Source organism: Ovis aries, chromosome 13 (genome assembly GCF_016772045.2).
Source record: "Ovis aries strain OAR_USU_Benz2616 breed Rambouillet chromosome 13, ARS-UI_Ramb_v3.0, whole genome shotgun sequence".
Taxonomy (NCBI): domain Eukaryota; kingdom Metazoa; phylum Chordata; class Mammalia; order Artiodactyla; family Bovidae; genus Ovis; species Ovis aries.
This window is the reverse complement of record NC_056066.1, coordinates 28,726,188-28,976,105: the sequence shown is the minus strand read 5'-3', so window position 1 is coordinate 28,976,105 and position 249,918 is coordinate 28,726,188. Positions and strand designations below refer to the sequence as shown.

Genomic DNA, 249,918 nt, shown 5'->3' with positions numbered 1-249,918 from the left:
GGCTTCTGTGGTTGCAGCATCCAGGCTCTGGGGCACAGGTTCAGTACTTGCAGTGCGTAGGCGTAAGTTGCTCCACAGTAAATGGGATCTTCCTAGATCAGGGATTGTACCTGTGTCTCCTGCACTGGCAGGCAGATTCTTTATCACTGAGCCACCAGGCAAGTCCTCAACACCACTAATTACGGCTGCTGCTAAGTCGCTTCAGTCGTGTCCGATTCTGTGCGACCCCATGGACAGCAGCCCACCAGGCTCCTCTGTCTAGAGACATGCAAATCGAAACAACAGTGCAATATCACCTCACCCCTGTTAGTATGGCTGTCATCAAAAAGTCGACAAATAATAAATGTCAGTAAGGATGTGGAGAAAAGGGATCCCTTGTACACTGTTGGTGGAAATGTAAATTGGTGCAACCACTGTGAAAAACAGTACAGAGTTTTGTCTATAGAGCTACCACATGATCCAGTATATCTATCTAGAAAAACTGAAAACAGTAATTTGGAAAGCTGCCTCCAACCCAGTGTTTATAGCAATGCTATTTACAGTATCCAAGACACGGGGGCAACCTAAGTGCCCATCGACAGATGAATGGATAAAGAATATATAATATAGAGATAGATGGACATCCCTGGTGACTCAGACAGTAAAGAATCTGCCTGCAGTGCAGGAGACCTGGGTTCGATTCCTGGGTTGGAAAGATCCCCTGAAAAAGGGAAAACTTACTCCAGTATTCTTGCCTGGAGAATTCTATGGACAGAGGATCCTGGCAGGCTACAGTCCATGGGGTCGCAAAGAGTTGGATGTGACTGAGCAACTAACGCTTTGACTTTATATATATAGATATCACAATGGGATATTACTTAGTCATAAAGATGAATGAAATTCATGTTGCAATTTGCAGCAACACAAATAGACCTAAAGATTATGAAATAAGTCAGACAGAAAAAGACAAATACTGTATGATATCACTTATATATACATAGAATCTAAAAAGTAATACAAATGAGTGTATATTCAAAACAGGAATAGACCCATACATATAGAAAAAACTTGGGGTTACCAAAGGGGAGAGGAAAAGGGGAGGAGCAAATTAAGGATCTAGTGTTAAGAGATACAGACAACTAAGTATAAAGTAGAAAGGAACAAGGATGTATTGTATAGCAGAGGGGATTATAGCCATGGTCTTATGCTAAAAATGGAGTATAATCTGCAAAAATACTGAATCACTCAACTGTACACCTGGAAATAATATAATATTGTAAATCAACTATACTTCAATAAGCAAAAGAAGCAGGGCAAAATAAAAACATTTTCAAGTGTCTTTTCTAAGTTTGCCACCCAGAAGACATTCTCTAAACGAAATTTTAAAGGAAATATAATACTTTGGGCAGAAAGTAAGTGACTGCAGATGGGATATTTGAGATGCAAAAAGAAATTTTAGAAGACAATGGTAAATAAGTGAGCAAATGTAAATAAACATTAATTGCATAAAGCAGTAACTGTAATTTCTAATTGGCCTTAAATATATATGGAATTAAAATATTGAGCAAAAATAATATATATGTCAGGAGCAAATAAAGGAATTTCTCTTTATCTTTGAGGTTTTATTAAATTTAAATTGCATGTTTTAATTTCTAAGGCAAGTTCCTTAAAAGAATAGAAACATCCCATATGCCACCCGAACTGGAAGAGAGAACTGTTTAGTTAATCAAAAAGAGAAAAGTAAGGAAAAACATAGAACAGGTAAAACAAACAGAAAACACAATACAAGATAGCAGATTTAAACCCCGAATATCACGGACTGTGTTTTTAAAAATACTTTTACTTGTTTGTTTGACTGTGCCAGGTTTTAGTTGTAGCACACAGGATCTTTAGTTGTAGCATGCTAACTCTTAGTCGAGGCATGCGAGATCTAGTTCCATGATCAAACCCAGGCACCCTGCACTGGGGGTGAGAAGTCTTAGCCATTAAACCACCAGGGAAGTCCCAGTTTTATATTACATATTAATGAGCTAAGTTCTCTAAGTATGATGCAAAATTGTCAGGTTGGATTAAAAAGTACTCCAGCTATAATGCTGGGTATATAAGATGTATCTAAAAAGATATCATTCTTAAGATTTTAAAATAATTTCAAATGTAAAATAGTCAATGCCAGGCTCTGGCACAGAGGAAACAAGTTCTGAAACATATTAGCTACCAGCTAGGCAATGGAAAAGAAGGCATGGGGAAAGGAGTGACAGAGAACAAGGCAGAAAGAACAATGGGTGCCTTAGCCCCAGAGGTGAGGTGGTGCACGGTAATTCAGAAATCAAAAGGATTTGTGCATGGATGGAAGGCAGAGCATGGATGGAAGGCAGAGACAGATTGTGGCCAACCTTGTGAGCAAGCAGTCTGAAGAATTTGGGACTTGGTCTTAAGAACAAAGAGAATGCATGAGAAGATACCATGATCACTGCGTATCCTTTCAGGATAATGCGTCACCTTTCAGGATGATGGCTCTGATAACAAGAGAATGTTATCACAGCAAAGAGAAGGTTAGGAGGTGCTGGTAATAATCCAGGAGAGAAAGGATGATGATGACTTGGGCTAACATTCTGACATTAAGAAACACTTACAGAACAGTTATTAAGGGCCAGGCATCACTCATACTTTTAATGTAGTGTCTTTTATTGTATTTGTTAACTTATTTATTTGGCTGTGCCAGGTCTTAGTTGTAGCACACGAGATTTTTTTTTTTTAGTAATTTTATTTATTTAGCTTAGGCTGTGCTGGGTCTTCGTTGCTGCGAGGGCTGTTCTCTAGTTCTGGCGAGCAGGGGCCACCCTCTAGTTGCGGCGCACCGGCTTCTCATTGTGGTGGCTCCTCTAGCTGCACAGCACAGGCACGGGCTCTGGGTGCATGGGCTCAGTAGTCACAGCTTCCTGGCTCTAGAGCGCAAGCTCAGGAGTTGTGCCACGTGGGATTAGTTGCTCCGTGGCAAGTGGGATCTTCCTGGATCAGGTATCGAAACTGTGTCTCCTACATTGGCAGGCAGATTCTTTACCACTGAGCCACCAGGTAAGCCCAGCACACAGGATCTTAATTGCAGTTTGCAGGATCTAGATCCTTGACTGGGGATTGAACCTGGGCCCCCTGCATTAGAAGCTCAAAGTCTTAGCTACCAGACCATCGGGGACATCCTATATTAAGTGTTTTAATTTTTACAATTATGTGAACATTCTTCCCCCCACATGATGAAGGTATTATTATAAAATATTATTTTTATTGTTATAAAATATAATATTATAAATTTATAATTCAAATTTCTTTATAAACTTATATAAATTTATTATATATTTATTATTTATTATATAATCATATAAGTTTATTTTTATATAATATAAATATAATATATAAATATTTATGTGAAGTGAAGTGAAGTGGCTCAGTCGTGTCCGACTCTTTGCGACCCCATGGACTGTGGCCCACCAGGCTCCTCCGTCCATGGGGTTCTCCAGGCAAGAATACTGGAGTGGGTTGCCATTTCCTTCTCCAGGGGATCTTCCCAACCCAGGAATCGAACCCACGTCTCCCACATTGCAGGCAGACGCTTTAACCTCTGAGCCACCAGGGAAGCCCCTACATATAAAAATAATATAAAATTTATTTATTATTATATATTTATATTTTATTTATTATATAATTTAATATATAAATTTATAATATGTTATAAAATATATTTGTTTATATGTTTGCATATATGTCTCTACACACACACACACACACACACACACACACACACATATACATACAGTCCCCAACCAGGGATTGAACCCACACCCCCGCAGTAGAAGCACAGATTCCTAACCCACTGGACCATCAGGGAATTCTGAAGGTATTATTATTACCTACATTTTGAAAATAAAGAAACTAAGACACAGAGAGGTTCAGTGACTAGAAGACATATGTTGGCAAGGAGTAGACCCAGCTAGTCTGGCTTGAGAAGCTCTTAAACCCCAGTGCCTGCTACTGCTGTGCGTTGTGTGCCACAGCAGCCTCCTTCCCTGGCATCTGTGGGAGCTGGTGCTTTATTGGACATGGTGAGTGTGGAAGAGCCACAGATAGCGTGACTCCCAGCTTTCTCACTTAGGCAATGGGTGGGGCATGTGGCGGTCTTGAGATGGGAAACAGGAGAGAGGACTGTGGGGAAAGGCGAGGGGTTTAGTTTCAGACTGTAGGTTAAGTGTTAGTCGCTCAGTCATGTCTGACTCTGTGACCCCATGGGCTGTAGCTTACCAGGCTCCTCTGTCCATGGGATTCTCCAGGCAAGAATGCTGGAGTGGGTTGCCCTACCCTCCTCCAGAGGATCTTCCCGACCCAGAGATCTAATCCAGGTCCTGCATTGCCATTCCCAAGGTGGACTCCAGTAGGGCCAGAGGAGCCTGGCAGACTACAATCCATGAGGTCTCAAAGACTCTGAACAGACTCAACAGCAACATCTGTGAGGCACCCATGGAGGGATTTCTAAAGAGTATTCAACCACAGGGATCTGGATGTCAGGAGCGTGTCTGGGAGTAGATTTGGGGATTGTCTGCATCCAGGGGAGGACGAGAGAAGGCCTGGGAGAGGACGGAAAACAGTGGTCTCCACCGGGAGTGGAGATGGGGGAGAGGTCAGAGGCTGCCCTTCAAATCAGACATGTACTGCAGACCCTCTTTCTAGAAGATATACCCCTGCCTATTTTTTCTCATGCCTATTCATTGTATTGGTGCCTGGTGCCCTTGTGGGAGTGGGGGATGGGGTGTGGACCCCTTCCTCAAGCCCTCAGAGATTCTCGGAGAGTCAGTGGCTTTCAGGTTAAGAGTGACAAGAACATGGGAGAAGACAGAGCCCTGGCTGTACTTGTGTTGAAGTGGCCGGCAGACAGAGAAGCCTGGATGGGGAAACCGGGAAAGTGGGAGAGAAAGTAAGCAAGAAGTCACTCAGGCAGAGGTACAGGAGCCTGGACCCAGCCTCTGATCAGTGTGTGGACACAATCTCAGAAGGAAGATGTAGGCCAAAGGTCTCAAAAAAACACACCTACAAGCTCAGCTTTATAGGGAGACATCTAAAATTCCAGCTTTTTTTCTTTTTTTTATGAGCTGCCCATTTTGCCAGAGTGTGGAGTTGAGCGGGGGAGGGGAGTCATGCTGCAGACATTTGGCAAATTCTCTAAAAATCTGACCTTCAGAGCCATCACCACATTCCCTCTTAGTTACTGTTAATACTTCCTGTGTTTTCTCCTGAAATCTCTCCAATTTGAGTCAGGTTGCCAGAGCCTCACCCTTCTGTTTGCACCAAAGGGCTAGGGTGCCCCTCTCCTGATCCATCTTGACAGTGGATTTGGACTTTGGCTCTCTGCCTTTGCTGTACAGAGGACATCTCCGAGAAGTCTTGTTCCTAGGCAAAGTTGCTGTCAGGGTAAAGACCAGCACATACACTGAAGAGGCCGCTGAAGTTCAGTGCCTCCTAAATGTAGAGACTCGGACCAGGAGCTTCGGGCTTACAGGACTCTCGTACCATTTCTTTGCCCCACTCAGCTTTTCCACTGTCCATGGAGAGCTTGGGAGAAATGAGTTTTGTCTTGTTGAAGAGGCCACCAGGGTACAACGTCTTCCTGTGTAGAACTCCCTGCCCAAACAGTCACAATGACAGCTAGTAATGTATCGCTCTTTCTCTTTTAAACAATATTTGTTTTTATTTATCTATTTATTTGGCTGCAGTGGGTCTTAGTTACAACACATATAGGATCTGTTAGTTGTGGCTCTAGTTCCCTGACCAGGGATTGAACCCCGGGCTCCCTGCTTTGGGAGCACACAGTCTTAGCCACTGGACTGTGAAGGAAGTCCCATATATCACTCTTTCTAATCATAATTCTTAGGGGATCTGACATCTCAGGAAATAGCTGAGACCATAATTAAGTAGACAGGAATGTGACTTAAATGTACAGTTAATGAGCCTGTGGACCAGCCTCTGAAAAGGTCCAGCTGCAGTGTTTCCTCCTCCTCCCGGCCGACACCACTGTGGTGAGCAGGAGTTTCAGCTTCCTGTAGCATCTAGGCCACCCTGAGGCTATGGGCAAACCACATACTTCTGTGGGCCTGAATTCCTCCCACTGCCTTACTTGGATGGGTGTGAGATCTGAGGATGGTGTGAACAGGAAAGGAAGGGGTGCTGGGCCATGCGTTCTCCGAGGCTTGTGTTAGTTCTAACATTCTTTGATTTGATGACTTTCTAAGTTGGAAAATGGTATGCATGTGTGCATGCTAAGTTGCTTCAGTTGTGTCCGACTCTTTGTGACCCTATGGACTGGAGCCCTCCAGGCTCCTCTGTCCATGGGATTCTCCAGACAAGAATACTGCAGTGAGTTGCCATGCCCTCTTCCCGGGGATCTTCCCAACCCAGGGATTGATCCTGCGGCTCTTAAGTCTCCTGCATCGGCAGATGGGTTCTTTACCACTAGTGCCACCTGGGATGCAATGTGCTTGGGTTCCTTCCGTCCCACAGGGGCAGTTCCTCTGTACTTCCTCCTGGGGTCCCAGCACAGCCCCACAGAAAGAAAGGATGAGACACTTTTGAAGGGGAAGAAAAAGTGGGCACCAAAGACGATGTAGCTGATGCTGTTTTCAGGATTTGGAATGTCACCGACCTAAGAGACCATGCTTTCTCTGGTCTGTGGCTTTTTTCTCTCTCATTTCAGAATCCACTCGCATGGATAAATAAAAATAATTTTATTTTTCTTTTTTTCATTTGAAACTGATTCATGTTTATTAAACATTTAGGGACTTCCCCGATGGTCCAGTGGTTAAGAATCTGTCTGCCAATGTAGAGGACATGAGGTTCAATCCCCAGTCTGGGAAGATACCACATGCTGTGGGGCAACTAAGGCTGTGTGCCACAATTATTGACTCCATGCGCTCTAAAGCCTGTGAGCTGCAACAAGAGAAGGTAACCACAATGAGAAGCCATGCACCACAATAAGACAGTAGTCCCTGCTCTCTGCAACTAGAGAACACCCGCACACAGCAACAAAGGCGCAGCACAGCCATAAATAAAGAAATAACATAAAAAATAAACAACATTTAGGAAATTATTTTGAGTAGGAAAAGTTAAGTCACCTATGTTTTTGAGCTCAAATACAAGATATGTTACAAGGTTCATAATATATGATATTTCTTTCTAATCAAAAGGACAACAGATAAAATTCGAGACTCACAAATTCTCATCATAACCCTGTATGGCACAGAGAGATTCAGTAACTGGCTCCAGGTCACAGAGCTGGTTCAAGGGTAGAGGAAGAACATGAACCAGGAACCTTGACTTCAAAGCCCTCACCATACTTTTCTATTCTTCTAAATGATAGCTACCTAGACCTTTACAATTGAAGAAAAGGTATTTTAAGTTTGGTTATCTTGTTATATCTTTCACAGGATGATTTTTAGTGGTCTACAAAGTTCCTTTTGTTACTGCACATAATCTATAAAACAAGGCTGAAAACAGTTGAATGGAAACGGCCATGAGGGCCATATGGATACTGCTCAGCATCTTTCCTGTGTTGCCTTATTGCCCAGACACTAACAGGCAGTTTGCGCAAATCTTAGCGTGATGCTCAACAAGAACACAAATATACTCTGCAAGTGAAACGATCCTAACAGAGAAATTTATGACTTGCTCTTCAAAATGCCAGATGCATTAGGCTTCTCACCATTGCCATTTCTGGCAGAAGAAGGGATTTTTGAAGTAGTTCTCAAAAGGTATATAGGTCAGTATATTCTTAAATTCAGAGAAGCAGGAACTAAATCCCACTCTACCTCGCTATCTTGTGTGAAAAACAGATTTCTTCATTCTGATCTATCAAGGAAGGAATGTACTGATTTCGTTGAGCAATTTTCATGACTGGATTTTGGATTTAGCAAGAATAGCTGCTAGGACTCGGTGGTTCCTTAATTATTAAGGTCCATAAATTCAGATTTCTAGACATGCTTAATCAAGATAATGGGTGATGGAAAGGGCCAAATCCTTTCATGAGTGAAAGTCTAGGTATATAGAGGCATGACAGTCTCCTTTCTTTATCAATAACACATGCATAGAAAGAGGTAGAGAATGAGGAAGAAAAGAAGAGAAGCGGGGGAGGGGGAGGTGTGGAGATAGTAAAGGAAAAAGACAGACAGACAGGGACTGGTAAGGTGGATGCTTGAAGAAAGCTACTGGATGTGGGAGCCTGCTGGCTCTTTGACAAAACCCATGAACAGCCCTCCCTGTTAGTTAAGTTTTCTAACTCAAAGAAGGTTGTCTCTCCCAATAATCCTTATGTGGAACTGCTAGTGGAGAAAGAGGTGAAGACATTTTTACAGGAGCCAAAGGAGCATTTAAGAAGAGAGGGAAGACTCTACCCTTTTTGAAGTTCAACATTATTAGAACTTCTCTGATGGGCAAGGAACTCCAAAAGAAGATGCAGTGAGGGGAGAAAGTCAAGGCCATTCTGGGGTCTAAGGGTGATGAAGGAAAACTAGCCGCTGGCAAAGTGCGCTGAGGTGGGAAGCAGTCTGTGGACCTGCCGTCTTGGTCTTGCAGATACTGTCCTCCACAGACTGATGAGTTGTCATCTTGGGAGTCCACTTTGGGTACCACTGTGGCCGTTGCTGAAATTGCAGGGTATCCGAGACTGTAGAATCAGTTTCCCAGTGGGAAGCCCTGAGAGATAAAAGGCTAAGGTCCTTCACCGAACTTCCCAAAAGTAGTAGTTGAGTAGGATCCAGAAATCCCATGGACGGAGGAGCCTGGTAGGGTGCAGTCCATGGGGTTGTGAAGAGTCGGACACGACTGAAGCGATTCAGCAGCATCAGGAGCCAGGAGGAAAAGTAGCAGGGGAAGGCACCAGGCTGGGAACATGGAAAAGCAATTCTCATTTCAGAATCCACTTGCATTCCATTTTCCAATGGATCCAGTTTATTCTGGTAATAAATTATCCCTACCTTTGTATCATAGGGCTCTATTTAACTTGTAACAACTTTTGTTAGTTATTAGTCATTAGTAGCAGTCTTAGTAGTTTGTTTAGTATTCACATTATTCATTCACTTGTCCACTAGTGGCTCAGTTGGTAAAGAATCTGCCTGAAGTGCAAGTGATCTGGGCTTGATCCCTGAGTCAGAAGATCCCCTGGAGAAGGAAATGGCAACCCACTCTAGTACTCTTGCCTGGAGAATTCTATGGACAGAGGTGCCTGGTTGGGCTACAGCCCATGGGATTGCAAAAAGTTGGACATGACTATGCAATTAACTTTCACTTTCACCCATCCTTACTAGAACTTCAATGCGAAGGCACGCAAAGATGGATAAACACTGGGAGTTCTGCCTCCTTGAGCTCAAGTCTTGTAGAGCAAGAGGAGTGAAAAAACAGACCTTTTGCAACAGTATGTGACAAGTGCTGAAATAAAAGATGTCTGTTACTTAGGTGTCAGGGAAAGGACACCTACCCCAGACTGAGGAGAGTGGGAACTATGAGAAGAGGCTTCCTCTGAAATGTGACCCAGTTGAGCACAGAGAGAGGAGTGGAAGCCAGTTAGGAAAAAAGCATCAGTCTAGCCTGTGAGGAGAGCAGCAGGCAGCCAATAAGATGCCTTAACAGTCTGAAAAAAAGGTCAATTAGATGTGGAAATTGGAAGCTTTCAGAGAAGATGCCCAAGGAATAAGCAGCAACAAGGTTATGAAGGTCCATGGAGGACTTTGAGTAGCATTTGTACTTCGTCTTAAGAACGATAGGGAATTTCCAAGTGTCTGTGGTTTAAAAAGTTCACTCTGGCTAAGGATGGTAAGGATGATGGGCTGGAAGGGGCAAGAGTGGAGGCTGGGAAATCAGTATGGAAGTTGTTGTGATGATGCAGAAAGAGTAGGTGCCTAGGGTGGCAACATGGACACAGAACTTCTAGGGAGCTCAGAGAAATGTCCTGTTTGGGAGGAATCAAATAGGACCTGGGAGCCAAGGAAGATCATGGAATCTAAATTGACTTTCAGAACTCTCCTACATTGTTGGTGCAGCCACTATGGAGAACAGAACGGAGGCTCCTCAAAACACTAAAACACTAAAAATCGAGCTACCATATGATCCAGCAATCCCACTCCTAGGCATATATCCGGACAAAACTGTAATTCAAAAAGATACCTGCACCCCAATAGCCAAGACATGGAAACAACCTATACATCCATTGACAGATAAAGGGTCCATATATATATGTGGTCCATATATGCAGTGGAATACTACTCAATCATTAAAAGAATGAGATAAGGCCATTTGCAGCAACACGGATACACCTAGAGATTCTCATGCTAAGTGAGGTAGTCAGAAGGAAAAAGACAAATATCGTGTGGTATCACTTACATATGAAATCTAAAATATGGTGCAAATGAACCTATCTATAAAACAGAAATAGACTCACAGACATAGAGAACAGATGTGTGGTTGCCAAGGCGGGGGAGAAAAGGGGGAGGGATGGAGTGCCAGTTTGAGGCTGGTAGATGCAATTTAGATACTATTACACTTAGATAAATGACAAGATCAGGGAACAGGGAACTATATCTAGTTTCCTGGGGTAAACCTTAGTGGGAAAGAATTTTTTAAATGTATGTACGTGTATAAATGAGTTACTTTGCTGTACAGTGAAGATTGACGTATTATTGTAAATCAATTATATTTCAATTTAAAAATACACTTTTGAGCTTAAAATATAAATTAAAATAAACTGATCCTCAACTGTGGGGCCTGGACAAATGAATGTTTCTGAGAGGAGAGCAGGAACACATTTTTGAGGAAACATTCAAATGATGTATTAATAAGTCCCTGAAGAGCCACTCATACCAAAGCAAAAGAAGGTAGGCTTGTTTTTGATTCCCTTTCCATTAAGATAATCACAAGGAAACAAATCCATAAATAAACCATAGGAAGACTCTGGGTCACTCAATGATCCTTCCTGCCTGTCTTTAGGATTTTTCTTGCGCCCCCGATAAAACTGTGGGGTGATTCACACTGCCGATGAGTCTCAGAGCTCCTCTGAGAGCTTGTGAGCCCAACTCCTAGAGCTACGAAGAAGGAAGGAACCATGCCTCAACACTGGGTTCAGCAAAGCCTGCGGGCAGGGCTGACGTTGTGAGGATGTGCACAGACCCTGGGATGGAAGAAGGACACTTGGTCCAGGTGGCAGGGTTGCCAACATAGTCTAAAAGGCACGTTTACAAGTGCTCTAGGAAGATGAGGCTGGCCCTCTTCAGAGAGAGAATGACCCTCCTCCATACTCAGCTACTCAAGTCTTATCATCCATAGCTGAGTGCTTGCTGGAGTCACCTTTAGCCCAGAAAGTTGTCTGCCAGTTGTAGACCCATCACTGCTGTACAATCTGATTGCATGTTCTCCTGTAGAGAAACGAACCCTGTTGGATTTACTCACATCATCTTTTCCACCTAAATCTCTTATCAGTGGCATTTCTCACTGTGGTAGTTCTGTTGGCACCATCCTTTATTCATTTAACAAATGCTGACTTAGTACTTACCACACATCAGTGCCTTGGGTGCAAACACAAATAAGCTGTTATTGCTGCTCCCCAAGGAGCCACCTAACCCAATTTGAAATTAATTTGGCAAGACCTATGTGCAGGTACAGGAAGTACCTATTACAGGTTTGGGCATTCTCTACCTATGACTAGACCTATTCTGATCAGATTTTAGTCCTTCAAGATTCAGCTCATATCCCAAGCTCTCTAAAAAAGCTTCTCCTAATTTCTGCAGCCCACAGTATTCTTGCTTTTTTTTTTTTTTTCCTACCCATGCTTTGGCATCAGATGATGTGCTGCTGGGCCCTGTTACTCGGTTCATCATGAGTTTATCTCCTTGACTGGATGGTGGGTCCTCTGGTGGGAAGGTTGTATTAGTCAGGGTTCTTTGAAGAAATAGGACCAACAGGAAATATAAAGAATATCCTATAAGGGGTTGACTCAGGTGTCTATGGACCCTGACAAGTCCCAAGCTCTACAGTCCGCAAGCTGGAAACCGAGGAAAGTGAATGGTATAACTTTCAGTCTGAAAACCAGTGGATTCAGGATCTAAGAAGAGCTGAAATTTCAGGACAGAAAAAGACCATTGTCCCAACTCATGCGGTTAGGCAGGAGTTTCCCTGTCATTCCAGGGAGAGTCAGCCTTTTGGTTCTATTGTATTCTATCCCATTCTATAAGAGTAGGGCATGGAGGTCTCAGTTAAGAGTTCCAAGCATCTGCTCTAATTGGCCTGATGGGGGCATGTCTGAGAATCTGGGTCCCAGATGGTGATCTCTCTGGAGGACCCTGATTAAAATTGGAGTGTGGCTGACTGGGCCCAAGCAGTGATTTTCAGCATTTTTGACTTGACACATAGGTCAGGAAGAAGCACATTTCATACTGTAACTCATCCATGTGTGCTCTCTGTCTCATTTTGAAAACTTTATTTTTATTGGAGGATAATTGCTTTATAATGTTGTGTTGGTTTCTGCTGTACAACAAAGTGAATCAGCTATATGTATGTATATATATATATATCCCCTCCCTCTTGCACCCTCCCCCTCCCCATGCCCCCATCCCATCCCTCTAGGTTGGCACACAGCACCGGGCTGAGCTCCCTGCGCTATCATCAGCTTACTCGCTATCCATTTATGCGTGGCAGTGTCTATATGTCAAGTCTGCCAATTCATCCCACCCTCCCCTTCCCCTGCCATGGCCACGTGTTCATTCTCTATGTCTGTGTCTCTATTCCTGCCCTGGAAATAGGGTCATCTGTACCATTTTTCTAGATTCCACCTATATGTGTTAATATATGGTATTTGTTTTTCTCTTTACTTACTTTCTGATTGGAGGATAGTTGCTCTACAATATGCTGGTCTCTGCCAAACAACAATGCAAATGAGTCGTAATTCTATATGTATACACCGCCTCTCTTTTGAGCCTCCCTCCCCTCCCCAATACCACCGCTCCAGGTCATCACAAGACACCAGGCTGGGCTCTCTTTTTTGCATAGCAGATTCCCACTGCTGTTGTTTAGCCACTAAGTCGTGTCCGACTCTTTGCCACCCTTGGACTGTAGCCCACCAGACACCTCTGTCCATGGATTTTCCAGGCAAGCATACTGAAGTGGGTTGCCGTTTTCTTCTCCAGAGGATCTTCCTGACCCAGGGGCCAAGTTCCAGTCTCCTTGCATTATCTACATTGCAGGTGGACTCTTTACCACTGAGCCACATGTGATATTGGTCCTGAGAAACGAGTCAATTGACCTAGTGTTCAACCAACATAATGCCACAAAAAGCCTGAAAACCTTAAATTCATACTATACTACTAAGTATTTTATTTATTTATTTTTACTTTATTTTACTTTACAATACTGTATTGGTTTTGCCATACATCAACATGAATCCACCACGGGTGTACACGTGTTCCCAATCCTGAACCCCCCTCCCACCTCCCTCCCCATACCATCTCTCTGGGTCATCCCAGTGCACCAGCCCCAAGCATCCTGTATCCTGCATCAAACCTAGACTGGTGATTCGTTTCTTACATGATATTATACATGTTTCAATGCCATTCTCCCAAATCATCCCACCCTCTCCCTCTCCCACAGAGTCCAAAAGTCTGTTCTATATATCTGTGTCTCTTTTTCTGTCTCATATACAAGGTTATCATTACCATCTTTCTAAAAGCTGTGGTATATATACACAATGGAGTGTATATATATACCACTGTCCATCATGGAACAGGACTGGGCTTTTCTTGGCAGGGAGGCAGTTTCCACCACGGACCAAGGCCTGTGGGCTGAGTCCCACTACAGAACAGGTACCCTGCTACGAGCGATTGCGAACGCTGCTCTCTAGCACCATGGTGGTCAGCTGGCACCAGCACTTATGAAGAACGGCCAAGAAGAAGGTGGCTTTTGCATTTGTTAAGGAAAATTGGCACCATCTGAGCTTACCATAAGGCATATGCGGAAAGTGCCAGTCATGTGGACTCTGTGAACCAAAACTGCATGTCATAGCCCCTAGGGCCATGTTTGTGAATTGAGTCTTGCTGCACAGGTCCTGTGGCAGTTAGAACCTTCACGCTAATTACTAAAACACTGCCTGAGCAACTTCTTTGGATTGATTTTTTTTTTTTAAGTCTGGCCTCACTCCAAACTTTTTGAAGTCATGTGGGATCTTAGTTCTCCAACCAGGGATGGAACCCACGACCCCTGCATTGAAAGGTAGAGCCTTAACCCCTGGACCACCAGAGAAGTCCCTCTTGGATTGAACCTTAACCTGAAACAAAATATCAGAAATGGCAGGCCATGGATGGTTCAAGACTATGGATGTTAATGGCTTTATCTGTGCTGTGTCAATGTCTGTTTCCTGATGCTGCTGTAATAAATCACCATAAACTGGTGTGTAGAACAATATGAGTTTATTCTCTTACAGGACTAAAAACCAGAAGTCTAAAAGGGGTCTTATTTGGCAAAACCAAATGGTCTGCAGAGCTGTGTTTCTTTTGGAAACTCTAGGAGGGGAGAATCAATTTTTGGCCTTTTCAAGCTTCTAGGGGCTTTATGTGGTTTTGGGGGGCTTTTGGCTTCTGCCTTACCTCTCTCAGACCTCTGCTTCCTTCATCACATCTCCTCTGACTCTGACTTGCCTGCTGCCCTCTTTAAGGACCTGGATGATTTCATGGGGTCTGCTGTTTTCCAGGTTAATGTCCCTATATCAAATTCTCTATTTAATCACATTCACTTTCATGCATTGGAGAAGGAAATGGCAACCCACTCCAGTGTTCTTGCCTGGAGAATCCCAGGGACGGGGGAGCCTGGTGGGCTGCTATCTTGGGGGTCGCACAGAGTCGGACATGACTGAAGTGACTTAGCAGCAGCAGCAGCAGTGTTTCTTTAGCCAGGTAATGTGCCATACCCATAAGTTCCAGGGTTAAGGATGTGGCTGTCTTTGGGGTCAATTATTCTACCATGGAAAATTTTTTTAAAAGCGTGATCAGGTTCAGAAGACCTCCTATGCTCAGCAACTTAGTGGTCTGTCAAATCTGGAAAATCAGGTTTCTGTACCAGAGAGGTACAGAAACATGACTTGAAACAAGTGGTCAATAAGATGACACCAGGCAGCATGTGAAAGGCATACAAGAGGCTTGCTGGTCTATTTGTCCTTTCCATAATGTGTTTGTTCTGAAAAGGCACAACTTCGTGGAAAACTAATAGAGTTTCATGAGACCACAGAGTTCTGCAGAAGCAGGCCTGGAGTTGAATGAATTGATAAATATGAGCTTGAGTCAGTTCCTGGGTAGGTTGATAAGAAGTCTGGGGTCCCCAAGGAGGAGACAGGAGTCTGGAGTTCTCAAGGAGGAGAAAAGGACACACTTTTTTTCTACACTGCTTTGTCATAGTTAATATAACATTGTATCTTGGCTGAGAACATGTTTCTCCTTCTTGAGAACCTTCTGACTAATTCTGTCATATAAAAATGTATATTCTGGGAGTGGGTCTGATAAGACCTTTACAACCTTGAGACATTCTTTTCATTTATTGTAATAATCAGTTGAAAAAGTGTATAGCTCCATTGCTAAGACTAGCAAGGGGGGCACTCTCCATCCCTCTTCTGATGTCTATGTCAGAAGCTTTCTCTGTCCCTTTTTATACTTTAAGGAAACTCTGCTACATATAAGCTCTTGAGTGATCAACTCTGGTCCCTGGTCCCAAGCTAAATCTTCTTCAGAGATCCAATGTATCCAACATCGTTCACCCGTAAACTATCAAGCTCATGACGTGAATCTATTTAATGGTCAGAACTTATCAATGGGAAATAAAAAGTCTTGTTCATGCATGCATGCTAAGTTGCTTTATTTGTGTCTGACTCTTTTGCAACCCCATGGACTATAGCCCACCAGGCTCCTCTGTCCAGGGGACACCAGGCAAGAATACTGGAGTGGGTTGCCATACACTTCAGGGTATCTTACCAACCCTGGAATTGAACCCACTTGTCCTGCATTTCAGGTGGATTCTTTACCATCTGAGCCACTAGGGAAGCCCAGTGACAAAAATTTACAATAAAAGGCTATCTTTCATCTATTTAAATTCAAAGTCCTCAGGACTCACTGATCTGGGGGCACTTCTTAAGTCTCCAGGATAATAGCCTTCCTTGTTCTTGGGCTATTACTGCAGTGATTAAAGGAAGCACTGGAACATATTTTCTGTGGCGGTGATTCAAGGGCGATCCAGAAGCTGACCCAGGACAAGGTTTCAAGTCCAAGGAAGTGACTCAGAGGAAGAGGACCAGCAGGGCAGTGGGGGAAGGGGTGAGGAAGGGAGATAACCAATTGCTACGTCATCCAATGAGATACTGTGGCATGTGACTGGAGATTAACCTCAGGAGATTAACGTTCCTCTAGAGGAAGCAGGTGGCTGGCACCTGTCTGCCCCAGCCACCGTCATTTCTTGGCAATTCAGTGAAAAGCAAAGGAATCTAGAGGCAAGGGAAAGCTCCTGGGCCACAAAATGCAGATCTGGCAGTTCAAAGTGATGGTCTAGTGAAGTGGTAAAGGCTGGGGGGCTGGGGGTGGGTCTAACCTCTACACAACCACTTGAATGGTTTCCTGGGTGGGGGGGCTTTCTCTTCCCCTGCACAGCTGTTAACATTACCACAGTTAAAACAGGAAGAACCAGACTGAGGCGGGCATCAGTGGCATGCTACTGCAGTTATATTTTAGAACAAAAGGAGATGATTACCAGAGACCAACTTTTGGTGTCTCAAAATATTCCATCGGAGTCTGCACTTGTGGGTATTTTGTAAAATGACACTTACATGATGTCAAATGAAACAACAGATTTTTAAAAAAGATCACGGCAAGCAATACTGAGAAGAAAGGCTAGTAAGCATAAATTTTCACTTTGTGGACTTCCTTGTCGTCGCACTCCCTCTGTTTGTTGTAGTAATAGAAAGTATTGTCCCTTCTCTGAAGCTTCTTCACATATCCTGTCTCTGGCCAACGATCTACCTGTGCATCCAAAACCAAAACACAAACATTGTAATGGTCCTTCCATATAACGGTTCACTATCAAACCTTTAAAAGTGCAAGTCACACCAAACAGAGCTCTTAGTGATGTCTTACACTTGTAGACACATAGACACACACACATAAAAGACACACATACAACACACTTGTCTTATGTTGTAACCTTATACTGAAGGACACCTGGTTCAATGCTTCTCCCTAGATCCCGATTTCTAGATTTAAATTTCTGCTCTGCAGCCAAGATAAAACATTCAGAATAATCTAAACTTTATTCTTCTTATATGTACAGATGATTTTAGGCATTATTACTTACTAACTTCTGAAAATAATACCTAAGGAGGGAATTAGGGCTAGGCTCAGGCAACAGTAAGAAGCTAGACTGGATGTCTCTAAAGATGAATGTGTATTTCATGTCCATATTTCACACGCACACCTTGAAGCTCATTTTCATAGAAATCTGAGGTCATGAACAGAGTCTTCAGCAACCTCTTCTTAGCTTCTCCACCTTAGTCTTTCTCATTTGCCACATTGGTTTGCTTACTTGATTGTTTGGCTTGATCCACTTTGGACCGTTTTTTTCCCTTCCTCTGTGAATTCACATTATACCTTCTTGCTCAGGCCAGTGCATTTCTGCTCTTGTTGGATATGTTGCTTCTGGATGGTGTGAAGTCTACTCCATCACTGTCAAAACCCAATTATTTGGATTTTGTGTTCATGGCATTCAAAACCAAGTCCTGTTCTTCAACATCATCTCTACTGGCAGCTACTCATTCTCCAGACTTATAAACCACAACTTCCAAACTGGAGTACAGAAGCTCCACGAATATAAATGGATATACATCTTTTATTTTCTAACAATGTATTTTTGCTTTCTCCTGTCATTTCATTTATTTAGGAGTTAGCAAGAATGGGTAGCAGTCTATCTGATGAACCCTGGCAGGCTCTCTGACAGGTACATCACAGAGAAAAGCGATGTTTTCCATCACTTAGGTCAAGCCTGCTTGACTTCGTGGTTTCCACTACCCTCAGTGGAGAAAGAAAGAAGTTCTCAAGACATTATTACCACTCTCTTTCTCTTGAGGCCAACAGTAGGCTCTCTCATTTACTGGGGTCCCCCAACCACCTCACTCAGTGAAGAAGCAGTAGCCTGCAGCTGGTTTAGAATTACCCACAGCACTTCATGTGGAGTGAGGAAGGAGACAGGCCGGCCCAGGCTGAGCAGCTGCGGCCACTTCTGCCGACACTTTGAGGTAAGACCAGCAGGATGAGAGCCCTGACTGGGGCAGAAGACAAAGCGACCCCATTTTTCTCATTCTTGTGGTCAAGGGGATTTCCCAGCTGGACACACACACAGAGGAGATCATCAGTCTCAGAAGGGGACAAAAGAGGGAGGAGCCACCAGCTCACAGTATATCCTGCCAACCTCCCAGACACCTTTGCACTGGAATCCATCTTGGGTGAGAGATGCACACACGTCCACCATGAAGGACCTTGAGTCAGACCAAATGTGAGCACAAACAAGACAGCTAGTCAGAGATAACCCAGGTGACTGCCCCCCATATCAGCGATCTAAGCCACCTCTATGGGGTACAGCTCACTCTGAGCCGGCCCAGGTGTTCCTCTACAGGTTCTTTGCTTCCAATAAACACTTTATGTGCTTCACAGTCTCTCTGCTGAATATTTCTTCAAGGAAGACAAGGACCAAGGTCCTGCTTCCAGCTGCTTTGTCCCTGGAAATCAGGAGGGACCTCAGAGTAGCTATATTGGTTTTGTCTCATCAACCTCTAGCCTTTTTTCCTTCTATAACCCTTCTCTGTTTCATAATTTTTCCTTCTTGGCTTTCTACCCATCACTCCCATTCAACCTAGGAAAACTTCATTCCTTAGAGAGTGGTGGTGGGGATGGGGTTGGGGGGTTGATATAATCCTCAAGTCAGCTCTCCTTGGGCAGGAAATCAGTCAGTAACGACAGTGTCTATAAGGACATGTACTTCAGATAAGAACAAAGACCATCGCTCAAGCCCTTCAGACAACTGCCAATCAAAGCAAGCCTTTGGGTATCATCCTGTCCATCCTCTACAGCCCACTGCAAATGCCTCTTGGGGCACAAAGCCCTTTTGGAAGATTGTCCTTAAAGGAAGAAATTTTTTTTTTTTTAACAATTCAACCCCCTTTATTAGCCATCCCAGAAGTTCCGACCATACTTTTGTTTATTTATCATCCACCAGAAGTTAGTCATAGAGCCACAGTCTGAGGCAAGGAAGTTCTAGGAACGCCACCTAAGTAGATTTCCACGTGTTGTGTTAATTAATTCCCTTCATGTCTGTGTTCACAATAAGATGAGAGGAAATGAGTTGAACATAAACAAGGATGAATGTCCATTTCTGTTTTTGAAGACAATGGTCTGCTTTTCTGGTTGCCTGATGTCCTCTGCCAGCCTACAGAAGTTGTTTTGTGGAGTTTGCTCGGCGTTGAAATGTTCTTTTGAGGAATTTGTGAGGGAGAAAGTGATCTTCCTGTCCTATTCCTCCGCCATCTTTTCTGGTTCAAAGGAAGAAATTTTTATGTTCCTCTAATCTGGGGGGTGGTGGCATATATTTTCACTCACGTAAGTTTCCATTGTTTGTCACTCTTAATCTTCCACTCCAAGATACAAGAATAATAAGAGCTATCATTCACCAAACACCATTCACTCAAAGAATTACTACCGAGCACCACAAAATCAGGTATTTCCAACGCTTGATTTCATTTAATTTGAGACTTTTTTCCAAAGCAGGCACTGGCATTGCCCTTTTACACTTGAGCTCTGCAAGGTAAGCATTAACCTTGTTCAGGGTTACACAGCCAAGGAGGAGAGCCAGGATGCAAAGCCTGGGCAGACTGATTTCACAGTCTGTACTCTTTCCACTGGCCCACTAAATTTCCTGAGGTCAGGCACTTGATTTTATATTTATCTTTTTAAAGCTTCTGGCACAGAAACTGGTACAGGGCAGGTACCCAAAAAATATACACAGAAGTAAAATATAAAACATCTCTGTAATTGTCAAGTCATTCAATGGATAGTGGTGTTCTTCCCTTCATTATACACACATACACACACAAATCCCTCAGGTGCTTTCTGGGGACTTTCTCTTTAAAGGTGTTCTTCGTGTTCCCTTAAATCTGATCTCATCTCTGAGCTCAGTCCCAACAGTTTCTGTAATGGTGGTGTAGGTGCGGGAGTGCCTGTATGTCCCTGGGTCTTTGGGTCTTATACACCTTTCAGGGGCGTCCCAGTGTGAAGGCAAGGTATATGGAGCTTATTTCTGACCTGCGGTAAAATGTTAATGCTTGTGTTTTGCCTATTTAAAAGCCACAGATAATAAAGTAATGAAAACTCCCTTTTGGTAATGTGGGCCAAAATGTAAAATGCTACTAGAATTGAAAAAATGGATGTGGGAAGGTCACAGTCATCAGTCAAACCCTCATTAGAGAGTATTTTAAATTTCATACCTCACCACTGCTAATACTATTAAGTTAATGTCCATTAAACAAAAGAGTCTATTACACTTTAGCTCTGGGTCGCCTTCATCATATTTTTCTGTCTAGTTTTTTAGGAAATGTGGAGTAGAGATCAACAAATAGAATGAAGAAAGAAAGAAAATAAGGGGATCTGAAAAACCTGCTCATGAATGAGTCTCTAAAAAAATAATAAAACAATTTGAAAATAAACAATAATAAACACTTCGTGGTAATATCAACTCCAAAACCTAATATACATTTATGAATACTATATCATATTCTATAATATTCCTCAAAACTCAGTCTCCCCATATTCAGTAGCATAAATGAATTTTTAAAAACACATTATAAACTAGGGCCATATCTAGATTTTGTCTAGTCTTTGAAAAGCAAAACCATGTCTCCACTCTCTCACGAAAGTCTGGAGTATACAGCCAAAGTCAGGAGATTTTGTTGCCTAAGGCAGAATTTGGTAGGTCAACTGATAAAGAATCCACCTGCAATGCAAGAGAACCAGTTTGATCCCTGGGTTGGGAAGATCCCCTAGAGGAGGGCATGGCAACCTACTCCAGTATTCTTGCCTGGAGAATTGCCATGGATAGAGAAGCCTGGCAGGCTACAGTCCATGGGGTTGCAAAGAGTCAGACATGACTGAGCAACTAAGCATATAATTTGCAGCTGAAATTTAAAAACACAGAAAGGAAATAAACTGAATATCTGATAAGAGAACTTATCTTATCAGAACCCTCACCCTAATGAGAGTTATGGCCTACCATAAAGGATTTGTCTGGCACAGCACAGTTGCTCAGTAAAAGCTAGAAAATTCTTAATGTTTCTGTGCTGAGACCTCTTGCTGCAGTCTACCTGAAAATCATTCTTCTGAATCTTAGTCTCTTTATCATAAAATCAGGGGGTTGGGGTAGAATTCCCTTTCAGTATTCTCTAGTACTTTATTGGTGGTGGGTTTTCTGTTTGTTTTTTATTTTTTAGTGCGTTTCACCCTCTAACAAATTCATTTTGAGTTCAGATTTGTAGAGGCATAAATCTTACCATAGAAACTTGCTTCACTTGTTTATATTCAATTTCATCTCGATATCCTGCTTGTTGAAATCTGTACAGATTTTCTATCTCTTCTGACCATTTTTTGGCACGACTTATTGATTTTGGTTTCACGTCAGAACTAGCCATGGCTACACAGGTCTTCTTACTAAGTATTTCTGAAGGATGTTTAAAAAAAAGTTCATTAGATAACAGAGTAGTGACAGTTTGGGAAACCCCTTTAAGAATGAACCAAAGTAGATTTTTTAAAAAGTAGAGTTAAGAATCCCATTAAATATGTTAGCTTTTTAAACATTCAATTCCAAAAGTAAGAAGGATCCATGTTCTATTTTGGAAATAAAGTCAATCCTGGAGTGATGTCTTAAGTGGTGCAGACTGATTCTGGCATTTCAAATAATAGTTTACACATTTCCGAAATCCTTTTCTTACTTTTGTTTTTAATTTTATTTATTTATGTTTTTGGCTGTGCTAGGTCTTTTTTGATGCGCGGGCTTTTCTCTAGTTGCAGTGCAGGCTTCTCATTGCCGTGGCGTCTTTTACTGTAGAGCATGGTCTCTAGGGTGCACAGGCTTCAGTAGTTGCGGCACGTAAGTTTAGTAATTGTGACTCCCGGGTGACTCAATAGCTGTGGTGCACCGGCTTAGCTGCTCTGAGGCACATGGAATCTTCCCAGATTAGGGATTGAACCTGTGTCTCCTGCACTGACAAGTGGATTCTTACCACTGAGCCACCAGGGAAGCCACTCCTCACTCTCTTATTTTTAACTGCTCAGGAGATTGTCAAAGTATCCTATCATTATTTTATTTAATCATTTTCAAAATTTTATCTCCCTCTTTTTCCCTAAAAAGGGAATGCAAGATCAGTCTTCCTTTTCTTCTTATGGGGAAGCAATGGTCTCCTCCTTTTTCTTTTCTTAACTGTTTGGAAACATGCCACTCACTGCAGGCCAGTAACTCAGGTGACTGTGCTCTGATGTGAGAAGATGGACCATCTACGCAGTAGGTAAAAGCTGTCTCTGTGTCCTAGTACTGAGATCACTGATTTTAAAACAACTCAGGAGCAAGACAGCTAAGATGGCAGAGGAATAGGGAGAGGGAGACCACTTTCTCCCCCACAAATTCATTGAAAGAACATTTGAACGCTGAGCAAATTCCTCAAAACAACTTCTGAATGCTGGCAGAGGACATCAGGCACCCAGAAAGGCAGCCCATTGTCTTTGAAAGGGGGTAGGAAAAAATATAAAAGATAAAAAGAGAGACGAAAGAGGTAGCGGTGGAGATCCATCTGGGAAGGGAGTCTTAAAAAAGAGAGACATTTCCAAACACCAGGAAACACTCTCACCGGGGAGTCTGTGGCGAGCCTTGGAACCTCAGCGGGCAACATAACCAGGAGGAAAAATAAATAAATAATTAAAACCCACAGATTATGTGTCTAACAGCAACTCCCAGCAGAGAAGCAGCGCAGACACCGGCATCCGCCACTAGCAAGTGGGGACTGGTCAGGGAGGCGGGGGCTGCATTGCCTAGGGTAAGGACCAGCCCTGAGTGCCCCAAGGGCAATCTGAGAGAACTAACTAGAGATAGCAACCCAAACTGTGGGATAGCTATCCCGTGAAAAGCCCTAACCTAAGACACCGCCAGGCCTGCTCACAGAACAAAGGACTGAGCAGAGCTAGCCAGCTGCGGACCAGCCCATCCCCCACTGGAGACAGGCAGGGGAGGGCAACCAGAGCCAGAATGGGGCAATCGCGGCCCCAGAGAGGCATCATCTACCAACCTGCAAGCAGGCTTCGTTGCTAACCAAGACTTCTTGGGATTCTGGATGGTCGATATCCACCCGGAGGGTCGCAGCCAGAGATCAGCTCCCCAGAAGAGACACACGGCACACCTGAGAAGGCACGCCTACTGTACACCCAGAAAACTGAGCAGCAGGGATGGGGCAGGCAATAAGTCAAAGCCCCCAACTGGGGGCGACTGCACTCGCCAAGCACCTGGTCATCTGAGCTGCTTGGACCTGGGAAGGGCACAAAACGAAGGCCCAACCAAGTCTGTGCCTTTGTGGAGTACCCGAGAATCTGAATCTGAGCAGCTTAGACCTGGAAAGTCCATGCAACCCAGAGCCCACCTCAGACAGTTCCCAGCAGAGCAACCTAGAGCCTGAACAGTATAGACTGGGAAAGCACACACGCTATGAGCGGGGGCAAACCCAGTGTGGCCGAGACACTGTGAGCACTCCCCACACACGCCAGTGATATTTGTTTGCAGTGTTCCTCCCTCCCTGTAGCACGACTGAACAAGCGAGCCTAAAAAAGTGACCACCATCGCCCCCTTGTGTCAGGGTGGAAATTAGACACTGAGTCAGTCGGTCAGTTCAGTTGCTCAGCCGTGTCCGACTCTCTGCGAACCCACGAATCGCAGCACGCCAGGCCTCCCTGTCCATCACCATCTCCCGGAGTTCACTCAGACTCACGTCCATCAAGTCAGTGATGCCATCCATCCAGCCATCTCATCCTCGGTCGTCCCCTTCTCCTCCTGCCCCCAATCCCTCCCAGCATCAGAGTCTTTTCCAATGAGTCAACTCTTCGCATGAGGTGGCCAAAGTATTGGAGCTTCAGTTTCAGCATCATTCCTTCCAAAGAAATCCCTGGCCAGCAAACAGAGACGCTAAAATGAATAGAGGGAATCGCTTTGGAAGTGACATGTGCAATAGATTAAAACCCTGCAGTTAGCAACGACTACATAGGAAGGGGCCTATAGATCTTGAGAAGTATAAACTGGATAAAGGAACTATCTGAAAATGAACTGACCCCACACTGTCCACAACACCACCAGAGAAAGTCCTAGATATATTTTTACTATTATCATTTTTTAATTAAAAATATTTTTTTAAATTTTTAAGTCCTCTATTACTCCTTTAATTTTCATTTTTATAACCTACTATTACTTTGCAAAAAAAAAGGACCTATTTTAAAAGCAAACTTCATATATACACAATTTTGTGACTTTGGGTTTTTTTCTTTAATATTGTATTTTTGAGAATCTAACCTCTACTCTAGATTTTTAATCTTTGCTTTTTGGTATTTGTTATCAATTTTGTACCTTTAAGAACCCAATCTTCAGTACCTATTTTTACTTGAGAGTGAGATTACTGGCTGGATTGTCTCTCCCTCTTTGGTCTCTTCTTTTTCTCCACCAGGTCGCCTCTATCTCCTCCCTCCCCCTTCTCTTCTGTACTCAGCTCTGTGAATCTCGTTGTGTGTTCCGGGCTGTGGAGAACACTTAGGGAACTGATTACTGGCTAGATCTGTCTCTCTCCTTTTGATTCCCCCTTTTATCTTTCTGGCCACCTCTCTCTCTCTCCTTCCTCCCTTTTCTCTTCTCTGTATTATTCCGTGAACATCTCTGAGGGGTCCAGATTGTGGAGAGCACATAGGGAAGTGATTACTGGCTAGCTTGCTCTCTCCCCTTTTCATTCCCCCTCTTCTCCTCCTGGTCACCTCTATCTCCCTCCTCCCTCTTCTTTTCCCCATGTAACTCTGTGTACCTTTCCGGGTGTCCCTCACTGTGGAGAAACTTTTCATCATTAACCTAGATGTTTTATCATCAGTGCTGTATAGATGGAGAAGTCTTGAGGCTACTGTAAGAATAAGACTGAAAACCAGAGGCAGGAGGCTTAAGTCCAAATTCTGAGAACATCAGAGAACTCCTGACTCCAGGGAACATTAATCAATAGGAGCTCATCAAACACCTCCATACCTACACTGAAACCAAGCACCACCCAAGGGCCAACAAGTTCCAGAGAAAGACATACCACACAAATTCTCCAGCAACACAGGAACATATAGCCCTGAGCTTCAATATGTATATTGGCTTCCCAAAGGCACATCAAACCCATTGACATCTCATAACTCATTACTGGACACTTCATTGCACTCCAGAGAGAAGAAATCCAGCTCCACCCACCAGAACACCGACACAAGCTTCCCTAACCATGAAACCTTGACAAGCCACCCGTACAACCCCACCCACAGTGAGGAATCTCCACAATAAAGAGGAACCACAAACTGCCAGGATACAGAAAGGCCACCCCAAACACAGCAATATAAATAAGAAGAAAAGGCAGAGAAATACCCAGCAGGTAAAGGAACAGGATAAATGCCCACCAAACCAAACAAAAGAGGAAGAGATAGGGAATCTGCCTGATAATGAATTCCAAATAATGAGAGTGAAAATGATCCAAAATCTTGAAAACAAAATGGAGTTACAGATAAATAGCCCGGAGACAAGGATCCAGAAGATGCAAGAAAGGTTTAACAGGGACCTAGAAGAAATAAAAAAGAGTCAATATATAATGAATAATGCAATAAATGAGATAAAAAACACTCTGGAGGGAACCAACAGGAGAATAATGGAGGCAGAAAATAGGATAAGTGAGGTAGAAGATAGAATGGTGGAAATAAAGGAAACAGAGATTAAAAAAAAGAAAACAAATAAGAACAACCTCAGAGGCCTCTGGGACAATGTTAAATGCTCCAACATTCAAGTCATAGGAGTCCCAGAAGAAGACAAAAAGAAAGACCATGAGAAAATACTTGAGGAGATAATAGTTGAAAACTTCCCTAAAATGGGGAAGGAAATAATCACCCAAGTCCAAGAAACCCAGAGAGTCCCAAACAGAAACACCCCAAGACACATATTAATCAAATTAAAAAGATCAAACACAAAGAACAAATATTAAAAGCAGCAAGGGAAAAACAACAAATAACACACAAGGGGATTCCCATAAGGATAACAGCTGATCTTTCAATAGAAACTCTTCAAGCCAGGAGGGAATGGCAAGACATAATTAAAGTGATGAAAGAAAATAACCTACAGCCCAGATTACTGTACCCAGCAAGGATCTTATTCAAATATGAAGGAGAAATCAAAAGCTTTACAGACAAGCAAAAGCTGAGAGAATTCAACACCACTAAACCAGCTATCCAACAAATGCTAAAGGATCTTTTCTAGATAGGAAACACAGAAAGAGTGCATAAACTCGAACCCAAAACAATAAAGTAAATGGCAAGGGGATCATACTTATCAATAATTACCTTAAATGTAAATGGGTTGAATGCCCCAATCAAAAGACAAAGACTGGCTGAATGGGTACAAAAACAAGACCCCTATATATGTTGTCTACAAGAGATCCACCTAAAAACAAAGGACACATACAGACTGAAAGTGAAGGGCTGGAAAAAGATATTCCATGCAAATAGAGACCAAAAGAAAGCAGGAGTAGCAATACTCATGTCAGATAAAATAGACTTTAAAACAAAGGCTGTGAAAAGAGACAAAGAAGGACACTACATAACAATCAAAGGATCAATCCAAGAAGAAGACATAACAATTATAAATATATATGCACCCAATACAGGAGCACCGCAATATGTAAGACAAATGCTAACAAGTATGAAAGGGGAAATTAACAATAACACAATAATAGTGGGAGACTTTAATAGCCCACTCACACCTATGGATAGATCAACTAAACAGAAAATTAACAAGGAAACACAAACTTTAAAATATACAATAGACCAGTTAGACCTAATTGATATCTACAGGACATCTCACCCCAAAACAATGAATTTCACCTTTTTCTCAAGCACATACAGAACCTGTATGTATAGATCACATCCTGGCCCATAAATCTAGCCTTGGTAAATTCAAAAAAAACTGAAATCATTCCAAGCATCTTTTCTGACCACAATTCAGTAAGATTAGATGTCAATTACAGGAGAAAAAGTGTTAAAAATTCCAACATATGGAGGCTGAACAACACGCTGCTGAATAACCAACAAATCACAGAAGAAATAAAAAGAAATCAAAATATGCATAGAAATGAATGAAAATGAAAACACAACAACCCAAAACCTATGGGACACTACAAAAGCAGTGCTAAGGGGAAGGTTCATAGCAATACAGGCTTACCTCAAGAAACAAGAAAAAAGTCAAATAAATAACCTAACTCTACACCTAAAGCAACTAGAAAAGGAAGAAATGAAGAACCCCAGGGTTAGTAGAAGGAAAGAAATCTTAAAAATTAGGGCAGAAATAAATGCAAAAGAAACAATAGAGACCATAGCAAAAATCAACAAACCCAAAAGCTGGTTCTTTGAGAAGATAAATAAAATTGACAAACCATTAGCAACACTCATCAAGAAACAAAGGGAGAAAAAATAAAATCAACAAAATTAGAAGTGAAAATGGAGAGATCACAACAGACAACATAGAAATACAAGGCATCATAAGAGACTACTATCAGCAACTATATGCCAATAAAATGGACAACTTGGAAGAAATGGACAAATTCTTAGAAAAGTACAACTTTCTAAAACTGAACCAGGAAGAAATAGAGAATCTTAACAGACCCATCACAAGCACAGAAATTGAAACTGTAATCAGAAATCTTCCAGCAAACAAAAGCCCAGGACCAGACGGCTTCACAGCTGAATTCTACCAAAAATTTAGAGAAGAGCTAACACCTATCCTACTCAAACTCTTCCAGAAAATTGCAGAGGAAGGTAAATTTCCAAACTCATTCTATGAGGCTACCATCACCCTAATACCAAAACCTGACAAAGATGCCACAAAAAAAAGAAAACTACAAGCCAATATCACTGATGAACATAGATGCAAAACTCCTTAACAAAATTCTAGCAAACAGAATCCAACAACATATTAAAAAGATCATTCATCATGACCAAGTGGGCTTTATCCCAGGGATGCAAGGATTCTTCAATATCCACAAATCAATCAATTTAATACTTCACATTAACAAATTAAAAAATGATTATCTCAATAGATGCACAGAAAGCCTTTGACAAAATTCAACATCCATTTATGATTAAAAAAAAAAAACCTCCAGAAAGCAGGAATAGAAGGAACATACCTCAACATAATAAAAGCTATATATGACAAACCCTCAGCAAACATTATCCTCAATGGTGAAAAATTGAAAGCATCCCCTAAAGTCAGGAACAAGACAAGGGTGCCCCCTCTCATCACTACTATTCAACATAGTTTTGGAAGTTTTGGCCGCAGCAATCAGAGCAGAAAAGGAAATAAAAGGAATCCAGATTGGAAAAGAAGTAAAACTCTCACTGTTTGCAGATGACATGGTCCTCTACCATAAAAAACCCTAAAGACTCCACCAGAAAATTACTAGAGCTAATCAATGAATATAGTAAAGTTGCAGGGTATAAAATCAACACACAGAAATCCCTTGCATTCCTATACACTAACAATGAGAAAACAAAGAGAAATTAAGGAAACAATTCCATTCACCATTGCAACGAAAAGAATAAAATACTTAGGAATGTATCTACCTAAAGAAACAAAAGACCTATATATAGAAAACTATAAAACATTGGTGAAAGAAATCAAAGAAGACACAAATAGATGGAGAAATATGCCATGTTCACGGATTGGAAGAATCAATATAGTGAAAATGAGTAAACTACCCAAAGCAATCTACAGATTCAATGCAATCCCTATCAAGCTACCAATGGTATTTTTCACAGAGCTAGAACAAATAATTTCACAATCTGTATGGAAATACAAAAAGCCTCGAATAGCCAAAGCAACCTTGAGAAAGAAGAATGGAATTGGAGGAATCAATCTGCTTGACTTCAGGCTCTACTACAAAGCCACAGTCATCAAGACAGTATGGTCCTGGCACAAAGACAGAAATATAGATCAATGGAACAAAATAGAAAGCCCAGAGATAAATCCACACACCTATGGACACCTTATCTTCGACAAAGGAGGCAAGAATATACAATGGAGTAAAGACAATCTCTTTAACAAGTGGTGCTGGGAAAACTGGTCAACCACTTGTAAAAGAATGAAACTAGAACACTTTCTAACACCATACACAAAAATAAACCCAAAATGGATTAATGATCTAAATGTAAGATCAGAAACTACAAAACTCCTAGAGGAGAACATAGACAAAACACTCTTCCACATAAATCACAACAGGATCCTCTATGACCCACCTCCCAGAATATTGGAAGTAAAAGCAACAATAAACAAATGGGACCTAATTAAACTTAAAAGCAACAAAGGAAACTATAAGCAAGGTGAAAAGACAGCCTTCAGAATGGGAGAAAATAATAGCAAATGAAGTAACTGACAAAGAATTAATCTCAAAAATATACAAGCAACTCCTGCAGCTCAATTCCAGAAAAATAAAACACCTAATCAAAAAATGAGCCAAAGAACTAAACAGACATTTCTCCAAAGAAGACATACAGATGGCTAACAAACACATGAAATGATGCTCAGCATCACTCATTATCAGAGAAATGCAAATCAAAACCACAATGAGGTACCATTTCACGCCAGTCAGAATGGCTGCGATCCAAAAGTCTACAAACAATAAATGCTGGAGAGGGTGTGGAGAAAAGGGAACCCTCCTACACTGTTGGTGGGAATGCAAACTAGTACAGCCACTATGGAAAACAGCGTGGAGATTCCTTAAAAAACTGGAAATAGAACTGCCATATGACCCAGCAATCCCACTGCTGGGCATACACACCAAGGAAACCAGAATTGAAAGAGACACGTGTACCCCAATGTTCATCACAGCACTGTTTATAATAGCCAGGACATGGAAGCAACCTAGATGTCCAATAGCTGACGAATGGATAAGAAAGCTGTGGTACATATACACAATGGAGTATTACTCAGCCATTAAAAAGAATACATTTGAGTCAGTTCTAATAAAGTGGATGAAACTGGAGCCTACTATACAGAGTGAAGTAAGCCAGAAAGAAAAACACCAATACAGTACACTAACACATATATATGGAATTTAGAAAGATGGTAACGATAACCCTGCATGTGAGACAGCCAAAGAGACACAGATGTACAGAACAGTCTTTTGGACTCTGTGAGAGAGGGCGAGGGTGGGATGGTTTGGGAGAATGGCATTGAAACATGTATATTATCACACGTGAAATGGATTGCCAGTTCAGGTTCGATGCATGATACAGGGTGCTCGGGGCAGGTGCACTGGGATGACCCTGAGAGATGGGATGGGAAGGGAGGTGAGAGGGGGGTTCAAGATGGGGAACACATGTACACCCATGGTGGACTCATGTCAAAGTATGGCAAAACCAATACAATATTGTAAAGTAATTATCCTCCAATTAAAATAAATAAATTTATATTAAAATTTTTAAAAATAAAACAACTTAGTTCCTGAAATTAAATTTTCGACTCTAGTTTAAGTAACTGTATAGTCATCAAATTTGTACAGCCAATTTTTCAAAGACATAATCTTGCACTTGTTTTCTCAGCTACTTATTACCCAAAAATATCATTCATTTAATATTTATTATATATAAGATGAGAGTGAAAAGGCTGGGTTAAAATTCAACATTCAAAAAACCAAGATCATGGTATCCAGTCCCATCACTTCATGGCAAATAGATAGTGAAAAGTGGAAACAGTGGCAGATTTTATTTTAGTGGGCTCCAGAATCACTGCAGCCTGAAGTTAAAAGTTGCTTGCTTCTTGGAAGAAAAGCTATGACACACCTAAACAGCATATTAAAAAGCAGAGGCATCACAAAGGTCCATATAGTCAAAGTTATGTATGGTTCTTCCAGTAGTCATGTGTGCATGTGAGAGTTGGACCATAAAGAAAGTTGAATGCCCAAGAATTAATGCTTTCAAACTGTGGTGCTGGAGACGACTCTTGAGAGTCCCTTGGACAGCAGGGAGATCAAACCAGTCAATCAGTCCTAAAGGAAATCAACCCTGAATACTCATTGGAAGGACTGAAGCTGAATCTCCAATACTTTGGCTGTCTGATGTGAAGAGGTGACTCATTGGAAAAGACCCTGATGCTGGGAAAGATTGAGAGCAGGTGGAGAAGGGGGCAACAGAGAATGAAATGGTTGGATGTCATCACTGATTCAATGGACATGAGTTTGAGCAAACTCCTGGAGATAGAGAAGGCAGAGAAGCCTAGTGTGCTGCAAACCACAGGGCGTAAAGAGTCAGACATGACTTAGTGACTGAACAGTGAACAATAATATTTTATAGTACATATTATATATGTATATTGCATTTTAATATTATAATTATTATATATCAGTATATATTATAGTCATTTATGAAAGTAGTGCCCAGAATTTTCATCGTGATTCCCTGAATTCATTTTTCTATTTCAGTATGGTTCTATTAGCTGAAATACATTAAATTAGACCTAATAAAGTAGATTCTGTAAGTGAATTTGAATTTCAGTTATAACAGTGAATGCTGATGACGTTAAAGCCAAGTGAAGTCTTTACCACTGTGCCACCTGTGAAACCTTCTTACAGCTTTCTATTTACTAAAAACAGAATGAAACTAAAAATAGGAAAAAATCAACTTAAAATTCCTTAAAGATTTCAGTGATTCTCAGAAATTCAGTGACTGCACTAATTCGGCTGGTAACCTTTAGCACTTTGTAAGTTTTAATGACAGCTGTAGCAAAAAATAACTGATATGAAATACTTTTTACCTCTGTAATACTAAGGTGTATCTGGAGACACAGGAAATGGCAATGCCTCCCTACTATGCAAAGATCAGACTTTATTAAACAGTATTAGGATTTACATGGGTATTGAAAAATCCAACTGATATTAATTCCCTGACAATCTGAAGCTCAGATCTAACAGAAGAAGCATTTGATGTACTGTCAAACTCCTTTCTGCGCAAACATGTCACCTTCTTCTCGCTTTTAAAAGTGCTTTTAGTTTTCAAACTCCAAGAGTCATCAGTAAGGCTAATCTCCCATTTTTTTGCCCATTTTATTTTCTTCTGTTCCTAGGCAAGGCAGGATTTGTCAGAAGGGCCCTTTAACTAGCAAGTCACTTGATAACCTCTAAATTTCTCACTGTTCCCAAAGTTGTTGGTGTTCAGCTGAACAACAAAACTGGTTCCCAGAGTCCAAGCCTTGGTGGTCCATCGTCCAGGTGTGCTGTGTACCTCTGCAGCATAAAGCCTCTCCTTTTGGGGACCCTCCAAGGTGACTAATGTGACTTCTCTGGTCCCTCAAACTTTTTTTTTTTTTTTTTCTGCCAGAAATCAGCAATCACGTCTGCGAGGCAAAATCTGCCTAGAGAAGGCTGGGATGGAGAACGTGTCCTCAACACTGGGGATCAAATGGTCGCCCCGTAGGAGAACTCAGAAAGGAGCCCCAGAATTGCGACCCCTAAAGACAAAGGGGGCACAGGGCCGCCTGGAAACCACCGAGAGTTGAAATTAAAGACCCTTCCATAAAAAGAGGAAACGAGAAAATAGAGGAGGGAGACAGACAAATCTCAGGTACCCTGAAGAAGAAGGGGTGGGCCCTGGATGGCTTCGGAGAGGGCGCACCCATCCCTCCGCAATGGGGCCTCTCACCCTTGGGTCCTGCTCGCAGGGGTAACCCTCGCTCAGCCATCCTTGAGAGGCCGGGGCGCCCCGCCCAGGAGCTTGCAAGCGAGCACAGTGGTGCTCGTGCTCTCCACTCGGGATCCGTGGCCTGGGCTGGGCCAGCCAGAGGCCAACTGTCACGGCCTTGGCAACGCTTCCTTTACCTGGCAACGCCTTTCGCAGCTTACTTAGGCCCCTTTGTACTCACTCAGGCCCCACCCTCTGCGAATGGGCCTTTGTGCGCAAGCGCATGGGGCGGGGCCCAGTTTGGAGCTTGAAAGCGGATCTCTGGATGGAGCCTTGCAGTTGTCTCAACCCCTCTTAGAGGTGGAGAGAGGACTGTGTCACTTGCCACTGCATCAGTCACAGACAGCATTCCCTAAAAAAGCTGATCAAGGAATAGAGACCACTGGGCTTCTGGTCCCTGATACTAAATATCTCCTATCTGTCCCACCTCTTAAATTAACCAATCCATAGGGCTGAGCATAGTGCATAACAGTCTAGTAAACCTATGATAAATGACTTCTATAGCTTTAATTATTTTTTCCAACATTACCTTCATTATTCTATTTAAAATACTGCCTCTTTACTTACAACTCTCAAATTTATTTCCTTAACCCAGATCTCTAAACTCCAAGGTGTAACAGCATCCATGTGTGTGAAAGTCGCTCAGTTGTATCCGACTCTTTGCTACCCCATGGCCTATACAGTTCATGGAATTCTCTAGGCTAGAATACTGGAGTGGGTAGCCTTTCCCTTCTCCAGGGGATCTTCCTAACCCAGGGATCAAACCCAGGTTTCCCACATGGCAGGCGGATTCTTTACCAGTTGAGCCACAAGAAAAGCACTATTTGGACAACATATGGTTGTCCAAAACAACTACCCTCGAAACACCCAGGCTTAATTCTTCCCCTTCCATCGTCTCCCACTCTCAGTAAGTGGTCACTAGAGTTCATTTTCTCTTGCTATTCATCAGCAACATATCCATCCATCTGCAAAATCTGTTGGCGCTACAGCTTCTATCCACCATCGCTTTTCCCCTTCTGGTTATTGCAGTAGTTCCCAACAGGCTTCTCTTGTTCCCTGCAGTCTATTCTCAGCAAAACAATAGACTTGATCTTATTATAAAATTATGTAATTTCTCTTCTCCTAATCCTGCAATGATTTCCCATTTTACAGAGTAAAAACCACCAAAGCCCAACAAGATTTGCACTCAATCACTCCTCCCTTGTTCTGTAGCCCTGGATCACACTGCTCAGCAACAGTGACCTGGCTGTTCATCTCCTAGCTCCCACAGTAAGGATTTAGTTGTAGCTGCCTCCTTCCATTTATCCCCTTGACTCACTTCCTTGTCTTCAATTCTTTGTTAATATCTCAACTCACCCATCTTCATCCACCTAGCTCGCTCTTCCCATCGTGTTCTCTAGTCCTCTTACTATGTTCTAGTGTTTCTTTTTTTTCCACAAGTCTGATCACCTCCTAATATACTATTGCTTCTTATTTCCTTTTCTTAGTGTAATGTTTTTTTATATTGGTTGTTTCTTTTTCAAAAACATTTATTGAAGTATAGTTGCTTTACAATATTGTGTTAGTTTTTACTGTACAGCAAAGTGAATCAGCTATGAAAGTGAAAGTGTTAGTCTCTAAGTCATGTCTGACCCTTTCTGACCCCATGGAATGTAACCCACCAGGCTCCTCTGTGCGTGGAATTCTCCAGGCAAGACTACTGAAATGGGTTGACATTCCCTTCTCGAGGGGATCTTCCCAACCCAGAGTTGAACCCAGGTCTCCTTCCTTGCAGGCAGATTCTTGACTGTCTGATCCACCAGAGAACATATACATATATCCCCTCATTTTTGGATTTCCTTCCCATTTTGGTCACCATGGAGCATTGAACAGAATTCCCTGTGCTATACAGTAGGTTCTTGTTAGTTATCTATTTTTCATGTTGTATCTATAGTGTATATATGTCAATCCCAATCTCCCAATTCATTCCACCCCCATTGCCTGTTTACATTTTAGTATTTATCTTTCACTAGAATGTAGTTTCCATCGAGAGAGATATCATTAACTAAATTCCAAGAACAGTGCTTAGCACTAAGTAGGTACTAAAACAGCATATTCGGAATAAATATATTTCACCACCACTGCTACTGTGATGCTGTGGAAGCAGTATAGCATGATGCCTAGAAGATACATTCATCTGTTGATTCCATGCCTTGGCAATTGTAAATAATGCTGCTGGATGCTTATTCCTTTGAAGAAAAGCTATAACCAACCTAGACAGCATATTAAAAAGGAGAGACATTACTTTGCCAACAAAGATCCATCTAGTCAAAGCTATGGTTTTTCTAGTAGTCACATATGGATGTGAGAGTTGGGCCATAAAGAAGACTGAGCACTGAAGAACTGATGCTTTTGAACTATGGTGTTGGAGAAGACTCTTGAGAGTACCTTGGACTGCAAGGAGATCCAACCAGTCAATCCCAAAGAAAATCAGTCCTGAATATTCGTTGAAAGGACTGATGCTGAAGCTCCAATACTTTGGCCTATGTGAAGAGCTGACTCATTGGAAAAGACCCTGATTCTGGGAAAGATTGAAGGCAGGAGAAGGGGACAAGAGAGGATGAGATGGTTGGAAGGATCACCAACTCGATGGACATGAGTCTGAGTAAGCTCTGGGAGATGGTGAAGGACACTATGCTGCAGTCCACGGGGTCACAGAGAGCTGGACACAACTGAGCAGCTGAACGACAACAATGAACATTAGTTAATTCTTTTTGAATTAATGGGTTTCTTTTTTATATACCCATGAGTGGAACTGATGGGTCATATGGTATTTTGGATATTGAGAAACTTCCATACTGTTTTCCACAGTGGCTGCACCAACTTGTATCTCCATCAATAGTGTACAAGGGGTCTCTTTTCTCTACATCTTCACCAGTATTTGTTATTTGTATTCTTTTTGATGATAGTCATCCTGACAGGTGTAAGGTGCTATCTCATTGTAGTATTAATTTTCATTTCTCTGTTGATTAGTGATGCTGAGTATCTTTTCAAGTCCCTGTTGGTCATTTGTATGTCTTCTTTGGAAGAATGTCTATTCAGGTCTTCTACCCATTTTTAAATTGGGTTGTTTGGGGGAGGTTGCTGTTAATTGTATGAGCTGTTTATGTATTTTGGATATTAGCCCCTTATGTTGTTTAGTCTCTAAGTCATGTTTGGCTCTTTTGAGATACCATGGGCTATATAAGTCATATTACTTGCAAATATTTTCTCCCATTTAGTAGGTTGTCTTTTGGTCTTGTCACTGGCTATCTTTGCTGTGCAATAGTTTTTTAAGTTTAATTAGGTGCCATATGTTTATTTTGCTTTTATTTCCTTTGCTTTAGGAGCACACCTCCAAAAAAATATTGTTATAATTTATGTCAGAGTATTACACCTGTGTTTTCTTCTAAGAGTTTTATGGTTTCTGTTCTTACATTTAGGTCCTTAATCCATATTGAGTTATCTTTGCATATGATGTTGTAAAAGAATGAAATTAGAACCTTTTCTATGTAACTGTCTGGTTTTCCCAACACCACTGTTGAAGAGACTGTCTTTTCTCCAGTAGATATACTTGCTTCCCTTGAGGTAGATTAATTGACCATAAGTGCATGGGTTTATTTATGGGATTTCTATCCTGTTGCACTGATCTGAGTCTGTTCTTGTGCCAGAACCATACTGTTTTGATGATTGTAGCTTTGTAGTCCAGTCTGAAGTCAGGAAGTGTTATTCCTCCAACTCTGTTCTTTTTTTATCAATATTGTTGGCTATCAGAGTCTTTTGTGTTTCCACATATATTTTAAAATTATTTGTTGTAGTTCTGTGAAAAATGCTCTTGGTATTTTGAAAGGATTGTGTTGAATCTTACATTGGGAATGTGAAATCTTAACCACTGGACCACCAGGGAAACCTCATAGCTAGGTAGTGTCTTCAGTCGTCTCCAATAGAGAAGGAATATCCCTACCAATCTTGTTTACTTTGTTTATATTCTCCTATGTGAGTGAGTGAAAGTCACTCAGTTGTGTCTGACTCTTTGCTACCCCATGGACTATACAGTCCATGGAATTCTCTAGGCCACAATACTGGAGTGAGTAGCTGTTCCCAACACAGGGATTGAACCCAGGTCTCCCACATTGCAGGTGGATTCTTTACCAGCTGAGCCACCAGGGAAGCCCTGCTGCTGCTAAGTCGCTTCAGTCCTTTCCGACTCTGTGCGACCCCATAGACGGCAGCCCACCAGGCTCCCCGGTCCCTGGGATTCTCCAGGCAAGAACACTGGAGTGGGTTGCCATTTCCTTCTCTAATGCATGAAAGTGAAAAGTAAAAGTGAAGTCGCTCAGTCATGCCCAACTCTTAGTGACCCCATGGACTGCAGCCTACCAGGCTCCTCCGTCCATGAGATTTCCTAGGCAAGAGTACTGGAGTGGGTTGCCATTGCCTTCTCCCAGGGATGCCCTATATACGCTCCAATTTTTTTCAAATCTATTGAGCTATAATTGAAATGCAATAAATAGCACATATTTAGCAGCATGTATGGCATATGTATATACCTGTGAAATCATGACCACATCAAGTTAATGAACTTGTTTCCTTGTGTACAAAGTTGCCTGTTGATTGCTTTCTGTCACTTTAGATCAGTTTACATTTTTCTATAACTTTATATAAATGGCATAATGTAGTATGTACTCTTCTTTTGTCTGGCTTCTTTTGCTCAGCAAGGTTATTTTGAGACTCATCCCTTTTGTTTTGTTGTATTAACAGCTCATTCCTTTTCTCTCCCAATTGTATTGTTATATAATTTATATATAACATTGCATAAGTTTAAGGTGAACAACATAATGTCTTGAAACATGTATATGCTGCACCAACATGATCACTACAATAAATCTAGCTAAGCATCTATCACCTCATATAGTTAGTTTTTTTTCTAGTGATGAAAACTTTTAATATCCACTTCTTCAGTAACTCTCAAGTATACACTGGGCTTCCCTGGTGCCTCAGATGGTAAAGAATCTGCTTGCAATGCGATAGACCTGGGTTTGATCCCTGGGTTGTGAAGATCCCTTGGAAGTGTGCATGGCAACCCACTCCAGTATTCTTGCTTGAAGAATCCCCATGGACAGAGGAGCCTGGTGGGCAGGCTACAGTCCATGGGGTCGCAAAGAGCTGGACACAACTGAGCAACTAAGCACAAGTATAGACTACAGTATTGCCGACTGTAGTTGCTATGCTGTACCTTCCATGCCATGACTGTTTCATCTTATAACTGGAAGTTTGTACCTTTTGACCACTTTTACTCATCTCCCCCACACCCCTCATCCTTCTCTGGCAACCACCAATCTGTTCTTTGTTTCCAAGAGTTGGATTTCTTTAGATTCCACATATCAGTGAGATCATATAGTAGTAGGTGCCCGCTAAATAATAATGGCTGATATTTATTGGAAGCTTCCCTGGTGGCTCAGATGGTAAAGAATCTGCCTGCAATGCAGGAGACCCAGGTTGGATCTCTGAGTCAGGAAGATCCCTTGGAGAAGGGAATGGCAGCCCACTCCAGTATTCTTGCCTGGAGAATCCCATGAACAGAAGAGCTTGGTGGGCTACAGTCCATGGGGTTGCACAGAGTTGGACACGACTGATTGTCTATTATTTATTGAGCTCTTAGCATTTTCCAGGGCCTTGTGTGGGCTTTATTGTTATCTCCATTTTAAGATAAGAAAACTGAGTTTCAGAGAGGTTACCTTAACCAGGATTTACATAAATAGTAGTGGCTCAGATGAAATGCTAATCAGGGCCTGTATTTTCTTTTCTAAAAGAATAGCATAAAACATAGTATGTGTATAATGCAAGTCATTTAGATTGTCCCCTGAAAAAAAAGCACAACCTAAATATATGGCTCACTCATCCTAAGAGTACACATTACATGCCTCTGGGCAATGCTTATCCATCTTCACTATTTTCTATCCTATCTTTTCTATCCTATCCTCTTTTTATTCTAACTCTCTATTTGTCTTTATTCTCCTGTACTGTATCCATTGTGGAAAGAGAATAGGATAAACAAAGGGACAAATAAAAAAATAAGAATATGAGCCATATCAAGGCTTGTGGCCAGGAGCTTCATTATCAGAAGTAGACACACAGGATTCTGCAGATATCAGGCTCAGTGCAAGATCTGGTTTTAGGTATAGACAGCCTAGCCACAGTGTCACTCTCTTTTATCCTATGACAAGCCATCTCATACCAAATCAAATGTGTTGGCAATATATACTAGCAGAGTATTTTACTCAGAGTAGTGACAATGGTGTGTACTCCTCCCCCCTCCTTTCCTCTTTCTCTTCTTACTGTTCTTCTCCTCCTCCTCCTCCTCAGCACATCATCAGAATCTGTATTTGAATAGAACTGACTGCCAGGGCTGCAGGAATATGCTAATATTCCCCGAGGGTGACATTCTGATTCTTGATTTCCCTGGTTAGAACGAATTGTTGCTGGAATTATTCCTACATTACCTTGTGCCTCTGTGGAAGCATTTATTTACCATGTTCTGCAAAGGTCTATCTCCAAATTGATTGAAAATGACTTGTAGACACATCTTAGTCATCTCTGTCATCATGGCAGGGCTTGTACAGTGCTAGCACAAAGTAGTACTTTGCACAATGCTAAGCACAACTCACAGGTGTTGGAGTTGTGATTAAAATAATACTGTGCTGTCTAAGGAGACTTGCTACAAAGGGGGTGCAGATAATGCTATTGTGACTATTTGGTGAATGTTAATATTTTCACAAGACTTCTCCAATGGCTCAGGGATAAAGAATCTACCTGCAGTGCAGGAGACAAAAGTCATGGGTTCCATCCCTGGTTCAGGAAGATCACCTGGAGGAGGAAATGGCAACCCACTCCAGTATTCTTGCCTGGAGAATCCCCCTGGACAGAGGAGCCTGGTGGGCTACAGTCCATAGAGTTACGAAGAGTCGGACACGACTGAGCATGTAGGCCCACACAATACTTTAGCAAACCTTTCCATAAAGTTTCTTTGATGTTTAAAAACTTCAGACCTTTCATCTATCACCCTACCATTTTTTTCTTTTACACATGTTTCTAACTTCCAGAAAACAATAACAACAATGAAACATCTCAGGAGAGTTGGATGTTGGGGAGGCTAGCAGCTAAACTCTCCCTGGGATCTTTACTTATCTACCCTAAGATCATGCATCTGAGCTTGATTGTCAGAGATTGTGTATTTTACTCAGTTTGTAGATTATAAATAGAAACTGAGACTAATAGTTTTCGAATATACCACAAGACTGATACAATTTTCTCACATAATCTTCACGATTATCCCATAAAGAAGACACTGGGAAGGGACAGAAAGAAGAGAAGCCAAAGCAAGCTTTCAGGAACACAGTGGACAAGAAGGAAGCAGAATGCAGTCCGATTTCAAAGCCAAGCTCCGCATCTCGCTTCGCATCCTTGGATGTAGTCGCCTGCTCTGGACGTTGTCTCCCTTCGCATTCTTGTTCCTGCACAGACCCAGGCAACTCTTCAAAAGCGACGATGTGTTGTGCCAAGGTATCCGGGAGGAGGCCCACTGCTCGCGTTACAGCCTTGATTCCACCCAGCCTCTCAGCTGTGAACGCAGAGCAGGTGGTTGGTTTCAACCCGCAGGTGACTGGAGGCCGGAAATGACAGGAAGCTCGTTGGCACCGCCCACCCCGGAAGCGGAGCTGCTCTGATTGGACATTGCTGCGCCCGACCGGCCAATGGTGAGGCGGTAGCAAGTTCCCGGAAGTAGCGGCGCGGCCGGCTGGGGCTTCCGCGGCTCACTCGCTAGGCGATTAGTCCGCTAAGGTTGACCGACGCTATGAGCTCCTTCGAGGGTCAGATGGCAGAGTATCCAACCATCTCCATAGACCGCTTCGACAGGGAGAACCTGAGGGCCCGTGCCTACTTCCTGTCCCACTGCCACAAAGGTGAGTGAGCGCAGCGCGTCGCCTCCTCCCGGGGACCCGGGCTGCGTGGGATCGGGCCTCTAGAGGAGGTCACCCATGTCTGGAGAGAGGGAAGGCGAGGGTCTTGCAGGAGGAAGTGCAGGCTTTGGGAGGCCATGCGAGAAACTAGCTTGGACCTTGTCCCAGCCGGGCTCTTCAGTCTATCCGAGACTTTATCTTCTCATCCCTCATACTGCGGGATAGAACAGCAACCACTGACCCCCGCCACTTTGATCTGCCACAACTGTTCGGTTCTTTTGAAAGCTCTCCCAGTGCCCTATAGTCAGAGGTTGACGGGTATTACTTAGCCTTCCCCCACATCCTCGGGATTATGTTATAAAGACAAGTTTAGATGAAATTCAGCCATACAGTTCAGTTTAGTCCCTCAGTCGTGACTGACTCTTTGCGACTCCATGGACCGCAGCACGCCAAGCTTCCCTGTCCATCTCCAACTCCCGGAGTTTGTTCAAACTCATGTCCATCGAGTCGGTGATGCCATCCAACCATCTCATCCGCTGTCGTCCGCTTCTCCTCTTGCCTTCAATCTTTCCCATCATCAGGGTCTTTTCCAACGAGTCAGTTCTAAGCATCAGATGGCCAAAGTGTTGGTGCCTCAACTTCAGCAACAGTCCTTCCAATGAATACTCAGGACTGATTTCCTTTAGGATGGACTGGTTGGATATCCTTGCAGTCCAAGGGACTCTCAAGAGTCTTCTCCAGCACCACATTTTAGAAGCATCAATTCTTCTGCGCTCAGCTTTCTTTATAGTCCAGCTCTCACATCCATACATGACTACTGGAAAAACCATAGCTTTGAGTGGACAGACCTTTCTCAGCAAAGTAATGTCTCTGCTTTTTAACATGCTGTCTAGGTTTGTCATAGCTTTTCTTCTGAGAGAAGCGTCTTGTGCCATACTCCTACACACAGATTAGCAAGCATGCAGGCACTGAAAAGTCCTGTCTGTAAGCTCAAGGAAGTGCAAGCTCCCCTCAATTATAGATGTTCTGTCTAGAGGTGGGATGCAGGTTTCTTTTATAGAGGGCCAGGTTAGGCAACTAGAATACTAATGTTTCACAGCTGGAAGCTGTTAGGAATTAAGCCTGGCATCACCCTCTAACGATAGTGTCCCAAGGCTAACTGCTCCAGGCAAGGCTGGAGCATCTCTAAAACGTTTTAGCCTGTCTCCAGGGCTGGGGTACCTGCTGATTTCACAACCACTTTCCATTTTAACATCTGACATGCTGACTGATAGGTCGCTAACTTTACCTATGAAAACAGGCTCCATATTCATTGTGCTAATTAGCACAGCCTTAGGCATTGACCAGAGATGAAGCTTAACTGGAGCCGTCTGGAAGCTGCCTCTTGAGTGTGGACTTCCAGAGTAGCTTAAGTAGAATCCCCAACCCCTATTTTGAGGAGTGACTCAGATACTTATTCATGTACAAATCACACCGTGTGATATTAAAGTAAACTGCAAATACCAAAACTTGGCCCTCGTGGTGCGGTTGGTGTGAAGACCAGCTGTTGTTTTGTGTGTGGAATCAGTCACTTTAAGGTGTAAATTGATGAAATTTCTGCTTTGGGGAAATGCCTCTGCTTTCCAGCTCTCAGCTCTTTTTTCCCCTCTCTTTAATGAGAAAAGTCTGGACCTCCTTTCCTGATTCACTGAAGAGCATAGGAGCCTCTGTACAGTCTTTCTGCGACTTGATATCATTTTTGTTTTTGCCTTGTTTTTCATTGGGAATTCACTGCTGGGTGAGAATATTTTTACCTTTTCTGTTGAGTCTCCACGGGAGGTGTCTGAACTCATGTGGTGGCCACAGTGAAAGAATGGATTCAGGGCTTGGCCTTCATATTTTGCAGTAGTGAATTTGGAGAAAGAGTTCATATTCATCTAAAGGAATTTGTATGTTTGCTTGTTTTTGTATTTATATGTGTATTTATATTTTTACTTATTTTTTTAAATTGAGGAATAGTTGTGAAATCATCATCATTAGTTTGTACATTAACAAAGACTCTCCTGTCCAGCACTTTATAACAACTTTTCCTATTCTCTGATCCCACATGGGTCTGTTTTCACAATAAGGATGTAGACTCATCAAGGGCAAGAACTCTCCTTCTGCTTTCTGAGGTTTGCCACATTGCCCACTGGTGGTTTATAACCATTTTGGGAAACAGATTTCTTTGGATGTGTTATGGAGTGACTTGTACACCGCCCCCGCCCCCCCCCGGCCAAAATCCAAATTCAGATACTGAGTCCCTAACTCCCAGTGTGGCTGCATTTGGAGAAGGGACTTTTAGGAAGTGATTAAGGTTAACTCCAATGTTCTGGAAAATTCCATGGACAGAGGAGCTTGGTGAGCTACACTGAATGGGGTCGCAAAGAGTCGGACACAAATGAGTAACTAACACCTGAAGGTTAAATGAGATTGTAAGGGTGAGGTTCTAATTTGATAGGATTGGTGGCCTTAGAAGAAAAGGAGGAGAGCTCGCTCCCTCCATATGCACAATGAGGAAAGGTGTGAGCACATAGCAAGAACATGGCTGTTTGTAAGGCAGGAGGAGAGGCATCCCCAGAAACCAGTCTCGTCACCTTAATCTTGAACTTCAGCTTCCAGAAGTGTTAGAAATGCATTTCTGCTTAATGCAGACTCTGATATTTTGTTATTGCAGCCTGAGCTGAGTGACACAGGATGTCTGACAAGATCTATGGCCTCTTGTTAACACATGCACATACACTGTTAGCATCACATCTTGATGAAAGTTAAGGTGGGCCATGGACCTGCTTGACGCTTGTTTATGGCCCATCTGGAATCCAATGCTGTGCTCAGGGCAGACTTGACTAAGCACCAGTGAGGCCTGGAGGACAAGAGGGGACCCATAGCCTTATGAGAGTGGCCCAGAGGTGGGGAGGACCCCTTCTGGAGACAACTTAAGATGATTTATTCTGGTCAAGGAAAACAAAAAAGGCCCTGGAAAAGAGACTCTGGGTGCAGTCCTTGCTGTTGAGTCGCTCAGTTGTGTCCAGCTGTTGTGACCCCATGGACTGTAGCCTCCCAGGCTCCTCTGTCCATAGGCTTTCCTAGGCAAGAACACTGGAGTGGGTTGCCATTTCCTCCTCCAGGGAATCTTCCTGACTCAGGGGTCAAACCTGGGTCTCCTGCACTGCATGCAGATTTTTTACCACTGAGCCACTAGCATCACAAAGTAAGCTCATCCAGGTTCCCTTGACTGCCCGTGAGGAAGGAGCCTGGGGTGGTGGGCTGGACTGTCTTGATGGAACAGGGTGCTGCCCACTGAATTGGTTTGGGAACATGGAGCAGAGTCCTGAGTCAGCCTTCTATTTGTCATGACTCAAACAGTTTAGAAACTACATAACAGGGAGTCCTGCTCTGGGATGTGCTCATTGTCCTGAAAAGCCTGGACCAGCAGTGACGTGAGGAGATGACCCTCTGAGGGGGCAGGTGGACTGTCCTGTAGAGGCATGTGTTTTGTCAGCGTCGGCCACATGAGGTATGGGGATGGCCTTATTTTCATTAGTTTAAGGATCGTTACATACAAATTTGAGGGTGTGTGTGTTGGTAGTTCGGTTGCCCTGTTGTGTCTGACTCCTTGCAATCCCATGGACTGCATCATGCCAGGCTTCCCTGTCTATCATCAACTCCCAGAGCTTACTCAAACTCATGTGCATCGAGTTGGTGATGCCATCCAACTATCTTATCCTCTGCCGTCCCCTTCTCCTGCTGCCTTCAATCTTTCCCAGCATCAGGGTCTTATCCAATGAGTCAGTTCTTTGCATCAGGTGACTAAAGTAGTGGAGCTTCAGCTTCAGCATCAGTCCTTCCAATGAATATTCAGGACTGATTTCCTTTAGGATGGACTGGTTGGATCTCCTTGCTGTCCAAGGGACTCTCAAGAGTCTTCTCCAACACCAAAGCATCAGTTCTTTGGCGCTCAGCTTTCTTCATAGTCTAGCTCTCACATCCATACATGACTACTGGAAAAACCATAGCTTTGACTGGACAGACCTTTGTCAACAAAGTAATGTCTCTGCTTTTTAATATGCTGTCTAGGTTGGTCATAACCTTCTTCTAAGGAGCAAGTGTCTTTTAATTTCATGGCTGCAGTCACCACCTGCAGTGATTTTGGAGCCCCCCAAAATAAAGTCTGTTATTGTTTCCAGTTTCCCCATCTATTTGCCATGGAATGATGGGACTGGGTGCCGTGATCTTAGTTTTTTGAATGTTGAGCTTTAAGCCAACTTTTTCACTCTTCTTTCACTTTTATCAAGAGACTCTTTAGTTCTTTGCTTTCTGCCATAAGGATGGTATCATCTGCATATCTGAGGTTATTGATATTTCTCCCAGAAATCTTGATTCCAGCTTGTGCTTCATCCAGCCTGGCATTTTGCATGATGTACTCTGCATATAAGTTAAATAAGCAGGGTGACAATATATAGCATTGATGTACTCCTTTACCAATTTGGAACCAGTCTGTTGTTCCATGTCCAGTTCTAACTGTTGCTTCTTGACCTACATACAGATTTCTCAGGAGGCAGGTAAGATGGTCTCGTATTCCCATCTCTTTAAGAATTTTCCAGTTCATTGTGATCCACACAGTCAAAGGCTTTGGCATAGTCAATAAAGCAGAAGTAGATGTTTTTCTGCAACTTTCTTGCTTTTTTGATCATCCAACAGATGTTGGCAATTTGATCTCTGGTTCCTCTGCCTTTTCTAAAACCAGCTTGAACATCTGGAAGTTCACGGTTCATGTACTGTTGAAGCCTGGCTTGGAGAATTTTGAGCAATACTTTGCTAGCATGTGAGATGAGTGCAATTGTGGGGTAGTTTGAACATCCTTTGGCATTGTCTTTCTTTGGAATTGGAATGAAAACTGACCTTTTCTAGTGTTGGTAGTGAATAGGGTAATTAGATTTTTTTTTTTTTGTGGGTTATTGCCACGCTATTTAACATTGTCTCCCCAACAACCAAGCTTGACTGTCTTTGCTCTCATCAGGGGTGGTAATGGGCAGTGTTTACTTAAATGCAAATGAAAGTCAATTTTGGTAAATGATTTGAGGAGGGAATGACTTTTAAAATAACCAACTTAGTTATAGTTTTAAGTAAAATTAATTTCCAGCAGCATTTATGTGTTAACCTTAAAAGAGCTGAAAAAAAGTTATATAGAGAGAATACTTTTGTTTTAATTAGCTTTAAACTTACTAAACTTATTATCAGCTTTTAGAAAACTTATAATGAAAATTGTTAATTTGTGGTTAGACAGCAATTTCATGGCTGAAAATATCCTTCGTGCATATAAACCACAGTTTTCTTTATCCATTCATCCATTGATGGACACTTAGGTTGTTTCCATGTCTTGGGTGTTGTAAATAACAGTGCAATGAACCTGGGGTGCAGATATCTTTCTTCAGATAAATACACAGATTTGGAACTGCCAGATCATATGATAGTTCTGTATTTTAATTTTTTGAGGAAATTCCATATTGTTTTCTATAAAATAGGCTGCACTAATTTACATTCCCACCAACAGTGCACAAGGGTTCCTGTTTCTCTACATCCTTTTCAACATTTGTTATTTTTCTTTTTGATAATAACCGTTCTAATGGGTATGAGGTAACATCTTATACTGGGTTTGATTTACATTTCACTGGTGGTTAGTGATGTGGAGCATCATTTGATGTGCCTGTTGGCCATCTGTATGTCTTGGGGAAAATGTATATTTAGATCTGCCCGTTAAAAAAAGTCACTTTGTATTGATCATTTGTTTATTTTTGCTTTTGGTGTCAGATTAAAAAAATCATCCGCAAGACCCATATCAAGTAGCTTACTGCCTGTGTTTTCATCTAGAAATTTTATGGTTTCAGATCTTACATTCAAGTCTTTAATCTGTTTTGAGTTAATTCTTATGTATAGTATAAGACAGTGGTTAGTTTTCATTCTGAGCTTAGCAACAAAGACTCAGCACAGCCAAAAATAAAAAAGTAAAGATTATATATATATATATAAACAACTATGGATTGGGGAGTAATTAGTCTTAAATTTTGAGGTGGGCATGGTAACCCACTCCAGTATTCTTGCCTGGAGAATTACATGGACAGGGAAGCATGGCTGGCTACAGTCCATGGGGTCACAGAGAATCGGACACAACTGAGTGCCTAACATTTTCACTTTTTATCATAAATTGACACTATATATGTGGGTTTATTTCTGGGCTTATTATTCTGTTTTGTTGATCTATCTATGTGTTTTTATGCCAGTACCATACTGTTTTAACTACTATAGCTTTGAAATACATTTTGTAATCAGAAAACATGTCTCCAGTTTTGTTCTTTCTCAAGACTACTTTGGCTATTTGGAGTCTTTTGTGGTTCTATACAAACTTTATGATTATTTGAACTTTTTCTATGGATAATGTCAATGGAATTTAGATATTGGTTACATTGAGCCTGTTGATTGTTTTGTCTGGTATGGACAATTTAACAATTTAACAATATTGATTCTTTCAGTCTATGAACATGAAATAGCTTTCTATTTATTTGTGTCATCTTCAGTTTATTTTATTAATGTCTTATAATTTTAAATATACAAGCCTTCATTTCCTTGGTTAAGTTTATTCCTAGGCATTTGATTCTTTTTGATGTAGTTGTGAATGTTTGCTGAGAGCTTGTTACATATGGCTTTGTTATATTAAGGTATGTTCTATCTGTACCTGATTTATTGAGATTTTTTTTTATCATAAATGTATATTGAGTTTTGTCCAGTGCTTTTGTGCATCTGTTGAGATGATTATATGATTTTTATCCTCCATTTTGTTAATGAGATTATCACATTGATTGATTTGTGGATGTTGAACCAAGTTTGCATCCCTGGAATAAATCCACTTAACCATGGTGTATGATCCTTTTAATATATTGTTGAATTCTGTTTGCTAATATTTTGTTGAGGATTTTTTATTCTATGTACATCAGGGATATTGGGCTGTATTTTCTTTTTTGTGTGTGGTATCCTTTTCTGGTTTTGGTATCAGGGTAATACTAGCTTCATAAAATGAGTTCTTAGAATGTTTGTAGAATTCAGCAGCAAAGTCATCAGGTCTGGGACTTCTGTTTGTTGGATTTTTTTAAAATTACTGATATTAGAAAGGATATTTAATATCCTTACTAGTAATCAGTCTGCTCAGATTTTCTGTTTCATCGTGATTCAGTCCTTCTAGGTTGTATGTTTCTAAGAATTTATCAGTTTCTTCTAGGCCGTCCACTTTGTTGGTGTATAACTGTTCATAGTAGTCTCTTACTCTTTCTTTTCTGTGGCAACAGTTGTAATAACTCTTCTTTTATTTCTGATTTTATTCATTTGAGTCCTATGTGTATTTTTCTTTTTTGTTGGTGAGTCTAGCAAAGACTTGCCAATTTTGTTTATCTTTTTAAAGAACCAGCTGTTAGTTTCATTGATTTTTCTCTGTTGCCTTTTTAGCCTCTATTTCTTTGTTTTTCTAATTTTTGTTACTTCCTTCCTTCTAATAGTTTTGGGCTTTGTTATTTTTCTAGTTCCTTGAAGTGTAAAATGAGGTTGATTTTTCTTATTTCTTGAGGTAGAAATTTTTCACTTGCACTTCCCCCTTAGAACTGTTTTTGTGCATCCCACATATTTTGGTATGTTTTATTTCCATTTTCATTCGTTTCAAGGTATTTTTGAAGTTCTCTTTTGATTTCTTCTTTGGCCCATTGGTTGTTCAGTTGTGTGTTGTTTAATCTCCATATATTTGTGAATTTTCCAGTTTTCTTGTAATTAATTTTTTTCTAGTTTTATACCATTGTAGTTGGAAAAGATGCTTGATGTGATTTTAATCTTCTTAAATATATTGAGACTCATTTTGTGGCCTAATATGTGTATGTCTTGGACAGTGTTCTCTGTGCATTTGAGAAGAATGTGTGTTCTATTGCTTTTGCATGGAACGTTCTGTATATATTTGTGAAGTTCATCTACTCTAATGTTCGTTTAAGTCCAGTGTCTCTTTATTGATTTTCAACCCAGCAGTCACAGTTGGCTGAAAAGTTAGTGAAACTCTTCTTATTCTGGCCTACCCTGAATGGTTTCCTCAGGGATTCCATGGAAGCAAACTTGAATTTCCAGATGGACTAACTTAGTGACTGGAATTGAAGGGGTTAGAGTGAGCATGGTCCGAAGATGGTTGTATTGAAATGAAAGAGAGTAGAGGAAAATGATGGAAGCAGTTCCAAATGAGACCCTGGTCATGCATTCTTCTGTGGCTACTGCAAGTGATTTAGACTCTGCCCTAAGATACAGAGGCTCATTCTCCTTTTAAATGACTTCTGTTGGCTCAGAGATGGTCAACTTTGGTGGTTCTTGTCCTATTTTCAGTGGATTCTTCACTTGCAGAAGCAAGAGCTCATACAAATCAATGCTCTTATAAAAGTGAAACTCTCGTTTATTTTCTCTTAAAAGGAAATCTATAAACAACAGACAACTCAGTTTTCCTGGGTCAAGGAATCCTCTGAAAAAATAATGTTTTTATGATATCTGATTCTTTTATGTTTTCAGATCATATGAAAGGATTAAGAGCCCCTAGCTTGAAAAGAAGGTTGGAATGCAGGTAATTTTTTCTTACTATTTATTTGTGTGTGCTTTTTTAAGTAAAAATTTTAATTGAGCTGTAACATCTACATAGGAAAGTACTTACATCATAAGGAAACAGTCTGATGAACTTTCACAAGTAAGCACATGTGTAGCTTCTGCCCAGGCTGAGAAGCAGAACAGCAATCACCTGGTACAGAACTCTGCACCTCCCCACTCAGTCTTCCCCACTCACAGATAACCTCTCTTCTGGCTTCTGTCGTCATTGTTTAGCTTTTGGTTGTGAAATCAATTCTATTTTATAGATGAGGAAACTGAGGAACCAGAGGGATTAGATTAGTTGCCCAAGATCACACAGCTAGTAATGTGGCAGGACCAGGATTCCCACCAGGTCTGTTTGATTTTAGAGCCGGTATATTAGTTATCTATTGCTGTGTAACAAACTACCCACAAGCTCAGTGGCTTAAAATAACCCTAATCATGTATTCTGTCTATATTCTGTTTCTGGAATATAGAAACAGGAGCTCTGACAGGGCATAGTGGGGATGGCTGGTTTCTGCCTGACTAGGTATTATATGGGGCTGACGTTACGTAGTGGAGGCTTATTCATTCAATGTCTGACACCTGGGTTAGGCAGTCGGAGCCCTTTACCCAAAGGGCCTCTAAAAATATCTCCACCTCTAAAAATACCTCTTCAGCATAGTGGTTTCAGGATAGCTGGAGTTTTTAAAGGAAAAAAAAGTGTACGTCCCAGATGAGAGCTGTGTTAGTTGCTCAGTTGTGTCCGACTCAATTTTGCGACCCCATGGACATAGCCCACCACGTTCCTCTGCCCTTGGGATTCTCTAGTCAAGAATACTTCAGTGGGTTGCCAATTCCATCTCCACGGTATCAATCCACCCAGGGATTGAACCTAGGTCTCCTGCATTGCAGGCGAATTCTTGACCATCTGGCCACCAGAGACCTATAAAAGAGAGCTAGTGGAAGCCATATTGTCCAGAGATCTAGACTCGGAAGCCCTACAGTATTACTTCCATCACATTCTGTTGGTTCAGGTTCAAGGGGAGGTCAACACAGACCCCTTCTGTCAATGGAAATTCCATGACCATTTTGTTAAGAGGACCGTGTGTGGTTGGGGGGAATATATGGTTAACATGGCCATCTTTGGAAAGTATGATCTGCCATAGACTGCATTCCTAACCTCTAAATTGGAGTGTCTGGACTCTTTGCAACCCCATGGACTAATACAGTCCATGGAATTCTCCAGAGCCAGAATACTGGAGAGGGTAGCCTTTCCCTTCTCCAGCAGATCTTCCCAACCCGGGAATTGAATCGGGGTCTCCTGCATTGAAGGCTGATTGCTTATGGCAGAAAGCGAAGAAGAATTAAAGAGCCTCTTGATGAAAGTGCAAGAAGAGGAGTGAAAAAGTTGGCTTACAACTCAACATTCAGAAAACTAAGATCATGGCATCTGGTCCATGGCAAATAGATGAGGAAACAATGGAAACAGTGACAGACTTTATTTTTTTGGACTCCAAAATCACTGCAGATAGTGACTGCAGGCATGAAATTAAAAGACGCTTGCTCCTTGGAAGAGAAGTTATGACCAACCTAGCATATTAAACCTCAGCATATTAAAAAGCAGAGATAGTACTTTGCCAACAAAGGTCCGTCTAGTCAAAGCTATGGTTTCTCCAGTAGTCATGTATGGATGTGAGAGTTGGACTGTGAAGAAGGCTGAGCGCCGAAGAATTGATGCTTTTGAACTGTGGTGTTGGAGAAGACTCTTGAGAGTCCCTTGGACTGCAAGGAGATCCAACCAGTCCATCCTAGGGTAAGTCAGTCCTGAATATTCATTGGAAGGGCTGATGTTGAAGCTGAAACTCCAATACTTTGGCCACCTGACGTGAAGAAAGACCCTGATGCTGAGAAAGATTGAAGGCGGGAGGAGAAGGGGACGACAGAGAATGAGATGGTTGGATGGCATCACCGACTTGATGGACATGAGTTTGAGTAAACTCCAGGAGTTGGTGATGGACAGGGAAGCCTGGCATGCTGCAGTCCATGGGGTCGCAAAGAGTCGGACACGACTGAGCAACTGAACTGAGCTGAAACTAGCGTGTTGAAGTTTTAAAGTTTGTCATGAAATTGATTTCTGCCAACTAAAAATATAAATGGAATAGATTTATATGAAGTACAAGGCATATGTCTTCTGTCCCCTTGCACCTTCTGCAGAGGTAGTTTACCCACGTTCTCTCTCCAGACACAGCTGATCCTGTAAAATGCATGTCTTTAAGATGAGAATGGTGAGGACCAGCCTTTGAGGAGGTCAGAGGGCCCCATCCAATCTGTCCTCTGCTTCTTCTCTGTCGCTTTACACCATCATGGGACTAAAGTGGTTGGACTCTTGGGTGCTGGGAACAATTCTAATACATTTGTGTCAGCACAGTTTCTGATGTATTTGAGACAACTGACACACATTGAAACATATTTCCTAGTCACCCAGATGGCGGCTCATCTTGAATTGCACTCAAATGACTTTTTTTCTTTTGCCTTTTTTCCCCAGCTTGAAGGTTTGCTTATACTGTTCACCTGTTACTAAAGAGTTGTTGTTAACAAGCCCGAAGTACAGGTTTTGGGAGAAACGAATTGTAAGTTTTATTTTTTGAATGACACTAATTCTTTTTTTTAAGTGGGAAATATTTTTCGAGGTGTACTGAACAAAATATTGTCGTTATTCAAAGCCCACTTCCTCACACAATGTATTTATCCACAGTAACCACCATGTCAATATTTATCCTTTGCAATTCATTAGTTTAGAAGAAGTTGACATTTTATTGTTGTTGATTTTTCTTTCTTGTCCCCCAATATGTTGACCTAGATGCTTAGTTTTGTCTAATCTCACAAGCTGTCTTGCTGAGTTGCATTTTAATGCTTTAAAATGTAAATTGTTTATTGACAGAATTAATAAACCTTTTATTTAGATCATGGAATAGATTAGGAAAAATAACATAACTTATGGTTTATAATAAGAAAAATAAACATAACATGATTTATAATAAAGAACTGAAATACAAATAGAATGGATAATTTTGAATCTGGCCGTATAAAATGGATCTCTCCAACAGAAAGTTATAGTAGAGGGGAGAAAAACAAAGCATGGTATGAAAATGTGAAGATGGCAGGCAAGGTTATGTTATAAGAGTAATTGCTCTAAATATAAATGGATTTATGTCAACTTTTGATCAGAAGACAAATTCTTGATTTAGGTTTAAAAAAAACAGATCCCCAAGTTTTGGTCTACAAGACATATAGATAACATTAAAGGAAAAGTTCGGGTTGAAGTGGGGTGGGGGGGAAGGGAAAAGATATACTGAACAATTAGAAACTAAAAATGCCAGAGTAGCAACTATTATATCACGCAGAGAGTTGAAGGCAAAAAATATCATTAATTTCAAAGAGTGTGTTTTTACTGTTCAAAGGGACAAGCTCTTAAAAGTATCAAGAAGATACCACTTTGTGGTTGGGGAACTAAGATCCTACAAACTGCAAAGTGCAGCCAAAAAAGAGAAAAGATATCAACATATATGCAACTAACAAAATAGCTTCAGACCGGATATAATAGTCCCTGATCATTCAGTGACTGATCAGAGAAACAACCGACAATGAGTAGGTAGAATTAGGGGTCATTATATGGATTAAACCATCAATAATTGGGGGAGCTAGCAGAGAGTTCTGAACAAGATTCTGTTTGACGTCTGACTGCTGGCAACTTTCAGTTCCCGTGTCTGCCTTTCCCTTCTGCCCTACCTGTGGGCAAACTGATTTTTTAAAAAGTCTACACCTTCCTTGGCACCTACATGGCATTCGAAGATGCAAGCCCAGGCCCACCCTGTAACCACAGTAAAAACCAGGACCACTCACTCCCATTTTCTCAGGCCACACAAGCCACTTTGTCCCTGCCTGGGTTCCACCCTACCTACCATAGAAAATAAACTACCACAGAAAATAAAAAGGAAGATGAATAAAAGTAAAAGCTGGTCTGTAGAGAAATAAACTTCTGCCAAGACTGAAAAAACAAAGATCATATAAAAATAACAAATGATATAAAGGAAAATAATTTAATGAACAGCAGTGCCTTGTTTTGAAAATTAATATAGTATATTTGATGATTTAGATAGAGTGGATAAATACCTGGAAAAGTAGAAAAATCCCAAATTGAGTCAGGAAAAGGAGGAAAATCCCAAATTGGGGCAAGAAAAGTAGACAACTTGAATAAAGAAGTAGCCATCAAAGACATTAAAGCAGTTTTCAAAGATCTCTTCCTCAAAAAAAGCCCCCGGCCCAGATGGTTTTATCTTGCCTTTTGCCAAATATTCAAAGAACAAATGATCCCTACTGTAGGAGAGAATAAAAAGATAAGCTGCTCAACCTCACTGTCAAATGGACAATGATAATACATGGGACAAAAAGGCCATTTCTATATGAGCACATGTGAACATCCCAATACTGAATCTAATAGTATCAAAAAAAATAGTACATCATGAATACTGTGTGTTTAATCCAAAAATATAAGGTTATTTTCATACCTGAACCTCACTGTAGGTATTATGACATCAGCGGACTAAAAAGAAAAATTATCTTCATTTGTCAACTACTTACTGAATGCTTCTCTGTGCTGGTTGCCATTCTATAAAGTGTGCGGATAGCTTCTTGAATCTGTGAATTAGGCCAACACATCACAGACTGATAGCAGACTGTGTTCCGCAGCAGAAAATCTAAATACAAAGAACATGTGACTACATGTTGTAAAGACTCAAGTTCAGTGGGAATGGGAGGGTTGGGGAGGTGAAGGGGGGAAATTGAATTCATAGTAGAAATGCTGTGTCTGAGGATGTACAGGTTTGTAAGGCATTCAATATATACGTATTGCCACATCAACCTCAAGAAAGGTGTAATTTTAACTTTATCATGTTTTCAAGCTGTAAAACTGTTTTTATAGTGAAATCAGAAATTGTTCCACCGAGAGTCTGTCATATCTCTTAGTTCCCTTTCTGTGTTTAGATGGCAAAGGCATATAAAGTCATGAAAGACTGTGTACAATATGATATATACCTGATGTCTTATTTTAATAGGTATCAATTGAAATTGAAACTCCTACCCAGATATCTTTAGTCGATGAAGCATCAGGCGAGGTAACTAAATATTAAATACTGTATTTCTAAAAATTGTTATTTAGCATTAAATGATTATCTTTCTCCTTGATTTTGAATGTTCATTTAGCCAGAAATAAAATTTATAGTAAGTGAATGAGTTTGTAAGGGAAAAAAAAAAGTTTGTGATATATTTGTTTTCTACATCTAAGGGACTGAACATTGCTTCTATCCAATTTTAAGGACAGAATTGCTTCTGTTAGTGCCACATGCTAGTTATAGGAGAGCCATGGTAATGGTATGATTACTATGTAGTATGACTGTCACATGTATTAAGTTTATTATAATGTTAGGTATATAGAACAGTGTTTAATGTTTTTTGCAGCAAATTTATGTATATTGTGATTTTTTTCTGAATCATTTTCTTATTCAAGAAAAAAGACATTGTTCAAGTGGATCTCGTTTATTTTTTGGTCCTTAAATTCAGATGCAGGTACTTTTGTGTTGTGCATTCAATTTCTTTTTTTTAATAGTAACTAGGATTGCGGACCCACCATTTATGTATGTATTTATTTTTATCTCAAATTATACATTGGGCTGGGAGGTGTTTTCCTGTCTTACAGCAAATACAGTTAACATTTGTTGTGTAGCCCAATTAGAACCTGCTTTAAATCTGGAGTGTCTTTGGTGGTGTGGCTGCCATGGGACAGGAACGGATTTTTCACATGTCCTCCCTGGAGGAGATCAAACACTAAACTACTTTTACGGTAACTGTTCTGAGGGAGAGGGAAGGGATGGCCTGAAACCTCCCTGAATGCCATCCTGAGCTCCACTAGCTGGCACTTTGGGGAGATGCTCTCAGTCCCTGGCGGCCTGGGTTAGCGAGTGGCTTTCTCAGAACTGGGTAGCAGGCAGCAGGTGGCCCCCACTGGTCAGAGTCCTGCCGCCCCACTCTGGTCCTTCTGTTTCTTCTCACACACTGAGGCTTGTGTGTTTGTCTGCAGCTCCAACCAGTGGGAGAGCCTGTTTTAAAGGGGCCCGGGGAATGAACAATGTCAAACATAACTGGAGGAGTTACCGTAATGGAGCATAGCCGATTAACAATGTTGTGATGGTTTCAGGTGAACAGGGAAGGGACTCAACCATACATACACATGTATCTGTTCTCCCCCAAACCCCCCTCCCACCCAGGCTGCCACATAACATTGAGCAGAGTTCCCTGTGCTATACAGTAGGACCTTGTTGGTTATCCATTTTAAATACAGCATTGTGTCAATGTCCATCCAAACCCCCTAACTATCCCTTCCCTTCCCCCCATTCTTCCCCACTGGTAACCATAAGTTCATTCTTTAAGTCTCTGAGTCTGCTTCTGTTTTGTAAATAAGTTCATTTTTATCATTTCTTTTTAGATCCTGCATGTAAGGGATGTTATATGATATTTTTCTCTGCCTGACTTCCCTCACTCAGTATGACAGTCTCTAGGCCCATCCCTTCATTTCTTTCTTCCCAAGAGTGGAAGTGCTGTGTTGCATTGGAACTCTACTTTTAACCATTTGTTTTGTGAATGAGGATTCCACTTGTTTCCAGGATTTGGAGAGTGGGGAAAGGATCAAGATATAGCACGTTCTTGAGAAGTACTTTACCTTCTACTCAGGAGGGCTTTGTTTAGCTGGGTCCTAATGATAACTTCTATTATTATTTATTTTTCTTTCTTTTTAGAAGGAAGAGATTGTTGTGACTCTTTTACCTGCTGGTCATTGCCCAGGATCAGTTATGTAAGGGGGTTCATCTATTTTGCCCATTTATTTTGTGTTGTTATGTAATACATTTGTAGAAATAAACTTGTAGGGTCTAGGAAATAACATGTACCAGGAGATTTGCTTCTTGTGATGGCAATTCCTTTAACCTTCATTTCCAGGGTTAAACTAGGGGGGACTGGGGCACAAGTCAAGTTTGAAATGGGGCTTTCTTACAATGGAAGACTTCAGTAGCAGTCTTTCCATGGACGTTGCATTTTCTCATCATATGGATCTTTTTCTCCATGAGCAGGGGTGATCTCTGTATGTGGTCAAAGGTGCTGATCCATTTTAGGGGACATCTCTTGCAAACTCAGTGATATATCCACCATGTTATTTTTTTCCCTCTTTGGGAAGACGTAACAGCTGAGGGTTCAGTGTGGTTTAACATTTTGGGAATTACATCAGCACCGTACCACAGTGGCTGTGTTTGGCAGACAACATGGGCTATGGATTTAGTATATATTTGTATTTAGTATATATTTAGTGGGCTTCCCTGGAAGCTGAGCTGGTAAAGAATTCACCTGCAGGGCTTCCCTGGTGGCTCAGTGGTAAAGAATCTGCCTGCCAATGCAGGGGGACACAGGTTCGATCCCCGGTCTGGGAAGATCCATGCCGCGGGACAGCTAAGCCCATGAGCCACGACTACTGAGCCTGTGCTCTGCAACAAGAAAAGTCACCTCAGTGAGAAGCCCGCAAACTGCAACTAGCGAAAGCCCATGCAGCAAGGAAGACCTAGCACAGACAAAAGCAAATAAATTTTAAAAAATTATATATATAAAAAAAAGAATTCACCTGCAACGCAGGAGACCCTGGTTTGATTCCTGGGTCGGGAAGATCCCCTGAATAAGGGATAGGCTACCCATTCCAGTATTCTTGGGCTTCCCTGGTGGCTCAGATGGTAAAGAATCTGCCTGCAATGTGAGAGACCTGGGTTTGATCCCTGAGTTGGGAAGATCCCCTGGAGGAGGGCACGCAACCCACTCTAGTATTCTTGCCTGGAGAATCCCCATGGACAGAGGAGCCTGGAGAGAGCTACAGTCTATGGGGTCGCAAAGAGTCGGACACGACTGAGTGACTAATCACAGCACATATATTTAGTATATGGACTTAGAATAAATGTATTTGAATTTTGTATGAGATTTAGAAGCCACTGAGATCTATTTTTTTTCCAGGTTTTTATTTCAGGGCAACAATGGAACTGTCTTGTACACAGGAGACTTCAGATTGGCTAAAGGAGAAGCTGCCAGAATGGAGCTTCTGCACTCTGGGGGCAGGTACTGGGCTTTGTGGAGTTCTGGAACCTAATGACTGCATTGTTTTAAAGGTTTTATTGTTCGTTTCTCCCCACTAAATACTAGCCTTTGTTTCTCTTAGAAATCTAACTGGATTATAATAATATTTGTAACAGAAAGGCACGTTTTTCCTCTTGAAATGAGGGGATGGTAACATGCCATGTGTTGATCAAGGTGGTAATTACATGAATTGGTCTAAATTCACTGAACCATATATGCAAGAGCTGTATTATTTCATCATATGGAAATCATTTCCCAACAAAGTTGATACAAGAAAAAATCCAAATGACAGAACAAACTGTAAAATAACTGAAAGTGTAGGCTTTGTATTTTATTTCCCATGAAATGAGTCACACCCCTTGTTTCAATTTTGTTTTCAGAGTGAAAGACATCCAGAGTGTGTACTTAGACACAACTTTCTGCGACCCAAAATACTATCAAATTCCTAGTCGGGTACGTCTCCCTGGAGCACAGCTGTATTTCTTAAGAGGGTGGTTTGGGGAGTAACAGATGGGATGTTAATTGTTCCTGTTGCCGTGGGTATCTGGGAAGCCCAGGCGTGGAGCAGTGTTAACTGCCTTTGAACCTTCCTGCCCAGGAGGAGTGTCTGCGTGGAATCATGGAGCTGGTCCGAAACTGGATCTCACGGAGCCCCTACCATGTGGTGTGGCTGAACTGCAAGGCTGCCTATGGTTACGAGTATCTCTTCACCAACCTCAGTGAGGAGTTTGGACTCCAGGTACCTGACGACTTTCTTTTCTGTTGCTCTGAGCTTCCATCCTCCCATCTCCTCCTCTCCTCCCCTTCCTCATGGCCACTTCCCAGCATCCCCCAGACTGAAAACCATAACAGATGGACACAGTCTTTAATTCGTTAATTTATTTTTGGTTGTGCTGGGTCTTCGTTGCTGTGTGGCAAGCTGGGGCTACTCTTCATTGCGATGCATGGGCTTCTCATTACAGAGGTTGCTCTTGTCGTGGAGCGCAGGCTCTAGGGCATGCAGCCTTCAGTAGTTGTGGCACACGGGCTTAACTGCTCCGTGGCATGTGGGATCTTCTTGGATCAGGGATCAAACACGTGTCTCCTGCATTGGCAGGTGGATTCCTCAGCACTGAGCCACCAGGGAAGCCCTGAACACAGCCTTTGTCATCTTTGTTTGCTTCCTCTTGGGAGAATTGACAGTGGGAAGAGCCCTTTGGTGAGAAGTCCCCTAAAGGATGTATTTTTTTTCAAAATCGCGGGTCATGAAATTTAGTGTTTGTGGCCAGCAATGAGAATACATTTGAACTAGGAAATATCTGAGGGGGTTGCTTACAGTTAAGAGTAACCACTGTCATGTGAAAATTTACGTCAGGAATCAGACACATGCCTATCTGGACCTTCCTTGAGTTAACCACAGGGCTTTGTCCTGCTAAGTCCATTGCTTATCATTAAGTCAAAAATTCCTTTAATAGCCAAGACCCATTGAACATCATAGCTTAGCCTCATCTACCTGAAATGTGCTCCAAACACAGATTAGCCTACAGTTGGACAAAACCGTCTAACACAAAGCCTATCTACAATGAAGTGTTGGGAGTCTCGTGTAACTTATTGAATGCCGACACACACAACCATTCTGGTTTTCACTTACGGCATTCAGTCAGTGTGTGAGTTGTTCACCCTCGTGATTGCGTGCCTGGCCAGGGGCTGCAGCTCTGCCTCTGCCCAGTATCCCGAGAAAGCAGTATGCCACAAATCGCCAGCTTGGGAAGAGATCACAATTCAAACGTATTTCTTACTGGAGATCATGGTCGAAAGTGTATGGAGAATACTGTCCTGGGGCACTAAGCCCCTTCCCCTTGAAGGAAACGCATCAGGTCAGGCTGGGAGTCAGTCTTCACCTGTCCCTTCCATGGGAGCTGAGTGCTGGGCTTTTGGGAACTCCGGCAGCAAGGTGAGCAGAGTGACTGCTTCTGGCAGTGCCCACGACCCCTGAGAGAAGATGGATTTTTGGGGGTGGCTCTGAACAAAAGAAATGCTGGAACGAGTTGGACGTTTAAATTCTGCTTCATTTGGCATCTTTTATTGATCCTCTGGTTAACAGACTTCTGCCATAAACTTAATACTTATATACAACACAATTTAGTAAAACTAAAAAGGTTTAGTGCTTTACATTTGAAATTTAAACAATTTCTGCCGCTCTCCATAAGCCTTAGGAAGCCTTACTTCCTAAGTCCTTCTTTCCTTAATTTCTTCCTTCCTTAAGTTTTCCTGTCCAAATATTTTTGGCATAAAGCTCCCAATTCTCCATTTTGGGAAAGATTTGCTTTCATTCTGAGATTGTGGTTCCTATGTGTTTTTGGTGTTAAAATGGCCTTTTAAATAAAAATCACAGTGATTATATGTTGTGTGTGTGCAAACTTGCGTATTTTAGTCTGCCTTTCCCCCCCTTCATGTCCTTTCTTGGCAAAATATAAAGCTAGCCACCACCTGTCAATCCTGAATTTATTTTGTGAATTTCAGTGGTGTGTGAAATCTATAAGACTGGAAGCTCCAGCTCAGAGGCCTGGCAGGGAGAAACCCTGGGCCTAGGAGGTACCCAGGGATGGTGGAGAGGAGGCAGGTCCTAGGAAAGTGACCCTGGAGTGAGCCCTCTTGCAAAGTCTCTTAATCCCTCTGTAGGGAACAGAAACAACTTTAGAGACAAGGGAGTATAGGGACTTGCCTGGCGGTCCAGTGGTTAAGACTCTGCACTCCCGGTGCAGGGGGCACAGGTTCGATCTCTGGTTGAGGAACTAATATCCTACATGCCTGATGGGAAAAGAGCACACAGAAAAGGGGGAGAAGAGTGAGGTTTTTTGACAGAAGGATCTGAAAGATGAGATCTGAGGGTTGATTTATAGCAACCTCTTCAAGCACCTTCATTTTTGTGAGGATGAAAATTCCCTGTGTCTCTCTGTACATCTCAGAATTCACCTCTTTTTATCTGCTTAGGCCAGAAAAATCCATCTGTTGTTTCTTCTTGTTAGTCATTAGGAAAACAGGCAGCGAGAGGAATAAGGCTAAGTCACAATCAGGCTTGGATTCTTTCCACACCTGTCTGGGTATTTAATTTCCACATTGATTTAACATTAGTCTAATCTGTTTTGTTATTCAGACTTCAAAATTAGAATGCTTTGGGGAGGGTGCCATTTCATTATCCTTGTATCAATTTAGGTACTTGTTGTTTACTCTAAAATACCCAGAAGATTTAAGTAAAACCAACATGTTGGTTTTAACAATTTAAAATGTATTAGCCTTAAAATTCTGAAGGTGGCTGAGCTTTGTTCTGTTTTGCTTTGTTGCATCTGCCAGAGTCCTCCTTTCACCCAATAAAGAAGAGTGTGGAAAGGGAGGATCTGGGTCTCTGCTTCCTCTTCCTGCTGGCCTCCCCTCCTGCCAGCTGCCAGTATACAGGACGTTGTGTGTGTTTTCGTGAGCAAGTGAGTCCTTTTCTAAACATTTTATTTATTTATTCATTTATTGGTCATGCCTCACTGCTTGCAGACTCTTGATTCCCTGACCAGGAATTAAACCTGGGCCCTGGCAGTGAAAGCACCAAGTTCTACCCGCTAAACCTGCTAGGGAATTCCATAAGCAAGTGACTCATTTAAAAAAATTATTAAATTATTTATTTAATTTTTGGTTTAACTGGTTCTTCATTGCTGCTCTCAGGATTTCTCTTTTGCAGTTAAGTAGGGTTACCCTTCGTTGCAGTGTGCGGGCTTCTTATTGCAGTGCCTTCTCTTGCTACAGAGCACAGGCTTTAGGCAGGCTTCAGTAGTTGAAGCCCTTGGGCTCAGTTGTTCTGGCACACGGACTTAGCTGGTCCGCTGGATGTGAGATCTTCCTGGATCAGGGATCAAACCCCCTTCCCCTGCATTGGAAGACAGATTCTTATCCACTATACCACTAGGGAAATCCAGCAAGTGATTCTTGGTTGTTTTTGTCTGCTGTGTACACTGCAATAAACCCGATATTTGGAATAAAGCATGATGTAGAACAGATGTACAAGAAATACAAATTGAATGACTTGATGGACGGATCCAGTGAAATCCACCAGCCAAGTCCCCACACATTTCACTGCCACCCACAATGGGCAGTAACGCTGATTGCAGGGCTTGGGATCTCGATGTCCTGGCAGACACTAGCAGGCATTGAGAGAGCTGGAAACTAGGCTTTGAGGAAGAAGGGTTCTTTTCTAACCTCTGCCCAATTTACCCTTGAATACTTTATTTACAGGAATTACAGTTCCAATAACGTGCTTATTTGTGTTGTTTTCCTCAGGTTCACGTGAATAAACTAGACATGTTTCGAAACATGCCTGACATTCTCCACCATCTGACAACAGACCGTGACACTCAGATCCACGCGTGTCGACATCCAAAGGTACGCGGTGAACTCTTACTGTTTGTATGGTTCACGGAAACCAGAATTTTAGATTCAGAAGGAACCTCAGAAATCCCATTTTCTAGGCTCTTCAATTTCCAGATGTGAAAAGTGAGGCTGAGATCCTGGTATTAGATCAGGATCATGCAGCGGTACCTCACTATATTCCGTTATCATAAACCTAATTAGTAAATAGACACAGATACTTGTAATTTCTAATGAAATATATGTATACAATTGATATATGTTTATTTGTAATGAATTATGTAACGAACAATTTATTTGTAAGGAAAGTAGTAACATTCAGTTCAGTTTAGTCGCTCAGTCGTGTCCGACTCTTTGTGACCCCATGAATCACAGCACGCCAGGCCTTCCTGTCCATCACCAACTCCCAGAGTTCACTGAGACTTGTGTCCATAAAGTCGGTGATGCCATTCAGCCATCTCATCCTGGGTCGTCCCCTTCTCCTCCTGACCCCAATCCCTCCCAGCATCATAGTCTTTTCCAATGAGTCAGCTCTTCGCATGAGGTGGCCAAAGTACTGGAGTTTCAGCTTTAGCATCATTCCTTCCAAAGAAATCCCAGAAGAAATCCCAGGGCTGATCTCCTTCAGAATGGACTGGTTGAATCTCCTTGCAGTCCAAGGGACTCTCAAGAGTCTTTTCCAACACCACAGTTCAAAAGCATCAATTCTTCAGCGCTCAGCCTGCTTCACAGTCCAACTCTCACATCCATACATGACCACTGGAAAAACCATAGCCTTGACTAGACGGACCTTAGTGAGCAAAGTAATGTCTCTGCTTCTGAATATGCTATCCAGGCTGGTCATAACTTTTCTTCCAAGGAGTAAGCGTCTTTTAATTTCATGGCTGCAATCACCATCTGCAGTGATTTTGGAGCCCCAGAAAATAAAGTCTGACACTATTTCCACTGTTTCCCCATCTATTTCCCATGAAGTGATGGGACCCATGATCTTCGTTTTCTGAATGTTGAGCTTTAAGACAACTTTTTCGCTCTCCTCTTTTACTTTCATGAAGAGGCTTTTAGTTCCTCTTCACTTTCTGCCATAAGGGTGGTGTCATCTGCATATCTGAGGTTATTGATATTTCTCCCAGCAATCTTAATTCCAGCTTGTGTTTCTTCCAGTCCAGCGTTTCTCATGATGTACTCTGCATATAAGTTAAATAAGCAGGGTGACAATATACAGCCTTGACGTACTCCTTTTCCTATTTGGAACCAGTCTGTTGTTCCATGTCCAGTTCTAACTGTTGCTTCCTGGCCTGCATACAGATTTCTCAAGACGCAGGTCAGGTGGTCTGGTATGCCCATCTCTTTCAGAATTTTCCACAGTTTATTGTGATCCACACAGTCAAAGGCTTTGGCATAGTCAATAAAGCAGAAATAGATGTTTTTCTGGAACTCTCTTGCTTTTTCCGTGATTCAGCAGATGTTGGCAATTTGATCTCTGGTTCCTCTGCCTTTTCTAAAACCAGCTTGAACATCAGGAAGTTCACGGTTCACGTATTGCTGAAGCCTGGTTTGGAGAATTTTAGGCATTACTTTACTAGCGTGTGAGATGAGTGCAATTCTGCAGTAGTTTGAGTATTCTTTGGCATTGCCTTTCTTTGGGATTGGAATGAAAACGGACCTTTTCCAGTCCTGTGGCCACTGCTGAGTTTTCCAAATTTGCTGGCATGTTGAGTGCAGCACTTTCACAGCATCATCTTTCAGGATTTGAAATAGCTCTACTGGAATTCGATCACCTCCACTAGCTTTGTTCGTAGTGATGCTTTCTAAGGCCCACTTGACTTCACATTCCAAGATGTCTGGCTCTTGGTGAGTGATCACACCATCGTGATTATCCGGGTCATGAAGATCTTTTTTGTACAGTTCTTCTGTGTATTCTTGCCACCTCTTCTTAATATCTTCTGCTTCTGTTAGGTCCCTACCATTTCTGTCCCTTATCGAGCCCATCTTTGCATGAAATGTTCCCTTGGTTTCTCTAATTTTCTTGAAGAGATCTCTAGTCTTTCCCATTCTGTTCTTTTCCTCTATTTCTTTGCATTGATCGCTGAAGAAGGCTTTCTTATCTCTTCTTGCTATTCTTTGGAACTCTGCATTCAGATGCGTGTATCTTTCCTTTTCTCCTTGGCTTTTCACTTCTCTTCTCTTCACAGCTATTTGTAAGGCCTCCCCAGATAGCCATTTTGCTTTTTTGCATTTCTTTTCCATGGGGATGGTCTTGATCCCTGTCTCCTGTACAATGTCATGAACCTCATTCCATAGTTCATCAGGCACTCTATCAGATCTAGACCCTTAAATCTATTTCTCACTTCCACTGTATAATCATAAGGGATTTGATTGAGGTCATACCTGAATGGTCTAGTAGTTTTCCCTGCTTTCTTCAATTTAAGTCTGAATTTGGTAATAAGGAGTTCATGATCTGAGCCACAGTCAGCTCCTGGTCTTATTTTTATTGACTGTATAGAGTTTCTCCATCTTTTGCTGCAGAGAATATCATCAATCTGATTTCGGTGTTGACCATCTGGTGATGTCCATGTGTAGAGTCTTCTCTTGTGTTGTTGGAAGAGGGTGTTTGCTATGACCAGTGCATTTTCTTGGCAAAACTCTATTAGTCTTTGCCCTGCTTCATTCCGCATTCCAAGGCCAAATTTGCCTGTTACTCCAGGAGTTTCTTGACTTCCTACTTTGCATTCCCGTCCCCTATAATGACATCTTTTTTGGGTGTTAGTCCTAAAAGGTATTGTAGGTCTTCATAGAGCCATTCAGCTTCAGCTTCTTCAGCATTACTGGTTGGGGCATAGACTTGGATTACTGTGATATTGAATGGTTTGCCTTGGAAACGAACAGAGATCATTCTGTCATTTTTGAGACTGCATCCAAGTACTGCATTTTGGACTCTTTTGTTGACCATGATGGCTACTCCATTTCTTCTGAGGGATTCCTGCCTGCAGTAGTAGATATAATGGTCATCTGAGTTAAATTCACCCATTCCAGTCCATTTTAATTCGCTGATTCCTAGAATGTCGACGTTCACTCTTGCCATCTCCTGTTTGACCACTTCCAATTTGCCTTGATTCATGGACCTGACATTCCAAGTTCCTATGCAATATTGCTCTTTATAGCATCGGACCTTGCTTCTATCACCAGTCACATCCACAGCTGGGTATTGTTTTTGCTTTGGCTTCATCCCTTCATTCTGGAGTTATTTCTGCACTGACCTGCAGTAGCATATTGGGCACCTACTGACCTGGGGAGTACCTCTTTCAGTATCCTACCATTTTGCCTTTTCATACTGTTCATGGAGTTCTCAAGGCAAGAATACTGAAGTGGTTTGCCATTCCCTTCTCCAGTGGACCACATTCTGTCAGCTCTCTCCACCATGACCCTCCCGTCTTGGGTTGCCCTGCAAGCATGGTTTAGTTTCATTGAGTTAGACAAGGCTGTGGTCCTAGTGTGATTAGATTGACTAGTTTTCTGTGAGTATGGTTTCAGTGTGTCTGCCCTCTGATGCCCTCTTGCATCACCTACCATCTTACTTGGGTTTCTCTTACCTTGGGCGTGGGGTATCTCTTCACGGCTGCTCCAGCAAAGCACAGCCGCTGCTCCTGACCTTGGATGAGGGGTATTTCTTCCCACCACCCTTCCTGACCTTCAGCATGGGATGGCTCCTCTAGGCCCTCCTGTGCCCGCACAGCTTCCACTCCTTGGGCGTGGGGTTGCCCCTCCCGGCCGCCGCCCTGGCCTCGGATGCGGGGTGGCTCCTCTGGGCCGTTGCCCTTGACCTCGCACGTGGGGTAGCTCCTCTCGGCCATCGCCCTTGGCTCGGACGCAGGGTAGCTCCTCCCGGCTGCTGTTCCATTAGAGCTTATAATTTAAAATTTAACAAAATGTGATCACCATTGTGGCTTACTTTGAAACTCGTGACACATGCACATTTATAAACTTTATATTTTTCCTATTTGAAGTGAATATCTAAATATAACTTTGCTTTTTTTTTTTTTTTAATTTTTTGGCCACACCACATGGTATACAGGATCTTAGTTCCCCGACCTGGGATTAAACCCATGCCCTCTGCATTGGAAATGTGGTGTCTTAATCACTGGAGCATCAGGGAAGTCCCTTAAATTTGGAAGTAGTTACGTGTATTGGTGATCCAGTTCCAAATGAATATTTTTAGTATCTTTGAAACTCACTGGTAATTGATTTTCTGATGCCATCATACTTTCTTCTCGTATTAACTGCCAAGGATTCAATTTTGAATTTGGCTTTAACAGTTCCATTTTAGTTTAGATTGTCATTCACTGTAACTCAACTACTAATTAGTGACCATCAAATGCAGGGGGTTTGTGTGATCATAATTTTTCTCTAAATTTTTAATCTTGGCATTCAAATGCTGAGTAATTTTTATTTTAGTAAATAGCACATTTATACATTTGGATAATCACTGTAGTAGTAATACTATGTGACTCCATCAGCCACTTTGCCCTAAAGTAAAGCAAAATTTAAAAAAAGATTGTTATTCATACCATGGAGTATTCTATTTCAAACCAGCACAGGAGAGATATGAGCTAAGAAATTCTTTTGATGATTGTTCAGCTGCATGTTATAATTTACATCGTAATTTACTTCATCATTTTGTTTGTGTATGTATATATAAACACAAACACAGACACACACCATGCAGTTATTTAATGGATGGATAAAAATAATGTTAATACAAAGTAGAAACTGTTTTGTCCTTTTTCTATGGGACTTCTTGTCTTTTCCCCAACAACCCCCAATAAATGTCTTAATTGGCAGATTTCTTTTTGCTTGGTATAGAAAATGGCAAACCACTCCAGTGTTCTTGTCTGGAAAATTTCATGGTTGGAGGAGCCTGGCGAGCTAGACCAATGGGGCTGTAAAGAGTCAGACATGACTGAGCAACTGAGTGCTATACTTTGTATAGTTGATGTACAATATTATATGTTACAGGTATACAATATAGTGATTCAGTTTTTAAAGGTTGCACTCCATTTATAGTTATTATAAAATATTGGCTGTATTCCCCCAGGCTGTACAATATGTCCTTGTAGCTCATTTTATACCTAATCGTTTATACGTCTTAATCCTTTACTCCTATCTGTCCCTCCCCCTTCCCTCTCCCCACTGTTAACACTAGTTTGTTCTCTGTGAGTCTGCTTGTTTTTTGTTATATTCATTAGTTTGTTGTATTTTTTAGATTCTACAAATAAGTGATATCATATAGTATTTGTCTTTCTGTCTCACTTATTTCACTTAATACCCTACAAGTCCATGCACGTTGTTGCAAATGGCAAAATTTCATTCTTTTCTTAAGGCACATGATCAGCATTAGTTGAGGTGATAATGCTCCCGTTTTGTATTATTTTTTTCTTTTCTAACTTTTTATTTTGTATTGGGGTATAACCAATTAACAGCTTTGTGATAGTTTCAGGTGAACTGTGAAGGGACTCAGCCATACATATACATGTATCCATCCTCCCCTAAACTTCCCTCTCATAGCTCATGGTGTATATATGGACCACATCTCGTTGCTTCCACATGTTGGCAATTATAAGTAATGCTGCTGTGATCATTGGGGTGCATATATCTTTTCAAATTAGCGTTCTTGGTTTTTTTTTTTCCCAGATGTATACTCTGGAGTAGAATCACTGGGTCATATGAACACCTTGTCCCTTCATCTGGATTCCACTGTGTGTTAACACCACCATGCCTTCTTCCTGGCAGCCTCATCTCTCTCTCCTGTGTGTGTGTCACCAGCATGCCACACCCCTCCACCCCCCGCCAACCCATCTGAGTCATGACACTTCACCCTAAACAAGGACATTCTCCTATATGACCACAGTACAGTTCTCACACTCAGGAAATTCAGCATCGATACAACACTGTTGGATGTGATATTGTCCATGTTCAAATATCCAGTTGTCCCATTCGTGTCCTTTATGGCTTGTGGAGGGAGGAGCAAGGCTGTCCAGGATTTAAAGAAATATATATTTATTTATTCAGATGCGCCGGATGTTAGCATGGCATATGACCTCTCAGTTATGGCATGTAGGAGCCAGTTCCTTGACCAGGTATGGAACCTGGGCCCCCTGCATTGGGAGTGTAGAGTATTGGCCACTAGACCACCACAGAAGTCCCCAGGATATTATTTAGAATCATGTGTTGCATCACTCAGATCTCCTTAGTTTCTTTTGATGTAGATCAAGTAAGTCTCCAGTCTTTTGCTTTTCTTTCATCACAGTGACATTTTTGAAGAGTCCAGGCCAGTTATTTTGTGGAATGTTCCTCACTTTGGACTTACCTGTTTCCTCATGTCTGTCTGTCTATTATATATGTCTGAAAATTCATCTATGTTTATTTTTGAGACCCTGCCTACAAACAGATTTGTTGAAAATGTTAAAACTGATTTTCTGTATTTTTAAAATGTTTTTAGGCAGAGGAATATTTTCAGTGGAATAAGTTACCATGTGGCATTACTTCCAAAAATAAAATTCCACTCCACACAATCAGCATTAAGCCATCTACCATGTGGTTTGGAGAAAGAACCAGAAAAACCAACATCATTGTGAGGTAAGCAAGCAGTGTCTCTGGAGAGAAACCTTGTTGTTCAGTCACTAAGTCATTTCTGACTCTTTGTGACCCCATGGACTGCAGAACACCAGACTTCCCTGTCCTTCACCATCTCCCAGAGCTTGCTCAAACTCATGTCCATTGAGTTGATGATGCCATCCAACCATTTTATCCTCTGTTGCTCCCTTCTCCTGCCTTCAATCTTTCCTAGCCTCAATGTCTCAGTGAGTTGCCTCTTCATATCAGGTGGCCAAAGGATTGGAGCTTTAGCTTCAGCATGAGTCCTTCCAATGAATATTCAGGACTGATCTCCTGTAGGATTGACTGGTTTGAACTCCTTGCAGTCCAAGTGACTCTCAAGAGTCTTTTCCAGCACCACAATTTGAAGGCATCAATTAAATCAATGCTGTAAGTGCAGTCTAGTCTAAACCCACTCCAGTATTCTTGCCTGGAGAATCCCAGGGACAGAGGAGCCTAGTGGGCTGCCATCTACGGGGACACACAGAGTTGGACACGACTGAAGCGACTTAGCAGCAGCAGCAGCAGCAGCCTAAGCCCAAGAAGAGGATCCATTACAATTGTGGAAAATAACCTCTGAAATTTGAACTCTGTTTGAACTAAAGAAATGCTGCTTCCAAACCTATCTATTGGCCAGTATCTCCCAGAGTCTATCTGCATTAGACAGACAAGAGGGTTAGAGCTGAGGTGTCTTGCTTGGCGGGGAGTCATGAATGGATGTTGTAGCAAGTAGAGCCCTTGGTGGAGTAGAGGAGCCCCGCACTGATCATTATGTTTTAGCAGATTTCCTTGATGTTCGCTATTCAGAATGTCTACAAACATTTTATTTCTGGAAAGGGCTCCCCCTGTGCCAGGAAGAAATTACTGATGGTAGGATGATTTCGCACTGCAGTAGCCTGCATGAAAAGACTTGACGTTTAGAACTTAGTTTTGATCAAGTGACCTTTAATTTTGTGTTTGCATCTCCCACCAGGACTGGAGAGAGTTCCTACAGAGCTTGCTTTTCTTTTCATTCCTCCTACAGTGAGGTAAGAGGATCCCATAGGCTCAGAACCTTGGCAGCCTTCGTGGCTTCTGGGGGCATCTCTTTTTTCTACTGCTCGATGTGGCCTGTGGCTTTTCCTAAAGAAATGTGGGGAAGACATCTCAGTGAATGAGGTATGTCACTAAGTCTGAAGGAAATTGCTGATCATCACCATTTTCAACCGAAACATTAAAGAAAACATATGATTAAGGTTTTCTCTCTGCCTTGCTTTCTAAATTTGAAATACCCCACTCCAATTCTGTTTACTTGTCATAAAAGCATTGTAAATCTTACACAGCACATGGAACTATATTCACTGTCTTGTGATGACCTATAATGGAAAAGAATCTGAAGCTGTACACCTGAAATGAATACAATACTATAAATCAGCTATAGTTTAATAAATAAAAGTTAAAGGCTAACAGACAAAAAAAGTGTCCCTAATGAAGTCATAGTTAAGGTAAAATACTCCATTATACAACACAAGGAATATAGTCAGTACAAGTGGAGTATAACCTTTTAAAATTATGAATCACTACATTGTATACCTATGACACATAATACTGTACATAAACTATACTTCAATAAAAAATTGAAAATCTTAAATCTTCTTTGAAAAAGTACTTCAATGAAAAGACTGAAAAAATATCTTAAATCTTATTTGAAGGAGCACTGCAGATAAAACCTCATGATATGCTGCCTTGTACTGGCCAGATTCTTGGCCCCTTCTGGATTTTGATCGTACTGAAAGCCATTTACAAAATAGTCCTCAATATTCAGAAGTGTGGAAGAACAAAGCTGATTGGGGTATACACTCTGTCCTTAGTAGGGATCAGTATAGTAGAATTACTCAGTTGAAGAGGACTTAATATGGTTATGTGAGGATACTTTTTATATAAGATATTGACCTACTAGGATGGGAGCCTGACATACGTAATTTATTTGCAAAATTTTCAAGCATTTCCAAAGTAAATGCTAGCATCTTACAAGTGCAGGGGTTTAGTAATTTCATATATTGGAGAAAAAGCGAGATCAAACCTGGCTTTTTATGATACTTTGTCATATATGATTTTAGTTTTGCCATTTCTGCACTTAATGCATTTCCCTGATAATGGTTATTTTTTGTATTGGAGCTACACAGATACAGCTCTGCAGGACTGAGCTGTGGGCATGGTAATGATTTGAACAGTTCCAGTTAATGATATTCTTTAAAAAAAAATTTTTATTGAAGTATAGTTAGTTTACAATGTTGTGTTAGTTTGTAATGTATAGCAAATTCACTAATGTAGTGATTCAGTTATTTGTATGTATGTATGTGTGTGTGTATACATTCTTTTTCAGATTCTTCTCCCTTATAGGTTATTACAAAATACCGGATACAGTTCCCTGTGCTATACAGCAAGTCCTTGTTTATCTATTTTATACATAATTGTGTGTATCTGTTAACCCCAAATTCATAATTTATACCTCTGCCGCCCCCTTTCCTCTTTGATAACCATAGGTTTGTTTTCTATGTCCTTTCTTCCCCCGCCCCAAGTATTATTCTCATTATTTGTGGATTCCTTATTACAAACCCACCTGCTCACTGACACTTGTATGAACCCTTACATCAGTGTGCCTGGTGCTCTGTGGTCCTTTGCACACATGTACACTCGGGAAGCAAAGGATTGGACTCGCCTGACACGCACATTCCTGACTCAGGTCGCACATGGTGGCCTCCTGCCTTCGTGTTTCAGCTCACAGACTGTAAACAAGTGTCCTTTTCACTATTTGCTGCTGCATTTTCCACATTTTTGTGCTTTTGGGGTGATTTTCTTGTTTGAAAGAGCCCCCAGGTGTAATGCTGAAGTGCTGGCAAGTGTGCCTAAGTGCAAGGAGGCTGCAGTGTGCCTTATAGAGGAGGTACCTGTTTGATTTTTGTTCAGTTGTGAGTTACAGAGCCACTGGCCGTGAGTTCACTGTTCATGGACCAACAGTATATATTATGTAAGATATCTTTAGAGAAACTCACATAAAGCAAGATTGTGTATTTGATTGGTTGACAAAGTGCTGTGACTAGAGGCTCACGAGAACCCTGTAGTTATTCCACCAGGAACAGCAGTCCACTGTTTGCAGTGACTTTATGGACAAGCAGGAGAGTGTACTGGGTGTCGGTCTCCCTAAACTGTTTCTGGTGTGTAGGTCTGACCTTCCTTTTTTCATTCTTATTCCCTTCAAAAGCCTCGGATTTCTACCAGCCTCAAATTTGGATTGATTATACAAATCATATAGGTTGTGGGCAGGTAACAATGGTTTTTCATTGCATGCCTGCTCCAAAAGTGCAAATGAAATTGTTTATGAAAAGTAGCCAAAGGAGGCAATGGCTCCCCACTCCAGTACTCTTGCCTGGAAAATCCCATGGACGGAGGGGCCTGGTGGGCTACAGTCCATGGGGTCGCTAGGAGTCGGACACGACTGAGCGACTTCACTTTCACTTTTCACTTTCATGTATTGGAGAAGGAAATGGCAACCCACTCCAGTGTTCTTGCCTGGAGAATCCCAGGGACGGGGGAGCCTGGTGGGCTGCCATCTATGGGGTCGCACAAAGTCAGACACAACTGAAGTGACTTAGCAGCAGCAGCAGCCAAAGAATGGATCTTTGTCTTTTCCCTAGGCTTAATTAAGGTTCCTGTTTTGTTTTAATCCAGTTATTAATAATTGCTGAGTTCCCTACCTCTTGTGGTGCTTTACTTGAAAAAGTTGGGTGCTAATACTCAGTCTCCCCATGTGCAGAAATAAATAAAAATCTTTGCATTGCCATGACCAACTCCTAATAGTTTTACTGAATATTTAACCATGTGGTAGGTACCAGGCTAAGCACTTCACACGTATTATGTCATTTATACGCTTAGATGAAGAATCGAAGAGACATGAGGTAACTTGACTGAGATCACAAGCTCACCAAGATCTAGTAAGTGACAAAGCACAAGCCTGTCTGGGTTGTTAAGATGTTTTGAGGAATGGTGAAAGTTCTTGTTTAGCATTCCGAGCTTTGCAGAGGGTATTCATGACATGACATGTTTGCATGTCATTGTCCTTGTTTAGAATAAATCCTGAGAACAAATTAGGCAATCTCAAAGGTGTAGTTCCTCTTGGTGTATTGCTAACAATTACACATCAGAGGAAAGGAATGCAGTTTGAAGACCTTGTTTCCTTGTGCATATTACTCAACTAAATCCCAACTTCCTGGAAGGAGAGGTATTTACTATGGGTGAGTGACCTAATGAATCACTATGGGTAAGGAAATTAATGTCGTATGGAGGACAGAATCTCTGAATCCCAGTCATTAGTTAAACTCACACCTTACTGGCAACCAGAATCACTGCTTCCCAGGCCCCACTGCAGCTCGGTGTTAGGGGATCTTTGGGGATAGGGCCTGCACCTTGTGCATCTCTTCTTGAAAGGTCCTGGACACACCTCAAGTGCAGCCGATGTTGGGAGGTCTCTTGAGAGACCTCAGCTTCTCCTCGCTTTGCTCTTCTTTAACACCCAGGGTTTTCATGGGAGAGATAATTGATGCATTTTGTTTTCCTTCTTCCAGATTAAAGATTTCTTGAGCTACATCTGTCCTGTGAATGTCTATCCAAACGTCATCCCGTTGGGCACAACTATGGATAAAGTTAAAGAAATGTGAGTGGGCTACCTGTGGCATTTATGTTGTTGAATGGGATGGACCTAGAGAATAGTCTTGGGCTGAAAGTGGGAGCAAGGATGTGAAACAGGCTGGTTAGGGGCACACTGGCTTTCTTCAACCAAGTGTATTCTGCATAATCCTAAAGGCTTCTGGCAATCTGGCAGAAGGAAGCTGCTGCGATACTGAAATTCCCTGAATGCCAGAAGGTGTTCCTCTATTAGTTACTAGTTAGTAGGCTAAGGACCTGCTTTTCTGCAGTGCAAGAACAGTTTTGCTCTCCCCAGTCCTACAATTAGATGAGGTCTACTAGGTTGTTCAAATGCTTGTATTTACCACTTTGTTATAGGAAAGTGATTTTTGATTATTAAACATTGCTTTTCTGCTTTTAACAGTAGTGGCTTCCCCCGCCATAGTCAGGTTTTCATAACCTCTATAACACTTACATTCCAGCAGCTTTTCCAACAGGAAAAATAAAATGCTCATATTATTTCAGCTTAAAGCCTTTATGCCGATCTTCCCAAAGTACTGAGCCCAAGTACAAACCTCTTGGAAAACTGAAGAGAACTAGAACAATCCACCTAGACTCAGGTAGGAAGAATGACTCTGACGTCATGGATATGGGTTTCCCTGCAAGGCTGCTTTTCAGGGTGCTATGGTCTGGGGAAAGCTGTCTTTGTGGTGTCTTCTGAAGTATAAAAACTTAACTGTTGATGAAGTCCAATTTATCTAATTCCTTTTATAGCTTTTGCTTTTGGTGTCATATCTAAGAAAAACTATTGCTTAATCCAAGATCATGAGGATTTACTATCATATTTTATCATTTCTGGGTCAATTTTGACTTTTCCTTATTATAGGTTTTATTTTCTCACCTTTCTACACACCTATTGGATGCCGTAACTACATAATGGTATATTTGATCTTTGTCATTGTACATTTATTTTGAACTTTTCCATTTTATAAATATTGTGATGAACATTATATGTTAAGTCTATTTCACAGCTCTATTATTATTGGGTTAAATTGAATTGTAGATATTACAGTATTTATATTGTCGTAGCATAGAATAATATGAAAATAAACTTCTAATAGCATAGAAATTTTACTTTTTTTCAGACACATACAGGTGAGTTAATGTGAAAATGTTCTGACAGATTATTTTTAGAGTTGAAACATACCATGATACTGTTATAGTCACTGATTCAGAAGAACATGAAGCTGTCCAGCTTTAGAGGTGATACAAACACATTCCACAGAAAGGTAACTTTGGCACATTGTGAAGGAGCTATAACAAATGTATTAATCCCTGGCTTAAAACGAAGCCATAACTTGGACATTGGGATGACTACAGATACAGCAGCTAGACATCTTTAAGTCACCGTAAGTCCTTTAGAAGATGAGAAGATAAACAGTTGGTTGTTTGAACAATTGTCAGTTGTAACAGAACCCTGGACTTTAAGAGCTGGGTTTCCTCCCTTAATCAGCCTTTCTGGTTTCTTGACCTTTGCGTTGTCACACATCTTCTCCAGGCCTGTCTCCTCAGTGGTAAGATGGGAAGCTTGATGATGGTTCCTATACCTCCCTTCCCCGTTAAAGCAGCTTTAAAAAATGTAGTTTTAAGCTATACCCTTTGTCACTGGGGAAATAGTTAACTTCTAATTACCTGCTTCTTAATACCAGCTTCACCACTAGAATAGTAAGTTACCCTATCCAGTAAGCAGTCTCATGAGCATTCCATTTCATTCTTCAAGCTCAGGTACCATCAGAGGGCAGGAAAATATTTGTTTCCCCTTCCCTAATTCCACGCCATGTCATTTTAACTTATGTAGAGTTCATTCTTTATGTAAGATTTCCTCATTTGCAGGATGTACGTGGACAGGGCTCACTTCAGGCCAGTGCAGCATGCTTGAGACAGTAACGTGACACCAGACGTGGCTTACTCGGTATTTTGGTTAAAGTCTCCTGTTCCCTCCGCCCCCTCCACGTCTCTCATGGCCTTGTGCACTTGGCACAGGCTGCATGGCAACGAGCAGACACTGGGTGCTACTCACGGTCCTGGGGGCTGCTGCGATGGCAGGATCAAGGTGCTGGCAGGTCTGGGTCTTGGTGGGGGCCCACTTCCTGGGCTGTACCACTTTCTCACTGTGCACACACATGGCCTTTCCTTTGTGCATGGGCCTGGAGAAAGTGAGAAATCTGCTTCCTCTCTTCACAAAGACACTAATCCCATTGTATGTGTTGCCTCCCCTTCCCGACCATAAGCTAATTATCTTCTAAAGGTCCCACCTCCAAACACCATTGTGGAGTCAGAAATAAAGAATTCTGAAAGGACCACAGACATTTAGCCTGTAACATGCATGAATTATTAACGGATATAAAAAAATGTTCACAGAAGGAAAACTTTAAAAAACTGTCTTTTTATTAAATCAGCCAATGCACTGAACATCTACTGGCTGCAGAGCACAAAGAGTCTGCAAATCTCTCTCCTAGTGTAGATGGTTTCAAAGCTGAAATGATGTAAAGAATCAGCTGTAGAACTTAGAAAATAAATTATTCGGTCCTACTTTCAGGGACTGAGTAGGTCTGAAATGAAACGTAGAAAGCTATTTTATTTAAAAAGCTCTCCAGATAAGAACCACTGATTAAGACTCTGTGGTCTTATTTGGGGAGTGCAGGTCTCTAGTCTCAACTCACTGCCTGGCTTTATGACAAGCTGAAGGCTGGTAGTCAGGTCAAATCGTTCAGGATAATAAGCGGCCTTTTAACTTCTCCAGGAAGAAGAGTGAATTCCCATTATTTGCAATTCTGTGAACTTAAAAATGCAGCCAAGTGCTGTAAATTGGATTTTTGATTAAAAGCATGAATTGGTTCCTTCTGCATTCTGTCACCTACACACCTGTTCTGTCTGTCTCACAGAGGAGGAAGAGGACGATGGTCTCTTCGATGATCTTCTGCCGGCACCTTTAAGGCACAAGGTTCCAAACCACAAGACTCTTCACCCTGAGGTATTTCCCACGCCTACTATATCACAAAACCAGCCTGAGAAATGGAGAGAAAGCACAGGATGCTTCAAAGCAGAGAGTATGCCAACAGTCCTCTGGGCAAACTTTATAGATTGCGAGGAATCCAACAGTGAAAATGAAGAATCAGAAATCCTAGGATCAGCTCAAGGAGACACGGGTCCTGTCTTCCAGCCCCAGCAGAAGGCCGATGGGGAAGTACCGCAGTGGGAGGTGTTCTTTAAAAGAGATGACGAAGGCACAGACGACTGTTTGGAAAACCTCCCGTCTTCCACAGAGGCAGGGGGCTCCCAGTCCCCTAAGCTTTTCAGCGATTCTGATGGGGAGTCAACGCACATTTCTTCCCAGGCCTCCTCTCAGTCAACACACATATCAGAACAAGGAAGTCAAGGCTGGGACAGCCAATCGGACACTGTTTTGTTATCTTCCCAGGACAGAAACAGTGGGGATGTTACCTCTTTGAACAAAGGGGTCTATAGGCCAGGAATCAAAGAGAATATTCCTGCCCCTCAGCCAGAACAAAATGTACTTTGCCTAAAGGACACTTATTCGGATTTCAAAAGCAGAGATCAGGATGTAAATATACTTCCTAGTGCTGGAGAAACCACCACTCTAAGCAGTGGGAAACAGATGCTTCAGGAGAAAAGGCCATTGACTCTTAGCAGCAGTGCGGATTCACAAAGCTCCTCTGATTTTGAAATTCCCTGCACTCCAGAAGCTGAGCTTCCTAAACAAGAACATTTACAGTATTTATATGAGAAGTTGGCAACAGGGGAGAGTATAGTAGTTGAAAAAAGAAAAGGCTTACTTCATTCTAGAGCAACCACTAAAAAATCTATACTAACAGATACCAGTCAAAATCATAATAGATAAAAATGGAATACTTAGAAATGATCCTATTACCTAAAAGGCAGCAGTAAAGAGGAAATGGATGACCAAAAAATAGAACAGAAAACATGACACAGGAGAACTAAATCCAAACATATCGACTGTTTTCCAGTCGCTGACTTGTGTGTGACTCTCTGCGACCCTGTGGACTGCAGCACCCCATGCTTCCCTGTCCTTCACTACCTCCCAGAGTCTGCTCACACTCATGTCCAAAACACATCAATAATTACATGGGAACAGGGGAAAAGAAGTAAACCAACAACGTTTAAATACACAAAGCGAAAACAACTGAAAGAAAAACTAATACATGATTACAACTATAACAGAATAAGTTTAGAAAAATAAGGATATGGAAGAACAGAATGGCACCCTCAACCAACTGGATTTAACTGATAAAAGTACACTTCAGAGCAGAATACAAGCTTTTCGAGTTCACACAGGATGATGTTCACCAATGGATTATATCCTAGGTTATAAACACACTTCAAACTTAAATAAGCTTGAATCTATTACTATAAACTGATGGCTACAGAAGAAAGTCAGCCTCTTACCTACCTCAGGTGTTCCATCATCTTTAAGAATGTTGTGGGAAGACAGTGGTAAAATTAAAATCTAAAGAAAATACTTAAAAGGCATTCAACGTCTTTAAAATCCACCAGTAGGTTATGTATGTGATTTAATATACTTATTCACAGATATTCATAAACACTTTGGTTTGCTGATATTTCATATTAAGAAAGCAAAAGCAGAGCTTTCACTTAAGTGGAGTCTTTAAAAATCAATTTGCAGATCAATGAAACTGAAATGCATTATCACCAGGCTGCATTGTAGATAAGCCAAAAATAAGTACTGAATCCATAAGACTAATTAAGGTTATAGGGCAGAATCAGTGGGAGAGGAGAATAAACCGGGTGTTCAGGGGAGCCAATACCAAGTGGACCTAGGAAGCCAGCCCTCTTACTTGTCCAGAAGGGAATTTTCCATTACCAAGTGTTGGGCGAAGGATAAATTAGCCCGTGTCCATTTACATGGGAGGAAAACTGGACAGTGACTTTTAAGTTTCAGCTAAGAAATTGGCACCAGAGAGGGGTAACCCAACGTGATAAGGCTGAGGGCTGGGGGCCTGGTGCTACTCCTTTCTGTTCTTTGAGGAATATGTTGAATCATAATTTACAGCAAGTGTCTCTGTCCTAAATTACTCAACAATTGGTTTATTAATACATACACCAACAGAGACTGGGCTGAGCACCATAATATAGCTGCTGGTGAAGGAGCTGAAGAATGCAGAGTTTTAAGGGGACACGGAACCTTTTTTCTAGCTCAGATGCTACCCTGAGTTTTTGATGAAATACACTCTACAGACTCAGTGTGACTGGGGAAGAATTATATATTCTATTTTGCACAGCTCCCCTATGAGTACCATTATCTAAATTCAACGTGAATATAAAGTCACTAGAGATGACCAGTGGCAACTACAAAATGTTTAACTCTCATAACTACAACTGGCCTATTACAGGAACCCAGAGACTTCATTTTTTATTTTTAGCTCTAAAAATTAATTATACTTCATTATCATAAGTCATATAATCAAATGTAACTACTGTATACATCTGTACATACTCACTGACCCTTAAGACTTCATCTTAACAGTAGAGCTTATGATCCAAGGTGGGTGTTCAAAACATGCCTGTAAACGTTCTTCTGAATATATTTGAAGTATTTTATAATCACCATCAATTTAATATTCCATATGGCCATATTTTTATTGTTTTAGGTGTGATTCTAACATAATAAATGCTAGCTGAATGTATTTAATAGCTAAGAGTACTAGAACAGACTTTGATCAAAAACCCTGCAGTGATCACCGAATATTTTACAGTATAGAATAATTACAGCTAATACTGATAAATGGTACTTCCTCTGTAACAAGGCGTAATTCTTTCACATACTCTTTACTCCTCACAACCACCCTATGAGGTAGGCACACTTACCATCTGCATTTACAAAGGAGGAGGCTAAGGCAGAGGGGTTAGTTCATTAGTAAGACGTGAAGCCAGAACTCAAACAAGACACTCAGGCACCCCAGGCCATGCTCTTAACCACTGTGCACTAAAGCCTCTCAAAAGAGCATAAAAGTGGATAGGATTAATTACCTGGCTATTTGAGTTTTACTTCAAGAATTGTGATGTATAAGTGAAAAAAGTTTCAAAGTGCCAAGCTATATTATCACAAAAAAACCCCAAGGCTAACCATATTTCCTTAGAGAGGAATCCAGGACTTTTCAGTTTTTTTAAACTAACAGTAGAAACTGATTTTTTTTAAAAAATCTGCCTGAAGTTGGTCAAATACGTTAAAAGCAGTCAAGTGTAGTTTCTGACTGTGGGGATGCTAATATTAACTGCGGCAGTCTAAGCCCATTTCTTCAGTGTGTTTAGGGAAGACAGCACCAACCTCCTCGACTCATGAGAAGCACAGGAGGACATACACAGGGCCTAAGACTTGCTCAAAGGTTATCAGCTCTAATTCTAAAATTCCTCTGCACTTCCAGGCAGAACTTAGCAAAACTGTTTAAGTACTTGTGACTAATGCTCAAAAAATTTAAGCATCCATCTACCTTATGCTAAGTAGAAAATGGTACTTTAATATTCAAATACATGAGCCATGACAATAATAAAACTTTCTTAAAAGTAATATTTAAAAGAATGGTATAAACCTTTGGTTAATCTCAGTAACAGGTAGTCAGGAATGCATCAATAATTTTCTGCCCCTTTAGCTTTACTGAAAATGACAGTGAAATATTCAGAAATGCAGCTAAGGCATAATAAAAGAAAACCAAATGCTAAACTAAGTTTATTTTGCTAAGAGAAACTGCTTAACTATAAGTAAGTGCAGTCTAGATTTTGCGCATATGTGGGGAAAAAACCCTGAGCTTACCGTGTGTCAGAATCCTTTTCTGTAGATACGGAAAACAGTGCTTGCTATCAATACAACTTGAACAGTGGATTAATTTACAGCTTTAACTTGATCTAAATATTGTAAACTTGATCTAAATATTTCCCTTGCATATTTGCTTGATATTGAGAGAACAAATTCTGACAACTTAGGAAACAAGAAGCTAGATGTTGACTTAAAATAGTTAAAGCTCCCAACAGCTTCATTTAGTTTCCATTATTTTACTGCTTAAGTTCAGCTTTTTTAACGACTCACGGTTAGTGCGGGTATTTAAAATGTCAGAAGCTCATTACATTTCTATTATAATAAGGACCAAGTGCGAGTTTACCGAAAATAGTTATTTTTCCCTTTGTTCTCCAGCTTTACATTTCTCTAACACAGAGTAGACAAGATCAAATAACTAGGCAGTAAAACACTGACCATGTTACATCTTGAACCTGTGAGAATTGTAATTCAAAGTAAGTCTGGCCCCTGGGAGCAGCTGTAAATTTGTGACTTAAAAAAAAAAAAAAAATCACTGACACCTTGTGACTTTTTTTTTCTAATCAAGAACAAGAAATGGCACTAAAAAAATATTTTTTTTCTTTGGCGCCTCCAAATTTTGGTAAGCAGAGCTACTCTGAGGCTCCAAACATGTAAACAATTCACCCTGTACTATGAAAAAGCAAAGTCCTGTGACAGCAATATTAACAAAGTGCAGCTTCTCCCAAGAAGAGAGGTTAAGGATTAAGATGTGAAATGCTGCATTCCTGAAGTGAGTTCAGTTTTACCCAAGGGTTCTGTGGGTCAGGAATAGCAAAAGCCAGACTTAGCTGCTGCTGCCACTGTCCTGTTGGACACCACGTCCCGGGATCTGAAGGAGATGAAAATAGTTTTTTCCCCAACTTAGGTTTCACTATGTAGGAAAAAAACAAAACAACCCCCTTGCCCCAAACAATATAGTCACTTCAGTCTTCAGAGTTCAAGTAATAAATGGTCTCATAATTCAGACACATACTTTGGCCAAGCCAATTTTAGCTTTATCACATTAAAAAAATTCACGTATAAAATAAGTATCTGTTCAAAATATAGATCACTTCTTAAGAAAGGCATGCAGGCCCTTTATTAATTATAAAAATAATTAAATTTAGTGGCAAGGAAATGTTAAAACTACTTGAAATTCAGAAGATGCAATGTTAATTATTGTGTGGAACACTATCATTACATACAGCTGTTCTAAAAGGATAATCTTTTTACTGTGGAGACCAGAGGTATTCAGCAGAGATCGCCTGATTCATATTATCAAGAGGGTCCCATACAGTGCTCCACCTCCCCTGCTTGGCACTCCAAAAGACCCTCATGGCCCCATGCCCCGTCCTTTCTAAGAAGTGCATCAGCCAGCCATTCTAGAATTTTAGGGAAACTTCAGATACCTTTCTTCTATAAGATTAAAAAATCTTTTACTGGTTCAGATATCCACTCCTCCTACTGGTCTAGACTGCTTCAAAATATTAAATCAAGCTGTAATTAAATTTTTTTACATTTAATTTTAGACCTTAAATTTCTATATCATTAAGATACCAATGTTTTAATGAAAGTAGAAAATAGAGTATAATTCAGTATCACCTATTTGTCTCAAATACAAATACAAAGAATTGTAAGTAGGTAAACAGGAATGACAGTAACAAAAATAGAACTTGTGTATTTGTCCAATATGAACTAACTCTATTTCTCTAAATTCAAGGTGTATGGCAAATTGAATGTTCAATCTTAGCAACTGTTACATCATCAGTTTAACACTTAAACACTGAAGGAGGCGTTTCTCTATATTCACATAGACTTCCTCTTAAGTATATAGCTGTTGATTTACAAATAGTTTTCCTTTCATGTTTGGTATCTAACCACTAAATATGTATATTTAGAATTAGTCTATGTGACCCTATGTTCCTCTCTTCAAAAGTATCAGTAATGCATTTGGTCAATAGGCTGAAAGGTGAATTGTAAATCATCGTAGTGTATAATCTTGATAATATGAAGAGTCCAAAATACTTTTAAAATGTTAACATTAGAAAAAACACTATAATCGTCATAAGTTCTATTTCCTGAAAATTCAGTTGAGGTAACCTCTGCAAGTCACAGCTCCACATTTGCACACAGTTCTGGCCCTCTTTTTGGCTGGGCTGTGGTCAATAGAATCTGAAGATACATCTCCAGAACCTGGATACATAGAAAAAGAAATACAAGAGAAAGACTTAAGAATTCATAATGAGTTTCAAATTTTGTATCAGTTACAAGTATAAGTGTGAATATTCAGAGACAAATTAATATGAAATGTCATGAAAGGATGGTATAGGCTAGTCAGAGGTAAAGTGTTTGTTATTACCCGATATTTACGAGGATGGATTTGTGAAATGATGAAACTTACTAGTAAAATTCAATATACAAGCATTCATTTCATAAATTTCTTAAGAGCCATAAAGCAAGGTCAAATAGTCACAACATGTAAAGGGCATCATACTTAGAAAAACAGTATGTGTTTTCTTTCCTAAGCAAAGAAAATATAGTAAAGCACATAAAATTAAGTGTTCACAGTAAAGCAAAGAGAATTCAATGTTCTTTTTAAAAGCCAGATTCAAGTAGGAATGGAATAAGCTCATATATGATTTACATCATATTTTCAATCTTTTGAATATACATCTTAGTAAACATTCAGAAATGTAACGCTAAAATTTTTTAAATACAAGTAATACTGAAAAAAGATCTTATAATAAATAAGCTTCTATGTGGAAGTTCTGAAAAAAGCAGGCAGCAACGTGATGTAAAGAAACAGCATTACTCAGCCCCCAAGGTCAGGCAGACCTGAATTCTAGCACTAGCTCTATCAGATTAGCTTTGTGCCCTTGATTGAAAAGACAAACTCTTATAGCCTTTTTTGCCCCTTTCTATTTAGTTAGTATTTAGTTTGGTTCAGATGTTCTAAGGTCTTCTATTCTAATTAGATTTTTCACACTGAAGTTCCATCAAAGAAACTATTTGAAAATCATACCTTTCATTTGATAATCAAAAGTGAGCTCTTCTCCAGCATTGATAGTTCTCGTGGAAAATAATGCTATTCGGGGAAGACGGGTATCGAGGTTATCAATGAAAACATTGAACACCTGAAGGTTTGGGTCACACTAAAAAGGAACATGAGATCCCACTTAAGTAAAAATGACATGAATAAGCTCTTCTATATGCTATGTAAAATCATTAATTTCCCAGAGTATTAGTGTTAAAGTCTATGAGAAATTAAGTGGCTTACTGTTTAGAGAGTTTTGAGGCATGCACACTGAAAAAGTGTTCCCGTACAGAAAATTTCAGACATAAACCTAGAGAAAGTAAGTTCACATACATCCACTATGCAGCTTCAAGGATTATTAACATTTCTGTCATTCTTGTTTCATCTAATCCCAACTTCTTAATTGTTTCTGGAGAATTTTAATACAAGTGTTAGATAATATCATTTCACCTGTAAATATTTTAGTAAGGCATATATATATTTTCTGCTTGTTTCTAAAATTTTTAATTTAATATTTTTGGAGAATGTTTGACAGCAGTAACTAAAATCATGGGAAGTGAAACTGCAGATAAGCAGGGACTACTACATCAAAAGTTTATTGAAAAGCCTAGAAACAGTCAAAAAAGGCCCACGCAGAACATCCAGAAATAGAAATAGATTATTAAAAGTAAAAGATGGTCTAGTAAGGCTTAAAGAACTGCAGTAACTGTTCTTAAAAAATCATATCATGCAATTTCATATTGCATGAAGTATCATTTCTTAAAACTTTTGATTGGAATTATTCATCATTTTGAGAACTCTACACTAAATTCTAGAATATGCAAGGAAGATCCAGTCAATCATACTAAGAAATAAAAATGACTGTTAAATTGTCCTTGAATAGAGTTATCTATTTTGAAAGCATTTTGATTTTATCATTAAGGAAAAATTAAATGTTTAAGTAAACCAGTAAACTAAGATGTCAGAAGGTCTCTGATATTTCATTACTCATCATACACTAGTTTCTTGGTATAAAACCCATCAAAAGATTATCATGGGCTACCTTCCTTCTGTGGCCAACTATAAGACTTACTCTGTGAGATACATTTTCCTTATATCTATAAAATGGAGACAATGTCAATCTCACAAGCCTAAAACTTTGTTATCCATTGAGCACTAAATAGGTGTCTAGTAACTCCTAACCTCCCTTATAGTTTTTATAGAGTGTAAGTTTCTGGAGTTAAGGTTCTAACTGTATTAAATTTGTTCTAAATTTAAACTGTTCTAAATTTGTTTCAAATAGGAATTAAGAATACTAATTCATAATTTGGAAAAGTAGCCCTAAATACTTCAGTACTCTAGAAATCCTAACATTTTAGAGAACACAGCAATCTTTCTTTAGTCATACATCCTAAATTTAGCTGTGTTAACTTCTGTAACCCATATAGCTGTGTTAATTTTTCAACATTTTACCTCTTAACTCCTCTGGTGATTAATTTCCTTCTCTATATGAGGATAATACCTATCTTATAAAGTTGTTGGAAAGTTTAAATGAAGTAATACATGTGAAGATTCTTAAAATGGATAGTATTTGGTAGACACCTTGATGAATTTTCCTAAAAGAGCAGTAATACCAGGAATTAACAGAAAAGGCCCTTGTATTAAAATACTTTGGAAATAATGAAAAAGTATATAATTATCCCTCAAGTACAGAAAATCCTTTAAAACAGTACTAATTAGTCCTGTCTATCGTAAGTGGCCCTAGTCCTGTCTATAATAAGTATCTCTTACACTGTGATTCACAAAATGAGACACATTTCCATATCGAGCTGCATCCACTGTGAATTCGTCAGATTCATAGTCCAGATCAAAGAGATACGTGATTCCTTTGTTGTCATATAACTGCCCACGTCTCTCAGCTTCCTCACTGGTGATTACCTAAAAAGAAAAAACTATATTATATGGCTGTTGCTGAAGGAACATTCATCCATAAATCTATTAATATATTAATTGCCTTCAAGTGCATAAAAATAAATAAAAGTGCCATCAAAATAAACATTTACATAAACTATTCTAGAAAAACTAGATGAAAAGAGGTGGGGAAACGAGAGGAGAAAATGAGGGTGCTAAGTATGACTATTTAAATGAGAATTAGGATAACCCAACAATTATCAAGCTGAAATAGTATAATACTTTGGTTCTGATTTATTGATATGTTCAATATATTAATACAGGAGCTAAACGATAGCTCTCTGTAGAACACACCAGAATGTAAAGAACTAAGTTTACAAGTATCTGTGCTCTATAGCTAATTTTCCTATAATTAATCTGTGTGTAGTTACAAATGGAAATAAGTTGCAAATACAGGAGAGAACGTATGTTAAATCCACAGTTAACTGTATGGCAAGTTTAGTTTTGTAGAACAGGTGGTTTTCATGCAATTCTGCAACTCACGACCATCATCTATAGAGCTCCGCTCTGAAGAACACAGCTTCACCACATGCTCAGATTAAGAAACCAAAAATGTCTCAAGTGATTCATGGTGGCAACCAAATTCAGCTACATTTATTAAACTCAAAAAGAGAATGATTTGATTATATGAGATCCAGTCTCCTGAACAGTGATTTATAATAATCTGCCATTGTCTAAAAATTTAAGGATCAAAATAGGGATGCAATTTAACCTGAGAATTCTGGGTGAATGCAGATACTTAAAGGTGATCCAGTTCCAAACAACTTCTAAAATATCTGAGTTGACAACCCCAGATATGCAGTCACACTTGTATTTTTCTAGCCACAGCCTCTCCCACCATTCAGTCTGGGGAAGAATGGTGCAGGGGTCAAGATTCTAGAGCCTTGGTTTTGAATGTTGGTTCTTTGTTACTATTAAGTGTCCCTGGGTGAGTTGCTTTATTTTTCTCTGTGCCTCAGTTTCCTCCTGTATAATAACGGAGAGAATGCTACCATGTCATAGAGTTGCTGACAGAATTCATAAGTTAAAACACAAGGTGCTTAGAATAGTATGCAGTAAATACTATCTTCTGTAGATCTACACTGCATGTATAAAGACAATTTACTTAGTATTTGGTAATTTAGAGAACAGTCTTTGTAACCGAGTTACAAAGGATTTGGACATTCCTTGCTGGCGGATGCAATACCTGTTTTTATGTGTATTTTATAGTACTTGGTCATAAATCGTCCACTTACTCTACAGTCTCTCCTACTGGTACAAAACCGAGTTTTGCCGACTACGCATAATCATATTTGGTCAAATGGAGGAAGTGAATTACAATTTAAGTTTCCGGAGCCCAGCCTGGTACTCTGTGATGACCTAGAGGGGTGGGATGGGGGGAGGGAGCCCTAAGAGGGAGGGGTAGGGATACATATATATATGACTGATTTTCGTTGTTGTACAGCAGAAACCAACACAACATGGTACAGCAATTTTCCTCCAGTTAAAAAGTAACCACCCCCCCGCAAAGTTTCCAAGTCAGGATGTATTTATATCTGATTTTCAAAATTGTCTTAGGACTCTTGTGTAAAAATAGTTGTCATATTTTCAAATTTACAAATGCCAGTTTCAGTGACTATGACTGGGTGTTTGTTGAAAGATGACTACTACATTTGTCATTAATTTTTTGATTCATATTCAAGTTTATATTTTTAATGATACCAGTGAACCCTTCTTTCAAACCTGAAATTTGTACATATTTGCAACAATTATCAAAACATACCAAATGTTTGTCACGGAGGTTAAAAAGGCAACTTTTCAAAAGCATAAACCTTCCTTGTACATTATCTGCTATGAGAGAAGGTGAACGTACCTCTCCAACATATTCCATGACAAAACTCATTCTTTTAATCTTCACAAGGGTTTTTACACCCCAGCCACAGCCATTGCTAGTTCGAAAGATGCACAGTGAATACTGTGTGCCTTTCTGTACGATCCTGTTGGGACAGTCGGGTCCACATTGACACCTTGAGTTGCACTCGTAAATGGGGGTACCAGGTGGGATTTTAATTTGTTGATTTTTATTATAAGCCAAAAGAACTCCAGCTTCAGCAGGACAACATTTTTCAAAGAAGCAATCTGTGCATGAACAACCAAAGGTAGCTTCATTTACTAAGCTGATTCCAGGAGCTGGTTTGTATTCATTAATGTAGTAGAAGTCTGAAGGTGGCCCCTCTAAGTCCACAGTATTTTCAACAAAAATCATTCCTTTGTGAGTCTTCCTTCTGTTGAGTTCATCCTGCCATCTCTGCAGGGCTATCCTTTGTTTAGCCTTCTTCACAATGTATTCAGCAACAGCAGGTTTCAAGGCTCTGTGATTTTCTTTTAGAGTTACTGCTTTGCCCTTCTTTACCTGAGATAGATAATTATGCTTGTCATTAGAGAACTGCTGAAGTAGTAATGGGCACTTCAGATTTTGCAAAGGTTCCCAAGTATTTGTAGAATCTGGCCATCCTTTCCATTTTACAAGATAATATTCCATATCCTTAAAATATAAAAGAAAATGCAAATCAGATTATGACATATCCATTTACCAAAAATAATTTAATATCTTGAAGGGTATTCATTATTATTTTTCTTAATAAAATTCATAATAGTTACAGGTTACTAGCAGATGAAATACAAATCATAAAATAAAGCTGTTTTTCTTTATATTACATAAAATATGTACAGAAAACTTAGATATAGCATAATGTTTGACCACAGGCAAGAGTCACACCTGGAGAAAGATAAAAGTAATGAAATTCATGAATATGTTACCAGTGATCAAGTTAAACAAAACAGTATTTATCTTTATATGGAAATAAGTTGTACCAAAACGAATTTATGACATAGGTCAGTGGCTTGCTTGGCCAGCACAGCCGGAGGCACCACCCTCTAAGGTCTGTAATAACCAATTCAATGGACATGAACTTGGGCGAATTCCAGGAGACAGTGAGGGACAGGGAGGCCTGCAGTGCTGCAGTCCATGGGATCACAAAGAGTTGGACACGACTTGGTGACTGAACAAGGTCTATAATTTAATATTTTACATTGGATATGAGGGTAGTTCCTTTTCATTAATGTCCAGGACACACACAGCTCCCTAGATTTCCCAGAGTGAACTGTCTCCGTCATTCCTGGCTGCATGTCGCTACTGAATGTGGCTGGTCCAAACTGAGATGTGCTCTATGTGTAACACACACTGCCCTTCGAAGACGCAGCACAAAAATAATGTACACTGTTTACTTTAAAAGCACTGATTACACGTGGAAATAATATTTGGGGTTAAATTAAACGTGTTATTAAAAGAAGTCTCACCTTGTTCTTTCCATTTTGTTTAACACAGTTATGAGAAAAATTTTTTTAAGATTATAGTTGTCCTTTGGTATTCACCAGAGGATTGGTTTCAGGACCCCTCTCAGATACTAAAATCCACTATGCTCAAGTCCCAAATGTAAAATGGCACAGTATTTGCATACAACCTACTTGTATACTTTAAATCATCTCTAGATCTAATATAATGTGAATGCTATATAAATAGTTGTCAGCGCATGGCAAATTCAAGTTTTGCTTTGCAACTTTGTTTTTCAGATATTTTCTCTCTCTGAGGTTGGTTGCATCCTATGGTGCAGAACCTGGGCATACAGAGGGCCGACTGTATACACCTGTAGTTTGTATCATATTTCTATTGAACAGCACAACTCCAGAGACACTTGCCTGTGGCTGGATTAGGTGACAGGCCCTCAAAGCACCAAAGATCAAATATTTTGATTTATCTTTCAGACTGCTGTTGGTCACCATGGTACCCAAAATCCTGCTCTCCCACGCCAGGAGTCAGGCTGTGTCTTCTCCCAGTGCTGTATTAAGTTTCTCTTTAAAAAGCTAGTCTAGCGCGCGTGCATGTGTGCTAAGTCGCTTCCACTGTGTCCGACTCTGCGACCGCATGGGCTGCACCCTGCCAGGCTCCTCTGTCCATGGGAGTCGCCAGGCAAGAATACTGGAGTCGGTTGCCATTTCCTCCTCCAGGGGATCTTCCCAACCCAGGGATCGAACCTGGGTCTCTTCCATCTGCACTGGCAGGCAGAAGTCTAGTGTACACACTGTACGTAATAAATTGTTCAAGTCTCAATTTTCTTTGTTCTCTGGAATATCGAACATATACCCATGAGTGCCAGGGTCAAATGTCTTCTGAAATATAAAGTAATTAAACTGCATTCTATGGTTTTTAGTTAGCATTTTAATTCATAGATATTGATAAAAAATTAACTGGGATACATTTGATTTCCCCTGAAATTTTAAATAGAGGTTCTATTATAAAATAAGGGTGTCATACTAGTTCTAGTTTATTATGACCTGGCAGGTCCAGAAAATGTACTGAGGCACGATGGGGTAAGGAGCATTAAGGCAACCTGGCTACTCAAGGAGCTTATCTCCATGTTTTATTATATTCTACTCAATACACAATAATGCTTGTTAATGAAAAGAGCTCTGCTTCTCTGTGAAATTGGTAAAAATGTTTAGTCAAAAAAAAAGTGAATTAAATTATGGCATGAACATATGCACAAAAACTGTACTTCTATGAAAATATATACCATGATTCCAGGGAAGAAAAAGCCTAGACATATATTGAAGTGTTAGTCAAACTGGCTCACTGAAACATAACATGGGTTTCTCCCTCCTGTCAGGTGACTACAATTTGCAACTGTTGTTAGCACATAAACGCTCAATTACAATGAGGATGGTTTGGCATTGTGTAACATTACCTATTCCCCTTAATTATAAATAAAAGTTACATTTTTCTGATTCCAAAATAAAACAGTGCAACCCTGGTCCTCTTTTTTTTTTCCTGCTACAATTTTTCCTACCATAGCCCTGAGTTATACACCAGAAGTTGCCAGCAAACAATGAAACACTAAAAACACTAAGCCACTGAAGTCAGCTTTCAAAATAATACATTGTTCAATGATGAGTCATTTGCATTTTTAGTGATTATTTTGTATGTTAATTACATTGTACCTACTTAACTTATGGATGGTAAAGGTGCTTCTAAAGTATGAGTGCAATGTAAATATTAGTAACATTTTATTTCTACTTTGTAGATTTCTTCCATTTTATAAGAATGAAAATTTTACTTTTCATATATATGCCTCATTTTACTTTTTATATAAAAAATTTCCCTTTTTAAAAAATAAGATAATTTTATACAGAAATCAGTTTGACTTAAATGCAATGACTTCAATACCCTAAACTCTCAAATAAAAGACAAAACTTAAGTCTCACAGGATGTCAATATCTTATTCAGACACGCAGTCAACTCTTGATTACCTATAAAAATGGAGTGGAGTCATAAGAATGATCCATTAATCACTCCTGTATAATCTGGAATGCATCATATGAAATTTTTTCTTCAAGACATTTTCCCCCACTATGTTTGGCTTAGGTTAAATTCATTCAAATATTTTAGTGTCTATAATGAGCATATGGAAGTTCAGTCACTAGGGGGCGGGATGAGATGTAAGATAATATTAGCCTTTAAGTGTAAAATCTCACTGGGAAAGGAAGGCAGTAGTATGTAAAATAAAGAGCAATGCAAGGTGGTACAACTTTAAAGGCCAAAAAAAGGAAGACAATAAATACCACTAAAACATAAGGAAATCAATATAGGTCAATGAGAAAAAGGCACAGAGGAAGCAGAACAAACTACGCTGTGAAAGACTGACAGCGTTTGTTGCGCAGGGCACAGGGCAGGCAGGATGAGAAACACAAGCGAAGCTTGGAGCTAAGATTTGCATGAAGTATCCAGAAAGCAGTGAAGAAACAGATTTAGCTAGCTTTGAGGTTGAGAACACTGAAGCAAGAGATTAAACTGCAACAGCAAGAGAAGAGCAAATTTGGGACAGCCTTGAAACCTGACTGCGGCATCTGAGCTTTGTTGTAGGCCAATGGTTTTAACAACTCTTAGAAACCATGGTGTTTCTGTAGGAAGTGTCATTCAAAATAAATACATTTAGTTTTATCTTGTATATTAAAACATTTTACCAATCTTCCAACTGCCAAGCCAACTCAGTCCTCATCTGGCCATTCCTTAGGCTCTGGTATCATAGTTCTCTCTCCATTTTTGTTCCTTCTCTGCCTTCTTTGCTGAGATCTCTGCTCATCACTTAAAACAATGTAGTCACTCAGGATTCTGTCCTTGGTCCCTTTTCACACTAAACAAGTGTTTGTCTCTTTTGAGAATCTCCAGAGAGCTACAGACTTTCCCCTATCAAAAGTTACATGTATGATACAATGGGTACTTTCAGGATATTTGGATTCTAGCCTAAGAATTCTTCCTCTAAACATTCTCTCTGCGCAACCTCATTACTCCAATGGTCTTAACTGTACGCTGACACTCCCAGAATTTTAGCGGCAACCCTATGGAGTCAGTGACCTACTGGATGTCCAGTAGGTTCTTAATCTGCCCACAGGGAACTCACCACTGTTCCTAAGCAGTTTTCCTCTGTATTCTCATCAAAGCAGCCTTACCCCCATCTGCCTGGTCACACAAGCCGCAAATCAGGAGGTCAATCCCCCATCAGCGAACTTCCTTAGATCCTTTCATCCATCTCTATTAACATAATGCTATTTACTTCAAGCCTTCAGTCTTGCCCAGATTATGGCACTCATCTCCTACTGGTTTCCCTGCCTCTGGACTAACAACAATCCATCTATCCTTCTCTACTGAAGTATAGATTTTTAATAAAAACAAAAAGCAACCCCCCCAGCACACTACCAGTCATTCTGTTATTTTCTTGCTTAAAAATTTTAATGGTTCTCCCACTGCCTAAAGAATTAACTCCAACTTCCAATTATAACAAAGATTATTCTTGATTTGGTCTCTGACTCAGTGTTCCAATACGGCCCCATTCACACACCACCCTCCAGCCACACTGAACTGCTGTCTTCCTACCTTTATGTTGCTCTGCTCACACAGTTATTTCTAGTTAGAATATCTGCTTCCATTTGTCTACTGAACACCTATTTCAGTCTCATCTTTTCTGTGCAGAAAAACACCCATTTTTAAAACTCAGCTCAAATGTCATCTCTCCTGTGGAGTCTTCCTTGCCACTCTTGACAGAGGAGGACTGATTATTGCCAACTTGTGTTCCCATTTCTAATAGAAACTATTGGGTTAGCCAAAAAGTTCGTTTGGGTTTTCTGTATGATCTGATGGAAGAACCCAAACAAATATTTTGGCCAACTCATTTGCAGGAGGGAAGCAATCTTATTCCTGGTAGCCCTAGCACCAAGCACAATTCCCCACTATATCCTAGGCACTTACTAAACGTTTCTGAATGTGTAACAAAAAATCTGACTACTAATATGTACGCAATATTAAAAAATCACAATAGTAACCATATGAATCCTTAAAAGAAATACAAGCTGTTCAACTTAACCTGAAGATAACAATTCATGGGTTTTTTAAAATACCTGTTAGTATGTGTTACCTCTTGCCTGTAGCCACTAAAGAGGTAGCAAGCACAAACTCTTTAAAATGCATGTATGTGGGAGCACAAAAAAGAAAAACAATTAAAATCTACCTCTCATTAGCTAATTTTCCCCTGCAAGTTTTGAGATCATAATATTCCATATTAATGGTAGAAGAGCATGAATCTGAATATGAAAATCACACTGTTACGTGGGAACACAGTTTGAGAATTATTCTGGTCAATGGAAAGTCACTGGATTTTCACACCACTGATTGAGAGAGTGTACGTATTGTGAGGATTGGGTTAGAGGCCCAAAACTGACACAAATGAACAACACGACCCTGGAAAAGTCATGGAGCTCTGTTTTCCTGACCTCTAAAATTTAGGTTTTAGTCTAATGATTTCTATTATTCCATTTCTTAACAAACCACCCTAACTGCAGCTGTCTTTAAGGAATGACTATGGTGAAATGTGGATATTTTGTTAGTATGTGTCATTCAGTCTAGTGCTAGTCCTAGAGACAGAGAATGACCTGGAAACTTTAAGAAGTCAAACCTTTAGGTAATATTTATTTAATATTTGATTCCCAAGGACTTCTTCAGTGATGAGCTGAGTTTGTCAATAAAGAGCACTCACAGTTTTGTCACAAACTTTTCTGCATGAAGGGGCAACAATGCCAAACATGTGGCATTAAGGAAAAAAAAAAATCACACAGCACCGAGACTCCAATTCACATCCTTTGAATTCCACTGGACCCCAACAGAAACCCATCATGGTAACCGTCCCATTGTTCCCCCAGTTGGTATTCCTTCCCCATCCTGAGTTGGCTATTCCGGACCTTCTCCATTTCCTTCCAGGTCCCTATCCTCCACCTCCCCTATTATTTTTGGGAGGTTATTATTTCTCTACACATAGCCCTGACTTTTGACTTTCCACCCTTCCATGGACGTGGAACTAGAGATGAAGGGGACTGTGGATACAGCAGGAGAGATGCCCTTCCTCCACCAATTCCCTCCCTCTCCTGTCTCTTCAGTTTCTTGCTCTCTCCTGATTTTCACTAGCATCTGACTCTCCCTTAATTTTTTAAAAGCAAAATTAAACTAAACCTCCTTTGAGATATAAATGCTTGAATAAAGAAGGGATCTCTAAAAGATATGATAAATTACTAAAAGTTTAGAGATCAGAGACTAAGGTCACGGGGTGGAAGAATTTTTTTTTTTTTTTTTTAGTATAAAATGCTTTATAACATTCAATTTTAAAAATCACATTATCTAGTCAGATATTTTTTTAAATTAAATTAGCAACACTCTTAGACCCTACACATCCCTTCTTGAAAGCAAGAGTTCTTGAAGAGTTGCCCATGCTACTTGACTTTACTTTCTCACTTCCAACTTACTCTTTAATTCATTCTATTTTGGCTTCTTCTATCCAAGCCACAGAACTGCTCTAAGGGCATCAGTGACCTGTCCCCTCCTCAATCCAGAGGGGAGCACTCCACTTCTGCTTTGACCCCTCTCGTCATGACTCTGTCTTACTGACGAGAACCGCTCCTTGGGCTTCCATGGTTTACTCTTCTGATTCTCCTACCTTTCTTGCCAGTTTGTGTCTGTCCTTGGACAGCTCTTCCCTGTGAGCACCCCTTCCTGCTCCTTGATCTTGGCTCGTCTCCCCTTTTTTTGTGTGGATTATTGCAGTGGCCTCTTATCCTTCCAACCCACTCATGGTGCAAGAGCCCCCTTCCTGACCCCTCTCCCCCATGTCACTCCCCTGATCAGAACTTGAAAGTCAAGAGCTCCTCTCTCTGCCTACCAGAAGTGGCACTTTCTGGGCCCCGCCCCATCCTTCCAGCCTCATTCCAATTCTTCTGGCTTATTATATTCCATCCATACTTCGAAGTCTTTGCAGAAGTTAGGCTCTCTTCCGACTCAGGACCTTTCCCCATTATCTCTACACCCTTTAGTACTAAGTCTGAAATCAGTTCCTCATGGACAACTGCCTCTCTCTCCAGGATAGCTACAGCCTTCTGTTACACTAGCCTCATCTCAACTATTATTAAATTCTTGGTACAGTGATAGTTAAGGTTTTTCTACACTCACCAAAAGGCAAATTCCATGACAGCAGGGACCATACTTCTGTGTCATTCACCGCTGAGATCGCTAGTGCCCAGGGTGTGACATGATAGGCGGTAGAAGACTGGAGAAATATCTGTGGGTTAATGAAGGGGTAAGTGTACCCAGTCCCGACGCTTCAGTCCCCATTCTTCCACCAATCACTTCAAGGGCAATGTCACCAGTCAGTTCGCTCTTGATTTAAAGCCACATTTCCAACCACCTGTCTTCCTCAAGTTGGCTTAGAGGGTCAAGAGTCTGCCTGCAATGTGGGATACCTGGGTTTGATCCCTAGGTTGGGAAGATCCCCTGGAGAAGGAAATGGCAACCCACTCCAGTACTCTTGCCTGGAAAATCCTGTGGTCGGAGGAGCCTGGTAGGCTACAGTCCATGGGGTCGCAGAGCTGGACACGACTGAGTGACTTCACTTCACTTCACTTCCAACCACCTACTGGTTCAGCTCACTTTTAAATGTTCTCAACCTTCTTCTCCAACCTCAATCTGGCCCCCTATCCTACTCCTCCTTATATTAAGCCTCATCTTCCTGTCTGGGTCTTGGTGAATAGGACTACCACCAACACCACTGCAAGCTTTCCAGTGCTGGATCCCCAACCAACTCCCTGACTGCTAACTACAGACTGAAATTTTACATCCTTGATAATTAAGCAAATCATCTACTTCTTTTCATCTTGACTGTCACTACTTTAGCTCAGACACAATCACTTCTCGCCTACATTACAACAGCCTTTCAGAACATGTAGGCTGTACATGCGTCATTTTCCTTCCTGCTAATCCGCTCTCTCCCTCACTGAGAAGAGAAAACCCTCGGGATGTAGTGTCACACTTTGTAGAACCAGATGATGCTCTCTGCAGTAGGACGGCTGGAGTTCCTTCACTTGTCTCTCATCATCTCCAAATCCCAGATCCTTCCCCTCCATTCTCTGTGCTAAAGCCTTAAGGTGAGACTCCATTCGTCTTATGAGGTCCCAGCTGGATGTAATCTTTTCCAGGAAGCCTTCTCAGAGTCAGCCTAGGCCTTCCTCCCACCAATCATGTCAGATGTCTGTCCTAGCGCTTACTAGTCAATACCGCATTGGTTGGTTTACTTATCAATCTTGTTCACTGGTCTGTGAGCTCCTTAAGGTTAGGGACCATTTCTCATTAATCTTTATGTTCCCGTTGCCTAATGTAGCACTTGATACAAAGAAGAATCTCAAATGTTTACTGAGACTACAGAAAGATGAATCAGCAGACATCAGTCAGTAAATTGGTGCTGTCATTTAAGCATGATGCTATGACGACCTGGTCCAACGGTCATTGTGAGGACTGGAGAAACCACTGACATAAAAAACCAATTCATCAACCATGAACTAAATACCCACTGTACACTTCAGTTTATAGTAAGACATAGTCTTGGCCCTCAAATGGTGGATAGTTAAGCAGGGAAGGTATCAAACAAAGCCACAAAATGTGACACGTTTTAGAATAATGACAAGAACAGTGCTTATCCTGAATATAAAGGAAGTAATTTTGCTGAGGTGAGCAAGGAAGGAGCCTCTGTGGTTGGTGTAACCTTTCAGCCGAACTTTGCAGGCATGCAGGATTTTGCAAAGGAGAGAAGAAAAACAATGTTTCAGAGAGAGAAATGGATGAGAAAAGTCAAAAGGCACGAAGGTGCATGATGTGTTCAGGAATTAGAATATAGGCTCTGTCTGTTGTTAAGCTAAATTCTCAATGCTCAGAAGAGTGCTCAGCTCATACTACACATTCAGTAAGCCTTAGCTACATGGAAGAACTTTCTAGCATATCAGTGTGGTTGGGAAGTAGGATATGTTATAGGAGATGAAGCTGGGAAGGGGTTTTGAGGCCCAATGATAGAGAGCATCAGTCCAAAGGGACTCAGTTTAGATTGGCAGACACCAGGGAGCCACTGAAAGGGCTAAAGGAAGGTCCTAGTGCAATCAGAGCTGTGTTTCAGGAACTGTAATGACTCTGAAGAAGATGGTGCTGAGACAATCTCTTTTATGAGCTAAATGGAGGGGAATATGTAAGAAAAGGACAGGGTCATAAGATCTCTCACCTGCTCTGACTGTAAGACAGAGACAGACAGAAACGGTAGACATACACTGAAGTAATACTGGCTTACAGATTCAATAATCTGTGTTAGACAGGAGAAGAAGTGAGGGATATAAGTGGGCTGCCGAGGACATACGTGCGGGAAGCGTGCTTATTCCAAAGTAAGAAACCAAAAGTAGAAGGCTGAAGGACAGCAAAAGTTACCCAAACTGAACTGTAAGACTAAGAATTCTGGATAAGAAAAAAGATTGGCAGCTCCTTCAATGTAAGCAGATTCCTTGGTAATTAACTCTCTATCAAAGTGGAACAGGAATTAACAGCAAAAGACAGAGGCATATGGTCTCTAAGAGGTAAGACCATATAATGAGATGACCTGTTAGATTTAGAGGGTAGGGAGGAAAGAAGAATTTATAAGGATAGGTCACTGTGAAGATTATAATTTGATGAAGCTAGATAGGGGACACTCAATCAGGATGCAGGTTTGATGGGGAAAATGGGTACAGTTTTTAATATGTTCAATGTGGTTACCCACAGGGTGCCCAGTTTGAAATGAAGCTCAAAAAGAAAACAATGCCTCACAGAGATCTGAGGGTCACTAGCCAAATCAACAGAGAAGGCAATGGCACCCCACTCCAGTACTCCTGCCTGGAGAATCCCATGGACGGAGGAGTCTGGTGGGCTGCAGTCCATGGGGTTGCACAGTCGGACACAACTGAAGCGACTTAGCAGCAGCAGCAGCAGCCAAATCAATGCAAGTAGAGACCACGGAGAAGAGGCCATCCACAGAGCAGCTTCCAGGTGAGAAGAGGGCCGAGAGCGCCTTGGCGAGTACGTATCGACATTTCAGAGGAAGGACAGGCAAGAGACAGCAAAGGAGCTTCCGAAAGAGCATTAAGAGAAACTGGTGGTGGAAAGAGTGGAGACTGAGGTGAGAAACAATGACAGCACATGCTGCTACCACATGACCACCACAGGCCAGTCTGCTAACAGAAACCCCATGAGGTGGTACTGTCCACTCATCTCAGGGAAGAAACTGAAGGAAAGAGAACCAGGTAATGTACTGAAGGTCTTGCAACTAGTACACAGTAGAGCCAGAATCTGAACCCAGGCAGTCTCTCCAGGACAAAAGGTTCAAGGAAGAAAGAGTAGCCAACAGGGTAGGATGTTGCAGAGAAGGAGAACAGATCTGAGGTCCTCAAATGTGGCAGTTTAGGAAGTCACTTATAGGAGCATAAATCAAAATGGAGTGGGTTAAAAAGTAAGACGGGAAACTACAAGCAAGCTACAGCACAAACTTTTCTGCAATCTGTGTATCTGATAAGGGACTATCTAGAATATACAAAGAACTAGTACAACTCAGTAAGAAAAAGACAACCCAATTCAAAAAAATAGGTAGGGGCTTCCCTGGTGGTACGGTGGTTAAGAATCAGCCTGCCAATGGAGGGAACACAGATTCCATCCCTGGTCCGAGAAGACCCTACATGCACGGGGCAACTAAGCCCGTGCACCGTTAACCCTGAACCTGTGCCCTAGAGCCTGGCTCCGCAACAAGAGAAGCCACCACAGTGAGAAGCCTGCGCGCCACAACTAGAGAAAGCCTACATAGCAATGAAGACTCAGTGCAGCCAAAAAGAAATAATAAATTTTTAAAAACTTTAAAAAATAGGTAAAGGATCTGCATAGATAGTTCTCTAAAGAAGATATACAAATGGCTATAAGCACTGGAGAAGATGTTCAGCATCATTAGCCATCAGGGAAATGCAAATCAAAAGAATGAGATGTTCCACACCCACTAGGACAGCTATAATCAAAAAGTCAGATAACAGTATTGGTGAAGATGTGGAGAAATCAAAACCTTCATACACTGGTGGTGGGAATGTAAAATGGTGACGTCACTTTGGAAAACAGTTTGGCAGTTCCTCAGATGGTTAAACCACAGAGGTACCATGACCCAACAGCTCATCTCCTCGGTATATATCCAAGAGAAATGAAAACATGTCCATACCAAGACTTGCATGTGAATGTTCATAACATTATCTATAACAGCCCCCAGACAGAAACAACCCAAATGTCCATCAAGTAATGAACAGATGAATCAAATGTGCTATGTCCATATGATGACATTTTTGGCAATAAAAAAGGTACTGATATATGCTACAGTATGAATGAACCTTGAAAATATTATGCTAAGTGCAAGAAGCCAACCATAAAGGACCACATACATACTATATGATTCCATGTAGATGAAATGTCCAAATAGGGACATCTATTGAGACAGAAAGTAGATTAGTGGTTGCTGAAGATTAACGGGAAAAAGATCTGGAGAGGTTTGGGGGGCGATGGCTAAGCAGTATGGGGTTTCTTTTTAGGTTAATGAAAATGTGCAACCACTGCTACAACCAATTTTAGAATAATTCTGTGAGTGTGCAAAAAGCTTTGAATTGTACAGCTTCAATTGGTGAATTGTAGGGCATGTGAATCATGTGTCAATAAAGCTGTATTTAAAAGTTGATGGGAAATGAGGAAGAAGGAAAAGATAGGAAATGCTTGAGTGGGGACGCAAGATCAAAGAAAGATTAGGGAAAATCTGATTTACCAATTAAGATAAACCAGTGGAAAAATAGCACTTGATTAAAAAACAAAGACATCAAAGATTAAGCAAAGTTCTAAAGGCGATGGGCAGGGGAAAAAAAAGAAAAATAGGTGCAACCTCTGAACAAAGATACAGATAACTGGTGTGAAGTAAGTTGAGAGTTCATACTTGAAGAATCCAAAGAGGCAGAAGTCTGCAGCTGAGTATGAGAGGGTGAGGGACAGAGTAAGAAGTCCAGAAAAGTTATAATTGGGAAAACTGGTGACAAGAATGGAAGAAGCAAGCAAAAGATAAAAAGCCTGTCCTGTGGAACTGAGCAGTGTGAGAACAGAAACAATATGTAATGGAGCCAAGAAGTGTGATTCTATGACCCCTGCAGCTATACTAGCCAGGCAAGAGTTCATAAACTGAAACGGCAGATGACCGGGCTCTTTGGGGGCTGAAGACTGCAACCTTGAGTACAGAGAGTGCTGACAGTGTAGGTGAAATTTTGCTGGTGTTTAGTTGCTAGGCAGGTAAATGTTTCATCACAACATTCCACTGAGTGAGGAAGCCAGTGAGACCAAAAGAAGATGGATGTTTCAAAGGAAGAATCGGATTTAATGGCAGAATCCATGTGGAAGATGAAAGAGAAGGAAAACAAGGAAAACAGGATTTCTGATTGATTCACCCAGAAGAACTGACAGATGAACAACCAGAGTTCTTACAGAATAGGTAGGCAATGGAGAGATGAATTACTCAAAAGCATCTGGTAAAGTTTAGATTGTAAGAGCTTCTTGAAGAACAACCCTGCCATTTTCAAGAGAAACAGAAATACAGGGAGGCCCAGGGAAGTTAAATGACTTTTCTGGAGTCACAAGGTACTAGACAAAGGCTAGAAATGACTGAACTCCAGGCTGTTCTACTGCACAACAAAACCTCATTGCTATCTGGAGTTTGACAGGACGGCAGGAAATACAAATGGTGATGCTTCTTGAGATTTGGTAACATTAAAATTGGCTTGAATTTCTAGGTTCATCTCAGGTGACTGATAGTGGGGAAATATGATTCAGGAACAAAACGAATGACGGGAGAAGCCAATCTGAGCTAAAACATTTGCTCTGGTAATCCACATGGAGATAATCAAGAGTTGGATGTAGAATGACATAGGCACCTTGAAATATTTGAATGTAAGAACATTTTATGCTTCAAAATCCTTTCAATGTTAGTTGGCAAACAGATGACAGGACATATAAATTTATCATGGCTAAGAATTGTAACCATTAAGAAGAGCTTTGCTTACTTTTAGGGTTATTTTTATGTTACAGAAACATGAAATACTAAAGGGAGGTCTGATTAGGTCTTTTTTAAGGGTCTAGATATTTGCCTTACCTTTACTACCTTGTAGTCACACAAGTATTCCACCTCATAATTGTTTAGATTCCTTTTGGTGATTCCAATCGATTTACATGTGAGCTTTTCTTTTCTACATAATTCCTGAAGAGTATCAAGTGAAACTAGGCAAGGCACACACCAAGCTACAATAAGAAAATAGAATTCTTTACTAATGAAATAGCTACTCCATTAAAATAAAATAAAACAAAAAATCTTGACTTCTATATCCCCACCCTTCAACTGGCAATTTTATAAGACTAAAAATTCAAGAAACCATTTACATGTCTAAGAAAATTTAACCACTGAAGAACTATTTTGGTAAATATTTCTTCCTGGATTTTCTCACGCGTCTCTGCCCTACTATATCAATTTCCACTAGGCCACCTGAACAAAATGTTTCATGTCTATAAGCTTTCATAAGATTACACACAGATAGGCTGAGATAGTATTTTTAACTTTTTCATTGTATTCTATATAGAATTGCTGTTTTAGTCAAATGTAGACATCAAGCACAAAATTATTAAAGATACATCTTAAATATATTTTAAAATAATCTTACATTGTTAAAAAGTAATTTTCCCTTTCTTTTTGTCCAGCAATAAGAACTGTAATCTAATTCTATAGTTATATACTGGTGACATCATATGATCCACTTGTCCTATTTGGGAAGGTTGTATGAAATTTTAACTTCAATTCTGCTCATGCAGCAATGTAGTTTAGCAAGGTAAATTAACCCAAGAGCTACAATAAAATAATGAAGAGTATACTGAGTTTTGTAATACTCACTTCCTGTATTGTTTTCAAAGCCAAGGATGACAATACAGAGTATTCAATTTACACCAAGCCTGAAGAAAATTAGATACACTCATCATCAACCTTCTAGAAGCCAGTAACAGTGCTGTGGAAGAGTCTACCCTCAAATTCCTGTTAAGAGTATGCCACCACACTGCATTAAAAATAGGTTAACACAGGGTGGTGATAACAGCAGCTAAGACACCAAGCTCCCAATACAGGGGCTCAGATTCAGTCCTGGTCAGGGAACTAGATCCCATATGCAGCATCTAAGATAAAAGATATGGTGTACCTCCAACTAAGACCTGGCACAGCCAAATTAAGTAAATAAATATTTTTTTAAAATAGGTTAACACAAACTGACATTTAGAAACATAGAATAAACTTGGCTTTCCGGCTAGTGCCACGAGAAGCACCAGAGAGGATCAAGGGTCCTCTGTTCCAGGCCCCGCGAGGCCCCCTAGCTACATGACTGTAGGGAGGTTTCCATCTTTCTGGGTTTCAGCTTCACTGAAAAAAATGTGAGGGCTGGAGTAAACTGGGAGTAAACCAAACAAAACCCGTCAGTAAACGCACGCTTTACTTGGCAGCTCTCCAAGGTAGTTGTGATAACCTTTTGGGTTTGGAGGTAATTTTCCAGAAAGAGAGAAGAGCTGTTCCTAGTATACTCGTTCCTCGCCCTCCCAAACTCACCCAGGGGTCTCATGGTCAGAAAACCTGAAATATGATTTCCAGCCGCTCCACCCCCCAAAAAAGAACTCAGTTCTAGATCAAGAAAGTGAAATGTATTTTCCCCTAAAAATTTTGAGGGGTGTTTTGGGGGTAGGGGAGTAGTGGAAATACAAACCACCCCTTATATCCATCCCTTCCATTTAAAAAGCCTCAGGATGTTTTGTGTAGAGTTAACCTCGTTATGCTCATCACCTGGACTTTCTACCGAAGGTGTATCTGTCTGCTGTTCCTACCAATTTCACTTAGTGCAAGTAACAGAAGAATTCAAGACGCAACCCTCCACGGAAATGCTAGTTTTGAGAGTAAAACTTGGAACACACGACACCGCAACCCCCCTGGTAACCAATCTGACTATCTCTAATAAAGTAGAAAGAGAATTCATTGGTAAGAATAAACATTTCATGACCACCACAAAAACTTGACACTAGTTCACACTAACCCCTAGCGGAGGAAAAGTTGGGCGATAATGAGTCCATAATCCATGCGGAGAGGCGCAGTGCTGGAAAACACCTTTCCGTTTCAGAAGGCATTGAAAGTTCCAGTCTTGGAGCGCACGCACAAACACACGTTCAGCACCGAATTCTTTGGCGACCACAGAAACAGAACGCAAGTTCCCTCCCGGCGGGGATGACGATTCCCGTGAGCCAGGGGCTAACGCCTCCAGTACCCACTTAGTGGGACTTCCTCCAAAGGCGAACCGGTCCTCCCCGTGCGTCCCAATCGGGGTACATCCTCACTCATCTATTTTCTTAGCCTTCACACCTCTCTTAGCCCCGACCTCTCTCTGCTCCTCCGACACTGAGGTCACACCCACACCACCGGGATCCTCCCGCTCCCAGTTCCAAAGCTAGCCCGACTGCAAACGTCCCGCTCAAACCATCACAAAGGAGTCGCGCCCCCCTCGTGTCCACGGACCTCGAGGCGCGCAAGGATCCGCCGTCGCCACCCGGGTGCCCCCAAACAGCGGTCGGGAGGGGTGGGGTTTCTGGGCCGGCCGGCGGCGGGGACTGGGCCGCCGGGTCCGTGGGACGGCAGCGGAGGGCGCGGGCCGAGCCTCGCAAGGGCCGGGCGCGGGAAGCGACTGCGGGCAGCGGGCGGGCCGAGCCGCGAGGAGGGTCAGGGGCCGGGGGCAGGGAGGAGCCCGCGGCGCGCGTCTCGGGGCCGCAGTGTCAGTCGCGCGGAAGGCGATGTCTCGCCGCGTCGCTCTGCGGCCGGCCCGCGCGTTCCGGCCCGGCTTCCCGGGCTTCGGGAGTTTGCCCGGCGGACAGGGGACAGTGCGGGGCGCCGCTCTCCAGCCCTCACCTCCTGGCGCCTCGGCCCCGGCCGCCGCCATCTTGAGGAGCTTTCATTCAAACTGGCGCGGTCTGACGGGATAGCTCCGCTGGCCCAACGCCCCGCCTCCGCACAGCCCGCGCGGAACGCGGGAGCCCGGGCGGGGGCCTAGAACCCGCGAGGCGTCCTGACGTCAGCGGCGGCCGTCCCAGCCGCGGCGGCGAATGCGCCTGCGCCTGCGCCCCAAGTCTTTCGCGGGGACCGCGCGGACGGGGGCGGGGCAAGCGGTCGGAATCTGGGAGCGCTCGCTTAGGTGAGCGGCCACCAGCACTGGCTTGGCTGGCTGAGCGCTTAGTTCAGGGAGCGGGCATCAGTCAGGCTTTCCTACAGTAATTATGTTTTCTGCCTGGGTGCTGGGTGTGCAATGTGCAGAATTCCAAGCGCAGTGTATGTTCCCACCCCCCCTCCGTCATAATTGTTCCTCAGCCACCTGAGCCCGACAAACCCTTGTTTCCTTCTAGACTCTGCCTCTAGATCACACGTTCCCAAAATTGGCTGTACATTGGGACCCCTTGGAGGTTTTGTTTTTGTTTCACTCTCGGAGATTCAATAGGAATGGGGTGTAACGGAAACGTTGGAATTTTTAAAGCTCCCCAGGTGATTCTCAGTGTGCAATTTGAAACCACTGGTCTAGATCAGTGCTTCTCACACCTGAAAGGGCATAGGAGTCATCTGGACATCTTGTTAACATGCAGATTGGAATGGGGGTGGCGGTGCGGCGAGCTGGGCTGAGATCTGGAGTTCTGTGTTTCTGACTAGCTCCCGGACTACGCCCCCACGCCTGGGGGTGGAGCCGCATCCTTGTAGCCAGGCTGCAGGACGCCCAGGTCCTCATACCTGGACCACACAGGTCTCCACTCCCACCCCGTCCCCATCCATCCATCACACCGCATCCATGGTGACTGTTATAAACGATCTGAAGCAGAAATCTTCCAAGAGTAAATCGCAGAAGTTCGGTAGAAAGCCGTTTGACGTCTACCAAGGATTTTTAAAAGAAATTTATGTAAAATACAAAAAGATTTTAAAGTTTGCGATGTTGGGAATAAACAGAACATTAAAGGAATTAATTTGTTTGATTACATTATGAAATACTGTCAAGCCATTAAAGACGTTTATGAAGCCTTTGGTGTCATGGAGAAGTGTTTAACAAAACTTCTTAAAATATAAAACAACCAAAAGCTGTAAAATATAGTTTCAACTATGTTAGGAAATGTATAGGAAGATAGATATAAAGTCTCAGGGAAGTGGTTTCCTTTTTGACTTCTTGTTTTTACGAATTTTCTATAATGAGCATCTTGTAATGGTTTAGTCGCTAAGTTGTGTCCAGCTCTTGTGACCCCATGGACTCTAGCCAGCCAAGCTCCTTTGTCCATAGGATTTCCCAGGCAAAAATACTGGAGTGGCTTGCTATTTACTTCTCCAGGGGATATTCCCAACCCAGGAATTGAACCGGGGTGTCCTGCATTGCAGGTGGACTCTGCAGGCAGACTCCTCCTGCACTGAAGGTGTATACTTGACTGAGCTACAAGGTTATGAGCATCTTATTACCTTGATAATAAGGAATAGAAGGTCCTATCCAACCCTGCTACATGGAGGGCCCTTTGTGATATGGTGGTTCCTGCCCACTTCTCAAGCCTCACTGCTCATTTCCTTCTGTTCTAATTGTAACTTCCTGGAATATTCAATCTCCTGCTCCTTGTCTGCAGGATTTCTGTCAAACCTGTTCCCTCTGCCTAGAAAATGCCAACTCTCCCCCTGCCTATGCTAGGATGATTCCTACAGACCCTTTAAGACCTAGATAGCACCTCACCTACTTCCAAGGGCTACCCCCCTGGGAACCCCCCACCCCCGTATACTCTCTGCTTCTATGTTTTCAGATTACCCTCACTCAATAGCATCCAGCCTCACTCAACTGCCCTCTACTTCCCTCTTGGTTTCCCCCCACCTCACTGGCCACTGTTTAACTCCTATGTTGGCTCCCTTTCCTCTATCCAACCTAAATGCTGGGGTTCAAGATTTGGCCTTGGGGCATTTCTCTTATGCTCTTTTCCTAAGTGACTGCCTCAATTCCTATGGATTTAAATATCTTTTCCAGTTAAGATTCCCAACTTTCTGTCTCTAGTCCTGACCTCTATTCTCAATTCCAGACTTGAATATCCACAGTGCCTAGCTGACATATCCACTTAGGTGTTTAAACCAACATATCAGATTGTATATATCCCCTTATTCGCCTGGAGTATGTTCCAAAACTCCCAGTGGATGCCTGAGACCACAGATAGTACTGAACCCTATAAATACTATGGTTTTCCCTAAACATACTTCTATGATGAAGGTTTAATTTACAAATTAGGCACAGCACCATCACTTCATGGCAAATAGATGGAGAAGCAGTGGAAGCAGTGTCAGACTTTATTTTGGGGGGCTCCAAAATCACTGCAAATGGTGACTGCAGCCATGAAATTAAAAGAAGCTCACTCCTTGGAGGAAAAGTTATGACCAACCTAGACAGCATATTCAAAAGCAGAGACATTACTTTGCCAACAAAGGTCTGTCCAGTCAAAGCTATGATTTTTCCAGTAGTCATGTAAGGATGTGAGAGCTGGACTATAAAGAAAGCTGAGCGCCAAAGAATTGATGCTTTTGAACTGTGGTGTTGGAGAAGACTCTTGAGAGTCCCTTGGACTGCAAGGAGATCCAACCAGTCCATCCTAAATAAAATCAGTCCTGAATATTCATTGGAAACACTGATTTTGAAGCTGAAACTCCAATACTTTGTCCCCCTGATGTGAAGAACTGACTCATTTGAAAAGACCTTAATGCTGGGACAGATTGAAGGCAGGAGAAGGGGACAGCAGAGGATGAGATGGTTGGATGGCATCACCTACTCAATGGACATAAGTTTGAGTTAACTCCAGGAGTTGGTGATGGACAGGGAGGCCTGGCGTGCTGCAATCCATGGGGTCGCAAAGAGTCAGATGCGACTGAGTGACTGAACTGAACTGAAGGGATTAACAAAAATAAATAATGATGGTTGGACAGTTATATAGTAATGAAAGTTATGTGACTGTGGTCTCTTTCAAAATACCGTGTAGAAATTGGATCTTTTCCATCTTAATGAAGCACTTAATACTTGCTGTGGTGGTAACTTTTTCAGTTTGAGGTGTCACAGCAAAACTTGCACGGATTTTTTTCCTTCTTCACAATTTTATAGAACATTCGTTTTTACCGAAGATCATGGGAATCTCAGCAAATGACTTTTCCCCTTTCCTTACTAAGTCAAGAACTTTCACTCTTTCACTTAAATGAAGTACTTTATGTCTTATCTTTGGCATATCTGAATTGCCACATCACTCCTTGTGTGCTGTGGGGTCATTATTAAGGCTGTTGTTGTTGTTCAGTCACTAAGTCATGTCTGACTGTTTGTGACCCCATGAACCATAGCACACCAGGCTTCCCTGTCCTTCACCATCTCCCTGAGTTTGCTCAAACTCATGTCCATTGAGTCAGTGATGCCATTCAACCATCTCATCTGCTGTCACCGCCTTCTCCTCTTACCCTCAGTCTTTCCCAGAATCAGGGTCTTTTCCAATGAATTGGCTCTTACCATCAGGTGGCCCAAGTATTTGAGCTTCAGCTTTACCATCAGTCTTTCCAATGAACATTCAGGGTTCATTTCCTTTAGGATTGACCAGTTCGATCTCTTTGCTGTCCAAGAGACTCTTAAAAGAGTCTTCTCCAACACCACAGTTTGAAAGCATCATTTCTTTGGTGCTCAGCCTTCTTTATGGCCCAACTCTCACATCTGTACATGAATACTGGAAAAACCATAGCTTTGACTATATGGACCTTTGTCAGCAAAGTAATATCTCTGCTTTTTAATATGCTGTCTAGATTTGTCATAGCTTTTCTTCCAAGGAGCAAGTGTCTTTTATTTTGGTGGCTGCAGTCACCATCTGCAGTGATTTTGGAGCCCCAGAAAATAAAATGTCACGGTTTCCACTTTTTCCTATTTGTCGTGAAGTGACAGAACTAGATACCATGATCTTCATTTTTTGAATGCTGAGTTTTAAGCCAGTTTTTACACTCTCCTCTTTCACCTTCATCAAGAGGTTCTTTAGTTCCTCTTCACTTTCTGCCATTAAAGTGGTATTATCTGCATATGTGTGGTTGTTGGTATTTCTCCTGACAATCTTGATTCTAGCTTGTGCTTCGTCCAGCCTGGCATTTTGCATGATGTACTCCGCATATAAGTTAAATAAGCAGGGTGATAATATACAGCCTTTCCCAATTTTGAACCAGGCCCTTGTTCTATGTTGGGTTCTGTTACTTCTTGTCCTGCATAAAAGTTCCTCAGGAGGCAGGTAAGGTGGTCTGATATTCCCATCTCTTTAACAGTTTTCCAATTTGTTGTGATCCTGGACAGTCAAAGGCTTTCGCAATAGCTGGGTCATAGAAGCAGCAAGGGAATTAAAAAAAAAAAAAATCTCCTTTTGCTTCATTGGCTACGCTAAAGGCTTTGACTGTGTGGATCACAAGATAAGGGTGACCTGAACACAAGCACTGTGACACCACGACAGTCAATCTGATGATGACTACCACTAAGTGACTGAGGGGCGAGATAGATACAATGGACAAGGATGAGTCAAGTCCCAGGGCAGCCAAGATGCCACCACACTATGCTGAACAGTGTGCAATTTAAAGCTTATTGCTTATTTCTGGGATTTTCCATTTATGGAATTCAGTGTAGGTGACTGAAACTTTGGAAGGTGAAAGCTTGTGTAAGAGAGGACTGACTGTACTCAGAAAAGTACCCTTGATTTTTGCCTCCCAGCCTGGTCTTCTCCACTGCAGCCCCATGAACTGTCTCATCTCCATATGCTGGACCACCTGCTCAGGTATTTAAGAAGAAATTCCAGCATCATCTTGATTCACCCTATCCTTATTCTCCAAATTAACTCCATCCGCAAGTCATGTTAGTTATAGGTCTAAAATACACCTTGCTTCTGCCTCTCCTCTCCATCACTGTTGCTATTAGTCCAGGCCATCATTTCACAACCAGAGTCTTGCAAAAAGCCTACCTGATGTCACTCTACTATTGCTCCCCTCCAGTCCATCTTCCATACAGCTGAAAATGTGGACTCAAACCTAAGTGGAACGTGGCCTCCTTCTGCTTTAAACATCTCCCAATGTGCCTGGAATACAATCCCAACCTTCTAATAGCCCACACATCTTAGTGGGACTGGAAACCTCTCTTTTGAATCTTTGTGTCTCTCTCCTTCTGCTCACTATTCTTTAGGACTTGTTTTACTCATTCAGAAACCTGTCATTATGGAACTCCATTGGTGGTCCAGTGGTTAGGACTCTTATGCTTCCAATGTAAGGGGAACAGGTTTGATTCCCGGTCAGGGAACTAAGAGAGTTTTCCAGGTGGCTCAGTGGTAAAGAATCTGCTTGACAAGCAGGAGACGTGGGTTCCATCACTGGATCACGAAGATCCCCTGGAGAAGGAAATGGCAATCCACTCCAGTACTCTTGCCTGGGAAATCCCATGAACAGAGCAGGCTGGTGTGCTACAGGCCATGGGGTTTATAGACAGTCAGATAAGACTTAGCAACTAAATAACAACAGGGAACTGGGATCCCACATGCTGTGTGGTGCCGCCAAAAAAAAAACCTGTCAATGTGCATATCCTACTTGGCAGGTTCTATATGAGGTGCTGGGAATGTAACAATGGACAAGAAAGAGAAAGACCCTGTCCTCCTTGTGGGAGGAGCAGATAATAAACAAGGAAATAATGTAAGGTAGCCCAAATTACTTCCTAGTGCAGAGGACATGGCCCTCCCACTCTTCACATTGCTGGGTCTCAGCTTAAATGTCACTTCTTCAGAGACCTCTCCTGGTCACCCTGTCTAAAATAGATTCTCTCTCCCTTGCACTCTTTAGTGTACTTACCAAACTGTTATCTTGTCTGTTTTGGGGGTCTTGATCAGTTTCAGTGGCATTTTAGAGAATGTATTGGACTCTTTCATAAATCGTTTCTTTTGTTCCTTTAGTCTTGCTGCTGCTGCTGCTAAGTCGCTTCAGTCGTGTCTGACTGTGTGTGACCCCATAGACGGCAGCCCACCAGGCTCCCCCGTCCCTGGGATTCTCCAGGCAAGAACATTGGAGTGGGTTGCCATTTCCTTCTCCAATGCATGAAAGTGAAAAGTGAAAGTGAAGTCGCTCAGTCATGTCTGAGTCTTAGCGACCCCATGGACCGCAGCCCACCAGGCTCCTCCGTCCATGGGAGTTTCCAGGCAAGAGTACTGGAGTGGGGTGCCATTGCCTTCTCTTTAGTCTTGGATCCCATTAACTCCAGGGGACAGATTAGGCCTTTTGTCTTCAACACACATTACTGTGTCTACTGTCTAGAGCAGCAATTCTCAAAGTAAAGTAAAAGGACCTCAAGATCCTTCCAGGGGGTCATAATTTCAAACTACTTCATGATAATACCAAGATGTTATCTGCCTTCTTCACTTTCCTCTGATGAGTATATGACGAAGTTTTCCAGAGGTTACACAACTTGGACCCTGGAACAGACTGAATGAAGGAACAGATAATAAAATAGAGCTATCTTTTTCAGCCAGAAATGAAAAAGATTTCAAAAATATAAACAATACCACTCTTGCCACTAAATTTATTTTCAAAAATGTTACTTGTGCTAATGTTAACTTAATTTACAAATGAATGATTATTTTTAAAATATCTTGGCTTTAATTTCTATATAGTAAATAACACTGTGGAGGAAGTTTGTGTGGCTCAGTGTTAAAGAATTTGCCTGCTAATGCAATCCCTGAGTCGGGAAGATCTCCTAGAGAAGGAAATTGCAACCCACTTCAGTATTCTTGCCAGGATAATCCCATGGACAAAGGAGTCTGATGGGTTACAGTCCAGGGGATCGCAAAGAGTCAGACATGACTTAGCGACTGGACAATAACAACAAATAACTAGATATATGTATAACAAGTACAAACAAAAGTTCCTTCGGTTTTCAATAATTTCAAAGAGTATAAAGCAATCATGAGACTAAACAGTTTGAGATGTTGGTAAATCCTGGCTGTAGATGAAGAGGGAAATAAAGTCACTAAACTTAGTGACTAAACAACAAACATACACCAGTGTCCTCAAGAAAAATAAATACAGAATTATGCCTCCACCTCCCAATTTTCCTTTATAAAAACCACAGAAAACATACTTTTGAAATCCATGGAACGTCTCCTTTTCCATTTACATAAATTTTCTTCTTTGAGACTTATAGAATATAGCAGAATGGACATCAGAAAATGTGAATTTAAATGAAAAAAAATGCATATAATGTGCTTAGCATACATAGTAGGCAATCAAGAAAAATTAAGTATACCAAAAAAGCATTTGAATATTAGTTCAAAACCCATTTATTTGCTCTGGGACCTTTGGAAATTATTTAACTTCTCTGAATCTATTTCCACATCTAGAACACAAAAATAATACATGCCATATTACTCTCTATATATTGCAGAGTACTCACATGGTGAGATCACAATTCAAAAAGGAAATAATGAATTAAAGCAAATAAAGAGCAATATTATTATAAATGTTACATGATCACCGTTATTTTAGAAATTCTGGCATTTCCCTCTAGTTTTGTGCTCTGAGACTGTTTTCTCAATTTTTAAAAACTGTGATGAAATAGTTTGTGACTGCCTAAGACCTTCACAGTATTATATATACTGTGAAGAAATATACAATAGTATATATACTGTGAGTGTATTATTAGGTATCATACTGTATACAGGCATTTCTTTTTGTATTTGGCACTGTCCTTTAGACAATGTAAATGTCAGCAGGCAAAATTATAATTTGACATAATCTTCTGCTGATAAAAGTACTCAAGTGTTTTAACATATATGAGACACTGCAAAAATGGTTGGTAAGTGAATGAAAAGATTATCAAGATGTTCGCCAAAAATAACTTAACATTTGTTACTCAAGGTGCTAGAACAGAGGATGTTTTGCTTCTTTAATTTTAATTTATGAGTATGTGTCATTTTATAATCAGAAAAATGTTAAAGGTATTTTCACCTTGAAAAAGTAAAAGAAAAAAAACCCAAAAAACTATGAAGTTTGATTGGCAAATCTTCCAGTTGTGGATGTAAGAAAATTTGGGAGTACAGCAGACTCTTGAGAACATAGTTCAGGGGCTATTCTGGGGGTTGGGATACAATGGTGTCTTAGACTAAGAGTCTCTTGCCCTCACAATGCTTAATAATCCAGTGGGGAAAACAGTCAAATAAGTGAAGTGTTACCTGGATATGGAAGGAAAGAAAACTCTTGGATAAATGCTTATGATATTTTACTCTGTAAATTTCACTAATCTATTTCAGGGGTTGACAAACATTTTCTGTAAAGGGCTAGACAGTAAATATTTAAAGCTTTGTGGGTCATATAGTCCCTGCTATAACTACTCAACGCTCCCATTATAGTGAGAAACGGCCGCAGACAACACGTACACGATTGAGTGGGGCTATGTTCTAATAAAACTGTTATCGACAAAAACAGGTGTAGGGTAGGACAGACTCATTGCCAATAGTTTGCCAACCCCTGGTCTAAACAGCTAATTATAGCTACAAAATAAAATCCTACAGCACTTTTCCAAAGCATAACTGAAAGCAGATGTAGCAGCTGAACTAGTGTAGCTGTTATTTTCCTAAATTCTAGAAACACTTAATAGCTTATATATAATCATTTTATTTCAAAATCTTTTAAAAAGTTTTATTTATTTATTTATGGCTGCACTGAGTCCTCGCTGTTGCTCATGGACTCTAGACTGTGGGCTCACTAGTTGTGATGTATGGGATTAGTTGCTCTGTGGCATGTGGGATCTTCCCAGACCAAGGGTAGAACCCGTGTCCCCTGCATTGACAGGAGGATTCTTAATCCCTGGAAGATCAGGGAAGTCCTTATTTCAAAGTTTTTAAAACCGGGGACAAGATAATAAAAGATAACTAAGTACTTAGCCTTTAATCAAAGGACAGACCTTTGAGGCTGCCTCTTTGTGGACTTATTAGACTCATATCTGAATTTTCCTTGGTGCTTCTGTCTATAATTTGATGCAGAATAATAGATTTAAGTTTAGTTTCTCCATTTAAGAAACAGAAGATTACTGTCATCTGTCTCCATAAAAATCAATGGTAATAATAAATCACATTTCAAAGTCTTGAACAGGTGAAAAAATAGCAGAGTTTTAAAATTTTACTGGGTGAAGATATTTCCCCTTCTCAAGTCCACTGGGAACAAAGGAAAGAAACGAGTGGAAAATCCTCCCTTGGTAATGAATCTAGAGTGTGATGCACATGGCTCACCTTCAAGCTCTCTCTTCAACACAGGCAGATTAGTTGTCTTGTTTTACTAAGAGAAAAAGCTTCTTCCTTAGTATCCGCCTAAGTATTCTCAATGCACTAGTCAGCATTTTCTGGTGAATAGAAAGTGGCTAGGCTTTTCTTCAAAATAAAAAAAAAAAAACTTTCAACTTCAAATGGAAAACATGCTTGTCAGAGGGAAAAAAACCAACCTTAAGATAATTATGCAAGTGCACCCCATGTATCTCCCTCCACTGTTAAGAGTCTGGCATTCAGTTGTCCATTCTTCTCTCTACATGTGTCACATGTGGATTTATAAACAATTGTGTGTGTTTTTTTTAAGCAAAAATGGTATCTTACTTTGCACATGGCTCTATGGTTTCTTTCATTTAAAGACTTTTAAACTGTTCTTAGCTGATTAATAAGAATTTCTTAAAATTAGAAATTATAAAGACAAAAAACATTTTTAACTGCAACATTAAATTTCTGGTAAAGTTTCCTTCAAGCCACTTGATTTTATTCTAAGTAGGTTCATGATAGAGAAAGTTCCTTGTATTTCCCACTAATAATGGAAATCTTAAGTGGAAAACAACAAAAATAAGTTTGCAACAATTACCAATATACTATAGTTTAATAGAAACATAGATCATACAGGTAATTTGAAAAGTATTTTAATATAAACATTCTTAAACAAAATGAAATAATGTTGACATTTTAGATTTAAAAAATTCATGGTTCCTCTAAAATACTAAGATGCCACCTCTATAGTAATTGCCTCACATTTTCCAGTTTCTTGATCTGTGCACGTCACGTGTAAAGATCCATCCCTATACAAACAAAAAATAGTAACACTTCATAAGCTCAATTTATAAAAGCAGAAAGTTCGTAAGAAACTACTTGAGGACTCTGAGTAAATAAGAGATCATTTTACCTTTTGAAAGAAGAGTATTAAGAGATAAATAACTAAAACACAACTTCATGCCTTACATTTAGAATCATATGCCATACTTGGGTAGTTGTTCTTTAAAAATCTCCTTCTGTGTCACTATGATGAAGGTTGTATTCCTTGAGAACTCATGATGATAAAGACCTTGAGTTAAAAACTTTATGCAAGTTCAAGATACAACGAGTTGTTTTCAGTCCCGGGCCATGATAGATCTACCCTAATGAATTCTACATTCTGGCTAAATATGATTTATGGAATAAACTAACCTTAATGTTGATTTGGAAATGATTTACTTGTAAGACACAGTATTACGGATGGACTATTGTTAAAGAAATGATAACAGCTGAATTTAATTTGTAGTATATGTCCTATAGATTTCCTGTTGAAATACTGAAATAAACTTACCCTTTCATAGGACAAAAATCAATTATGTAAACCTTAGGAAATCATATTTAAAGTCGATAAAAATTATGTCTCAAACTTGCATGGACCAATTTTTTAGGTTGACTACACCCATAATAATAAAAGAAGTCACAAAAAATTCAGAATGATAATGACTTGAGATATACTTTTCTTGGTAAATACAGTTAATTTTACAGGGAAAATCTAAGTTACTGATAAGATCTTTATAAGCTTTTAATAAATGATTTTCTCAAGGGTTACAACAGATGAATCAACTGAAAAAACGGCAGAATCTCAAAGCAAATTTTCTTAACATCGGAAGTACATTAATTTTTTACCTTTTCATAGTAAGAACAGCTAATATATCACGTAATCCACTTTCTTTTTTATCTAAATCTTGGAGCACAACCTGTTTAGGCAAAAATAATACAAAGATGATTCAGTATTTTGACATTAATAAATTGATGCATCGATTATTCCAATGGACTAAATCTTATTCATTACTGAAAAAACCTTTTAAAACAGGGCTATTTTCAGTTCTTTTACCATTTATCATAATTCAGAGCATAGAATTAAGCTCTCTTAACTGACACATCTCCTCTAAAAGGAGGGCATGGAAGATAACTAGTATTATTTGTCCCTCCTAAATGTCATGTCCTAGATTAAAATGATACTGTTTGTCTCAGAAAATAAAGACTGTTTTTCTTTTTGGTGATTACACTATTACAGTAATGCGTACATTACATTTTGGCAAGCCTTTTATATATACTTTAAAAAATTCAAATATTTTAAATGCACTTGAAAAAACCATTTAAAAGAAATACATGTCAAATTCTTTCGTACTACTACTACTATTTTGTACTACTACTATGATTACATTTGTAAGTAAGAATTATTAACGGATTTACTATAAAATTACTCGGTTTCCTAAAGAAAGGCATACCAACAGATCAAGTTTGAAAGTGACTTTTCAGATTTTGCCAACATGAAATTTTACGACCTTAGGTAAACACCAAGTTTACTCATTTGTAAACTGAGGTAGTTAGAAGAGATGGAATCTGTAGAAGATTCTCTTCCAAATTCAGTATTATGTGACTAGTTTTTTCCTTTCCAGCATCTGGTAGCTGCAGAGTCTCCGAGTAGTGTGTCCAGAGAAAATGTGAGAAATGCACTGATTCAAGAGATGAATACTAGACTTCCATCTGAGTTTAGAGCCTGGCGCACAGCAAAGTACTTTTACAGTGATACACTGCAGAAGCATATGGAGGAGCTTTGAAACCTTTACTAGCTTGAAGGAGCCCAGGCAAGAATACTGGAGTAGGTTGCCATTTCCTACTCCAGGGGATCTTTCCAGGGATTGAACCCAGGTGTCTTGTGTCTCTGGCACTGGCAGGCAGATTCTTTACCACTGTGCCACTTGGGAAGTCCATTATTTCTTGGGCATGTTTCTAAGCAAATTACATGGCTCCATATGATACATTTTAAAGGTTGTAGAGGACCATATCATATGATCTAAGCATGTGGTATTTGAAAAAGCAAACTTATCCTATGTCAGAGGCAGCATGGTGCAATGGCAAGAGCATGGGCTCAGGAGTAAAACCAACCTGAGGATAAATCTCAGCTCAGTGAAGCACAAGGTATTTACTATTATGAGCCTGTTTCTTAATCACCTATAAAATGCACACAACAATGTCTATCTCATAGCACTTGGGACTATGTTTGTAAATTGCCTGGTAGAGCACACTTGGCATTTAGCAAACAAATAAATGTCATTGCCCCTGCCACTGACCTGATTGTCAAGGAGGGTAGAGAGCACAAAGAGAAGCAGTAGAAACACAACTGTACTTCGTTTTCGTTTTCCTCTTTCAAATTGAAATAGCTTGTTTCTTCTCTTTCCAAAATGAATAAGTACAATTAATCCATTCATAACAATGTGTTAATCCCAGTGAAGAAACATTCATGTCTCATTCCCTGTCCTAGTCCCAAAGCCTGTAAAGGTGAACCCACTGGGGTTGGCTGGGGGAGAAGAGGAAAGCTCATTCCAGAAGCAACTGTCTGAGGGATCCTAAGAATTTCTAAACAAGGCAAAGAGGGGAATAAATGACTGGATGAAAAATAGACTGTATTTTTTTGGGGTCTAAAGAAAGAACAAAGCACACATGATGGAATCCAACATGAAGGAAATAAAAAATGAAAATTTTTTGTACAGATTACCTGTTCAAATTAGCATATAATCATTTCAGCCTGTCTAAATAAGTTTTGTTTTTTTAAAAAAAGTGTTAAATGTCCTATATGCACAGTTTATGAATTAATGTTAAACAGAGCCTAAACCAGAAGGAAAAGCTAAACGGTTTCATGTGATTAATTCATAGTATAATCTGATATATTCACCTGTGCAAACTTGTTTTCTACTTTTGCAGAGTTTTTCCCCTCAGACTCATAGAGTTCAAGACACACTGAGGATATACTTCCAGGAGCCTGTAATGTGTGTTGTCTTCGAGCTGGCAAAGGAGTCCCTGATGGAAACAGTACTTTGAAGCTGTTGGCTCCTGATTCATCAACTCCCTAATAAGCAGGAAAATAATATGCACATCCTTTGAAATCATTGCAATGAGAAAAAAATCACTCCTATTAGAAATGACGATATAGTCCTTGTTGATAATCTCAACACTATAAAGCAGCAAAGAGAAAAAAATGGAACTGATCCTTAATCCCAACCCACTTTAAAAATAAATTGAAACATACACTTCTCAACCTGTATTAGAAGCTTATGATTAAAACGATAATTAAGAAATTAACAGGTTAATATCAACTGAAAGAATATCAGAAACTCATTACAAGTAAAATTATAAACCTAAATTTAAAATTTTTACCAGTACAAGGTTTTATTTTAAAAACCATATGTATGTAAACCTGTGGCAATAACTTTATACTATGTATGGAAAAGTAAAGACAAGCTAAACATACCTTAACTAAAATATCCTTGGCTGAACACTCTATCTGAAGAGCATCTTCCACGGAAAGGCTTTCTTTCCCAATAAGGATTCCTGCTTCTATAGCTGCACCAATAGGGATGACCTCATCAGGAGGAATGGAATTGAGAAGCTCAACAGCAGGGAAAAGATCTCTAATCATTTGCTGTAGCCTTGGGATTCGAGAAGACCCTCCACAAAGGACAACCTAGAAAATAAAAACAATTTTCAGTTTTTTACTTTTAGAACAATAATTGTTTCTCAAAATTAGATGTAACAGGCCATCTTCATCACATGGTAAAATATAAGAAGCCCTATTTTAGCATATTATTTTAAACTTATCATATAAAATATACACATATAAACATGCATTTAGTACACTGTTAATATTTAACATATTCTTTACTTATAATGACAAAGTTTAAAATGACGGAAGAGTAAAGAAAGAGCCCTGGTTATGGAGGCTGAGTATCTGAGTTCCAATCCTGGCTCTATCACTTACATGCCAGCATTACTTGAGGGAAAGTCCTTACCCTCTCTGGAAACCTTTTATTGGGTTGGCCACAATGTTCGTTCGGGTTTTTCCATAACAGCTTATGAAAAGGAACTTCTTGGCCAACCCTACAGTTTCCTCATCTGTAAATGGAGAGCCAATTTCCTGATTTTGCCAGGATTAAATGTTTCAGTGAATATTGCCAGGATTAAATGTTTCAGTGAATATAAAGCCCATCATTTTCTCTCTCTAGCCCTGTAAGAGGATTATACATCCCAATCCACAGCCACTGCCCAGACACTGCAACCTCTCCCTTTTATTTCTCTGCTCCATACTCAGGACTGGCCATGGGTCTAGCTTTGGCCAGGTGAATGTGAATACACTGGAGTACAACATATCTAAGCAGAAGTTTTAAAAGCCCTGCATGTTCTGCCATCTCCTTTCCTCTTTCCCTTCCTCCACGAGAGCTGCTCCTTTAGCCTGGGTTGTGGAATGAGAAGCACACAGAAAAATGCCAAAGCAGTTGACACACGGCCACCTTCAGCTGCTCATGTGGAACACAAGCAAGAAAAAACTGTTCACTACAGAAAACCAGTGAGACTTGGCGGTTGTTCATTACTGTCATAAGGTCAACAAACTACAGAGACAAGACTATATTTTTAAATTCTCAAAAGCTTGTATTTCAGAAGTGTCTAGCGGGAAGCTGCTGCATAGCACAGGGAGCTCAGCTCAGTGCTCAGTCACGTCCTAAAGGGGTGGGGAGGCGATAAATACAGCTAATCCACTTTACTGTACAGCAGAACTAACACAACTTTGTAAAGCAATTATACACCAAAAAAAAAAAAAAAAAAAATCCTTAATTCTAAGAATCTACTTGATCTTTAGTCAAGCAATTGAGGATTGTACCATTTGTGATATCTAATGTCAGGGTTGTACGACCAGTTAATGAAGGAAGAGAACTCACATGAACTGATCATCTATGGTACGTCACACCCTGTGCCATACATGGTTTTCATTTAATCTTCACAACAACCCTATAAAATAAGTTATAATACTTACCTGAAAGTTAAATATTATCACCCTCCTAGTAAGAAGAGACAAGACAGTAAGGTTCAGGAAATTAAGTGATTGGTCTATTCTGGAACTATTAGTACTATGAGCTTTCCAATTCAGCTGGATCTGTCTCCAAACTCATTCCCTTCCCACCACTGCCTTGTATCATTTATACCATGTGCTTTCATCTTTATAAGCCACACTTCTACTCACGTACCATTATGCATAGCATATGTATGCAAAAAAAAAAAAACCCAACTGAACTAAAACCTCTACAGACAAAAGAATGCAACTTTCATGTTACAACATACACAAAAATAGTGAAAATATAAAACTTTCAAACTACAGCAAATTAAAAGAAAACAGTAATAAATATTTGTCAAACACTTGAACAAAGATGGAATTGGTAAATTCAGAAGCAGGTGAAGAATTGAGAGTAACAGAACAACAGATTTAAATAGATCAAGAAATGAAACCTCAGTGTGTCAAACACCCATCCTCCCTAATAGAACCAAAATTCAATAGTAAACTGCATGCTTCAAAAGAAGGTTGCAGTAAATAGCAGTTAATTTTCTGATTATACAGAACATTTACACAAATAAATTTTAAAAATCTATAAGATTTGACTAAACAGACAAAGAATATGAAATATTTACACATAAGGAAATACAAAATTAAACATTTACTAACATTGATAATTCCAATCCCAAAGAAAGGCAATGCAAAAGAATGCTCAAACTACCACACAATTGCACTCATCTCACATGCTAGTAAAGTAATGCTCAAAATTCTCCAAGCCAGGCTTCAGCAATACGTGAACGTGAACTTCCTGATGTTCAAGCTGGTTTTAGAAAAGGCAGAGGAACCAGAGATCAAATGGCCAACATCCGCTGGATCATGGAAAAAGCAAGAGAGTTCCAGAAAAACATCTATTTCTGCTTTATTGACTATGTCAAAGCCTTTGACTGTGTGGATCACAATAAACTGAAAAATTCTGAAAGAGATGGGAATACCAGACCTCCTGACCTGCGTCTTGAGAAATCTGTATGCAGGTCAGGAAGCAATAGTTAGAACTGGACATGGAACAACAGACTGGTTCCAAATAGGAAAAGGAGTACATCAAGGCTGTATATTGTCACCCTGCTTATTTAACTTATATGCAGAGTACATCATGAGAAACGCTGGACTGGAAGAAACACAAGCTGGAATCAAGATTGCTGGGAGAAATATCAATAACCTCAGATATGCAGATGACACCACCCTTATGGCAGAAAGTGAAGAGGAACTAAAAGCCTCTTGCTGAAAGTGAAAGAAGAGAGTGAAAAAGTTGGCTTAAAGCTCAACATTCAGAAAACGAAGATCATAGCATCTGGTCCCATCACTTCATGGGAAATAGATGGGAAACAGTGTCAGACTATTTTTTTGGGCTCCAAAATCACTGCAGATGGTGACTGCAGCCATGAAATTAAAAGAGGCTTACTCCTTGGAAGAAAAGTTATGACCAACCTAGATAGCATATTCAAAAGCAGAGACATTACTTTGCCGACTAAGGTCTGTCTAGTCAAGGCTATGGTTTCTCCTGTGGTCATGTATGGATGTGAGAGTTGGACTGTGAAGAAGGCTGAGCGCTGAAGAATTGATGCTTTTGAACTGTGGTGTTGGAGAAGACTCTTGAGAGTCCCTTGGACTGCAAGGAGATCCAACCAGTCCATTCTGAAGGAGATCAGCCCTGGGATTTCTTCTGGGATTTCTTTGGAAGGAATGATGCTAAAGCTGAAACTCCAGTACTTTGGCCACTTCATGCAAAGAGTTGACTCATTGGAAAAGACTCTGATGCTGGAAGGGATTGGGGGCAGGAGGAGAAGGGGACGACAGAGGATGAGATGGCTGGATGGCATCACTGACTCGATGGACATAAGTCTGGGTGAGTTCCAGGAGTTGGTGATGGACAGGGAGGCCTGGCGTGCTGAGATTCATGGGGTTGCAAAGAGTCGGACATGACTGAGCGACTGAACTGAACTGAACATTGATAATACGTTTTCAAAGAATCCTATAATAGTCAATAAAATACAGAATAAAAACATCTCTCTCTTCAACTACTTAATGGAAAATTTATCTTTAAATGATAAAACTCAGTGTCAGCAATGTTATACTAAAATGTCTGTTCTCATACACTGCTGATGAAAGTATGAGTTAATTCAGCTCTTTTGAAAAGTAACTGAAGGTAAAAATAGGCTTCTGCTATTTATATTCTTTGGCTCAATATTTTTATTATAGAAACCTATCCCAAAGAATAATCTTACATATAGGAAGAGATGGGCATCACTTTTCTGGCGAGGGGAAGACCCGATCTAGGAGTTCAAAAGAACAATGAAATAACCTATGGTGCTCTTCCTTTTCTAGGATATTAAGAGCCTATTTAAAATTATTTCTTAAATTTTTATTTACTTATTTAGGCTGTGCTGCGTCTTTGCTGCTGCATGCACTTTCCTCTAGTTGCGGACAGCGGGGCTACTCTCTTGCTGTGGAGCACAGGCTCCAGGGTGCACTGGCTACACAGCTGTGATTCCAGGGCTCTAGAGCACAGGCTCAGTAGTTGCGGTGCGCAGGTGTACTTGCTCAGTGGCAGATGGGATCTTCCAACCCAAGGACTGAACACCTGTCTCCTGATTTGGCAGGCAAATTCTTTACCACTGAGCCACTGGGGAAGGCCAAGAGTCTATTTAAAATTGTGTTGATGAAGACTATATAGTAATATGGACAGAGAAATTGGTTATAATATTGTATAAGGAACATAAAATTCAAAATTGTGCAACAAATTTGACAAGTTTATTATAAAGTAAGACACTGGTCCTATTTTCTGAGTTTTCTTATATGAAAATTCCTTTATCAACAACAATGAAAAAATCTATATATATTGTAAAATAGTAGAAATAATCTTGGGAAAAAAACTACAAACCAGCTGGAATATTTCTGAAAGTCTCTAAATCTTTTCTTTTGCAAGCAAATATGCAATATTTCTCAGCAAACAGAGAGGAGTCTGTTGTACTGGTTAAAAGCAGAATTGGGAACCACACTGAGTTAAATCCTGGTTCTACCACTAGCCACATGGTAACCATGAAGCTACTTATATCTCTGTACCTCTGTGCCTCCAATTATAAAATGGAGGTAAATAATATCACCTACTTCATAGAGGTCCTAGTTAAGATACAGCAAGTTAATTCATGTAAAACACTTAGAAACAGTGCCTGACACCTAAGAAACACTCTAATATTTGTCACTTTTTGCTTATATACAAAAAATACACTGAAAAGGAATTTTAATCTTTTTTGCTAATAAACACACAGAACTGTGAGTTCATTAGAGCCATTAATCAAAATTTTATCAATTTCCTTATTTCCTAATGTAAGGTAAGAAAATATTTACATGTATAAAAATACTCTTTCAATACCAAGGGGCCATTTCTTAAATTCCCAGTCAAAAACTATTCCTACCATAAATAAATAAAATACAAAAGTTATTACCTTGTTGATATCATCTGCTGTAAATCCACTTTGTTCTAAGACTTCTCTGATTGCTTCTATACATTTATTAAAAAGTGGAGAACACAGAAGTTCAAATCTTGCTCTGTAAAAACAAATAAACACAGAGGAGACAGCAGAAGTAAGTTAAGCAAGACATCTTTTTCTTGTAAAGGGTAATGTCAAAACCTACTGTGATAGGTCTCTTAAGAGTAGGTTTATGATCAGAACAGGATATTAAACACTCAGCAGAGCAATATCATGGGAGGAAAAAGTCTAGGTTATTCATCTACAAATGTATATAATATTAAATTCACATAGAAAAATTATACCCATAGCCTGCCTATTATAAGCTGTCAAGAAACCTAAAAATAAATTCTCAGTGTATGGGATTTCTACCAATAAATCTATTTTTATGTTTTAAAGTTTTAAAAAAACTGTTTCTCACTACTTTTCTTTATGGTCTGAGCCTCTGCTGCATTTAAGTTTGGTTATTTTGCACCCCCTGAGAAGTCTGAATGCTAGCAAATAAAATGACAAATTCTATTTCCTTCTTAATAACTGATATGAATAAGCAAACATTTACTGAGTACTTGGACAAACTTAGCACTAAGTTAAATATTCTGGAAACAGAAAAAATATAAAGACTCTCTTGCCCACAAGAGATTAAAATTCAATGGAACAACTTTCTTTTAGGTTGTAGCTTGAAATCTCTTAAAATATCTAGAGAACTTTCTGGAGCCACTGGCCACTTGAGACTACTGAGCACTTAACTCCGGCTAATGCTACTGAGGAACTGAAGTTTTAATGTTATTTACCTATTTAATTTACTAAAAATTTTAAATAGCCACTGGTGGCAGTGCTGACCTGAAATCGAGAAAAACCCAGGGAGAAAGAGGGAGCAAGCTACAAGGGCCAGACAAAGAGAGAATTTAACCAAACAGAGTGAGTAGAAAGCCTAAAAATAATGTAATACTGTATTCTGGATATTCACTATGCTTCTAAGTCACCTGTTAGCTTGTTGGGAGGTTTAAATAGTGCTAACTCATGGTAGCTATTAGTATGGTGAGTAATACACAACACACAATGAGAGTACAGCGGCCTCCCCTACCCATTCCTGGGTGGACGTGCAATCATTTGTAACCAATGTTTTGGATTATGGAAAAGATATGAGCATTAAAAATAATTTTATGCACATTAAACCTGTGTTTACTAAATGTCACAAAAGCTACTAAAATTTAAAATGTTGCCAATGGATGACAAAGCAAATAAAACCAAGACAGAGATCAATCCTCAGAGTAAGGTGATAGGTAATTAGCACGAACTCGGGAGTCAAACTAGCTGGGTTTGCATCCCAGGTCTGTCACTTACTAGCTGGATAACCTTGGACAAGAAATGAAACCTCCTGTGTAAAGTAAGGAAAACAACAGCACTTACCTCATTAGGTTGTTATGAGAATTTGAGAGTTAATACATAAGAAAGAACTTAGAATACAGCCTGCCACACAGGCGTAACAATGCAATAGTAAACAACCACTGATGCACGTGGAAGCCCCACAAAGAACTAGGGACTATACAAGTGGGACTGCTAGTCCAGAAAGGAAACTTACAAATCTCAAACTTTTAAGTCTCCCCTCATCATTCTTTCAAAGGCCTGGGATGCTCCTGTCACACACTGCTCCTGGTAGGTTTAACATAACAGGGCAGTCATCACTGACATGATTGCTTTGGGAACAGTCATTTAGTCTGACAAGAGCTGCAAACCCTGGAAGTAGAGACAGAAAAGCTCTCCTTTTATAGTGGGCTAAAAACCTCAAGTGAGAAAATGAAAAATCTGAAGTGAGAAAATTACACCTAAATGTGAATACATTTGGAACTTTTTGAAGTTTTTTCGAAATGCAGTTTTACCTGGACACGTTGCAGTCAAAATCCTGACCTTCATACAATGAGTCAAGGAAGCAATTGGTGCTTCCCAAGGTTGACAAAGAATGTTTTGCAGTGTCAGCACCGTTCATTAGCTTCATCATGGCGCGGGCATTTCCTCTCACATCATGTCTGAAGGATCTAAACAAGAAATACAGTCTCTGAAGTTTAAAAATTACTAGGTCATTTAGAATTTATTGTAACTAAAATCTGGATAATCCCCATTAGGATAATTGTAAGCTCATGAATCAGGGACTTCCCTGGCGTCCAGTGGTTAAGACTCTGTGCTTCCACTGCAGGGGGTGCAGGTTCCATCCCTGGTCGGGAAGATCCTAGATGCTATGCCATATGGCCAGTAAAAAAATAAATAAATAAGCTCAAGAATCAATATTAACACCAGATTTTATTTTTTCAGAATATATAAGGAAAGAGAATTTGAAGAGGGGTCTCAGGAAAAATGAATAACCAATATCCTTAAGACTCTGAATTGCTGGATTGTTTAACCACAGTTATGGACTGCTTTGAAGAAGTACAGGAGCCATCATCTTTTTGCAGATGAGACAAAAGGACATTGAAGGAGATTCATGCAACTGGGTCCAGTCTCATACTTCACCCTTTACAACCGTAGCATGATTCTTGTTGAATGGCATAGAATTATCTGTCCAGCATTAAAAAAAAAACAACCAAAAACTAAAAGTGCTCCTTCAAAGAAATTTGAAACATATAAAATATGTAAAATTACAGTTCTTCTACCTCCAGGGTGAGTTAACTATTAAAACTGCTCGCTATGTGGTGACTGATGGCTCTGCTTTTAAACATGTTTAAAACCCATAATAAAATTAACAGTGCCCTTCCTTGAGTGGGAGGGGTTTCCCTTGAGGCTGAGCTGGTAAAGAGTCTGCCTGCAATGCAGGAGACCTGGGTTCGATCCCTGGGTTGGGAAGATCCCCTGGAGAAGTGAAAGGCTACCCACTCCAGTATTCAGGCCTGGAGAATTCCATGGACTGTATAATCCATGGAGTCGCAAAGACTCAAACATGACTGAATGACTTTTACTTTCTTTCACTTTCCTTGATAAAAAGGAAAGTGTTTCCTTTATAAGAAAAAGCAGCATAGGTCGTTATTGAACAAATGAGAAATTACCACTTTTTCAGGACTTTTTTTTAACCCAATGTAGTCAAACTGATGAAAACACTACTTTTTAGAGCAGTGATATCCCAAATATAACCTTTATATAGTTATATATATGATGTGTCAAACAGGATTAGAATTTTGAATGGAATAACTGCATCCAGCAACAAAACCAAAATATTCCTTGTGGTAATAGATACCCCATAAGACTGGTCCACTGAAATCTAACTACAACATAATCTTTTACACCTGTAAAAACTGTTCAGAAGGTAGTGAAGCCTTACTGCCTTTACCCTCCTTCACCCAAACATAAAAGCAACCACTGACAAATTAGGAAGTTGAACTTGAGATCCAAGTTCATGCAGTTCAGTGTCTGGTGGTCCCTTACACTGAGTGAAAACTCTAAGTATACTGCTCTAGGCAGCTGGGTCTCTGCTTTCGCCTGTTTGCCAGGACAGGTTTTATAATTTCAGACATGAACATATCCAGTTCCGTGGAAAAACCATGCCCTCCTTTGAAAGGACAATTTCAAATAAATTGGGTAAAAAAAATTAAACCTGAAGCTAAATTTCAGGTTTATCATCAAACATATCAAGTCCATTAATACTTACCTCTGAAACTCAGAGGCTAGGTACTGTGCTAAGGTTTCTGTGAAGTGGGTACCTCCAATGTTATTATCAGTGTTTGTTGAAAGAACACGATATAGTCCACTGTTAACTTCCATGACACTGATAGATAAGGATGTTCCTCCAAGTTTGAACACCAAAATGTTGCTAAAAAAAAACCACGAGTAAGTTATGAGAGAATCATAGTATTGTAAAGCCAATTTTGATTTCTTAAACTAAGAAGTCATTTAGTTTAACCCCTGTAAATCACAAATGAGGAAACTGAAGCTCTTATGGGAAAAATTGAGTTGTCCATGGTTACTGCTTAGGCATGAATCCAGTCTAGAAACCGGATCTTCTGATTTTAAGTCAAAGCCCATTTTTATTTAATCCTGCTGGTAAAATTATATTCTTTCTCACTAACTGGAGTTCAAACTAAATAACTTTTCACAAACTAAATAAAAAAGAGATTTTCAATTAAAGTCAGTCTAAGAGCATTAAATATAGAAACTTTGTTAATACTCTTAGTTACTACTGCAATGCCCATGTTCTACAAAAGTTAAAACATATGCAAAACTAGGCATTAATTTCCTATGAATCAAAATCCAAAATTTCTGATATTCTGTATTTTAGATTACTTAAATTCCTAGTGATTTATATTAGTTTCTTTGTGAGATATGAACGAAAAGATACAATTAGGGAAAATTAACACATCTGAATTGACATCCCTAAAGTTGCATAATGTGTCAGATCTATTAGGACCAGTTTCACAATTAAATTAGGAGTACATTTTACTATTTCATTATCAAATGAAATCTTAAATTCCCATGCTGGCTTTTCTGTTATCTCCTGCCATGAAAGTCCTCACTTTTTCTAAGCATGTTTAATATTCGAATTGGTAGTAAACTTAACAGTGCCCTAGAGCTTCAGTTGTAACTTGGCTGGCTTATAAACTGCAAATCTTCCTTCACTAAAGGGACAAAGTGTTAGATGATAAGAGAAGGGCAGAAGGGTGCAACCTTCCCTCCTGTTGTATCTGTTCTCTGCTTTCTAGGACATCTTTCTCATCTATTTGAAAAACTTTGGGTGAGAATTTTGATGTCTTTCCATCTATAAGAGCTTAGAATGACTGCATTATATAACAATCTCTATTCAAATAATTGCTATCATCTAAAATGTTTTCTGCACTGAAAAACTTAAAGCTGAAAATATGGTTTTTACCTTTTTCCAGTGGGGGAGTCTTGTCCAATTCCATAAGCCAAAAGAGCTGCAGATGGTTCATGGATTAACCGCAAAACATTAAACCCAGCAGCTCGGGCTGCTTCCCTGTGGACAATGTGCTTTTAATAAATTTGGTATCACATGTTCAAGTCTACATTTTTAGAAATGCTCTGCTAAAGATTTTATGCAATAGCAAATAAGATTTCACAAGCAGAACATGAAGGGTAATGATCTTTTAGAAGCAAGATAACAAAACACAATAAATAGACCTAAGTCTTGAAGTGTAGAGATCAATTTCTCTTTAAAATAATAATGTTCAGCGTCTGTTTTCTTGACAAAGAAGATAACATGTGCCCATATTAAGGAAAAGAAAGCTCTCCAAATGCTTGAGCTTAGAAATCTCAGAAAGAGACTAGGACATATTTTATAATTCATTTCAGAGTTAATACAATACATATTTATAATGTAATACATTTCCAATTTCTTTACTTTAGGTTCACAGCTTTAACATTCCACAAGTACAAGTAAACAAAGCAATTCTGTGGCCCAGAAGCAACTCAGATGTTCAGCAAAGCCCTGCAGGGAACTCTATCCACAGAGCAAAAGACTGGGTGCTTGCCAATTACATCTGCATAACAACTTATGAAAACTAGATACAATTTTTTGTTTAGATGTTTATCTAGGTTAAAAAAAACACTCAAATATTTTCTAAAATTGCTTATTTTTATACAATTCCTACATAAGCCTTAATTACAATACACTAAGGCAAAGTGATTCACAAATGTCAACTTAATCTGGTCATCAAATGTTTCCAATCAAAATAGCAAGGAAGATATTAATACATGCAGTTTCAGGTTCTTTTGATACTTCATAAAATATAGAAAATATTAATGATTATTACCATGCTTTTACCACAGGATTTACATATATAAATATATACATGATTTACAAACACAACATTTTGTGTAAGGTATTTTCACATATAATTTTACCTTTTACTATACAGCAATGTTGTGAAATTTATATTCCCTTTAAGCAAGTTAAGAGAAACTTCTTCATATTATACTTACCCAAGAGCACTTTTTTGCTTTTCTCCAAAATCAAATGGAACAGTAATGACTACATCATTGGCATCTGAACCCAAGACAGAATGGGCCGTTTCTGTATATGAAAAAACATTTTTAAGTTCATGACACTTCATGTGGTAATCATGTCATGACATGCGTAAGTCAAATCATTACACTATACCCTAGTCACATAGTGCTGTACGTTAATTATAGCTCAATAAAACTAGAAGAAAAACATAAATTCTGACAATACACAAAAATGTCAAGTGATACTGAGGTTTATTCATTTGTGCCAAAGATCTTTTTATTATAAAGATTTTTCCAATTTGTGAGGCTGTCCCAGCCCACTGATCTCCTTCTCTTGTTCTCTTAAACTGTGCACTACTTTCTATGGTTTTGGTATAGTTTGTGGACATGAGACTAGGTACTTTCTAAAGCGTGTAGTTCTCAGGCTTCCAAATTTCAACCACCTCCCAAATGAGATGGGCTCCACTGAGAATGGGCTTCTGATGCACAAAGGTGCAAACCAACTACCAGAAAAAGCTGCCCTCCATCCCAATTACTTTCATCACAGATTCCAGAGCTGAAGTAAGCCTCATCAACAATCTACTCCAGAAGTCCTCAAGTTGTTGCACAGGAGGCTGCTCAGCTCCAAGCTTTTGCCTGAAGTGATAAAGCCAGACCTACCTAATCTGCTTAAACACTGTGGAGATTGTAGTATCTTGAGGGAGACATAATAATTCACTTTTCACCAGCTTACTGGCCACTTTGTCTTCAGAAGTTTTGAAAAATCTGATTTGGCCCCATCCATTTACATTTCTTCTGGGGAAACCACAGTCAAGGAAAAAAGTCATCTAATCAAGGCCACAGGGCCAGTTAGGAGGCCAGTCAGGTCTAGCATAATTTAGGCCTTCTCACTGCACATCTGCTCAATCACCCTGCTTCGCTCCAGATCAAAAAACACCTCCAGCTTTTTTAAAAGGTCAACTTTTAAAAAGATCTTTTCCTTTGCTCAATACCTTTCATTTTACTAAATATCAGTCTGGCAACATCTTCTGGGCTGACAAATTTCTTTTCTTCTCCAGTATCTATTTCATATCGTAACTTCCCATTTTTTTCAATGACCTATGAAAGAAGTGTGTTAAAATAAGAAATGATTTTAACAAAATACAAAGTTTCAAATCAATATATCTGGGTCACGACCTTGGCAATTACTCTGTGTAACAGGGAAGTAATAATAGAAGCATACTCACTAAACATTTACTTTCCGTGATGTATTTCTGAGACTGAGGATCGTCAGAGCTGTCCATAGAGACAAATATAAATATTTATATCATCATCATTGATATGTAAGTTTTAAAGATTATATTCAAACCAAAAAATATAAAAATATAATTACAGTTAATTCCATGAAAGCATCTTCACATTTGAAAGTAAATAACTCTTACTTGTTCTGAACTTACTATCAATAGATGTTATACATTTGAGAATATTTTCATAGTATCAATTACTTTAAGTCCTATAGTATCATATCTTTGATCATATCTCAGAGCCAAACCACTGAGATTAAAAAGGACAAAAGGAGGTAAAACCTCAAACCAAAATACCTAACACCATCTTTGTTGCTTGGTTTCTGAACATCAATCAATGTCTGAAACCTGAAAGCACTGAGCAAAAGTAAGAATATTATTATATGTAAAAGGACAGAGTACTATAAGTAGATAGATACTGTCCTATACAAAGTAGGTACTCAAGAAATATGTATGGCAAGGAAAAAAACTAAGACAATGGGTGTTACGTTGCTCAAAATGGTAATATGAATGCAGACTATAAAACGTTTCCACTGGATCTTCCCAGCACTTAAGCAGGGTTAGTTTGGCAGGCAGTATTCAGAAGAAACAGATTTATAGACAGTCAACAACTTACAAGCTGATAAGGGGAAGAGTCAGTACTTGATCCCAGGTCTTCTCTACCAGGCTAGGTAGACTGCCTTGCAGTGAAGACAGTGAACAACTAAGGGACTTTTGCGTTGAGCAGGGATAAAAGTCTGATTCTTGGCTTAATTTCATCTAGAAATGAAGATAAGGCCAATCCTTCCACTTAACCCTTCTTGCAAGGGACTGCAGCTATTCTGTCCAGAGACCAGTCTTAAAACTGTTTAGTAGGAGGCGATGAAAATTAACAGTGGCTCTTCACTGAAGGGTTACCGAACATGAGGGCCCTAATCTGTGTAAACAAGGGGGAAATGAAAGGGGCTTAAAATGGGGTTAATTTGGCTTAGAACTTTGTTGGCAATACTTGTACATTCCTCCTATCACCTCCACTATCACAGGTAAGCAGTTTGTCTGACGTCACCTGGCTAATAAATAGCACAACTGGCTGGAATCCAGATCTTTCATATAAAGTTTAGTATTCTCTCCACTAACTCCTCCCCTCTTGTCTAAACCCAGTATTTATACCGTATCCTAGACAAATATTTTAAGGATAAGAAAAAAAAGACTAAGTGTGCCTATGGTAACTTTTTTCCCCATCAATGCTGTAATGTTGGCCTGACATGTAGTGGTTCAGTTGCTTTTAGAACAGAATTTAAGTCAACCAGGATGATTTCTCTCAGTATGTTATCCATCACTCAGATAATTTGCCAGAAAAGGGTATTTTAATGGCTTTAAATGGAATTTAATGAACTCTTAGAAATGGCAGTTTTGGACCCGATAGGATTAACAGGATTTAAAGAACTTTTAGAAATGGAAAATTCTTTCTCAACTGAGGGTCTCGTTCATTTGAAGACAGAAAGCACATGTAGTTCTGAAGGTCTCAGAGAGGTAAGGTCCTGGAGATTAGCCAGTGGATAAGCAGAAAGCAGAGGATGGAGATGATGGACAAATGTTCACAGCAGCACCAGAAAGTAGTGGACTGACCCACATCTGTGTACAGATAGCAACTTTATTTGTCCACACCAGGATCAAATCACTTCACAGAGAGACAGAGGATGGTGGAAGGCTGGTATACACAGCACCATTTACTTTGCAGGCTTCAGGAGGCAGAGCATCACTCCTACCAGGGTACCCTGGCCTTCTTCCTCCTCTTTCTTGAAGGGCCCCTTGTAATAGGCAGATCCTCGCCCCACACTAACATGCTACTGGGCTTGTTCCCCCCACCATCCCAGCAAAGAGCCTGTTACAGCCATCTGTCCACTGGGTCCTCATGCAGCTCCTATGAGGTAGCTGGGATGGCCTCCCACTGCAGCAGGGAGGGGCCTGAGGTACTGAACGGTGAAGTGACCTGCTTGTGGACGGATGGGGAGTCCCGGCTGGGCCTAGAGTTCAGGCACAATATCTGGGCCTGTTTTCCTCCAGTCTCCCCTTATTACAACTTCCTCCTCTTAACAGGCTTTGGCCTGTTATTCTGTTGACTTCTTTAAGATCGTTCCCTTCAGTTTTATTTCCACCTTCAAGTTACTTCACCATCAGGTCTGCACACTGCTGCCTCTAAAGTTCAACTTGACCTTCATGCTTTAGCACTTCTCTTATCTCCAATAAATCCCTGCTGGAGTACTTTGCTACCATTAAGTGATTAATAGAGTATGGGCCTAACTCTTTCAAGTACTTCCTTAATTTTTCAGAAAATCTAACTATCTATAGTAGTGTTATCCAGTTGCAACTGAAATGGATCCCTCTATATAAAGGCATAAAACAACACGGAAGAAAAAAAAAATTATCTCCATTTCCAGGCCTTTTTAAAGCAAGGAATCTATGTCTGGGTGTGGAGTTAATAGAAGTCCACGAGAAGTCATAAAAATCAATACTGTAGAATCTTTCCTTAAAATACAACTGTTAGCAGTGTTTCAAACATACATTAATATGCTGCTGTGACTGGAAACACAACAATCAAAATTTCACTTTGTCTTCTGTTATGCTATTCATCTAATTTTCTGGAAGGTACAAGAAAAGCCATCTGGTACAAACTTCTCTTTAGAGATGAAGAAACTGAGGCACAAAAAATGACAAGTGATTTGCTCAATGTAACAAAGCGTGACAGCATCAGAACCAGGAGTTCTAACTAGATTCCAGTGTAGTCTACCTCAGGCCTCCTCCATAATCACTCGTTCACCAGAGCAGCTTGCCTGCCTGCCATGTGTTCCTGGTTCCAGGGATGTTCCCACTGTGGTTTGGACCATTTCACCACCTAACAGTATTTCTAGCATTTAGGTAAACAACCGAGCTGCAAAATATAAACAAAACCTCTCCCACCAGGCCTGTACTTTTTATTTCACTCTCTAGATTACAGGAGGGCTTCCATGGTGGTTCCAGCGATAAAGAAATCTGCCTGCAATGCAGGAGACACAGGTTTGATTCCTGGATCAGGAAGATCATTGGAGAAGGAATGGCAACCCACTCCAGTATTCTTGCCTGGATAATCCCATGGAAAGAGGACCCTGGCGGGCTACAGTCCATGGGGTCACAAGAGTCAGACACAAGTCAAGAGACTAAACCACCACCACTAGATTATAGGAAAGCTTTTTAAATTCCAAGTATGCTTTTTCTATTTCCTGAAATAACTCATGTCTCTTACGTCTCCTGCATCAGCAGGCAGGTCCTTTACTACTGAGCCACCTGGGAAGCCCAAATAACCACAAAGAGCTTTAAGTCAGGTTAATGATGGTCAGTTATGGCTTCTCTTCTAAAATAAGTTGGAAGCCTGGCTCAATACCATCTTATCTCCTCTAGGAAATGTGTGTGTTTCAGAGAGAAAAGAGGATGTACCTGTGAAGGGCTGGTGCTTTTAAAAAGAGCTATCTGTTGCAGGCTGTCCTTATTCCTACCACCCTCAATTGTTACCAAAGCTATTATCTTCTAATATATGCCATTAACAAGGTGAACTTTTGTCTACACTTTGTGAGAAAAAGTGACTTTGGAGAGTTTCCTAGAAGAAACATTTTCTCAGTCTTGCCTTTTGCAACATTCTAGACAGAAAACAAAGACACAGAGAACAAAATTAGCTACAAGTATTTGGGAAGCTTATTATAATCCAAATTGTTTCCATGATGTCCAAATGACAAACCAAACCTAAATATATATAATTATGAATATAAGGAAACCTAAACATGGAATGCAAAGAATTTACTTATAGGGAGTATTTTATGATCGCCAATTTCTCATCAAAGATTATCAACATGAACCAAAACACACGATTGTGGCTTCCTACCAGTTCTGAATCATATCCATAGAGATAAGAGACTAAGGACAAGTAAAATGGAGGGAAAGATGGTTTGACTATTAAGTGCTTGCTAGTAGTTATGTCACAGACACAGCAAATATAAAAAGGGACCAATACATATTGTGTCTACATTAGCCTAATGAACTACAGAGAGGTTTTAAGAAATGAAGATCGTAAACTCCAGGAAGAAGTCAAGTTAAACTAGTAGAGATTTAAGCAATGAGGTCATGGTGTACAACCCTAATTCTGTATCTTGTCAACTACTGTGCCTCACCCCAGCCTTCTCTCAGCCAAGGTCATATGCTTTAATAACTTACATGTGTATAGTGCTTTAAACCCTTTCACATCTATTTCAGCCATCTGATCCTCACAACAACCCTGTGAGGTAGGCAGGTTTAGCAGCTGAGGAAGCTGGTGTAGAGAGGTAAACTAAAGTATCTCCCATCAGCGACGAAGTCAGGGCTAGCTAGCTCTGTGGACTTGGCTGCATCCTTTTTCTACTGGGCCACCCCTTGCATTTCTAAAGGGTCTTTCAACTAGCGGAGACACCTGGGAGCAGCCATGAGCACATATGTTCCTACCACTCCACATTAACTGTCCATCCACTCTTTTTTGTCTGAGGACATGGAAAAGGAGCCGGGGTATCAGGAGGCATCGGCTGGACCCAGGCTCTGCCAGTGTAGGAAATACACCCTTGCATGATCGGCTCCTAACTTTTGGTGTTTGAAATTAACCTCTGAAGCAGCTTTTCAAGTCCTAGCTGGAAAGCCCCAGTTGCCTCTTCCACTGCCGTGGCCAAGCGTCTGACCGCGACCACCGCATCCCTGCGGAGCTCGTTGGCAGTGTCCTGCTGAGCGCTGGCCTCCTCGCCAATGGCAATCAGCCGATCCAGTTTTTCTTGCTCCCGCTTTGAAAGTTCTCGTGCCAACCTCCTGTTTTCTGCCAGCTCGGCTGCAATAGTCCTGGCCACTGACCGCCTTCTTCGCCGGGCCCACCTGGGAGGGGGCTCACTGGTCAAAGGTCTATCCCCACCAGAAACAAAAGGAGCCCTGGAGGAGGAGGCTGGAGGCCGCTGTGCGGAGGCCACCCCATGAGTGTTTCGGCTGGAGCTGGAGCAGGGGCTGGGCTCACCGGACACAGCCAGTCTGGTCATGGGGATGCTCTGACAGGGGGCAGCTGCACCTCTGAAAAGGTGATGGGAGCTGCTGTAGCTGGGGGTCCCTTGAGAGCACCCTGAAAAACAAAGCAACAATGTTGCAGAGAGGACATTCCTGCTATGGGAATGCTTGGAGCCAGCCGCAGAGTTGAGAGACAAGGACAAAACCAAGGCATCTCTCTGCAGGGGGTGGGAAAGAATTCATTTTCTCATGTGGATATTTTGGTCTGCTATAATAGTATGTCTAAAACTTCCCCCTCTGCCTTCCATGGTGCTATCCTACATGCTATTTCTACAGCCACAAGTTCCTAAGTCCCCATTATAAATAATGCCCAAACTAGTTTGGTTCTAAAGAGTACTTTGAGGTTTAAAAGAGTTCTAATATCATACATACCTAGGGTTACAGCTTTTAAAAATCTGGAGCCCCTTCTCTCATCATTAGGTTTAAACGAGAGGGCAGGGGCTGAAATAGCGACTATGCTGAAGAGGTCACCATCCAAACACACACTGATGAGAACCAAGTGACTCTGGGACCCCGACCCTTCACACGCTTGGGGGTTACCTGCACCCGAGGATTCATCCCAGGAGTCCTCGAGGTCACTGGTTTCTGGCATCTGGTCACTGACCCTCAGCTGACAATCATCTGATTCCTTCACTGTTTTCAAAATAGGCTGATGCTCTGCTGCCTGAGTCCTTTTTGCTCCCAGAATGTTGGTCCCCTCCTCCCCTGGCGTGTCAGGGGCCGCTAAATTCAGGTCACTGTGCTTGGCCCAAGCAGCGTCCTCCATTAAGTTGTCTGCATCAGTCACTATCTGATTTCGGAGAAGCTGATCCAAAGTATCATAAAAGGGACAGTGTGGTGGGTCACCCATACTTGTGGCGTGGGCCACATAGGCCTTTAAATATAATGCCTTCAGGACTTTGAACTTGGAGCGGCACTGACGCTCGGTGCGGCGGAAGCCTTCCTGCTGCATCCGCTTGGACACGGCCTGATAGACATCTGCGTTGTGATGCACGGTCTGCAGGCGCTGAATGTACTCTGCCTCGCCTAGTATGGAGAGAAGCGTTCGTGTCTCTTGTCTGGACCACCGGATGCCCGCACTGCTATTGGAAGTGGCCATGGCGGACTGGGAAAAAAGGCTAGCTGGAGGAGGCTCCTGGGCAGGAGGGTGCCGACCTGAAGGTGTGAGGAGTTTCTGTGTGCTCCAGTCTATCTCCAGGAGCCGGCCGCTTCTTCCCTCTCTGGGCTAATTGCTGAGAAGCCAGGTCGGAGGACCGCATTTCTGGCTGGAAGGCCACAGGGGAATCAAAGTTACAGGAACGGTGTAAGGATAATTGTGGCAGTAAGTTAAGCGGTGCTACCTGTAAGTAGGTTGCAAAGAGAAAGGATGCCAGGGTTGAGAAAAGCCCAACTCTGGGAGTTCGCTCAGGATGGGGACCAAGGGCTACAAAGGGCCTTACTGGCTTGGCAACAAGGGGACTGGCTTCTCCACAAAAGGCAGGATGCTTCCAAGGCTGAGACCTGGAACCACCGTGTATCTGTAAAAATCACCATTGTCTTGTAAGTAGATAGACCAACGGGGGCGGGGATGCCTGGATCCTGAGGCACATCACTCTGGAGAAGGGATAGCAGGACAGTAGTGCAGTACGTGTCTGCTGCGGCTCACTCCTCACTGACCTCGGCCTGGGTGGTACGCTATGCTATCTATGTATTACCCATCTGACTGTCACCACTGCACTCCTTTGTTAAAAGGTAACTTCCAGGGCCAGAAAAGCAAGCTAAAGTTGTTCTCACTAATACAAAGCTTTTTGCATAATATGGCAGAAGACATCCACATCTTTATTTCCACCACCTGCCCCCAAATATCAAGAAAACCCAAAAAGGGCTCCCAAAGAGATGCACCTATAGAACTATTCTGAATTTTGACAGTGTCAATGCCAGTACCCTGGTTGTGATAGTGTAGTATAGTTTTTTCAAGATGTTTCCAGTTGGGAGAAAATGGTTAATCCAGAAATAGATTGGATCTCTCTGTATTATTTCTTGCAACAATGTAAATCTATCATTATCTCAAAATAAAAAAGTTTAATTATAAAAAACATTATTGGCTGCTTACTTCCTGCCCTTTTTTTTTCAGTTTATAATTTGAAAAAATTTGACAGCAACTCAATTTATTTTCAATATGCTCAGTACTAAGTTTAGTCAACAGATAAATGGATATGGGAGTGTATGTATCTTCACAACAATTTGAATTCTCTCCAAAACACTATAGTTTTTGACTTAATCACAGATATTCTACAGAAAAAAAAAGAGCATCAAGTTCAACTTATCTAAATATAGGTAAGAGATAGTAAAAAAACAAAAAAATTTGTATGTATAAAATATATATATATATATATGTATATATATATATATATATATAAATTTAATCCATGACTTCCCAAACCTAAAAACAACACAAGGAAATTTCTACTTAAATTCTCACCTGAATAAGGTAGAAAGGAAAGAACCTGAGGTTAAGAATTAGGCGTCCTGGACCACAGTCCTGTAGAGTTCAACCCACTAAACTAATTTAGGGACACTGTAACTTCTGCGTGCTTTGACTTTCTTATCCAGAAATGAGGAGGTATAAAATCTGCCCTACCAATCTTACAGGGATTTCTTTGGATTAAATAATAGATGTGAAAGCACTTTGAAAATTTAAAAATACTATATTACATATTAAAACTCCAATGAAAACAAAAACCCATAATTTATAATTATAATTTGAGGTAATCTATAATTTGAGGAGACAGAAGTCTGGGGAAGCAGGCCTCTTTTATCTTTTAATTAAAGTTATAGCAGATGATTAACCTGATTCTTAAGACATTAATTAAGCTGTTTTCCCTAATGATTAAATGTGTAAGCCAACTGGAAAAGTTAGTTCCCAGAAAGTGTCACAAAGAGATCTGAAGAAGAAAATCAATAGCTTCTACATAAATATTCACCAATTACAACTGACTTCACAAAATTCAACTATAGTGCAAAGAAATCTTCAAATTCCCACTCAATCTCCCAGTTTAAAAAGAGTACTGTAAAAACGTGTTAAGTTCAAACTGCCACCTCTGAATGACACAAATTATCAAAACTAAATGCACACTAGCATCTACCAATACTAACAGACCTGTAAGTGAGAAGCAAATGTCTCCGTGAATTCCATCTTTCAGAAAATTCAGCACTAATATCAAAAGATAACAGCCTACTGGGGAATTCTGTGAAATGACTCAGTCATTAAAAACAGCAAAAAACACACTGGTGTTTCTAGTTTCATTTCAAATTATGCTTACATTCAAATTATAAACATGTTTTTTGTTACCATAGGTGAAAGTATTATTTTACTCCATACCTTCTGCCAAGGATCTGCTTGACTTTCATTACTGTGTTTGAAATATTCCTTATTCTACTTTGTTTTGCTGCCAATCCAACAACCTGAAAAAGAGCAATCTATTAAATATGTCATTTTATACTTATTTCAATGTACAAAAATGAGGAGAATGGTACCTCTTCATGTTTTGAGTAAGCAACAATGGCTGGAGTAACTCTGTCGCCTGCATCATTTGCAACCACATCAGCCCGGCCATCCTGGAGGTAAACACACAACTGTATTAGTTACTCTGAAATGAAATACATCGTCTCCTTAGATACATTCAGACATATGTGGAGCCCTGTGACTGACATATACATGGAAACAAAAACTGCTTTACTGTATTTCCTAGATCTTAAGAAGACCAGACTTCTACAACCAGCTGCCTCTTTTCAGTCTGTTCTGCATAGTTGATAACAGAAGAGACGTAATAATAACCTCGCTATATAAAATAACGTGTTAATACATTAACCTTTCTATCCCTTTTCCTTTTCCCTGTAAACGCTCATCCTTCTTCCCTCTTTTTACATATGATGAATTAACAACAATCCTTCGGCCTTTCCCTACAAATCATTTGACGTTTAACCGTGAGACGAGTATCAGGGCTGTCCCTTATTATTGTTCCTTCCGCCTCCCCACAGACGAGAAGCAGCCCTAAACTCCTAGTCACACACTCATTTCCAGAAAGGACAAGTGAATAGAGCACACACCATCAACTGGCTTCCTACGCTTCTCGGGTCCAGTTCCAGATCGCGGCCACCTTGCTCCTTCTCGGCAAACGTCCAGAAACCTCCGGGTACCAGACGCTCGGGTCCCCCTCCCGGCCTCCTGCGTCCATGAGGTCCCCAGGTCCGCCTTCCTCCTCTAGGCTTCCAGAGCCCAGGACGTGGCCGGGTCCGTCCCCACCCCCGGGGGGGACTCCAGCTCCCAGCGTGTCCCTGGGTCCTCCCCCCAAACCCCCGGGGCCTCCAGCGCCCAGGACGTTCCCGGGTCCGCCCCCGCCCCGGGGCCTCCGGCGCCCAGAAAGTCCCTGGGTCCGCCCCTGGGCTCGGGGGCCTTCGGAACACAGGATGTCGTCGGGTCCTCCTGCGCCCAGGATGTGCTGGGTCCGCAGCTGCCTTTCCTGAGGGCCGCGGGGGAAGAGGCCGAGTCCGCCCAGCCCTTAGCCCCAAGACTTCCTGCAGAATCGCCTCTTCGTACGACGTCCCTAGGCCAGCGACACGCCGTTCACAACCCCGCAGACCAAAGGACTTGGCCTCGTACCCAAAGGACGCTGCACCCGCAACCCAGCTCCCCGAGTCCCTCACCTTATAGACGGCCACACAAGCTGATGTGCAGCCCAGGTGAACCCCGATGGCCGCCATGAGGCGGCAGAGACGCCGACAACACTAACGGGTGGTTTCCCAGCAGCAACAGCGCCGGACCGCAGCACAGCCCCATCAGGCACCGCGGAGACTTCACGTTCCCGTCCACCCACTGCGCCCCGGCCCTCGCCGAGGCCGCCCGCGTCGCCGCCAATCAGCGTGAAGGTCCCGCCTTTTCTGTCGCGCAGTAGGCGATTAGCTATTGTGAGTCTCTCCCCGCCGGGGCAGCACCGCTTGAGCGATATTGCGCACGCGCAGGTCGAGGATGGGTAACGAAACGGCTCCTTCGTCCCACCCCTTTTTCCTGAGAGCCAATGGAAACTCACGGTTGAGTTGCGTCATTTGTCCTAGCAACTTCGGGTAGATTCATTGTATCCCAGGCTCTGCGCTGCTGCGTACTGCGGGCGGTACCCGCTCGGCTGTTCTTTTCGTAGGTGGCGAGGAGTTTGAAACTGCTGGCTCAGCATGTGGTGCGGCGGCGCAGCCGCAATGGTGGCCTTTTGCGCCGGACTTTGGGTCTCTAACCCGGGGCGGGCGCAGGGCCAGGAGGCCGGGGGAATCCCGGGCGCCGACTGTGAAGGTGAGCGGTGTGAGACCTGCTTGCATGGCGATGTCACCAGGTCACAGCGCAGCTGTTGTTAGCTTTGGCGTCTCCCAGCCTTGGCTATTAATAACATTGCACTCAGGAATACGGGCCCTGGCCCTGGTTTCTGATCGCCTTCGTCCAAGCCTAGGCAAAAGTTCGAGCTGGGCCCAGTGACACCTTCAGACTGCGTTCTTGGTCTTGCTCTATTAAACCGCCGCTGTCAAAGCTGGTGCGTTTAGATTTGGACTCAATTTTGTGCACACACGTCTAGCTGCAGAGGCACGTGCTGTCCTAACCGGCAACACTTGTAGTGCACAGAAGTCTTTCAAGTTCAAATTAGTTTGTAACTCCCAAAAAGACAAAACGTGACAAACTATCTGTAATTGAGGTGAAATGGCTTAAATCAGAGGACAGAATTAACATTTGTTAGGACTTCAAAGGGAAAAGGTGCTTTACAAAGGAGTGCTTTAACTGGTTAGAAAAAGGAATACAGAAGAAGGAGTCCTTTGCTGTTCACAGAATCTCCTCTGTGGACTTGGAGCTAGAATATATGGGTCTATGTCCCACTCAGCCTTCTGGCTCCAACTGGCACTGTAACTGGTTCTTGAAAAATCAACGTGATAATCCTATCTCAGAGGGCTGTTAACGAGATCAAAGAAGATAATCAGCTGTGCTAGCTCCTCCCTCTCTGGGTTTTCCTTGTGGCTCAGCTGGTAAAGAATCTGCCTGCAATCAGGGAGACCTGGGTTTGATCCCTGGATTGGGAAGATCCCCTGGAGAAGGGAAAGGCTACCCACTCCAGTATTCTCGCCAGGAGAATTCCATGGACTGTATCGTCTATGGGGTCGCAGAGTCGGACACGACTGAGCTACTTTGACTTTAAGCCCCTTCCTCCTGGGCTATTGGAGCACTTACCTCGTGTTTAATTCATTGAAATAATTACTTTAGATGTATATCCTTCACTCAGCCCTAAGCCTGAAAATCTATTCTCACATAACAGAAAATGGTAACCTCACAATACATGTTGAATGAATGGGTAACTACAGACTGTACCATATAAATGAATAAGTCTTCACTGTTGGAGTCCAGTTTTCTGTCGGCCCTGCAATAATTAAGCTTTTCTCCAGAAATTTAAAATACCTACATGATGTTATTATCAAACTTTAGATACAGGCATTTACTCAGCTAAATATCATAATTTTGTTTAAAGGTCCTGTATAACTTGGTCCTACACGTATAAAGCAGAACTTATAAGGGCATAAACAATTGATTGGATTAATCATCAGCAGTTTAGTTTCCAGAGTTTCTACTTACAAACATTTCAGAAGAGCCAGAACATATGGATTAATTAAATCTGAAGCTTCTAACTTGAATTTATTGCAGCATATTGTGATTATTAACCTGCATGTCTGACTAACCTGGGTGTGTGTTCCCCTTGGTTAACACTGTAGAATCATAGCGAAGGAAATACTGGTTTTAGAACAAAACGAAAAAGTCTAGATCTGGGTCTGTTTCTGCTTATGAGTCTTCATCATTAGCCAATTAACTTCCCATCGTAAGATTAAAATGCTATACTATACATAATGTAGAGCAAATTTCCATTCTTATCATGACTATTTTGTGGCATGGGACACCACTGATTTCTTCTATCAATAAAAAAACTGACAAAACATCAAAATTAATTGGCTGTCTTTTGAAATTGGGAGATGTCATATTTAAAAATTCAGATTCTGACTTATCTTGAAAACCAGGTTACCAGTCAAGACTAGCCCATCTGTCTAATTCCATATAGTGGGAATTAGCTGTGGCTGCTCTTTTCAGAAAGGACAGCCCATTGGTGCTTGGATTGGCTTACCCATTCATTTTATCTGCCTGAGTCCTGAGAATATTTAAGTTTCTGATTGTTTTAGGTCATGTGAAGCTTATTGAAAAAAAAAATATTTCTGAATCTCATTTAAAGGATAGTATTATGGGACTATTAAAATTCTTTTTTACTTTGATAATTATATATTCATATTCACTTATGGGACTAATTTTAATAAATAAAACCCTACAGCATAAGTAAAAGGAGTATGGTTATCTGGTTAAATACATGCCAGAATCCTTAAACTAATTTGTTAGTTGATTTATAGTGATATTACTCTCTTCATGTAAGCCCAAGGAATCTTTTCCATTCTTACTGTGACTTCTCTTTGCCATGGGACACCACTGACTTTTTCAGAAATTTTCTTCTCTCCCTTTTGGCCATGCCAGGTGGCATGCGGATGTTAGTTCCTCTACCAGGGATGGAACCTGCACCCCCTGCAGTGGAATGGTAGAGTCTTAACCACTGGATCACCAGGGAAGTCCTTAAAATTTCTTCTCTTCATGGCTATGATACTGCTTTACCCCTGCTTTTGCTTCCTGTCTCTGTGGTCATTTGTTTGACAGTATCTGAAAGTTTCTAATTCTCTAGACATGGCTTCAGTATAAGAATTTTCCAGAATTTTGCCCTCTGCCCTCTTCTCTTCTCAGTCTACACACTCTTCTGTGCAATTGGAATTGACCTACCCATAGTCTGATTAATCCCAAATGTTTATACCGACCCCATCTCCTTTCTGGAGTCCCAGATCTTGCATCCAGTTGACAACTGAACACCTCTATTTAGATATCTTCTACTTCAAACTCAACAGAGTCACAAAGCAAAGTTATTTTCTCCTCTCCTTCTCAGTCCCCCAAGTCTGTTATGCTATGACACCAGTATATAACTATTCCACTAGACTAGACTTCTCTCCCTGATCCCCTAAACCCACCAAACACTGGGGCTATTGACTCTACCTTCTGATTGACTCTGCTCCTTTCTTCTGCCCGGCTCCAATGCCTTGTTACCAACCTTCACCATTTTCAGCTGCCACAATTGCATCCTTCCTCTAGTGTGGTGATCATGTAATTCCCATACATAGTATCTTTAACTGATCTTCCAACTTCCTCCAGGGAGGTGCCGCCCTTTTGCATCTAGTACCTGTCTCATAGTGTTGAGAAATCATTTTGGCTTCCTCCATGTGTGCCTTCCTTGACAGTCAAGACCTTTTCTCTTCCCACATCATCTCCAGCAGCTACCATGGTGCATAGTTCAATTCTGTTGAACATGCATTATATAGTGCTTCAATAACAGGTTATATAGCTTTTAGTGAGTCAAAAGTGTATCATTCAAAGTGTAAGTTAGAATTCCCAACTTCCATCATCTAGGTAATACATTGACAGAGCAACAGTTGAAGTGTGGATATCATCTGAAGGTGTATTTGAGAATAGAGAAGGAGCTTTTAGGCATCAGAACACAGGGTTTCTTTTGCAGGAAGAGGGGAATCAGAGGTCACCAGGAAGCTTTAAAGATGGTTTCTGCATTGATCACTACAGCAGGTATCTCCTTTGCATACTTGGTCTATTTGCTAGTTAACCTTAGCAAAATGCATGTTTTCCACATTGTATCAGTAACATTCAACACAACTGATCAGTTAGTCCCTCCCTTTTAACACTTTCTTCACTGTCTCCTGGGACACACTCATTCTTTGTTCTCATCCTTTGGCTTCTTATTTCAGTCTCTTCTGGTTCTTTACATCTTTTCAACTCCTACACAATGGAGTTAACATCACACTGAGACCTGGGATCTCTCCCTATCCTGTGGTCTCATCCTTTAACACCATTTTGTTCAGTTCAGGCGCTCAGTCGTGTCCAACTCTTTGTGACCCCATGGACTGCAGCACTCCAGGCCTCCCTGTCCATCACCAACTCCTGAAGTTTACTCAAACTCACATCCATTGAGTCAGTGATGCCATCCAACCATCTCATCTTCTGTCGTCCCCTTCTGCTGCCTTCAATCTTTCCCAGCATCAGGGTCTTTCCAGTGACTCAGTTCTTTGCATCAGGTGGCCAAAGTATTGGAGTTTCAGTTTCAGCTTCAGCATCAGTCCTTCCAATGAATATTCAAGACTGATTTCCTTTAGGATTGACCAGTTGGGTCTCCTTGCTGTCCAAAGGACTCTCAAGAGTCTTCTCTAACACCACTGTTCAAAAGCATCAATTCTTTGGCGCTCAGCTTTCTTTATAGTTCAACTCTCACATCCATACATGCCTACTGAAAAAACCATAGCTTTGACTAGCCAGATCTTTGTTGGCAAAGTAATGTCTCTGCATTTTAATATGCTGTCAATGTTGGTCATAACTTTTCTTCCAAGGAGCATCTTTTAATTTCATGGCTGCAGTCACCATCTGCAGTGATTTTGGAGCCCCCGAAAATAAAGTCTGTCACTGTTTCCACTGTTTGCCCATCTATTTGCCATGAAGTAATAGGACCAGATGCCATGATCTTAGTTTTCTGAATGTTGAGTTTTAAGCCAACTTTTTCACTCTCCTCTTTCACTTTCATCAAGAGGCTCTTTAGTTCTTCGCTTTCTGCCATAAGGGTGATGTCATCTGCATATCTGAGGTTATTGATATTTCTCCCGGCAATCTTGATTCCAGCTTGTGCTTCATCCAGTCAAGTGTTTCTCATGATGTACTCTGCATATAAGTTAAATAAGCAGGGTGACAATATACAGCCTTGACGTACTCCTTTCCCAATTTGGAACCAGTCTGTTGTTCCATGTCCAGTTCTAACTCTTGCTTCTTGACCTGCCTACAGATTTCTCAGGAGGCTGGTAAAGTTGTCTGGTATTCCCAGCTCTTTAAGAATTGTCCAGAGTTTGTTGTGATCCACACAGTCAAAGGCTTTGGCATAGTCAATAAAGCTGAAATAGATGTTTTTCTGGAACTCTCTTGCTTTTTCGATGATCCTTTCTGTCCTTTATTGTGCCCATCTTTGCATGAAAGTTTCCCTTGGTATCTCTAATTTTCTTGAAGAGATATCTAGTCTTTCCTATTCTATTGTTTTCCTCTATTTCTTTGCACTGATCACTGAGGAAGGCTTTCTTATCTCTCCTTGCTATTCTTTGGAACTCTGCATTCAAATGGGTATATCTTTCCTCTTCTCCTTTGCCTTTCACTTCTCTTCTTTTCATAGCTATTTGTAAGGGCTTTTTACCTTTTCAGAAAACCATTTTTCCTTTTTGCATTTCTTTTTCTTTGGAATGGTCTTGCATCACTGCCTCCTGTACAGTGTCATGAACCTCCATCCATAGTTTTTCAGGCACTCTATCAGATCTAATCCCTTGAATCTATTTGTCACTTCCACTGTACAGTCGTAAGGGATTTGATTTAGGTCATACCTGAATGGTCTAGTACTTCTCCCTACTTTCTTCAATTTAAGTCTGAATTTGGCAATAAGAAGTTCATGATCTGAGCCACAGTCAGCTCCCAATCTTGTTTTTGCTGACTGTATAGAACTTCTCCATCTTTGGCTGCAAAGAATATAATCATATAACTCCAGATGTACATACCTAGCTGCTCCTTACTGTTTGCGGTGTCAAATAGTGTATTAGCGTTCTCTAGAGAAACAGACCAAGAAGATAGATAGATACATACTTACAGATAGATTTATTATAAGGAATGGCTCTCCTGATTATGGAGACTGAGATATCTAAAGTATGTATTATGGGCCAACAGGCTGGGGGCCCAGAAGAGTTGATAGTGCATAAGGCAGTCTTCTGGAGAAATCCCTCATGTTTGGGAAGAGCAATCAATTTTGTTCTATTCAGGCCTTCAGCTGATTGGAAGAGGCTTATCCACATCATGGAGGGAAATCCATTTACCTAGAGTTCATGGATCTAAATGTTAATCTCATTCAAAAACACTCTCCAAGTGGATGCATGTAACATTAATGTCACAGTTGTCTAGAAGTATCTCAAACTTCACTGAAGTATGTCTAGACTTAATTCCTGGGACTTCCCTGGTGGGTCCAGTGGCTAAGACTCTGCGTTCCCCGTGCAGGAGGCCTAGGTTTGATGCCTGGTCGGGGAACTAGATCCCACATGCTGCAACTAAGCCCCAGTGCAGTCAAATAAATAAAAATACATTTAAAAAAAGACTGAATTCCTGCTGAGCTTCCCAGTTTAGTAAATGGTAAACTCCACTCTTACAGTATCTCAAGCCAAAATCCTTGAAGTCATTCTTGACTTCTGTCTCTGCCCACACCTCTGTGACTCTCTCATGCCACATCTAATCCATTAGTAAATTCTTTTGGCTTTGCCTTCAAAATATATCCAGCATCTCATCACCTCCAAAGCTCCCACCCTGGTCCAAGATAGGCAGCTATTCTAAGAACCTCCAAACTGTTCTGCCTCCTTTCCTCTTGCCCCCCTGCAGAGTATTCTCTGAAGAACCTCCAGAGGCATAGTTTAAAAGTCATGTCAGACCACTGCACTCCTCTCAAAACCTATAATGGCATCCCTTGTCAAAGCAGGATTCAGAGTCCCTACCATGGCCCCAAGGCCCTAGGTGACCTGACATGCTGCTGTTTATTTGACCTCACTTTCTACTACCTTCCCTCTTCATCACTCTACTTCCCCAGTATCGGCTCCCTGACTGTTCCTGGTGCTGCCAAGCACACGCCTGCCCTATTCTTCCCTCTGCCTGGAGAGTTTCTCCCCAGCAGTCCACTTAATCTGTTTTCCCATTTCCTTAGGTTTTCTGCTCAAACACAACTTTATCTGAGAGACCTTCCCTGACCACCCCATTTAGAATAATACTATTACCCTGTCACCCTCTATCCTCCTGACCAAGTTGATGTTCTTTCATAGCCACAGAGATTTTTATTTATTCACTAGCATGTAATCCTTGAGAGTAGGAACTTTGTTTTTCCAACAGCCTGTAGAATACTGTCAGGCACTTACTAATTGCTCAATAAATGTTTGTTAAAACCACAGCATGGCTATTATATTTAGTGTTCTGTTTTTATTAAATAGCGTAAAAATCATGTTCTAAAAATGGACATTTCCAGTCCTTCAGCTGAAAACAACTAAAAACACTGGATAAAATGAAAAATATGAAGTGTAAGTTAGGAAGGCCTTGTTGTTTGTGGTTTAGTTGCTAAGTCGCGTCTGACTGTTTTGCAACCCCATGGACTGTAGCCTGGTAGGCTCCTCTGACCATGGTATTTCCCAGGCGAGAATACTGGAATGGATTTCCCTGTCCTTCTCGAGAAGATCTTCCTGACCCGGGGATGGAACCTATGTCTCCTGCATTGACAGGTGAGCTCTTTACCACTAAGCCACCAGGGAAGCCCAGGAAGGCATACTCAGAGGACAAAAACAATGTGAAAATGGGAACCAAAGGAGGTAAAGGGACCCCTGAGGCTGGGACTTTTCTTGAGAGTATTTGCCACCCAGGTGATTGGAAGTTAGATTTTTCATGGCTATAAAATAAAAAGAATGAATACAATAAAAAAGAAGGATAAAGATATAGTCCAGAACCTTCTCAAGTTAGGCACATAATACCTGGATCCTCCTCCAATTAGTTTGAAACCCTAGAGAGCTAGACCTTCATTATAAAAGGTGACCTGGAAATAACCACAACTCTACCACCATCTCTAGAGACTAAAGGGAATTGTAGTACTTGAAGTTTTTTACTGAATAAAAGGGAAAACAAAAAATACCTCCTAATCAGTCAGAGTCACAAGCTGCCACACATGTGCATTGAAGTCCAAATGCACACAGCCGACCTGGGTGATCCAAAGCATCTCAAACTGAGAATTTAGTTTAAAGGGGTTTCAAGTAGGTATGAGCAAATGTTAATCTCACTGATAGGAATCTACCTTCAACCCAGTCCCACAAAATTCTAATAATTCCAACAAAGTTCTCAGAAAGAAAGCTCACGATTGGAAAAGTCACAAACACATGGGAAGAAGAGCATCCTCAGTGGCAGCCAGTTGAGACAAGAGACAGAGGCAGCATACCTGGAAAGGCTTCAGGGATTAGAATTATCAGGCACAGAATATAAAATATGTTTATTATATGTAAAGAAATGAAGGGATTGAAAGGGCAGGAGACTATTAAAAATATTTCCAACATATGTGGAAAAGAACCAAATAAGCATGCACAAACAGAAATTAGTAGGATTAGGACTTCCCTGGTGGTTCAGTTTTGGAGAGTCCACTTGCCAAAGCAGGGGACATGGGTTTGATCCCCTGGTTTGGAAAGATTCCACTTGCCTCAGAGCAACTGAGCCTGTGTGCCACAACTACTAAGCCCACGAGTGCGACTACTGAGGCCTGGGTGCCTAGAGCCCATGCTCTGCAATAAGAGAAGCCACTGCAATGAGAAGCCTGTGCACTGAAACTAGAGAACACCCACTTGCAGCAGCGAAGACCCGGCTCAGCCAGACAAATACAAATAGATTAAGAAATAAGTGGGATTAATAGTGGGTTAGACAGAGCTGAGAAAAAGACTTAGAGAGTTGAAGACTGAAAAAACTGTCAAGAAGGAATCGCTGAGTGATTCCGAGAATAAAAATACAAAACAGAGATAAAGGTACAATGTGGATCAAGAGAAAAATTTCCACGTATGTTAATTGGACTTCCGGAAGGAGAAGAGAGAGGTATGGATGGAGCAAAAGAGATGGTAACTCATTTTTCCAAACTGATGAAAATCACCCATCCACAGATTTTGAAGTCCAGCATATTCCAAACAGTATAAATAAAAATAACTCCACATCTAACCACATAAGAAGGAAACCGAAAAACACAAAAGGAAATCTTAAGCACAGAAAAAGACTGATAAAACTTCAAAGGAGTGGCAATTAGACTGTCAGATGATTCAACGTTGAAAGGCCTGAAGTCACAGCCAATAAATATTAAATAGTAAAGCCAGGATTTGGACCCAGAAAGTTTGGCTTCAGAGCCCAAGCACTGAGTCACTTCTAAATTGCCTCTGAGTATGGAGTTGGGAACTAATTTATTTAAGGCAACAGTAAAAATAAAATTGGAATGATGAAGTTTAGCCTACATTTATTCAAGAACTTCTGGTTATTCTTAAAGTCTCAACGCATTATAACATGTATCTTATTCCTAGGTAGCAATTCCCCCTGGTCCTGACACCAGCAAGACTAATCCGGTGTCTTTTTTACCATCCAAAATAAAGTGGAGCAGATAATGTGGGACCAACTTCAGTTCTAGAAGGTGTGGATGGAACTGCTGGAAACAATGTTTCTAGTTTATGGGTAGTTTAATAATTTCACTAACCTGATTTTAAACTTTATCTTAAAAAAAGTTGTAGCTCTTTTCCTGCAGGTGGCATTATTATATTTTTTAAGTACTAAGTTGTAAATACTCAAGTTAGGAGACAAATACTGTTGCTGTTGTTCAATTGCTAAGTGGTGTCCGACTTTTTTCGAACCCATGAACTGCAGCATGCAGGCTTCCCTGTCCTTACAAAGATTTTAAGGCTACATAAAAATATCCAACCAAACGCTTTTTACAGGAGATGGGTTTAGGCAAAAGAACTAAATCTTTCTTTTCTACAGAAAAACCTATAATAAATATTTAAAACTAAAAATAGGAGAGACTTGGAAACAAGTATAAAATTTATTTTAGAGTGATTTTCTTAAAGAGGAGTGGAGAAATGGGATGGTGTTTGTTGTTGGGGAGGGGTATTGAGGGAGATATTGTTGCTTTTAAGATGTGAGAATTAACAGCATGTTCATGGGAACAATACAGGAGAGAGGGCAGAGGTGCAGGAGCAGGGAGCTGATAGGATCTACTTAGCAGGTGGAAGAGTTGTCACACTTCATTCATAGAATTAAAGTAGACTCTGTTGTGTAGTAGAGGCGGTGACAGAGGCAAATGAGAGTTCTCTTTTGTTGCTTTTTTTTTGCCCCTCGAAGAAATGGGAAGCAGGATCAACCATGATGATGGGGTGGAGGTGTTAGGCAAGGCTTGCTGGAGAGCTACTGTGTAGTCATCCTTTTGGGAGTGGGATAGAGTGTGGGTGAGGTCCAAGCAGTGGGATTGTTGGAAGCACTGGGGGTTCATTGAAATCAGCAGTCATGAATTAACAGCGAGACCAGTGAGCCTGGTGGTGCAGTTTCCTCCTGCCATGTTAAGTGAGTGCAGGTGTCAAGTGGGTGGAAAGAGGTTTCAACCAGCGTTAAGATTTTGCTGGGTGAGTCCAACAAAGGAGAGCGATACAAGGGAGTTGAATTTGTGTGAAAAGGAGTGATTATAATGTTGAACCACAGAATGTAAGCTGGGTGAAGAAGCATGGTAGAGAGGTAGCAGAATCAATGTGACCTGGCGGGGTCAGAGAATCGTTAGTGCTGGGATGTTAGAGGATGTGAGCTGGGAAGATGGGAGGTGAAGATTGGACAACGAAATGTTTCCACTGAGAATACAGAGAAGTTACAGTCACTGGTAATGACTGGACCTAAGGGTATGACCACAGCAAAAATGTGTTTGGAATATTAATCCTTTGTCAGTTATATAAGTTGTAAAGACCTCCCTCCAGTTTGTGGCTTGTCTTATCATTTGCTTATGATTTATTTTGCATTTACAAAAGTGGTTAATTTTGATGTAATTAAATATACAGTCTCTGGTTTGGTATCTTCTTTAAGAAATTCTTCCTTATCCTGAAAAAGATGCTTTCCTCTAAAACGTGTTATGTGGCTTTTCTCTTATGTCTTTATTCTCCTGGGATTCACATTTGTGTAGTTTCTGATAAGGATCTAAGTTGAACTTTTCCCAAGGTACATGGTCCGAGTATCATTTACTGACTTGTGCATTTTTTCCCCCACTGATTTTTAACATTGCTTCCATCCTATACCAAGCTCCTCTAGATTTCTGAATTTGTTTCTAGTCTCACTTTTGTTCCAGCAGCTTTTTTTTTCTGTGCCAGTCCCACCATGTTTTAAATGATATTGCTTTAGAATGTCTTGATATCAGTAAGATCTGCTCCCCAAGTTCCTTCTTCAGAAATTTCTTGGCTTTCATTTGCTCTTGTTTTTTCATACGTATTTTTGGATCAGTTCGTCAAATCTGATTTGACAAAACTTTTGGAATTTTTAATGAGCCCTGATGGCTCAACAATAAAGCATCTGCCTGCAATGCAAGAGACGCAGGAGACACGGGTTTGATGGCTGGGTTGGGAAGATCCTTTAGAGAAGGTAATGGCAACCGACTCCAGTATTCTTGCCTGGGAAATTCCATGGAAAGAGGAGCCTGGTGGGCTACAGCTCATAGGGTTGCAAAGAGTTGGACACGACTAAGTGACTAAATAACAACCATAGAATTTGCTGCTGTTCCTTATGATATTCCCCTAGAATTCTCTTTCTAATATTAGGGCTGCTTTGTTCCATCATAAGCTCTGGTCTCCATCTCCCTCTCAGCTTGCTTGGACCACACACCTGCCCCTTTGAGCCAGCAACATGGGAAAGCAGCTCCTCCTGTTGCACAGTAACCTAGTGGATGAGGCTGTGCACCAGAGTGAGACCTCCTGGGATCAAATTACCTCCACCATTTACTGGGCAAGTTCACTGGCCTCTCTCTGACTCAGCCTCTTCATCTGCAAAATAGGGGTAGAAATGTATCTACATCAGAGCTCAGTTCTGAGACTGGAATGAGTTCATCCACACAAAGTACTCAGAATGGTGCCAACAGCCAGTAACTAGGGTTGTTCTTATTGCCTGTGCCTCTTCTGATCATCATCTCTTCATTGACTTTGGACCCTGGGACTGAATATGATTGTTTAGATAGGGGTTCAAACTGGAACAAAGACACAGATGCCTACTACCAAGGAGCTTCATTCAAGACACATACTCTGGTTCTTCTCTGTGCTTTACCAAAGCTGTCCCTAGCATCATGTCCCAGAGGAGGCTGGCTATATGTTCCTATAGGGTTAGTGACATTCTCATATTAGGTGGGAAATTCTCATATTTGAGAGTGGAACTTGGTTTCACAGACTGGATTGATCCAATAAACTTATGTTATTCAAGGCCCAATACTAAGCGAATAGGTACAGACCCCAAACCATTCTTACTTATAATATGAATTTGTTGTCACGATGCGTTGAATCATACTTTTTTATTTGGTGGGAGGGACATGTACATAGGTGTGGTAGTGGTGACACTGTACATAAATACACAAATACATAATTTCTTTGTTCCTTATAGTATGTCAAGAATTCTTGAGTCGATTCTACAACTCCTTGATAGCCAGAGGAGTCAACTTTTCCCTGGACACCATAGAAAAGGAATTAATCAACTTTTGCTTGGATGTCAAAGGAAAAGAAAACCGCCTGGTATGGTAAATTTTCACCTTTCATTTCCCTCCTGTTCTGGGAGAAAACTGCTGTTTCATCTTGAGTTTAATGTTCTCCTGTTTGGATGCTTGCCCCAAGCATGTTCCCTGTAGAAGGCCAGCAAAAATTGATCTTTCAGGAAAATGGAGTCAATGTATTTTCACCTACAATATGTCTGGTTTCATCTGGCTTTTTGGAAAAAACATAGGCAACCAATTCCATGATTTCTTAAATGAAATTATTTACTATACAATTGAATTCCTAATGAGAATTTATTTAGTGTCCTGAGTTAAGTGTGGGTAGACTTTACATTTCTAGTGAAGACAATTAGTGAAACCTATCAAAATATTTTTACATCATTATTTATGCATAATTAATGAAGTATTTTTATTATCTTGAAATGGTGTTTCCTGGGTAAACACAAATGACTTGTTCCAATATACTGTCTTTATAGCACTAAAGACAATCTTGGGCCAATTTGCTTTGCCTAAAATTGTTGTATTGAATTTGTCAGTTAAATTTGCCTTGTTAACTGCTTACCACTGACACACTATACAAATCTCAGCATTTGTCTGCACCATTAAGGTTTATATTTTTAAATGTAAAATGTTTTTCAGGTAGCTTGAAAGGCAGTACAACAGGATGGAACAGGGCATGGACCCCAGAGCCAGAAGGCTAGATTTTTGAATTGATTCAGTCTCTTCTACTTGCCGGTTGGGTGACCTCCAGTTGGCTTGGGTGTGAAATAGGGAAAGTTCTAGTACTAATGTCACAGCCTTGGTATGAGAAATAAATACATCAATACCTTTAAAGCCCTGAGAGCAGCATCTGATACAGACAAAACATTTAGCAACTGTTATCTCTCATCATTGGTCTTTAAGTTTAATGTGAATTTCAGGGCTCTTCAAATTAGGCTGATCATGGGAATGGAGTCATTGTTTTCTCACGTCTTAGTGAGTAGGGGTTAAGTTTAAGACCTGGCCCGGGAAAACTAGGTTAACCTCTTTCTCACTTCTGGAAATTATACTGCTTGCTTTTTCCAGTGTCTGGGACCCTAAATTCTCTTTGTTCCCCTTCAGTGCTACTATCTAGGAGCAACAAAAGATGCCGCTACTAAGATCCTAAGTGAGGTCACTCGCCCGATGAGTGTGCACATGCCTGCAGTGAAGATTTGTGAGAAGCTGAAGAAGATGGACAGTCAGATCTGTGAGCTGAAATATGGTATAATGGAGTTTAATGTTCCCCCCCCTGCCCCCAATGTCCAATGTATTGCCAGTTCCCTAAGCATGGGGCCAGGTTTCTAAACAGTGTTAGAAGGAAAGGAATTCTACACTTGCTAATAGGATGCTGGGCTACTGGATGGTGTCCTGTGTTGTCTGAGCTTCTTTCAGGAAAGAAAAATGAATTCTGGCACAATCAGCATTAGGTGAAACTGCCCACCCAAATGGCAAAATTTAAACTCTTTAATCACCAAGACATTTTCAACTACATATGTCAAGGAAAAGTTCAAAATATCAAGGGAGGGGCTTCTCTGGCGGTCCAATGGTTAAAACTCTGCCCTTTCAATGCAGGGGGCATGGGTTGAATCCCTGATCAGGAAACTAAGATCCCACATGCCATGTGGTATGGCCAATTAAAAAAAAAAATTCAAGGGAGCAGCTATTCATGGTGAATTAGCTCTTGGTAACCTATTAAGCCCTGGAGAAGGAAATGGCAACCCACTCCAGTACTCTTGCCCAGAAAATTCTATGGATGGAGGAACCTGGTGGGCTACAGTCCATGGGGTCACAAAGAGTCAGACACGACTGAACGACTTTACGAACCTATCAAGACCAAAGGTGCATCTACTCAAAGGTAATGTAAGGACCCTGAACTTTTAAATGGGGCTCTAACATTCTTCCTAAGTCTATCACTCTGCCAGGTTTAACTTTTAGGAAATAGGTTAATCACATTAAATCAGATTTTGGCTGATGAAATAGACTTATCAAGAGTGCTGAAAATAAACAGCCAGAAAAGGAAGATGTCCTATTTAAAACGTTATCCTTGGCCTTATAAATTTTACATACATATATCTATTCTCATACAGATAATTTGTATCTGGGCCAGCCTTTGGGGTAGATGGATAGGACTTATAGAAGGCTGGGGAATTCCGCCTTTAGCCCATCCTTTAACCCCTCCAGTTCCACCAGGAGAAGTCCATTTCTTTTGTTTATGTCATTGTTTTCACATTACATACATGGCGTAGTATTTTAAACTACCTAAGTAATTAGTACCCAACTCTGAATCATTAATATTTTAGTCTTATTTTCCAACATAGCTGTGTAATATGCCTGTGCGCCATAGCTGCACATCTGGCTTTAAAAAGGTTTAATGTCTGGAAGATATCAAAGACAACCTGTTTCTCAGCTGGGCAAGGGCAAGCCCTAACTTCCAGGGTGGTGATGATGGACTAGCATCTTTTTCTTAGCTTCCAAGTAATGAAGTAGAAGGAGGAATCACTGAGTCCGTAGGAAAAACAGTCCCCAAAGGGACAAAACTGTACTGATTCTTTTGTTTAGCACATTTCTTTGGAATAATTTCTGCTATGAGCAAGGTATCTTACTGGGCTCCTTGAATAATAGAAAAATTCATCAAATAGTATTGAGAAGGAATGAATACTTCACTAATGTTTCAGCAATGCTGGCCACTAGAGGCCCCTGGGGAGCCATGGACTGGATTTACTTTTGGTATCAACCTTTCCCCTGTAGCTTTAGGGTGCCATAGAGAATTTTCTTTTTAAATTGATATCAAATGATAAGTTCTCCAGAATAACCTGAAGAAACTACCAGCACCTAAAAGAAAGTAATTTTCTCCTTCCACTATTTATCTTGAATAGACCACTAGCTCTAAATTTTTCCCAGCTTCCTTTTGGTGAAAAAGTTGATATTGAACAAGGGCCTTTGAGCTGTGGAGTACTAAAATCTGGGCTATAAAAGGTTCTCTTAAAAGGTATTATTCTGTCATATCAACCATGAAATTAAAAAACAAGGTAAGTGTAGATTTGGAATATGTTTTCAATCAGGAAGGTGTTATTTGGTTTTGAACCTGAGAGGATGTTTCTGCTTTCTCTGTTTTTTTAAAAGAATAGGAATCATTATTAAAAATTGTAAAGATTCTTGAATTTATGGTTACCAGTGGAGGAAGGGTGGCGGAAAAAGATAGTTAGGGAGGTTGTTATTGAGATTTACACACTGCTATATTTAAAATGGATAACCAACAGGGACCCACTGTATAGCACAGGGAACTCTGCTCAACGTCATGTGGCAGCCTGGATGGGAGGGGAATTTGGGGAGAAATGAATACATGTATATGTATGGCAGAGTCCCTCTCCTATGCACCTGACACTATCACAATATTGTTAATTGGCTACACACCAATTAAAATAAAAAGTTTAAATTCAAAATACACACACACACACGAATGGAAGAATTTTCTGCAGCACAGAGTGTAATGACCCTCCAAATAAAAAAGGCTCTATATACAATTTTGATTTATTTCCAGCTTTACTGAGATATAATTAACATATCAAAGTGTGTAAGTTTAAGGTATAAAATATGTTGATTTGATAAACTTATATAGTATAATATGATTACCATGTTAGCTAATATCTCCACCATTATCATGTAATTACCAATTGTGATGGTTAGCAAACAGCTCCATTATATCATCTAATTACCCTTCCTTTTTGTGCTGAGACTATTTAAGCTCTACTCTCTTAGCAACTTTCAAATATACAATACAGCATTATTAACTGTCTTCACCATTTTGTTCTTTCTCAGGACTGCTTTGACTATTCGGGGTCCTTTGTGATTCCATACAAATTTTAGGACTTTTTTTTCCCCTATCTCTGCAAAAGTGCCACTGGCATTTTAGTAGGGATTACATTGGTTTTATAGATAGTTTTGGATAGTATAGACATTTAGTTAAAAAAACACTTCATGTTATTGATTTTGGGCTGTGCTGTGGGTCTTGCTGCTTTATTCGGACTTTTCTCTAGTTGTAGTGTGCAGGCTTCCCATTGCGGTGGCTTTTCTTGTTGCAGAGGGCTTCCCAGGTGGCGCAGTGGTAAAGAATCCAACTGCCAATGAAGGAGACGCAGGAAACCTGGTTCAGTCCCTGGGTGGGGAAGATCTCCTGGAGTAAGAAATGGCAACCCACTCCAGTATTCTTGCCTGGCAAATCCCGTGGACAGAGGAGCTTGGTGGGCTAGCCTATGGGGTCACAAAGAGTCAGACATGATTAAGCACGCCATACTCAAATGCTGAGCGCCTCCTGTTGCAGAACACAGGCTCCAGGCATGTGGACTTCAGTAATCGCAGTGCACAGGCTTGGCAGTTGCACTTGTGCTCTGGAGCAGAGGCTGAATGGTTGTGGCCCATGGGCTCAGCTGTTCTGTGGCCTGTGGAGTCTTCCTGGATTGAAACTGTGTCCCCTGCATTGGCAGGTGGATTCTTATCCACTGAACCACCAGGGAAGTCCAGTATGGACATTCTGAATTCTTCCAAACCATAAATATGGGATCTCTTTCCATTTGTTCGTGTATTCTTCAATTTCTATCATCCAAGTCTTGACATTTTCTGTGTACAGATCTTTGACCGCCTTGATTAAGTTTTTTTCCTAAGTCTAAAATTCAACTTTTAAATTAGGATACACTTATTGGAAAATTTTGATAAGTCACTTGACAGCTCTGTTAGGTTATTAAAAGGCTTTTAAATGCCATGTTCTTTCATGTAGGTGTAAAAAGAAGTGCTTCAGAAGATGTCAAACCAAAAAAGTCCTAGGATGCCACTAATTTTTAAAAAATATTTTAGCTACACCATGCAGCATGTGGGATCTTAGTTCCCTGACCCAGGATCAAATCTATGCCTCTTGCAGTGATTAAGATTTTCCTTTCCAATGCAGAGGGTACAAGTTCAATCCTTGGTTGGGGAGCTAAGTGTGTAGTCTCAACCACTGGACAGCCAGAGAAGTCCCAGAACTAATAGTTGAATAAGTCAACTGAAGTGCTGTAGCTATAAGCAAGCATCCACCTAGTGGCTGGGGAGGTGGGGAGGGACACTTTGTTTTGAAAGAGAAAAACTGCCCCTTTCTGATACAGAAATCATAGTCATGAGTATATTATAGATGAGCTTAATTGTTTTTTTCTATTGTTGGGCTTGGCAATAGAGCAGTAGCTGAGTTCTCTGAAGATAATCTGTAAATAGGGAAACAGTAGTCTTGCTAGAGGAGTTAGATGCTGGTGACAGATACTATTGGCAAGAATGTTAGGAACCAGATTGGCTGGTACAGAAGCACCAGCATTAGAGAAGTTGGTATACCCCAAAGGACTGTAAATCAACTCTGTGTGGCTTGGTGATCTCAGTAGGGGAGGGGAAATCAGGTGAGTTTAAGCTGAGATCCAGAATAGCTAAGGATTGGTGAGAATGCTCCTAATTTCATTCATGTGTTTGTGTTTCTTTAAATTTGTATTTTAAAACTAGCTAAAATTCTTTATATTGTATTTATATTCTTTAAATTTATATTTTAAAATTGTATTTAAATTCTTTAAATTTGTATAAAAACTAATTTGTATTAGTGCTTTGTGATTTATATGCTCACCCGTTTTACCTCAGACATATCTTTCTATAAAAACTGAACCATGGGATTTCCCTGGCAGCCTAGTGATTAAGATTTCACTTTCCAATGCAGAGGGTACAAGTTCAGTCCTTGGTTGGGGAGCTAAGATACCACATGCCTCACAGCCAAAAAAAAAAAAAAACATAAAACAAGCAATATTTTAACAAATTCAATAATGACTTTAAAAATGGTCCACATTTAAAAAAAAAAAAAACTAAAAGAGAAAGTGAACCATACTTTCTAGTAAATTACAATCCATGCTTTCAGTTGGCCACACACAAGGCCATCCCAAGGCACCAGCCTCTTGATTCCTTTATTTTTGCCTTAAAAGTAGCGATTAGGATGTGGTGCTATTTGTTTTAGGAACACTGCATAGGTCCCCATTTTGCAACAAGTATGATTCCATGGACAGGAAAGCTGATAGATCATGAGTTATCCTAAAATAGCTTTATATACGATACATTTTTCTTAGGTATGTCTTGGTTTCCATAGACCTTGGAATTCTTCCCCACTTTGGATCACAGGGTAGACAATACCAAGATAAGTAACACCATTTGCTTTTCTTAGTTTTTTTTTTTTTTTTAATGTATCCCTTTCCTTTTTGTCATGAAGAAAAGAAACTGGACTTGGCATCAGTGGACCTGTCCAAGTTGAGAGTAGCAGAGCTGAAGCAGATACTGCATGGCTGGGGAGAAGAGTGCCGGGCCTGTGCAGAAAAAACCGACTACGTGAATCTCATCAAAGAACTGGCACCCAAGTATGCAGCGACGCACCCCCAAACAGAGCTCTGACTCCTGGAAGCCAGCGCACCATTGGCTGTAATTAGAGACAAAATGCCTCTCTAGGATATGGATGCATTGGTTGAGAGGAACCAGGAATTTCAATATATGTGGTCTCAGACTTTTTGTTTGGGTATGACACTTCAGAATTGGTTACCTGAGTTTATAAGTAGAACTGTTAGTATTAGTGGTTTCTTAAATCTGCAGTGTACCAAAACCTACAAGTGCCTTTCTCATAATTTTCTTATATGCCAATTACCATTGCCTATCTCCTTACACTGGGAAAAGGGAACCACTGAAAAATCAGTGGAGTAAATTGATTCTAAGTAGGAAGAGAGTACTCAGAAGCTTTCTGTATGCTGCTGCTGCTGCTGCTAAGTCGCTTCAGTCGTGTCCAACTCTGTGCGACCCTATAGACCCTAGACAGAGTCGACTAGGCTCCTCTGTCCCTGGGATTCTCCAGGCAAGAACGCTGGAGTGGGTTGCCATTTCCTTCTCCGATGTACGAAAGTGGAAGGTGAAAGTGAAGTCGCTCAGTCGTATCCGACTCTTGGTGACCCCATGGACTATACAGTCCTGAAATTTTCCAGGTCCCCCCCCCCTTTTTTTTAGTATTACACATATAAGCAATATTATATGACATTTATATATTGCTTATATGTGGATTATAAAAAAGGGGGCACAAATGAACTTATCTACAAAACAGAGTCACAGAGGTAGAAAACAGTCTTATGGTTAGTTACTAAGGGTGGGGGGATGAAGAAGGGATAAACTGGGAGATTAGAATTGATACACACTCCTGTATATAAAATAGGTAACTAAGAAGAGCATGCTGTGTAGCACAGGGAACTCTACTCAATTACTCTATAATGGGCTATATGAGAAGAGAATTTTTTAAAAAGCGGATGTATGTATGTGTATAACTAATTGACTTTGCTGTAATACCTGAAACTAACACAACATTGCAAAGCAACCATACTCCAATTAAAAAAAAATATGTTGGATTAGGACAAAAGAAAAGATGTTTAGCTTACCTAATTCCCAACTTCAACTCAAATGATGACCTGGTGAAATCAGAAGTTTTTTAAAAAGTAAACTTTGTATTTAGCTGTAAATTACTTTACCATCTGGGGCTTCCCAGGCGACTCAGTGATAAAGAATCCACCTGCCAATACAGGAGACACAGAAGACACAGGTTTGATCCTCGGGTTGGGAAGATCCCCTGAAGTAGGAGATGGCAAACCACTCTAGTAGTCTTGCCTGGAGAATCCCATGGACAGTATTCTTGCTTGGAGAACCCCATGGACAGAGGAGCCTGGAGGGCTATAGTCCATGGGGTCGCAAAGAGTTGAACATGACACACACACACACATACATCTACACTCACACTGTTAATTGAGCTAAGCTCAAGGTCATTTGCCTTTCTTCCTATCACATATTAGAAAAACTTATTTATTTTGGCTGTGCTGGGTCTTCATTGAGGTGTGCAAGCTCTCTAGTTGTAGCATGCAGGCTTAGTTGCCCAGAGGCATGTGGGATCTTAGTTCCCTGACCAGGGATCAATCCCTTGTCCCCTGCATTCGAACATGGATTCTTAACTACTGGACCACCCGGAAAGTCTCTAGACAAGCTTTTGATAGAGGATAGAAGCTTATTAAGACCAGCTGCAGGCAACATGGAGCTTTATGAGTCTTAGTGCTATTTTATCAGATTTAAATTGTAAAATCATCTTTGGTTCCATTTTCTGGTCACATAAGAATATAGTACCCATTGTAGATGCAGCTGGCTCTGTGTGGCAGGTGGAAGAGGGAAACGACTGCAGGGCAGTTAAATGGAATGTTCTGGGGTATGGAAATGTCCTATATCTTGATCAGGGTGATGGTTACATGGGTGAAGATGACTGTCCAGTTCATCCAGCAGTATAATTAAGATGTGGGCATTTTATTGTATGTAAATTACACCTAAAAATACTGCTATAGAAAAATTATTTGAAAATTAATTAAAGTCAATTGATTCAAAACATCTTATTTGTTTAGGAATTGCATTTGCTTAATGTTGCCAAATGATCCAGCAATCCCTCTCCTGGGCATATATCCAGACAAAACTGTAATTTGAAAAGATACATGTACCCGTGTGTTCACAGTAGCACCACTTGCAAAAGCCAAGACGTGGAGACAACCTAAATGTCAACTGACAGATGACTGAATAAAGAAGTCTGGTATGTATATACAATGGGCTGAATAGCATTCAGCCCTAAAAAAGAATGACATTTTTTGCCGTTAGTAACCACATGGGTATTATGCTCAGTGAAAATGCCAGAGAAAGACAAATACTGTATGCTGTCACTTGTATGTGTAATCTAAGAAATTAAAAAAACAACTAGTGAATATAACAAAAAAGAAGCAGACTCACAGATACAAAGAACAAACTAGTAGTTATCATTATTAGCCATAAAAAAGAAAGAAGTAATACCAGGTAAAGCAACATGGATGGACCTAGAGATTATGATACTCAGTAATGTAAGTCAGAAAGAGAAAGACAGGTATCATATGATATTGCTTATACGTTGACTCTAAAATATGACACAAATGAACTTATCGAAAAAACAGAAATAGACTCACAGACATAGTAGGCAGACTTGTGGTTGCCAAGGGGGAAGGAGGTTGGTGAAGGAAGGAATGGGAGTTTGGGATTAGCAGATGCAAAGTATTATATATAGAATGGATAAATAAGGTCCTACTGTATAGCACAAGAAACTATATTCAATATCTTGTGACAAACAGTAATGGAAAATAATATGGAAAAGAATATATATATATATATATATATATATGTACAACTGAGTCACAATAGAATGGGAAACACTAGAGATTTCTTCAAGAAAATTAGACATACCAAGGGAACATTTCATGCAAAGATGGGCTTGATAAGGGACAGAAATGGTATGGACCTAACAGAAGCAGAAGATATTAAGAAGAGGTGGCAAGAATACACAGAAGAACTGTACAAAAAATATCTTCACGACCCAGATAATCCCGATGGTGTGATCACTCACCTAGAGCCAGACATCCTGGAATATGAAGTCAAGTGGGTCTTAGGAAGCATCACTACAAACAAAGCTAGTGGAGGTGATGGAATTCCAGTTGAGCTATTTCAAATCCTAAAAGATGATGCTGTGAAAGTGCTGCACTCAATAGGCCAGCAAATTTGGAAAACTCAGCAGTGGCCACAGGACTGGAAAAGGTCAGTTTTCATTCCAATCCCAAAGAAAGGCAATGCCAAAGAATGCTCAAACTACCGCACAATTGCACTCATCTCGCATGCTAGTAAAGTAATGCCTAAAATTCTCCAAGCCAGGCTTCAGCAATACATGAACCATGAACTTTCAGATGTTCAAGCTGGTTTTAGAAAAGGCAGAGGAACCAGAGATCAAAATGCCAACATCTGCTGGATCATGGAGAAAGCAAGAGAGTTCCAGAAAAACATCTATTTCTGCTTTATCGACTATGCCAAAGCCTTTGACTCTGTGGTGCACAATAAACTGCGGAAAATTCTGAAAGAGATGGGCATACCAGACCACCTGACCTGCTTCTTGAGAAACTTATATGCAGGTCAAGAAGCAACAGTTAGAACTGAACAAGGAACAACAGACTGGTTCCAAATAGGGAAAAGAGTACGTCAAGGCTGTATATTGTCACCCTGCTTATTTAACTTCTACGCAGAGTACATCATGAGAAATGCTGGGCTAGAGGAAGCACAAGCTGGAATCAAGAGTGCTGGGAGAAATCTCAATAACCTCAGATATGCAGATGACACCACCCTTGTGGCAGAAAGTGAAGCAGAACTAAAGAGCCTCTTGATGAAAGTAAAAGAGGAGAGTGAAAAAGTTGGCTTAAAGCTCAACATTCAGAAAACTAAGATCATGGCATCTGGTCCCATCACTTCATGGCAGATGGATGGGGAAACAATGTCAGACTTTACTTTCAGGGGCTCCAAAATCACTGCAGATGGCGATTGCAGCCATGAAATTAAAAGACACTTACTCCTTGGAAGAAAAATTATGACCAACCTAGATAGCATATTGAAAAGCAGAGACATTACTTTGCCAACAAATGTCCCTCTAGTCAAGGCAATGGTTTTTCCCGTGGTCATGTATGGATGTGAGAGTTGGACTGTGAAGAAAGCTGAGTGCTAAAGAATTGATGCTTTTGAACTGTGGTGTTGGAGAAGACTCTTGAGAGTCCCTTGGACTGCAAGGAGATCCAACCAGTCCATCCTAAAGGAGATCAGTCCTGGGTGTTCATTGGAAGGACTAATGTTGAGGCTGAAACTCCAATACTTTGGCCACCTGATGCGAAGAATTGACTTATTGGAAAAGACCCTGATGCTGGGAAAGATTGAGGACAGGAGGAGAAGGGGACAACAAAGGATGAGATGGTTGGATGGCATCATCAACTGGATGGACATGGGTTTGGGTGGTCTCCGGGAGTTGGTGATGGCAGGGAGGCCTGGAGTGCTGCAGTCCATGGGGTCGCAAAGAGTTGGACATGACTGAGCGACTGAACTGAACTGAACTGAACTGAGTCACTTTGCTGTACAGAAGAAATTCACACAACACTGTAAATCAACTAAACTTCAATAAAATAAAAATTTTAAAAATGAATTGCATTTACTTACTAGGAGTTCTTTTGTGGAGTGGAGTGAAATTTTCCAGACTGTAAGAATATGTTAGAATATAATTTACACTTTTAAATCCTGCACAGGTGAAAGTGTTTTCAGCTAGGCAGTTAGGATACAAATGAACTTGTCAGGGATTAGCGGCTAGTAACTTTAAAATGAGAATAAAAAAGCTTTCGTGTGATAAATAGCCAAAATGGTCACTGTTTCTGGATTTTTGTCATTATGTGTAAAGTTCCCTACTTTATTTTTAATTATAAAAGCCTAATTTTAGGCTTTTTACAACCTTCATGTTTGTTCTTCTTTAGTGCATTTTGAACCTTTTGAGAAACTAATCATTTGAAGATAATCTGATCTTAAAATTGGGTCATATATCTGTCTCATTTTTTTTAGGATATACATCTAGGTAATATGAGCATTGTGCAGCAGGTCCTTCAGATCAAAATCTGGTATTTTGAGGGGCATTTACTCTCAGGCAGTGCCACTCAAACTTTTCCAGGTGTGTATACAGGTCACCCGGAAAGTGAAAGTGAAAGTCGATCAGTGGTGTCTGACTCTTTGTGAGCCCATGGACAGTATAGTCCATGGAATTCTCTAGGCCAGAATACTGGAGTGAGTAGCCTTTCCCTTCTCCAGGGGATCTTCCCAACCCAGGGACCAAATTCAGGTCTCCCATATTGCAGGCAGTTCTTTACCAGCTGAGACACAAGGGACGCCCACAGGTCACCCGAGGATCTTGTTAAAATGTGGATTCTGACTCAGTAGGACTGGGTGGGACCTGGGACTCTGCATTTCTAACAAGCCCCCGAGTGATGCCCAGGCTGCTCTACTAGGGACAACACTTTGAGTGGCAAGGGCCTAAGTCATGGGTCCCGAGTTTGACTGATCTGTTTCCTTCTGCAAAACCCACTGAGGTTTTCGATAGAGAGAGCTGAATATAATAATAACAATAAGACAAACAACAAAGGCACAAGAGTTGCTTCTCTCACATAAACGAGGTCCAGATGGAGCCAGTTCAGAGTAAATACAGCCGTTCCACGAAGTTGTTAGCGACTCAGCTCTTTCTACTTCATTTCCTAGCGGTGGGTTCTTTTTTAACCCACAGTCCAAGCTGGCTGCTGGAACTCCTGGTTCCAGGAGTGAGAAGGTAGAAAAGATCTGTAAGCTGAGCCAGCTCTTGTTTGGGGTATAATTGCTTTACAATGTTGTGTTTATTTCTGCTGTTCAATGAGGTGAATCAGCTATATGTGTACATGTATGGCCTCCCTCTTGAGCCCCGCTTCTACCCCCATGCCATATCCCACCCCCCTAGGTCATCACAGAGCACCAAGCTGAGCTCCTTGTGCTGTGGGCTCCTTGTGCTTCCCACTAGCTGTCTGTTTTACACATGGCAGTGTATCTACGTCAGCAATAATCTTCCAGTTCGTCTTACCCTCCCCTTTCCCCCTTGTCCACATATGTGTTCTCTACGTCTGCATCTCTGTTCCTGCCCTCGAAATAGGTCCAGCAGTACCATTTGTCTAGATTCTAAACATATGTGTTAATATACGATATTTGTTTTTTTCCGTCTGACTTAACTTTATTCTGTATGACAGATTTCAGATTCATCCACATCACTACAAATGACCCAATTTCATTCCTTTTTATTTAGCCAGGTTCTTTAGGGCAGCCTTTCCCTTCCCTCTGCCTTCACTCTCAGTCCCCAAGTTCCATGTCCCACTCAATACTCTGCTTATGTGTCACTGACGAGAACTTAATCACATGCTGAGCCCTGCTGCAAGGGAGTTTGGGAAATAACAGCTTTTAATTGAGTTTATTGCTGCCCAAATAAAACCAGGATTTTTTTTTTTCTAACTGAGGAGGAAGGGAGAGGAAGAGGTTTGTGACCACAAGCCATCTCTGCCACAGAGCACACATTTTTCTTCCTGTGAATCTTAGTTATAATTCCTGGTTGTTGTGTTGTTGTTTAGTTTCTAAGTCGTGTCTGACTTTTTTGCAAGCCCATGAACTGTAGCTTGCCAGGGTCCTCTGTTCAAGGGATTTCCCAGGCAAGAAAACTGGAGTGGGTTGCCATTTCCTTCTCCAGGGGCTCTTCCCAACCCAAGGATCGAACCTGCCTCTCCTGCATTGGCAGGTGGATTCTTTACCCCTGGAGCCACCAGTGAAGGCCAAATATAATTGTTGTATCAGATCATAAATACTTCTCCCTCCTTGCTATTTGATTCCATTGTAAATGTACCTGGCTCAGTCTTTCTTTTTTGTTTGACAAGAAGTGGCTACTGTTTTTCTATTTTATTTTAATTTAAAATGGCTTTCTGTCTCTTCCTCCCTCTTTTTCTTGTGTGTGTGTGTGTGTGTGTGTGCATTTTTGGGGTATGTTTTTACCCCAAATCCATAAGCACACATGTTAGAAGTCAGACAATCTGACTTCAAAGAGTAACACAACTCTGGGCTAAAAACTCTCATCTAATCAGTGGCGGTCAAGGGCAGACATTACCCCTAATCTACTCTAGATTTCAGAAATTCCAAGCAAATGACCCTTTAATTTGGTTCCTAAATACACACAAGAGACTAGATAAAGTACAACTTAAAAGTTGTAGTTCTTCATTTGAGTGTAGATATGTATAATCTACATCTCACTAAAAAATGCTAAATACAGAATGAGTTACCTTGCCACATAGGACAAGAAAATATTTGATTATCAGATCCCTAAAAAGCAGCAGAGAGCATTTTGTGACCCAGAAGCCCTACTTGTGGTTTTGAGCAGTGCTCAGGTTGGTAAGAGTCTTTTTAAAGGAGATATCTCAGTTTTTATCCTCTGAGTCTCAACCAGAAGAAATGACCATCAGGTGCCCATTCTTACACAGTGTGTTTGAAAGAAAAACAATTCCACCAAAGGAGAAGCAGAAAAGGGTGTGCGTGTTACTAAGTTTGTATTTGGTATGCTTTTCAGTGGCAAAAAAATTTTGAGAATCTGGGATTATGTGGGCACATCTGGTGGTGAATTTCTAAGGTTCATTGGGATTAAAATTAAAATTTTAATGTGTAAGGCGGATAAATTAAAATTTTAAATGTGAGGCAGATAAATTAAAATTTTAAATGTGATCGTTGAGAGAAGGAAGATCATTAGATATCAGTGAAGTGGATCAATTTTAAGGTAGTGTTTTCTTTTTAACTAGGGTGTAGTTGCTTTACAATGTCGTGTTAGTTTCTGCTATACAATTGCGTGAATCAACCATCTGTACACGTATATATCCCCTCCCTCATGGGTCTCCCTCCCTCCCCTGTCCCACTTCTCTAGGTCATCACAGAGCACAGAGCTAGATCCTTGTGCTATACAGCAGCTTCCCACTGGCCATCTATCTTACACATGGGAGCACTCCCCTTCCCCTGCTTCCTCGCCCCCACTCCCCATGTTCGCAAGTCCATTCTCTGCATTTGTGTCTCTGTTCTTGCCCTGCAAATAGGACCATCTGTACCATTTTTCCAGATTCCACATTACATGTGTTAATATACGATATTTGTTTTTCTCTTCCTGACTTACAGTACTTTTTACAGCTTCTCAGGTGATTTCCCTGGGAGGCTGTCTTAGGTTTTCTGCACACCATTCTGATAGCTGCCTCCCTGTGGTGGTAGCTCCTTGGTGTCGGAAATGACCTTTACATTTGTCTCTTTCTAGTCTGCTGGTAGACTCTGCAAGCCAATATATATAATGTGACAAGCTGTGCATTTTCTATGAACGTATACCTGCTTATGAAGACACCTAGTCAACTATACTGTGTTAGAGATGAATTAAACTACACTTAGAAAAGAAATGGCAACCCACTCCAGTATTCTTCCCTGGAAAATCCCATGGACAGAGGGGCCTGGGGCCTACAGTCCATAGGGTCGCAAAGAGTTGGACACGACTGAAGCGACTTGGCACTGCGCAGAATAAAACAAGAAGGAAAAAAGAAATCATAAAGCTACATAATACAGGCGCACAATCCATCATGAAACTACTTGGAGCTGGGTATGCTTAGAATTCATAATTTTTCAGAAGAAAAGAAAAGATAGCATGATTCATATACTATATATGTCATAATTTCCTCTGGGCTTGTGGCCACACCCTCCCATAAATCTAGGTCAGGTTTTGTCATCAGAAGAAATCTGGCCAGGTTTTGCCTGTCAGATGAGTTACAAAAAGAATTTTGTATTTTCAAAGCTTTTTGGATTTCTGGATCTTGGCTGAGAAATTGTGGCTCTGTGGTGACTCCAATTGAGGGTTTATCAATCATTAATGAAGACTTTGGGCCTTCTTTGATAAAGCCTCTACAGCCCATAGACCAGTGTCCCATAGACAGAACTTCTTTCTTCCATAAAGGAGCTGAAAACACCTGGGGGCCTCAGGAAATTAGGACTCCTGGGGCCTTGTTTCTTTCTTTTCTGGCCCCGGGCCTTCCAGGAGCACGGGGCATGGTAAGCACCGAACACCTGCTCAGGGAGCCCGTGCTCACCAGCTGTCTTCCTTCCCAACAGGTAGGTCAGTAGCGGTTTCTCCTCTTCAGGTCATTGTAGCCAAGAAGCCGAAAGGAGTATCTTCCTCCTTTCTACAGCCCCCCGCTTGCTCTCCCCCAAGCCTCCTCTCTCATCAGACTGAAAGTTTGCTCAGACTCTGCAATCCACTGCCCTTTCTGACAATCAGCTGCAGAAGACGTTGTTTGCAGGGCTCTTGCCTTTTTTCCTTTTGAATTTTTTAAAACCTATTTTGGAAAGGCCAGATCAAATGTTGGCGCCTTCTTGATAGGGCAGCTATAAATACATTCTGAGGGACTTTGGGCCATGCAATTTCTAGCAGGCAGCAAACTTGCTGGCTCGCTCAATATGACCTAAGAATGTGCATACCTGGTCCAGGAATTTATTTCTCCTCATTTCTGAGTCTTCCACTGACAGCCAGATATTTACTTTTCATATATCTCTATTCTTCCTGAATTCTAAATGAGTAAATTCCTTGTTTCTTTCAAAAAAGAAATCAGAGTTTTTTCCTCTCAAGTTATATTTGTATGTTTTTGCCTCCCTGGAAAGTTTAGGGTCATAGCACCTTGTCCCTCGGTGGCATGTGCTCAAAAGCTTGGTTCAGACCCAGAATCTGCAAATGACCTTTAGTTTCCTTTGTTTTCTCTAACGTAGTTTATTGGTGGTTCCCCCAAATTTCATTCTGTTGGAAAATCTTATTAATAGCATCTTGACTGTAAGACAGAAATAATAATATGGAAAGAGTACTGAATTGGATTTTGAATTCTAAGTTTGCCTATGGTTGATTGTGCCTCTGTTTTTCATCTTAGAATGCACCAGTTCTACTTAATTGCATTATTAGGAGGGTTACGTGGACAAATATAGGTAAGATATGTAATAGAGTGCCTAGGTCATGGTGGACACCTCAGCAGATATTAGTTGAATCTGAATTGCACTTTTCTGTTAAAGATTTCATTTATTGTCACACTGATGTACATGAACACATTTAAAAAAAATTTCTGGGTACAATGCCAAAAGACTACATTGCAGCACGTGGGATCCTTATAGCTCAGTTGGTAAAGAATCTATTTGCAATACAGGGACCCTGGTTCAATTCCTGGGTCAGGAAGATCCCCTGGAGCAGGGATAGGCTACCCACTCTAGTATTCTTGGGCTTCCCTTGTGGCTCAGCTGGTAAAGAATCCGCCTGCAATGCAGGAGACCTGGGTTCAATCCTGGGGTTGGGAAGATCCCCTGGAAAAGGGAAAGGCTACCCACTCCAGTATTCTGGCCTAGAGAATTCCACTGACTGTGTAGTCCATGGGATTACAAAGAGCCAGACATGACTGAGCGACTTTCACTTTCACTTTTCATGCGGGATCCTAGTTCCCTGACCAGGGATCAAACCCCAGCATTGGCATCATAGAGTTTCAACCACTGGACCATCAGGGAACTCCCATGAAGACATTTGAGAGATGAGGAAGTGAGGCAAAGGAGACACTTAGCAAGTTGTTTCCTGAGGCCAGGAAATGAATTCAGTCACCTGACTTCTGGACTGGATGTAACCATCAGGCTGAGAAATTCAGGAATGAGAGAGTTTGATCATTTGGAAACCTGGGCTTTAATCATTGGAAAGCAGGAATACTCACACTGCATCCTCAGGGTCCTTAAAGGATATGGCAAGTAAATAATGAACATAGTGCATTCGAGAATGGCACCTGTGATAAGCAGTGGGTTGTCTCTCTTATTTGAGGTGACTTGATGTTTCTGGAGCAGCCTTTAATGTTACACTCCTCCATGATGCTATTGCATCTTGAGGGATGCAGGAGAATATAGGTCAGCTGTCTTGAGTCAACCCTCTGCTCCAAATAAGTATGAGTATGTTCATGGATCTTTTTATTGCAGCCACATCTACCAATTCTCTGGAAACACCTGGAAAATTTACTCATTAGCAAGTCTCTAGAAAGCCCATAAAAACTACTGAAACTCAGCAATCTCAAATGAAGCACTTTGTGAGCTGTGGTTGATTTGAACAATTTTAACTATTAGTAACTTTCCCACCTGTCTTCCTTTTTCCACTAGGCAAAATAGATTATATACTGTAATGTGATAACTTATTGTTCTAATTTGAAAAGTTGATTTTCACTTGTTGAAATTGTTAGAAATGTAAGGGTTGATATTCTTTTCCTATTTTCCGAGTGGTATCAACTATTTTCATCTAGCCTATACGTATTGGAACAGACTCTAAAGTATAATGTCTCTCTTCTAGAGGAAGGGGAAAGTGTGTAATATAGTCCTTGAGAAAATAAATCAATAAGCTTTGGTTAAAAGCCTACTTATACCTTAATTTTAAACCAAAGACTTCTATGAGTAAATAATATATGTTTAAAAGTTCATTTAAATGCTTCCACTAATCATTGCATAACTGAGATGAAATTTCCACCCCCTGTAGGAATGATGATGAATTGATAACTTAATATTTTGCAAGTGACTCAGAAGCATATGGAGAAGGCAATGGCACCCCACTCCAGTACTCTTGCCTGGAAAATCCCCTGGACGGAGAAGCCTGGTAGGCTGCAGTCCATGGGGTCGCTAAGAGTTGGACACGACTGAGCGACTTCACTTTCACTTTTCACTTTCATGCATTGGAGAAGGAAATGGCTTTCCCGGAGGATTCTTGCCTGGAGAATCCCAGGGACGGGGGAGCCTGGTGGGCTGCCATCTCTGGGGTTGCACAGAGTCAGACGTGACTGAAGTGACTTAGCAGCAGCAGTAGCAGTAGCATATATTTTTGGGGATAGGTTTTGTTTTGAAATAATTTTTAACAGAAAAAATTTCAGTTTCCAGAATAGCACACAGAAGTCCTGAATATTCTCCCCTAGATTCACCAATTGTTAACATTCCACCATATTTTCCATCTCTCTCTCTCTCTACAAATACATATATTATTTTCTCTCAACCCTGCGAAATTAAGTTGTAAAAGGCATGATGCCTTGTTACCTCTAAATAAGTCAATGTGTATTTCTTTAAAACAAGAAGATTCCTGACATAGCCACAGGACACCCATTCAAATCAGGAAATTAACATTGATTGGTATTGTACAATCTTTGGTTGACAGGTCCCCACTCAAATTTCATTGATCATCCCAATGATGTCCTTATATGTCCAGAAGCATGCATTGTAGGAAGCTGGCATGTCTCTTTCAGTTCACTTCGGTTCAGTCACTCAGTCGTGTCCAACTCTTTGTGACCCCATGAATCGCAACACGCCAGGCCTCCCTGTCCATTACCAACTCCCGGAATTCACCCAGACTCATGTCCATCGAGTCAGTGATGCCATCCAGCCGTCTCATCCTCTGTCGTCCCCTTCTCCTCCTGCCCCCAATCCCTCCCAGCATCAGAGTCTTCCAATGAGTCAACTCTTCACATGAGGTGGCCAAAGTACTGGAGTTTCAGCTTTAGCATCATTCCTTCCAAAGAAATCCCAGGGCTGATCTCCTTCAGAATGGACTGGTTGGATCTCCTTGCAGTCCAAGGGACTCTCAAGAGTCTTCTCCAACAACACAGTTCAAAAGCATTAGAGTATAGTTGATTTTAAATGTTGTGTTAGTTTCCACAGTAAAGTTACTAAGTAATTTCTGGTGGGATATTAATAAATATTGATAAGTATTCATTACAATGTTAATGAGCATTTTGCCAGGATATAGTTTAAGACCATATAAATATCAAATCCCTCATTAAACCTTTATCCATTAATTGTGGCATCTACAAGTGCTTCTTACCTGACCCATTTATTATTTAGGAGGCTGAAAATTAATTTTTATTAATTATATATCTACCATTCCTTCCATACACATTTGTTGGCATCCTACTATTAATATAAGGCAGAGCTTTCTCTTATTTATCTATGTCAGTATGGCTTCATGGATTCCTATTTTATCAAATGAGTTATCATCCTCTACTGGTATTATTTATTATGATGCTTAAGCTGGCCCAGATTTGGCCAGTGAGAGCCTTTTCAAGGTCCTGTGACCTTTGACAGTCCCCATCATTCTTGGAGAACTTCTTATCCCTCACAGAAGAAATTCAAGCATGTCTGATACTTTTGCTGCCTCAGCCTTGGAGTCATCCAATTCTGTAAGAAGCCCTAGTTAATTTTTAGCTGAGAATGGTACTTAGAAATCAAGATTTAGACATTGAACATGTTCATTGCTACCACGGTGTCATCAATTCCATGTCTTCTCTATGGGTAGAGCTATATACACACATACACATTATCTATGGGCCTCCCAGGTCGTGCAAGTGGTAAAGAACCCACCTTCCGGTGTCAATCCCAGGGTTGGGGAGATCCCCTGGAGGAGGACATGGCAACCCACTACAGTATTCTTAATTGAAGAATCCCATGGACAGAGGAGCCTTGCAGGCTCCAATCACTGGATTATGAAGAGTCAGACATGACTGAAGCGACTTAGCATGCACATAAATGATCCTTATCTATGTATTCTGGAAATCTTGTGTTCATGTCAATGGCTTCAGTTATAATCCAACATCACTTGAGTTATTCTAGTCTTCCCTTTTTCCAGGTTTCCCCTCTCTAACAGTGGGAAGCCTGGCTCCCATCATCCTCAGTGTATCTGATTGATTCTTTCAGACGTAACCCATCTCCTGTTCTTCCTGGCTGTCTTCTCATCTCCAGTGCTTCTGATTCACATGGACCAGTGCAGGTCAAGGTCTAAGAGGTTTCCCGAGCCCTGGTGGTATGCTGGCTAGGAGTGCTTCCCCTGTATTGTTTTGAATGAATCTATGAGGGGCTATCATCTAGTGGCTGAGTGGGAGATCTCTACAGTCGGAATGTTAGGTGTATATAACAGCTATGCCACTTGCTAGCTGTGTGATCCTGGGCAAACTAGTCAACTTCTTCTAGTCTCTAAGATTTCTTTCTTCAAAGAGAAGCCATAGCTGGAGACATCAGGCTCCTCTGCTACTTCTTGCTGCCTTGGGGACAGATCTTGAGTCTCAAAATAAAGCTTCTGTCTTCTCTGCTCTAGTAGCCACTGACTGAACAGTGAGCAGCAGCCTTCAGCAGGCTGAAAAAGGTGGAGCATGGGAGATGGCTTCAGAGGCGTGGGTGGCCATACTAGCCAGGTGTGGGGCAGCAGGGCGCAGGGTATCATAAAGGGGGCTTGCCTATGGCACCCGTCTCCTTGGGATAACTATAACCCAGAGCAGAATGATGTAAGTCAGGCCCTCAGTTTCTTTATCTGCAAAAAAGAAGATAAACATGGGCTTTCCCATCTTAGAAACCTGTTGTGTGAGGATCAAATGAGCTAATGTTCCCCAGTGCAGGACATGGGAGACGTTTAAAGGACATTTCCCACCTCCTACCCCTAAAAGCAAAATATATTCACTGTAGAAAATTTAGACAACCAATATAAGCAAAAGCAAGGTGTTAGCTATCACAGGTAACCCCAATCAGGCAAAGATAACCATTTACATTTAATTAGAGGTCCTTCCAGTCTTATATCTGGACACATCAGCATAAGATACTAAGATTATGGAGTTCCTGCTCCCTTCTCTTCTCCCTGTACAGGGGAGGAACAGAATCCTCTTGGGGACTACTCCCCTATCCCCCTGAGCCTCTTGCTGGCTGGACCCAGCAGCACAACATGCCCACAAAGCAGGCAGCAGGCAGGCCGGGCAGGGTCTGCACAAGTGGCCAGGGGACCTCACACCCTGCTCTTCTCCTGGGGGGTGCATCTTCCTTCCCAGGGACAGGAGGCCAGGAAACAGGTTTCCTCCCTCTTTGATCAGAATGAATCGTCTGCTGCGGAAGCTGGCTGCGGCCCAGATTCAGGGGGAAACAGCAGTGCAAGGCTTTTCTATTCGAGTGCTGTCCTGTGGTGCTTCTCTGGGCTGAGTGCTTGGGAAAGCAAACGTGGCTCTAGAACAGAATCAGAGGACGTTGGGGGCTGTGCTGAGGGATGCGCGCATACTGATTCCTGGGCTTCCCATCCCTCCTGTCCTTCCTCTGATGTCAATGTCAGCTTGTCTGGCTTCTCTACTTGGATATACTGGGTCATTTTGTAAATATATTCCCGTGCTGTGCTAAGCCGCTTCAGTCATGTCCAACTGTTCATTACCCCCATGGACTGTAGCCCACCAGGCTCCTCTGTCTACGAGATTCTCCAGGCAAGAATACTGGAGTGGGTTGTCATTGCCTCCTCCAGGGGATCTTCCCAACCCAGGAATCAAACCTACATCTCTTAAGTCTCCTGCATCAGCAAGCAGGTTCTTTTTCACTAGCACCACCCAGGAAGCCCAAATATTTTCTTAAGGATTACCTAACACTGTATTGGTGCCTGGGGAGAAAAGAGGGGAGAAGAATGTGTAAAAGTGAGAGCTTTATTTCCTCAGAATTTTCACCATGTGACTAATGAAGAGATTTCAGTTCAAGTTCAAGATGACTTTGCAGAACCTTCAAATAGCTGCTCTAAGGACTCACTGATCCACCCAGCTCTTATGTCCATCAAAAGTTACCAATCCAGGCCCTGCTCTGACACTGACATCTTATGTTTTGGTTCATTTAATAATCATACTCATTCATCCTCACTATCTATTAGTGGTTTGAGACTTTTGTGTCTGGAAGATTTTATTGACCAAAAAGCAAGTGTCTTATTAAAATCCATAACCCTTGAGCTTTTCAGTGAATGGGCTGCTGTGTGTCAGTTGACACGAGCTCTGTTTAGAGGTTAGATGGGGGGAGGAACACACCAAGGGAGGTGGTGACGGGGACCCTGGAGGAACTAAGGCCAAGCATCTCGTGGTGTTATCATTTAGCCAGCATTTGGATGTAGCACATCACTTTATTTAAATCCGTCACACCTCTGCCCTGTGTGTCTTTATTTCCCTTCTCCCTGAGCTTAGCAGTGTTATAATCCCTGCTTTCGCCCAGGGCTCTTGTGGCCAACCCTGATGAAATCTCTGTCCCTGCATCTGAGCAGCTAAATATGGGTGCAGAGAAGTTCCCAACCCAGAGGACTGTTTCACACCAGCTCCACGACTGTCAGTCTTAGGGAGCTCTGGGCACAGCTGGCAGCCCCACCTCATTCCCCTGGTCAGTGAGCTCTCCTCTTCTCAGAGAGGACCGCTTCATGGCTTCTGTCCTTTCCTGAAATTCTAGCACCTCCTCATGAGTCCTCCCTATTAACTGTTGGCCTTGATTCCAGTTAATAAAACAGATGTGATCCCAGAGAACAGCCTGGATTTTCCTCCACCAAATCTTACTTTAGGACTCAGACACTCTGTTTCCTTTCTAGTTATACAAAACCAGATCGATATCAGTCCATGCTCATTTCTGTGTGTGTTTTTAAAATGCAGTTTGCATTTGCTAACTAAACACATATATTACTTTTATTAAAATATGTCAACAAGAGGGACTTCCCTGGTGGTCCAGTGGTTAAGAATCTGCCTTGTAATGCAGGGGACGTGGGTTCGATCCCTGGTTGGGGAACTAAGATCCCACATGCCACGGAGCAACTAAACCTGCGAGCTGTAACTACTGAGCTCATGAGCCACAACTAGAGTCTATGCGCCGGAAATAAAGTCCCGCATGATGCAACAAAGATCCCATGTGCCACAACTAAAACTCAGTGCAGCCAGAGACACACAAAAATGTCAACAAGAGTAAACCAAGCAGGTCAATTGTGGTCTAATCTTGCTTACTTGTTTTCCCTTAATATTTCTCTGAACTAAAAAAGAAACTAAACCAAAAAACCTTAATATCAGTCTCCCAAGGCAATCAAAAGATAGATGAAACTAAACAAATGAGACCTAATCAAACTTACAAGCTTTTGCACAGCAAAGGAAGTCATAAGCAAAACAAAAAGACAACCTATGGACTGGGAGAAAATTTGCAAATGATAAGAGTAACAAGGGCTTAGTATCCAAAATATATACACAGCTCATACCATTCAACAATGAAAAACCAAATAATCCAATCAAAAAATGGGCAAAAAAAGCTTAACAGACATTTCTCTAAAGAAGACAGTGCTGTTGTTTAGTGGCTAAGTTGTGTCTGACTCTTGCAACTCCATGGACTGTAGCCCACCAGACACTCCTCTGTGCAAGGAATTTCCTAGGCCAGAATACTGGACTGGGTTGCTCTTTCCTTCTCTAGGGGATTTTCCTGACCCAGGGATCAAATCTGCATCTCCTGCATTGGCAAGCAGATTCTTTACCCCTGAGCCACCAGGGAAATCCTAAGAAGACACACAGATGGTCAGAAGGCACACGGAGAGATACTCAACATCACTGATCATCAGAGAAATGCAAATCAAAGCTACAAGGAGTAGCTCATGTCAATCTGAACGGCTATCAATAAGAAGTCTACAAATAACAAATGCTGGAAAGGGGGAGGAAAAAAGGGAACCCTCTCATCCTGTTGGTAGGAATGTAAGTTGGTGCAGCCACTCTGAAAAACAATAGGAAGTTTCCTCAGAAAACTAAAAACAGAATTATCATGTGACTCAGCGATCCCACTCCTGATCATATATCCAGACAAAGCTATAATTAAAAGATACATGCACCCCGGTATTCATAGCGGCACTATTCATGATAACCAAGACATGGAAAGAACCTACATGTCCATCAACAGGTAAATGGATAAAGATGTGGTATATATATACAATCGAACACTACACAGCCATGAGAAAGAACCATTTGCAACAATGTGGACGGACCTAGAGATTATCATACAAAGTGAAGTAAGACAGAAAGAGAAAGACAAATCCCATAGACATCACTTACATGAAAATACTGATGCCAAGACTTTGTAGAAGTATGAAATATATGCTATAACGAGTAAAAAAAAAATAGGATTACAAAATTGTATATTCTCTATGATTTGGAAGAAATTATTCAAATAAAGCAACTAGAAATTATATTAGTTGTAGGGCGGTGAAATTAAAGATGGCTTTGAATATCTGTTTTCCTAGATTGTATAACATAAATATATAATAAATAATTTAAAAATTCACTAGAAATATCTAATATCTAAGAAAGTAGGCAGCTCTAAGAAGCAAAGGTGCTTTTATAAATTATATAGGAACATCACAGAAATAAGTTGCTACTGTACTCAGGTAGGAGGTATTTATGGCATTGTTCGGAGTGATCCTGTTAACATCTTAAGCAACACAACACCACAAAGGAATGGGAACAGTTTAAGGGAATTTGGTGATTTTTTTCTATATCTGATGTTTTGGTCTCATGTATTCCAGAATTTTCTCTATCCCTGCATGTAAAAATGTAAATATATATATGTATGCACACATGTATTTAAAACTTTAAAATACATATTGAAAATTAGTTTAGAATTTCAGAATCAGAGAATAAAATGAATATATACTGCTTCTTATTTACATTCTCTGCCATGGAGCTTATTGAGCTTTTTTGGTAACTTGAGTATAATTTCGAAGCATGGATGAGAATTAAGCTAGGAGGTGCTAGCCTTCCTTTGATTATATTTTTCTTTCCTCTTGTAATCGTATTAGTTTTAGGTACACAGGATTCTTTATAGTTTTGGTCACAAAGGGTAATGTCTGGAACTATCCATTAATACATAAGCAAAGAGAAATTACTCTAAAAAGCTGAACAAGATCTATCTAAAAAGCTAAACCAGAGAAATGCTCTATAAGTAACTCTCAGACACAAAGTATATTTAGATCCTGGATACTCAAGACAAGTTTAGAAAAGGGCGCATTACTACCAAGAACCTAGAAGGGCTATATTTTTTAGTTCATTACTTTATAGGAATGACTTGAGAACTTTCAAGTGGTGGCTGGAAATGGCTGGAGGAGAGGGGAGGATGTGTATTCCTGTGTGTAACCTTGTCCAAAGCCAGTTGTCCATTCTCCTATGTGAGCCAACTAATCTTTCTGCTGCTGTGACCATTTTCTCTTGAGTTGTCTTACTCTTGCTGCCCAAACCATTATACCTGATGGTTATGAAAATGGATACAATGATCTTCCAATGTACAAGAGAGACAGTTTTACAAAAGAAATGGAGAGAGGGGACTTTGAAGTACAGCAGTGTGAGAGGAAATCTAATAGACGCTGGGTGCACCCATGGGTCTCATCTTAGCAAGCTTCAGCCTGCTTGAGAACCTGAAGGCCCCCCTCATATGCTTCTGGTTACAGAATTAATTCTGGTACAGTTAATTCAGGTAGAAGAAAAGAAAGTCAAGGATCAGTTCAGTTCAGTCACTCAGTCCTGTCCGACTCTTTGCGACCCCATGAATCGCAGCACGCCAGGCCTCCCTGTCCATCACCAACTCCCGGAGTTCACTCAAACTCATGTCCGTCAAGTCAGTGATGCCATCCAGCCATCTCATTCTCTATCGTCCCCTTCTCCTCCTGCCTCCAGGCCCTCCCAGCATCAGGCTCTTTTCCAGTGAGTCAGTTCTTCGCATCAGGTGGCCAAAGTACTGGAGTTTCAGCTTTAGCATCAATCCTTCCAATGAACACCCAGAACTGATCTCCTTTAGGATGGACTAGTTGGATAACCTTACAGTCCAAGGGACTCTCAAGAGTCTTCTCCAACACCACAGTTCAAAAGCATCAATTCTTTTTATTTAAGTAAATTAATTTTAATGCTTAATTGAACAGAAAATACTCTAAATATTGCTATTTGAACATTTCAGCAGGTCATCAATATAAAGACAGATGAAAGATATTTTACGTTTAAAGGCAGACCTCTTCTAAAAGCATCAATTCTTTGGTGCTCAGCTTTCTTCACAGTCCAACTCTCACATCCATACATGACCACGGGAAAAACCATAGCCTTGACTAGACAGACCTTTGTTGGCAAAGTAATGTCTCTGCTTTTGAATACGCTCTCTAGGTTGGTCATAACTTTCCTTCCAAGGAATGAGCGTCTTTTAATTTCATGGCTGCAATCACCATCTGCAGTGATTTTGAAGCCCCCAGAAATAAAGTCTGACACTGTTTCCACTGTTTCCCCATCTATTTCCCATGAAGTGATGGGACCGGATGCCATGATCTTTGTTTTCTGAATGTTGAGCTTTAAGCCAACTTTTTCACTCTCCACTTTCACTTTCAGCAAGAGGCTTTTTAGTTCTTCTTCACATTTTGCCATAAGGGTGGTGTCATCTGCATATCTGAGGTTATTGATATTTCTCCCGGCAATCTTGATTCCAGCTTGTGCCTCTTCCAGCCCAGCGTTTCTCATGATGTTCTCTGCATAGAAGTTAAATAAGCAGGGTGACAATATACAGCGTTGACACACTCCTTTTCCTATTTGGAACCAGTCTGTTGTTCCATGTCCAGTTCTAGCTGTTGCTTCCTGACCTGCATACACATTTCTCAAGAGGCAGGACAGGTGCTCTGGTATTCCCATCTCTTTCAGAATCTTCCACATTTTATTGTGATCCACACAGTCAAAGGCTTTGGCGTAGTCAATAAAGCAGAAATAGATGTTTTTCTGGAACTCTCCTGCTTTTTTGATGATCCATTGGATGTTGGCCATTTGATCTCTGGTTCCTCTGCCTTTTCTAATACCAGCTTGAACATCTGAAAGTTCACGGTTCACGTATTGCTGAAGCCTGGCTTGGAGAATTTTGAGCATTACTTTACTAGTGTGTGAGATGACTGCAATTGTGCGGTAGTTTGCGCATTCTTTGGCATTGCCTTTCTTTGGCATTGGAATGAAAACTAACCTTTTCCAGTCCTGTGGCCACTGCTGAGTTTTCCAAATTGCTGGCATACTGAGTGCAGCACTTTCACAGCATCATCTTTCAGGATTTGAAAGAGCTCCACTGGAATTCGATCACCTCCACTAGCTTTGTTCGTAGTGATGCTTTCTAAGGCCCACTTGACTTCGCATTCCAGGATGTCTGGCTCTAGGTGAGTGATCACACCATCGTGATTATCTGGGTTGTGAAACTCTTCTTTGTATAGTTCTCCTGTGTATTCTTGCTACCTCTTCTTAATATCTTCTGCTTCTGTTAGGTCCATACCATTTCTGTCCTTTATCGAGCCCATCTTTGCATGAAATGTTCCCTTGGTATCTCTAATTTTCTTGAAGAGATGTCTAGTCTTTTCCATTCTATTGTTTTCCTCTATTTCTTTGCATTGATCACTGAGGAAGGTTTTCTTATCTCTCCTTGCTATTCTTTGGAAGTCTGCATTCAGATGGGTATATCTTTCCTTTTCTCCTTTGCTTTTCACTTCTCTTCTTTTCACAGCTATTTGTAAGGCCTCCCCAGATAGCCATTTTGCTTTTTTGCCTTTCTTTTCCATGAGGATGGTCTTGATCTCTGTCTTCTGTACAGTGTCACAAACCTCATTCCATAGTTCAGCAGGCACTCTGTCTATCAGATCTAGTCCCTTAAATCTATTTCTCACTTCCACTGTATAATCAGAAGGGATTCAATTTAGGTCATACCTGAATGGTCTAGTGGTTTTCCCTACTTTCTTCAATTTGAGTCTGAATTTGGCAATAAGGAGTTCATGATCTGAGCCACAGTCAGCTCCTGGTCTTGTTTTTGTTGACTGTATAGAGCTTCTCCATCTTTAGCTGCAAAGAATATAATCAATCTGATTTTGGTGTTGACCATCTGGTGATGTCCATGTGTAGAGTCTTCTCTTGTGTTGTTGGCAGAGGGTGTTTGCTATGACCAGTGCGTTCTCTTGGCAAAACTCTATTAGCCTTTGCCCTGCTTCATTTCATACTCCAAAGCCAAATTTGCCTGTTACCTCAGATGTTTCTTGACTTCCTACTTTTGCATTCCAGTCCCCTATAATGAAAAGGACATCTTTGGGGGGTGTTAGTTCTAGAAGGTCTAGAAGGTCTTGTAGGTCTTCATAGAACTGTTCAACTTCAGCTTCTTCAGTGTTACTAGTTGGGGCATAGGCTTGGATTACCGTGATACTGAATGGTTTGCCTTGGAAACGAATAGAGATCATTCTGTCGTTTTTGAGATTGCATCCAAGTACTGCATTTCGGACTCTTTTGTTGACCATGATGGCTACTCCATTTCTTCTAAGGGATTCCTGCCCACAGTAGTAGATATAATGGTCATCTGAGTTAAATTCACCCATTCCAGTCCATTGTAGTTTGTGGATTCCTAGAATGTCAACGTTCACTCTTGCCATCTCCTGTTTGACCACTTCCAATTTGCCTTGATTCATGGACCTGATATTCCAGGCTCCTATGCAATATTGCTCTTTACAGCATCGGACCTTGCTTCTATCACCAGTCACATTCACAGCTGGGTATTGTTTTTGCTTTGGTTTCATCCCTTCATTCTTTCTGGAGTTATTTCTCCACTGATCTCCAGTAGCACATTGGGCACCTACCGACCCGGGGAGTTCCGCTTTCAATATCCTATCATTTTGCCTTTTCATACTATTCATGCGGTTCTCAAGGCAAGAATACTGAAGTGGTTTGCCATTCCCTTCTCCGGTGGACCACATTCTGTCAGACTTTTCCACCATGACCCGCCTGTCTTGGGTGGCCCCACACGGCATGGCTTAGTTTCATTGAGTTAGACAAGGCTGTGGTCCGTGTGAGCAGATTGGCTAGTTTTCTGTGATTATGGTTTCAGTCTGTCTGCCCTCTGATGCCCTCTCGCAACACTTACCTTCTTACTTGCGTTTCTCTTACCTTGGGCATGGGGTATCTATTCACAGCTGCTCCAGCAAAGCACAGCCGCTGCTCCTCACCTTGGACGAGGGGTATCTCCTCACCACCGCCCCTCCTGACCTTGAACATGGAGTAGCTTCTCTCAGCTCTCCTGTGCCTGTGTAGCCACAGTCAAGGATATGGAGACTCAAAACAAAACAAAACAAGAGTGCTTCTGTTATTGTGTAAGGTCTTTAAAAGATAGTATGAAAGTGGTCTTAGAAAAGCAGGCTAACCACATCTTGTTACTAAAGGCAGGGGAACTAGGAACCCCAGGTAGAGGAGCTCCCAGACAAACTCGTAGCTGTCCCTACCAAGGTGATCTCAGAGACCCTACGCTCAGAGTACTGCCTGTTGGTCAGTCTGAACCATTCCTTAAGCATCTGAAAATCCGCATACATCCGAATTCCCTGATCTTCTCATGTATCACAACAGTTGAGGGATGGTGGTGTATTTACAGATCAGAGACTTAGATATGATCTGGCAATAATGGGCCTTAACTCATGGGTCTCTGAGAGAAACACTCCCAGAATGGTCCCAGAGCAGAAGTAGCCCTAGAGCTTTAGTTTCCACCTGGAGAAATGAAAGCCAAGAGAGACTTCATATTTGTCCACGGTCACGGAGCTCTACAGAGAAAGGATTGGGACTTCAGCCCACTACTGTTTCAAGTGCATCACCATGGCCCCACCATGCTTGTCTTATTGCTCTCTGAGTATGAGAAACAAGTTTATACAGAGATGTGACCTTAAAACCAGCAGGTGGCAATCTACTGAGAAATCTCAAAGACATACGTGGTCCAGCTCTAGATATATAGTTTGTCCCCTCCCTGCTCATGCTCAGTTTTGTTTGACTCTTTTGTGACCTCAGGGACTTGTACCCTGCCAGGTTCCTCTGTCCATGGAATTTCCCAGGCAAGAATACTGAGGTGGGTTGCCATTTCCTCCTCCAGGGGATCTTCCAGACCCGGGGATTCAACCCACATCTCCTGCATTGCAGGCAGATTCTTTACTTGCTGAGCCATTGGGAAGCCTCCCTGATTATTCCCTGTGGATAGTGGGTGCAGCTTGTGGTTGCCCCAGACCTCTCTCCAGCTATGCTGTCAGATATAAGATTCTTGGGACAGTAAAAGTTACATCTCATCAAATAAAGAGTGAGGAGGATTGTGAGTGGAGAGTGAAAAAGTTGGCTTAAAGCTCAACATTCAGAAAACTAAGATCATGGCATCTGGTCCCATCACTTCATGGGAAATAGGTGGGGAAGCAGTGAAAACAGTGTCAGACTTAATTTTGGGGGGCTCCCAAATCACTGCAGATGGTGAGTGAAGCCCTGAAATTAAAAGATGCTTACTCCTTGGAAGAAAAGTTATGATCAACCTAGATAGCATATTCAAAAGCAGAGACATTACGTTGCCAACTAAGGTCCATCTAATCAAGGCTATGGTTTTTCCTGTGGTCATGTATGGATGTGAGAGTTGGACTGTGAGGAAAGCTGAGCACCAAAGAATTGATGCTTTTGAACTGTGGTGTTGGAGAAGACTCTTGAGAGTCCCTTGGACTGCAAGGAGATCCAACCAGTCCATTCTGAAGGAGATCAGCCCTGGGATTTCTTTTGGAAGGAATGATGCTAAAGCTGAAGCTCCAGTACTTTGGCCACCTCATGCGAAGAGTTGACTCATTGGAAAAAGACTCTGATGCTGGGAGGGATTGGGGGCAGGAGGAGAAGGGACGACCGAGGATGAGATGGCTGGATGGCATCACTGACTCGATGGACGTGAGTCTGAGTGAACTCCAGGAGTTGGTGATGGACAGGGAGGCCTGGAGTGCTGCGATTCATGGGGTCGCAAAGAGTTGGACACGAGTGAGCGACTGAACTGAACTGAACTGAACAGTTACTAACTTCATGGGAAATTGTTTTAAAATATAAAATTTTCTAGTTAATTGTGAGTAAGCATAAAAAGGTGTTCTATCCTGATCTTAGGCTTCTCTGGTGGCTCAGATGGTAAAGAATTCACCTGTAATGCAGGAAACCTGGGTTTGATTCCTGCGTCGGAAGATCCCCTGGCGAAGGGAATGGCAACCCACTCCAGTATTCTTGGCCTTCCCCGGTGGCTCAGATGGTAAAGAATCTACCTGCAATGAAGGAGACCTGGGTTCTATCCCTGGGTTGGGAAGATCCTCTATAAAAGGGTATGGCAACCTACTCCAGTATCCTTGTCTGGAGAATCCTCATGGACAGAGGAGCCTGGTGGGCTGTAGTCCATGGGGTCACAAAGAGTCGGACATGACTGAGCAACTAAGCACTAAGCATATCCTGAACTTAGGTTTTTTTTTTTTTTTTTTTTTTGTTTGTTTGTTTTTCTCTCTACACCATTTATTGGACACATAGTTTGGTCCCAGCACCATTCTTGGGGTCTTCTGTATAGTAGTAAAGAACTTGCCTGCCAATGCAGGAGACAAGAGAACTGGGTTCAGTCCCTCGGTTGGGAAGATCCCCCACAGGAGGGCATGGCAACCCATTCCACTATTCTTGCCTGGAGAATCCCATGGATAGAGGAGCCTGGTGGGCTATGGCCCAAAGAGTCACAAAGAGTCAGACATGACTGAAGTGACAGCATAGCACAGCACCCTGCTTGGGCTGAAGGTGCAAAGATATATGAAGAAGGATTCCTGATTGTGAAAAACGTATCATCTTTGGGAGAAACAGACATGAAAACAAATAACTCTAACACAGGTACTAAAACCTGCATAGAGGTTAAGAACAGAGTGCTAAGGAAACACGACATCAAATGGGTTTATATGACTCAATGTTACAAACATGCACGCAAAGGTGATAACTTTCTTGCTATAAGACACCAGGTAAGACTATCCAACTGATCTTAGTTGTTGGTGGTGTAGATGTGTTTTCCAGTTCATTTCCTGCGCAAGTAAATGCTGTATACAAAGTGTAATTTGCTCTTTGAAGCAAAGGCTTCCCTAACAGTCTATGTCAATACCAGTTCTCATTGTACAATACTGATGACGGACATGCAAAGCCTATATGATAATATGTTTTCTTTTTTTTTTTTCTTTGAACACATTTCAAAGATTTTAACTCATTAATTGAGGACACCAGAAAGATATTACAATAGGTTAAAAGGTGAATTTGAAGAACCAAACAGAAATGAGTAATGGGGAATGATGAATTGAGTTTATAGATAGCTATAAAAGGATCTATCAAGAAGCCAATAATCAATTACTCTTCCCCAGGACACAATTCATTTGCATTTGTATGGCTAAAACATCATTAGCATTGTTATCAGTTTTCAATAATTTATGGTGTGGGTAAGTAGTTTATTTTTTTTTCATTTTATTAATTTTTATTTTTTAATTTTTTTGTTTTGTTTTTTAAAATTTTATTTATTTTTTATTTTTTTTCATTTTATTTATTTTTATTTTTTTATTTTATTTTATCATTATTTTTTACTTTATTTTACTTTACAATACTGTATTGGTTTTGCCATACATTGAGATGAATCCACCACGGGTGTACATGCGTTCCCGAACATGAACCCCCCTCCCACCTCCCTCTCCATAACATCTCTCTGGGTCATCACCGTGCACCAGCCCCAAGCATGCTATATCCTGCGTCAGACATTTTTCAAAATACACTGTTGAAGTCTTGAAATTGTTTATTTTTTTCAAATGCTGCTGTCCCAAGACTGAAATAGAAAGACTATCAGGAAAATTGTTGCACTATATCAAAAGTTTTCTATGTGACAGAAATTAAAACTCATGATTTTCTTCTTGATTCGTGTGAACACACCGTATGTTTCCCAGGGCTGTTGTCTCAAAGTACTATCAACTGGGTAAATAAAGACAACAAATAAACTGGGTAAATAAAAACAAATAAATGTAACTTGGTAAGTAAATACAACAGAAACGTATTTCCTCACAGTCCTGGAAAGTGCAAGTCCCACATCAAGGTGTTGGCTGTGCTCCCTCTGAAAACTTTTAGTTCACGGCCCTGCTGTATTCTTTTATAGGTCGTTACAGAGTAATGAGAAGAGTCCTCTGTGCTATAAAGCAGGTTTTACTAGTTATTTATTTTTTATATAGTACTGTGTATATGTCAATCCCAATCTACAGATGTAGAAAACAAACATGGTTGCTCAAGGGTAAGGGGGGTGCCCAGAAACTTCCTGATTCGGTGAATAACAGTCTAGTTTTCTGTGGAGGGAGCAGTATCTTGGCTGCATGGACTAAAGAAAGGACATGGCATCTGAGTGCTCTTTCAAGAATTTTCAAACGATCTCCCACTCCTCCAAACCCCCAAATGACCTGGTGCCTCCAATTTCTAAACCTTTGGATAGAGTGGTAAGACAAGTACATGGAGAAGATTAGCTTGCTTATCATCTCACATCCTTTTCAGACACATGGGTTTCATTCAGCTAAGACAGTTCTCACTCTCCTCCAGTTTCCTTTTATATCTCTTGTCTTCTATTGCCTCTTCTTCTGTCCTCTTGTCCTTATGAATTTAAACCCCTTAAATTATTGCTATAGACAGAATGTTCATGACCTCTCAAAATCCACATGTTGAAGCCCTAAACCACGATGTGATGGGATCTGGGGGATGGTGGGTTTTGGGAGGTATTTAGGTTCAAGATGGGTTCATGAGGGTGAGGCCCTCATGATGGTATTAGTGACCTTCTAAGAACAGGAAGAGTCACCAGGGCTCTCTCTCTGACACAGCTGCAAGCCAGGAAGGGGGCACTCATCTGGAATGAAATTGCCTGGCACTTGGATCTTAGACTTCCCAATCAGGAACTGTGAGAAATAAATGTCTGCTGTTGAAGCCACCCAGTCTATGGTATTTTGTTATAGCAGCCAGAGCTAAGACATTATTTACTGTTATTTTAGTTAGATTCTTTCACTGGGGCTTCCCACATAGCTTAGTTGGTAAAGAATCCGCCTGCAATGCAGGAGACCCTGGTTCAATTCCTGGATTAGGACGATCCCCTGGAGAAGGGATATTCTACCCACTCCAGTATTCTTGGGTTTCCCTTGTGGCTCAGCTGGTAAAGAATCACCTGCAATGTGGGAGACCTGGGTTCGATCCCTGGGTTGGGAAGATCCCCTGGAGAAGGGGAAGGCTACCCACTCCAGTATTCTGGCCTGGAGAATTCCATGGACTGTAGAATCCATGAGGTCGCAAAGAGTCGGACATGACTGAGCGGCTTTCACTGTTATTTTACTACTCTTTAGTCACTTAGGACTTGCACAAAACCTTTGAACCATATCAAGACACATACTCACATTTTATTCAAAACTCAGTTTCTTTCTTTTTAACCAATGAGATCATATATGATGCTTTAGAATCCTTTTTCTTATTTCCTTACTACAGTATAAAGATTTCTAATTTGTGGCCAACTGGCAGGGGACCTGCCCTCCTCATTCCTTCATCACCACCAGTAGAGCAGGAAAACAAACATGGTTACTACACCTGCCCCTGGGAGGATGGAGACTGCAAGGCTCTGCAAGTCCTAAGTAAGGTGACATGTGAATACAGGATGAACCGCTGCCCAGGGGCAGCTGTTGGGGAAGGGCATGACGTATGTGGTTTAGGGCAGATGCCTTTTTACTCTGAAACTACTACAGCAAAACCTTATACACATCCAGAGACTATCTATGGATAAGATATCATAGTAGGGTTTCCCTGGTGGCTCAGTGGTAAAGAATCCACCTGCCAATGCAGGAGACATGGGTTCCATCCCTGGTCTGAGAAAATCCCACATGCCTCGGAGCAACTAAGTCTGTGTGCCATAACTATCGAGGCTGTGCTCTAGAGCCTGGGAACTGCAGCTACTGAGCCCACGTGCCACAACTACTAACACCCTTGCTCCCTAGAGCCCATGCTCCACAACAAAAGAAGCCACAGCAATGAGAAGCCCGCACACTGCAACTAGAGAGTAGCTCCCCCCCCCACTTGCCACAACTAGAAAAAGCCTGCCCAGAGCAATGAAGACCCAGCACAAAAATAAATAAATAAAACTACTTTTTAAAAAAGACATCATAGTAACTGTGTGATGAGATAGACTAGCCACTGTCCTAAGGATATATTCTATCTGTGAACTCATCAGCGCTCTCCCAACACCCACTGCTTGTTTTATAGTCACCCCTGGGGGCTGAATACACCCCTTGGTGGCAGGCTGTGGACCAAGAAGAATGGTGGAAGGATCTGGGAAATGGGTACATCTGGGGAATATAGACTCTACTTGAGATCAAGGGCCCCACTGAAAGAGACTAATTAGGAACCTGACAGATCAGTATTTCCCAGAAGTATTTGTTGAAGCTGTAATGATGGAAATATAATCCTGAAGCTTGGAGATTAGCTGAGCATCAGAGAGGTTTGACTTTTTTCAGCCTACCTGATCTGTCAGACCTTTTAATTTCAGCTGTGCTTTTGGGTGGAAAGCAAAGAAGCTTTTGCTTTTACTCCCCCCAAAAGATTTATGTTGTAGTCGGCTGGGATTTCTGTGTGAGGATTAAAAATAGGGGTAAAGAGAATTCTGGAAATGCGAGGAAAGGACAGTTTTCATCTGAGGCATATATAGTCCAATCTCATTTTGCAAAAAAATAATAAGGGCATTTTCAATAGTCTCAGAAGTGTTTGAGAAATTTTTACCAAAAAAAGGAAGCATATTTTTATTTATCTTTTGTTTTACTTTGTTTTCTTTTAAAACTTATTTTTAATTCACTTTGATTTTAAAATAAATATGAGGAGGGGGAGAGGATGTGGGCTCACACAATGACACTGTTATCGGCCTGGACTAGGAGCACAGCTGTGTTTCTGGGTCTGACAGCTGAGGGACCTGCTTCCTGCCTTTCCCCTGCTATTCCTCTCTCCTATAGGTGACCTTCCTTCCTCCATGTTTAGGAAGAAGCTGGTCCTTCCTGCTGCTTTCAGGGACTGGTGAGGGTCCCCTGAGTTCTGGGGTGATTGTTTGTCTCACTAGGAGGTGGGCTAAGGCCTGGAGGCTAAGGTGCGTCTTCTGTTAGGACAGGGGATGTTCCCAGAGTCAATCACTCTCCGGCAGGAAACATCCAGCAAGGTGACCCTCGGGAGGAAGGGGTGCCCCTTCCTCTCTCGGGGCCTTGTCTCTTGCCGAGTCTCTAAAGAGTCTAGACAGGGTAAGACTAGGATACTAGACAGGAAGGAGGAAGTGGGAAGCCCCTGGGACACTGAAGGGCTCTCCTGGGGCTCTAGGACACAGACAGTGATGTTACCTAGCAGCTGGTAAAAAAAAAAAAAAAAAAAAAAAAGAACAGGGTTTTGAGAGCTGTGATTCCCTTTGTAGTCAGTAGAGTCTGCTTCCACACCACTATGTATTTAGTCAGGACTCGTCAGAGAAAGAGAACCAATGGACACATAGATATTTAGATACCTAGGTAGAAAGATGTGAGAGGAGATTTATTATAGAAATTGGCTCACATGGTTATGGAGGCCAGGCGGTATCATGACCTGCTGTCTGTGAGCTGGAGAATCAGGCAAGCTGCTGTGAGTCAGTCCAAGTCCAGAGGCCTGAGAATCAGACAGCTGATGGTGCAAACCCCTATCTGAATCCCAAAGTCAGAACCAGGAGCGCTGATGCCCGAAGGCAGTGAAGATGGATGTCTCATCCCAAGAGAGAGAGAGAATGAAGTCACTCTTCCTCTGCTTTCTGTGCTCTTGGCTTCTCAGTGACCTGGCAGGCACTCACCCACACTGGAGAGGGGCATCTACGCCCTCAACTGCTCCTCTCTCCTGCAGGCACCCTCAAGGACACACCTGGAAATCATGTCTTAGCAGCAATCTGGGCATCCTTAGCTCGATCAAGTTGTCACCTAAAATCAACCATCACAACCATAGGCTAGTATTAGCTGAGCTGTGGAGGAGAAGGGACAGGTGTGGTTTTCTTGGGCTGGATTTGTGAAGGGGAAGGCAGGGCCTCCGCCCCTCTACCAGCCCCAGGTTGTGTGGTAGGGCAGTGATGAGTGGGATCTTCAAGGAGAAAGTGAATGTCTGCAGACCTGTATGTGGGTCAGTCGTCCTTCCCTGCACATCCCATTTCGTTTCCGGGAGCCAGCGGGCTTCCCTTACCACTTGACACACTCTCTCACATGCCCCACTGGCCTGGGAGCCCCAGGAAAGCAAGGATCCTGTCTTGTTTGGCTCATGCTCACGACAACACCACACTCAGAATCTGACACACAATGGCTTCTCAATATATTAACATCATTTAAGTAAATATGTCCCCCCCCCCGCCCCGTTAGTGTTTCACCTCGGAGTTCTGTACGGAAAATGATTCACATCCTTAAGGCATTCTGATGATGGCACAGAATGCCTTCATTCACTCTTAGGCGACTGATATCAGCCCTGTCAGTCTTCTCTTTGGAGACGTCATTTCAGCTAAGTCGTCAACTTTTATCTGAGACTCTGCCTAGAAATAATTATGTTGGTGCCGTGTTACTTTGGAATGCTTCTAAGCTAGTTTTTTTTTTTTTTATTGAAAAATATTTGCATAAAATTAAAAAATTCAACCAACAGGGTAAACCATGAAAAGTGTCTCCTTACCAGGCCAGACATTTACCGAGACGCCCTCTCTCCAGAGACAGATACTAACTTTATAGGGTATACTTCTGCGAATTTTCTACATAAATGTAAACACACTCATGTATATATCTATATAAGGGTATATATAGATATATACATGAGTTTAATACAATTGGGAACGTATTATATATAACTTGTTTCCAACTTGCTTTGTCATTCAAAACGTATCTTGAGGATTTCCCATATTGTGACATATAAATTGACTCTATTCCTTTAAAAAATGAATTAAAATAAAACTTGCACATGATTTTAGCATGAACCATACATAAGGGTTCATAAAAAAAGTGAACTGTCTGTCTCATCTCCTTGGAGCAAGGCAAGAGGAGAACCTCTTGCCTTGCTCCAAGGCAACTTTTTATCTGTCTTTTAGTTTTTCTGATCAACAGCACTGTACTATAAGTGAAAGGTTTATATTCCTTAATTTATTGACTTAAAATATTATCTATTGACAGTCTGCTCTGATGGATGATGAACCATCCCACTAACTAACATGCTTATGTCTCTATTTATCAGTGCTAGACATTATCCATTACTTTTCTAATAAGATAGGTGAGCATTTAGCACTTACTCCACACCATCTCTTTCCAATATTGCTCCATCTCTATTTACAATCCTCCCTTTGGTGACCTCGGCAGCCTTCAACATCACACCTAACTCTATTTCTCTTTGTATCCACCATAGAAAGCATTTCCTGACTTTGAAATATAAAAACATGAACAAACCTAACCCTTCTCTCTACTTATATCATCTTCTCTGCAACTTTCCCCTTTAGTAGAGTCACTCAGCTCCCTCTTTATCTTGCCATTGCCAATGTGGATTATGTCCTCATTCTGTTCTGTAACCATAATGAAGTCTTCTCCTGTGATTTGCTGGTACACGTGGACCATATAGTTCATGGAGTTCTCCAGGTCAGAATACTGGAGTGTGTAGCCATTCCCTTCTCCAGAGGATCTTCCCAACCCAGGGATTGAACCCAGGTCTCCTGCATTGCAAGTGAATTCTTTACCAGGTGAGCCACCAGGGAAGCCCTGTAGGTCATATATTGATTTGAACTCTTTCAGTAGGGAGTGACAGAAAGCTCAGATGAAAAAGGAAAAGGAAAGGAAATTTGCTCACATAACAGCAAAGCATTGGGGGAAAATGCAGCCTGATGCAAAGCTTCATTTAAAGGTGTTGTCAGGACTTAGCTTCTTTCTTTCTAGTCAAGGAGGCAAGATAGTGGCACCTGCTCCAGATTTTCACTTTCTCAAGCTCAAATCCAATAAATTCAGTGGAAAGAGAGGAAGTTTCTTCCCAGTCAAACTTCAGGATTCTTTAGGATTGGAACACTGTGTTCTCAGGCTCATCTCTGAACCCATTGCTGGAACTGAGGACCCTGGGTATGCTGATTATCTAATCACCACCTCTGGAACCAGGTCTGGAGCTCCACCCAAGGCACAGAAGGGGTTCCTCCAAAGGAAATCAAAAGAAAGAGGGAAAGGATGCTGGGCATCAAAAATAACAAATACCTACCCTGGGCCATAAACTCTGCAGGGTTCTGTTTACATAAACTTGTGAACTGAGTGAAGGAAACAGAGTGGTAGTTTCTGCTATCTAACAGAGGTGCAATAAAAATTTTAAAATGTCATCAGCTATACAAAACACCTCTGGAGGCCTAATTTTGCTTGAGAGCCACCAGTTTGCCACTACTGGCCTGTATACTAATTCTGAGAGTTCAAGAAGTGTGAATCGTGTTTACATTATTATAGCTATGTAAGCAGTTTTAAGAGCAGAGTGAATGAACATGTTCAGATTCTCTAGGCTTTCTGTCATGACTCCTGCAGACTCAGAGAATGTTCTTGGTTTCAAGCTGCAAAGATTCTCCCCTTTTATCCTCCCCCATCATTCAGAATCTAACTGCAGTGTCGTTTGCTGCAAACTTGCCCCTAACTTTGAATGGCAGATGTGGTTGCCAACTCTCCTGACATTCCCTTGTCCTTGCCTGTTTGGATCTTTTTCTTGATTGCTGTCATTGATGTTGCAGCTCTTCTCACATGTCTGGTGATGTCTTATGATTTGTATTTTTACCTAAGAGAGGAGTTTGAAGTTGACAGGGAGCTCTGTGAATGTTGGTGTGATTTATCAACTGACCTGTGTACTTTTAGTGAACTGGCAGGAAGCTTTCTGCTATGATGTGGCATCTAAATAAAGAACTAGAGGGGCTTTATTCTTGGATATTGACATCCACTCTAGTTATCCTGACTAGTTCATTACACAATTCAATCAATAGTTTAGACAAGCAACTTATGCAGCTCAACTCCAGAAAAATAAATGACCCAATCAAAAATGGGCCAAAGAACTAAATAGACATTTCTCCAAAGAAGACATACGGATGGCTAACAAACACATGAAAAGATGCTCAACATCACTCATCATTAGAAATGCAAATCAAAACCACAATGAATGGCTGCGATCCAAAATCTGCAAGCAATAAATGCTGGAGAGGGTGTGGAGAAAGGAACCCTCCTACACTGTTGGTGGGAATGCAAACTAGTACAGCCACTATGGAGAACAGTGTGATTCCTTAAAAAATTGCAAATAGAACTGCCTTATGACCCAGCAATCCCACTGCTGGGCATACAATGTTCATCGCAGCACTGTTTATAATAGCCAGGACATGGAAACAACCTAGATGTCCATCAGCAGATGAATGGATAAGAAAGCTGTGGTACATATACACAATGGAGTATTACTCAGCCGTTAAAAGAATTCATTTGAATCAGTTCTGATGAGATGGATGAAACTGGAGCCAATTATACAGAGTGAAGTAAGCCAGAAAGAAAACACCAATACAGTATACTAACACATATATATGGAATTTAGGAAGATGGCAATGACGACCCTGTATGCATGCCATGCTTGGGGCTGGTGCATGGGGATGACACGGATAAGAACTGATTACACAGTTCATTGAATAATTTAGATGTTTAAATAAGACCCTGACTCCTACCATAATTTTTGTTGTATTTATTCATCTGTTTATTTATTTGAGCATTCATTCATTCATTCTTTTATTTATTTGTTTAATAGTCTTCCCACAGGTAGAGGAGGGATAGGAACTTTTGATTTCCATATCCAGACCCACATTTTCAGACCTACTCTTAAGTTCCATGGGCTTCCCTGATAGCTCAGTTGGTAAAGAATCTGCCTGCAATGCAGGAGACCCTGGTTTGAATTCCTGGGTCAGGAAGATCTGCTGGAGAAGGGAATAGCTACCCACTCCAGTATTCTGGCCTGGAGAATTCCACAGACTGAATAGTCCATGAGGTCTCAAAGAGTCGGACATGACCGAGCAACTTTCACTCACTTCAGTTCTACTATCCAAGCCAAGAGCTTCCATGAGGTACCACTCAGTATGCTGGCTTTCTGCTTTATTTTAAAAATTAATTAGTACTGTTAGGGGAAGCACACTGATTGAAACCGCCCACCCTGGCCAGGCACCATGGTAACCACTTGCACGAGTTGTTTTATGACAGGAGATCCTGATAAGGAATATGGAACTAATAAGCCACCACCAATCGGTAGAGTTCGGGAAAGGTCGAAAGGAGACACCGTGTGTCTGTCCACTTCCCAGAATCCTTCTCGCTAGCATCCATCTTGGCTGAGCGATGTGTGCACCACCAGGAAAGACTCTGAATTAGAATGATTGGCCAAAGACCACCCGGAAACTAATCCCATCACCATAAAACCCGAGACTGCGAGCCATGCTGCAGAGCAGTACTCCTGGGTTCCCTTACCCTACTGCTCTCCACCCGGGGGCCCTTACCCAATAAAATCTCTTGCTTTGCCAGCACATGTGTCTCCTCGGACAATTCATTTTCGAATGTTAGACAAGAGCCGGGTTTCAGGCCCTGGAAGGGGTCCGCCTTCGTGCAACAGTACTGTTTCATCTGCTTTTTGTTATACAGAAACTTGTTGAGTTTTCTTGTATATTAGTGGCCTCCTTTCTACTCTCTTTAGTGTTGTGAACTTCAGCTTTTAAAAAGATTCCATTACTATTATCCTAATGCTTTCTTAGAAAGGCAATGATATAAATACAGGTGCTCCATCAGTACATCTTGTTAAACCGGAAGGCTCTACATTCTTCTCTTTAATAGCTGCATTGTATTCAATCATATGGCTTTTTTCTTATAAGTTAACTTGTCTTCTACTGATTAACAATTACCTTTTTGATTACAAACACTGCTGCCATAAACATTCTTGGAGACACTTCTATGCACATGTGTATTTGTACTAATAGAATAAATTCCTAGAGGTAGAGTGTTGGATTGAAGGTTATTAGGAAGTTCCTCTTTGGAGTGTGTGTGTGTTTGGAAAGTGATAGTGTACAGTAATTAAAAGCATGAACTCTGGGGCCAAGCTTCTTGGGTTCATAATCCTGCTTCTCTTCCTTGGCAATGCTGTGACCTTGGGCAAGTTACTTATGTTTCTGTGTCTCATTTTTCTAATGGGTAAAAATGAGAATTAATAATATCACCTTTCTCTTAGGGTCGTGAGGATTAAATGAGTTAATCTGCTAAAGTTCATGTCTGATAAAATAACACTGAATTATCATTATCTGTTAAATGTTGTTATTCTAGGTCGGACTTCACAACAACACTAATAAAAATGAGCCACTATTCTCAGGGGCTGGAGCTGCCCCCTGGCTTGTGCTCCTAAGCATGCTCCTTGTGTGTGTGTGGGGTACCACCCAGGGTATGGTGTCCCCACAGCAGGGCTGCAAGTTCAGGGCAGAGAAGAATAAGACAGGAGACCTCAGGGAGGGCTTGAAGCTTTCTCACCCACTAGTCTGCAGAATATAGCCATGGGAAAGCTGCTGTTCCAGAAGGTGCTCAGCACGTAGTTGAATGAGTAGATGAACGGGTGAAAACCAGGTTTAAGAATGAATTTTTTTTCTTCTCCTGAATTCCTTCCTGTCACCTCGGGTCCTCAGTAAAGTCTTGTTAACCACCAGCTTCCCTTTGTTGTGAGCCATTTGGGGGAAGGGTCCTGAGGAGGGGGAGCACAGGAGGGAGGGTCACCGGGTCACCCTGCCTGAGGGCATGGTAGCAAACACTGCAGAAGAGACAGAAGACGCAGGTCCCAAGGCAGCTCAGGAATACCTGGTGGGGGAGCCTGCTAAAAGCCTGGACTTTCTGCTTCCATGAAAACGGGTTTGTACTGCTTGTACTGGGGCATTAAAAGGTGAATGATCTCCTCAGACTGGGAAGTCTGGTATACCTGGGTTAGTAGAGAGACTGTTACGCAGTAACCTTTAAGTAAATGGTAGCTTTTTAGATTTTATTTACAAAATTTGGCCAAGACTAAAATTAAAGTCCACATGTGATGTTGCATGTACTCTCCCTCCCACCATATCTGACCTCTGTGTTATGAATATGGCTGCCTGCTTGGGACAATATTCCCAACGCATGCTCAGTTGCGTCCAACTCTATTGCAACATCATGGACTGTAACCCACCAGGCTCTCTGTCCATGGGACTTTTCTAGGCAAGAATAATGGAGTGGGTTGCCGTTTCCTCCTCAAGGGGATCTTCCCAACCCAGGGATCAAACCCATGCCTTCTGTGTCTCCTACATTGACAGGTGGATTCTTTACCACTGAGCCACCTGGGAAGCCTGTTATTTCAGTGAGAGGCTTGTCAGGTCCAGTGGGGCTCAGAGACCAGATAGAATAGCAGGGGTCTTGAGCTTTCAACCGGCCTTTCTCAACAACCTAATCTTCTGTTAGAATCTTGAAATTTCAATGAATCAGTTTTAGTCTCCACAAAATGGGAATTCATGATATAAGCTCTACCACCTGTTTGAGCTTAAAAACACATCTTGACATTATATTAAAAGAGAGAGCAAAACAATAAGTTAGAATTGCCAATATACCCTGAAATCTTGACCTGAAAGTCACTATTCATGGGAAAACCATTACAGTATTATATTTCTCTAACATTCTTAGCAGATGCTTGGCTAAGGAAAAACAAATCTCAGTTTTTTTGAGCATTATCTTGGAATGTGGTTATAATTTATTATTTTTTACCACTCACATATTAATGTGCTGAAAAATAGAAGATCTGTGCTCAAAAGGGCATTATTTTCCAAAATTAAATAATATACACAGTAAATGGACAGAACACATATTCACACATACATAATATTTGTGTCAGCTGCTCTGCTGCTGCTGCTAAGATGCTTCAGTCGTGTCCGACTCTGTGCGACCCCATAGACAGCAGCCCACCAGGCTCCCCCGTCCCTGGGATTCTCCAGGCAAGAACACTGGAGTGGGTTGCCATTTCCTACTCCAGGAATAAAACAAATTAGCAAAGTCTTATTTAGAGTTAGAAGAGACACAATATGGATCCTGAATACTGGAAGCCTGTTTGGGAGAAGATTCAGAAAAGATCGAGAAAAGTCCTGGAGACATCAGACACTACATGGACCTCTCCAGACAAAAGGTGCAAGTCTACCTCCTGTTTTAATAATGAAGCAGCTACCAGGGTCGAGGACCCACTTGGGGGGGTCTTCATTCATGATGGGTAACTGGGTGGTTTTGTTTTGTTGGAGGGAATAAATATTTGAAGGGGGTAACTGAAGAAGGTTATGTGGCTGCTGTGATGTTATTGATACGTGGGCTGACGCTATTATGGCGGATGCTATCAGCTACATTATCTTTATGCCTCCAAGGTAATCTGAAGCAGCTGTCCATTGACTTGGCACTACCTTACACTGAAGCGACTGCCCTGCCCAGGGACTGTAACTCAAGCCAACCACACGCCTCACAGCTTTCTTTAGCCACTGAGGGCATCAAGGAAGGAAGAGCGTGAAATCGCCAGGGATGGACGTGTCCGAAGCAGGGGGTTGGCTGCTGAGTGATTCTCCGGCGGGTGGCCTGGCCATTTCCTAACCTTCTATTAGGGCGCAACCGCTAAAAGTCTTCAGGCAAGGAAACGGTTGCTATAAGGAAACGAGGTGATCCGAATCCCTACACAGTTTCCTTTCCCCCTGTGAACTCTGCAATGTTCCACTGCAGATCATGTCCACGTGGAAGGCAAGGCTGGCTGAAAGACTGAAGTCTCCGTCTGCAAGGATGCATCCGTTCCCATGCTCGGCTCTGCTTGCTTGTTTTGGGAGCACAAGGGAGACTGCTCCCTTAGATCAGGCCAGCGCAGCTGATACCTGTTCCACCATCCATGTTCAGCCCAAGGCCAAAGCGGGCCGACACCCAAGTCACCCGCGAGGTGAAGAAGGCACCTCAGAGAAAAGGCGAGATTCAGGTGCCCATTCAGAGACAAATGGCAGCACAAACCGGAATTCAAGCAACCACTCTGCCGTCCAGCCCGCTGACACCCCTGAGGATCTGCCTGGGTCTCCGGATGGAGGATCAGTTCATGAAGCAGTTACTTTTCAGCCTTCTATTCCCAGACCATCAATTATTGAAACGCCAGTGGTGAGTGTTCCCAATGCTACCGTGGAAGAAATGGAGTTGGGAGAGAATTTCATGTTTGGTGGCCAAACAAATGGAAATGAACCTGTTTAGCATTATCAGTGAGTAAAACATCGGGGGAACTCTTGCTAGTGAGAGGAAGTGATCATTTTCTGAGACTTACAGGCAAGAGAAGGGAGTTATTTGGGGGGAAAAGGAAATGGTGCTGCTGCTTTTAACAGGCAGCCTCTTGAGTTATTTACATATCTACTTTCTTGTTTCTGGCATTGCTGAATTTTAACTGTTAAATATTCTTATTGGATTGAGCTACAAAATCATTTCAGAGTTCTTGATAATCTCAGTTTGGAGAGGCAGGATAGAGGTAGGCTTTCTTGAATGATGTTTTCCAAAGATACTCCTTGAGCATTTTGGGGTTGTATTCCTGGCCATTTTGCTTAGGACCAGATTGAAAAAAATGAGAGGATCCACTGTTAGGATATTCTGATTTTTTTCAAGATTATTTTTTCTATCTAGTCTAACAAAATCACTTTCCATCTGACTTGCTGGTTTGAACCTAAGGAGTCTCATTAAGCAGTGAAAGCTGCCAGAGAGTGAAGACAGGGTCAAAACATGATTTTAAAAATAGTTTCATCTGACACTCTACAGGCTTATATTAAATGACTGAAGCTCAGCTCTACTGTCCACATCTTTCTATTCTGAGATTGAACCAAGGATTTCACCAAGCCCTCTGTTAGAGCAAGAACTATAATTTTTTTTCTAAGTCAAAATCCAAAATAAACAGAACATCAAATAATTTTTGTTCAATTTTTTCAGTTTATACCCAGATCCAGAGTAAGATATTTTTATAGTAATACCATAGTCAGCATAGTGGATGTTATGGCTAAGATTATATTTGTTGCATTAGTTAAAGGAACTAATGATGTACTATTTTAATGAGCTGGAAGAATTTCTTTTGGGTAGAGATTCCAGCACTTCAGCACCCACCTTATGTTGCTAAACACAGCAGCAAGTACCGGGGTTGATTTGATTTCATCTTTCTGTTTTAGGGGCATATTGTGACACAGGGGTTCTGGATAAATAAATGTATCAAATATAACCAATGAAACACAGCAGGGTAACATCCATATCTATTGTCTACTGGTATGAGCAAAGCCAAGGATAGGCCAAAGAGGTGAGGCAGGGCTTTTGATGGAACCAGCCATCACACACACTGCAAGGCTGAATGTAAGTGCCCCAAAGAGAGACACACAGAAGATGGTTCAAGGAGGTTGGAGTGTCTGGAAAGGTACATTGCAGGGGAAGTGAAATTTGGGATGGGTCTAGATCATGGCATCCAGTCCCATCACTTCATGGGAAAAAGATGGAGAAACAGTGGAAACAGTGTCAGACTTTATTTTTGGGGGGCTCCAAAATCACTGCAGATGGTGAGTGCAGCCATGAAATTAAAAGACGCTTACTCCTTAGAAGAAAAGTTATGAGCAGCCTAGATAGCATATTCAAAAGCAGAGACATTACTTTGCCAACTAAGGTCCATCTAGTCAAGGCTATGGTTTTTCCAGTAGTCATGTATGGATGTGAGAGTTGGACTGTGAAGGCTGAGCGCCTAAGAATTGATGCTTTTGAACTGCGGTGTTGGAGAAGACTCTTGAGAGTCCCTTGGACTGCAAGAAGATCCAACCAGTCCATTCTGAAAGAGATCAACTCTGGGATTTCTTTGGAAGGACTGATTTTGAAGCTGAAACTCCAGTACTTTGGCCACCTCATGCGAAGAGTTGACTCACTGGAAAAGACTCTGATGCTGGGAGGGATTGGGGGCAGGAGGAGAAGGGACGACCGAGGATGAGATGGCTGGATGGCATCACTGACTCGATGGACGTGAGTCTGAGTGAACTCCGGGAGATGGTGATGGACAGGGAGGCCTGGCGTGCTGCAATTCATGGGTTCACAAAGAGTCGGACACTACTGAGCGACTGAACCGAACTGAACTGAACTAGAAGGAAGGTTAGGATTTTTAAGGGCAGAGATGAAGGGAAGGGCTTTGCCAGAAAAGGAAATTGTGTGAACAGAAGCTTGAATGTGGGGGGGTGCAGACAGGAATAGGCAGGTGCATCAGGCTGGCCAAGTTGGAGAGACATCTGGAAAGGAAAAATGAGGCCCAGAGTGGTTTGAATGCTATCATGAGAAGGCAGTAGGGAAGCTTTGAGAATTTTGAGCAGGGGAATGTCATGCCTGGGATTTCATTCTGGGAAGATAAATAGATGGACCCATGTAGGAGGAATTAAAGTTGGGAAGACTGGAGCTGAGAGGCCGTTGGAATTATCTGGGCCTGAGGATGGTCACAGAAGTTACAACAGGAAGGTGGGGTGGGAGGGGTGGAGAAGAAAGGATCCCACAGTGGACTCTGGGTTCCAAACTGAATAGGGAGGAAGGCAAGATCAAACTGGGAGTGATGAAATGGAACACTGCAAAATTCAGTTGTCAGGATGTACAAGAAGAAGGGGATTCCGTGGGCATGGTAAATGGCTTCTCTTTGGTTCAGATTTGAGGAGCTAACATTTACAGAGTACTTGCTTATGCCAGCCATTCTTCTAAGTGCTTTACACAGAATATTCCATCGTTACCTGGTTACAGTGAGGGGACTGTTCTTATGATTTCCATTTTACAGGGAACATTGATGCTCAGAGAGGGTAAGACGCTTGCCCTAGTTCACAGAGGGAGGAAGTGACCCAGGATTAAAGCCCAGTTCTGTTTGATTCCAAAGTCTATCCTCTGAATTATAACATGCTTCCACTGCTTATTATTATTATTATTTGTGTAGTGTTTGAGGATTTACAAGTAAGTATTCTTATGTGATCTCACTTGATTTGCAGTTAATTAAAATTTTATGTGTGCATGTATGTACATATAATTATATATAAATGTGTCTGTCTCTATAATAATAGTTATTTTATTAATTTGCTTAACATTGTTTTCTCTTAGTTTCATAGTGTACAACACTATGGAAAGAGATGCTTCCTACTCTGCGTCCAGCTGATGACAAGGCTTTGTGAACAATAGTGTAGGATTGCTTTGAGATCTTACGATTAGAAGTGCCGCAGGATTGCCCAGATTTTTCATTACCTAGTAATTTTGTTGTGACATGTTTCTCCTCAGCAGATGATGAATGAGCTTCTTTTATTACAGTCTTGCCTGGAGGCAAAAATATTTCCTTTTTGGATGCACTGATCCTCATCACTTAAGCTGTCTTGGTAGAGGCAACAAATAATACTCTTAAAAAAAAAAAAAAAAGAAAAGAACTCAACTTTAGAACATAATCATAGCTGAGAAATGAGTCTCTTTATTTGTCTTTAGTTTCCTGGGGTTTAGACAGGAGGGTGAGTCATTTAAATTTGAAACAACATCTGGTCTGAGCAGGACAGCTCAAGATAGGGAGGCCAAGTGAACTAATTAAAAAGGAAAGGTTTTCGTTTGTGTAAATAGATGTGTGCACATCTGTATTTATGAAGTGGTACCAGTTTAGTCTTCAACCTTTCGTGGTGGTCTCTTCCCTCATCCAGGATGGTGACAACAATCCCAAACTTGGAATGTGTCTTATAATTGCCGCTATCTTCTGATTATATATATATTTTTTCTTTCTTAGTGGTCTTGAAGTAGAAAAGTCTTATAATGGGTTGGATTGTAGAGTCAATGGAAGAGTAGGATGTTGACTTTTTCTGCCAAGAAGTACTGCATTTTTACTCTGTGCCAGGACAGCCCTAGTGGTAGAAACAAAGAGGGGTTAAGATACAGTCTGTGAAGCTGCTTCCTTTCTAGTGGGAGGAGATACAGTTGGGTAAACAGGCAGGTAAACAGGCAGTATCCGTGCAGCATGAGAAGGCTAATGGGTCAACACCGGCTGCCATAGGAGCATATGGAAGAGACTCTCATTTTAGCCTTGGGAAGACAGGGGGGGGATGGAATATATGGAGGAGAAGGGTTTCTACTTTGTTCTTTTATCACTGTGCATCAGACTCAACTCTGCCCCCTTCCTAGATGAATGGTGCTATGTCTCTTGTCTTTCTCTCTCCCTTAACAAAGCTGGCAGTGTAAGAAACACACAGCTCTCACTTGAAGCAACTAAGGGATTCTATTTTTTTGTTGTTTGTTTGCCATGTTGTGAGGCATATGGGATCTTAGTTCCCACACCAGGAATTCAACCCAAGCCCCATGCATTGGAAGTTTGGGGTTTTATTAAAACCACTGGACCACAGGGGTATTCCCAACTAAGGGCTTCAGAATAGTTCAGTAGTGTCAGAAAGCCTTTCTATAGCAGTAGTAGGTTTTCATCTAGTTCTTACTTCAACAAAGTAGCCATCCTGACACAGGAAGAGAAAGTAAATGTGGTTCAGGAAATCATCCCTGGGTGTTTTAATTAAAAGTTGGTTTTGCAAAAGGGAAGGGAGACAGAGCCCATACTGAAGCTGCTAACTGCACTGCTTCTTGTAACAGGCTGGCTTTGCTACTAGACAGAGAAGTGGTAGCGCAGACATGCCCAGGACCCATGTGGTGGTCTGGTTGAAGTCTCGCAGGCTCAGGCTGTCACTGCTTCCACGTTGTTCTGCAACCATCACTACCATCCTTCTCCAGAACCTTTTTCATCTTTTCCAGCTCAAATTCTGTATCCATAAAACACTGACTCCCCATTGGCCCCATCAGCCCCTCTTCCTACTCCCTGCTGCTGCTGCTGCTGCTAAGTCGCTTCAGTCCTGTCCGACTCTGTGCGACCCCATAGACGGCAGCCCACCAGGCTCTGCTGTCCCTGGAATTCTCCAGGCAAGAACACTGGAGTGGGTTGCCATTTCCTTTTCCAATGCATGAAAGTGAAAAGTGAAAGTGAAGTCGCTCAGTCCTGTCCGACTAGCAGCGACCCCATGGACTGCAGCCTACCAGGCTCCTCCGTCCATGAGATTTTCTAGGCAAGAGTACTGGAGTGGCTTGCCATTGCCTTCTCCTGCCTTCCTACTCCCTAGCAACTACCATATGAATTTTAGGATAGATTTTTCTATCAAAAAAAAATTATTGGGATTTTGATAGGGATTGCATTGAATATGTTGATCACTTTGGATAGTATTTATGTTTTAAAAATATTAGATCTTCTAATCTGTGAATGTAGTTTGTCTTTCCGTTTATTTGTGCCTTCTTTAATTTCTTTCAGCAATGTTGTGTAGTTTTCAGTATGCAAGTCTATTCTTTTTGAATTGTTTTCTGAATTTCCTTTTCTCATTGTTCATTGTTGGTGTATAGAAATGCAATTGGTGAATTTTGTACATAGGTTTTTTATCTTGTGATTTAGCTGAGTTTATTAAATAGTTGTGTGTATACCTGTGGAATCTTATGATTTATACATATGAGATCATTATAATCTGAGAACAGAGATAATTTTACTTCTTCCTTTCCAATTTGGATGTATTTTATTTCTTTTTCTGTCTAATTGATCTGACTGGAACTTTCAATCAGTTCAGTTCAGTACAGTCACTCAGTCGTGCCCGACTCTTTGCGACCCCATGAAATGCAGCATGCCAGGCCTCCCTGTCCATCACTAACTCCCGGAGTCCACCCAAACCCATGTCCATCGAGTCAGTGATGCCATCTAACCATCTCATCCTCTGTCGTCCCCTTCTCTTGCCTTCAATCTTTCCCAGCATCAGGGTCTTTTCAAATGAATCAGCCCTTCGCATCAGGTGGCCAAAGTATTGGAATTTCAGCTTTAGCATCAGTCCTTCCAATGAACACCCAGAACTGATCTCCTTTAGAATGGACTGGTTGGATCTCCTTGCAGTCCAAGGGACTCTCAAGAGTCTTCTCCAACACCACAATTCAATACTATTCAATAATACGGTTTTCAATAGAAGTGGCAGAAGTGAATATTCTTGTTTTTTCTGGATCTTACAGTATAAACTTCCAGCCTTCCACCACTGAGTATGATGCTACCATTGAGTACAATGTGGGTTTTTCCTATATGGCCTTTATTATATGAAGTAATTTCCTTCTATTCCTAGTTTGTTGAGTATTTTTATCATGAAAGGGTATTAAATTCTCTCAACACTTTTTCTGCATTAATTGATATGATCATATTTCCCCCTTCATTCTGTTAATATGTTGTTATACTGATTGATTTCTTTTCTTCTTCTTCTTTTTTTTTTTTTTTTTGTATTTTGAACCATCCTTGCATTCTAGGAATAAATGGTATAATTTCACTTGGTAATGGTATAATCCTATTAATATGTTATGGAATTCTGTTTACTAGTATTTTGTTGAGGATTTTTGCATCAGTAATCATCAGGGGTATTGGTCTCTAGTTTTCTTTTCTTGTAGCATCTTTGAATTGGTTATTGTTGTTCAGTCACTAAGTCATGTCCGACTCTTTGCAAACCCATGGACTGTAGTATGCCAGGTCCCTTTATCCTCTCACTATCTCCCAGAGTTTGCTCAAATTCATGTCCATTGAATCAGTGAATTGAACATCAGGGAGAGAATTATCTCACATTATAGAATGAGCTAGGAAGTGTTCCTCTGTCTTCAGTTTTTGGGAAGATTCTGAGAAGGATTGGTGTTAACTCTTTACATGTTTGGTAAAATTCACCAGTGAATCTGGCCCAAGGCTTTTCATTGTTAGGAAGTTTTTGGTTTCTGATTCAATCTTCTTACTAGTAATAGATCTATTCAGATTTTCTATTTCTTCATGATTTGGCCTGGGTGAAGAGGAGCCACTTTGATAGCATCACTTAATTATGGTAATTGCAATCATGATTACCACTTTTTGAGCACTATTAATAGTTTAGGGTGGTGCTAAATGCTTTCCATGGATAAACTCATTTGATCCTTCTAATCCTTCTACAATGTTACTTCCTGATAATCCCAATCATTCCTCTGATCAAAACCCTTCAATGGCTTCCTCATTCCCTCAGGGTAAAACTCAACTCTTAACAGTGGCCCACAGGTCCTTAACAAAGTATGTCTCATTACCTCTCTAAACTCACCTCCTACTGTTTTTACTGATGGGGAAATTAGGACTCAGTAGAGTTAGGCATCTGGTCCATTTCCTCTCTAAAAGTAACCTTTCCAACAGGCTGGAAAGCTCAGTTTAACCAGCTAAAGCATGACTTTCTTGGGCTGTGCAGAACTCATGCCGCCAATAACTGGTCTAGGCTCCATGCCCATCCTTCCTCTTTTCTTGGCACAGTCTTTGTTAAGACCTGGGATAGTTTAATTAACTGGGTTTCAGCTTCCACGGTTAGAATCCGATTCCAGCCATGCTCTCTTGAAGCTACATCAAGGCTACGTTAATTGTTATTTGGTGTTGGAGAGATTCCTGGATACCTGACAGCAGAAAAACTCTTGGAGGTTATTCACCTCCACAGGCAACTGATCTCATTCAAAAAAGTGATTTTAGTTTCAGTGTCTTAAAGTTGCCTTGAAGCCAAGCCTTGGGAATACCTTCTATTGAAGGCAGTGTTATTTAGAATCATACTGTAAACTTGTGTGTCACACGAGTTTATCATACTGTGAATTTCTGTCTCACCCTCATCCCACCCTAACTCTGCATCCTCTTTGCTTAAGCATTATTAGGGACGACTCTGCTAGGCTGCATTTCTACTTCCTAGTAAAAACCAGTATTCTTGCAATTTCTTTAGAATGAAATTTTCCCTTTTCCCCTATGGATCCTAATAGAATAGAACAGAATTCTAGGCTAGCTATTAAAACAACAACAACAACAACGAAAAAGCCCTATTAAGGAAACTCTTTGCTAGACAGATGATTTGACATAAAAACAATTCTAGTAGTAAGCAACTTACAGACTCATGCAATCAAATGTTAGTTTTCTAGTTCCCTTTCATGCTCCTGGTAAAGTGAAAGTGACTCAGTCATGTCCGACTCTTTGTGACCCCATGAACTATACAGTCCATGGAATTCTCCAAGCCAGACTACTGGAGTGGGTTGCCTTTCCCTTCTCCAGGGGATCTTCCCAACCCAAGGATCAAAGCCAGGTTTCCCGCACTGCAGGCAGATTCTTTACCAGCTGAGCCACCAGGGAAACCCAAGAATACTGGATTGGATAGCCTATCCCTTCTCTAGCGGATCTTCCTGACCCAAGAATTGAACCAGAGTCTCCTGCATTGCAGGTGGATTCTTTACCAGCTGAGCTATTAGGGACTCCTAACCAAATAACAAACCACCACCTCACCCCAACCCCATGCCAATACCAACAAGGATATCTTAATAAGCTGGTGGGAATATCATCCCATTCACTTTAAGCCCGGATAACTTCCCATGCTAGGTTTCTACTTTCAAAAAGATGTTAAACAAACTGGCACGACAGTGCATGATACACCCGGTGTACTCAGACAGGAATTTTCCAATCCAGATATTCAGTTGCAGCCCAACTGGAAAAGAGAGAGACAGCTTCCCGGATTCTCTTAAAGTGAAAGAAAATAAACAGTCCTCATAAAAGCATGCACATTTATAATGAACAACTTTGACTCCTGTAGACCTTCTGCAAAATACTACAGGGGATGACAACAAAGCAAAATTTTCAGACAGTTTAGAGCAGAGTGGAATAATATTTTAAACTCAGAAATAAAAGCTTAGTGTATAATTTCATCAAAATTGAAAGCATCATTTTCAAATGAGGTTACTCCTGCATTTACAATTCGGGTAAGACTAGTACATATATTTTAAGTAGGCTGCGAGATGGTGGAGAAAGAGGTACAAAAGGAAGAGGTCAGCCTATATTTGAGCTGCACCTATTTCCAGCTCATCAGAAAGAACCTGGCAATCTGCCCATGACCGAGTTGACCCTTTGACCTCCTTTTTATGGGTGCTTAATAAAAGAGCAGGGTTTACTTTGTTCGTAGGCAACGACCTAGGAGTGTCTAACCAAAGAGCCACCAAGGAGATTCCAATTTTTTTGACAAGACCCATTTCCTCAAAATAACTGTTTTTTGTAGAATTGGGATTTCCATTCTCTTGATTATATAACATGCGGTTGTACTTTAGTTGAAAAAAAAATCTGCTATTTCACTCACTGAGTACACTGGAAACTTTAAGATTTCTTACCCTGCAGGAACCATATCGACTAGCTGAACAAATGTGCTATATCAATCATAGGAAGTTAGAGGGTTTTTTTCCCAGCCAAGGACGTGTGTTAACCTAGTCTAAACAGCCTTTACTTTTGCGCTCACCGTTCCTCCATTCCAAAGAAAATAGATCTCATCACGCTAAAACTTTTTCCAATGTGAGGTTGACACACTTGCTTTTGTAATTCCGCATCAGGCGATGTGAGAGTTGGGAAATTTGAGGTGATTAGAGGAAGAGAGTGTCTCCACAAAGGGCACAGGACCTGCTACGGGAAGTGTTCATGATTTTGTTGTGTGAAGCTGGTTTGTGGGTCTCCTACATTCAGTTAAGTGGAAAATTACAGCCCAGGCAACTGTTAGAACCTATCCACATAAGGCATGATTTGGTTGTCCACAGCACGAGAGGAACTTCCCCTCAAATGGACCACCTGCAAGAGGAAAGTCAGTTTCCGCAACCTGAAACGTCAGATTTCAAAAAACTGTGTTGTCTCACATTGCTTATCACTCGTAGTAATTACAGCAATTTCAAAATAATGAACTTACTTTTAAAGCTTAAATATATTTATATAAGACAACACAGTCTTAGGCTTCCCTGGTGGCTCAGTGGTAAAGAATCCACCTGCCAGGAGACATGGGTTCACTCTGTGGTCTGGGGAAGATCCCACATGCTGTGGAGCAACTGAGGCGTGTGCCACAACTTTTGAGCCTGTGCTCGAGAGCCTGGAAGCCCCAACAAGAGAGTAGCCCCCACTTGCCACAGCTAGATGAAAGCACGCAGCAGCAAAGACCCAGCACAGCCAAAAATAATAAATAAATAAAAGACAACACAGTCTTAGAAAAAGTTCAAATATGATAAATAAGTATACCTGTAATTAGAACCAATTTAAAGTTATCTCTTTTAAACAATCACATACGGTCAAGTAATCTTCACCAAAGCCACTAAGGGTACACAATGGGAAAATGATAGTCTCTTCAATAAATGGTGCTGGGAAAACTGAACATCCACATGCAAAAGAATGAAACTGGACCCTTGTCTTATAGCAAACACAAAAACCAACCCCAAGTGGGTTAAAGATGTAAACATAAGACCTGAAACCTCAAATCTCCTAGAAGAAAACCGGGGGAAAAACCCTTGATATGGACCTCAGCGATGAGCTTTTAGTTGACGTCAAAAGCACAGGAAACAAAAACAAAAGCAAACAAGTGGGACTATATCAAACCAAAAAGCTTATGCACAGCAAAGGAAACAATCAACAAAACTAAAAGGCAGCCTACAGACTGGGAGAAAACATTTGCAAATCATATATCTGATAAAAGGCTACTATTCAAAATATATAAGGAACTCATCAATTCAACAGCAAAAAAAAAAAAAAAAAAACCCACAAAGAAACAAATAACCCAATTAAATGATGGGCAAAGGCCCCACACAGACATTTCACCAAAGAAGACACACAAATGGCCAATGGATACATGAAAAGATGTTTAAACCTACTACTAATCAAGGAAATGCAAACCAGAAACACCATGAGATACCACTTCACACGTGTTAGGATGGCTAACAGAAAGAGACAGTTTCTCTGATTTTGAGGCTGTAAGAGATCCCCTAGCTCTTGTCTTTTTACGTGGTTGCCCTTTGTCATGAATAAAATGATATCTACGAAGGCAACAATATTGTAATGGCAAAACCAGCAAGCCACGAAAATGGAGTGCAGACCCCATTTAGATGTGGGTCCAGGGCCACCTGGAGTTTAAGATCCAGGATATGATAAATGAGTTGGACTTCTGAACTGGCCACATTCTCATACTTTGTTTTACAGAGGCAAAAATGCTGGTCGGTCAAGGACCTTGAATACCATTTGTTTCGCAAGTGAAAAATGAATTAATCTCTTAGGCTAATAAAAAAATCCTCTAATTGAGATTTAGCTAGCCTTGTTTGAAACATTTGCTGTGGTTGTCTCTGGATGTAGATTCCTGAATAGGGTTGTTCAGATGTTAAGCACCTCTTGAGTGTGGCCTTCGAAACTTTCTTTGCCCTCAAGAGGAAACACAAGGAAAAATGTGCTGGAATTTGGCTTTGGACGTTATTGCCTGATGGGCCGCCTGATGCTGCTGTAGCCATCCTGCAAATGGGGGAGGACACACCTGCAGATAAAGCAAACAACCTCGAGATGGTGGAGCAGGAAGAAAGAACCTGGGTCCCTGCAGAGACCATGGAACCACTTCAAGTGCAACTCACTGTCCATGGGGTATGCCAGAGTAGTGGAGAATAATTACACGTGTTTTAACAAAGGTGGGCCCAGACTCACCTATCCCGGGGAAACTTCCAGGTGGTCTCCAGTCATCTCAAATTCAATATATGCAAAGACAAACTAACTTTCCCCCAAACCTCCTCTTCCATGTATCACTTAGGATGCTTTTAGCTGCAAGAAACAGAAAAATTTTAATTTAGACACTATGTAAATGAATTACCTCACTTATAAACAAGCCCCACGGTCGGGTGGTTTTGGAATGGGTTGAGTCAGCAGTTCGGTGAAGCCATGGAACACCTAGCATCTTCCATCTTTCTGCTTAGCCACCCCTGACCTTGGCTCACCTCTGCGTGTTTCCCTTGGTGGTGACAAAATGGCTCCTATTGCAGCTGGGTGCCTCCTCCCTCCCCCTAGGATCCCCACACACTGGACAATTCCTCCTCATATTATTATTGCTCTGCCTTCTCTGCCTCCTTTCCTTTTCTGACACCATCCCCGAAACTTAGTTTCATGTGTGTGCCTTCTCCTGGTCTTTCCTGGCACTCAGTGTTTCCCTGGATTAAAGCGCTGTAATCCGCACCATGTTTGTTCCCATGTCTGGCTGTCCTGATGGACTCTGAGGAGCCTGAGAACAGGCACTGTATCATCTGTTCATCTATCATGGGCAGTGCCTAGAACCATGTTGGACATGCTGAAGATACCTAACAAATGTTTACTGAATAAATTAAAGGATGAATCAATAAAATCAAAATCAGCAGAGAGGATTACTATATACAAGTCTTCTTAGAGTTTTCTCATCTCATCTTTGTTTAGTCTTGCCAACATCTTTGTGATCCATCCCTTGTTTTAGAAATGAATGGAAATAATTTAAGACCACACCGAGAATAGGGGCCAAGATACTTTTTTCTCTTTGAAGAATGAACTGTTTCTTGCTCAGTTTTGAGACACAGAAAGCCAGAAAAACTGATTTTGAAGTGACCTCAGCCAGAGGAAGCACTTTTCTATCAACTGTCCTTCTAGCCTGTTTTCTGGACCCCTCAATGAACTTTCCACATGGCGAAGAACTAGCCTCTTTATCCTTCTGTTTCCCTGTTTGCAAAATGAGGATAATGAGAGCTTTGATGATTCTAGTGCTGTTTTGGGAAGAATGACTATTTATACAGAACTTTAAGAAATACAGGAGAAAATAGAGAATATTAATAGCATAAATGATACCATTAAAATGGGAGCTGAAGGAAACAAAGAGATGCATTCACTTCATTACTCTCCATGACTTTAATAGCATGTGAACAAGTATATAGATAATTTTGTTCACATTATTAAGACCCCGAGCTGTATTAATGACACTGCCAAGAATGGCTTACATTTCCCCCCCCCCCCCAATTCTGACTTTACAATGCTTCTGGCTAAAAGGAAAAAAAGGTGTTTTTTTTTTCCTGATTTGCAAAGAATTCAGTACCAAAAAGATATTTTTAGTTAATCTGATTCAAGCACAAAGCATATGATTTTGCACTTAATTGGTTACTTTTGAAATCTGAGATAAAAGTCAAAGATGTACATATTATTTATTATCAAGTTAGAGGGTGTTTATGGAGAAAAGGGCTTCACTGGTAACTCAGCTAGTAAAGAATCCTCCTGCAATGCAGGAGGCCCCCGTTCAATTACTGGGTCAGGAAGATCCCCTAGACAAGGCATAGTCTACCCATTCCAGTGTTCTTGGGCTTCCCTGGTAGCTCAGATGGTAAAGAATCTGCCTGCAATGTGGGAGACCTGGGTTCGATCCCTGGGTTGGGAAGATCCCCTGGAGGAGTCTACCCACTCCAGTGTTCTTGCCTGCAGAATCCCCATGGACAGAGGAGCCTGGAGGGCTACAGCCCATGGGGTCACAAAGAGTCTAAGCAACTATGCACAGTGCAGCACACGGGAAAAAAAAAAAAGTAATTTGATTTAACAAGGAAAAAAGTCATTTCAAATAAAAAGTTCCTCAGGTTATTTCTTCTGTGCTTTCTGTAGTTGTTGTAAAGACTAATTTGGGAGTGTTAAAGTTTTCATTCATTCCTGAGTTCAACAAACTTTAGTAGGGACCCAGTACATGCAGTGTTAGTGGCTGAATTTGCCACAAAGAACCAAGCACTCATTTTACCTTGGAGTTGCTTGCTGTTAGTTAGGACAGGAGTCAGGCAAGCAAACAACAAACAATAAAACCCAAGACAAACAAGCAAACAAAAAACAGCTGCAAAATGAGGTCATCAATGACAAAATGACATGAACATTGATCCATTTCTATGGCTTATTGTTCAAAACTGTGACTCTGTGTCCTCAGTTGTGTCTGACTCTTTGCAACCCCGTGGAGTATAGCCTGCCAGGCTCCTCTGTCCATGGAACTCTCCAGTCAAGAACACTTGAGTGGATAGCTATTCCCTTCTCCAGGGAGTCTTCTAGACCCAAGGATAGAACCAGGGACCCTTGCATCGCATGCACTTTCTTTACCATCTGAGCCACCAGGGAAGCCCAGTTATTAAAAATGTTTATACAGTTATGCACACTTTTCTCTTTCCCACCCAATGTAATTGCCATAAACCCAGATGACTGTATATCAGTTTCTCATAATTATAATCTCAAACTTTTCCCATTTTGCTGTCTCCTCTCTTCCCGTTTCCACTGCATCTTTTATTGTTCTTGTTTCCTTTCCTCCTAACTCCTACTTATGTTTCAGCATTTTTATTGATATAGGGGCCTCTGTCTCTAAGGTACCTTCCAATTGTACTAGGGACTCTGTCAGTTCTGGAAACAAACTGAATAAGACTTCTTCCTTCTCCTAAGGAGTCTGCAGCCTGGCTGACAGACAGAAATATCCATAAAAGTGTGGGTGCCGTGGTAGGCATATGGGGTATAAGCAGGTGGGCAGTGAATCAATGCTACATGAAGCAGGGTCTCAAAGCTGGAAGGTGTTCGCCAGGTAAGCAAGGCAGACAAAAGCAGCAGGCGGCCAAGAGCCTCAGTCCAATTGACTTAAATAGGAAGGAAATGAAGCAAACAAGAGAGAGGGTTGAAATGAATGTTTCCAGAACGTAGCTTCTGTTTTTAAATCCATTTGTTGGCCGTTTGTGTTCTGCTTTTCTTTCAACTCACCTGGGAATGCGTGTCAGCAGCCTCAGCAGCCCAACCCAGGCTGTGAACTTCAGATGAAAGGTTTGCATTCCTCTGTTTCCCAGGGACCAGCCTGCTGGCACCTCCTGCAGATGGGGACCTGGGTCCAGGCATCTAGGGCATCCCTGCCTCCCACCACCAGCAGAATGCTCTGCTCACTTGGGAGAAGACATGTTGCTGGCTGGCCTGTAAGGTATTTTCCTGGGCATGGAAGCACAAGCCCAGGCCCATCTCCTAAATGCCTCTGATTTCAGGCCTTTGAAACAAGATATTCTCACCCCAGGCTAGTTTCAAAATCCACATTTGCTTCAGGTATTCATTAGCCAGTCATTACGGCCAGTTCTTCACTTAGAATTTCTGTACTCCCATGCTTGTGCGTGGCACCGTCTTTGCTGTGTGACCGTCTAGATTATAATTCATTGCCCCCAGAGGGCAGAAGCGAAGCTCCTCTTCTGAGTTCCAAATGCTCACTGTTGAATGACCTACTGGATTGTTTATTCCTGTCTGAGGGAGCTTCCAATGTGGCTCATTTGCAGGATGCAGATGATTGACAAGTCTGGAGCCAAGGTTGACTAGCTCTCTCCATTGTCTTTTTGGATCAAGGAAGAGCTCTCTAAGGAGCAATCCTTCATGAATTAACCACTAAATTTCACAGTAGTAGAACTGCTTCACATAGATAGTACCCAAACCAGACCTTGAGTCTGAAACAGGAGAGAAGGGGGCAAGGCACAATCTTTGAAAGAATGACATAGCTTGAGGGCAAAACATAAACTGTTTAGAGCTAAATGGACCCAAGATGGCAGACAGGTCAACTTGACTAGGCCTTGATTCTCAGGATACGTGCTCATTATATCACACCAGCAAGCTGAATGACACACCTAGAGGTGTTATGACAGTTCCAAGGTTGACCATCAAAGACCAAAAAGTGGGTGGCGGTCCAATCCCTGGAAATCCCTGCCCCTTTCCCCAAATAGTTGTAATAACCCCACTCATGAGCCTGTGAGATTACTCAGCCCGTAAAACCTAACCCTGCTACATTTTGAGGCTTCCCTTTCCTCTGCAATGCCCCACACTGCCTGTGGAGTGTGTTACAGATTTTGTGCTCATTACAAGCAATTCTCAGTGAGTGAAAAGGTGTTCCCCAGAGAACACCTAAATGCCTAAAAAAGAAGTGGATGGAGTGATTCCTGGAGAGAGCAGCTATGATGGAATTGACTGGAAGGATGTAAACTAAGGATGTGCCAGAGCACCGTGACTACACAGCCTGCATACTGGGGAGCTCTGAGTTCCCTTTGATTCCTCTGGGGGTAGCATCACTCTCCTGGACTCAACCCTGTCCTGATACCCAGTGTGACTTGTTCTTGCTCAAAAGAGATTCCTCTCAGACCACTGAATCATTTAAAGCTTAATTTAGACCATGTGTGTGTGCTTGGTTGCTCAGTCGTGCCTGACTCTTTTGCAACCACATGGACTGTATCCTGCCAGGCTCCTCTGTCCATGGGATTTCCCAAGTAAGAATACTGGAGAGGGTTGCCATTTCCTCCTCCAGGGGATCTTCCTGAGCCAGGGGCTGAACCCGTGTCTCCTGCGTTGGCAGGCAGATTCTTTACCTCTGAGCCGCCTGGGAAGCCAATGTGGACCATGGCTGGTATTATTGGAGGAGGAAATGGCAACCCACTCCAGTATTCTTGCCTGGAGAATTCTGTGGACAGAGGAGCCTGGTGGGCTACAGTACGTATGGTCACAAAGAGTCGGACATGACTGAGCAACTAACACTTTCATTTTCACTTTGGTATTAAATAGGTTACCCTGGCGGCTCAGTGGTAAAATGAATCGGTCATACATATACATATCAGTTCAGTTTAGTCGCTCAGTCAAGTCTGACCCCATGGATGCAGCACGCCAGGCCTCCCTGTCCATCACCAACTCCCAGAGTTTACTCAAACTCATGTCCATTGAGTTGGTGATGCCATCCAACCATCTCATCCTCTGTCGGCCCCTCCTCCTCTCACCTTCAATCTTTCTCAGCACCAGGGTCTTTTCAAGCGAGTCAGCTCTTCGCATCAGGCAGCCAAAGTATTGGAGTTTCAGCTTCAACATCAGTCCTTCCTATGAATATTCAGGACTAATTTCCTTTAGGATGGACTGGTTGGATTTCCTTACTGTCCAAGGGACTCTCAAGAGTCTTCTTCAACACCACAGTTCAAAAGCATCAATTCTTCGGCTCTTAGCTTTCTTTATAGTCCAACTCCCACATCCATACATGACCACTGGAAAAACCATAGCCTTGACTAGATGGACCTTTGTTGGCAAAGTAATGTCTCTGCTTTTGAATATGCTATCTAGGTTGGTCATAACTTTTCTTCCAAGGAGGAAGCGTCTTTTAATTTCATGTCTGCAGTCACCATCTGCAGTGATCTTGGAGCCCCCAGAAATAAAGTCTGTCACTGCTTCCACTGTTTCCCCATCTATTTGCCATGAAGTGATGGCACCAGATGCCATGATCTTAGTTTTCTGAATGTTGAGCTTTAAGCCAACTTTTTCACTCTCATCTTTCACTTTCATCAAGAAGCTCTTTAGTTCCTCTTTGCTTTCTGCCATAAGGGTGGTGTCATCTGCATATCTGAGGTTATTGATATTTCTCCCGGCAATCTTGATTCCAGCTTGTGCTTCCTCCAGCCCAGTGTTTCTCATGATGTACTCTGCAAATAAGTTAAATGAGCAGGGGGACAATATACAGCCTTGATGTACTCCTTTTCCTATTTGGAATCGCTTGTTGTTCCATGTCCAGTTCTAACTGTTGCTTCCTGACTTGCATACAGATTTCTTAAGAAATATGCTGAAACATACACATATATCCCCACCCTTTCGGATTTCCTTCTCATTCATGTCACCACAGGGCATTAAGTAGAGTTCCCTGGCTATATAGGGACATTCAGGCTGCTTCCATATCCTGGCTATTGTAAATAGTGCTGCTGTGAACACTGCCACATGTTACATTTTGCATGCAGGAGGAGGATGTTGACAATTTGGAAAACAACTCACAAAACACTTCCTTTGGTTATCAAAGTGGAAAAGTTGACTGTACTTTTTTTCTTTCTTTGAAAAGCAGTAAAAGTTCTCTGTGTCACTGAAGAGCAGATGTGAAGTAAAACCTCAGAATAACAAAAAGTCACTCATATAAATATTCATCCTCATCGTTTCATTTGGCCCCATTCCTCTCATTTCCCTTCCACCAGACATACACAGTAAAGATAACATGGAAGTGAGGAAAACTCATGAAGGAGAACGCTAGTTTACCATGAAGTCAAGTAAGTACTAAATAATCACAGTGGGCTTCGACAGGAAATCTAGAAGTTCCTTCTAGATTCTGTGAACCTTGCCCAAGCATCATCAACTACGCTGAGGAAGACCTGCCTATGACTGCAGTGTGGGAGTGTTGGAACTTATCTTTTTTTAATCTAATGTCTGTGTCTTCAGTATAATAGGGCTTTATTTAGACTCCTTCTTAAATCCTACTTCCCGCTGTCCTGACTGAGAGCAAATAGTAGAGCTTGGTTTGTCAAGAAAAGCATAGCCATACAACTTTGTATACACATGTCACAGTGGTGACTGTGCGTGTGTGCGTGCAAGCATGCACTAAGTCTGTTACCCCTCTTTTCATTACTACCCTTTTGATAACATCATTAATAGCTTTTGAGCTAGAAACTTTGTGTTTGGGAGCACCTACACTGTATTAAAATTATACTTGGGCTGATAAACATTGCCCATTCTCCCATTTTCTCTTGTACAATATGCTGTTTGAATGGTTAAGTTTGCATGAGCCTTATTCACCCCATCTTAAGGTCAGAGACTGTCACACACACACAAGAGTCCCCAAGATACACGATAGGCTTCTACACCATGGCACAGATTTAGCTCCATTGCATTGGCTGTTCATATCCTGTACTAAACTCTTCTTACTATTAACAACCAAGGGTTACCAGAAGCTACATGCCTTTGTGCCTGGACTGGGCCCTGGAGGGGAGGTAAACTCTCATTGGAATGTTTCGCAAGTGGAATGGGAAAAGGAAACCTGAGTGTGAAGCTGAGTCCCTTCCCAGCACTTGGCCCCTTCCCAAGTGTCCTCTTTGAAGAGATGAGTGAGGAGCAAAAGGAAGAGACTCTGACGTCATGGAGATTTGACAGGCAAAATGTGGAGTCCCTTTTTCCAGGCATCACATTCCAGGCTGCAGCAAAAACAGGAAGGATGCTCTCACAGGCTAGAATGAGTAGGTCAGAGTCTCTGCACCAGCAGACGGGGTATTAGGAAAACTGCAGTCTGGGGATGACATCAACCTGGGATGGAAAACTTTGCCCTGGTTCAGTGAAAATGAAAATAGGAAGACTGATGGGTGTTTCAAAAAGCACGTGCAAACCAGAGCAAGAGAGGCTGTGGATCGAACCTCTTTTCTGATTCTTTTCCTTCTTTCTTCAGCCTCCTTGTCTTCACAGCCACTGGCCCTGTTCACACCATTACCTTCCCTGTGGGGGAAGTGGGAGCTTACGCAGGTTGACTTCACTTGAGGTATGTTGCAGTCTCAAGAACTTGACACTTCCTTGCCCTCCTGTTCCTGTAGGTCTCAGGGCCACAGACCAGGGCAGAAGGACACCCAAGGACACCTCTGGGGGTACCTGGGGGTGGTCTAGGGACCTACAGACATCCCAGGACTTTCCACACTTTTTCAAAGGATTAGCATATCAGGCCACTCTACTCAACCTGCCTCCCTCAGGGGCTCTGCCCAATGCTGGGCATCCCAGGTTCATTCAGACTCCTCTCTTCAGTGGCAGTCCCCTAGCCTGAACTGGCAAGCTCAAGAGATGCAGAGGACCATCAAACACACTTGGCTCCTTACAGGACAAGGGCCATTATGGAAAATCATATAAAAACCAAATGATTTCCCAAAGCATCCTCTAGTTTTAATAGCTAAGAGCCCACATGTGTGGGTTTGCTTTGGAACATTCTCATGTTTGGGAAGGCTGGGGGAAGGGATCTCTGTGTTTGGAGCCAGCCTTTCTTCAGGGACCACAGTGAGGAAGGAAGAAGGCAGATATGCACACCCTATCTGCCCAGCTGGGACCCATCCTCCTCCTCCTCATGACCTGGTGGATGTCCCCTAGCATCTGGGGCCAGCCTGTTAACAGATGTTCTGACATATAAATAATGTGTTAGGCAGATATGCTTCTAACATTTGCAGGCCTGGAACCAGAGTAGAAGTCTGAGGTCAAGCTCCCCTTTTGTGCCATCCCTGGTTCCATCTTGTACCTTGATGGGGCTTTGAGCACATGTGTCTGGACCCCTCCACGTGCAGACCGCAGAGCTACCCCATCCCTCCCTGAAGAGCCACTCTTTGAACCATCTTCTTTAGCAGAAGTGCACACATTTGCTGTGCCTCAGGAGTCTAGACCTGAGGAAGAAGGCTCCCCCTGGGTGGTTTGGTCAAGAATTCCTGGGTCCTGAGTCGCACTGGTCTTAGAAGGGGTAATGGGTGCTGGGTAGGCACATCCCCTGGCCTAGGACTCCTCCTGTGGAATTCTCTAGAACAAAGTGCTTCAGGCACAGGTGTGCCTGTGTGGTTCTACAGGCTCCATTCTGTGTCCTGCAGTTTCAAGATGTCCCCAGGACAATATTAATAAGTGTCATGTGTTGTGTTTATACCTTTCATAGACCAGCATGTTCTCAATTTGATAGCTTTGTGGTGCTTTAAAAATGCTTTCCCAAAAGAAAAATGCAGGAAGCATAATCCTCCTGGACTTCAGACAATACTGCAAAGGTATGGTAGTCAAAACATTGTGGTATTGACACAAAAGCAGGTACATGGACCAATGGGACAGACAGAGAGTTCGGAAATAAACCTACACACCTGTCAATTAATCTTCAACAAAAGAGGCAAGAACATACAATGAGGAAAAGACAGTCTCTCCAGCAAGTGGTGTTGGGAAAGTTGGACAACCGCATGTAAACCAATGAAATTAGAACATACACTCACACCATACACAAAATAAACTCAAAATGACTTAAAGACTTAAATATAAGACATGCCACCATAAAACTCCAAGAAGACAACACAGGCAAAACATTTCTTGACATAAATCATACTAATATTTTCTTAGGTCAGTCTCCCAAGGCAATGGAAATAAAAGAAAAAAAAATTTTAATGGGACCTATTCAATCTTACAAGCTTTTTCACAAAGGAGGAAACTAAAAACAAAGCAAAAAGACACCCTATAGAATGAGAGAAAATATTTGCAAATTATGTGACTGACAAAGACTTAATTTCTAAAATACACAAATAGCTCATACAACTCAACAACAAAAAACAAACAACCCAATGGGCAGAAGACCTAAATAAACATTTGTCCAAAGAAGACATGAAAAGATGCCCACTGTCACCATTAGGGAAACACAAATCAAAACTACGATAATGTACCACCTCATACCAGTCAGAATGGCTATCATTAAAAGAGTCTACAAAAAATAAACGATAGAGGGGGTGTGGAGAAAACAGAACCTTCTAACACCATTGGTGTGAATATAAATTGGTGTAGCCACTATGGAGAACAGTTTGGAGGTTCCTTAAAAAACTAAAAACTGCTACCATAGTGAAGTCGCTCAGTTGTGTCCAACTTTTTGAGACCCCATAGACTGTAGCCTACCAGGCTCCTCCCTCCATGGGATTCTCCAGGCAAGAGTACTGGAGGGGGTTGCCATTTCCTTCTCCAGGGGATCTTCCCGACCCAGGGATCGAACCTGGGTCTCCCACATTCCAGGCAGACGCTTTAACCTCTGACCCACCAGGGGAGCCCTGGCTACCATATGATCCAGCAATTCTCTTACTGGGCATATATCTGGAGAAAACCATAATTATAAGATAATGTTCATAGCAGGAATGAGAGACTAGCATCTCAGAAGCCAGGTTAATTGACAGGGGAAGGGAGTTTCAGGGAAACGCCAAAAGGCAAGGATCTTTTTGAAGGCTGCTAAGCCCACAGTACACTGGATGGTGTGAGTAGGGAAAGACTTCCCACTCATCAGCCACCCCTCAGCATCTCACTCAGTTCCAATTCAGGCAAGCTGGCTTCCAAGAGGCTAACAGATCACATGGTCTTGGCTTTTGTTTCCTCTTAATGGCATTGTTCCCTGGCTTAGAAACATTGCCAAATTCCACCTGGGTGGTGACTCCTTCCCAGAGAGGCTGGTTGGAACCAAACCTCACCTCCTTTGAGAATCTTTAATAGGTCCTGAAACACTGCAGAACAGAAGGGATGTGACTCCAGAACAAGCATTCAGTTTTTTTTTTTTTTTTTTTTTTTTTAAGGAAAGTTACTCTAGATCCCAGTGGTATAGTCAGATCTATCCTTACACCTTGCTTTGAAGGACGGGGTAAAATCCAGGCCAGCTGGCACTTGAGCAAGCTGGTCACACAGGCCCACTTGGGACCGCTGTGGCTTTGATAACCCTGGTTTTCTTTGTGTTGCATCTCAGTTAAATGTTCTACCTTTGAAACCTCTGGGTACTAGTCAGAGTTTGTATGTGTAAGCAACAGAAATTAACCCTGGTTGACTGAAATGAAATTGATCAAAGGATAGCTGGGTAGTTTACAGAGGAGCTGGAATTAGGCTCTGGACCACACAGCCTGGAACAGCACTCCAAACTGTGCTGTAGAACCGACCCCATGAAGACAGTTCTATAGCCACTGCTAGCACAGGTGCCGCAGCCTGCTCCTCAGATTCTGCTGGCTCTAGACACCGGGTGTTGCTACTAGCACCACTGCTGTGGCTGGCCAGGGATGCAAATTTGCCTGATGACCACTCTTTCCAGTTCCATCTATCTTAAGCTGCTAGCTTCCTATTCAAAGTCTTGGGGGAGGGGGTGAGCAGCTAACTGCAGGAAGTCAAGATACAGTCTCTGCCAATAGCTGCAGGTAAAAGACTGGGATCATGAGCTACTGATACCTGCAACATCCGCAGTGGGAGGCTCTGCCTTGCACTGAGTCACAAAGGGAGGAAGTCCCTACGTATAGGAGGAAGGTTCAGATACTGTGTGTCCAGAAAGAACGATAGATGTCCACGAGCCTCTGTTAGGTCTAACCTTGACCCTCAAATACTCACTCCCAGCTTAAAGACATTCATCCATTCAGTATACATTTATGGTGTATTTGGTTTTTGTTTGTTTTTAACTTTTTATTTTATATTGGAGTATAGTTGATTAACAATGTGTTAATTTTAGGTGTACAGCAAAGTGGTTCAGTTATACATGTGTGTATTCTTTCTCAAATTCTTTTCCCATTTAGATTGTTGCATAATATTGAGCAGAGTTCTCTGTGCTATACAGTAAGTCCTCATTGGTTATGTGATTTAAATATAGCAGGGTGTATAGGTCCATCTCAAATATCCAACTATTCCTCCCCGACCCTTCTTATCTGGTAGCCTTAAGTTCATTCTCTAAGTCTGTGAGTCTGTTTCTGTTTTGTAAATAAGTTCAATTGTACTGTTGTTGTTGTTGTTGTTTTTTAAGGTTCTGCATTTAAGTGATAGCATAAGATTATTTGTCTTCGTCTGACTTACATCACTCAGTGAGTGCTTGTTAAGAGCCAGGTGCTGTGACAACTTTGTTGCAGGGGAGGGATGGAATATAGAGTTTAAAAGAAAATGACCTTCTCAGTAGTTACCCATCTAGTTGGGAAGGCAGACAAAGCAGAATAAGACAGGTGTAGTGGGTGCTTTGACAGAAGCTCTGGCGTTCCTAATCAGAGGAGGTGACCCACAAATTAGATCTAGAGGAATAAGGGGGAATTGCCAAGGCAAAGGTAGGTGAGGGTGTTTCAGGAAGAGGAACTTCTCCACAGCTGTGGGTGGTTGCAAGGAGGGACCAGGTGAGGGCTGACGGAGTGACAGAGAAATCACAAAAGCTTTGCATGCTCTACTGAGCAGTCTGGATCTTATACTGAAGATTATGGAGAATCACTTGCGGATTTTAAGGAAAATCATTTTAGAAGCACCACTTTATCCTGAGAATTGCAGGGAATAAGACTAAAGGGAAAGACTTTCCCTTCAGGAAGTTACAGGAGTCTAGGGAAGAAAGAGTAACAGAGAGATCCCAGAAAAAAATAGTTTAGGAGCTCTTTGGAGATAAAATTGACAGGACTTGATAACTGATTAAATACGGGGTTTATAAGAGGAGGAGAAGTTACAGATGACTTCTAGCTTATCGGCTGGGCAATTTGGGGATAGTAATGTCATATATCTGGGGGAGAGAGGATGTGTTTGATTTTGGAAATGTTGAGTTCGATGCTGAGTTTGACACTGAAGTAGAGGGAGCTGGGAGGCAGAGGGACAGGCAGATCTGAACTTCAGGAAAGTAGGCTAAGCTGGAGATGGAGGTTGGAGGCTGTCGCCGTTGTGGTCATTGTTGCTGATGTCACAGTGATGCTGTATCACTCAGCGAGAATCTAGAGCAAGCAGATGAGGGAAGGAGGTCCATAGATACCAGGTGGGCTGGGATTGTCCGCATTGCAAGAAGAGAGTAGAAAGGGTCTGTGAAGCCCCTGAGAAGGGTGAAATAAACAGAGGCAGCAAGAAAACCTGAAGAGTGTGAAAGCCGAAGCAAGGAAGATTTTTAAGAAGGACTAAATTGTGCATGTGGTTTTGGTGGGAAGACACCATTAATGACCTTTATGATAACATTTTCAATACAGTGGTGGTTTTAAAGTATTACAGTGAGTCTAGAAGAGAAAGCAGGTGAGACCCAGGAGTGCAGAGTATTTTCCAGGCAGTTTGCTTACGAAAGAGAAGGAATTAGATAGGGCAGGAGCTAAGGGGTGATAGAGAATCATTCAGAGAGGATTTTAACCAAAATCTGGCCATTAGTCCCTTTCCAGAATTTTATTACCAGACCAAATATTGATCTTTGAATGCATGCAATCAACTGCCCCTCTTCCCTCTCCCTTCAGAATTCACAAATATTTGGTGAACATCTCTCATAGGCCAGGTACCACTTTCAATTCACTGCTGAACAAAACACAGTGACTGCTGCTGCTCATTAAGCCAAGGCTTCCTCGAGGAGAGTGTAATGAAATAAATTATACAGCATGTAAATGATGAAATGCTAGCAAGTAAGAGAAAAAGTAGGCAAGGTAAGGGGAACTGTGAGGGCTTCCTGGGTGACATGCAATTGACACATTCGGTATCTGGTCAGAGGAGGTGCCGCTGCTCTTGGTGCGCGGCTTATGCCTTACTCCCCCACCTGACTGTCTTGACAACCTGCTCAGCACTTCGGCTCCCACCTGGCTCCTGCTGCCCCCCATCTCCTGGTCTGGAGCCCTGTCCCTGGGCCCTCACCTGGCATCCTGATTTTGGCTGGTGTATTGCCTGCCACTGCTCAGATCCCCAACGCCACAGCAGCTCCACCCTGGCACCGCCAGCTTGTTGAAACCCCTCTTGGATGGCTGTTGGGCCTCTGTCAGGGCCTGTCATCATCTCTGCATGTTGTTTCCTGACCGCTAGGCTGGATTTCCTCTCCAAACCTATCAGAACTTCTTTTGATTACAAGTGACAAAAAATGAACCCAAGCTTGTTTAAGCTAAAAGGAGAATGCATTGACTCTCTAGCTGCATTGTCCACAGACTAGGCTAATTTTAGGCAAAGCTATGACAAATGATGTCATCAAGACTCTGTCAAGCTTTAAAAATAGACTATTTTTTAGAGCAATTTTAGGTTTACATGGAAATTGAACAGAAAATACAGATAGTCTCCACATACCCACTCCTCCCAATCTCTCCCCCCACATTCCCCCACAGTTTCCTCTATTATTAACATCTTGCATAAAGTGGGGAACACTGGTAACAACTGATGGACCAATACTGACATATTATTATTAACTAAGTCCATTTCATTAAGGTTTGTTCTCTGTGTTGTACATTGTATGGGTTTTGATGCATGTATGATGACATGTATCTGCCAACATAACACCACATAGAACAGTCTCACTGCCCTGAAAATGCCCTGTGCTCCCTGTTCATCCCTCCTGCCTTCTCTCCCCTGAAGCCCTCACTGTGCCTTGAGAGCTCATTTTTATTCTCATACCTAAGCAGTGCAGTCTATTGCATGCATATGCCTCTGTTAATTTTTTCATTCTCCTATTGAAGGAAATCTTGGTTGTTTCTAATTTGGGGCAATCAAGAATAAAGTGGCCTGGACTTCCCTCGTGGTCCAGTGGCTAAGATTCCACCCTTCCACTGTAGGGGCCACGGGTTTGATCCCTGGTTGGGGAAGTTCCACATGCCCCTCGGTGTAGACAAAGAAGGAGAAAAAAAAAAAAAAAAAAGCTGCCATAGACATCTCTGCGCAGATTTTGTGTGAACGTTAAGTTTTTAGCTCACTAGGAGCACAACTGCTGGAGTGCACTGTAAGTGTATGTTTAAGAAATTGCCAAGCTGTCTTCCAAAGTGGCTGTAATTGCCATCAGCAATCAATGAGTTCTTGTTCTTCTGCCTCCTCACCAGCATTCAGTGGTGTCAGTGTTTGGGTTTTACGCATTTAGCTGAATAGTCCAGGGAACAGACTAGCTTCCGGTATAGCTGGATGTCGAATGGTTTTCCAGACTTCCACCTGCTCTTTCATTTCTGCTTTCCTTTCCCCCAGGGAAGCTGCACTCTCTTGCAGGGACCTGGTTTGTGGTAGTTCTCTATGGCTCTAGGATTAGTGCCCATAACTCAAGTCTGGGATAAGGAGGATACCACATTCCTGGTCATTCTAGAGAAAGTCCTAGAATTTAAATCACATATCCATCCCTGAAACAATCCTGTGGCCAAGCACCCAACATCTTTTTCTTCCATTCTCTCACACTGAGCACCTCATGTGTACCAGGCAAATTCTAGGCACTGAGGATGACTGGTCAGACCCAAAACACATGCTCCAGGGGAAATCTAACCCCACCCAAACCACATGAACTGAGAACTGAAGAGGTAAGGTGCCCCCAGTATGCTGTTGCCAGAAGAGAGCTAGTTGGATCATGGATGCTGGGCAAGCAAAACGCAAGCTGAGTGTGCCCACTGGGCTTGCCAGACTGAGTGAGTGGTTACAGTTCTATGTCCTGCATCCTCCCGATTTCTCCAAATCCAGCAGTTGCCTCGGTCCTCTCTGGCCAGACCCTGAGGTAGTACACACAGCAGACTGGTGCCACTCTAGACAGCTGGAGGCTGTTTCCCCTCCCTTTGAGACTTGGCCACACTGTGACCACTTTGACTAACAGGGTGGGATGGAAGGGACACTGCTTCTGATCTGGCACAGTCTCTGAGAGGACTGGCAGCTTTGTCTTGGTCTTTGGAAGCCACTCACCATGTTAGAAGGATGAATACCCTGAGACCACCATGGTGGGAGAATTCTAAGCCCATGAGAAGGGGCCCAGGTGGATGAGAAGCCATGTAGGAGAGGGGCTCCAAGTGTGGGTGAGGAAGCCACCTGGGAAGGGGTCCTTCAGCCACAGCCATCCCGGCTGATGCACGTGGATCAGAGCTCAACAGCCCGGCTGAGTTCTTCCCAAACTCTAGACCACAAAATTGTGAGCAAAAATAAAGCAGTTTCTTTAAACCACTAGTTTGGGGGTATTTGTTGTGCAGCAATAACGTCCAGAACAGACAGCAACAGGTTTAACAATATAATCAACTGAAACTGAGCACACAAACCCATTAAGACTGGTCCAATTCAATGCTGGTCTTAACATCTGGACACTGTGCCTTCATTAGTCCTACAGGCTGTCCTGCAGGTACTGTAGACCTAATTCTGTACTGACTCATTTAACCTCTTTTTTTCAGGAGGTATGTGACATGCTTCAGGCTACTTAGAAATAGGCTGCAGCTGGGAATCCAAAGGGAATATTTGGGAGCTGAAAGGCCTCTGGGGGACCATCTTACAGATAAGATTAAAAGAGACCTAAGGCAGTTGGGGGCATGGCTGTGGTCAGGAGAAAGAGCCTGATCTGGAACCAAGATGATGGTCACTTACACCCCTTTCCAGTCAGTAATCTCTTATCTGTACAAATGCATGGGCTCAGTGATGGTATGGATAATGCCAACTTTGCTCTGAAATATATGTTCTTTCTTCCCTGACTCCCACCCCAAACAAACTCACTCTTCTGACTGTTCTGTCTCATCTAATTTAAGATTATTTTAAGGCAACGCAGGTTCTTCAGTTGACTGCATTTAGACCCAGTTCAGTTCAGTAGCTCAGTCATGACTCTTTGCAATCCCATGGACTGCAGCACGACAGGACACCCTGTCCATCATCAACTCCCAGAGTTTACTCAAATTCATGTCCATTGAGTCGGTGATGCCATCCAACCATCTCATCCTCTGTTGTCCCCTTTTCCTCCTGCCTTCAATCTTTCACAGCATCAGGGTCTTTCAAATGAATCAGTTCTTTGCATCAGGTGGCCAAAGTATGGAAGTTTCAGCTTCAGCATCAGTCCTTCCAATCAATATTCAGGACTGATTTCCTTTAGGATGGACTGGTTGAATCTGTCCAAGAGACTCCCAAGAGTCTTCTCCAACACCACTATTCAAAAGCATAAATTCTTCAGCACTCAGCTTTCTTTATAGTCCAACTCTCACATTCATACATGACTACTGGAAAAACCATAGCTCTGACTAGACATAGCTCTTGGTTGGCAAAGTAATGTCTCTGATTTTTAATATGCTGTATAGGTTGGTCATAGCTTTTCGTCCAAGGAGCAAGCATCTTTTAATTTCATGGCTGCAGTCACCATCTGCAGTGATTTTGGAGCCACCCAAAATAAAGTCTGTCATTGTTTCCACTGTTTCCCATCTATTTGCCATGAAGTGATGGGACCAGATGCCATGATCTTGGTTTTCTGAATGTTGAGCTTTCAGCCAACTTTTTCACTCTCCTTTTCACTTTCATCAAGAGGCTGTTTAGTTCTTCTTTGCTTTCTGCCAAAAGAATGGTGTCATCTGCATATCTGAGGTTATTGATCTTTTTCACAGCAAAGTTGATTCCAGCTTGTGCTTCATCCAGCCCAGTATTTCTCATGATGTACTCTGCATATAAGTTAAATAAGCAGGGTGACAATATACAGTCTTGATGTATTCCTTTCCCTATTTGGTACCAGTTTGTTGTTCCATGTCCAGTTCTAACTGTTGCTTACTGACCTGCATATAGGTTTCTCAAAAGGCAGGTCAGGCGGTCTGTTATGCCCATCTCTTTCAGAATTTTCCACAGTTTATTGTGATCCACACAGTCAAAGGCTTTGGCATAGTCAATAAAGCAGAAATAGATGTTTTTCTTGATCTCTTGCTTTTTCGATGATCCAACAGATGTCGGCAATTTGATCTCTGGTTCCTCTGCCTTTTCTAAAACCAGCTTGAACATCTGGAAGTTCATGGTTCACGTACTGTTGAAGCCTGGCTTGGAGAATTTTGAGCCTTACTTTGCTAGCATGTGAGATGAGTGCAACTGTGCGGTAGTTTGAGCATTCTTTGGCATGGCCTTTCTTTGGGATTGGAATGAAAACGGAATTTTTCCAGTCCTGTGGCCACTGCTGAGTTTTCCAAATTTGCTGGCATATTGAGTGCAGCACTTTCACAGCATCATCTTTTAGGATATGAAATAGCTTAACTGGAATTCCATCACCTGTACCAGCTTTGATTGTAGTGATGCTTCCTAAGGCCCACTTAACTTCTCATTCCAGGATGTCTGGCTCTAGGTGAGTGATCACAACATTGTGGTTATCTGGGTTATGAAGATCTGTTTTGTACAGTTCTTCTATGTATTCTTGCCATCATTTTTGAATATCTTCTGCTTCTGTTAGGTCCATACCATTTCTGTCCTTTATCGTGTCCATCTTTGCATGAAATGTTCCGTTGGTATCTCTAATTTTCTTGAAGAGATCTCTAGTCTTTCCCATTCTGTTGTTTTCCTCTATTTCTTTGCATTGATCACTGAGGAAGGCTTTCTTATCTCTCCTTGCTATTCTTTGGAACTCTGCATTCAAATGGCTGTATCTATCCTTTTCTCCTTTGCCTTTGGCTTCTCTTCTCTTCACAGCTATTTGTAAGGCCTCCCCAGACAGCCATTTTGCCTTTTTACATTTCTTTTTCTTGGGGATGGTCTTCATCCCTGTCTCCTGTACAATGTCACGAACCTCATTCCATAGTTCTTCAGACACTCTATCATTTCTAATCCCTTGAATCTATTTCACACCTCTACTGTATAATGGTAAGGGATTTGATTTAGGTCATACCTGAATGGTCTAGCGGTTTTCCCTACTTTCTTCAATTTAAGTCTGAATTTTACAATAAGGAGTTCATGAGCTGAGCCAGTCAGCTCCTGGTCTTGTTTTTGCTGACTGTATAGATCTTCTCCATCTTTGGCTGCAAAGAATATAATCAATCTGATTTCAGTGTTGACCATCTGGTGATGTCCATGTGTAGTCGTCTCTTATGTTGTTAGAAGAGGATGTTTGCTATGACCAATGCATTCTCTTGGCAAAACTCTATTAGCCTTTGCCCTGCTTCATTCCGTACTCCAAGGCCAAATTCGCCTGTTACTCCAAGTATTTCTTGACTTACTACTTTTACATTCAAGTCCCCTATAATGAAAAGGACATCTTTTGGGGGGTGTTAGTTCTAAAAGGTCTTGTAGGTCTTCATAGAACCATTCAACTTCAGCTTCTTCAGCATTACTGGTCGGGACATAGACTTGGACTACCGTGATACTGAATGGTTTTCCTTGGAAACGAACAGAAATCATTCTGTCGTTTTTGAGATTGCATCCAAGTACTGCAAAAAAGCAAAATGGCTGTCTGGGGAGGCCTTACAAATTAGCTGTGAAAAGAAGAGAAGCAAAAAGCAAAGCAGCAAAGGAAAGATATAAGCATCTGAATGCAGAGTTCCAAAGAATAGCAAGGAGAGATAAGAAAGCCTTCCTCAGCGATCAATGCAAAGAAATAGAAGAAAACAAAAGAATGGGAAAGACTAGAGATCTCTTCAAGAAAATTAGAGATACCAAGGGAACATTTAATGCAAAGATGGGCTCGATAAAGGACAGAAATGGTATGGACCTAACAAAAGCAGAAGATATTAAGAAGAGGTGGCAAGAATACACAGAAGAACCATACAAAGAAAGATCTGCATGACCAAGATAATCACGGTGGTGTGATCACTCACCTAGAGCCAGACATCCTGGAATGTGAAGTCAAGTGGGCCTTAGAAAGCATCACTGTGAACAAAGCTAGTGGAGGTGATGGAATTCCAGTTGAGCTATTTCAAATCCTAAAAGATGATGCTGTGAAAGTGCTGCACTCAATATGCCAGCAATTTGGAAAACTCAGCAGTGGCCACAGGACTGGAAAAGGTTAGTTTTCATTCCAATCCCAAAGAAAGGCAATGCCAAAGAATGCTCAAACTACCACACAGTTGCACTCATCTCACATGCTAGCAAAGTAATGCTCAAAATTCTGCAAGACAGGCTTCAACAGTACGTGAACCATGAACTTCCAGATGTTCAAGCTGGTTTTATTTTTTTATTTATTTAAAAAAATTTTTTTTATTTTTACTTAATTTTACTTTACAATACTGTATTGGTTTTGCCATATATTGACATGAATCTGCCATGGGTGTACATGAGTTCCCAATCCTGAATCTCCCTGCCACATTCCACCTCATATCATCTCTCTGGACCGTCCCCGTGCACCAGCCCAAGCATCCTGTATCCTGTATCGAACATAGACTGGCGATTTGTTTCTTACATGATAGTATACATGTTTCAGTGCCATTCTCCCAAATCATCACACCCTCTCCCTCTCCCTTAGAGTCCAAAAGTCCATTCTATACATCTGTGTCTCTTTTGCTGTCTCGCATACACGGTTATCATTACCATCTTTCTAAATTCCATATATATGTGTTAGTATACTGTGTTGGTGTTTCTCTTTCTGGATTACTTCACTCTGTATAATTGGCTCCAGTTTCATCCATCTCATTAGAACTGATTCAAATGTATTCTTTTTAATAGCTGAGTAATACTCCATAATATATATGTACCACAGCTTTCTTATCCATTCATCTGCTGATGGATATCTAGGTTGTTTCCATGTCCTGGCTATTATAAACAGTGCTGCAATGAACATTGGGGTACATGTGTCTCTTTCAGTTCTGATTTCCTTGGTGTGTATGCCCAGCAGTGGGATTGCTGGGTCATATGGCAGTTCTATTTGCAATTTTTAAGGAATCTCCACACTGTTCTCCATAGTGGCTGTACTAGTTTGCATTCCCACCAACAGTGTAAGAGAGTTCCCTTTTCTCCACACCCTCTCCAGCATTTATTGCTTGCAGACTTTTGGACTGCAGCCATTCTGACTGGTGTGAAATGGTACCTCATTGTGGTTTTGATTTGCATTTCTCTGATAATGAGTGATGTTGAGCATCTTTTCATGTGTTCGTTAGCCATCCGTATGTCTTCTTTGGAGAAGTGTCTATTTAGTTCTTTGGCCCATTTTTTGATTGGGTCGTTTATTTTTCTGGAATTGGGCTGCATAAGTTGTCAAGCTGGTTTTAGACAAGGCAGAGGAACCAGAGATCAAATTGCCAACATCTGCTGGATCATGGAAAAAGCAAGAAAGTTCCAGAAAAAACATCTATTTCTGCTTTATTGACTATGCCAAAGCCTTTGACTGTGTGGATCACAATAAACGGTGGAAAATTCTTCAATAGACAGGAATATCAGACCACCTGACATGCATCTTAAGAAATCTACATGCTAGTCAGGAAGCAACAGTTAGAACTGAACATGGAACAACAGACTGGTTCCAAACAGGAAAAGGAATACGTCAAGGCTGTATATTGTCACCCTGCTTATTTAACTTCTATGCAGAGTACATCATGAGAAACGCTGGGCTGGAAGAAGCACAAGCTGGAATCCAGATTGCTGGGAGAAATATCAATAACCTCAGATATGCAGATGACACCACCCTTATGGCAGAAAGTGGAGAGGAACTAAAAAGCCTCTTGATGAAAGTGAAAGAGGAGAGTGAAAAAGTTGGCTTAAAGCTCAACATTCAGAAAAGTAAGATCATGGCATCTGATCCCATCACTTCAAGGGAAATAGATGGGAAAACAGTGGAAACAGTGTCAGACCTTATATTTTGGGGCTCCAAAATCACTGCAGATGTTGATTGCAGCCATGAAATTAAAAGATGCTTCCTCCTTGGAAGGAAAGTTATGACCAACTTAGCATATTCAAAAGCAGAGACATTACTTTGTCAACAAAGGTCCATCTAGTCAAGGCTATGGTTTTTCCAGCGGTCATGTATGGATGTGAGAGTTGGACTGTGAAGAAAGCTGAGCGCCGAAGAATTGGTGCTTTTGAACTGTGGTGTTGGAGAAGACTCTTGAGAGTCCCTTGGACTGCAAGGAGATCTAACCAGTCCATCCTAAAGGAGATCAGTCCTGGGTGTTCATTGGAAGGACTGATGCTAAAGCTGAAACTCAAATACTTTGGCCACCTCATGTGAAGAGTTGACTCATTGGAAAAGACCCTTATGCTGGGGGGATTGCGGGCAGGAGGAGAAGGGGACGGCAAAGGATGAGATGGCTGGATGGCATCAGCAACTTGATGGTCATGAGTTGGTGATGGACAAGGAGGCCTGGCGTGCTGTGATTTATGGGGTCGAAAGAGTCGGACACGACTGAGCGACTGTACTGCACTGCACTTCAGACTCTTTTGTTGATTATGATGGCTACTCCATTTCTTCTAAGGGATTCTTGCCCACAGTAGTAGATATAATGGTCATCTGAGTTAAATTCACCGATTCCAGTCCATTTTAGTTCACTGATTCCTAAAATGTTGACATTCACTCTTGTCATCTCCTATTTGACCACTTCCAATTTGCCTTGATTCATGGACCTCACATTCCAGATTCCTATGCAATATTGCTTTTTTTTTTTAATTTTAGTTTTTTATTTTTTAAATTTTAAAATCTTTAATTCTTACATGCATTCCCAAACATGAACCCTCGTCCCACCTCCCTCCCCATAACATCTTTCTGGGTCATCCCCATGCACCAGCCCCAAGCATGCTGCATCCTGCGTCAGACATAGACTGGCGATTCAATTCACATGATAGTATACATGTTAGAATGTCATTCTCCCAAATCATCCCACCCTCTCCCTCTCCCTCTGAGTCCAAAAGTCCGTTATACACATCTGTGTCTCTTTCCCTGTCTTGCATACAGGGTCGTCATTGCCATCTTCCTAAATTCCATATATATGTGTTAGTATACTGTATTGGTGTTTTTCTTTCTGGCTTACTTCACTCTGTATAATCGGCTCCAGTTTCATCCATCTCATCAGAACTGATTCAAATGAATTCTTTTTAACGGCTGAGTAATACTCCATTGTGTATATGTACCACAGCTTTCTTATCCATTCATCTGCTGATGGACATCTAGCTTTTTATAGCATCGGACTCTACTTCTATTACCAGTCACATCCACAACTGGGTGTTGTTTTTGCTTTGGCTCAGTCTCTTCATTCTTCCTGGAGTTATTTCTCCACCGAAGTCCAGTAGCATATTGGGCACCTACCAACCTGGGGAGTTCATCTTTCATTGTCCTATCTTTTTGCCTTTTCATACCGTTCAGCCTGGGTTCTGGAGTTCATTGCATTCAATGTCCCAATTCAGCCATATATTAGCTCTGCAGTAAGCTATTTAGATTTCCCATGGTTCAGCTTCCTTAGCTGTAGAATGGAGACATATTCCTCCCTGTTTCTTTTCACATCTGTAGGTACAACTTGTTAAGTTCCAGTGAGGGACTGCACGTAGACTATTTCTCCCAGTGCTGAAAGTAAAAGAAAGTTTTAGTCTCTCAGTTGTGTCCAAGTCTTTGAAACCCCATGGACTGTAGCCTGCCAGGCTCCTCTGACCATGGAATTCTCCAGGCAAGAGTACTGGAGTGGGTAGCCATTCCTTTCTCCAGGGAATCTTCCTGACCCAGGGATGGAACCCAGGTGTCCCACATTGTGGGCAGATTCGTTACCATCTGAGCTGCCAGAGAAGGGGCACAGGGGGCACTAGCTGCTGCTGAGTGTCGTGGAAATCAAATGCCTAGAGACAGAGCTTTTTCTAGCAAGCAGGGTCTATCCAAGGTGGTCACTGTGGCCGACAAAATCGCTATCAGTCAGCGGGGTAAATGACATTTTCATGAGGAAAAACAATGCTGGTGCCTGGTCCTAGTAGAGCCAACGGGCTGGCTGAGGAGAGAGCAGAGCCCCATAGGGAGGGGCTGACCGAAAGGCCTCTGGAACATTTTCAGAGGGGCCTCATGGTTGGGGAAGAGAAATTTATGTTCAACCATTTCCCTATGGAAATAAAATGCTTCTCCTGATGAAAGGAAGTGCTTTTCTTCACTCTTCTCCCCTCTCTTCTACTTCCTTTATCTCTGCATAGCCTCCCGACCCCAACTCAGTGATAGATGATACAAGAGAAACCATATGAGCAAAACAAAAGGGCCTGCTGTCAAGCAGAGATGAATGGCGGCGCTCTGCCGCTTGCTTCCTCACAGCTGACAAGATTTCTGGCTCCCTCATGCTCCGGGATTTCCTCTGGCTTGTTTTCTTTTTTGCCTCCTTGAAGACTCCCTCATTCCTATCTTGTCTGCGGGTTCACAGAACTTCCCATTCCTCACTCTCTCTCAGGCAGGGCGGTCTTTCCCCAGGCTGTCCACAGGGCCGCCTGGTTGCTGGCTTCTGAGTGGAGGCTGGGGGGTGACTTCACCGTGGCTCCAGTGGGTCCCTCTGCAGTTTTAAGCCACCACACTCACTCACTAGTCCACTGGCAATGTTTCCCATGCATTCATTTAAAGTCTATTTTTAGCTGACCCTTTCAGAATTACAGGATTGACTGTCCTGAAAGAATACTGCATTCGTGTGCAGGGTAATAAATCCCAGTAGTAGATATCCCGGCCAAAGTTACAGTAAATTTTTGGAGATGAACAGTTAATGATTTATGGTGTTTGTACTCAGTAAAGGATTTTAATGTATCTTGGACTTAGACAATAGTATTGATTGATAGAGCCAGTGAGGAGGATTGAGTGATGATGGGGTCGAGTTTTTTGGCAGACTTACCGAGCTTATATAAAGTATTGTTCAATTTAGTGCAACAGGATGTTGAAGCATATCCAAATAGAGATTTAATTGTGAAATCTATAAGAAAGCTGTTCTAAACAGTTTGGATTGTCCCTTAGACTGGGGGTGGGGGTGGGAACCGAATAAGGGAGAGACAGACTACTCATGTCATCAGAGATCTGGCTGAAAGTAGATTGAAGAATTTACATCAAGATGCTATTTCTTTGTTTTGGTTTTTTCCCCCCTGATGTAGACCATATTTAGAAGTCTTTATTGAATTTGTTACAGTATTGCTTCTCTTTCGTATTTTTGTTTTGTTTTGTGTTGGCCCTGAGGCAAACTGGATCTTAGTGGTCCGATCAGGGATTGCACCCATAACTCCTGCATTGGAAGGCAATGTTTTAACCACTGGACTACCAGTAAAGTCCTAAGATATTATTTCCTTTAATTTCCAGAAACAACACAGTGGAGCACAAGATTTAGTGTCGTTTCTTTTTAATTTAACTATTACTGTCTTTTTGTTGTTTTATTTATTCCTCCATTAATTTATCCACTCACTCATTCACTCATTGCCAAGCACCAAGCTATACAAAATGCAGGCAGACCTCATTTTGTTGTATTTTCCTTTATGGTGCTTCACAGATACTGGGTTTGTGGGTTTTTTTTTGTAATTGAAAGTTTCTGATAACTTTAAGCAGGCTTCCCTGGTGGCTCAGACAGTAAAGAATCTGCCTGCAATGCAGGAGACTGGAGTTCGATCCCTGGCTTGGGAAGATCCCCTGGAGAAGGGAATGGCAACCCATTCCAGTATTCTTGCCTGGAGAAGCCCATGGATAGAGGAGCCTGGTGGGCTGCAGTTCATGGGATCACAGAGAGTAGGACGTGACTGAGTGATAACTCTAAGCAGGCTTCTTGGTGTCATTTTTCCAACAGCATTTGCTCACTTCATGTCTCTGTGACACATTTTGGTAATTCTTGAAGTATTCTAAACGTCTTCGCTATTATTATATTTATTATGATGATCTGTGGTCAATGATCTTTAATGTTACTATTGTAATTGTTTGGGCACCATGAACTCTGCCCACTGTGCCCATGTAAGACAACAAACTTAACCCAATAAAAGTTGTGTAAGTTCTGACGGCTCCACTAACTGGGTGTCCCCCATCTCCCCCTTTCCTGGGCCCCCCTATTCCCTGAGAAATAATAATATTGAAATTAGGTCAATTAATAACCCTACAATGGCCTCTAAGTGTTCAAATGAAAGGAAGAGTCATACTTCTCTTAATTTAAATCAAAAGCTGTTAATATAATAGAATTGATCAAGCTTAGTGAGAAGCCAGGCTGAAAGCTGAGATAGGCTGAAAAATATGCTCCAGCCCTGGTTAGCCAAGTTCTAAATGTAAATTAAAAGTTCTTGAAGGGAATTAAAAGTGCCAGTGAATACATGAGTGGTAAGAAAGCAAAACAGCCTTACTGCTGATACAGAGAAACTTCTAGTGGTCTGGAGAAAACATCAAATCAGTCACAAAAAAAGATCACTGTAACTCACTTTATTGCAATATTCAGTTTATCGCAGTGATCTGGAACCAGATCTGCAATACGTCCGAGGTGAAGTGAAGTGAAAGTCACCCCGTCGCCCTACTATTTGTGACCTCATGGTCTATATAGTCCATGGAGTTCTCCCCAGTATATTGGAGTGGGTAGCCTTTCCCTTCTCCAGGGGATCTTCCCAACCCAGGGATAGAACCCAGGTCTCCCACATTGCAGGTGGATTCTTTGCCAGCTGAGTCACAAGTTTATACAGGAAGCTTCAGTTGTACTGCTGAACCATTGGCAGAGCAATTGTTAAGTCCAAAGACTTCTTCAGTTATTCTGGCCTCACTTTCTAGGTTGTCCACACAATCTTCTGGATATAAATGCTCTTCTATGGTATCAAGATCCCCAGTCTCCTCCCCAGCCATATTTTCTCCCCACATAGCTTCTTCCCTTTGCTCTACAGGAAGTATCACTTCTAGGGGTCTATTCCCAAAGACTTCAAATCTTCACCTCCTGAACAAAGTCTGCATCTGCCTGGAAGAGCCATAACTTGGATTATTCCAACCACCCACTTCTGCCAGTTCTGTTTCCAAACCTGACATCTTACTGAAACTGCAGAAGTCTGCATCCGATTGATTCTTCCTAGAAGCATTCTGAGGCACGTTGTCTTTTGCTCCCAAGTTTCTTTCTCATCCTTTAACAACACATTACCTTCAAATGGATCTGGTATTCAAGCTCTTTTTCATTTACCAAGGAGTCATCTAACCAGTTGTCATCCTGCCTTTCATCAAGGCCACAAGGCCACCCCTAAATAGGGAGCTTCCCAGGTGGCTCAGTGGTAAGGAATCCGCCTGCCAATCCAAGAGACTCGAGTTTGATCCCTGGGTTGGGAATATCCCCTGGAGAAGGAAGTGGGAACCCACTCCAGTATTCTTGCCTGGGAAATCCCATGGACAGAGGAACTGGGCAGGCTACAGTCAATGATGTTGCAAAGAGTTGGTCACAGTTTAGCGGCTAAAAAACAACAACAACATCCTCTAAATATCTCCAATAGATGTGTATCTTTCCATCACAAAAGGCCATCAGATCAAGGGGGATGAATTCCACTTATTTTTCCCACTAGTATGCACAGGACTACAGAATGACTGAACCCTGAAATACAAGCCAATTTTGCAATACAAACCTCGAGACAGCAGGTGGGCGACATCTTGCAGGACACCAGCCTGCAGCCAACACCAGTTGGCTCAGGACTGAACTGACTTGGCAGGTTAGACTGGGACAGATGGGCTTCCATGTGCCATGGGGTGGGAGGGGGCAGGGGGATGACGTCTATTAATTTGTTTTCTTTGAAGGATTTGTAAAACTGTAGCCATGACATTTCACTATCATGGTAGCAGACAGATGAACTGTTTAAGAGTGCAGAACTAGAGGGAAATGCCAGGAGCAGTACTGAGCCTGTAGACCCAACTCATCACACTATTTGAGCAGTGAAGATCTGTCCTAACATCTGGGGCACGGCTCCTACTAGTTCCTGGTAATCACTCTTACCGTCATTCAGTAGATACTTCTAATTCTCTATCCGTCTGGATAGGCCAAAGTAAGAAGAGCGAAACTCGGCTCTGGCTTGTGTCTGACAATGTTGGTGTCTCTGAGTTCCATTCATTAACACTCTCCCCCGCCATGGCTTACTCATCAATGATGCAATGGATTTATAATCTTACATGTGGCAGGACATTTGTTCTCATTATCTTAGCATTTTAATCATTATGAATTGATTTGTATTCTTTTCAGTGAAGAAGACTCTACTGAAGTGAGTTTAAGTGTGTGTGTGTGTGTGTGTGCACGCACATGTGAACAAATCTAGTCTCCAGTTTACATGGGCATGGCTGGCAGTCCATTTATGTGATTCAGTGGCTCCAGTGATGACAACATTGGATTGGCACCAATTGTCCTTGCCAAAGTCCTCTACATACACCAGGTGACCAGAACCTCTTTTTAGGGACTGTGATGGTTAATTTCAGGTGTCAACTTGACTGGATCAGAGGCTGCCCAGCTAGGTGGTTAAATGTTATTTCTGTGTGTGTCCAGGAGGGTGTTTCTAGATGAGATAAGCATTGAAGTCATAGACTGAGCAAGCAGATCGTCCTCCACAGGGTGGTTGGGTATCATCTAATCTGTTTAAGCCTCGACCAGAACAAAGAGCCAGAGGAAGGAGGAATGTGTCTCTTTTTTCTGCTTCATGGTTTGAGCTGGGATATCTCTTCTCATCTTCTCCTGCCCTTAAGCTAGCATTTAAATCATCAGCTCCCTTGGTTCTCAGGTCTTTGGACTCTGACCCAATTATACCACTGGCTTCCACTAGCAATTCCAGGGCTAACTGACTTTGGAAAACTGGGTGAAGTTGTCTGCATGTACTATAGCTGGGATTCTTTTCTGTGACAGAATTGGTATGATGTCTGTGAGTAGCTAAAATGTTGCATGCAACTTGAATAATTTATTCTGTTTCTGAATGTCCAATATTTTATTATAAATAATTTAATTATATAAAATATAATATTAAATATTATATAGTTTTGTTTGGTGACTGGACACTTAAAAACCAATGTGTCCTCCTTACCTGATGGCTGTGCAAGCCTGTCTGTGATTCAGAGTTTTGTAAATAAACTAGCCTGCAGTGAGAGGAAAACATGATCTTCGAACCAAATAAAATATGTATATATTTTAATATATAATATTTAATATTACCAATAATATTTTAAATATAATAAAACAATATTATTATACAGGCCTTCAAAATATGCTTACTTTACGCTCTGACATTATATGTTTCCATGAGCAAAAACCGTATTTTGGATTGTTGTTGTTTAGTTGCTCAGTCATGTCCGACTCTTTTGCGACCCCATGGACTGTAGCCCTCCAGACTCCTCTCTCCATGGGATCCTCCAGGCAAGAATACTGGAATGGGCCATGCCCTCCTCCAGGGGATCTTCCCAACCCAGGGATTGAAGCGATGTCTCTATATCTCCTACACTGGCAGGCAGGTTCCACTAGTGCCACCTGGGAAGCCCCCTAAAACAGCTCAGGTAGGTATTATTATTCCCGTTTTGAAGAGTAAGGCCACTTATTAGGGCTATAGTAGGTGATATACAATCTAGCAAATGGCAGAGCTGTCCTTGAAGACAGCTCTTCTGACTCCTGGTCCAATCAATACTTTCCCACGACCCAGCACTGCCTCCCTGACAAGTTGATTAATTGTCCATCTTGGGTAGAGACTGGTTTAGAGAGTGTGGAACAGATTTGCTTCATTTCCTTGTTCTCACTGGTGATCAATATCTGCTGAGCAATGATGTCTATGCGAGAGCCAGTGGTTGTAAGAAAATGAACACAGGAAATCAATACTATGGCTGCGGTGGCCTAGAGAGGGTAGGTATGGTCAGATCATCACACAGCTCACCACAGAAACTGGGGCACTGTTGAGAGTGGAAGGAGCCATTATTAATTCCATTGGGACAGCAGGTGTCAACTGGTGTTCTCCCAGAGAAACTAGGTATTTGGTCACCTTAGATATCACAGTATTAAGGGGAAGAGTACGGTGGAAACAGAAGAGGTAAGTGTTGAGAAATAAATTTTCCTTTTGGTAAAATTACTGATTTAGTTCCTCTCTCCTACTGGACTGAGAGCTGCATAAGGGCAAGCATCCTCTTGTTTTTTTTTTCAGTGCCCAGCACCTAGTAGGTGCTCAATAAATCAGTCAGTGAATTGACTGATACTTGGATTTTCTCTTGGGTGCCTGAAAGTGAGCATGTTCAGAACAAAGCTGGAGGTGAATATAAAGAGTAGTGTTATATAGGACACTTAAGAAGCATTGTGGTCCTTCTTAGCAGATTCCCTTGCAAGCCTGTCTGTGATTCAGAATTTTGTAAATAAACGAGCCTGCAGTGAGAGGGAAACATGACCTTCCAACCCAGTACTCTAGTGCAAGAGGATATATTGACAAAGAGATGAAGGAATGTATTTCCTGAGGCCCTTGATGATGAATAGTCCACATAAATTACCCAGCTGGCCCAGCTGGGCTTTTGCACCACTCAGCATCAATACCCTGGGGGCAGTTCTCTTCTGTTTTCCCCTTCATTTCTATTCAGTATGTCCATCTTTATATTTCTCACTGGTTTTAAATTCAAGTTTGTCTTCTGCCACTAGCTATTAAAAAGAAAACACACACATACGCAGGCACACCCTAAAAATTATACCACCAAAGAAATAAATAACCAAAAAGAAAGATAACTGTCAACTGTTCTTCAAGAAGTTGCTGGATTGAAGGAAGTTTTGATTAATGGAAAACAGTGCAAATGCAACTGACCTTAAAGATTCACATAATGACCCAAGTCATGGCTTTGAGCCCAGATTTCAGACCACCTAGTAGCTCACAAATGTTGTGTTGGCTGGACATTCCCTTTGACTTTTTGGGTCATTCAATGGGCTCCTTGCTCCATAATTGTATGAGGGTGGGAGTGACAGTGAATAAGAGAGAAGACAGACAGACAGACAATAGAGGTTGCCCATACATACACACCGAGGAAACCAGAATTGAAAGAGACACATGTACCCCAATGTTCATCGCAGCACTGTTTATAATAGCCAGGACATGGAAACAACCTAGATGTCCATCAGCAGATGAATGGATAAGCAAGCTGTGGTACATATACACAATGGAGTATTACTCAGCCGTTAAAAGAATTCATTTGAATCAGTTCTGATGAGATGGATGAAACTGGAGCCGATTATACAGGTGAAGTAAGTATGCAAGTGTATAACGGACTTTTGGACTCAGCATGCTTGGGGCTGGTTCATGGGATGACACAGAAGATGTTATGGGGAGGGAGGTGGAGGGGTTCATGTTTGGGAATGCCAGTACTCCTTCTTTTGTTTGGAATTTAAAAGTTTGCTAGAGGGTATTTCATCTTCCTGAATCTGATTAGAGCTTTTCTATTTACCTTAAACATCATGAAACTACTTTCCAAGCTTCTTACTCAATCTTATGAAGTGAGACGGATGCTACAGTATGGAAATTTAGCTAAGCAGCTTCCCCAAGAAGCCCCAGGAAGAGAGTGGGGCAGTGATTAAGGGAAAGGAAGCCTGCTATTGGCTTCCACAGTGGACAACCAGTGCTTAATACTATAGGGAAACTGGGGGAAGTGATCCCTCACACTGACTGCTGAGGGAGCTGGGGTATTTATACACCAACTCCCAAGAGTCATCACTTGAGGGCTACTACTGGCGGGTGTTAACTGCCTGGTCCTCTGGGTCTGCTGAGTCCCAGGCTACAGTTTTCCTTAGTTAGAGATGAAGCTCTATGGCACAGAGATGCAGCCACTGAGAGCTGGAAGTCCAGGCTAGAACACACTGTCACCGTTAAGATATGAGAGACAGGGCTTGGGCACTGTGACCAGAGCCCAAAGCATGATGGTGCTATTTCTAGAACAGTACGTATCTGTTTTTGATAATCAGAGAATGATCAGAGTTTAAAGGACCTCTTTGTGGGGGAAGCCACAAGAGAGCAGCTGATAATCTGGGAAGCATGGAAGGGTCCTTTAAGCTTTTAATGCTTTTAAAGGTTCTTTAATGCTCTAGTCTTTTGGGGTTGTACCTTCTGGGTAGGATCAAGCCATTTGCAAAAAGTTGGCTACCAAGACTTCTAGCTGCCATGTGAGTACACATGGTTTCTAGAGGGAAGCATGGTATTATTGTCCTTAATTGTGGAATATTATTTTAAAAATTGGCCCCAGAGATCCAAGCAGCAGTCAACTGTCTTTCCAGCTTGGTCCCATGCTGTCCTGTGCTATGACTTTGGTACTTTCTTCCTTCAAGGCAGGTGCAGACACCCAGTCCTGCTGTATCTTCCTGCTAAGCTCAAGGCAGGTGCACAGACCAAACCACTGTATCTGGTTTATCACGGGAGATGCCTCCCACTGAGCATTTTCCTGTGTTCACTTCCTCCAGGTCTGACTGGGAACTGTTATAGACTCAATATTCCGTGTCGCCTGAATGCTCATGTGTTGAAATCTTAACTTCCCAATATGATGGTGTCAGGAGGGGAGGCCTCTGGAGGAAATGAGGTCATAAGAGTGCTGCCCTCATGATAGGATTAGTGCCCTTAGAAGAAGAGATGTGAAGACTCTTTCTTCCTCTCCCCTGCTTCCCCTGCCCATTCCCCACTTTGTCTCTTTGCACATGAGGATACACTGAGAAATGGCTATCTGCAAACCAGGAAGCAGATCCTCACCAGACACCAAATCTGTGGGCACCTGGATCTTGGACTTTCCAGCCCCCAAAACTGTTAAGAAGTAAACGTTTGTTGTTTAAGCCACCCAGTCCATATATGCTCTACTTGTTACAGTAGCTCACACTAAGATTGGAGCATTGATTGAATATAAATTTCAGAGTAAAAGATAACCTGTGGTTCATCAACTTGGCCTTATAAGGAGTAAATCTCATTTCTTTCTTCTTCTTCTCTCTCTTTTATTCTTCTCTGAGAGACCCCTGAGGGTCTCTGATATCAAGTAGACTATGGCCTCTAGAAAACCCAGCCAAACTTCATTACTCCACCTAGTGAGCTGGGCCCTAGCTCTCTGCAGGGAGCTCAGATGCTACTGAGGGTCTAAGAGTCTCAACATTTCCCTAAGGCTTGTGGATTTACAAACACAAAGGCCCACCCAAAAGCACAGGGCCCTTAGGTGCAGTGTCTCTCTTCCCCTGGAAGATTAGGTTTATTTTTCTGGAAATCTAAATCACATGTCTCCATTTCACTGACACCAAATTCATTAGCAATGTTGTTTCCTTGCAGCCTTTTGAAGTTATGAGAGCCTTATGGATGGATTCCACAAATGTTTATTTTTGTGCTTTCATTCTCAAGCATGCTTCATTTTCTCACAGCCAGAGACCCTGGGGCCGAGAGACTGGAGTCTGTGTCTGTTTGAGGTCCAGGGACTTCTCCCCTCTTCAGACCCGGATGAGCTTCCGCTGTCTGCTCTCCTCTCTTAGCCTTCTTCCTGCTCCTTGTCCTCACTGTGATTGGGCTCCTGGGAATCAGTATGAAGACTGTGTGAGCACTGATCTTCCGTTCTGGGAAGGTCCTGCTTTAAGCTTCTTATCCTAGAGAACACTCTCCTCCTGGAAAATGAAATGTGAGCCTATATTCCAGGCAATTCTAGAGCTGATCCAAACAATTCACAGGGGAGCTGGTGTTCTAAGTCATCCCAGTAGATAAACTATCTAAATATGTATCTGCAAAACTGGGCCAGCAGCTCTCTGTGAGCCCCTGAGGCCAGGGACTAGATCTTATTAACCTTAATGTTCTACTGGGTCCAGGCAGTGCTTGGTGTATTATAGGCGCTTGATGTTTAAAGAGTAAGAGATGACTCACTACTCAGTAGTTAAGAGAGATCCACATAAACATATATGATTATAAATACATCATACTCATGCATATATTCACATGTGTTAATCTTTCAAATTAGCATGGCCTGATAAACCCATGTTCTAACATGAATCAAAGTGGGCTTTTTTCCCACTATTTAGGAAAATAAAAGGCCTTTGTTCCCCTGTAATGCAGTTATGGCCTGAATGTTTGTGTTCCCCCTAAATTCATATGTTGAAAACCTAACCCCCAAGGTGATGGTATTAGGAGGTAGAGACTTTGGAAAATGATGAGGTTATGAGACTGGAGCCTCATGAATGGGATTAATGTCCTTGTAAAAGGGACCCCAGAGAACTAGCTTGTCCCTTCCTCCGTGTGAAGATACAAGAAATCTGCAACCACAAGGTGCCTAACCCTGACCTTGACCTGCTGGTACCTTGCTCTCAGTCTTCAAGCCTCCAGACTGTGAGAACTAAGTTTCTGTTGTTTATAAGCCACCCAATCTGTGGTATTTTGTTACAGCAGCTCAGACAGACTAACACAAACGTGTAGCATTAAAATAATCTTAATTATATAAACATGCAGGGTCTGTTACAGTGAGAAAAGCTGAACTCATTAGAGTGATGCTCTAGCCCTCAAACACACATTGAATGTTCAGAAGTCTAACACAGTCACCTACTGTTTCTCTTTCACATTACAGTCCTGGCAGGTGAAGAGATCAGCAGGGGGCAGCTTTCTGCCTCCAGCTGTTCAGGGACCCAGGTGATGAAGCCCAGATGGCCATCTTCAGCTCCCTGAAGTGAAGTGAAGTCTCTCAGTTGTGTCCGACTCTTTGCAACCCCATGGACTGTAGCCTGCCAGGCTCCTCCATCCATGGGATTTTCCAGGCAACAGTACTGGAGTGGGTTGCCATTTCCTTCTCCAGGGGATCTTCCCAACCCAGGGATCAAACCTGGGTCTCCTGCTTTGTAGGCAGACGCTTTTACTGTCTGAGCCACCAGGGAAGTTGTGGCTCAGCTCCCTGGGGATTACCTATATTCTAGCCAAAAAGTAAAGAGATCATGCAGGAGCCCCACAAAGTTTTCTGAGCAGCCCAAGATGTGACATCGTTCAGTGGGTGCTGCATCAGTGTGCTGGGTCACTTGGTGGCACCCAGATGCATGAACGTGGTCCTTGGCTCAGTAGTCCCTCGCCAGTACCAGTACCAGCTCTACTGAGGGAGAGGGAGTGTGTGAACTTGGGGGAGCAACGGTCTCTCTCTGCCACAAAAGCCAAGGAAAGTTCAGCCCAAACTCCCCAAAGGGATTGCAAAGCAGGTCCCCACAGCCAGCATTAAGATGTCATAAGAAACAAGGGCTTGGGAATGGATTGTCCCTAAAGACAGACCTTCCTCCTCCCAGCACCCCCAGCCTTGCAGACGCTGTGAAGCAACATGAAGCGCAGGAATCCATCTTCAGGGGAGTGGGCTGTACGTGTGTGGGAGAAGCTGTTCCCCTTGGGATACGAAGTGTCTCCTCTAGTAACTGTTTCTGTTTAACAACATTAAGAAGCATGATCTATAGCATACTATTTTCTTTTTCTTTTATTTCTAGGAAATTATTTTTAAGCCAGCGAAAATGCAGAGGATAAAGTAAAGCTGATATAGGCCTGAATTTTCAAAATGATTTGTAACAATCCTCTCTGTGTCTAAGTTGATCTTTAAACCCACAGTCTCAGATCTGGTTGAATATTTGATAGAAAGTGGAAACCGGAGGTGGTGGCTGTCATGGTGGTCTTTAGACCACAACACAGTCCCTTTTGCTTTCTAAGTGGGTTATTCGTCTTCATACACGAATGTCAGGTAACCTGAGCAAGATGCAGTAGAGACACAGAGCTCACAGGTGGCTAATAATAATGATGATATTTCAAACAATGATAGGAGCTAAATTACTGTGCACTTGCCAAATGCCAGGCATTAACTTCAGCACTTCACAGAGACGGGCTATTTGTGTCTTCCTAAGTTAAGTACTCAAAATTTTAAAAGCAAGCAAAGAAGAGTGATTTTCTCCAGGTTATACATCTAAGAAAGCATGACCCACCTCCTCATCCACTTCCCATAAATGACCAAGAAAGGCCCACTAATGCCCAGGGCTGCGGGATAACAGGAAGAAATGGCTCAAGTAATACTAGACATCTGGCAGTAACAAAATACGGATTTTGTTTTTTACCACACTCTTCTTTGCTTGCTTTTAAAATTTTGGTACCATGTGTGCTTTATACATTATAGGACATCCTAACTGCCTTTAAAAGCAACTTCATTTTAAAAAAATCGATCTGAGAGAGTGAGTTAGTGGGAACAGATCAAGTGGTAGCTGTTTGCTGTCATTGTCATGGAAATAAAAGAAGAAATTCATTTAGAGCAATAGGGACTAAAAGCTTAGGGCAAGGTACAGAAGCATATTCCTTTGTATTTGCTTTTCTACTCTTAGTCAACAAACGAGGAAGAGAAGGGAACTTCATCAACCTGATAAAGAGCATCTGTGAAAAACTCACAGCTAACATCATACTAAATGGTGAGAAACTGCAAGCTTTTTCCCTAAGATCAGGAACAAGACAAGCATGTCTGCTCCTGCCACTTCTATCAAACTGTGCTGGTGATTCTAGACAAGGCGATAAGGACAGAAAAAGAAATAAAAGGCATCAGATTGGAAAGGAAGAAGTAAAACTCTATTTGCAGATGATGTGATACGTTTAATAGAAAAACCTAAGGAATCCATTGAAAAACTGTTGAAACTAATAAACAAGTTCAGCAAGGCCTCAGGATACTAGATAAATATACAAAAACAATTGCAATCATATAAACTGGCAATCAACACTCAAAAATGAAAGTAAGAAAACAATTTCATTTACAAATAGCATCAGAAAGAATGAAATACTTGAGAATAAATTGAATAAAAGAGATGCAAACTTATATACTGAAAACTATAACATATCACTGAAAGATATCAAAGAAGACCTAAATAAATGCAAAGCCATACCATGTTCATGGACTGGAAGATTTCATATTGCTAAGATGGCAATATTTCCCACACTGGTCTATGGATTCAATACAACGTTTACCAAAATCCTAGCCACCTTTTTTGCAGTTTAAGACAAACATATTGTAATTCATATGGAAATGAAATAGATCCAGAACAACCAAAAATAATCTTTAAAAAACAGGTTGAATGACTCATACTTCCCTGATTTCAAAACTTACTATATATATATCTACAGTGATCAAGACAGGGTAGGGAATTCCCTGGCAGTCCAGTGGTTAGAACTCTGTACTTTAAATGCTGGGGCCTGGGTTCAATCCATGATCAGGGCACTAAGATCCTGCAGGCCATGCTGCAAGGCCTCCCTCCCAAAAAAGGAGAAAAAAGTTGTGCATGATTGTTTGCAGCAGCGTTATTCACAATCGTGGAAACCACCCAAATGTCTACCTGATGAGTGGATGAACAACATGTGGTATATTCACATATTGGTCTGTTATTTGGCAGTAAAAAGAAAAGAAGTACATCCTACAACATGGATGGGCTTTGAAAATCTTATGTCAAGTAAAAGAAGCTTGTAACAAAGGCCGCATATTATGAAATGTGTAAAAGAGGCAAGTCTATAAAGACAGAAAGTGGTTTAGTGTTTGTTGGGAGTCGAAGGGAGAGAGGAATGGGGAGTGACTGCGAGTGGGTTGCGGTTTCTTTGGGGTGTAAGGAGTATGTTCTGAAGTTAGCAGTGAAGTTTGTATAACTTTGTAAACACACTGAAGACCACTGACTGTACACTGAAAATTTTTTTTGAAGTATTTCCTTTGAAACTCTAAAATATTTCATAGTGGAGGAAAAAGGAGGGTGCCAACAAAATTTGCTAATGCATTCTAAGTCCTTTGGGTTATTTTGTTCCTTAAAATACTTGCCTGAGGAAGTCTCAGATTCCTCTAAGACAAATGAGTCTGGTAGAGTTTTGAAGGAATTATTCATTGGGTATTATTGTCTCTTACTTCCCCAAAGGCCCTTTAGTTCACTGATGTATTGGACCTGATGGGGCCCAGCAACTTTAAACTTTCACTTGGGAAAAAAAAAAAATCTTTTTACTGTTAACAAGAGTCTGAGTTGGAAGGTGTTTTGGCATAGTCAATCAATTACCTGACGGATGAGTCATAGCTGTGAAACTGATGGCAACTGAATCACCTAGGCTAGTTATTTCATTCTGCAGAAAAAGTCTGAAGGAACAGTGACTTGCCTCTGATTCCCTGGCGAGCTGGAGGAGGTGCCCCTCCTGGGCCGAGATCTCCTTCTCCAGGGGAAGGCATTCTCCACACCCCACTCCCTCTGTGAGAACCACAGATTCAGGGCCAGTAAAGCAAATAGCCCACACCACGATTTCAACAGATGGAACTGAACAGAGAAAACTGGTGACAAAAGTGTAAGAAGAGTTGAAAAGCCCACAGAGCAGGGTGAGGCAACCCAGAGATTAGCAACACCTGGCAGCAGCTACCACCCTGGGGCCAGAGGCACCGAGGACAGAGGTGGGAGCCTGGACCACCAGCCTGCAGTGGGCCCAGGGAGGAGGAGTGAGTTCATGGGGGAACTGGATCCACTGGGGAGGTGCTCCTGGAAGCAGAGGAGGAGGGGAAGGGGTCCTCTGCTTTCCCCTCTCCTCCCCCTCTGACCCCTTCTCCCTTCCTCCCCTATTCTGACCCCTCTGACTCCACTGGCTGTCTCCAAGCAGGAAGCCAGGGGGCCAAGAGGCCTGAGAAACATACAAGCAGAGAACAAATCCGAGAGCAAATATGCAAATGATGTGTGTATGGGTTTCTCAGAGGAAATTACTAACATCTTTCAATCTTTCATTCTGCGCAGAATATTTACATTAATTACAACAACAGGAATGAACTTCTTTTAGATTCTCAGGCAGAGGAGAGGAAGCAACATTGAAGGCGAAGTATTATTAGGCTATATCAGGATGTTCACAAACACAAACTAATTTAGTTAAAAAATGTTGATTTCTTCCCTGAGGACAGGCTAATGAAGTAGGTCAGGATTCTTATTTTAGAGGCAAGAAAACAGGGCTAAGGAAGGTGTCCCTGGCTGAACTCGGAGACCCAGCCCTGAGCGTGTCAGTGGGGCAGGCTTTGTCCAGGGGGCCCCACATCAGAGGGCCAGGACCCTCACACCAGCATCTGGCTGCAAAGCCTCATCCCCTCCTACCAGCAGGTGGTAAGGTGATGGGAACAGCCTTGGACCTGAGAAGATCTGAACTCTCATCTTAGTTCTGCAAACAAGGACTGTGTCCAGGAGGTACTGCTTCTTTTCCAGTGTCTGTTTTCTCATCTGTAGAACTGGGAAAAAGCCTTTTGACTCTTCCCACCTCTGAAGGTGGTTGAGGATCAAAACCATCCTGGCTTTGGAAAGCGGGGGTCCATCCACAAACCTAAGTCGGCATGATCAATAACCAGCTTTATCTATCACGGAAACAGGAATCAATTTCACCACCAGAAGCTGTACTGGTTTTCTGTGTCCCATGTTGCCTATTTCCCAAAACACAGGTATGTTATAAGCTGAGATGCAGTCTGCATACTGAGGGGCAGATGGAGGATCCACCAGGTCTGCATTTACCCAGTGAGAAGCTAGTCTTATTGGGAGGATTTTGACTTAAGGATGGTTGCAGCTTTCTTCTTGCCACTATGTAGCCATTAAATCTGTGAGGTTGCAAAATCAAACATACTTCTCCTAGAGTTGGGTAAAGGTCTCCCCAAAACTAAAAACTGAAGGATGACATTTCAGTAGCTGAAAAGATTCCTCCAAATCCATAAAACCCACTTGCTAAATGATGTCTCTGGGGTCTGAGCAGAATCCCCATCATTATTCAGAAATAAGAGAGCAGTACATTCCAATTGTTTGGCTGTCCATTACTGAGGGTGACCAGAGCGGAGTTTGCTGGTTTTCTGAGTTCCAGTCTGGGACTTAGCCAGGACTTCACAGCACACCACATCCTTTCTGTCTTACCCAAGGCATCTCAATACTACTGCTAATAAAACTGTGGTTTATTTGGCACCTATCATGTATAAGTCACTTTTAAGAGTTTGTTCTCAATTTACTAAAACTTTGCATAGTGGCAATATCATACCCTTCCCTGGTGGCTCAGATGGTAAAGTGTCTGTCTACAATGCAGGAGACCCAGGTTCGAGCCCTGGGTTGGGAAGATCCCCTGGAGAAGGAAACGGCAACCCACTCCAGTACTATTGCCTGGAAAATCCCATGGACAGAGGAGCCTGGTAGGCTACAGTCTATGGGATCGCAAAGAGTCGGACACGACTGAGCAACTTCACTAACTAATATCATGCCCATTTTACAAGATAGGAAACTGAGGAGAGACAAATGATTTGCCTGAGGAGGAGCCGAGATTCAAGTTCATGATCCCCTGACATCAAAATCTGTGTTCTTTCCACCCTACCTGCTCTACTGCCCAGCATCTGTGAGTCATCTCACTGCTGTCAACCCTTTCTAGATCCTTCTCCCTGAGCCCGACTGAGTGACTTTACTTCTAGCAGACAGAATGTGATGGAAAGGTCAGCATGTTACTTCTGAAAAGCACTGCACCTTGCTCCTTGCTCTCCTTCTGGTTATTTGCTCTGGGGTGAGCCAGTTCCCATGTTGAGAGAACACTCAAGCAGCCCTATGCAGAGTCCGCATGATGAGGAACAGCCAGGGAGGAACTTCCCCAAGGGGGAGCCATCTTGGAAGTGACCCTGCAGACCCGTCAGGCCCAAGATGACCACAGTCCCCAACAGCATCTTGACTCTAGCCTGGGACAGACCCCACACCAGAATCACTCAGTTAAGTGCTAAGTGACCTGTAAACACTGTGTGAGGTGGTAAATGCTTATTATTGTTTTAAGGCACTAAACTAGGAGTCCCAGGGATAATTTGTTACACAGTGGTAGCTAACTAATACAATCTCCTAAACCTATCTTATAACTTTCTTGTATTTTTCTCTCCTACTGACCTTTCCCTAGTTTTTTATTTCTTGAGAGATTTCCTTGAGTGTATCTTCTGCCTTCTTTTAATTTCAGCTGTCATATTTGTAATTTCCAGAGGTTCTTTCTTGAAGTCTGATTGTTTCTTTTCTTGCACGTAATCTACTTTTTTAAGGGTCTTTTCTCTCTGAAGATGTTAG

At 41.5% G+C, this 249,918-nt stretch overlaps 5 protein-coding genes and 2 non-coding genes across 26 annotated transcripts; 4 read left to right on the top strand and 3 right to left on the bottom strand.

The window, feature by feature from the left end:
- Positions 1-16,545: 16,545 nt before the first annotated feature.
- Positions 16,546-33,193, bottom strand: MEIG1 (meiosis/spermiogenesis associated 1). The gene is made up of 3 exons (XM_004014240.6): positions 33,066-33,193; positions 21,620-21,786; positions 16,546-17,051 (listed from the first exon to the last, which is right to left on the bottom strand). Exons 1-3 carry the CDS (start codon positions 33,103-33,105, stop codon positions 16,923-16,925), a joined length of 336 nt encoding a protein of 111 aa, XP_004014289.1. The 5' UTR covers positions 33,106-33,193; the 3' UTR covers positions 16,546-16,922.
- A 7,729-nt stretch (positions 33,194-40,922) lies between these two features.
- DCLRE1C (DNA cross-link repair 1C) lies at positions 40,923-90,385 on the top strand. 3 transcript variants are annotated; one of them, XM_004014239.6, is made up of 14 exons: positions 40,923-41,086; positions 49,688-49,739; positions 52,287-52,371; positions 54,856-54,915; positions 56,593-56,648; positions 57,845-57,946; positions 58,345-58,417; positions 58,563-58,703; positions 62,270-62,371; positions 68,853-68,989; positions 69,981-70,035; positions 73,612-73,700; positions 74,198-74,292; positions 76,618-90,385. In XM_004014239.6, the coding sequence occupies exons 1-14, from the start codon at positions 40,978-40,980 to the stop codon at positions 77,592-77,594; spliced, it is 2,133 nt and encodes a 710-aa protein (XP_004014288.2). In that variant the 5' UTR covers positions 40,923-40,977; the 3' UTR covers positions 77,595-90,385. The 3 variants fall into 3 exon arrangements, with proteins under 3 accessions (XP_004014288.2, XP_060253368.1, XP_042086512.1); XM_060397385.1 differs by lacking the exon at positions 49,688-49,739; XM_042230578.2 differs by lacking the exons at positions 40,923-41,086; positions 49,688-49,739; positions 52,287-52,371; positions 54,856-54,915 and adding an exon at positions 54,932-55,640.
- Positions 76,103-104,069, bottom strand: SUV39H2 (SUV39H2 histone lysine methyltransferase). Of its 5 annotated transcripts, none has more exons than XM_015099594.4 (6): positions 104,016-104,069; positions 101,187-101,332; positions 87,401-88,072; positions 85,369-85,515; positions 83,587-83,716; positions 76,103-82,757 (listed from the first exon to the last, which is right to left on the bottom strand). In XM_015099594.4, exons 1-6 carry the CDS (start codon positions 104,044-104,046, stop codon positions 82,651-82,653), a joined length of 1,233 nt encoding a protein of 410 aa, XP_014955080.2. In that variant the 5' UTR covers positions 104,047-104,069; the 3' UTR covers positions 76,103-82,650. The 5 variants fall into 5 exon arrangements, with proteins under 5 accessions (XP_014955080.2, XP_042086514.1, XP_060253369.1 ...); XM_042230580.2 differs by lacking the exon at positions 104,016-104,069 and adding an exon at positions 103,629-103,918; XM_060397386.1 differs by lacking the exon at positions 104,016-104,069 and adding an exon at positions 103,153-103,456.
- A 7,393-nt stretch (positions 104,070-111,462) lies between these two features.
- LOC101108674 (heat shock 70 kDa protein 14) lies at positions 111,463-139,970 on the bottom strand. Of its 13 annotated transcripts, none has more exons than XM_042230572.2 (17): positions 138,667-138,739; positions 138,512-138,594; positions 136,590-136,667; positions 135,691-136,490; positions 134,707-135,205; positions 130,009-130,057; positions 129,775-129,880; positions 128,759-128,849; positions 127,689-127,793; positions 126,474-126,635; positions 124,717-124,872; positions 122,813-122,915; positions 117,738-117,950; positions 117,162-117,335; positions 116,560-116,661; positions 115,109-115,179; positions 111,463-114,249 (listed from the first exon to the last, which is right to left on the bottom strand). In XM_042230572.2, exons 4-17 carry the CDS (start codon positions 136,247-136,249, stop codon positions 114,171-114,173), a joined length of 2,469 nt encoding a protein of 822 aa, XP_042086506.1. In that variant the 5' UTR covers positions 136,250-136,490; positions 136,590-136,667; positions 138,512-138,594; positions 138,667-138,739; the 3' UTR covers positions 111,463-114,170. The 13 variants fall into 13 exon arrangements, with proteins under 13 accessions (XP_042086506.1, XP_060253363.1, XP_042086508.1 ...); XM_060397380.1 differs by having other exon boundaries at positions 135,691-136,415; XM_042230574.2 differs by lacking the exon at positions 136,590-136,667 and having other exon boundaries at positions 135,691-136,176; positions 136,306-136,490.
- On the top strand, positions 116,711-116,834 carry LOC114117719 (small nucleolar RNA SNORD22). Its single transcript, XR_003591374.1, has one exon. It is a non-coding gene; the product is annotated as a small nucleolar RNA SNORD22 (small nucleolar RNA).
- Positions 139,971-140,255: 285 nt separating the features above from the next.
- CDNF (cerebral dopamine neurotrophic factor) lies at positions 140,256-163,763 on the top strand. Of its 2 annotated transcripts, XM_060397384.1 has the most exons (5): positions 140,351-140,473; positions 147,557-147,642; positions 152,552-152,679; positions 153,759-153,900; positions 158,947-163,763. In XM_060397384.1, the coding sequence occupies exons 2-5, from the start codon at positions 147,615-147,617 to the stop codon at positions 159,123-159,125; spliced, it is 477 nt and encodes a 158-aa protein (XP_060253367.1). In that variant the 5' UTR covers positions 140,351-140,473; positions 147,557-147,614; the 3' UTR covers positions 159,126-163,763. The 2 variants fall into 2 exon arrangements, with proteins under 2 accessions (XP_004014286.1, XP_060253367.1); XM_004014237.6 differs by lacking the exon at positions 147,557-147,642 and having other exon boundaries at positions 140,256-140,473.
- An 85,109-nt stretch (positions 163,764-248,872) lies between these two features.
- Positions 248,873-248,944, top strand: TRNAC-ACA (transfer RNA cysteine (anticodon ACA)). The gene has a single exon. It is a non-coding gene; the product is annotated as a tRNA-Cys (tRNA).
- The last annotated feature ends 974 nt before the right edge of the window (positions 248,945-249,918 follow it).

Coding starts and splice junctions, on each gene's coding strand:
- CDNF (XM_004014237.6), top strand. CDS start 140,359: ATGTGGTGCGGCGGCGCAGCCGCAATGGTGGCCTTTTGCGCCGGACTT. Junction 152,680..153,758: donor AAGGAAAAGAAAACCGCCTG/GTATGGTAAATT, acceptor GTTCCCCTTCAG/TGCTACTATCTAGGAGCAAC. Junction 153,901..158,946: donor GATCTGTGAGCTGAAATATG/GTATAATGGAGT, acceptor TTTGTCATGAAG/AAAAGAAACTGGACTTGGCA.
- DCLRE1C (XM_004014239.6), top strand. CDS start 40,978: ATGAGCTCCTTCGAGGGTCAGATGGCAGAGTATCCAACCATCTCCATA. Junction 52,372..54,855: donor GGTTTTGGGAGAAACGAATT/GTAAGTTTTATT, acceptor TTATTTTAATAG/GTATCAATTGAAATTGAAAC. Junction 74,293..76,617: donor AACAATCCACCTAGACTCAG/GTAGGAAGAATG, acceptor TCTGTCTCACAG/AGGAGGAAGAGGACGATGGT.
- MEIG1 (XM_004014240.6), bottom strand. CDS start 33,105: ATGGCTGAGCGAGGGTTACCCCTGCGAGCAGGACCCAAGG. Junction 21,787..33,065: donor CCTGCGAGCAGGACCCAAGG/GTGAGAGGCCCC, acceptor AACATCCTTCAG/AAATACTTAGTAAGAAGACC. Junction 17,052..21,619: donor AAGTGAAGCAAGTTTCTATG/GTAAGATTTATG, acceptor TTGGATGCACAG/GTAGATCGTTGGCCAGAGAC.
- LOC101108674 (XM_042230572.2), bottom strand. CDS start 136,249: ATGGCCACTTCCAATAGCAGTGCGGGCATCCGGTGGTCCAGACAAGAG. Junction 126,636..127,688: donor GACTCCCCCACTGGAAAAAG/GTAAAAACCATA, acceptor GTTTTTTTTTAG/CAACATTTTGGTGTTCAAAC. Junction 114,250..115,108: donor GCTGTTCTTACTATGAAAAG/GTAAAAAATTAA, acceptor TTGTTTGTATAG/GGATGGATCTTTACACGTGA.
- SUV39H2 (XM_060397386.1), bottom strand. CDS start 103,243: ATGCCTTCTGAAACGGAAAGGTGTTTTCCAGCACTGCGCCTCTCCGCA. Junction 88,073..101,186: donor GTGACTACAAGGTAGTAAAG/GTAAGGCAAATA, acceptor TTATATTTTAAG/GATATGGAATATTATCTTGT. Junction 82,758..83,586: donor TTTTGATTATCAAATGAAAG/GTATGATTTTCA, acceptor CTATGTATCCAG/GTTCTGGAGATGTATCTTCA.